Below are 288,358 nucleotides of genomic sequence, written 5' to 3' on the forward strand. Positions count from 1 at the left end.
GCTTAGAAGATGTAGTGTGAGCAAGACTGACAGTAGGCTCTTGCTTTGTGGGATGGAATTGATTCAGTGCTCTAGCTCCCCTCAGTTACTCCAAGCTGCATGTACATTCTTTTTTGCAGGGAAGAGAAGGCGGCTCTGACATTGATAAAGATTTACCTGGTTGTGCAGTAGCCGAGATTTGGGCAGATATTTATGGCAATCATAGGTCCCTTTATTCTAGGCACTGTACAGTCCAGTGCTGTTTACGTGCGAATGTTCTTTAATCTTTAGACTTATGGTGTGACCTACATATAATAGAGTAATACACCCACCCCCTTCACCCCGCCTAATCTCGGTGTAAGGACAACAGGAGGCAATCCTGGCTGACAAGGCACACGGCCAGTCAGTGCTCACTGACAGCTGCGGGCCGACTCTCAGCTGCTTGTAGCTGGTCATGTGCGTCCGACATTGCTCACAGAGGGCTACTGACTCCTGACCTCACAGACCTCTTGGGCTGCGGCGCTCCCTACTCGGCGGTGTCCCTGCTTTTAAGTCCCCGACGGAGGGCAGCCTAGCGGTGACGCGGGTTTCCCAGCCGGCGGGTTTAGGACGCAGCACCCGGAAGTGGCGGCTGGAGCGGGAGCGCTGAGTTGTCGGGCGGCGGGACAGCGGCCCGGAATAGGGGGCGGGGGCGTTGGTCATGTTTCCCTTCGGGCCCCACAGCCCGGGCGGGGACGGGGCGTCTGGAGCTGAGGAGCCGCCGCCTCTCGGAGGGCCGGCGGCAGCTTCCAGACCGCCCTCTCCAGCTCCGCGGCCGGCGCCTCCACAGCAGGGAGCTGACGCGGCCCCTCCCCCGCCGGCAGCCCGGAGCCCTCGCCTCCCGGGCGGCCCCGCACTGTCTCCGGCCGAGTGCGCCGGAGAGCTCGCGGCCCCCGGAGCTCTGGAGTTGTCCGCTGCGGCAGCGCAGACAGAGCTGTCACCGTCCTCCTCGCCGCGCAGGCGCTCGAGGCCAGACTGCAGGGCAGGCAACCGGAGCCGGCAGGGCCTCAGCGCGGGCCTCAGCGGCCCTGGCGCCAGGCTGTTCGGGTGGCTGAGAGAGCGAAGCCTCGGCCGCGGGCTGTTCGTGGACCCGGCGCGGGACAATTTCCGCACGATGACTAACCTGTATGGTTCCATCCACCCCGCTGACTCCGTGTACCTCAGCACCCGCACCCACGGAGCTGTCTTCAACCTCGAGTATTCGCCCGACGGGTAAGCGCCTGCGCCTCAGCTGGCTCCCTCGGTTCTGGTGGGCTTGCGGCCGCTGACCTTCGTGCCCCTGGTACTTTCAGAAGCACATTGTCGCCTACGAGCCCAGTGCTGGCTTCCGAGGTAGGCAGGCGCAGTGCTTCCCTTCGGGGTCCTGGAGGCTCGGTCAAAGAGAGATGCCTTAAGACATCGCTGCACGTCTGTCAGAGTCGGTCCACAAGTAGGACTTTCTGCTACACAGTAGGTGCTCAGTAAATGTCTTTTAAATAAATGCCTAGCATTTCGCTGTTTTCCTCGGTTGACCTTTCTCTGAGCTGAGCTTGTGTTTAAGTGTTCAAGGTAGGAAGCTTGCAGAATCTTGGGACCTTGTGCCAGATCCTGCCATGAGGAGACGATTGGAAACTCTAGAAAGGTACTAAGACACTGCAGCAATACGTTTCTCGGTATTTGCACCATTTGTGGGATAAACTAATTCTTGGATTAAGGAGATCCAGCTTTTTTTTTTTTTTTTTTTTTTTTTTTGACTGACATTTGTTTGCTCTTGGTTTACTTCAAGCTATAAGAAAATTTCAAAAACTAACCGGGATCTATTTAATACTTTATATCTTGTGAGTGCACAAGTTCAACGACAAGCAGAGGAAAAACACTGCTCATGATCTTACCTCAAATGACATAATTAATAGCAGTCTTATCACATCGGACCTCTGGGTTACTAGTCTTTGCTTCGTTAATGCATTCATTCATTCAATCCCTTATTAACCAGATGTTCCTGGAACACTTGATAGGTTGCAAATGCATGGATAACATTGGTTCATAAAACTAGTTAATGACATTCCTTTTACCGAGCCTGAGCTGTATTAGTTAAGTGAATGTGAGATTCCGAGTAATGCACAGTGTACACCTACAAACTGAGATAAAGGTGCAAAGCCCATTGAGCTCGGTTACTATGAAAAAGTGACACCTAGATCCAAGGTCAGAAAAAAATTGCAGGATATAAATGAATCAAACTGCTGGGTAAAGAATAGAAGTAGTTTATAAGACTATGAACTCATGCTGAAGGGCCACATTAGAATATAATGTTAGAGGAAATGAAAATAATGAAACAAAAAAAAATTCAAGGGAGAAAGACCTAGAATATGCTGAGGAAGAAGCATGGGAACACAGTTACTGAGCAAGTAAAAGCTGTTGTAGCTCATTGACTAAAATGCTTTTTCCTGCCTGGTACTAGGATCTCTAGGGTTTTTCGTTATAGTACTTGCCTGGAGTTTTGTCAGTGGGTGCATACCTGAATTGAGAAGAAAACTGATGAGAAGAAAACTTTAGTTAGCTGAAGCTTATTCATGGAAACTTCTTCCTTTATATACTATTCTTGAAGTGTTCTCCTCTCCCCCAAATACTGCCCGTGCTTCTCTTTTCTGTAGCCCAACCCCTTTTACCAAACCCTATATTTTCAGGACTTAAGAAGTAGTTGTATTACTGGGTGTGGTGGGGTACACCTGTAATCCCAGCACTCAGGAGGCAGAGGCAGGTGGATCCCTGTGAGTCTGAGGATAGCCAGGGCTACACAGAGAAATCCTGTCTTGAAATCCCCCCCCCCCAAAGTATTAGTTGTGCCTATTCTTTGGAGGTACAATTTTTTAAATAGGAAATGGTGATTCTAGAATTATGAAAAATTTAATTCAAATTGCCAGAGCTGTTAGAATGAGGGATATATTACATATAGTTCTTATTTGAATATGGACTACATTCTTCCAGGGAAATTTATTTATTTATCTGTTCATCTATCTGTCTAAATATCTATCTATCTTTCTATCCAGTCTCTCATGGTAGTACTGGTTGCCATGATACTCACTATGTAGACCAAGCAGGCCTTGAAGTCACAGAGATCCACTCCCTCTGCCTTCCAAGTGCTAGCACTAAAGGAATCACATATTCATATAGGTTTCTGTGCATTCTGTGACTTGCATGTGGAGGCACTTGTATGGAGGTCAGAAGACAACTTGTAGCAGTCATTCTTTTTCTTCCACCATGTGGGTCCAGGGATGGACCTCAGGTCCCAGCCTTGGTGGTAAGTGTTTCTACCCACACAGCTATCTCTCCAGCCCCAGAAGCATTTTTAAAAAGTAGTTATTCTGGTACTCAGCCCAGGAAGTGGTCAGCAAGTTAGAGTACTTGTTTTGCAAGCCTGGTGATCTGAGTTCTGATCCCTGGAAAGTAAAAGGAGAGAAAAAGTTGTTTTCTGTCCTGCACATGTACCTCTCTCTCTCTCTCTCTCTCTCTTTCTCTAATAACTTAACTTTAATAAGTATTATTACAATTTCAAGAAAGCAAAGAATAAATAATTCCCTTCCCTAGTAGAGGAAAAAGGTATGTAACAAGGAAGAAGATTACAAAAAGAAGGTAAGATGTGACTCAGTGGGTAAAATGCATGCTGCGCAAACATGAGAACCTAATTTTTTCAGCCCTAGCACCCATTTAGAGGCTAGATGTGGTGTCTCACATCTCTAACCCAGCACCTTGTAGAAAGAGAGAGGCTGATCCCTGAGCTCACTAGCCACCCATTGTAGGTCAAACAGTGAACTCCATGTTCAGTGAGAAACTCTGACTCAAAAAAGTAGAAAGGCTGAAGAAATGGCTCAGTAGTTAAGTGTACCTGCTGGTCTTGCAGAGGACCTGAGTCCCACCACCCACAAGGCAGCTCACAACTCTCTGTAACTCCAATTCCAGGAGATCCATCATGTACATATGTGGTACATAGTCATACATACAGGCAAAACACACACTTAGAAAGTACATCTTTAAAAATTAATAATATAGAGAGCAATAGAGGAAGACAATAGCAGCTTCTGATCTACACATATACACATGCAAGCTTATTCATGGTATGAACAGACATGAAAAAGTTAAAAAAAAAAAAAAAACCAAACCAGTTAACCATTTGGCTAGCATGTGGATTTAATCCCAGTACCCTCCCACATGATGAAGTATGAAGTATAATAGATAAAAAGCAAAAAGAATGGCTGAAAATAAATCCAAATTTATTACTAAGTGTAATAAATATAAATGTTCTAATGAAAAAGCAAAAAAAAAAAAAAAAAAAAAAAAAAAAAAAGCAAAGAACAAAACAGTTCCAACTACCAGGAGTCTGAGGGCAGGAGGGCCAGGAGGACCAATTGGGCCCATTAGTTTGAAACAGGTTTCGATAATATACCAAGACCCTATTTCAAAGGGATGGGCAAAGATTACTGGATTACAAGGGGAAATAATTAAAAAGGTATAGAAATATATATATACATATTTCTAAAACAACTGGTAGACTATATTAAAAGGAGAATAAAATAGATTTGAAGGAAAAAAATTACTAAAGTGACTGAGTTATAATGGTGAGAACTCAGCTCTATCTAGAAGCTTGAATGGGTATTTACATAAAGATTAAACAAGTACTAGATTTAAAATATAAACATCAGGCTAGGAAAATGGTTCAGAGGTTAAGAGCGCTGACTGATCTTCCAGAAGTCCTAAGATCAATTCTCAGCAACCACATAGTGGCTCACAACTATCTGTAATGAGATCTGGTACTTAATATTATATTTATTTTATGTATATGGTACTCTATCTGCATGCCAGAAGAGGACATCAGAACTCATTATAGATGGCTATGAGCCATTATGTGGTTGGTGGCAATTGAACTCAGGACCTCTAGAAGAGCTGCCAATGCTCTTAACCACTGAACCATCTCTCCCCCCAAAAAAACTTTTTTTTATATGTGTGTGAAGTATTTTGTTGTTTTAAGATAGATATTTACTATTTGGCTGAGGCTAGACATGATCTCACTATGTATTCCAGGCTGGATTTGAATTTTGGGTAATCCACCTGCTTCAACTTCCTGAGTGCTGGAATTACAAGTATGCACCACCATGCTTAGCTTCCAAAATGTATTTAAATGAAAAAAGTTATAAAAAAATGTGTATGAGAAAATTCAGGATAAAGGAGATAAAAACCAAATTATGCATTTCTTCATCAGTTTCTATAAATGTGCTGAAAGGGTGCTGGCTTATATACTACCAAGTTCATTAGATAAAATCAGACATACAACTTTCTTTTATATATAGCTTTTTAGTTTTGTCTCATCTTTCATGCAAAGCCAACTTTTCATAACTGCAAGTCCACAGACTCCAAGCACCTCGTAGCCCAGCTTGTGGAAGTCCTCAATGTGGTTGCTAAAAGTGATGATCTCCATGGGTCATAGGAAATTGAAGTCCAGCAGTAGAAAAAGAGGACCCTGTACTTCCTTCTCTCTATAGTCCAAAAAACTTGACTTCACTGAAGGTACACCACCATGGGTCTGTGAAGTCAAGGGCCGACTTCCCGATATGCGACGTGTTCCTGGAGGCCATGACTGCATGAGTTGGACATGCAGACTACCAGACATGACAGGATACAGAGAACAGAGATCTCAGCTGACAACTCTTATAAACGAAAGCTTCCCTTTTAGAGGTTTAGTCCATTATCATCATGGGAGGGAACATGGCAGCACATAGGCAAACATGGTGCTAGAGAAGGAGGTGAGACTTCTACACCTGGATTCACAGGCAGCAGGAAGAGAGAAGCACTGGCCTTGGCTTGGGCTTTTGAAACCTCAAAACTCACCCACAGTGATATACAACCTCTGACAAGGTCACACCTACTCCAACAAGGCCACACCTCCCAAGTGTGCCAATTCCCTATGAACTTAGGGGCCTGGGGAGCGGCCAGCCTTTCTTTCTTTCCTTCCTCCCTCTCTTCCTTCTTCCCTTCCTCTCTCTTTTCCTCCCTCCCTCCCTTCCTCCCTTCCTTCTTTCCTTCATTCCTATTTTGGTTTTTGGACACAGGGTTTCTCCTGGAACTCACTCTGTAGACCAGATTGGGGCCTTGAACTCACAGAGTTCCACCTGCCTTTGCCTCCCAAGTGCTAGGATTAAAGGCATGCACCACCACTGCCCATCACAGCTATTCTTAATTCAAACCACCACACTGCCCTTTTGTTAACATCTGAAAATTTCCCATTATTCAGGACTTCACTTTGCAGTTACTTCTAATTAACCATAGTATTCAAAGGACATATGCAAAATTCCACAAATAAATAATATGTTTTACATTTCATACCTTTCTTCATAGTTTGATGAAATCTGTTATCATTCTACTCTGTCCCACCTGGAACATAAGTCATCCCCTTTTACTGTATCCATACTGTGCATGACCACATTGCTAGTCACCTGGTAGCTCTCCCTTACCAAATCAATTCAGGTTCATAGTGCTTGTGTGTAACTGTTATTTTGAGTAATAAGACTTACAAAGCACAAAAATAATGGTACTGATAGTTGGAGTATGCCAGAGAGCAGCCATAGAGTTCATCCTGCAGTTGAAAAGATTGGGAGTTCCCCACTTGACAATGAAAAAAAACAAAACAACAAAAAACAAACAAGCAAAAACATGCAAGATTAAGATCAGCAGGATAATATGCTTTGTGAGCAAGCACATTTGTGTAACTTGCACCACAGTGTAGTTATAATGTTATGCTTAATTATACTTTTTAATCTTTACTAAGTCTAATTTGTAAATAAACTTTCTCTTGAGTAGGTATAGGAGGGAGATGGTATGTGCAGGATTCCTTACTATTTGGAGTTTCAGATATCTGCTTGGGATTTGAGATAATTCCCTCATGAATAGGAGGACAGTTATGATGCTCCATGGTTTATAAAATATTCATTCTCGTGTATATTTAGGTTGCTTTCAATTTCTCCTTTTTACAGTGAAGCTTACTTTTTATATATTTTTCTATATTTATTACTAATTACTTCTCTAAATTCCCAGAGAAGAATTTATCTAAATATAATAAAGTAAGTGAACCAGAGCGTATTAGAAAAGTAAACAAGAGAACTGTGTTCCTTCCTTTCAGGTCAGTGCTGACAGTTGCTTGTGAACAGACTGAAGTTCTGCTTTTTGACCCTATTTCTTCAAAGCACATAAAAACCCTTTCTGAAGCACATGAAGACTGTGTGAATAATATCAGGTGAGTGTGTTGGCAAATAATGAGCTTTCAGTGTGATTCAGAATCTGGTTTGCAATTTGTGAAAATATGTCATGTATTACCCAGTTGTAAAACTTACCTTATAATTACAAATTTTACTATTAATGATTTTTTATTGGAACTTTTCTGCAATGTATTATTTACTTCTGTGCTATTTTTTTCTTTCCTCTTTGTGTGTCAAGGTCATCATCATGAACCTTAGCCATGTACTATACTACTGCATAACTACTACTGTTAGCATCTCTCACAGTCATACCACACCCACACCCAGAGTATTGAGAGAAAAAAACACATGCAGAGAAAATATCCTTGTAACATCCTTGGATACTAACTCCTTCCTTGTTCAATGATTTGGGAAGTAAATTACGGTGAACAGTTTGGTGGATTAATATGCAGTCCTTAAAATGATGATTGTAAAGACTATATAACCCTATAGACAAGTGTTTGGAATTATGTAAGTTAAAGTCATACAAATTATACAAGTATGAAATGACATAGAAGATTAAAAGATTGTTTTTAACTTCTAGCAGTAACTTAAATTGGGTAATTTACCATTAATTTTCCATTTTCTAAACTATATGAAATGAAATTGTATTTTATTATTGTTACTGTCAATGTTATTTAAAAAACAAACATGAGAATTACTTGTAGTTTAGGTAGCATACTTGTTTGCATGTAACTCCACTGACACATACACACAGAACCAGAGAATCAGTAGTACAAAGTTGCAGTTAGGACCCAGAAATGTCAGCATCTCTGACCAGAGAGGACAGGCCTGAGGTTTGCAGAGGGCTGGAGCTACAGGATCCTGGGCTTTCACTGAAGCACTGATAGCTGGTAGTTATGATCCTGTCAGTTAAGACTAAAAGCACTAAGGAGCTTCGTGTGAAGAAGGATCCCAGAGACATAATCACCACATGAAGCCATTAGCTGAAATGTCTGTCTCAGTAATGAAAGGATGAGAAAAAGAAAAAGCAGTTTTGCTTGTGGGGCTGTAGATTTTAGCTGATAAAGATACAGCCTCATGACAGAAATCAAGTCAAGATACTTGCCAGGTTAGTGGCTGAATGTGTGAGTGAGTGTGTGTATGTGTATGTGTGTGTGTCATTTCCAATAATATCATGAAACTAGAGCCCTGAAATATTATAAAACCTGGTGATAGACTAGGGGCCCAGGTGGCCAATTAGAGGCAATTCTAAAACTCGTAAATAGGAAGGGAAAGAAAAAAGTTAACTTCTTCCACTCAAACTTATAACTAAAATTTCAACATTCATGAAGACATCTAATACTAATACAAAAATTCAAACCATCAGAACAGGGATTTCTCTGGATGAAATTAACTTTATGGAGTAAGTAGCCCAACAAAGACTTTATTTTTAAAAATAAATTTTATTTTTTTTTTTGACTAGGTAATACATGCACGTGATACAAAATTCAAAGGTACAAAAGGGTAAACAGTGAAAAGTAAGTCTATTTCCACCTCTGTCGCCTAGCCACCCAGTTTTCCTCCCCAGAGGCAACCACTATTACTAATTTGCTTTCTTTTCTGAGATATGCATGTGCAAGCATATAAATACATACATACATACACATACCCCACATATACTTTTATATAAATGGTAACATTCTACACATAGTATTACATGCCTGGCCTTTTTAACAGAACATATTTAGAGATCATTTCATATTAGTATCCATGGGATGATCTTATTCTTTTTAACAGCTGCATAGTATTCCATTGATTGGGAGGAAAATTTAAAACATTTTTTAGGATGCTTAAAGAGATAAAGAATACTCTTCATGAAAGAGAATGAAGAGTATAAAAGAGGTGAAAGAAGTGGGTTTATATAGTAAAGAACTGACTAGAACACATGGAAATAAAAAATGTTGCTATATAATTGTATTGTGAAGGGAGAAGGTATAGCTAGGGCTTCAGCTCATTGATAGGGTACTTGCTTAGCATGTGCAAGTCCTGGGTTGGATCCTGCAACATTGCTGGAAAAAACAACACAAAAAGGCTTGACACTTGAAGGGGCATAATTCCAGTTTGGGGCTGGGAATGTAGCTCAGAAGTGAAATGTGTGCTTAGTGTGTGTGAGGTAATCTCTGGCTGTATGTTGAGTTGGAGGCCAGCCTGGGCAACATGAGACCCTGTCTCAAATATAAAATAAATAATAATAATACATTTTAAAATAGATTTAAAATGCAAGTTTAATTAATCAGATGAATTTTACTCTTTTTAATTGTTGATGAATGAATTAGAAGTTAAAAAATACCAAAATATTCACCCAGTACATACAAAAAAAGGATTCAAAGGTATTAAAAGTTATGAGTATATAGGTAAAATACAGGATTAACTCAGAAACTACAATATCTGTAAAGAATTGCAAATTCTTTATGGACATGGTAGTGCACACCTATAGTCCCAGCATTTGGGATAGTATAAGATTCCAAATTTGAGATCAGCTTAGGCCTCAAGTGGAAATTTATTTCAAAATTAATTAATTAATAACTAATTAATTATAAATAATAAGTTGCAGAGATTTCTGGGAAATAAACTTGATAATTGTTCAGACTATTTGGTAATGAGGGAGAGGCAGTTTCTTTAAACTATAAAACAGGTTCAAGGTAAATCTGTATCTTGACAGGTTTGGTGAAATTCTAAATTAAATCTTAAGAAGTGGGTGGGCTGAAGAAATGGCACATATAAAATTAAATATTGAAAGTATTAAAAAGCTGTAAAGTTAGGATCCAATTACATGTGGACATACGATAAGTAAAGCGACAAAGGGTTTCTTGTCAGCTGATATGAGAAGAAAATGGAGTTTATTTGGTAAGACAAGGCCATGTACCACATTATGTCAGGTTAAATAATCCAGACTGAAGAATTTTACAAACAAAACTAAAACTAAGGCAGTAAACTAGTTGTTACAGTGGCAGTGCCTATAGTCTCTGCTGTTTATGAAGCTGAAATGGAGAGATCACTTGCAGCCCAGAGTTCTGAGCAGAAAACCTCATCTACAAACTGATAAACCATGCTAGAGATATAGCCCAGTGTCAGTGCTCACTTAGCACCTAGCATGTGGAAGGCCCTGGGTTTGATTCTCAGCATTGCATTGCATTGCATTGCATTGCATTGCATTGCATTGCATTGCATTGCATTGCATTGCAAAACAACAAAAGAACAAGACAGTTAAAACCTATAGATAAGCACTGTCCAGTAGAAATGTAATGCTAGTCACATGTGTAATTATTAGTAAGTATATTACTAAAGAAAGAAGCAATATTAATTTTAACATATTTAGCCCATTATTTCCAAAATACTATAATTTCAACATATAATCAGTACAAAATTCTTGAGATATTTTACTTCCGGTTTAAAAATTCAGTGTATATTTTATACTTAGAACATACCTCAATTCATACATACATCAAATGTTTGAAAGCCAAATGGGGCTTATAGATACTACATTTGACAATGTGGTTTTATACAGTGGCAACAATAGGGTAATGTGGGAAATTTTTGTAGTGTGGGATGGTACAATATAATAAGACCCACATCATGTTTAGGAAGAAGACAAACATTAAGCAATTACAGACATTTTTAGATTAATGCATAATTAATGTGTGCATAAAAAAACACTTTAACTAAGATCTTATAATTTATAGCTTTCAGACCTCCAGAAAGGGAAGAGACATGGCCAGTTCCATTGAAGTAGGAAAGCTTAAATTTTTTTTTTTTAAATTTAAAGCAAAGGAAGGATAAGAAATAGAAGTTCAAAATATAGATCATTCACAGAAAACATACATATGTCAGTATTAATTAAAAGACAGCCTGGAGCTGGGCCTGGTGGCACTTGGAAGGTAGAAGCAAGAGGATCTCTGTGAGGTCTAGGACAGCCTGATCTATAGGATGAGTTCCAGGACAACCAGGGCTACACAGTGAGATTGTCTCAAAAGCACAGAAAATAACAACAACAAAAATCCAAATGAACAATCTGCAATTTGAATAACAAAATGAATAATTTATACGTATGTATGTATATCCATAAGAAAATAAATGAGAAAGCTAAGATTATCAATATTGGAAAGATGAAAGATCAAAAGCATTAAGGGTAAAATGTAATAGTATTTGTAATAAAGGGAAAACTCAAGATAATCACAAACTTTTATGAACCTTAAACCCAGCCCTGATATCACAAAAGAAAATCAAAGCCCAGTCCATAGTGATGATGAAGTTTTAATAACTATGTACAAAACTAGTCAGTGTAAACCAAGCTGTTGAGGAATCAAACTGCACATTTATACACAGAGAAACCCTGTCTCAAAAAAAACAACACAAAACAAAAGACTGCACATTTAGAGTGTCCTGAATAACATTTCTAATAAAATAAGTGCTGAATGAAGTAATTAAATACATGTATGTACATTCTAATAGAGAGTTTAGGGGCTGGAGAGATGGCTCAGCAGTTAAGAGCCCTGGCTGCTCTTCCAGAGATCCTGAGTTAATTCCCAGCAACCACATGTTGGCTCACAACCATCTGTAATGAGACCTGGTGCCCTTGTCTGGCCTGCAGGGAGACATGCAGACAGAACACTGTATACATAATAAATAAATAAATAAATAAATCTTTAAAACAAATATACAGGGTTTAATGAATAGGAAAGAAAGGAACTCTTGGTCCACATAGGAAGTAGAAGCAGGAACACTGAGAAGTAAACAGGCTTCAGCTTTTACCCTGTAAGATCTGCCAAGTGCTAGTGACCCTGAGCTTTTGTTTTGATAGAAATTAATACAGAGGACAGAAAACCTGATACTAGAAGACTGTAAAATCTGGAACTCAGAAGATCTCACTTTCAGCATAAACTATTCTAAATCTAGACTAGCATCAAGGGAAGGGGTTAACTACAAGCCAGTGCTCATACAAGCTGACCCCACTGTATAACACCTCCAGCCAATGTCAGAATCAAGACTGGAAGGACTTTCCAAGATACCTGTAAAACAAAAACATGTAAGTCAGCCAGGTGTGATGGCCCATAGCTTTTAATCCCAACACTCCAGAGGCATAGTTGGGTGGACCTCAGAGTTGGAGGCCATAGCAAGTACCAAGCTGGCTGGGGCTTAAAAAACAAATACTGGTTGTGGTGGCACATGCTGGTGGGATTTGCTAAAGGAGTTGAGGCAGAAAGATCAGAAGTTTGAGGCCAGCCTAGGCCATACATCTAAAACAAAACAAAACAAAACAAAAAAATTAATGGTGGCAGTGCACACCTTTAGTCCCAGCAACTGGGATACAGAGGCAGGAGCATTTCTGAGTTCAAGGCCACCTTGGTCTATAAAGCAAGTTCCAGGACAGCCAGGGCTATACAGAGAAACACTATCTGGGAAAACAAACGACAACAACAAAAAAAACCCCTCACAAACATGTAAATCTTCCCTGAAGCAAACACAGTACCATAAAAAAGTCAACTCTCCCCAAATTTGTCTATTAGTGCAGTAAACTTTTGACTAAGATACATACTACCAGAGGTTTTCATAAAACTAAATTTAAATATTTTTGTTGAGTAGTGTGCCATGAACAGCTGAAGTTGTTTCAGAGAAGACTAAAGTATAGAAATAACAATGCTTCTGAAAGACCTTCAGAGTGTGGACCTTCACACTCCCACTCAGGAAAAGCGATACCCCAAATCACTCTCAAGAAGCGGTCTTGATGCAAAAGCATGAGGACTTTTAATTCCAAGTGCACTGGGGTCCACAGTCATACTCCACGCAGGGGTAGAGGACTGAGGACCTTGAGGGCAGAATTGAGACAGTTTTTATAGGGTTTACAACAAAGCCCACACATAGGTTGCTGGGGCGGGGATTTCACAGTCAGATAAGTGGTTAGTCAGCTCATTTTCTGTTACCTTACTAGGCCAGGATTGCGTACTCAAGGGCTTGTCTGTTGTAAGCAGCAAGGAGTGTGACCTTGCCTATTTACTGGCAGAGGACAGGGTCTGGAATTTGAGGTTTTTAGGACTTTTTAGATAGTATTTTTAAACTTCTAGCTTCCTGGGGTCATTGGAGACTTAGGCTGTATTTTCTATCCTTATACTTCCTAATATGAAGTGTAGTCTTGGAACAGAACTAGAGCAAGTGGCAGTGGAATGAAATAAATCATCTAGAAGGCAGATATATGAAATCCGAACATTTTACATAAGAGCAGAAGCACTGCAAATTGGTGGAAAAGATGACATTGATACATACATGAAAAGTAAAATAAAATCAGATCCTCACACCATGACTGAAAATAACTTCCAGTTAAAGACCTAACTGAAAGCAAAGTTTCAGGAGAAGGTAGAGAATACTTATGCCTCAGTGTGAGAAAGTATTTTTCTAATTTATTTAATTGTATTTTATGTGTATTGATATCAGGGTGTGGATCTCCCCTGGATCTGGAGTTACATTTGTGAGCTGCCATGTGGGTGCTAGGATTTGAACCTGGGTCCTCTAGAAGAGCAGCCAGTGCTCTTAACTGCTGAGCTATCTTTCAAGCCCAAGAAAGATTTTTAAAGCACTAAAAGCATGAACCATTAACTATTTATGAATTCAGCTGAGTGAAACAAACTGTCATTGTAGTTTTGTTACAGAAACCTTAATAGAGCCAGTCAGTGGTGGCACACACCTTTAATCCTAGCACTTGGGAGACAGAGGCAGGTGGATCTCTGTAAGTTCAAGGCCAGCCTGATCTACACAGGGAGTTCCAGGCCAGCCTGCAAAGCTACAGAGAAACTCTATCTTGAAAAAACCAAACACCAAAACAAACAAACAAAAGCATTCAAGAATCACAGTGAGCAATTTATTTGGAAAGGTTTTCAAGTTCATCACTTGTCAGTGAAGAAATACAAGTATTGGCAGTGATTAGACATAACCCTTAGGTATATTGGTTGTCTAAATGGGTAACACAGTTTTGAAGCAGTTCAGTAGTGCCTGGTAAAATTAGAGATCATTATACTTTTAAGAAATTAATGCACACCTAACCATGTGAGTTAGGTGCATAAAGGAGGAAAAGTTCATTATAGCATTAGAATAAAAAGAAGGTGGAAATGACTTGAATGTTAAGAGGAAAGCAGATAAAGTTTAGTGTACAATGGAATACTATACATCAGTTAAATGAACCAAAAACATCTCAGAAGTATAAGGATGAGACAGAAAAGCAAATTGTAGAGTGAGCTGTATGGTGTGATACCATTTATATAAAATTTTGAAGCTTCATAAATGTAAGCTTGATGAAGGCATGCATTTGTTCTATCTTGACACCTAGAACCATGCCTTGTGCATGGTAGGTGCTCATTAAATCTCTCCAGAATAAATTGGATATAAAAAGTATAGAAAAATAATGGATACATACACATTAATTCATGGTATTAAACATGTGCATGGGGAATGACAAATTTTTGGATAGTGGTTCCCTCTGGAGAGGGAGGGAGGGGAATGGGCTTGGGGAGGGACTCACAATGTACTTCAAATATGTTTGTATTTTCAGACAATTCTGAAAGATAATGAAATGTTAAAATTTGATAAAGCTGGGTGGTGGGTATCACAGGTGTTTGTTATATTCGTTTTAATTGTCTCTATTTCTAATATTTTACATTTGAAAATTTTTGTATCTCAAAAAGAATAGACTTGTACCAAGTTTTGCCCCTACTCAAAATGACATTTTACTAACCTGTTTGAATTCTTTATCAGTGTCAGCTCTCATGTGCTGTCGTCAGCATGCTACCGCAGCATATGTGCCTACAAATTTGCATCTAGGAAAATGGAGTTTGAAGTTTGTTTAGAAGCACAAGCAACCTAAGAGGTTAAGGATCTGAAAAGTCGCATGAACTTTTGTGCACTAGTTAATAATACTAACTTCCATTTCTTGATTATTTACTGTGTGTCAAACCAGTACATGTTTAATATGCTATATTGTTAAAGATTTTTAAAACTTTGAGTGAGTGGGGGACAACAGGTGCTTTGCTGTCAGACCTGACAACCGGAAGTTTAGTCCCTGGGACCCACATGGTAGAAGGAGAGAACAGACTCCACATGTCTCCACATGGGCACCAAAGAGTGAGTGTATGTACATGCACGCGTGCGCGTGCGCGCGCGCGCGCACACACACACACACACACACACACACACACACACACACACACACACAAATAAATAATTTTTATATTTGTTTTTTGAGGTCTTGCCATGTATAGGGCAGGCTGGTCTGGCAGGTCTTTTCTTGTGGTCCTTCTGCCTGAACTAGTTTGATATTTATCATGTCTTCATGGGAGATAGATGTCATACTTGTTTTAAGCAGTAAGGAAATCATGACTCTTATGAAGAGATTTCTCCAAGGCTTCATATACAGAGATTAGTAGAAATAGAATCATACATGGTTCCATGAGACCACCTCACTGTAATCGTCCAGGAGTATGGGCATACATACATATTCTGGTTTCATTCTTGGTTGTCATTTTGCACATTATTGGTAATGTCTTCTAGTTTATTTTTTAGTTTTGATAATTGTTAATCTTGTAAAATAACAATGATAGTTGAGAATATTTTCTGTTCATGTTTTAAGAAAGAAAAGTGTTTATGATTTAAATACATTGTATAGGCATACTTCTTATTCCTGAGAATTTTATATTTAAATGAAAGCAATCCAGATCCCTGTAATTATGAGGTTGTAAAGGAGAAAGCTCCAAGGTAAAACTATAAGAATAGTCACTGATAATGTGACAAAAAAAAAACAAAAAAACAATGCAGCACCTACTTACTAATCCACAGTCTTTGTTGGTCTTGGGCTATTTTGTATATTTCATACAACATAAGACAAATACAATATTTCCAGTTAAGGGAAAATATATTTCATGCATGTGTATTTCTACAAAACCCTGGAAATGATATTGGAGAAGAGGACAAGATACATACAAAATCATTGGCAATATTGGACCTGATAGAGAAACTATCAGAAAAAACCAAAGTGATGGAAATGATGGCACAAGAGACACCTAGGATTTCATGAACAGCTCATTGGCTCTTGAGACAGCTGATAAAATCTGAGATTTATGGAAAAAATGATCTTCATTATAGTTTAAACTCAAATATAAAGGGAGATAGAATATTCTAATTCCATTGCAGAGATTATTAAAAAAAAAAAAAAAAAAAAAAAAAGAAAGAAAGAAAAAGAAAACCCACCCAAGATTTAGAGTTTTTGAGATTTGTTTTTTTTTTTTGGTCTAATTTTATTTGAAATATTCAACAATATTTTGACTTGGACAATAAGATGTAGATCCTAAAAAATTTCATTTTCAGTTGCCTTTGCCCTTTTCCAGTGTTCCTCAAATAGAGAGCTTAGCACCTCCAGACAGAGGTCTACCCAGAGCTTTTATAGCCAACTTAGTTGTGAGGACACAGTTGAAAGGCTCTGATATAGACAGATTTCAATGATTATGCAAGAAGAGCTCCTACTTGCTAAAGAATGTAGAGTTAGAAACATCTTATAACTTTTCTTTTTCTAAGACAGCATCTCATGTAACCCTGGCTGGCCTTGAACTCACTCATAGCCACTTTTGCCACCCAAGTACATGCTGGGATTGCAAATCCAGGCAAGCACTCTACATCCCAATCCAACAGTTAATAGCTTTCTAGGCTATTCGAAATTTTAGGTGGAGAGGAATGGGACACATATACAGGGGCTTATCTAATACTTTATACTCTGTACATGCATGTATTTTGGGATAAAAATTGCCATAGATGATGTGTTCATCTACACACTATTCTTACTATTGTATGATTTATTCTCTTTACCAATATAAAAATTTGTTAGTTAATGCTTTGGGGAAGGAAATGAATAAACTAAAGTCAAAGTATTAAATTTTCATTAAGGTAAACTTAATTCAAAATTATTAGCTTTTACTCCAAGATTCTTTGTACATTTTGGAGATTAAAATATCCTTTATGCAATAGTTATGTTTTAGTTATTTTATTAAAAAATATTGAAAAGATGATTTCTTCATCTTACTTAACTTTTAAAATAAAAAGGGGGATGGAGAGATGGCTCAGCAATTAAGAGGAGTGGCTGTTCTTCTAGAGGTCCTGAGTTTAATTCCCAACAACTACATGGTGGCTCACAACCATCTGTAATGAGATCTTGGCAGGCAGGCATATGGACAGACAGAATACTACATAATAAATCTTTAAAAACATAAAAACCCAAAAGTTTGGAGACTTGATCATCAAAATGATCTTAAAATTGCTATAAAATCATCTTACTCTCTTCCTTAAAACCCTTGAAGTGAATGGAGATACATACCTTTTAATCCCATCACTTGGAAGGAAGAGGCAAGAAGAATCATGAGGATCTCTAAATTTGAGGCTAGCATGGTCTGCATAGTGAATTTCAGGTCAACCAGGACTACATAGTGAGATTTAGAGTAGGCATGGATGGAGGGAGACGGGGAGAAACACCACTGGGAATCACTGGAATAAGTAAGTTCCCCATTTGTCTCCTTGACCACATACAACAATCCTTTACGTATATGTTTCTTACCTCTGGGAGTTCCTATTCATTTTCAGTTAGTTCTCATTGTACTTTCCTAACTCATCCTTTATTTTGCTTATTCCACATAATTATTTAATGTAACTGTGTTTTTGTCTTCTGGGTAATGCACTTCTTTAATTAATTCATTTAATAAACATTTACAGGTAGAAATGGAGATGTACCTTAGTTGGCAAAGTTCTTGCTTTTCATGAACTAAGCCCTGGTTTTGATCTTTAGCACCACATAAACTGGGCATGGTGGCCCACGCCTGTATAGAGACAATCCTAAGTTCAGTGTTGTTTGAGGCCAGCCTGGCTATACAGTACCCTGTCTCTTAAGTAAATCAAATAAATAAGCATATGTGCTTGGCACTACAGCTCTAATCATGTGGTAGGTACTTTCCCCTGTCTTCAAGGAGTTTATAAAGTTTCATAAAGTTGCTCCTTACCCTACAGTGTTAAATATTACAATATAAGTTCAGAGGCCAGCCTAGTCTATAGAACAAGTTCCAGGACAGCTGGGGCTATACAGAGAAAATCCTATCTAGAAGAGTAGAGTGCTGGACTGGGAAAATAGCTCAGTGGATAAAGTACATGCATATGAATCTCAGTTCAGTTCACCAGCATCCACCAAAAAGTTGGGCTCAGTGGCACTCATGTGTGACTCCATTCTAGCAGAAGTACAAGCTTCAGCTTCAGTCAAGAGGCCCTATCTCAAAAAGTAAAGTGAAGAACAATAGAGGAGACAACCTCTGACTCTATAAGTGAACCTGCACATACATGTGCACATACAAACACCCCCCCCACACACACACACCCAAAAAATTAGAGTGATTGGGGAGCTTTAGCGTATTTGTAAACTACCCTAGACTAAATAAAGGAGGCTGCATTTAATGAAGAAAAAGGGGGCGGGGTGCTGGCTTCCTGTAGGTGGCAGCTAAATATTAAAAAGAAAACAAAATTGAGGAAGAGGAGGAAAGCCTACAATTAAAGCCATGAAGTCTACAGCATACCACCTGGAACATGCTAGGCAAGTTCACACGCAGACCTTCTGAACAGAAGCTAGGCCTGCTTAAGTACTTGGATGGGAGACAGCCTGAGAATAGGCTGTTGTCTTATAAACAAGAAAAAGACAGAGTGCCATGATAAATTGCAGTGAGGTTGTGATGTTTGTGGATATTGATGTTTATTTTATAGAATTATATATAATTTTATATTGGAAGACACTCCAAAATTCATTTGTTCTACCAGAGACTATGAAGTTATATGTAACGGTGTTTGCTAAAGGCACCACACTACTACTATTAAATTAGAAAGAAGCAAAAGTGAGTGGTCAGGTATAACTGTTTGTATGTTGTTACTAAGGATTGGAAAATGAGTAAAAAAAATTATAAAAAGTCTATATTATAGCCTAAATTCATCTTACAGTCTTGACTAATAAAATGTGGCCTTGGAGATTATTTGGGGAATGCTTTTGAATTAATAGATTTAAATGATGGCACTTTGAATTGCAAGTTTTATATGTAAATCTTTACAATCTTTTGTCTAATACAATGTCCCCTGAACAATCAAGTCCTTAAAATCTGTTTTTTATTTACTTATTTTTATTTTATTTTCATTTTTGTAGCAGGTTCTGGAGTCTTTTCCTTCCTTCCTCCCTCCTTTTTTCCCTCCCTCCCTCCCTCCCTCCTTCCTTCCCTCCCTCTTTCTTTCTTTCTTTCTTTCTTTCTTTCTTTCTTTCTTTATTTATTTATTTATTTATTTCTACAAACTGTGCTCCAGACACCTGTTCACAATTTCTAGTTTCAAATAAAATCAACAGTGACATAGGCCAGTTATAGTATGTCTCCATTAGTTAGTAGTCTGGCTGTGTGAACAAAGGCACTGTCTATTGTGTCAGAATTGCTAGGGTTCTACAAGGAGGTTGCAGACCTTTGATTCCCATTGGTAATATAGAGATTGTTTCTAAAGTCATATTTTCTTTAGTAGAGATTAAATGAACCAGTTTTTCTTTTCTGCTTTTGTAGATTTCTTGATAACCGGCTATTTGCTACCTGCTCTGATGATACTACAATAGCACTATGGGATCTGAGAAAATTGAACACCAAAGTATGCACTTTACATGGTCACACTAGCTGGGTGAAGAACATCGAATATGATACTAATACAAGACTCTTAGTAACATCAGGATTTGATGGAAATGTCATTATTTGGGACACTAACAGGTTTGTAAATAGGAGACCATGTTAGGAATGTAATACTGTAAAACTTCTTTTCTTTTTACAAGTTCAGTGTTCTGATCTAGAGCTGGGAGTGGGGTGTCAAAAAGTTAGCTTTATTGGGGGGAGAAAAACAAGGGACTGCGGACATGGCTCACTTGATTGAGCACTCACTTAGCATTCATGAAGCCTGGCATTTGCCCCTCATCACCACATAAAACCAGACATGGTGATGTAAGCATGTTATCCCAGCACTACAGATGTAGACACAGAAAGATCAGAAGTTCAAGGTCATCCTTGATTACATAGTAGCTTGGAGGATAGCCTGAGCTATATGAGATGCTTCTGGGGCAGGTATGGTGGTGCAAGCCTTTAATCCCAGCACCCAGGGAGGCAGAGGCAGGTGGATTGCTTGTGAGTTTGAGGCCAACCTGGTCTACATAGAAAGTTCCAGAACAACCAGGGCAATGTAGAACCCAGTCTAAAGGAAAAAAAAAAAAAAAAAAAAAAAGAGTAGGAAGAAACAAAAAAGCCAAACCATGGTTCCTTCTATTATTACATTTAGTCTTGTATTAAAACTGAAGATTTTGGAAATCAGGGTGAATATATAAGTGGCAGAGAGCTTTTCTAGCCTGCATGGGCCCACCACTGCAAAAAATAAAGAAGTAAATGGGGGAAATTTCTTGGGTAGGAGATCAAGGCATATAACTAATGAAGAAAACTGGTTTATAAAAATGAATTTCCTAAATATAAGGGAAAGTATTTTTATTTCCTTTGCGAAACAAAAATATTCCTCATTTTTTAGTCCTTTGATTCTGTACGTATTTATTTTGTAGTTTTTAAAATTTTATCTTCATGCATTAAAAAGCAGTTCTCATTTGGAATGACTGTGACATAGAAGCAGTGTTTAGAAACAATGCATGGGATCGTTTCGGTTGTCTGTGGTTTGAATTGTCTGTGGAAGAAAAAGGGTACCTGCTGGCACCAGCTTGGCAGGGGCCACAGCGTCTCAGTGTGCTTTGGTACACAGCACAGTTTATACAGTGCTCAGCTGTGAAGCACTGCAAGAAGGGGTTTCCTTACAGAGGGATGGTTTACAGAGTTGAAGCTTGGGTTGTTGTTAACTGAGGTATGGTGAATTGTTAATATAGTGGACATACTAGAGTCTTCAATTGTTATGTTTAAAAGGAGATATTCTTAGTAAAATAATTTCTAGTACACCCAGTGTTTGAGTGGAGAACAGAGTCATTGTTTTTCAACAAATACAAACACACCTTTTAAAATGAAAATGTAAATGTACTGTGGGAGTTAAATTTAGGAAGAAAATTCCAATAGGGATATAAGTAATAATTTCCAAATTAGAAGAGTGAAAACCTAATAAAATAGTTCAATAGAAGCATAAAAGTTGGTGGATAAAGTCGTTTCAAATGCAAGCAGGCCACAGTGATAGCACATTTCTTTGATCCCTTGGGAATTTGAGGAAGGAGGAATTGAAGGCCTGCCTGGGTTACATAGTAACACTTTTTCTTAGAAAACAAAGACAAACTGGATCTGTAATCCCAGTTACTGGGATTGTTGAGGCAAAAAAAAGCTGTAAATTCAAGACTAAACTAGACAATTTAGTTAGTCCTTGTCTCAAAATAATGTAATAAAAGGGCCAATGCTCAATGGCAGATACCTAAAGTGGCCAATTAAAACATGGTGGGATATTAAACAGTAAAGTCAAACTATGTGTTCTCTAAATGATCTACATAAAACATAACAAAACCAGAAAACAAAATAGGAACTGATCATCAGAAGAAAACAGTTGTGGCCACATTAGTAGTAGACAAAATGGTATTTAAGGCAAGGAGCATTATAACCAGTAAAAAAGTACTGTATTAAAAGGCTAGCTTTACTAGAATATAAGTGAATTCTTATATGTACATAAAAATAAAACTTACTAGAAGCAAAACGTGACAGAATTACAAGAAAAATGAGCAAGAAATCAATAGAAAAATATCAGGTCCATTTTTTTCATTTTTCTAATAGATAAAGGTAGACCTTTAAAAAGGCCAAGGATGTGGATTAGTACATAAGGCATTTGTTCTGCATGTCTGACGATGTGAGTTCCATCCCCAGAACCCACATAAGTGTGGAAGAAGAGAATGGACCTCTGACCTCTACACATATGCCATGATACACTCCCTCTCACACATACACATCATGCTTTTTAAAAAGGACTTAAAAACTGAGTAAGGCTTTAGAAAATTTAAATATTACTAAGCACCACACATACATTTTTCTTAGAATTCTGCTCCCCCAAACAGATATCCCTTCAAACAGACCTAAAGAAAAAAAAAAAAAAAAAAAAAAGAACTTTGAATTAAACTGTACAGTAGCTAGCAAAGAAATGCTGTCATACAAACCATTTTCTCTGAACTCAGTAAAAATAAAATAATGCAGTTATTAGAAGTTCCCACATTTAGCTTAGCATGCCAGTTCACACTGTAATTCCAGCAATTGAGCATTTGAGAGTTTGAGGCAGGAAGAGGATGAAATTGAGGAAGAAAGAGAGAAAAGATCCCAAATGTAGTGAAATTAGAGGACTGACAGTTGATGAATTTATTTAAAGACATCGGAGAAAAGTGGGGTAAACTCAGTAAAAGATGTATGGAAATAATACAAGTAGAAGTATAAAATCAGTATTAAAAATGAAAATACAGGGCTAGAGAGATGGCTCAGTGATTAAGAGCACTGGCTGCTCTTTTAGAGGACTCAGATTCAATTCCCAGCACCAACATGGTATTTCACAATGTCTAACTTCAGCTCAAGGGGATCTGACACTTTCACACAGACATACATGCAAGCAAAATACCAATGAATATTTTTTTTTTAAAGATAGAAGAAAACAAAAATGTAGTCAGGCACAATAGTTCACACCTTTAATCTCAGCACTTGAGAAGCAGAGGCCAATGGATCACTGTGTGTTCCAGGACAGCCAGAGCTATATAGTGAGAATCTGACTGGGGGAAAAAAAAAAAAATGGTGGGGGATACAGTAAGATTTTTTTAAAAAGTCTGTTCTCTAAAAAGCTAATCAGATTGAGGTAGGGAAAGATTCTTCAAAAGACAAAATTAAATACTAGCAATGAAAAAAGGAGATATAACCAAAATATAAATTAGATATGGTAACATACACTTGTTTTCCCAACACAGAGCCTGAGGCAGGAGGATCATAGATTCAGGGCCAGGTTGGAGTACATAATATGACCCTGTCTCAAAACAGCAATACTATGTGGCCAATGAAATGGCTCAGTAGATAAAGCCTCTTCCCACCAAACCTGACAACCTGAGTCAATTCCCCTACCCCCAGGCTTACATAGTGGAAAGAGAGAACCCACTTCTGAAAGTTGCCCTCTGTCCTCCACATGTGCCCACACATACATGCACATTAAATAATAAAATACTTTAAAGGTTAAGAATCAGCAACAACACGTTTATACCAATATACTTTAAAACTTTGATGACCTAGACATCTCTGAAGCTAAATATAATGACACATTTGTATAGTCCTAGGATTTAGAAGACTGAAGCAGGAGGATTACAGGGTACTTCAGGCCTGCCTGGGCTACATAGTGAGACCCTGTCTCAAGCAACTCAAATCAGATCAGATCAAATCAGAACAAAAACCAGCACCTTAGCAAAACTGACCAATGAGAATTTACTTCTTACCAAGTCTGATATTTAGCCAACCTTCGTTGGTTCAGCAGAAGCTGCTATTAGAAGACTGAACTTGCTGGGGCCTCAGATACTTAGCTACACTAGGTCTAGGTTTGATTCCCCAACACACACACATAGTGAACTTCTGCCCTACTAATTAATACATATTCATGCTCTAAGTGATACTCTGCACCTTCTGGTACCACTCTTTATCCCATGATCTAGTAGCTGAAGTCCCCTTTATACAGTAATATTCAAAGGCCCTGTTCCACTCTCATTTAACTACCCAGTGTTTGTTTATACAGGACTGAACACTATTTTTGCTGAGACCATTACAAAGTGACAAAAATTGGGACCTGGAGAGATGTCTCGATAGTTATATCTCTCTCTTTCTTTCTTTTTTTGTTTGTTGGTTTGTTTTTTGTTGTTATTGTTGTTTGGCATTTGTCAGTTTGTTTGTTTATTTATTGGGACAGGGTTTCTCTGTGGCTTTGAAGACTGTCCTGGAACTAGCTCTTGTAGACCAGGCTGGCCTCAAACTCACAGAGATCTGCCTGCCTATGCTTCCCAAGTGCTGGGATTAAAGGTGTGTGCCATCAACACCCAGTATCTTACTCTCTTTTGAAGGACATAGTTTGGCTTCCAGCATCTACAGTGGGCAGCTTAAGGCTTACAACTCCAGCTTCAGGGTATCCAATGCTAATCTTTTCTTACCTGCCTGGGCACCTACACTCACATAAATATACCCACACAAGACATAGTATGTAGATTCATAATTTTAAAACAAAATTTTTTTTGAGATAGAGTTTCTCTGTATTGCTTTGGAGCCTGTCCTGGAACTAGCTCTGTAGACCAGACTGGACTCCAACTCACAGAAATCCTCCTGCCTCTGCCTCCCAAGTGCTGGGATTAAAGGCGTGAGCCACCAATACCCGGCTAAAAAGAAATCATAATTAAATAATAAAAATTAAAATGTATTTACTAATAAAAAGGCAGCACAGATAATTTTATTGGTGATTTCTACCAAATATTGTTAATAACATTCTAACTAAACTGGTCAGGTTCTAGAAAAGGGATTTGTGCCTCATGTATAAAGCTATTATAGTATGATCTGGGTAGCCAAACATAGCAAAGATAATGTTAGAAGGAAAAAAGAAAATCCAGTATATAATATGAATACTGATAAAAATGTTCTAAATAGAAATTAAATTGTAGAAGATATTACTCAAAATACCAAACCAAGCTGAATTTATTCTAAAAAATGAATAGATATTTTATTAGTTTAATTATAGTAGCAGATAAATTAGATACATTTATACGATTCTTTGTTTTATAAAATTTGACATTCAGTCATAATTTAAAAACTAAAGAGTATATCACCACCAACTTAACAGAAATTGAAATAGTGGCACCCACATTTCAGCTGAAGCAGAAGGATCATGAGTTTGAGTCCTACCTATGTTACACATAGCAAGGCCTTGTCTTAAAAGCAAAAAAAAAAAAAAAAAGTTGTTAAATAAAAGATACTTAGAAACTAAAGGATTATAAGGGAGTAATGAACATCTCTTGGCAACAAATTAGACAGTTTAGGTAGGCAAATACCCAGGACACATATTACTAGAATTGACTTGACAATAAAATTTTTAAAATCTAGATATACAGACAGACCTGCAGGAGCTAAGGAAATTGAACTGAAGCTGGGTGATGGTAGTATACACCTTTAATCCTGGCACACATATTTAATCCCACACTCAGGAGGCAGAGGCAGGCAGAATCTCTATGAGTTCGAGGCCAGCCTGATCTACAGAGGTAGTTCCAGAACAGGCTCCAAAACAATACAGATAAACCCTGTCTCGAGAAACCAAAAAAAAAGGAAAGTCATTTTTAAAAAAAAATTAAATTTAGTAGCACATATAAAGGATTATGTGCTATAATCAAACAGAATTTATTCTAGGAATGCAAATTGGCTTAATATCCAAAAATCAATTAGTGTAATAATTAATGTAATACATCATATTTAATAAAGTTCAAATCCCATATAATCATCCTAGTGAAGATAGAAAAGCACTTTTTAAATAAGACTAACAACTTTTTGTGATACAATTAATTATAAAAGGAACTTCCTCAACATGAAAACACTCATGAAAAATCTGTGGCTTAAAGCCTCGAAGCCCCATAAGATTGAGAATAGAGCTAGCATCACTTTTTCCAAATTGTACTGAAGCAACAGCATAGCTGTGGAGGTGCAATCAGACAGGAAAAGTCAAACGCATCCAAACTGCAGAGAAATCAGTCAGTCTTCAGTTGCAAAGATCTGCACGCTATGTAGAAAACGTGAAAATCCCTAGCGCTAATTTCAGCAAGTCCACAAGATAAAAGATTAATACACAAAAATCAACTGTATTTTATATATGAGTAGATATACAAGATTAATTAATATACAAAACCAAATTATATTTCTGCCTATGAGCAAATATACAAGATTAGTATACAAAATCTAATAATACTTCTGTGTGTGGGCAGATACAAAAGATTAATCAATACATGAACCCAACCATATTTCTAATTATAAGTAGATACATAAGATTAATACACAAACCCACTTACATTTTTATATATGAGTAGAAAAACAATTCAAAGGCGAATAAAATAAAAAAACACATTTCCATCTCACTATGGTATCAGAAAAAAATAGGATAATTTAGGAATAAATTTAACAAAAGTATAAGATTTGGGCTGAGAGTATCTCACAACAGGAGAGCACTTGCCTATTCATGATGCCTTGGGTTTGACCCCTATCACAGTAAATAAATACCTGTGTGTGTACATGTATATGTGTGTGATGTGTATATGATTTGTGCAGTAAAAACTAAAGCATTGCTGAAATAAAAAGTGTAAATGAATGGAGAGATAATATGTTTGTATTGAAAGACTCAATATTATTAATAACAATAGCAGAAATGGCAAACTGGAACTCATTACTGAAAGCCTCATTATTAGAATTCCCATTACTGGAATTACAGTTTGCCACCTTGCTTTCTTTTTTGTTTGTTTGTTTTGATATAGGGTCTTTTCTACATAGTCCTGCCTGTCCTGGAGATCACTATAGGCTGGCCTCCGACTCAAAGATCTGCCTATGTCTGCCTTCAGAGTGCTGAGATTAAAGGTGTGTGCTACCATGTCTGGCTCAGTTTGCCAGCTTTATGAGATACTAAGTATAGTTAGCCTGTATTCCAGAAATTCTCCCTCCTAGGTGTGTCTACTCAAGAAGATGAACATATATATGTACACCCAGACTTGTACATTAATGTTTACAGTAGCTGTCTTCATAATTGCCTCCAAAAATGGAGCCAGTCAGATCTCTCTCAATGGTAAATAGATTAATACAAGGTAGTGTATCAGCCGGGCCTGGTGCTGCATGCTCTTAATCCAACACCTGGGAGGCAGTGACCAACCTGATCTACATAGTGAGTTTCTCTATAAAATCAGGAAAGAGAATATGCCCACCATTACTACTGTTATTAATTGGTGTCATGGTTAGGATGGTACAATAAAAGAAAAATCATCCTGTATGTGTATGGATTGGAAATTTAATATTCACAGATTATGTGACTTGCAGGTATTGACAAACTTTCTGTGAAAGACCAAGTAAAGAAATATTTTCGCTTTTGATAGTGTGTGGCTTCTGAGCAGCCACACGGGATCAATACATAAGTTTGTATGGCTGTGTTCATGCATACTGTATAAAAATAGCCAGTGGACCAGGTTTAGTCCATAGCCATAGCTTTCCAACCTCTTATCTATACCCAAAAAAGAAAAAAAAAAAAAATCCTAGGAAGTCTTCAGAAAAATAATCAAATTAGTAAGCATAACCAAAATTGTTAGATAGGAATTATGGGAAAGTATGGAATGTCCTAAAAAAGAAAAAAAGAACCCCCATAATAATCTAGCAGTTTCTCCACTAGGTACACACCCAGCTGCTAAAGATCTGTACTCACTCACTCATTGTACAGAATCCAGCAGATGAGTGGATTTTTAAAATGTGGTACATACACACATAATATTATTCAGCTCCTTAAAATAAGGAAATCTTTTTCAGCAACATAAATAAACCTAGTGGACACATCTTAACTGAAATAAGCCAAACATGAAATGACACATTAGAAAAGTAGTCTTGGAGAAGCAATGATTGGAATAATGATAAGTACCTAATGAGCTGAAAACTGGTGCACAGGGAAAAGGTTGGTCAGCAGATATAAAATTTCAATTAGGGACAGCAAATAGTGGCCGTTGTTAATAACAGTGTGTAATACTTGAAAATCCCTGAGAGAGGGCCTTGGTAGCCTTTAATCCCAGCACTTAAAAAGCAGAGGCAGGTATAGCTTTGTGAGTTCAAGGCCAGCCTAGTCTACATAGTGAGTTCCAGAACAACTTGGGCTATGTAGAAAGATACTCTCTCAAAACCAAAAATAAAAAAATAAAAAAGATTCTTGAAAGTATATAAAATAATACATAAATTAATTATTAGCAAAACAATGTAAACATTTCAAAACATGTTGTGGGCTGGGAATGTAGCTTAGTAGTAGAGTACAAGTTTAGTATGTGCAAGCCCCAGATTTGTTCCCTGGCACCACAAAAAAGAAAAATGATGTTGTATACTGTAAGAGCACACAATTTTCATATACAATTTTTTTATTTATTTGGTAATTTGTTTTTATTTGTGTTCATTGATGTTTTACCTGTATGTATGTCTGAAGGTGTCAGAAGCCCTGGAATTGGAGTTATAGACAAGTGTGAGCTACCATGTGGGTGCTGGGAATTGAACCCGGGTCCTCTGGAAGAGCAGTCAATGCTCTTAACTAATGAGCCATATCTCTAGCCCCTCATACAATTTTGTACACCACATTTTACTCAATTAAAAATAACTAAAGACTGGGTGGTAGTGGCACATGCCTTTAATCCCAGCCTCAGGAGGCAGAGGCAGGTAGAGCTCTTGAGTTCAAGGCCAGCCTGGTCTACAGAGCGAGTTCTGAAATAGCTAGGGATACTCAGAGAAATCCTGTATTGGAAAAAAGCAAAACAAACAAACAAAAACAACTGAAGATTACTAGGTATAAGATAATGTACAAATCATGTTCCTATTTTCTTGTGTGAATTATCCTTAAAAATAGTTTAAATTTTTTCTTTTTTGTTTTATTGTGAGACAGATCTCACTTTGTAGCCCAATTTATCCTTGAGCTTGCTGTCTTCTTGCCAGAGTTAGTATATAGGCATATATGCCTGTACTTTGGAAATGAAGTTTATATGTGTGTTTCATATATAGACTTATACGTATTCACAAATATAAATACATAAATTTTAGTTGGTTTATTTGAGTGGTATTTGTTTTTTGTTTTTGAAATAGTGTCTTACAATTCACAGTGGCCTCCAATTTATGCTGTAACTGGGCATGACCTTCAACTCCTGATCCTCCAGCCTTACCCTTCCAAAAGCTGTGATTATAAGCATGTGCCACCACATCTAGATTGTTATATATAACGTGAGATGGGGTTTCACTGAGTCACTAAGACTGGCCTGGAACTTACTATGTAGACCAAGCTAGTCTCTAACTCTAGGTCCTCTTGCCTTAACCTCCTAAGTGCTGGAATTATGTCTCCACATGAAGCTACAGTATATAATTTCACAGCAAATGGATAGCCTTTATGTTAATTGTAAGACCTACATTTAAGTCTTCATAATATATAAATAAAACCTATAGATAAGAAGACTCAAAAACTATAATAATCCTAGGAGCAGTAGAATCTCAGCAAGTTTATTTCCAGTTTGGTCTACATAAGTTCCTGGTCAGTCAAGGCTAAATAGTGAGGCCCTGACTCAACCAAAGTGGGTGGGGCTGGAGGTCAAACATAAACTTAATGATAGGAAAATAGAAGAACTTAGGCAATAGAATTTTAGAAGCTGGGAGACAGGTAGATAAATGGCAATTAATTTAGTAATGGCAGTTTCACTCAAGAAGTTCAAAACAACTAAATCCTAGGTCTGGAGAGATGACTCAGAGTTTAAGAGTACCTACTGCTCTTCCAGAGGATCTGAGTTCTGTTCCCAGCACTATGTCAGGTGGCTCACAGCTGCAGTAACTACAGCTTCAGGGGATCCAACGCAACTTTTTGGCTTCCCCAAGCACCTCCATGCATGTGATATACATACACATGCACGTGCACACGCACACACGCGCGCGGACACACACACAAATAATGTTAAAAAAGAAAACTAAATCCTAAGTTACAGAGGGAAAAGTTTAAAATTTTAGTTTACCAAGAATTCTCAGAAACCAAAGGGATTGGCAACTCTGAGTATCCTGTACCGAAAGGGGTAGCTAAAGTAGAGATTTGCATGAGAAACATTTAAGAACTTACTACTCTCCACCCCTTCTAATGGGCATCATTTTTTAAAAAATATATTTTTATGATTTATTTTTATTTTGTGTACATTGTTGTTTTGCCTATATGTATGTTTGTGTGAGAGTGTCAGATCTTAGAGTTACAGACGTTGAGCTGCCATGTGGGTGCTGGGAATTGAACCTGGTTTCTTTGAAAGAACAGTCAGTGCTCTTAACCGCCACACCATGTGGCGGTTTCTATTTCTGCAAAGAGGGCAATATAGAAAATAATGCCATATTGAAAGATGCCAGAAATAGTTGGAGGCTTCAGTGCCTTGCCAAAACCAAGGTGACTGAGTGGTAATGCACACTAAATGTTGAGCTTACTTAGACATTTTTAGTTTCTTTCAGTTGTTGCCTCCAAAGATCTAAGTACTAAGAGCTTTCTCAGAAATGGCTTCATCCTGCCCTGTACTCAGTTCCCAGTGGCTTGAATCCCTTGCTCTTAAACTATGAGCAGGCATCCAATGATAATCAGATGATTGAGGAAAACTTGTAATAAAGGAAACATAAGTACCAAGTTATTTGGAGGATAGAGAGACAACATGGGGAGAATAAAACAAAATAACTTGTTACCCATATTCTCTTCTATATAATACTTGAGTGCTTGAAGCAAAAATAAGATACAGTAGAAAGAGAAGCTTTTTAACAGACTAATACTGTTCAGCCTCTGGGTAATGAGCCACAGCTCTTCATTTAAAAATTTTCAATGTGTTTTGACAAGGAAGCTCAGTGGGTAAAGGCACCTGATACCAGGTTTTAATCCTTGGGACCCACATGGTAAAAAGAGAGAATAAATTCCTGCAGGTTGTCCTCCACAAGTGTGGTTATTACATGGTTCATGACTTTTACAATAACCAAAACAGGAAATTTAAAAAGAATGAAAATCTATCAAAGAGACTAGGTAGACAGATCTTGAAAAAGAACCAAATATAATTGAGGAAGCAAAAAAGGTTGGATTGTGTCTCATTGGTAGAGTGCATGCTTAGCCTGCTAGAGGTGCTGGGGATTTTTCCCCCACAAACAATTTAAAAGACTAAATTAGATAGTTGGGTAGATAATTAAAAAGTTACCAGGGCACAACATAAAGAAATGAAGAAATAAGAAAGATGAATGAATAGAGTCATCAAATGTGAATGATCCAAACATCTAGATCTGCAAAAGAATAGAGGAAATGCGTGAGAGGCAATATTGATAGTGACTAAAATTTTCAGAATGTTTGAATAATACAGATAATAAGATTTAGAAACTTATGAATCTCCATAAAGATAAATAAAAATCTAAAGTCTTATGTGTCAAAGAAAAATTACAGGATTCTAAAGACAAAAAGATCAACCAAAGGAAGTGGAGAAAAAATATTTTATCCTAAGTAACAGGCTGATAGCAGACTGACAAACAGCAACTGTGAAACAATTTCCTCACATTCATAGAGGAGCCATCATTATCCTTATGTTGTATACTCAGTGAAACCTTCGGTCAAAAGAATGAAAGACGTGAGAGTTTACTTCAATAAAGTTTTGCTTAAAAATTGTGAAGGTATACTCAGGAAATGATCTCAAAAAAAAAAAAAAGGGGGTCAGAGATTAAAATGGGGTGGTAAGTAAAGCAGCATAAAGTGTATGTGTGAAGTATTCATCAGTTCTCTGCTCTGCTTTAAGAGTAAAGCAATTGGTCTGCTACCAAGAGCCATTATACCTGTAGTAATACTAGGTGTCTGATTTCTTATTAGGTGCACAGAAGATGGGTGTCCACATAAGAAATTCTTTCATACACGTTTTCTCATGCGAATGAGATTAACACCAGATTGTTCCAAAATGTTGATCTCAACATCCTCTGGATATCTTTTGATTTTGCATGATCTGGACTTAACTAAGTCTTTAGAAGTAGGCAGCTATCCCATTTTGAGAGCAAGAAGAACTACTTCAAGTTCAGGTAAGATTTTCTGGTTAAAACATTTAAGAGGTTAAAGCTCTTCCTCAGGAAGCTTACTTGTAGCTTTCCAAGGACATTCAATGAACTGTGTGTACCTCTAACAACAGTAACGTGAACCTCTAGAAAGAGTCTTATCTCTAAAAGCTATTTGATTTCTACTAGTCAAAGAATTATGGCTCAGTGGATTAAGGCTCTGGCTGGTGATAATCGACTTAAACTTAATGAGAAAGTGATTTAGAAGATGCAGTTGACCAATTTTTTTAAGGTTTGAGTCACGGTTTCTCTATGTGGTCCTGGGTGTCCTGGAACTCAGTAGGTAGACCAACCAGGCTGGTCTCAAACTCAGAGATCTACCTGCCTCTGCTTCCCAAGTACTAGAACTAGAGGTGTGTGAATAACACCCCTCAAGTTGTCCATTCTTGACTGAAATACCAAAAACTTGTCCAGTTTCCTAAGGGTGGTGATTCTAGTAGCAAATGTCACAGGGAGTCACTGGGTGGTTGGTGGTGCCTGAATGCCTTTATTCCAGCACTTGGGAGGCAGAGGCATTTGGTTCTCAGTGAGTTTGAGCCCAGCCTGTTCTACAAAGCAAGTTCCAGGACAGCCAGAGCTGTTACACAGAGAAAACTTGTCTCAAAAAGTAAATAAATAAGTCAGAGAGAGTCGGGCTGTCAAGGACTCCCTGGAAGTGGCCAGAATGCAGGGTGAGGTAACGTAACATACTCAGGTAGCTGATGCTCATTGTCCCACACATTTTCATTTTTTCTTCTATTTTAGAAATGTTAGAAAAGCAAAGATGTTTGCATGCTTATTTGGCTTTTTATCTTATTTCACACAAGTCTTTACTATGAAAGGTTTTAAAGAGAATGCAGACCCAAAACAGAACCATGAGCTGTTGTCTTCATCTTAGTTATAGTCCAGTTTACATGACTTTTTGTTGGCACATTTTAGGTGTATTTTAAAAGTTCAAGTAGATAATTAAAAAATTAAAAGATACTACAGGAGCTATACTAGGTTTATTTGTTGGTTTTCTTTTCAAGATTTGACCACTTCATCAAGTTCTTCTGGTTCTAGAGTTTCTGGTTCCCCTTGTCATCACAGTGATTCTAACTCATCTGAGAAACACATGTCACGAGCTTCTCAACGAGAAGGTAAGTTAAAAGCTGGGTTTACAATCTTACAGCAATAGATTCTATCAGATAGCTTTCTTTGGTTTAGTTTTAGTCCATAAACATAAAAACTAAGAAACAGTCGTCGTTTGAGAAGGCCAACCATCTTGTGCTTTAACCTTGATGGAAGTGTTGGTTTTATTGCCCTGGCCCAACCTTGGTCTAGTTTGAAGATGAAGTAGTTGGGAACTGTATTTAAGAAATGGAGAATCTTGATACTAAATTTCTAGGCTGCTTTCTTAATGACATCTGTGAAAATGGTTCCTTACATATTCTGATGAGAGGCAGTGGCATATTAGGAACTAGGCTGAAGGAAATGATGCAGCTTATAGAGAGTCACCAGGAAGATGTCTCTCACCCTTGTTTTATATCTACTATAGTATGGGTAGAGGCTTGCAGTTATTTAACTTATAATTTTTCCAGTTTCACAGTGATATAAAGTGGCATGCATTCAACAGAAACCAAACTTCACATTTTGAATTTTGATGTTTTTCCCAGTGAGCAATATGCATAACTTTTTCTCATGGTTCTGGAAAGTAACAGGGCATCTTCCAATCAGCCACACTGTTATAAGAATAAACAGCTAATACTGTACAGCAAGCTGTCTCAGAGCTGTGGTATCTAGTGGGTTGAGTGTATTGAATGCATTACAACCAAAATATTTTCAACTTTGGATGAGTGTGTTAACCCCAGTATAAAGGAGCATCTGTACTGTCTTTAGGGGCATAAGTCCTGATCTTTTTCTAAAAGGCAGTTCTGGATTCCAAGTATTTTCTTCTTTGGTCTGTAGACCAGTAAGTGCTCTGAGTTGAGAATTGTGAGCTTAATTTTGTAGATTCTTCTTATACACATGACTTCAGTTCTTAAATAAAGAGACTTTTGAGATAAAGATCCAATGGAAAAAGACCCCACTCAGCTTTCATGCCTCAGATTACTTGTTATTCCTGCTGCAAAATTCACATAATTTGGGGTTAGGGCAGCCAATCATGTTTTATGTGTGGTATAGTGTAAAGAGCAAACCTAAGGGATGAAAGCAAGAAGGTGGTTGCCAGGAAACAGTTCTGCCTTAGTCCTAGGATAACAAAAATCCAAAATCTTTAATTTTTTTTGTATCTCAGGAGTTTCTCCACGAAATAGTCTTGAAGTCTTAACCCCTGAAGTTCCTGGTGAGCGAGACCGTGGAAACTGCATCACATCATTACAGCTGCACCCCAAAGGCTGGGCCACCCTTCTTCGGTGCTCAAGCAACACTGATGATCAGGAGGTATAGACTACAGCACTTCCCATTCAGCAGGTCATGGGACAATTTGCCCTTGCCCTATGTGCAGATCTTAGGCTGCTAACCAGGCTCAGTCCCTGCCCACAGGGCATACTACTAAAGCCTTGCTTCTCAACTCCTCTACCTCCCCTCTGTTGCTTCACCCCTTACGGTCTCTTCTTCCTCTCCTGTCTTGGTGTAGTGAGCTGAGAAGTGCTTTAAAGGCCACATCAGCTGATATTATGCCTAGCTTATTCATCCTTGCCCCCATCATGAAAAACAAACAAACAAATAAACAAAAAAAAAAAAAAACAAGGAAAACCATGTTACATGTTACACTAAGCTGTAAATGTGAGGTTTAGGCATTAGTAAGACAGTTATAGTCACTGTGTCTTTAAAATCCAGGGGAAACTGAGAAAGAAAGGGGCTAAACTGATGCCTAGAGGAAGAGTTAAAAGACCGTAGGTTCATCTTAGCACTCAGGAGGCAGAGTTGGAAGCCAGTCTGGTCTACAGAGTGAATTCCAGGAGAGCTAGGGATACATAGAGACCCTGTCTGAAAAACAAACAAAAGACTTTAGCATCTCACCACTGTGGTAGCCACAGGAGTCTACAAGGAGTTCACTGGCTCTACAGACCAAACTGAAGGAAGGCAGAAGGGTCTTTGAAGTATGCAGAGGGCAGACGTACTCTGAGCCCTGGATTGTTGCTGCCCTCAGAAAAGGAGATGTGTTACTCCCAAAGTCATAGCCAGCCTCAGGAACGAGAGGTCTTAAAGCATTATAGCACACCATAACTCTAGCTTATGAAGATAAAGAAAGTACACATTAGGTGAGAAGAGTGATACTCATCTAACTGATTTCTAGCAACACTCCTGTGGTTTTGGCTCTGTTGAGAAATGAAGAGTATCTCTGAGTACTACTTGGGGGTCTATAACCTCGGTTTTCTCCTTTCTCCTCCAGTGGACTTGTGTCTATGAATTCCAAGAAGGAGCTCCAGTGCGACCCGTGTCACCTCGCTGTTCCTTGCGGCTGACTCATTACATTGAAGAAGCCAATGTAGGCAGGGGCTACATCAAAGAACTTTGCTTCAGCCCTGATGGACGAATGATTTCTTCCCCACATGGCTATGGGATTCGCTTGTTGGGATTTGACAAACAGTGCAGTGAGCTTGTTGACTGTTTACCCAAAGAAGCCAGTCCTCTACGGGTGATTCGTTCTCTGTACTCTCATAATGATGTGGTCCTGACAACAAAGTTCTCTCCAACACATTGTCAGATTGCCTCAGGGTGCCTTAGTGGACGGGTCTCTTTGTATCAGCCAAAGTTTTAGGCACAACTTACATCAAATAAGGAACTCTTCTGGTGTTTGGCTTATGAATTACTTCAATTTAGGTGAAGTATTTTCTTTTTTAGAAGATCTTATAAGTTTGGGTCAAGATCTTGTTCTTATAGGTTGGTAAACACACATGTGACCCAAGTACTTGGCCATCTGGCATCATCTGGGCATCTCCATTTCGACCATGCAGCATCGTTCTGTCAGCATTCCTTTGCTCCTGTTGTCTGTGCCACTGAGCTTGGGTTTTCCTGGTCATTTTGCATGTGGCTCTTGTTCTCTCTCCCATCTCTGTTTCTACCACTCCTCCCTGCTTCCCCTCCTCGTTTTTGATTTTGGTATGAATTTTGTGGACATTTGACAAGAGTCGTGGTTGGGATGAGGAAAAACCCATGACACCAGTACTAAATAAAACCCAGAAACTGGATGTTGGCACACAAGTTGTTGAAAAAAGAAAAGTTCATCTTCATTTATCAGTACACTTGGCCTTTAAAGTTGCTGTCAAATATTGAGCACAGATAATGGTGTTATTCTCATAACTGAAACTCTTACAACAAAATATCTTTTTTAAATTTCCTGTTAAAATTACACAAATTAATTCATGAGAATTTTTTTTGTTGTGAAATTCTAGAAAAATACTACAACCTCTTTGTAATTTATTTTACTTGTATGAATTTAAAATCTCCAGCATGTGTCTTTGTTATTTTGTTCCTGTTCCTAGCGTTGGAAAGGAAAGGAAAAGGAATAAGGTGGGCACTTCTGTTGTCCAGAAGAGTTCTTCATTAGTTTGATGCAGTGTCTGGCCATAGAGTAAGAAGATTAACGTGGCTTAGGTTGGCTGTGATTCTTCGAATCACACACATGAGCTGTTCCTAGTAATGGGATGGAGGGAAAGCAAAGATTTTATTGTCGTTGTTCCTTCAGCCAGAGATCATAAACTCAGCTCTCACCATTAGTAAGAAGGGAGCTGTAGTTCTTTTGAAGCTGTTGTCATAAAAGTGATGGTCTGACTTATGTAGCACTGTCTTATGTTTTGTTATGGAAAGTATCAGGCAAGGTGTGAAAGCAAGGTTACTCCTGTCTTGAATAGGCAATATCCTTCCAGTCTCTGCTACATTGAGTGGCACTGTGTAGAGATACGCTAGAAGCTGAACAATTTAAGCCATGCAGTAACCTTGCTCTCTTTGGTCACATGCCCTTTAAGCCAGTGTTTCTCAAATATGAGGATGCAGTATAATCTTGAAGGATTTGTGAAAAATGCAGGAATCTGTGCCTGACCTTAGAAGACTGATTTAGGCAGGGAAAGGACAGAATTCTATTCAAACTGAACCATAATCATCTGTTATCCAGGTGGCCTCCAGATCATAGCTTGAAAACACAACCTGAAATTGCAGTAGGTATTTCTGTATCCATTTGGTGCTTAACATAATTCCCACAAGATGTTTCAACTATTTAAATAGTAATAATAATAAATCAACAATAGCAATTTTAGGGCAGCAAATAACTTGAAGTGGTATTCATTTTATTGTTGAACAAATGAAAGAAATTAAATGATTTGCCTAAGATCATACAATGGTAGTGGTAAAGTCAGGGCTTCAATTCAAGTCTCTTAATTCCTTGCTCAGAGCAGTTTCCACTGTATTATGCTGGCTGTTAAAAACATCAGCGACTATGGGGCATTTTGTCTTTAGATTATATTGTTGTGAATAAAATGATCGGTTTGAAGAAGGCAGGTATGGCAGTAGATGCTGAGAGTTTTATCCATAGGGGGGAAAAAAAGGTATTTTAATACTTACAGAAATTTTTAAATAGCCCAAATACATGAATATGTACACAGTTCTTTATAGTGTCCATTAGCCACTCTGGGACAGTCTTTAAAAATTAGATCTTCTTATAATAGATGTTGGAAAAGCTGGGAATTTTGTAGTCATTGAAAAAACAAAAAAGCACACTAAAAATCATAGGCTTGCTTCCATAGCTTTGAAAAAAATTTCCCCAAAGAGAATAGTTTAGGAGGAAAATACTACAATTAAAACCATCACAATTAAAAACTATTAAGTTTAAAGATTAAACTGACATTCAAAAGAAGATCCCATGAATATTAACCGTTTGGAAAGAGTTCTGTGTCAGATGGTATACCCTCGCGTCACCTAACTCAAGCCAGGGATTCTTGAGTCACTGTTTTTGAATACCTACTATGTGTTAAAGAATGTGTCTGCTTTGCCATGGCCCCTACAGAGACAAGGTAGGTGGAGTGAGCCTCAAATCATGTTGAAGATAGCAGTGGGTCAGAAAAGTCAAATGACTTGCTTGAAGCCACAGTGGGCAGAGGGGCAGCACTGGATGCAGACCCAGGTTTGCCTGTTCATTTTATCACTAAGTCTGTACTTACTCCTCCACCGTTTTGCCCCTTAGTTCATGAAGGATGAGTTACATTGATCTGTTCATTTATATGCTCAGTATCTTCTGCTAATTTTTATTACAAGGCTGGCCTCATTCCCTTCACAACTGCATAAAAGAACATTTCAAACACTGATGTTTCCATGAGACTAAAGATCTTAACCCCAGGCATACATGTGAAAAATAAGCAGGACAAGCACCTGTGATTTTGGAAAAAAAAAGTAGAGGATAATCAGCCTTGTGTGAAAGCAAAGCCACATAGATGAGAACTGAAAAGAACCAACAAACATAGCAGGAAACCTTTGCCCTCTCTGAAGTATAGTCAAGGGTCAAGACAAAAATCATTATTAACCAAGAACTGAAGGACCTCAGAAAACCTGTACTATTGGAAAAAGTTGCATATTAACCATCTTAAGGGCCCATTTTTAACAATCTAAAAATCTAGTATTTTTTACTGTTTTAGTAAATCATTTTTATTATAATTGGTAGAAGTATATTATAATTGTTAATGAAGTTATTATTGTTGGAAAATCTTGCTAAGTAAGTCATTCTGGCTAAACACTTCCTTCAGAACATCTATTAATCGAAATGCTATGTTGAATGACTTAGGTGCATCAAATATACAGTAGTTGCTTTTTTCAATCAGGAAATGAAGGGCTAAAATAAGAGACTTAGTTTTCAAAAATGTGTGATCATGGGGCTGGAGAAAGGGGTCAGCAGTTAAGAGCACTGGTTGCTCTGCCAGAGGCCCAGGTTCAATTCCCAGCACCCACCTTGCAGCTCACACCTGTCTGCAACTCCAGTTTCAGGGTTTGACACACAGACATACATACAGGCAAAACACCAGTGAACATAAAAATTATTTTTAAAAAAGTGTGATCACATCTGGGGGTGGTGGTACACGCCCGTAATCCCAGCACTGGGGAGGCAGAGGCAGGCAGATACTCTGAGCTTGAGGCCAGCCTGCTCTACATAGTAATATCCCAGGCTAGAGAGTGAGACCCTGTTTACTTTTAAGTGTTGTCTTTTTTTCTTAAAGCCCAAATCATATGTACATTTTGTTATTTCTCCCTGTTGTATCCCTCAGAAGAAGCCACAACACAAATTTTAAGGAAACAACGCAAGAAAAAGATAAATTTCATGTTTCCCTACTCCTGTACCTAGGACCAAATCACCTCATAGAATCTTGAAGGTTGTTGTTCTAGAAGGTGAGTACAGGGAAAACATCCCAAGAATCTCTTAGAAGACTGGTATGTCTCATGTTAGTGTATGCAGCATTATGTCTGTAAGCGTCTGTTACACTTTGCTTTTAGTTTGTTTTATTCAAGACAAGGTTTCTCTGTGTAGACCTGGCTATCCTGGAACTCACTTTGTAGACCAGGTTGGCCCCTAACTTAGAGTTCCCTTTGCCTTTGCCTCCTAAGTGCTGAGATTAAAAGCATGCACCATCATGCCAGGCTTTCATTTGGCTTTTATAAAAGCAAGAGATATGGCCTGGTAACTTCCTGTTGACAATCATCCTCATTCAGTGACCAGTGGTCCTTGGGTGCTCTATAGGTCCACTTAGTAACACCTTCTGTTGGTCATGAAGGAATCCATATATATGAATTCTGTTTGGATAACTAATGCATATCTCTTAAGTGCCAAAATTTTAAATTTGTAGTTATTTTTGATGCTAGTCTCTTAGATATGGTAGTCTACCTCCTCGCCTTTTTAAGCAGCATGCTCAATCTAATTCACTTTATCATTGTGAAATTACATTCATGATATGTTATTGTGAATACCCAATAAGCTCTGATACATGTAGAACATTTCCTAGAACACAAAGGGCTATAAGAAATGTGAGGAATATCTCTTAGTAAATGATTGCCTCAACTATGTAATTATTCTCCTCATTGTTAGCTTTTTAAAATAATGTATTGTGAAGTAATGTAGTCTGTCAACATGCCTGTTTCTAACAGGCTCCTACTTTCTTATGTGCTGTCTTCAAGTGGTGGGCTGTGACATGAGTTAACCAGTCCTGGTTGCTGCCTACTAAAATAATTGGGCAAACTCTGGGCACATAGTGAGGCAGCCCCTTTGGCTGTGTTCTACTTACCATCTGAATAATGAACCCCCAGTTAAAGGTGGGGGCTACTTTTCCATTTCAACTAGAATAAACTAGACCTGTTGCTGGATTAAAAACTACCACTGAACTGAAGCAGAGTATGGCGGCAACAACAGTTCTGCATCTGCAAGGGATCCTTACTGCTTCTAAGAACAGAAGGTGCAGAAGAGGAAGGAAGGAAAAGAAAGTTCCAGGTAGGCTAAAGACTATAGAGATGCCATTGAAACCACTGAAATGTATCCTTGATTATCACCTTAAAAGACACTGCAGAGTAAGAGCTCACTAACATCCACATCCTAGAGATAACGCCCAGTGATGTCCTAAGAATTGCTCCCATTCAAATAATAATGGAAATTATCACCAACAGGAAAATCTCCAGTTTGCCTTTATGCTACTGTCTTGAGTGGTAAATGACCTGATAGAGGTTTAATCAAAAGCCCCAAGGAGCATATCTTATGCACACATCTTCTGAATGTATGTATATATAAATCACTATAAGTCATACCCCAGGAGTGATAAAATCATGTTCAGGATTTAAATATAGTCACAGTCTTTAAGATAGGCCGAATCTGTAGCTTTCCCAAGGCTCTGGCTCATAAATGTCATGGCTTTTACACTAAACTCTGCTTGCTTGCTTGCTTGCTTGCTTGCTTGCTTGCTTGCTTGCTCTTCCTCCCTTCCTCCTCCTTCCCTCCCTCCCTCCCTCTCTCCCTCCCTTCTTCCCTTCTTTGATTGCTAATGTTAGGTTTGTATTTTTGGCAAGCTTGGAATATTCTAATTAATATGCCGTCAACCAGAACTCTTTCTCACAGGGTCTAAGGTGCTATTGGTCCTTCTGCTAGACTGTGCGCTCCTTGAGGGCAGGGCTATCTTCTTTATTCTGTATCCACGGTGCCTGGGAGAGGATCTGACAGAGTAGTTGTTCAATAAATACCTGTTGAATGAATCAAATGAACCTTCACTATGTGTGGCCTCAAGTTCTCATGAAGCCAGAATGTGATGAAAAAATTATTGAGCCCCAGATGCAGTATCAGGTGGCAGTTGTTGAGGTTTGGGAAGTCTTTGGGGGGGGTTGTTTAGGGGGTTGTTTTGTTTGTTATTAGCAGGCTATCTTCATCTGGGTATTTAATTTTGAGAACTACATTAGGGCTCTATTTTTTATTGAACATGAATTTGAACCCCAATATGCCCAGTTTAGTACTAAGTACCCCGGGAACAGAGAAAAGCTAAGGTCTTTCTGTAGAAGCATGTGGAACAGGCAGTGGATCCAGGGCCGCCATTCCAGGGCTGTGGAGTCATAAAGTCTCCGTACTTGTGTACTTGTTTTATGCCTGGTTTAAACTGGGAACAGCAGCACTATGTTTCCATGTGGCTCTTGGCTCACACATTAACAAGTTCTTACTTAGATGGCCATGGTAGGAACTGTAAATTACACATTTTCCACCTCCCTTTAAGATCGCTACAAAGTGCATGATTTCATACCTCAATTTGTAATCTATAATTAAAGCTTCTTCCAGGATTTTGGTATGTGAAATGTGCATTTCAGAATAGAGAAGCTTTCTAAGACTGTAAATGGCTTTACCTTTCCCAGTGAATTGTTTTCAACCTTCGAGTGAATAGACAGACTTACAGATGACCACCACACATACCTACAAACAATCTCCAGGTTTTACTAAACCTTTCTATGTGCACTGAATATTCTGGTACATGTCTACCTCATTATGTAATTTTAAGAAATAAATATTACTTGCAAACATTTGACACACTTTTGTTTGTGATTAACATGTTTGAAAAGTCAATGGAATATCAAATATAGTAGCTTAAAATATTTTGCTTTTACTATCTGAGTGTGCATTTTTATATCAGGATTGACCATAAGGTTGAGACAGATGCAGCAGCAGAATAATTTGCTACTGATATTAACTTTTCTGACCATGTAACCTACAGATAAAAAAATGTGAATTTATGCCAAATTTTTTGGTTTTTTTTTTCTTTTTTGTTTGTTTGAGAAAGGCTCATAATGTAGCTCTTATTGACCTGGAAATCACTATGTAGACCACACTGGCCTCAAATCTGTAGAAGCCCACATGCCTCTGCTTCCTGAATACTGAGATTAAAGGCATGTGCCATCAGCATGGGCCTGGCTCCAGATTTTGATTACTTACCAATTATGCTATTATATTAATCTATTGCTATTTAAAAACATATGCAGAACTGGGCAGTGGTGGTGCACACCTTTAACCCCAGCACTTAAGAAACAGAGGCAGGCAGATCTCCAAGTTTGAAGCTAGCTTAGTCTATAGAGCAAGTTCCAGGGCAGCAGGAATATACACAGAGACACCCTGTCTTGAAAAACAACAAAAAAATGTGTAGAAGAAAAAGTCAAAGTTTTAAGTTTCTCCCTGCACTAGAGAGGTAAGAACCGAATGATTTAGCCAGGTCAGTGACACAGTGACACAGTGACACAAGCACTATGGGAACTGAAATACAAAGATCTCTTGTGTGGGGCCAGCTTGGATGATCTATCATAACGCTATCTCAAAACTAATAAACAAGAATGAATTTCATTCAACTCATAGTTTTTCCAGAGTAGATGCACCGATTTATCAAATTGTAGCTCTGATTTTCACTGTTACTCCTTTCACTGACAAATTTGGGGTTACTTAATAACAGGAAGTTTTAGCTGGGCATGGTGGCACATGTCTGTAATCCCAGCACTTGAGTGGTTGAGGCTCTCATGAACTTAGTGGTTTAAACCAGTACAAAGATGAGTTACAGTTGTAAGTCTAAAATGGGTCCCCTTTGCAAAAGCCAAAGCACAAGTGGGCTATATTCCTTCTGGGGACTCTATTGAGAATGCCTTGTATTCTTTAGCCTACTGTCTCTCCCCTGCAAAACAATGACATAGTATGTTCTCATGGTTTCTCTGATAGTTTTTTTTTTTTAAGATTTATTTATTATGTATACAGTGTTCTGTCTGCATGTATGCCTGTATGCTAGCAGAGGGCACCAGATCTCACTGTAGATGGCTGTGAGCCACCATGTGGGAATTGAACTCAGGACCTCTGGAAGAACAGCCAGTGCTCTTAACCTCTGAACCATCTCTCCAGCCCTCTGATACAGATTTTTGATAATCATGACCAATATGTATGAGGGCTCTCTTTTTTGTTTTTTGATGTATCCAGACAGGGTTTTTCTGTGTAGCAGCCCTGGCTGTCCTGGTAATCAATTTGTAGACCAGGCTAGCCTCAAACTCACAGATCTGCCTGCCTCTGCCTCTGGGGATTAAAGGCGTTCACACCACAACCTTGGGGGATCTGAGTTTCATCTCCAGCATCCATATAAAAATTCAGGTGTGCTGTTGAGTCCCAGAGCTGGGAGACAGAGACAGACAGATCCCTGGGACTCATTAGCATCCAATCTAGTCTAAGCATGGAGTTCCCAGGTCCCAGTGAGAGATCATGTCTCAAAAAATAAGGTGGATGGTTTGAGGACAAATACCCGAGATTGACTTCTGGCTCCCACCTATGTCTCTCTCTCTCTCTCTCTCTCAAACACACACACACACACACACACACACACACACACACACACTCAATCAAGAGATTTTTAGTTTTTAAGATGATCTCCTTATGTAGACCAGGTTTGTTTCAAATTTGTAATCCTTCTGCCTCAGCCTCCTGAAAACTGGAATTACAACTGTGCACTACTCACCCATCTCCCTAGTCCCATCAGCACTTGGCCCTGTGGTAGTTTGGGTCTGCAGTGTTCCCTAACCCATGGCACATTTGGGGAGGAGGTGGTAGAACCTTTAAACAACAGAGCCTATTTGGGGAATATTCATTTGGGAGTGACTTCAAAGGGAAGTTGGGGATCAGGCCCCTTCCCCTCTTTGCTTCCTGGCTGTCACACAGTGAGCACTTGGCTATGTGACACCATAGGTATACTGCTTCACCACAGCCTAACAATGGCGTCAGCAGACCATGAACCAGAAACTCCAAAACTGAGCCCAAATAAACCTTCTCACCTTTTGAAATCTAAGTATTTTATTACATTATTATGTAGGGGTAAGGGGTGTGCTTATACGGTGGTGTAGGCATGGAGGCCCATGTTCTCTTCTGACATTTGACATTCAGCCCTGGACATTGAACCTTAGTCATCATGGTTGGCATCAAGCACCTTTACCTGCTGAAGCATCTCAATGGCACCCTTTCTGCTTGTAAAATTGATTTGTTTTGTTCAGAAATGGGAAGCTTACACAGGCCCCAAACAGATTTTCCTTGCTCTCTCTCACAATTAGAAATCTGTGCTAGATGCTACGTTGATTAGCTCTGACCTTATCTTCATCACTGCAATTCTCACTGTCTGAAGAGGCTTCATGCTGTCTCCCAACTCATACCCCACTGGGAAAATCTGACCCTTCTGAAGATTGAGGTAGACCAGCAGCTGCCTTTTCCTCCAAGACCCTCCCATAGGGGGAGGACTCTAATGTGCATTAGAATCTTCTGGAAGAGTTAGGACACACTTGTTAGCCCTCAACTTGACTGTCTATGTTGGTCTAAAACCTCTGCCCCTTGTCTACTCAGTCTTCTGCTGCTACTGCATAGAGACAAGTCAGAATGTAATTTTTTTGTGGCCAATGAATGGATTGCTGTATAAAGTCAGTCAAAGAGCAACTTTAAAGTTTATGTAAGCTTTTTATTGTATGTGTGAGAACGGTATGTGTGTGTAGAGGTTAGAGTACAACTCTCAGGGAGCTATTTCTCTCTTTACATGGTTTCTGAGGTGGTCAGGCCTGCTAAGTCATCTCACTGGCCCCAGAAAACAATACTGGGATTGACAGTATGGATGGACAACACTGTGTTCCATCAGCTCCATCATCCTCAGAGTGTTGCCAGAGTGGCACTCCTTCAGCTGGAGCTGAGATCTCCCATCTAACATCTAAATTACTAAGCAGTTACTCTGAGATCACCTTCCTAGGAACAGACTTTTCTAAATGGAGAGGAAAGCTGCTGTTAAAGCACTCTGCTAGGAGCTGTTAGTAGATGCTCCTGTTGTTGTCAGTAACAATGAAATAAAACAGCCAGGAATAAATAATTCAAAACATTCCTTTAGGGCTTAAGCAGAGCCCCAGGCTTAGCAGCCTGGAGGCAGAGTTGGATCCCTAGCCTTGAAAAATAAAATTATTGTGTGTGTGTGTGTATAGCAATTTCCTTGGAAGCCATTTATGAGTATGATATACTACTGTATTTACATTAACTAGTAAGCGCCCCTCAATAAAACAACGTTTTTGCTAGAATCCAAATGTCATTGTGAACAGAATGCTTTTCAAACATTAAATACTAGGTAACAAGGGGGGGGAATTAAATACAAAGTATCAGTTCTTTTATAAATACATTGATAACATTCATTGTAATTCATTATATTTATTCTTTTTGTTTTTGTTTTTTCAAGATGGGGTTTCTCTGTGTAACAGCCCTAGCTGTCCTGGAACTAGCTCTGTAGACCAGACTGGACTCGAACTCAGAGATCTGCCTCTTTTGCCTCCTGAGTGCTGGGATTAAAGTCATGTGCCACCACTGCCCAGTCATTGTATTTATTCTTAAGGCGTTATTACCCAAATTGTTCTTTGAGTGGGTTGTTTTTCTTTCTCGGAGACAGGACTCACTATGTAGTCCTGGCTGACCTTAAACTGGCTACCACTAGACTGTGGTCTTCAACTTGTAGTTTCCAGTCTCTGCCCCCTTAAGTGCTAGAATTTTAGCCATGAACTACTACCCCCAACCCAAAATCATTTTTGTTATATAACATTGAGGGGCTGAAGAGATAACTCAGCAGTTAAGAATGCTAGCTGCTTTCCCAGAGGACCAAAATTCAATTCCTAGCACCACATGGTTCACAACTGTCTATATGACTCTAATTACAAATGGGGGCTGACTCTCTCTTCCCAGCCTCTGCAGGCACTGCATACACACTCAGCCAAAACAGCCACACACACACAAAGTTCAAAACAAAACAAATGGATCTAGTTGAGGGAGTTTCTATCGGATCTTAAAAATTACTGTTCAACAAGAAAGCCACAGCTCTTACCCCAGTGCTTTCTGGTCAGAAGTGGGCAGACCCTCGTATTGTGACAGTTTTAAGGAACAATAAATTGGCCAGGCAGTAGTGGCAAACATCTTTAATCCCAGCACTCAGGAGGCAGAGGCAGGCAGATCTCGTGTTTGAGGCCAGCCTGGTCTACAGAGTTGCAGAACAGCCAGTACTGCTATACAAAGAAATCCTGTCTTGAAAGGAAGGGGGGGGGGGACTGAAAGAATAAATTGAAAGTACACATTGAAGAGCTGATGGCAGAGTCCCTGCCTTGCATTCCTGAGTCCTGAATTTGATCCCTAACACCAAACACAAATGAATGGTCACAATCGAAGTGAGGCACTCTGGGTCTTTACTGGAGGGTGGCTCTGGGTCAGTTTTTTTTTTTATTTTATTTTACATATCAATCCCAGTTCCCTCTCCCTCCCTCTCCCCCACCCTCCCATGCCTCCCCTTCTCTGCCATCCCCCCCCCCCCATATGTAGGATGATGCCCTCCAGGAGGGCTCATCTAAATCTGTCAAGTCATTTGGAATAGGGACTAGGCCCTCCCTCCTGCCTCTAGGTTAAGGAAGTATCCCTCCATGGGCAATGTGCCCCCAAAGTCCTTTTGTGCACCAGGAATACATTCTGGTTCCACTGTCCGTGGTCCCTTAGACTGCTCAGGCCTTCTAGCTGAGACCCGTGCTCAGGGGGGCCTGAGTCAGTCCCATGCTGAATCCCTAGCTATCAGTCTGGGGGCCCATTAGCTCCTCCTTGTTCAGGTAAGCTGTCTCTGTGTTTCTACAGCCTGGTCTTATCCTCCTTCTCTGCATCTGGATTCCAGTTCGGCTCAGTATTTAGTTGTGGGTGTTTGCTTCTGTTTCCATCAGCTACTAGATGAGGGCTCTATGAAGGTAGATAAGTTAGTCATCAATTTCATTATCAGGGAAGGGCATTTATGGAAGCCTTTCCACTGTTGCTCAAGTTGTTAGCTGGGATCAGTTAGCTGGGGTTTGTAGGTCTCTGGACATTTCTCTGGATTGTTTCTCTTCCAACCTATAATAACTCCCTCTTTTATGCTCTCTCCTCTCATCTATTCCTCCCCTGATTCAATCTTCCTAGTCCCACATGCTTTCCTCACCTCCCCTTCTCTTTCTCCTAGTTTCCTCTCCACTCATTACCCCCCACCCCCACTCCCCATGTGCTCTGGAGATCTTGTCCCTTTCCCCTTCTACAAGGGACCTTATATAAATCTCTTAGAATCCTCCTTGTATCCTAGTTTCTCTGGCAGTGTGAATTATAGGCTGGTGATCCTTTGCTCTGTGTCTAAAATCCATATATGAGCGAGTACAATACCATGTTCCTCTTTTTTGTGACTGGGTTATCTCATTCAGGATGGTTTCTTCAAGTTCCATCCATTTGCCTGCTAATTTCAAGATTCCATTTTCGGCAGAGTAGTATTCCATTGTGTAAATGTGCCACGTCTTCTTTATCCACTCTTCAGTTGAGGGGCATCTAGGTTGCTTCCAGGTTCTGACTCTGGGTCTTTACTGGAGGGTGGGGTGCGTCCTGGCTTATCATTACTGGAAAAGAAGTTTCTAAGCCAACTGCCTCTTTCCTTCTAGCATTTCCATAGCCCTAAAAGTTCATGGATGTCTTACTTATTGTCTCCATATCTACCACTGATAGTCACAACTTTGAAATAAACAGCATATTCTAACATTTTATTATTGAAATGCTCACAAAAGCAGAAAATATTCTACAGTGACCATCCATTAACCAAGATTCTCTGCCAACATTTAACTGCTTCTATCATCAATCCGTTTAATTTAGACACTTTTGAATTGCTTAATCTGTACCCATCCTTCACCCAACACAATTACAGTGCAATTGTAAAATAAAAATTACATACAAAATACAAGTATTAACTATACATCAGCTAAGTTTAGATAAATGTATGTGCCTGTGAACTCCAACACTCCAGAGGACTCCAGTCCCCTTTTCTGTCTCTGCTACCTCTCCCAGAGCAAACAGTTCCCTCCCAATATAGATTTGGGTGTGTGGGATAGATTTCTGTGTGTTTACTCTTTTCATTATTCATCGAGGCTAGACATAAAACTTTGCTTGTACTTTTGATTTATGTGACTGTGAGTTTGAGTAAATCTGCTAAATATTTAACTTAAAAACAAAAACAGGGTTTCTCTGTGTAGTCCTACTGTCTTGGAACTCACTTTGTACATCAGGCTGTCTTTAAACTCAAGAGATTCATCTACCTCTGTCTCCCAAGTGCTAGGATTAAAATGTGTGCTACCATGCCCAGCTTAAATATTTAACTTTTGAGAATAACTGATTTAAGTCTAATCTTGTATTAGTGGGGCCATACATTATGTAGCCCTGATTTTTAGAAGAAATGGCTAAGCAATAAGAGCACCTTTGAGATGAGGGACATACAATAAGGACAACATCTGGGCTGAGATTGTGCTTCTCATATGGGCTATGAACCTTAGTGGGTTAAAATACCTGTGACAGACCCTGTCCCCCAAGCTCCTGCTCAAGCACTACAAATTGAACCAAATGTGCAGCCATCACATACTGTGAGAAGCCACCACGCTCATTTCATCATAAGAGCATTGCTGACTCAGAATGAATGAAGCAGTTTACTTGACCACTTAGTCAAGTCATGTGTTGGCCTAGAAAATAGGAAAAATGGCTGGCATTTCCTTGTGGTACACAACAGTGATTTTTATGTTCCTAACTACATTTTCCTGTCCTTTGAACTCCTTATTGCCTGGGTTCTTTAGGGAGATACAATCTTTCCTGCTTGTATAGCATGGCTCCACTCCAAACACCTCATCCTCTGGAGACTAGAGAGCTCCTTTTTTTTTTTTTTTTTTTCTGACACGAGTTTAGTCCCATAGCAAGTTATAGTTGTTTAGCCCTATGGCAAAACTTTTAACCAACACCCAGGCATCCAATGGAGCAGGTGCGGCCTGTCAGCTAGGAAGACTGGCCTGGTGCCTTGTGTTCACCTGTAATTCCCTGATGAGCTCTACATACACCTACAGAGAACAGGGACATCTGTGATTGATTTCTCACAATGGCCCTGCCCAGCAGGGGAGCACACAACCTAATTCAGCCTAGGAGGCAGCACTCAGTAAGAGCTTTCCATTTTCCTCAGAATTGTTAGGCAGCCAGTGTTCTGTGGTTAAGTGAAGACTCAATACCCAGAATGCTCTGCCCTAAAAAGGGCAGTACTAATATTGTAGTACCTACAATGCTAGGTAGGTACATGGAACTTTCCTAAACAAAACCAGAAATTACAATCCTAGAATTGGGTCTCCCTCGCCTAGCCAGTCCTTATGGGACCTCAGCTTTTTCCAATCAGGGAGACACTTAAAATTGGACGTGTCATTTGCTCCCTGGTTGCTGTGACAAATCACTAACCAAATGCAACCCAAGGAAAGGTTTACTTCACCTTATAGTCCTCCAAGGAAGGAAGGCAGGGCAGGAGCTGGGAGCCAAGAACCTATTGTGAAAAACAGGAAGGGAGGCTGCCAACTGGCTTGCTTCCAAGCTCTCATTCTGTTCCCTTACACAGTCCAGGCCCACTTGGCTCTGCTCATAGTGGGCTGGGTTCTTTTTAGATCAATTAACAATCAAGAAAATATCCCAGCACTCAGAAGCAGGGCCAGGTGGATTCTGGCAAATATGGCCTACATAATCTCCAGGCTATTTGGGGCTACACAGTGAGACTCCATATCCAAAGAAGGGGGAAAAAAAAAAAAAAAAAAAAAAGAATCCTTACAGACATGCCCAGCAATGGCATGCAATTCTTCAGTAGAAACCAAAGATGTGAAAAAGCACAAATATCCAGATGATTTACCCCCAGGAAGCATAATTTAGAGGGGAGGATCTAAGCAGAAATGACTGACAAACTGAATGACAAAGTGTGCAGAGAGAAGCATTTAAGAAAGAAAATGCTCTGCAGTGAAGATGAGTCAAGCCCTCCTCCTAAACAGATGTGTGGTGCCCTAGCTGAGAGCCCCCAGGTGAATTGCTAATGTTTATCAACAGAAAGCTAGGCAGCCTACTACACCCCTAAAAAAGCACTAGTGGCAAGAGACCACCAAGCCACAAAACACAAATTGTATTCTATTTCCCAAAAGTTAACAAAAATATTTAACAGATATACTCAAACTCATAGTCACAACTCAAAATAGCAACCAAAGCTTTGTGTTAGCCACTTTTTTTTTTTAAATATAAAAAGAATGTATGTAGACCTGCCTCCATATCAATATGGCAAGCAAACAGCATAAAAAGTCAGAAATCAGCTGGGAGGAGGTGGCACTCGCCTTTAATCGCAGCACTCAGGAAACAGGCAAACTGTGAGTTTGAGGCCAGCCTGGTCTACAGAGTGAGTTCAAGGACAGTGAGGCTTACACAGAGAAACCCTGTCTTGGAAAACCAAAGCCAAAACCAACAAAAAAAAAAAAAAAAGAAAGAAAGAAAGAAAGCTTTCAATCTCAAGAGAACGTATTCAATTTTTTGATATGCATTTATTTGTACATGAGAAAAAAATACAATAAACATGAAGAAACCAAGTATAAGTGCCTTACTGCTAAGAGTCTGTGACCACACCACATACTGCACTGACCTCCTCCCAACCAGACTTCATCCGATGGCAGCCACTCAGTCAAAGCCAGCTCTCTGCACCTTATAACTTTTGTGGACTTATCTAGATTGTAACTGATCGTAGGGACTTCAGGGACCCAAAGATAATTATATATATGTACAATTCTGCTTTATTGCACAGGGTCACAATATGTAGTGAGTGATTATATAATGAACCACAAGATGGATGTTGATAGGCACAAACATCTATCTCTAGCCACAAATGAAATAAGATAACAACTTGCCACCATGCAAAGGCTGTGTTGACACTGGTGCATTCCTGAAGCTTCACAGCACTCGAGGATATTAAATGCAAAACTCAAGTGTCTGACAGCATCAGATAAGAAGCACAGGACACAAGAGTCCCAACCTCATGAACCACCTGTGCCACACATGTAACAGAAAGGCCACTTTAAAGCTTTGTAAGAGAGTTCTTTAATCAGGTTTGCCTGTAAAAAATATCACCACACTAGTTAGAATCTATTAACTACATTCTAGCATAAAAGTTCAGACAAAGTGGGTTACAAATTATGAATTTTTTTTGTCAAGCTTAAATGTATAGGAGAAAAAGCCATCTCTGTAATACACTGCAGTTTAGTCTTCAAGAGTTCGAAGAGTGACAAAATGCTTAAAAGTTAAAAATCATTAAAAAGTTTCTAATTGTTTTAAAATGCACATAATTGAGACAGCAAAAGCCAAAGCATTACCCTCATAACCCTCATGTGCTTCATAGGAGTGCTTTACAACTTAAGCCTCTACCACCTGCATGGAGTGTAAAGAAAACAAGCCTATTACTGACAGCCAGTGAAGCTCACGCCCAAGGCCAAGGTTGAAGCCCTGTAACTTAATCCCTGATTAACTAACTCACCTTCCCCACGCTGTGGGTGCTCATGCTGCCATCTTTCATTTGTGAGTTCAACCCCTTCAAATTTTAACAGAAGCCACAGTATTGCTCAGATTTATCTGGGTTAAATTCTTGACTTGAGTCCTCACACCTGCGTGTCTGCACTGCACTGCACAAAATCTTCCTTCAATGTTACTGCCATGCCAATGCTTGCTATGCTCCCAACCTTCAGAGCTTTAGAGTAGTTTAGAGGTAAACAGCTGTTTTGATTACCTGCCCCAGAAACTTCTAGCAAACTCCAGTTGAGGGTCTGACTTCAGTTTGTAAATTTGAGCACATACTTGTCTGCAGTTACCCAGAAAGATGAAAATCTCTAAGAAACCTTTAAAGACTGGAGATGCTAGGTATGGCAGCTCATGCCTTTAATTAATTCTAGCACTCAGAAGGCAACCAGGTAGACCTCTGTAAGTTCAAGACCAGCCTGGACTTCATGTTGAAATCCTGTCTCAAAAAACAAAACCGCTGGAGTGTAGCTAGTGGGTAGAACTTGCCTAGGATGTGCAAGGCCCCGGGTTCAATCCCTAGCACCATGGAAAGAAAGACAAGTTGACTCTCATGACAAATCCTGGGAAATAAGTGTAACTATCTAGCGGTTACAACTTTTTTAAAGATCCAGAAACAACTACTCCAGAATGCATTTATTTCAGTTAGATTGTGAGTCATGTTACATTTGCCCAAAATATAAGTATGTGATTCCTTGGCCCCGTGTGGGCCTGTAAAACCCTACCTGAGCTCCAGGTATCAGGAACTTTCAGTCAGACCAGACCCTCTTGTGCTGTTCTAGTGGCTCCTAGAATGTCAGAGTCCTGAAGAAGTCTCTTCCCAGAGAAATAGGAGAGTGAACACTGGAGAGAGCCGCCCTCCACTTCTCACCTCACCCTGCTGCACTGAGAAACCAAGAAACAACCTGGAATTGTATTAATAGAGTCTCCAAATAAAACTGTATGGAAGTGTTTATTTTCGTTTAAGTCTAGTACCAGAGAACAGATGACAAACATGACAGTTACTACTCACAAGGGACAGTGCCCCCACTGGCCAGCTACGCTGGCACCAGTAGCACAAAGAAGCCAAGCAAAAACAGTAGATACTGTGATGAACAGCTTAACAGGATGAAGCCCACGACAAACGTTACCTAGGTCAGCCTGTCTTTTGGCAATGAATTCAGCAGAGAAACACAAGGGCATTCTGGAAGGACTTAAAGTCACATTCAAAATTAAACAGACAATACTCAAAGTTAAACAGTGAAATGGAAGCTTAGCTGCTCAGTTCTATCAAATCTAAGTAAAAGGAGTTTGGATAATGACTATCTCAACAGCACTTAGTTTCAAAGCTAACTCCAACAATTCATCATGGAACTCTATAGCTAAGACGTTGACTTCTATCTGCTCTGCTCCGGTTCACCATACAACGCTTGGGGTTAAGGAAGGTGACCCTCCAAAGAGCAGAGAAGCAATAAATGAGGTGAGAACATGAGCCTGAGAAGCCCTGGGATAGGAACACATGCTCTGGCTGCTGATGCCATGGTCTCCATAAGAAGGCCTAGCAACCCCTTCCAGGAGGAAAAGGAATTCATCTTGACTGACAGCTGCCCTGAAAAGGTCATCAGATACATGGCTTGTTACCAAGTAACAGCCTAAAGCTCTTGAGTAATGATCAAACCAAAACCCTGACATCTGCCCATTGAAACCTTTTATTGTCAATGCTTTGTAATTTATTATGGCCTGGACTTACTGACACCAACCTGTATTTAAGCCAATTAGGAACAAAGCCAAATTGCATTCTCTTTAGGTCTAATTGGTCGAGAACAACATTTCATGTGGTGACCTCATCATACAATCTTTAACAAAAATTCATAAGTTGCATTGATTATTCCCCAGGAGATGAGAGAGCGATGGTAATTCAGATGGGCGCCTCTGAAAAGATTGATCAGTTTCCTGTCCCGTTCTAGCCAGATTGTCTTGAAGACCATGGGGAGAGACTGGAATGGCCCACCAATCTGAGACTGTATTCGGGCTTTGACAACATTAATCGGGAAGCTTAAGAACCCCAGCATGGCACCTAGCACACCTCCACAGATAAAGTCGTTGACCAAATGTGCACTATTCGTAGTGGCAGTAGGCAGATGCTCCTTAATTGGCCCTCGAAGGCCAAAAAAAAGGACATTACTGAATCCATTTCGGAAAAGGATAGGCACCAAGCCTCGGTAATACTCTGCAATTCCATGGCATCTCAGGGCCCGGAAGGCCTGGTAAGTGTTTGTGAATTTATCATGATGCTTATGGTCCTGAAGCAAAGTCTGAACCCTTTCCAATGGAGTGAGAATGGCTTCTGTTGTCCCAGCAAGCAATGCTGCCACACTTCTGGTGGCAAACTCGGGAGCAGTGCTCACATGTTTGAGGAGCAGGCATGATAGGTCTTCATACAGACCAAACATGAGTGCCAGCGTGGTTGTTTTCTGCATCAGTGGGGGCAGGATCCCACGATACAAGTTTCGAAACCCATCCCTCCTCAACTGGAGTATGGCATCCCTGGTTTTGATGCCATACAGCTGCTGCCGGAAGAGAATCTTCTGGACGGGGTATGTGATTGCCACGTTGTTGAATGCTGCGCAGCAGCCACAGAAGTAATGTTTGATCTGACCCACGTCTGCAATGTGAGAAGACAAATCCTGGTTTGAAGAGGTCAGCATTGGGGGCCTCTTGTCATGCGCTCCTGAGTCCATCATGGTGCTTATGATCTTTCTTCTCTAGGAAAAAAATTTTTAACCTATAGATAATCAATGACGAAGGTGTTACAAAGAGTAGAACACATAAACTTTGCCCCAATCCTTTCTCCAATTTCCAGACTCTGCATTTTCCCTTTAAAACTGGACTTGTAATACTGTATCTTCAAATTAAAAAATTACTTTTACTAATTGTACATATTAATGAGGTTCAGTGGATGTGTTGTTTCTACATATGCATATAGATACAGCAGATCAATAGCTTGTTTTCTGTGAGGTTCTGTTGTTGCTGCTGTTGTAGTTTTGAGACAGAGTCTTACTACACATAGCCCAGGCAAGGCTTCGCCTCACAATCTTCAGAGGCCCATTCTAGCATGCCTAGCTCAGATCTCTGATGTTTAGAGCTATTTCAGAGTGCTAGGAGTCCTGGAGTCTTCCCTTTTCAACAGCATATTTATGTAAGACTGACTTCCACCCAAACCACTCCTATAAGCAGACTGAATGAAGGAACAGACAGAAGACTGTTTATTTGTTAGCCAGACAGGAATGAAGTAAGGAAAATTATGAAACACATTTGCCTCATGGAAAAGAATAGGGCACAGAATGCAATAGTTATTTTTCATAAAAATGTGATATTAACAGGCCATATGTTTATCATTGCTTTGTTAACAGTAATTATTATTTAAAATTTATTTTAATCCTAAAACCTGAATGTCAACCCATATAAGCAAAAGCTTACTGAGGTTCACAATAATTCTTTAAGATTTTAGAAAGTCCCGAAACAAGGGATACCACTGGCCATTCTACCTAACAATACCCCTCCATCATCCTACTGGAACAGACTCACAGTTCTCCTGGGAACTACCAGGTTCATTTGTAATTCCAGTACTACAAAACAGAGGCAGGATGAACACTGAAAGTTAAAAGCTCAGTCTACAGCCAAGTTTCAGGCTAGCCAGGGCTTCAAGTGAGACCCTGTCTCAAAAAAACAAAACAAAAAACAAGACAAAGTCCTTCCAAGAGATATAGCAGCAGATCATTCCATTCACTCAACTCGTTGTACATTTATTTCGTACCTGTGAACTTTGGTCTTCTGCTAGGCATTGGATCCTCAGAGACAATAAAGCCACAGACTAGTCAGAATCTGCCAAGTAAGCAAGTCCATAACAGTACATTAATGTCTATGGTAACTAGGTATCTGTGGGCACAGGTTGCATATTTTGGGATATGAAGGGTTTATAAGAGAATGAAGTTAAGGTATGTACTATGCTCTATTTTTTTCATTTAAGTTTCCAAACTATAAAGTGACTTTTCTAGTTTTATATGTGAAAAAGAGCCCCAATGATCCTCATCATTCAAGACATAACTAGTAACGGGTAGGGCCAGAATACTTTGATGATGCCTGTTTGACACTAGTTTCTACCTTCCCACACATAGCAATGACTTTGGAAAGTTGTCACAGTGGGCCTGTCTGATAGATGGAGATCTGAAGATACATATACAGTTTTGCTCTCATTGAAAGAAAGCAAAGTCCTAGCTCTATGTCTGTTTCCACAAGATGCAATGTCTCCTCCCAGTCTGAGCCCCATGAGATGGCTCAGCAATAACAAAAGGTGCCTGCCACCAAACCTGATGGCCTGAGTTTGATCTCTGGAACCTACATGGTACAAGGAAGAGAACTGACTCCCACAAGCTGTCCTCAGACTTCATCATAACATGTGTTTCACCCCCATACAAGGCTAACAAAAATGAAATTTAAAAATATTTAAGAAGAAAACTAACAACACAAGTAGATAACTGGCTCTAGCTAAGCCTGTCGGTTTCCTGTAATCCCAGCACTCAGAAAGCTGAAGCAAGAGAACTGCAAGTTTGGGCTAGCTTGGCTATAAAGCAAGATTTCACCTCCCACCTGCATCCCAAGGACCACCCTTTTATTTGGGGATAAAACAGTAATTTGACTATATTTTACATTTTCGGTATTTTTAAATTGTCTTTTGTTGTTTTGTTTTTTCCAAGGTAAGGTTTCTCCTGTGCAGCCCTGCTGTATGTAGACCAGGCTGCCAGGCAAACCTTAAACTCAGAGTCCATCTTCCTCTGCTTCCTGAGTGCTAGCATTAAAAAGATGCTCCACCATGCCCTATTTTATTATTTACCTATGTACGTGTGTATGCACTTGCTGGCAGGTGCTTAGGAGGCTAGCAGAGTATGTTGGATCATCCCCTGGACCTGGAGTCACACAATTTAAACGCTTATCACCATTCCATTATTTGGTACTTCAAGTTTATAAGAATTCACCTGTGACATCCACTGAGGATGGCACTGATGAGGACAGCTTTCTGGTAACTTTGCCAGAATTTTCCATTGTTAGCCTTCTTTCTTCTGGAGCCAATATTGATAATTGCATTTCCCTAAAAAAAGAAAAAACTGGTTTAATTCCTAGACTTGTTTAAAGTTCTTGTTTTTAAAGGATATGTCCGTATTTGTTTCCTTTTTCTTGAGCACAGTAGCCAGTTGCTAATGTCCCTATTACCAACAAAGAACCAACTCTTCATTGACTGCCAACACTTACCCATATCCCTAGTCCCAAAACAAATATTTCACCAATATCTGAAGTAATTCCAAACTTCTATAGAGCATGAGACAATATCATCTTCCTTTCTTTTTATTATTTAAACTTATGTGTCTGTGTGGGTTCATGCATACAAGTGCAGGTATCTGGTGAGGTATCAGACCCCCCTAATAGTTAGTAATAGGGGCTGTGAGCCACCTGATGTGGATGCTAGGAGTCTAAGTCAGGTATATACTCTCAACCTCTGAGGCATCTCGCCAGAGGTTTGTAACTTAATGCAGTAAATATAAAATAATGTTCTATAGGCACTGGAAAGGTAGGTCTGCCAAATGCAGAGTCTATTAATGATTAGGTGTTTGATCTTCACCATCCATGCTTTTTACTGCTCCAGTTGATAGGCATGAAGCAAAAACTTTTGTTAGTTTGAGTCCAAGTCTTATTTTATAGCCTGGCCCAGCTTGGCCACAAACTCATAATCCTCCTGCCTCAGCCTTTAATTGCTGTAATTATAGGTATTACCAAGTCTGTCTAAGAACTAGCTTTTGTTTTGTTTTGAAACAGGGTCTCTCTATGTAGCTCTGGCTATATTGGAACTCTCTATGTAGACCAGACTGGCCTCAAACTCACAGAGATCTCCCTGCCTCAGCCTCCCAAGTGCTGAGATTAAAGATGTATGCAATCACAACCTGGCTTTTAAAAACTCTTAGTAGTATTATACTTGACAGTATAAGACTAGCAATTGTTGCCAGTCTTAGACTAAACAAGATTTTAAAACTTAATACCTGGCACAGAAATGCCTGATACTATATAATGTCTTTTTTGGGGGTTTGTTTGTTTGTTTGTTTTAGTTTCACAGTTAACATTAAAATCAACAAAATCCCTAAGTATGTGTGGTTGCCCAGATTTTTAATCTCATCATTCAGAGGCAGAGGCAGGTGATCTCAGTGAGTTTGAGGCCAGCCTGGTCTACAGGGTAAGATCCAGGACAGCTAGGACTGTTACAGAGAAAAACCCTGTCTCAAAAAATAAAAACAAACAAAAAAAAATTTTTTTGTTCATGTCTGGGGATGATTACCTACTATGTGTTTAATCCTCAACACTATAAAACAAACAAAGGCCATATTTACTCTTTGTTCTTAGAGAACTGGGTCTTTCTGTTACTTAACAAAATATTGCAGGCTGATCTCTGAGTTCAAGGCCAGTCTGGTCTACAAAGCAAGTTCTAGGACAGCCAGTGCTACACAGAGAAACCCTGTCACAGAACTTCCCCCCACAAAAAAAAAAAAAAAAAAAAAAAAAAAAAAAAAAAAAGTTGCTTCATTCAATCAGTTATGGCCATAATAATGGGCCTTGTTAGTAAGCAAACAGAAAACAGCCTAGGCAGTTATTTATGGACCTCTCTACAAACTACATAAGAAAATTTAAGAATATTGTTGAACATTTAGATTATTAAATAGTAAAAGTCCTATACAGAAAAGTATTTTTTGTTTATTTTTCGAGGCAGGATTTCTGTGTAGCCCTGGCTGGCCAGGAACTTGCTCTGTAGACAAGGCTGGCCTTGAACTCACAAAGATCCACCTGCCTCTGCCTCCCAAGTGCTGGGATTAAAGGGGAGCACCACCATGCCTGGCAAAGAGTAATGTTTTGAAAACTTCCCACTCTTAAAGCTCTTCCTGTAAACTATACTCCACCTATTAGGGTGTGACTAGTTGTTGAGCCTCTCCTTTAACAGCTGAGCCATCTCTGCAGCCCATGCCTAAGTTCTTAAAGCAGCAACAGAGGGAAAGACAGTGTACTGGTAGAAGTTTAGGATATGGGAGCAAGCAAGATGTCTCACCAGGTAAAAGAGTTTTCTGCCAAGGTGATAACCTGAGTTCAATGCTAGTAACTCACATTATGGAAGAAAGAATGATTTTTGGAAAATTGTTCTCGGACCTTCACAAGAGTGCAGTGGCACATTAAAGCCCTCTATTTAAAACATGGCATGTTTGCTGGGTGGTGGTGGCACATGCCTTTAATCCCAGCACTCTGGAGGCAGAGGCAGGTGTATCTTTGTGAGTTCAAGGCCAGCCTGGGCTAGAGTTGAGTCCCAGGATAGGCTCCAAAACTACACAGAGAAACCCTGTCTCAGAAAACAAAACAAAAAAGGCATGTTTGATTACTATACTCTGAGCATGACTAAACCCTGCTAAACTGGCTTCTACTTAAATTTGTAGTAATGATCATCCTTTGCAATTTACTATAACTGCACCAGTTTGCTTCAATTAGTACTTAACCTACCACAAGATAAGGAAGCAAAATTAACTTTCATCCAACAAGGATCAAACTTCTGTGATGTAAGAAACGGTGTAAATTCTAAATACTCAAGTATAATTTGCAGTCCACACGGATATGCAAAACCCAGATGTGACCTTAATACAAAGGTCTTTGTCCGAAAACAGGGCAAAGGGTGACTGTAATTCTCAAAGGATGTGAATTTTCACTAGTCAGCAGGTCTGAGTCAGCATTTAAAATCAAGGTTAGCTGGGGTTCAAGTACTAGTTACAGCACGATTTTGCCATAGCAAATACAAAGCAATATCTGTGACGAAAATCCACTATCTTAGCTCAGACCAGAATCAATTCTTGTCAGAAGTGTTATGTCGACCTAAGAAGTGCTAAGGGTGACTTTGGTTTGGACCCGATTCTAGGAATCCTTTCAAAGAAAAGGCACCGAAGGTCCATTTTGGCATGCCCACCACTCCAGGTACAACTCAGTATTCTGTTCAATAGGTAAAAACAAGCAAACAAAACACTAAGACCAGCTGGCCAGCCTGTAGGGGCCAAGACAAACGTTAGACTAAAAAGTGTAAACATGGCTGAGGCGCTGACACCTTCTCCCTAAACTTGATACCAACAATCCATACAGAATGAAACCACTGACGCCCGCCCAGCTCAGTTCGACTGTTTCCTGCCCGATGCAGCATGGTGCCTGAGAACCAGCATTCTCCAGGCTTCCCTTTGCGCGCTAGGGGAGGACCGGAAGGCGCTGGGCGGAATCGCCAGCGCCTCGGGGAAGCACGGGCCGCCGCGATCCCGCGGGGCGCAGACAAAGGCCGACTCTCGGGCCTGCGGCTCCCGCGCCCCCCGGCTGTGGGCGGGCGCCTCCCGGCCAAGCGCCGCAGCACGACAGGCCCCACGGCCGGACCCCGGGCGCGATGCGCGAGCAGGGCCTGGAGCTCGCCCGGCCGCCACGCCGCGGCCCTGCTTCCAGCCTCCCTTCTGTCTCGCCAGAAGCTGGGGCACACAGGCCTCCGTCCCACCCCACCCCACCCCACCCCACCCGGGACTCACCCACGGCCGCGGGCGCCCGCCCGCAGGACGGCCGGCGAGCGAGCCCGCGCCCGCGCAGGCGCAGGCCAGGCCTGACCCAGGCAGGGGTGGGGTGAAGCGGCGTCGGACCACGTGATCAGGACACCGCCTTGCTCCGCTTGTGGCGACCGCTGTGGCTACCCTGTGCCACCTTGGGCCCGGTGGCGACTGTAACACTTTTCATCAGGCTTTGGGGTGCCGCTAGCCCTTCGCTTTACGCTGAGGTCGTACGGTGGCCTCACTGTGCCACAAACAGCCAGCGCGTCCTCTAGCGAGAGTTCCTGGAGGTCCAAGGATGTTTATAGCTCGTGCGTGCGTGAAGGCTTGTACGCACCTGGTCCAGTGTTCTCAAAACTTGCTGGAGAGCTCTTTTGTCACCGCACTTCACAGGACACCTGAGTGTGCATACGGTCACACACAGCCGCTTTTTCCTTAGAAGCTCACACAGTTTCAGGGATCTTGGAAGGAGCACTATGCCACGAATTAATGGAGACCCAGGTTGGAATTATAGCCCAGACACTTGAGTGTCTTTGGGCAAGTTACTCATCTCTTCCGAGATTGTGTTCCTCGGTGTTGTGACATTCGTACAATGGTTCTGATTTGTACACGACCACAGGCGATAAATGTGAGAATTTGACCGAAGGGAAGAGGTCAGCTTGCTTGGAGGGAGGTTCCTTGGCAGACTCGTGGATGTGTGACGTGCATGCCACATAGGACTGGCGGTATCCTACCATTATGGATCATCTCTAGGTGGGTGTCCCCAGCCTGCCCAGAGTTTGTTTGCTTTTGAAAAAGTCAAAGGCCACGCCTCCCTGCGTCAGTAAACAGGCACATCAATCTTTTGGTGTTGCAAAGCATCCTTATCTTATACAGAGTTAACCTAAACAACCACTTGATGGAGTTTTTAAGGGAAAAATATTGCAAAACACTTCTTTTTTTTCAGTAGATTTACTTTAATGTTAGTGCGTGTGTATAGGTGTCCGGGATGGCCAGAATAGGGCTTCAGGCCCCTTGGTGCAGGAATTACAGCCTGCTGTGAATGGTCCAGTGTGGGTGCCACACTCAGGTACTCTGTAAGAGCAGTTTATGTTCTTAACTGCGACCTCTTAGCACCCAACCCTCAGCTCTTAAAACAAGTTTGTCATTTTGTGTTGGTCCACACTGGCAGTTTCCTCTGCCACAGTTATGAGTGCCTCAGTTGAACACACTTTTGAAGAGGTAAATACTTGCTGTGCGGCAAGTGCCTCTAAGGGAGTTAGTTCAGAGTCTGATGGAGTTACAAACAAAGCCTACAAATACTGAAGGCTTTTCCCCTGGAGAGGGAACCAGGAATGATGGATGCAGGGCAGGAAGTGTTTGAACTGGCCTCCGAGGATGAGTGGATGGAATGTGGGCCAGAAAGGGAAGTCACCACAGCAGCAGAGGAGCTAAGATTTTAAAGGTCAGATGGGGGCTTGCTCGTCCATGCAAACCTCCCCTGACAGATGCACAAGGAACAGGTTTTTTGGTCACAGAATAATGACAAGGCCACGTTATGGTTTAGAACAATCAGGCAACAAGTGGAGAAACAGCATTTACCTCAAACTTACATTTGCCTTGGCTTCTGTGAATTTCTATTCAAATGTATGATTCAAAAAGCAAAGAAAACAGGCAGGTATTCAGTGTGTTCATAAGCATAAATTATTAATTTCAGTTTGTAATGTAAAGGTTATTCTACTGTAGGGGGAAGATATAAGAAAGACTGAAATTAAACATACAGATGGGATGTAACTGATTCAAAAGAGTGAAAATCCCACATCACTAGAATGTCTGGAGTGGAACCAGCACGTTCCTGTTGTGCTACGGGCGGGCCCTAGTACAAGCCTCTAGTGTCAGGAGCCTCCAGGAACTTTGCTTACTGTTCTTGCAAACAGTTAAAGATCAAACACCCTCGGTTTTAAATTCAGAATTCATCATTAGGCTAGCTTTCCATTTGGGTCCTCATCCTTCACTCATCTATCTTTTGTTAGGATGCTCAAGCTGTCTGCATCCATCCCTGCAGCCTCCATATAAACCGTCAAACATGTAGTGTGTTCACATCATTTCTAGCTTGTCACTCCTCAGCTTAGGAGTCTTCCCGGTATATCCACACTCCTTACTTAGCACGCAGGATGGTCCACCATCTGGCTCCTCTGTCTTGCTGCTGATCCTATCCCTAGCTAACATTCAGGGATATCACCCTATGCAATCTCTCATGGTTTGCAAATCTTTGTGTTCTATAAACTTGTTTGGCCTTGTCACTATCAAAGTTTCTCCAAACATGATAGCTTGGCAAGGTCCTATTGCCTCCTCCACCTGTGGCTTTCTCTGATCATCTTAGGCCTCTTGTCTGCCTCTTCCCAAACATAGAGAGGTCATAAAAGTGTCTCTTTCCCACGGCCAAATCACAAGGACTGAGCTTTCTGATGCCAATGGCGAGACTATGTTTGACAAGATAAAATGGCAGTATAGAGCAGAGGGTTTTTGTCTTTTTGGTTTTTGTTTGTTTTGTTTTTCGAGGCAGGCTTTGGAGGCTGTCCTGGAACTAGCTCTTGTAGACCAGGCTGGTCTCAAACTCAAATAGATCCACCTGCCTCTGGCTCCCGAGTGCTGGGATTGAGTGCTGGGATTAAAGGCATGCACCACTACCGCCCAGCTAGAACAGAAGTTTTAAAAGAGCTTCTAAGGGGCTGGAGGCTAACTTGGTGGTAGCATGCTTGCCCAGCATACTTAGAATCTGGGTCTTTGGGAAAAGGTATGTCAGTGGATTTTTCTATCCCATTAGCTAGCTCCCAAACAAACAACACAGAAACATGCTAAGAAAGCTTGACTCCTAACTTAGGCTTGTTTCTAACTAGCTCTAAGAACTTACATTAACTCATTTCTATTAATTTACTTTCTGCCTCATGTCTTCATTACCGCATCTCTGTATTGCCCATCCTGCTCACTGTGTCTCCACCCTTTTTCTTCCAGGAGTTCTCTCTGCCCTGAAAATCCTGCCTAGCTATTGGCCCTTCAGCTTGTTATTAAACTAGTCAGAGTGACACATGTTCAGTGTACAACAAGATTATTCCACAACAGTACCTGGGGATGCTGCTGGGGGGGGGTTCTGTGTTTTAAGCACTCTACCTGCCCACCCTCCCTGCCCCCATGCTTTCTAGGAATCTGCCGTGTGCCTCCAGGGTCCATCAGTCCAATTTAACAACTAGCTTTACCCAAACTATCAGCAAAGTCTTAACTACTATGAGTAGCTCTGCCCAGATGGGGTCACCTCTGCTCATCCTCTAACAGGGCTCAGCGACCTTCCTTTTTGTTCTGCTGTATTTCCTAGTCTTCTACAATCATCAGGGCCTGTCTCTGCCACTCCCCCAGGCTCTGTCCCTACGCCTGACTCCCTCCCTGAATTGGGAAACATGTACATTTTGTTCCCTGTAGCTTTGTCATCCCTCAGTTCCAGCAGCCTCCCTGTCCCTGATATCCCTTACCTGATGTCACTACCACACACTGCAGAGCCCTCTGTGCTGGCAGCCCTTTCCCCAAAGCTGCATGTCCCAGCCTCTACAGTCTGGTTGTCCAGATGCCGGGTGTGTCAGCTCTGAGACTGCTCCTCATCTTGCTTCATTTTCAACTTTTTGTTTTTCCTTTGAGGAGCTGGAGATGGAGCCCAGGGCCTTGCACACGATAGGCACGTGTTCTCCCCCTCTGAGCACACCCAGGTCCATTGGCTCCTTTCCAAACCTGCTTCCACCAAGTATTTACCTGTATCTGTAAAGAGAGGTTATCTGAGGAGAGCCAGATTGTCTGTTCTGTTTATTCATTCATTTATTTCCATGTGGATAGGACCCCACCAAATTAAAGATTTTTTTTTCAAGTGTGTGCACATTAGACAGCTCTTAAAAAAAAGAAAAGAAAAAGAAAAAAGAAAGCTGGGATCCAGATGTGGGGCACACCTTAAATCCACGCACTTGAAGGTAGAGGCAGGCAGATCTCTGTGAGTTCGAGGCCAGCCTGGTCTACAGGGAGAGTTCCAGGACAGCCAGGGCTACACAGAGATACCCTGTCTTGAAAACAAAAATAAAAACAAACACAAAACAAGAGCTGGGCTGTAGCCCAGTTATAGACCATTGGCTTAGTATGTGCTTAGTGCTTAATCCTGGATACCATCCCCTGCCTGGAGACTCAAATTTAACTAGTCTGTAGCAATGTTAAGCTCAGAATCACCTGAACCTGGCAAGCACCACAGACATCAGTGGAATCTCCAAGCAATGTGGTCTTTGGAGGCAGGTCGGTATTTAACAGGCTGGGGTGACTGAGTGCACAGTACAAGCTAAAGGGATTGCCTGGGAGTCTAGGTCTGGAGGTGTGGCCAGACAATTCTACCTCAAAGGGATGGGGGAGCTGAGGCAGGTGATGAGAACTGAACCACAGATCAAATTCAAGCTTAGCTAAGCAAATAGTCACACACAAACGGAGCTTCCCCGTCCGAAGGCCAATGCATTCCCTGAACAGAATTTTCAGGGGAAAGCCGCTATTTGTTACCTGTCTCCGATTATTCTCAGGTAATTTGGGGAAAACAGTAGCTCCAAATTGACATCCTGACCTAGGATAGTGACTGGGGTCCTGAAGGAAATAGGAATGTGTATATGAATGAGCTCACAGCCCACAAGAGGAGGCATGAGGCATTCTTTGAGGTGGACGCTACCAAGTGCAGAGAGTAAAGACATCAGAAGAAGCTGTACCAGCTGCAGGCAGGGAAGGCTCCCTGGAAGAGGGAGTCACGAAGGGTGGCCTCAGGAAAAGCATGGCTTCAGAAGTGTTCGAGGAGGGAGGAGACAGCAAGCCGCTCCTCCCAGCTGACCTTGTTCCGCCCTTCAGCGCTGCTTTCCTCTCAGGCACACCTAAGAGCCATGCTTAGTCCCAGAAAGTTTGCTGACCTCTGAGCAGGACAGGAGACAACCTCATTTGGTATCTGAGTGACACATACTTGTGAAAGACGAACACGATTTTAACCTAGTAAGAAGAGGCTGGTCAGTACAACCACAGACATTTGCACAATACTTTGTGGTTTCCAAACAGTTACACAACGATTATTCCCTCGGATTGTCACACATTTTGTGTGTTCAGAGAAATCCCTTGACCTGTTTTTACCTAGCAAAGGTGACATGAGCATGCACGCACGCAAGGGGCTGTACCACCTCCACGGCATGGGGATCGGAGTCACAGAGTGCAATTTGCTAGCAGTTGCTGATGGCTCACACTTCTCTAGCAAAAAAGGCCCAGGGCAAAGACAAGCTCAGGGGCAAACTGCCCTTTACCCCAGAGAACTATCCCCAAATTCTGATGCCCCAGGGGAGCTTGTGATTCCCGAGGCCAACCTCAGATCTAAATGGAAACTGCCAAGGGCCCAGGAATTTGTAGCATTGCAAGAACAGTGAGTGCAAGTTATGACCAGGCTTGCTGGGAAGCCTGAACTAGACAAGCCTTCCTTCAGTGAGATCAGACAACTAGGACCTGAGGACCTCCTAGACGTGTGCTGCCAGGTGAAGCCCTCGCTTCAGCAGGACATGACTGCTCCTGAGGGGTCGGGGTTTTTACTAAAGATATAAAGGAGAGGGCTGGAGAGGTGGCTCAGAGTGTAACAACACTGGCTGCTCTCCCAAAGGTCCTGAGTTCAATCCCACCAACCACATGGTTGCTCACAAACCATCTGTAATGAGATCTGGTGCCCTGCAGGCAGAACATTGTATATAATGTGTGTGTGTGTGTGTATACATACATACATATAATAAAGGAGGACCAGGGACAGAGAGGTATCTGGGGGAGTGAACATGACCCATAGGCAGAATGGCTGAGGTAACATAGGGAAGAGAAGCTGGAAGCTGGGGGAGGGGCAGCAGGGTTGAGGGCACGCCAGCCTGTGTGATAGGGGTGCAGATAGGCTGACGGCCAGTGTGGGCTTCCATATGTTAATAGTTGGCATTTGTCCCCCTGAAGTGGGATATTCGCTTTGTCTCCTTCTGTGGCACTGACCACGCCCATTGGGGGTGGAGCCAGGGGTGGAAGTGACCTGGGGAACTAGGTCGGAGGAGGCATGGGAGAACTCTCTCTTGCAAGCTGCACAGGGGCAGAAGGACTTCCAGAGGCATTCTTGGAAGCAGGAACCTGCTGGTGTTCACCTGTCTATGTTGTGAGTTATTTCTCCCTGAATAAACATCTGTTCTGCCTAATTGTTTAACCAGATCCTTATTAAACAGTGATATCTGGTGCCGAAACCCAGGATCCAACCAGGGACCTTTAGACTTAGAGGAAAAGGTTCAGAATATTGAAGATGGCAATAGAGAACTGACAGGTAGAATGCAAGACATGGAACATAAAAATGACCAACTAGAAAACAGAATTTGTTCCATATTTAATGCCTCAATAACCAAAATGGAAACAATGCAATGCATTAACATTCTAGCAGAAACAGCTCATTCCTGGTTGGACAAATCTACTAACAAGGTTAAAAAACTGAAACATCAGATGGAAAGAACAGACAGAATCTGTTCCATGTCTGAGGATAATGGCAAGCTAGCAGATAGAACATTGTTTCTGGAAGGCAGTTTACATGCCATTCAGATAATATCTAAGGGTGAGAATGTTAAAAATATGAAATCATTTGTAGTTGGAGAAATTAAGGGACTGACTGATTCCATGAAGTCTCGAAGTTCGGACACTCAAAGAACAATGGTGAATAGATTTCAGGCCTTAGAAGATCTTCAGTCTGATACATCAGAAGAAAAACTACAGAGAACAGGGCATGAAAGAGACTTAAAATTTTCTACACCATTTAGGGTCGGGGGGGGGGGTTCCCTGTATCTATTAGTGAAAAACAAGCAACGAAAAAACACCCAAAGGGTGGCATTGCATATCAGTGGGAACCAATATGTATGAAAGATTTAAAAGGTATAAAGGAAGCACTCACCATATGTAAAGCAATTAATAGAGTCATGGGCAAGGAATAACAAGGTAACCCCTAAGAATTGGGATCAATTAATACCAGCTGTCCTTGAAAACTCCTCTCAATTAGAATGGAGGGCTTTATGGAGAGAGGAAGCAAAAGTTCTTGAAATACAGGGCTTAAAGAAAGGTTATAAAGCTCCCCAAGATAAAATTATTGATGAGGGTCTTTATGCTGACCCAGAAACTCAAGCTGCCTATGAATGCTTTGGACAAGGTTCATAAACTAGGGGAGAGGATAGAATCCTATACTAAGATAAGACAAGGACCAAGAGAACGCTTTAGTGTATTTCTAGAAAGGTTATCTAGGGCAATACAATTAAAGGTAGCTGACACAGATTCTAGGCAAATACTCATAGAATCATTAGCTTATGAGAATGCAAATCCACAGTGCAAACAGGTGCTTTGGCCTTTAAAAATCAAATCAGCACCCTTAGATGAATGGGTCCTATATACAGCCAACATTGAGTACAATGACAGTAACAATGAAACTTGGGTAGAGGAAGCCATATCTAAAGGTCTAAGAAGACAAGTTACCAGAGGTCTTAACTATGGTGACACTTGAAGCTTGAGTAGGAGAAGCCATATCTAAAGGTCTGAGAAGACATCAAGATAACAGAGGTCTTAACTATGGTGACATAGAAGCTTGGGTAGGAGAAGCCATCTCCAAAGGTTTGAAAAGATATCAAAATGTCAGATGTTTTAACTGTGTTAAGATAGGACATCTAAAAAGAAATTGTAGGCAAATTATTTCTAGAAATAACACTCCCAGGAATGAATCGGACAGAAGGCCTCAGCCTCCTGGGTTATGTAGGAGGTGTGGCAAAGGCTGACACTGGACCAATGAATGTAGATCGACCAGAGACAAGCAAGGAAACCCTTTACCATAGGGAAACTCCTTCTGGGGGGGGCCTCTAGAAAGCCCCCATGTCAAAGGTGGTCCAAACATTTCCAGTTACAGTGGAGGACAATCTCCCACAGGACAATTAGAAAATTCTGTGCCTATTGTAAAAACTCATACCGCTCTGGAAGATAAACTAGTGAAGGAAGTTGAATCAAACATGAAAGAAGGAAACAAAAAACATATATTTTGGCAAACCTCCATAAATAGTTATAGGCCTAGAGTGATAGTTAAAATGAATAACAGACTGTGTAAAGGAATAATGGACAGGGGGATGGATGTAACTATCATAACTAATAAATCTTGGCCTCCAAGATGGCCCCTGCAAGAGGTAAATGTTCAATTCTTAGGAATTGGAACCCTGTCTCAGGTAAAACAGAGCACAAGATGGATTGAATGTATAGGACCGGAAGGACAGAGAGGAAGGTTGAGACCATATGTGGCTCATATAGCAATAAACCTATGGGGACGTGATCAATTACAGCAATGGAATGCACAGATTAACATTCCTCCAGTATTAGATATGAACCATAAACGACCTCATGAATGTGGAAAAAATATTATGAAGTACTATACAAGACAGGCACCAAATGTCTAGGCTGTACAAACACAGAATACAAGTGCTGAACAAACAGAGGAACCAAAAGACCTACCCTTAAAATGGCTAACAGATGAACCTGTCTGGGTAGGACAATGGCCTATGACCTCTGAGAAGTTAGAGGCTTTAGAAAACCTGGTTCAGGAACAGCTAAAAACTGGATATATCAAGGAATCAACCAGCCCTTAGAATTCTCCTGTATTTGTTATCAAAAAGAAATCTGGTAAATGGAGAATGCTTACAGACCTGAGAGCCATCAATAAAGTTATCCAGCCAATGGGCTCTCTACAGCCTGGAATGCCCTTGCCTTTTTTGATACCTAAGAAATGGCCTCCTATTATAGTTATTGATTTAAAGGATTGCTTCTTCACTATACCTTTGCAAGAACAAGATAAAGAGAAATTTTCCTTCATGGTACCTAATTACAATAATTATCAACCGGTGAAGAGATATCAATGGAAGGTTTTGCCACAGGGAATGCTAAATAGCCCCACCTTGTGCCAATATTTTGTACAAAAACCGCTAGAAATAATTCGTAAACAGGTTCCACAATCCATAATCTATCATTACATGGATGATATATTGTTAGCTGATTCTAAAGAAGAAATATTAGAAAAAATGCTTGAGAAAGTAAAGGAAGTTTTACCTTGCTGCGGATTACAAATTGCACCTGAAAAAATACAAAAAGGAGAGTCTATCAACTACTTAGGATATAAAATAGGTCTACAAAAAATTAGAACACAAAAAATACAGATCAGGAGAGATCGCTACCAGACTCTTAATGATCTTCAAAAATTACTAGGAGAGATTTCTCAACTGAAAACCATTATTGGAGTAGAAGGGCATGATTTGAAAAACTTGAAAATGGCCCTAAAAGGAGACAAGGACTTGAATAGTCCACGAATACTATCAGCTGAAGCTGAAAAGGAATTAAAATGGGTAGAAAAGAGGATACTAGAAGCACATGTGGACCGTATGGATCCAAACCTAGACTGTATTCTGGTTATATTACCATCTAGAGAATATCCTTCAGAGATTTTGATGCAGAGAGAAGATATCATATTAGAATGGATATTCCTACCACATAAACAGAATAAAAAACTAAAAACATATATAGAAATGATCTCTGACTTTATTATAAAAGGTAAATTAAGACTTCGTCAGCTAACAGGAAGGGACCCAGCAAAAATTATAGTACCTTTACCTAATGAGGAAATTTCCTCCTTATGGAAAGATAATGAATATTGGCAGAGAGCATGCAGTAATTTTTTTGGGAATGATTAGCAACAATTATCCCAAAAATGAAAGAATCAAATTCATAAAGAAAACGATTTGGATCCTTCCACGCATTGTAAGAAAAACACATATTTCTGGAGTTCCTACATTCTACACTGATGCAAACAAATCAGGTAAGCCAGGATATAAATCAGGAAAAATAAGTAAAGTGGTTCAAAGCCCTTACAATTCTGTACAAAAGGCAGAATTGTATGCCATTCTCATGGTACTTATGGATTTTACAGAACCCCTCAATATAGTTACTGACTCTCAATACACAGAGAGAATCGTCTTATACATTGAGATTGCAGAATTTATTCCTGACGATACAAAATTAACTTCACTGTTTATACAGCTACAAGATACTATCAGAAAGAGGACTCATCCTATATATATAACACACATCAAATCCCATACGGGTCTGCCAGGTCCTCTAGCACAAGGCAATGATGAAATTGATCGGTTATTAATAGGAAGTGTGCTAGAAGCCTCGGAGTTTCATAAGAAACACCATGTGAGCAGCAAAGGTTTAAAAAAGGATTTTTCTATCACTTGGCAACAAACTAATGAAATAATAAGGAAATGTCCTACTTGCTCATTCTATAACCAAACTCTACCAAAAGGCAGGAACCCTAAAGGTATAAATAGAAATGAAATATGACAAATGGATGTTTCACTTTGCAGAATTTGGAAAATTAAAATATGTGCATCATACCATAGATACATTTTCAGGGTTTCAATGGGCTACTGCTCTGAGCTCTGAAAAGGCTGATTCTGTTATTACACACCTATTGGTGGTAATGGCCATTATGGGCATACCTGCACAAATAAAAACTGACAATGCTCCAGCATATGTCTCCGGCAATTTGAAACAGTTTTTTGAGTATTATAACATAAAGCACATAATGGGTATACCACACAATCCTACAGAACAAGCAGTAGTTGAGAGATGAAATCATACTTTAAAAGAAATGCTCCATAAACAGGAAGGAGGGACCAAGACACCCAAACACAGATTACATAATGCTTTATTAACATTACACTTTCTTAATGCTGATGAAAAAGGAAAAACAGCTGCAGAAAGACACTGGACAATAGAAAAAACTTCTGAACTAAATCAGCCAGTGTACTTCAAGGATGTATTGACCTCAGAATGGAAACCAGGATATGTGTTACGTTTGGGTAGGAGTTTCGCATTTGTATCTACAGGAGAAGAAAAAGTATGGATACCATCTAAGTTAATCAAGATCTGAGTTGAACAAGAGAAACATCTTAATGAAGAGAAATGACAAGTCATCCAACAAATTAGGTTCCATGAGATGTGCGGAGACCTCTCAAAGGTAGGGGAAGTGTTCTGTTCTTCAAACAGCCAAAAGACACTGAACATGTAGGAGAAGACAGCTCTCCAGAAACAATCACTTAATGAAGAGAAATCTGATTTATGGTAAAAATATTTAATTGTAGTAAACTATTTCTATACAGAAATCTATTTCTCTTTACTATCTAGTATTCCTGTAGTCCCAATTCATGTAAACCAATGCTGGCTTTGGAGTTGGATTTGGCTTTCCTTCTTTAAATTCAAGCATGTTGTTAAAATTAAATTCACAGTTTCTGCCTTAAATTAAGAAGCCAATTGGTGTAAGGCAGAAGAAAACAAAATCTGGGGACTCATTCGCTTATTCGCAATTTTCTCTCTGAAATCCTAATTTTCTCATATACATTTTAATGCTTATTGTTGCCTTTCCCTAATGCATACCTTAAAAACATAAAAATTTTACTGTAATATTGATGTTTAAGTTTTCCACAAGGAATAATAACAACTCCTAACAGCAATCTTTGAGCTCTCCAGAAAGAAGATGGGGCCCCACATTGTCATTTCCATTTGACTCAATCTGATGCATCTGGACTACAAAACTGGTGTAAGACTGTTTTCCTCGAGACAACTCATGACTAGCTAGCTGTAATGGTGCACCTTCTTATTACACCCTGGCCAGAGTTTCAAATAGAACTACAGTCAAGCATGTTCTGCCACACAGTGACTAGCTACATATGTCACAGCCAGTTCTGTTGAGAAATTTGGTTGCTAAAAATTTTCTTCCTACAGGATCCCATGGAGCAATCATCATCCCATTTCATCAGGAAGTAACCTTAAAATAACGATACCCCATTTCCCTACTCTTGGAATTTGGGGATAATATTCATCTTCTTTGTGTTGGTTTTAGTTACTTAGGGTTGGGTATGGAAGGTGATGCTTAGACTCGGGTTTATCTTTTAGACAGGAATAGGGTATGGTTGGGAAAGATATGGTTTAGATGGGATATAGGTAGATTAGCCTGTATTCTTGTGAATTATTGAGTAAGGGTGAGATAATAGTATTGTACAGCTTACATTGTTATATATTCTTATTTGTGGTAAGCTATGTAAAATTAAGTTTATATTCCTTTCCCGGAAGAATTGTATATTATATTTTGTTATATTGTGTGAAATCTTTCCACTTATGATGTTTTATGCACATTATTCTTACCATATTCTATGTATGGATACTTTTACTTATGTTCAAGACATTTCGTATATTGATACAATTTATGCGCATTTATTCTTGTCATATTCTATGTATGTATACTTTTCTTATATTCAAGAAATTTTGTATATTGATACATTTGGGGATATTTATCATGCTGCCCTTTATAGTTCTACCTCTTGTCTAGACATTTTTACTCTACCTCTATTTTAGGGATTTACATGTACATATATATGTACATAGTTATATTGTTTAGGTATTAATCCCTGCTTTACTCAAGGAAGTTTTAATCAGTTTTTTTTAGCTAAGTTCCTGAGTATTACAGATTATCTTCACCCAAGTTTCCTTTAATTATGAGATTAGTCAGACATAGGTGCTTAATCTTCAATCACTTCATAGACATACAGTACATAGCATTTAAATGTTTTAATATTAGTACTCCGTTTACATGAGACACTATTGCTCCTGACAGCACCATGGACTTTCCTGGAAATATGTTGGACACTGTTGTTGTTCCTGCTGGAGTTCATTCTCGCCTCAGCTAAAGGCCTGTTGGGCAAAGAACTGCCCCCATCTTGACCACTGATTTGGACATGCGGTCCTATGTGTTTGCAGGAGACAAATATAGAAGACTGCTGAACCTTGCCAAGTCTTGTTAAGACAACCTTTCTACCTTCCTGCTGTTGTTGTGGTCTGTCAAGTACTCTTGGCCTTAGCCAAAACTGGGTGTACCAATGTTGCTGTGAGACTTAGGGTGACTGTCCAGGTGGCTTGCTGTTTCTGTCCTTGCTGCACCTTTTGAAAGTTGTCCATCTACACTTCCTGTTTACCCTAGTATCGTTATTTTTCTTCTCAGGTCTTGATGAGGTTGCAGATTAAACTATCACAACTATTTTTCTCTCTTTCTAGTTATATATATTAGGTACTAGACTTAAGTTTTCCAGCTTAGGACAACTCTATTGTAAACTCCGTTATGCCTTCACCCTAGGACTAGATATGTAGGTCGTTTTGTTCTTGATTTTCCTTTTCTTAGCACACACTTGTTATTCACTGTTTTGTATATAGTTTTGTATCAAGCCTAAATCTTTTCTTTAGACTAAAAGGGGAATTGTAGTGGGATATTCACTTTATCTCCTTCTGTGGCACTGACCACGCCCACTGGGGGGGTGGAGCCAGGGGTTGAAGTGACCTGGGGAACTAGGTCGGAGGAGGCATGGGAGAACTCTCTCTTGCAAGCTGCACAGGGGCAAAAGGACTTCCAGAGGCATTCTTGGAAGCAGGAACCTGCTGGTGTTCACCTGTCTATGTTGTGAGTTATTTCTCCCTGAATAAACATTTGTTTGGCCTAATTGTTTATCCAGGTCCTTATTAAACCGCGATATCCCCCACTTGAGACCTAACACCTCCTGGTGCTCAGGTTTGGGGAGCCCCCAGAGGGCAGGAGCTGCCTTTGATTCTTTCCTCTTGCTCTTGGGAGTCATGAGGCCCTACAATTCCCACCAGTGACCTTCACTTGGGGGGCCTTGATATTTCCGTGGGCCTCCAGTCACAGCCACTTTGCTACTGTACTCTCTCTCCACAGCAGCCCCCTCAATGCATGGACGGTGAACTCGCCATCGCTGGGACCCTGCCCCTGATCTGTGTCACTTCTCAGTCCTTACCACCCTTTATCCTGGCCTCTGCTTGTGTGGGGCTGACATTCTAGGTATACTCTAGTAAGTAGGGGAAGACAGGCAATAAATAATGAACATGGTGCATCTTTAATAATCATAAAATAAAGATGCAGCAAGTTCATATTTATATAGTAGAGATAATAAAGTATTGAGAAGTAAATATTAACTATGGGAATTATTCAAATTGTAAACACACATGTATTTATCGCTTAGATAATAGCTATAATGTGTAAAGCTAATGTGTTTTGTTTCTGCTCCCCCATGTTTAATGTGTTTGTGTGTGTGTGTGTGTACAGGCATGTGTGTGTCATAGTGTGTGCACAGAGGTCAGAAAACAGCTTAAAGAGTTGGCTCTCTTCCACCATACATATTCTGGGGTGTCAGGCTTGATAGCAAGTGCCTTTACCCACTGAGCCATCTTGCTGGCTCCTTTTTGTTTATTTTTGAGGCAGGGCCTCATGTAGGCCAAGTTAACTTCAAATTTGCTATGTAGCTGAGGCTGGCCCTGAACACCTCTTCCTCCTACTCCACCTCTAGGGTGCTGGGATTACAAGCATGGGCTGTTATGCTCAGTTTATGTGGTGTTGGGGACAGAATTCAGGGCTTCCTGCATGCTAAGCATTCTATCAACTGAAGTTGATAGACCGCCCTCTCTTAAAGTTGAGTCTCCTGTAGCCCAGGCTGACTTCAAAACCAGTATGTAGCCAAGGATGACTTTGAACTCTTCATCCTCCTGCCTCCACCTCCCAAGTGTTGTGATTACCAAGCCATCTTGGCAGAGTGGTTTTAAACAACAAAGATGGGATGTTAGGGTGTGCTGCTCCCAGCCTGCATCACCAGGAGGACTTAAGCTGGCCTTACTTCAGCTTGTCAGTCATAATTCAGGTGGGAGCACCTTTCATTTGTAAAATGGATCCCACACTCACGTTTTTGAAACTCTATGTATTCTAGATCTAGCTGTTGAAGTTGCATGGCTGCCATGGCCTCTGCTGTCTCTTACCCTGTTCCTTTCCCCTTGCTGTTATCTGAAGGCTGCATGTGTCTTCACTCCTGATAGCCCCGTGGGAGGCTACTGTGGAGCTGCAGAGCGATGGGGGCAGAACATGAGCCAGGGGTGCTGTGCCCCTGTGATAAAGGCTCCTCTCCTGTGCCTCTGCACCCTGGGGGAACAGCTCTTAAGTATCTCTGGGTCTCCCAGGCCTGCCTCACACTGCTGCTGTGATGGAAATGAAAGGGCTCATAGAGACCCACAGAGCCGGCAGCAAAGATGACCTAGTGCCTTCCTGGATTGAGCACTGAGTCTGTATCCTACCAACCCCTCAGCTGGGGACAATTGGTGACTTCACAGCCTAAGCCCAGGCAGCCTAGCACCGGCTGGAAGTTGAGTTCTCTTTGGTGGAAGGAAACTGCGAATCGTGTTGTCTCCTGCTGCCTGAGCCTGAGCCTGAGCGATTAAGGAAAGTCTTCAGATGTAGGTTGTGTTTGGTGGCATTTCCAAACGTACAGTGTGGATGACGACAAACTGATGCCTCCCAGGGGGACAGAAACACTTGGAGGTGATCTATCCTCTGACCTCATAATGTTCTTCTATATATTTCTCTTTGAGCTAAAAAACAAAACCACAAGATAAACAAAAAAAAAAAAAAAAAAAAAAAAAAAAGCCACCCAGGATTCTGGATGGTGATTTCTGAATGAAAATATTATCCTCACAGGGCCAATTATAAAAAAAACCCTCAAATATGTTAACTAAATTGAAACAGTGTATCACAGGCCTTTGGAAAAGAAGCTCAGACCTCAGAGATTTAATAATAGAAAGGACAGGACCCGGTTAAGTGGAAAGTGAAGGGTATGAAGCCACAAGCACAGATAGGCTCAATAAGTAAAATAATTCCGGGTGCGTGTGGGAGGCTGAGGTCCTTTGAACACAAACTGAGCTGTTCAAGGTATTTTTTTTTTCTTCTTTATATTTTTATGCAATACAAATGTAGTATGGCAAGAATATTTGAATTTTCTGATCAGAAGATGGGGAACTTGGGAGAAGTGCTGCAGGAGGGTTGCTCTGAGCTGCCTCTTCCTCCCTCAGCCACGCTTTTTCAATTCAAGTGAATCTACCAAGCTTTTGTTGTCGGGCAGTGGCAGGGGTAGGGGTGGGTGGTGAGGTGGGGGGTGGGGCTGAGGTGGGAGCAACAGGCAGCCTCTCAGCTCCAACCACCACTTTCTCTAGCTGGGACGCCATCCTCCCTCACGCAGAAGCCAGCTCTCCTTCTGCTAGAAGGCCCACCATCCACCTCTCCACACTGCCTGGCACTCAGCTCTGTCCACTCCGCTGCCTCTTCCAGGGATTTTAGTCTTACCTCCATTTTGCTTTTTGCTTTGCTATTTGCCTTTTCTGAGGCTCAGCTGTAATGCAAACAAAATTCACACGGGGGCACCATAGCCATGCTAGTAACTTCCACCCAGTTACCTGTCTATGGAAATTGTCCTCCAAAGCAGGGGATGCCATGGGGGCTATGGCAGGCCTGAGGAATTCCCACTCAAGAGGGAGAGGGGGGAAAAACTGGCTCACACACTCGGGGGGGGGTGGTAGAACAGCAATGGCCAAAGGTCCCCAAGCTATTGGTTCAAGGATCCTGGAGCATCTACTTGCTTTGTGGCTTTCAGCACACCTGTCTCTCTGGTCCTCTCCTTCCCTCCATTCATTGCTCATCTCCCTCCCTAGCTGACCCTCTGGTGTGTGTCTATTTCATGCCTGGAGTTTTGTTACACACACACACACACAAAACCCAAAATCACCTTTCCTCTCCAGTCAAAAAAAAGTCAACAAGGTGAGGTGCTTTTCTTCCCGTAGGACTTCCTGGTTGCAGATCAGTGGCACTTGGGTCCTGGCTCAACACAGTAACATTTTGTCTCTAGGTCCCTGTGCCAGGGCTTGCCTTTTCCAGACCAGCATTTCCTGTGCGTGCTTGGGGACCACTACTGTGCCAAGAGAGAATAAGTCCTTGGGAAGGTTTTTTTTTTTTTTGTGGGGGGAGGCAGACCCTTGAGTAGGAAAAGCTGGTGGGTTCTTCCCCTGGGAGGTGAGGGTCTTCTGTGCTGCTCCGTGGTGGAGGGGCTGCCTTGCTTCAAAGACTCCAGGCTACAGGATAATGTCATTGTGACTATGGTGTCAGAGCAAACAATACTGAGGTGTCAGCAGCACAGCACTTGCCTAGCGTGTTGGGAGTCCTGGATTCCATCCTGGACACACACACGCACGCACGCACGCACGCACGCACGCACACACACACACACACACACACACACTCACCTCCAGTGAAGCCCTAGGAGACCCTGCTCTGACATCATGCCAGCCTGTCTGTCTCCTGATGGCCTAACACTTGATACCTGACCTGGAACAGTCACACCCCTCCAAGGCCCCTCGTGAACTCTGCTTCTTCTCCAAGGCCCACCCTGTCCCAGCTGCTGCAAGCGGATCCAGTCACCCACTAGTCCCTGCTTCCCTGCTGTGGCTTTTGCTGTCCTCCTTCACAGCCCCCACCGGAAACCTCGCCCCCGCCCCAGGCCAGGGGGGGGGGCCCATGCATCTAAATTCCCACAGGGAAGTACTGTGTCTGCTGAGCCAATTTATTTGTTTCCATTTAAGAATCTCACTACGGATAAGGCTTCCTCATCATCCTGAGATGGTAAATTCCTTCTCACCTGGAAATGCCCTTTTGAGGGATGAAGTAGCTCACCCCTGGCAGGCAGGCAGCTATCTGCCAAGATTCCATGGTGGCATCTAAGAGAAACTAAACATGGATCATGGGCACGGGGTGTTTAGAACAGGGCATTCAAAGTCAGTCAGCTGGAAGAGAGTCATCAGGGTCTCAAGGGTGCCTTTGAGATTTGAACGTACTGTCTTGAGAAGTGCACACAGCAGATGTGACAGCATTTACTGAATCACCTGGGGCCCCTTCAGGAGCATCCACAGGTCAATTCCAAAAGCCAGCCTGTCTGTCCCAGCATTTCTGATGAACTGTCCCCAAGGCCATGAGAGCACTTGTCCTTCCCAGATCCTTGGTCAAGTGACACCAAACATCTAAGTGTCTGCACATTCCAAATCTTGGTCCCCTGACCACTGCTGTAGCAAAGCCTTTGGTAGGAGTCTCTGCTTTTGACAGGAAGCCTTCCTGCTCACACCCTGGTCACCAAGGGCTGCCAGCCAGAGTTGCCCACCTGAAGACTTAAGTCTTTTGCAACTTCCCTACAAAGGGTTGTTCAGAGAGCCTCTCCAGAATGTGCTGGGGACTAGCAGGTCAGCCCTTCCAGCCATGAAAGCTTTCTTTTCTTTTTTTTCCCTGTGGATGCCATCTTGCACTGCTGAGCTGCCAAAAGGGCCCTTGCCTCCTCAGTGCTCAAGGACCAGCTGCTTAAGTGGCCAGGACATTGTGGCCAATAGCGAAGCCAGTGAAAAGAAAAACAGCCCCGTGACTCTGAGAGTGAGGCCTGATGGTGACTAGAGGTTGTGCTCTCAGACAAAAAGCTGGGAGAGATTGTATAGCAGCAGCCTTTTCTTCCTCAAAGAATACCAGCTCATCCCCCTCCCCCTATTAACTGGCAGCAGATAAAAAAAAAAAAAAAAAAAAAAAAAAAAAAAAGCCAAAACAAAAACCCCAAATCAACACCAGTACCCTGAACGTGAGGGTTTCTGAAATGGCAAAGACTTTTCAATTGTTAGATGTCCAAGAAAACATGAATACAAGCTGACAGAGGAAACAGGCCACAGTTAGAGGAAGAGGGAGGGGTCCATAAAATAGGGGAAAAATTCCTTTTAGCATCTCCCATCCTGTAGGCTGGCTCCTTTGTAATGCCTCAGTTCCTAAGGACAGTGGGAGATTGGGCCTGGGGGAAACTTCAGGAAGATGAAGGCAGCACTGGGAAGGTGGCCAGGAGTTCCTTATAGGAGAGAAGGCAGAGGATACATGACCCTTGTACTGTGTCAGGAGCAGCAACCACAAGGCACTTTGTTTGGCTGTTTTGGGACAGGCCTCCAGGGAGGGCCTGGTGGCTCAGTGCACTTCAGGAAATGCCCTAGAAGCCAGACTCCAAAGTTGCCAATGTGAAGCGACTGCTGGGACCCCAGGCCTGTCTCCCCTCAACTCCGGACCTCCAGCAGGACCCCTGGGGTGTCAGGTTCTGGCAGCAGAGTGCTCCTTTGCTCTTCAGCCTCTATGAGGGTTATAGGTCACTTCAGGCACTCTTATCACTTCCCCTGAAGGGCATTACAGGCAACACAGCAATCGTGAGGAGTTGGGCCACTGAATGACAGCGGGACTAGGAAAATGACGGGGGGGGGGGGGGAGTGGAACATGGAAGAAATGCCAAGGAAATGGCTTGACTTGGAGCTGCTGAAATCAATGGCAGCCACCCAAAGGTGGCTTTCAGTTCTGTTCTGCCCCAACCAGACAGGCAGCTTAGGCAGGTCTAGACCGGCCTCAGGCCTCTGCCTCCAAATACTGGGCCTGAATGCATCCAGGGTAGCTGTGGGCCTTGACCAGCTCTAAGTGTGTAGATTCACTGGAGATGTCCTCATTGTCACTTGCTCTTCCCATGTGCACTGGGGACAATGGCCATCGACCTTTTGGTTCATTCAGGCCAGCCAGGTGGCTAGGACATGAATTTGGGAGAGGCTCCGGAACTTCGCTGGCCAGCCAAGAGCAGCCATGCCTTTCATACCGCCCCGATGGACACAAGAGGACAGGTGTGGTGGCCCATCTTCATCAATGACTGTGAATTTACAATCAGTCAGGAGACACACCCCTGGGCATGTGTGTGAGCATGCTTCCTGGCCATGGACCTGGAGAGCGAGGTGGTGTATATGGGAGAGTCTGAAGGGAAGAAAGAAGGGAAATGATACCATTATAATCTCTCTCACACACAGAAAAGACAATAAAAACAAGACCATGGTGGCTCTGTCCCATGGGCTGAGGTCCCAGGAGAAACACGAGAGGCCAGATGAGCATGAGCATCCACACTCTGCCACCTGACTGAGGTGTCACACTCCTGCCATCTTGGACTGGGCCCTAACCTGTGACAATAAACTCTCCTCCTTTCCTTATGGCTTATGTCCATCTTGTCACAGCGAGAAAGGTCTGTATGTGTGTACTGTGGGTGCACAGAGGTTCTCTTATCCATGTGGTGACCAAGAAGGTTCCATGTCCCTTGAAATATCAGGAATTCATTCTCCCCTAGAACAAGGTGACAATGAGGCAATTCAGGGCGGATGGCAGCACTTGCTGTGGAGCCTGCTGGGAGGCTCATGAGCTGCGTGACCTTGGGAGGGTACCCCAGCCTGTCTCAGGGCAGTGTGACCGACTGATAAAGGGAAGAAAGCTCTCATGGACTCCTGGGATGAACCTGAGGGGTTAACTCAGATTTGCCATCAACTTTGAGGACTCTGTCCATGGCTAGAGACTCAATACAGAGTCTGGCTGCACATTCGCACAGGCTGAGCCATTCCTCTGGCCACACTCTTCCTCCCGCCCAGGTCCAGTTCCCATACTGGTCACTCAGGTGCCTAGAAAGTTGCCAAACCTGACTAGAGTTCTCCATTCTCTTCCACAGGGCCTGCCATACCAGCAGGCCAAGTCCAGGAAACACATCTTGCTTGGGAATTAAAACCAGTAGGCGGCATTTCTCCCTGCAGAGACACTCTGGGATGTACTTAAAAAAAAAATTAAAAAGGGCTAGTAACATATATTAAATGACTATTTTATTTACACACCCTATTCATAAATAATTGCATCCTCTTCGACTGCACAATGGTTCCTTGACATCTAACGATTACAGAGTATACATCTAAAAGTAGATGGGGGCTTACTCTGGTTTATGACATGGTCTCTAGTGTGTTTACACTCAATACGCACACTCAGAGACTCAGACATGCACCAGAGGGGTGGCTCCCAGGGCCTCCTGGGCTCCCAGCACCAATGGGAAAACCTTGCCCATACACAGGTGAGTTCATGACAGCTGGAAAACAAAGAGATGCAGGCCAGGGCTCAGCCCCGCCCACCGCTGGGCGCCACCCACCACGGGAGCAGCTCCACCTTTGTTCACCCTGGAAGGCATCTCTTTGGATTGCAAATATTTTAATTCACAGAAACTCAAGGAGGGGTGCGGCTGGGGTGGTGTGAGAGCAGGCTGTCCCTCTTCATCCAGGCCTTCTCCAACCCTGTAAGTGACAACAGCATTCTAAGACATGCAGTGGTGTGCTAGTACCATACACATGACACACACTGGACACAGATGGCAACACAGAGAGCAGGCCGGTGCCCTGCCAGCCCCTCCAAGTATCAAGCTTGGTCACAGAGCAGGGTGAGACTGGTCCGTTCACAGAGTCCGCACAGCCACGGGGTAGAGGAGGGACAAATGTTCTGCCCCTTTGATGGGTAGCTTCCTGGTGGTGTAGTAGTGGATGACTTCCGGGACACTGTCGAAAGGGGGGCTGTTCTGACCCAGAACATACTTCTCTTTGGTCTTGGCCAGTTTCATGTGCATAAAGCCCTGGTTGCTCCTGTGAATGAAACAAGGATGTCAGAGGATGTACACAGTGCCTGAGGAGTGAGGAGGCACTGTCCGGGAGACTCTTGATTCTGCTACTGCATGCTCCTGCACTCCCCAGCAGCTGTTCCTGGCACTGTCTAGAACAAGGGATCCCAGCCATACCTAGGAGCACCCTGGTTAGGATACAGGGGTAAACCACTGCTTATGTAAGGACTTTCTATCTGCAAAGTTGTGGGTATTGGGGAGGGGGGGACAGGGTAAAACCCAGCCATTCTGCAGGGACCTGTTTAAATCTTGCAAGATGTCCCAAACTGTGAGGCGGCCTTGGTCAGTATGGTATGTAGCAATGCTAGACAAACTGTCTCAGGGAAGGGGCAACTCATCCAGAACTACACTTCCCAGCTTCCCTTGGGCACAGTTAGCCACATGTCAAGCTATATAGCCAATGGACTGTGTGTGGACAGGCATGGTTTAGGAGACTGCTCTTTGCCAGCAATCTCCCAGGCATCCCAGGGCAGAGTTCCTTCCTTCACATCAATGCCCGAGGACAACGCTGGCTCTATCCGCACTTGACTTTCTAAGCTATGGTAACATGTACCCCACCCCAGCCCCATCCCAACACTCAGTTTCCCCAGGAGCCTATGGAGGAACAGGGCCAGGCCTGCGTGCCCACACTCCCTTGTTTCAGATCTGCTCAGAACATTTGAAGAAACTGAAGGAGAAGCAGTGGCAGATTCCGATTGCTGGGAGCCTGTGTGTCCTGCTCCATTACAGCCTGCCAGATGGGTATAGGTCATGGCTGCTAAAGGCCACTGTCTCAACTGTTGGAATTTTGTGTCCCAGAAGACCTCTCCCATTTGAGGACTCAGGCTCCAGTCGTACTCTGCCTCTGTGCAGGCTGCCACTTCCTGTTCAATCACCCAAGCCTGACCTATGCCTATTCCCATGTCACTAACCTCAGGGCCCACCCCTGGGGACCTAGCAGCTAGGGCCACCTAGGGAAGCCAAAAGCCCTCCATGTGCACTCTGGGGGCCGTGGTCTTCTTGAGCCTCAGTTTCCCTCCTGTTCTCTATGCTGAATGGAATGGGTCCCCCCAAACCCACCATGCTCTCCAAAAGGGAAGAAGAAATGTTTAATGAAGTGCAGGTACTGAGCAATAAATACATCTGTGCACAATAATGTGTTTAGAGACGTCACCCTGGGCTTAAAGGAAATCGTTCAGAGAGCAAGTCCATTTTGAGAGAGTAATTCTTATTAAGAACTGAAATTTAAATCAGGAGTTTTCCAGATGTGATACTCTAATTACAGAGGCTGTGTGGCAAGCTCTGCTCGGAGGCGAAGGGCACTACCCTACAATCAGCTCCATGCTAGAGGAGCACGGGCTTAGTCACCTGGAAAGGCAAGCATGTCACACAGAAAACAAAGCCCAGTGTGGCCAAGGACTCGTGCCCCAGCATGATGCAGACAGAGCCTGCAGACACCAGCCAGCTCAGAAAGGACCTAGAGCTGCAGGGATGTGACATCCAGAACACGGCCAAGAAGCCTGCTCAGCCTAGATGGTATCTACAAGCCTGGGGTGCCTACAAGTCCTCTCTCTCCTCTGGGGGTGCTGGGGAGGGGTGCTGAGTGTGGTGAAGTCTTGGAAATCAAGCAACTTAGCTCCATGACCCTTCCAGTCACATCCAAGGGAACAGAGCAGAAGACCCTTAGGGGTTGGGGGTTAACATGAGATGCCCATACTGCATCTTGTGCCATCTAGTAGGTAGCAAGGGCAGTAATGGCTCTAATAGGCACAGGTGGAAAAAGGGGAACTGCCCCTGCACTTCCTGAGCACAGAGGGCTTCAAGTCACCACAACAATTAACAAGGCCCACTTCTCTCTGGGGAGTCTCTCCCAGAATACTCTCCAGACTCTCAGTGCTCCACATAAAGCAGGCAGGGTAGCAGGAGGGCCTAAGCAGATGTCCTCTCCATGCAGAGCTTCCATGCACTTGGTGCAGACCTCACCAGGCAATGGCATGTCAGAGACCAGAGATGCAGAGTGAAGAACAGTGGGAAAGACCTGTCCTAACCTGCGAAGACCCTAGCCATGAAGACGAGATGGTGATCCTGCCCCAAGTTGTCCTTGGATCTTCAGTCACTTCAAAGATCTTGTGAGTGACACCTTGTGTGCATGCGCTCTCTCTCTCTCTCTCTCTCTCTCTCTCTCTCTCTCTCTCTCTCTCTCTGAAGTATAGGGTGGTATCACAACCTGGCTAATCTTAAGAGATTTAAAAGTGCCAATTGGGGGTGGCTTTAACCACTTGTGACACTGCATGAACAGATGGTACCAGGTGTGCTGGTTCATTTTTACTATCTTCTTGACATAACCTGGAGTCACCAGGGAAGTTTCAGCAGAATTATCTAGATTAGCTTGGCCTGTAGGCAGGTCAGGGTGTGTCTGGTTTCCTGGTTCTCTGCTCTTGACTGTGGATGTGGTATGATCAGCTGTCTCAAATCCCTGCTTGGACATCCCTCATTGATGAACTGGAACCTGGAATTTTAAGTCAAACAAGCCCTCCTTCCTGAGTTAATTTTGGTCTGGGTTTCTTCTCTTCTGCAACAGGCTCTGTGTAGTCCTGGCTGGCTTTGAGCTTGCTATGCAGATAAAGATGCCCTCGAACTGGCAGAGTTCTGTCTTTGCCTTCCTGGTGGTGAGATCAAAGGTGTATACCAACAAACCCATCCTGGGCAGGGTATTACCACAGCAACAGAAACTAAATTATAACAGAAGGAAACCATTCAAACCTCTGGGGGACCAGAGGGGTGCACCAGATCAAGGGACGCACAGGGAGGCTGTGGCTGTTCATAACGTGATGGTTTAGTGAGAAGTGGCCTATGGCCACTGCATCCTCATCCCTTTGATACCCTGGAGCAATCAGGCCAGAGAAGAGCCCAGCAAGGGGTCTTTAGATTTCACTGGGGCGCTGTGCTCTGCCCCTACCCTCCTCTTCAAGGCATGGTGTAGCAGCAAGGGTGGCATGGGGGTTCTAGGACAGCACCTTTCCCAGAGAGCTCTGACAGGCTCCTGCCAACTGTTTCTTTGTTGGCTCTGTCTCCTTTGATAGGACATCTTGTGAGAGTGAAGTCACAATTAGGGTGGGTGACCTGTCTAATGAGTCTTGTGAGCCCACAGGGGAGGGGCAGGTGGAGGGTGCAGGGGCTGTTAGGGCACTTAGATCGCTCATTACCATCACAAAAAGCACCTCCTTGTCACTGTCCCCAGGATTAGCAAGCATGCCTGCCGTGTGCTGCCTAATAACAGGCCCCACCTCGCCTAATCATGAGCTTTAATAAAACATCACTCAGCCCACAGCTGCCCGCCACTGAGCCAGGGTGCGAGGCCTCACCTCTCGCTTTTAGACCTAATTGCTTGATGCATATTTCATGAAGAATCCTGGGTAATAGTCATGTTAAATCGTTTCCTTTCATGATGAAATGACTTAAAAACACTTGCATATAATATTGATGTGGGAGGGGAGGAAATAGCCCTAGGGGACCAGCACGGCAGGACCGCTGGCAGGACCAGCAGGAACCTGGCAGAAGGGTTCTGCTCCTCCTTGACCTGAAGCTGCTTTGCTTCACATGGCTCTCCAGCTCTGGCCCATCTGTGGTTCCCAACTCAGAAGTCAGGGTACTAGCCCTTAGACCCCCCCCCCACCAGCCACACAGCTAAGCTTACACATCTAGCATCACTTGCAGATGGAGAAACTGAGGCTCAGAAAAGAAGGGACCAGGATTTGGAACTGAATCCTTCCTTTCTCTGTCTTCCTCCAAGGACACAGGCCAGGCTGGCCTCAAACTTGATCCTCCTGCCAACTCTCAAGAGCTAGCAATAGATGTCTTCAACCATGCCCGGCCTCAAACCCGTATGTCTTGGACTCAGCAGCCTGAGTGCCCTTCTCAGTTGGGCACCCAGAACCTGTGCTACTACTGTGACCACATCTTCTCTGACCAGTCAGATGGGTCCAGGTAGGGTTTTGAACTTGTCTGGAAAGGAGGGGGGGTTACAGAATCCCTGAGCTTTGTGAGGCCCACAGCTGGTGACCCTATCTGTTCACTGTAATGCTTCCCAGCTAACTGACTTCCTGCTTTGGGCTCCTAGCACCCACCTAGCCTGTGACCAAGGCACTCCAGGCAGGCCATCCTTTTTCTACTGGCTGCCTAGTTGAGGTCAGGGTCTGCAGGGAATCAAGGCCCTCTGACTCTTCCCTAGCTGTAAGCTCTGGAGGGCAGGCTGGAGAGTGAGCCCAGAAAGGGGGAGGGGATGTCACTCAGAGGAACAATCCTGTAGGTGGGTACAAAGATCCATGCCTCTCAAAGCTTTAAATTCTCTATAGTTGGTAAGACTCCTGAGCTGGCCACTGCCCTTCCCATGAGCTCACAAGCATATGCACAAACCACAAATATAAGACCAGTTTTTCCCCAAATTCTGTCTTCCTGAAAAGTGTGGCCATGCATTTTAAATGTACTCAACCACCCAGGGAGGGGGAGGGTGCACAGCCTGTCCTCCACAGCAGTGGAGGGACTAGGTTCTAGACCTGGCCTGGGAGGGTACAGGCTGTGTTCAGCATACAGGGCAACAACAAGAACAACAAAACGAAAAGACAGTGTCTTGCCTGGTGATGGCTCACACCTTTAATCCTAGCACTTGGGAGGCAGAGACAGGCAGATCTCTGTGAGTTCGAGGCCAGCCGGGTCTACAAGCAAGTTCCAGGGCAGCCAGAGCTGATACACAGAGAAGCCCTGTCTTAAGGGGGGTGGTCAGGGGGAGAAGATAAGAGTCTTGGGGCTGGAGAGATGGCTCAGCAGTTAAGAGCACTGGTTACTTTTTCAGAGGAACTAGGTTCAATTCCCAGCACCTACATGACAGCTCAAATCTGTCTGTAACTCTAGTTCCAGGAGATCTGACACCCTCACACAGGCATACATACAGGCAAAACACGAATACACATGACTAATCCCAACACTTGGGAGGCAGAAGCAGGTGGATCTCTCTGAGTTTGAGGCCAACTTGATCAACAGAGGGAGTTCCAGAGCTCCAGGACAGTCAAGGCTACACAGGGAAACCCTGTCTAGAAAAACAAACCAAAAACAAGCCCCCCACCCCATGCAGTGTCTTGCTATGAAGCCCAAGCTAACCTCAAATTTGAACCCCCGCTCCCAGTGCTGGGAGTTAGAGGTGTGGTCATCATACAGGCAGTGCTGCCCAGGGCCTGGTCACCTGAGATCTTGGTTCATGATGGAGGTTGGTAGGTGGACTGGCACTAAATGCAGATGCCCACTTGATGGGAGATGTCCTTCTGTATGCTGTGAATATATGTCTCTCTTATTGGTTGATGAATAAAACTGTTTCAGCCAATGGACAGGCAGGACTGAGCCAGGGAGGAAGTACAGGCGGTGCTACAGACTAGGAGAATGCTGGGAAGAGGAAGGCAGAGATGCCATGCCATGTAGCTGCCAAGAAAGCAAGAGGCTAGGGCACCCTGGTAAGCTAAGGCCATGTGAAGATACACAAATTAACAGAAACGAGTTAATAATTAAAAGAAAAGAGAGCTAGCCAGTAAGAAGCCTGAGCCATAGGCCAAACAGTTAATAATTAATACAAGTATCAATGTGTTTATTTGGGACTAAACTGCAGTGGGACTGGACAGGACAGGAATCTCTGCCTACACCCACTGCACAGATGGGAAAAAACAAATGCCCAAATGAAGGAGGGAGAAACAATTTTCTGGGTCACAGGGCAAGGACCCTGGAGCTCTCAAACAGTATCAGCAGAACAGGTGTCCTTGGCTATGGACTGTGCTGCCGAGTCCACAAGCTAGGGGCCCCAAGCCTCCTTCCAGGAGATGTCCTCCCAACTCAAAGAAGTGGGAGGACAGACAGGCTGACAGGACATAGGGTGAACACCTGCACCCCACCACCTCCAAAGACAAGCCAAAGACTGCCCAAATGGCGAGCAATGTCTAAATGTAATCCCTACTGAGCCAAACAGCTTGATTTATAGCCAAATAATTACACTTCCAGTAAAGGCACTGGCAGGGATCAGCCTTCCTGAGGCACCCAGCATTCCTCAAGCTCAAAGTGACAGCCCAGGGTGAAAGCCTTCTGTAAATCACGAGGCATCAATGCAGTGCCATCTTCAGGAGGACAGACAGGCAGGTGCACAGAGAGTACAGTAAAGGCTCGCTCTCACACACCTAGAGGAGGGAGGGCAAGATGAGACCATAAGGGCAATTTTACTAGGGAGAAAATCCACATGAACTGTCATTCTAGCAGCTGTTAATGACAAGACGTGGGCAGAAGGAGTGAGCATCCCATTTGCTGAGGTTCATAAATAGCACAGTAGGTTTGGTAGGTGCCTCCTCCAGGGCCAGTGTTCCCACCCACCCGTCCTCTGATCACATGCGAACACAAACCTGCAGGAGGGCTGGCAGGGGCAGCTGGCACCGGCCCAATACTGACTCAAGTCACAGATCTTGGTTCAGTCTCATAGAGCAGCCTGTGTCCCTGGGCTTCAGGAACCTTCTGCAGAAGGTGGAGATCCCTCCACTGATGTTCTCAAGCCAGCGAGACACACTGCTGCATGGGTGGCACAGGGAGGGACAGGGACACTCTATGCTTGGAGACACAGGCACACAGACAACCCAGGACAGGAGTCATGAAGCTGGGCCAGAAGGGATGAAGAGAATCTATTCAGGACAAAAGGACAGGTCTCTCCTTAGGAGACTGAGGTTCTCAATGGGGCCCATCACCACACCTGCCCCGAGTAGGGTTTTTCATTGTCTCGACAGCCCAGGGCTTAGCATCTAGCAGGGAGCCAAGGAAGATTCTAAGTGGACGGTAACACACGAAACAAAACACAACCTAGAGAGTCAGTAGTGTCAAGTGTAAAGCCACACTCCTCCTTAGTCACCAGTACTGGAATCACACCTAGATGTCCTCCCAGACACATCAGGATAAACAAATAGACCACTTGGCTACAGCAAGGCCATCTGGCTCCTTGGTAAACACTCAAGACACAACACAGGACCTGCCAAACAGCTTCCTGAGGCTTCTAAACTACTTCCAAGACCACTCCTGGCACCTGGCCACCTATTCCCATAACCAAATTTCAGAAACTGTATCCATGGGAAGGAGAACACTCCTGGTCTGAGACATAGTATACTTGAGAGACAAGGATGAATACAACCCAGGGCCCTAGACCAGCTAGCTCTGGGTCTGAGGCCCATGCTAACCCCCTGAGCCACACCCCTGAGCCACGCCCCTTTATGCTCATCCTTTCACCTGAGCAAAGCATTCTCACTAGCTGTGTAAGGGCTGTCCTGAGGTTCTGAGGTCTGAGCTGACAGATGAAGGGTAGGCAGTGTCTCTTCTGGTACAAATGCAGGGCCCAGGGCTATGCCCCTGATATGGGCCTGGCTTCCCCTGCTGGGGAGGAGCTACCACACAACCGCTGCCCATCTGGTCTGTCTGCTGGCTCCAATCTATCTGGGCCCAGGCCCAGCATGCCCCCCCCAAGCCTGTCCGGTGTGTTGTTCATGGCCAAACTGGCAACCTCAAACCCCTGATGGCCAGGCTGCCCTCTGGCTGTAGTCCCCCTAGTTGGTCGGGAGGCCTGGGTGATGGCCCCAACTTTGTCACTGAGTATCAGTGGGCAGAGCAGCTGATACCGGCAGGGTGTCTACTGATCTGAGATTCATTCCCTACATCAAGTGATATTTCATGACCTCTGAAGTACACTGTTTCCACCCAGCTGGTGGCTCAGGCCTGTAATCCCAGCTTTCTGGTAGGCCAGGGCAGGAGAACTACAAGTTCAAGGCCAGCCTGGGTTACAGAGTTGAGTTTAAGGTTACCCTGGGTAACTTTAAGAGACTGTTTGAAAATAAAAAGTAGGTAGAAGGATGTAGTTCAGTGGTAGAGCACTTGGCTAGCATGCTGAAGCCTAAGGTTCAACCCCCCCCCCAATACTGCAAAAACAAAACAAACCCACATTGTTGTGATGGGTCAACACGAGAAAACAAGAGGAAAGCAGGGTGTGGCGGAAAATCTGGAACCCCAACACTTGGGGTGCAAAGGCAGGAGGATCAGGAGTTTGGGGCCAGCCTGGGCTAGTCCATAAGCTTAAGGCCAACCCAGGTGACCTGAGATCCAAAAAGGAGAGATCTCTATATTAACAAACACAGTCTATCAATAAACATGACCTCTATTGGGTGCTGAGAGCTAATAAACACTGGTGGGAGCATTACCATATTCAGAGCTTCCCAGAAAGAAGACACCGATTCGAGGCCCAGCGGCAGGCGGAGCTGTGATCCGTCCATGCCACAGAGCCCACAAGGTAAAGCCATCTTCCTACACTGGGGTCTGGGTTAGGCCAGGCTCAATAGTCCTCTAACCTCAGGCTGGTTTTCTCCTCTCTGGAAGTTCAAAGGCACATGGTGGACTGTCAACAGCCTAGACACATGAACGCTAGTGATTCCCAATGGGAAAAATCCAAGCTGTCTTCAGGAAACCAGGCAGTAGTAGTCCCTCTGAGCTCAGGGTTGAGACTCAGGATTCTGGCCTGCTTCCTCCTCCAAGGCCTTGGTTTCTCCATCTACACAATGAAGATGGGAGCAGATTGCCATGGAGGTCCCACCCATTCATACCTAGAAGCCTGATGTCTGATTAAACTCATGCTGAGAAATGGCTATTTAGGAACAGAACAAAAGCCTTCCACTCTCACGGGTACCCAGGGCCCCATGGCTGGAGGAGCAGAGTGGGTTCTCAAAGGCTGTTCCTTAGGGTGGGACCTTGAATACACTTCCCAGGCTTGCTGCCCTGGGCCTCTTTGGGCCAAAATCTGCCTTCAGTATGTTTTCCAGGGGGATCCTGACCCCTGAAACTGGAGAAGCACCTTTCTACTTCCATCTGAGGAGAAAACGCCTTTGTGATAGCTACCCAGACACTCTGTGTGAGCATGGATGGCCTGCCCTCACTGCTCACCTGTCGCACTGGGGAGCTCAGTTTCCAGCCACATATATAAAATATAAAAGCTCCTCCCCACTGCGCTGAAATGCACTCATGGCTTGCTGGTGGTAGCTGTGGCTCTAAGCTCTGGTTCTGGCAGGCCTTCCTTGAGCAGTCTATCTGTCCTGGGAAGGCCAAAGAGGAGCACAGGAGGCAACTCCTCTCTGTGCTGTCCTTACAGGGCATAATGTCCCACTGTAGTCACTCTTGTGTTTACAACCGAATTGGCCTGCCTGGTGTTGCTGCTGGGGTTGCTTAACTAAGGCCACTGGTCCTGGCAGATGAGCATAACTCCATCACTAATGGCGGATGCCTGCTGACCTTCCCAGGGCATCATTCTCCTTCACCTCCTCACTCTTCAAAGGACAGGATTCTACTGAACCCTTACGGCCATTAGATGTAGAAAGTTCTTGCCTCTCTTCCAAAACCGAAGGACACATGTTTAAGATGGCAAACAGGCAAAAGCCACACACAGCTTAGGCCACACAGAAGATAGACAATTCCAAAAGGTCACGGTCACATCTCAGAAGTTTGGGCTTTTGGAGCGCAAAACCACTCATGTTGGATGTTCATTCTGGCAGCTTACTGATATTCTCTTTCCGTAAGGTAGAGAATTTTCTCAAAATTAAATCTCTACATCTTTGCTCCCTAATGAAATTGGTTTCTGCCTTGCTACACAACAAGGCCTCCATTTTATTATTTGGCCAGGGTTTGGCCACACTAATTATGCCCCCCCCCCAGCATGGCTGCAAGTAATTAGCTATAGTTACTCACCATCAGAACTTACTATTAAAAGTGTGATTCCCACAAAGCATCAATCCTGGATGGTGTTTTGGGTTCAGAACCATTCTGGACAGAAAGATTATTTCCACAGCCTGAACTGGAACTCAGAAGGGGTGTGCTGCTCTGCAGAGGTGGAACACATAGTCTAGGTGCCCACGTCACATGATCTAGTTGGGACATGCAGTGTCCCAAGCTTGTCATTACTGTCCCTGGCACCTCAGAGGACACCGCTCACAGCCTGCTTAAGTCAGCTCCCAACACAAGAGACCACGAGGCTTCAGGATGCAGAGCAGATGCCTCACACCTCATGGAAGGCTGTGTCTAGCACGTTGCTTGCTCTTTGGCAAGCCAAGATGTGGTAGAGAATTGTGTAACGGATGCAGGACTATGACTGCTGGTGGCTGGCATAGTTCCCTGAGCCCCTGATCTTGAGAGGCAAAGTGGGATGCTCTGGGGAGTGGCAGGACTGCCCAGTGATCTAAACTTGAAAGATGCATCCTTGATTGCCACCTCTCTAGTGCTTCCTGGTCATCTCAATGTGTGATTTAGGTGTCAGCAGCCTCAGCTACAAGAATGCAAGTTCGAAGGCAGGGTCCCGAGTTTACACAGCCCGGTTTTAAACTGGCAATGAAATCTAGGAGACACGGCTGTGGCTCCTCTCCAATCTTCAATTTAAATCATCTTTGCCATGGACTGAAACCATGAAACAAAGTAAACCATCCTCCCCTGCAGTTGTTCCTTTTAGACACTGTGGTCAGAGCAACAGGACGGCTAATACAGTTTTGTATATCCTCTAAGGCCCTGTTCAAATGTCACCACCTCCAAGAAGCCTCCTAATGCCCCATCAGAATTCTCTGCTTGTGGGGTGGGGTGTACCCCACACCCAGTCACATGTGGAAAAGGAAAACTTTCAATGGGGGTGGTAAAAAGATATTCTATTTAAAGCATTTCTAATAAGCCAGCTTTGCCAAATCCAACCATCTCTGCTACTCCTTTTGGGTGAAATAATCTTAAAAAGAATGAAACAAAGAAAAAAAAAAGCACATGCTTGATTAAGCGTGGCAAATACTCTTTTGGGGGGCAAGGACTCCTCACTGAGGGACCTACCTGGGCATAAGCAGGTTGGAGGAGAAGTGCCAGGATGTACATGCATGCCAGGGGAGTGGGAGGCTCTTCTTCACTCATACTCCCCCCCCCAACACACAAAACCAAACTGAGCTTTTATAGCTTCTGCATTTGAGCTGTGGAAGCCAAGATGAGGACTGTAAAAGGCAATGTCTGATTTTATAAATCTGCCTCAAATCCCAAGAACACCTATGAGGAAAACGGGAGAAGGAAAGACAATGCTCACAGGCTCAGGGGATCATAACCTTGCAGAGCCAGAGGTGACATGGCAATTCAGTCAGCAGCTTGTCACAGTCTTGACCCAGGTAAAGCAGCCCTTTGGCTCCAACTACCGGGTAATCTAGGGGACAGTTAAATCCTACATATGATCTGTGATTTTATGGTATGGAATGATGGCTTTGAGATCCACCAACTGCCTCTAGTTAAGGTTGATGGGGCTTGCTATGGGAGCTCTGGATTGTTTATCAAGAGAAACACAACCCTCCACCACACCCCTCTCTCTGAGGTCAGTACCAAGACTGCAGTGACCCCGCTGCCTCTCAATGTCATAGGTGAGCACAATTCCGTAAGTCTCCATGTCCGTCCGTCCTTATGCGAGGCCTCAGAGGCACAGAGGAGGGAAGCCGCTTGTGGACACCTGATCCTCTGGCTCCAAGGCACTTTCTCATGCAGGCATGCTCTGCAGCTGCCCTCATGGCCTCTCTCTCTATAGCATCCCATGGGATCTCCCCAGAGGCCCAAAGCAACCATTTCCTGGATGGCTCTGGCAAAGTTTTATTAAATACATTATATTAACAAGCTGGTGTGAGGGTGATTGGAAAGAAATGTTTTGGTTTGGAGAGATCAGCCAGCACCTCCAAAGGGAGGTGTCCAGGCCATGGAGGCTTCCTGGTGACGAATGGGCAGTTGGAAGGCCTCCCCTGGTGGCTGAGCTACACAGACAGATGGAAACAGGCTGATAGGAGATAATTAAAAACCTGCTGGAAATGTAATCGGGGTGGTTCAGACACTGGAGAGGACCTGGGAGGGGACAACCACCACCTCCTGGCACAAAGGGCGTGGACTGGGGGTGTGAGGCAGAATGGGCATAGCACATATTGCCTCCCAGGCCTGCACAACAGGAGGGAAGCAGGGAATCTGGAAGGGGCATTTCCCAGTTCTTTTCAAAGCCAGCCATCCCTGATTACCCTAGCTCCCTAGCTGCTCAGAAACCTGGACACAGTCCTCAACTAAGCCATTCCTTTCGTTCTTGCTTTGTCACCCATCCACCAACTGTCCCTGTCCCTCACTGAGGTGATGCAGCTGCCTCCCAAGAGGCCAGCTCTTCGCTCCCAACCTAGCTGGCTTCAGCCTCTGCCTGGCACTAGATAACTCAAGTTTCCATGCAGCACCTCCACATCTAGTTGGAACAAAGAACTATGGGGGGGAGGGCTCAGGAAAGAACAAGAGCCTGGGGTGTTGGCTTTGCCCCCCACTCCCACACCCCCGCCCCCAGAACGGGTTCCTAGCTTCTCTGAATGAACCCCAGTTTCCTCCTTATAAAGAGGGAACAATGAGGATGCATTTTCCCACAGTGGCTTGAAGACTGGACTCAGAGGCAGGGCTACACTTCAAGCTCTGCCCCCTTTGTGGGTGTCCCACTTCACAGTGTACTCTAGTACTGCTGCTGGAGATGCAGCGTTTGCCCTGCAGGACGCTGTGACCACAACCCAAGAGAGCGGGAGCCAGCCCCCCTTTCTTCTAAGGGGTCATGTCTGCACACTGAAGCCACACCCCAAGTCCACTGGGGAACGACTTCCTGTCTGAACCTTGGTTTCTTCTGTTCCCTAAACCCCATGACATCTTCAATGCTCCTTCCCTGGCATGCTCCCTGGGTCAGGGAAGCCAGAATGACAGTCTGGTAAGAAGAAACCTGTCATTCACAAGGTGTAAGGGTACAGTGGGAGAGCTGGAGTGGAACAGGTTGTGAGGAGCGCGAGAAAGGGAAAGCCAACCTCCTAAGACAGCCATCACCTACAGCCACCAAGGGAAACAGGTCAGAGTCACGCAATGCCTCAAGCTGGCACAGTCCAGAAGAGGGCAGCCCAAACTTGAACCTTGTCTGGGAACTTAAGTTCTCAGTCGTGGGGTTTGCTCTAGGTGTAGCCACACAAACTTTTTTTCTTTTAAAGATTCATTTATTTCTATTTTACGTGTGCAAGTGCCGGGTCTCGGTGTGCATGTGCAGTGCCCACAGAGGTCAGAAGAGGTCATTAGATCCACTGGAACTGGGCTACAGTAGACTGTAGCTGCCACATGGGTACCTGTATCAAATTGCCACCATCGTAAGAGTATGGATATGGGCAGAGTCCCCTTCCCTTACAACCTGTGGCTTTCCAAAGTTTACAAGGAAGACAGCCCAGCAGTCAACCAGGCTCCTGCTCAAGGTGTATTTGTGTGAGACACTTCTAGTCACTGTCTCTTCATTAAGTGTGCAGATGAGAGAAACTGACATTCTATAATACAGCTGCTTGGGGAGCTGGTCAAGAGCTCTGAGGCAGGTACACCCAGATAGAGCACTGGGCCTGCACAGGACCATCCCACCCCTTTCTACCCTCAACTGCTCTAACCAACCCTCTGCATTCACCAAGGACAGAGTCCCCCTCCTCCCATCACGGCTGTCTCCTGCATTACTCCTCCTCCATTTTACATTGAACTCAGCAGCTCAGGAGACCACAGACACATGGGCAAGCCTAAAGCCCTGTGGTCAGAGCTGGGCAATGTGGGGTCCCCAGACAAGTAGTAACTGTGCTCGAGCTAGACACTGCACACATAGTGCCTTCCTTGAAGGCTTGCCCTTACAGGGGTTCACCATGCTCTCAGAGCCCTGTTGCAGACCAGAGAGTGGCTGGCTGGACTCAAGTCATTCAATTGAAGAGAGTTCAGCTGTCGAGGAACCCTGGAGGGCTGGCCAAACATGTCTCCTCTTCGGAGCAGTGAAGCTTTTGGAGCCTCCCGTGATTTTTTGTTTTGTTTTAGGGCCCTGGGGACTGTACACACTATGCAGCCTCTATAATACCAGAGCCCTAGCCCTGGAACTCTGATGCTGACTCCACAGAAGGTAGAGAAATCTGTGCTCCCCATTGTTGGATGCAGGGCTCAGCGTCTCTTCACACTCTTCCCTCCTCTCCTCCCTCCCCTCCCTGCAAACATTTATTATTTCTTGCTCCTGGCTGTCAGCAGCAACAAACTAAGATTAATCACTCGCCTGCCTGGCTGGACTGTTTGAAAACTCTCTCCTTCACCATACAAACCAATGAGGGGAGAGGAGAAAGAAAACACCCCTAACTGAAATGCCTCCCCTAAGCTCTTCTAGATCCATAACACCTACCTACACTCCCCTACAAACCAGGGCAGTTTTGCTGGTTGATACTGGGCATCCAGAAGCCAATACAACCGGCCGCTCCAGGCAAATGCAAAGGGTCAGAGGTCTTTCTTCATAAAGTGCCCACCCCACCCCACTCCATGAGATGGAGGTGGGCCCTCCTCTATCCTCAGACTCAAGGGAAGTCTTCGTGGATTCACTGCAGAGCCATGCAACAGGAAGCAAGTGTTACGATCGAACCTCAGACTTCGCCTTCCTATCATCTGTTTGCAGTGTAGGGACTGAACCCAGACCCTCATGTTTTCTCCATGGTTCAGGGGGGCAGCCATTTACCCACCATCAGACGGTTGGTGAAAGATCGAGCCATAATTCTACCCAAAGTGCCTCTGACTGGGCAGCCAGGAGGATGCTCTCGTGCTACCCCCTCCAACCCCTTCACAGTAGGTCCCCCGCCAGTGCCCTGACTATGCAGACTTCAGGTCACAGAGATGTGGCATGTGGAACACAGGGAGGCCAAAGTTGTAGCCTTTCTCTATGTCAACACTCATGTCTGATGATCCTAGAACAAGGCTCAGAGAGCATCACTGTTTCCTAGGTACACCCTGCAGGGACTCCTTGATTCTCTGTGAGATAAAGCCCCATCCTTTAACCAGGCTGTCAGGCTGTGCCACTCACTCCTGGGCACACATCGGTGTGGGATTTGTTGTCCTTAGCACACTGTGCCTGCCACCTCTCTACTGCCCACCACTTAAGGCCTACTGTCCTTCAAATCTCTCTCTGGTCCCTTCCCTCATGTGCGGCCCAGGGTACTTTCTGACCTGTCAGCTCCTAACATTTTAATGCATTTCCTAGGTGCCTTCTCTTCCTTGCCAGGCTGTGAAGGCCTGCAGGGCTGGACCTCAGCAAGTAGGATCAAGCATGCAGGCTGAGGGATGCATCAAATGCTCAGGCTGGAGCAGGAGACATGATGAGGATAGGTCAATCCTTGTAAGCAGGCAATTGTCTCTGGGGACTTGAAAGCCAAAGGTGCTTTTGTGAGAGTCCTAAGGGAAGCACCTGGCCCAGTGCAGTGGGAATAGCTGGGGCTGGGTCCTTGGGGAGTTTTCACAAGTGTGATTTTGTATACCCACCCCAGGTACACAGGAATGGGCACTGAAGCAGCCCCCACACCTAGCAGGACTCACAACGTCCCTAGTCCCAACTTTGCTGCCTTTGAAGATCTGTTTCCCACATCTTGTCCAGATTCTTTTGCAAAAACTTGCAGAACTAATACTCAAAGTGCCTGAAGAATCCTATTAATGAGACTGCTCCTCATCCCCTTTCCCCAGGCCCAAGACAGCCTTTCCAGAGAAATGAGAGGCAGCAGCTTTTGATATTGTTCTCATCAATTGCTAAAGGTCTAACCCTTTGCTTGCCTGGCTGGAGAGAGCATACCCAACACATCTAGGACCAGCAGTAGGCATTAGGCTAGCTAGTACATGTTGTCACGCAGAAGGTAGCAAGAGAAACATCTGCAGCAGGAGAGACTGGAGAGTGATAAAAACCATTTGAAGGCTCTCTGAACTAGCTTCAAAGGTGGGTGTTGACCACGGTAGAGGGAGAGACAGAAACATCTGAGATGTGACGGAGGACAGGGTATAGACACTGAGCACAGGGAGCTGGGTTGGGGGGGGGGGGCAGTGTCAGATGCAGGGGTGTCAATGGTCCCCACAGAAGCAAGTCTTCATAGTCAGAATAGTCAAATATACACTCAAGGGCAGAGTTACGTCCACTGTGATTTTCCACTGGGGCTATTTTCTCACTTATATAAATTAAAGAGTCATTTTCACAACAGACACCCTAAGGCCTTCTAATAAAATATAACAGGGGTGGGGGGGAGAGGAGCATGCACACACACACAGCCATGCACCACAGCTTAAGCCTCAGCATTGCTAGAGACCTTAGCAGGCTATTCAGACCTCTGACATCAGATGAAGATCTGGGAATATGCCCTAGCCCCTGCATGAGGATAAATGTGCAGGCCATAGACATCTATCTGCTGACGACAGAACTCTGAGCAGGACCTGCTGGCCTTGTCACTGAGAATCTGGAACACTCTTCTAGGAGGCACAGAAGTCCCATGAGGCTCCTCAACACCACACACCTTTACCTTCTCTCTACTGATGCCCTTGCCTGAGGAACACTCTCATCTCTTATGGGTCATATGCAGCTTCACCTGCAGCTTCTGGCCCTTGGTGGTAGTGACCACTTCCTTCGGGTCACCTCGGAGCATCCAACTCCCTTTGTGCTATCCTGCATGCAACAAGGCAGTCAGAATGAGCAGGGTTATGAGTTTGCAGTTTGCCCAGACTATAGATCCTGGTGCCAGGTACATAGAATTCCAACAAAACTCTTCCAAGGGAAGATCAAGCAGGTAGAGGGTCCTGTTCTAGGGGAATAGGCTTCCCCAAGTATATTCTCCTTCACAGACCTTTCTCACAGAAAGACCCAAGGCCCACATGAAAATGGCCAGAGGATGAGAAGACACATAGCTGGAATTCCAATGTCAGCTTGCAACCTGTGTGTGTGTGTGTGTGTGTGTGTGTGTGTGTGTGTGTGTGTGCGCGCGCGCGCGCGCGCGCGCGAACGCTGCCATTCTCCCGGCTGCTGGCAGCAGGCCTGAGGATGTGAGAAAACCACATATTGCACACAGGCTGGCAAAGGTGGTGCTTGTCCAAAGCAGCCAGTACCCATAGCAGCAGGGCTGTTCTTCTTGTGGACAGGGGTCACAGAACACAGCTGTTCTGGGAGACACCTCTCCCCAGCTCTCCTTCCTTCAAGGATACTCTGCCTGGGTGAGCATACCCCCTGACTCTCAGGGATGGTACTCTAGAGGAACAAAACCAACTCTCCAGCTGCAGTTCCTTGTGCTAGAACAGTAGTCACTCCACAGTAGGCCTGGTGGTTAGATCAGATGGGGCAGGTCAACAAACTAGACCCCAGGCTGGTGGCCAAGTGCTGTTGTCTAGCATGCTGGATGCCACTGGCTGGGGAAACACAGTTGGTTTAGTCAGAGAATGCACACCAAGCAAAAAGTGGAGAATGAATCAAAAGACAGGGACACATGGGGGAGCCAGAGACAGTGGTGTCTACGGTGATTGTCAAAGCCCGACTTCTGCTGGTTTCATGCTGATGATGAACACAGGAAAGGGAAGGGACATGCCAAGCAGTGAGTAGCAAGACAGGACCACAAAGTGTCATGATATAATCGTAGGCGGCCTACAACCTGCCAGCTGACCAGGCTGGCCTTGAACTCACAGAGATCCACATGCCTGTGCCTCATTATGTGCTGGGATTAAAGGCAGTGTCACCAAGGCCCAACCACAGGTTTCTTAACTGGACTACAAGCAATTCTTTTAAGGCTACTGGCAGGAAGCAGGGACAGGATGGGCCTACACTAGGTCACACAGGCGATGAGGATTGGACCAGATGCTTGTGGCTTAGAACAGGTAAACATTCCAGTTCACAGGCCAGGGCAGGGAGGTTCAGAGTTGTAAAGGCCACATCCAAGGAGGGAGGCGGCCTCCCACTGGCTACCACAGTACCCAGACTACCTGAATGACAAGCCTATCACCATAAAAGCAGAACCAAGACACACCCACAACTCCCTGAGAGGGCCAATCCAAAGAATGACACACAGCAAGGATAAAAGGGCCAAGCCTTTGGCCTCTGGAACCAACATGTGCCTTGGTTTCTATGCACATTAGGTAATGAAGAGATGTTGCTCAGGGGTGGAAACATGGATGGTGATGGGCTCACTTGGGCCACTTTTTCAGCAGCTGGTTGCAGACTCCTTAAGAGACCGCAGGGTCTCAGCAAGGTGTTCTCTACAGGCAGAGCTCTGCTGAATCCACAGGGCCAGCTAGACTAGGTTCGGGGACAGGCATGTCTCCATGCACCAAATGTGAAGGCTGACACCTGCCAAGGCCCTGGACCCTGGCACACAGGGCCTCTGCTCCTCCTACTGCGCATCTAAACAGCCCCTCTACAGTGGCCAGACAATGGAGATTCTAGGAGCAATGTGATCTTCGAGGAAGAGACAGATAAAGGGGAGCGACAAGCCAGCAGCACCATTCTCTTGACAGCAGGAGACTGTCTGAACTATGGGGAGAAAGCTGGCCCTGTGACAGGGAGCCTACCCTGCCAGCATGGGTACAAGGTTTTCTGGAAGAAAGTGCCACCAAGCCCACTGTCCACCATGAGCCTCTGGCAATGACCCAGGGCAAAGGGGAGGCAAGGTAACCAGTATGTCTGGATGTAGGACCTGGTTCATACCTTAGTTGTGTTACTAATTCTGTGTCCTTGGAGAATTCCTCTTCCTATGAGCCCCAATTTTCCTATCTATAAAATGGATTCAAAATCTCCTCGAGTCCTACCTAGCAGTATCCCTGAACAATTAAACATTCACTTGGAAAAAAAAAAAAAAAAAAAAAAAAAAAGAAAACCCAACAACCTCTTTCTTATTTCTAAATCTGTTTATTTCAACAGCTCATGGGTCAGAAACACCTGGCAATCTGCAAAGTGGCCACAGGCAGTAACCCCAGGGTTTTTTTTTTTTTTTTTTTTCTGGTTCATGGCATTCCCTCTTAAACTTATGGAGCATATGAAGGACAGATATGCCCAGAAGACAACCTGGACAATAGGAAAGGGTTTCAGAGCAGCTACCCAGCACCATGAAGGGTCAGACAGATGCTCATCAGTCACCTGTTCTCCTCAAGCCTCCGTTTCCCAGGCTATAGACCGAGACAACACATTCCCCATCAAAGGACTAGGATGAAAGTGAAGACAGACAGACATGCCAAGAGCCCAGTGCAGGTCTGGGCTCACTGCACACGAGAACTCTTCTAAGCTAGTGGCTATACTTCTGAGGATAAACCTCTCCTCCCCAGGAAAGCAGCAGTGGCATCCACCACAGCTTTTCTGGGCCCCCAGGATGAAGCTAAATTAAAATCCAAGGCGTAAAATAACTAGTGCAGACAAGGTTCTTGGGGAAACTGAGTGTGCCCTTTCCTCACCAGAGGCATGCAAGTGCACTCCACCGTGTTGGGGTAGGCAGAGGGCAGGCGGTACTCACTTGAGGGAGAGGGAGTAGTCATGCTTGCTGGTCTGGCTATTCCGGACAAGGTAGCTACACTCCTTACAGAGTCGCAGCAAGTTCTCAGCGTCACTCCTGCTGATGGCTCCGTGATACCATCTGCGGAGAGGACAAGAGGGTAGTCAGAACCGGGTGGGCACAGCGCCCCCAGGGTGATCTCCAGGGAGGGCCAGCACCCTCAGAGGGCAGCTGCTGGCGCCAGCTCCCTGTGAGGAGGTTCAACAGCCGCCAGTGTCTGCCACATGTCAGATTCTGAGGGAGAAGAAGGAACAAACCCCTGGGGCCCTGCCCACAGAGGGCTCACATTCCGTGCAAGCAGTCCATCTGTGGCCATCAAGTTTGCCCCGTGGTGACAGGTGCTAAGGAGATGAAAGTGAGGCCGGGTCACATGGCTGGGGATATTTTAGGCAGGGTGACCAGGAAAGCCTGTGAAGAAGGGTCGAGCAGTACAGACCTGAGGAGGCGAGAGGAAGTCACAGAGAACATCATCAAGAAAGAGCCTGCTGTGGCAGAGTCTAGTGCGGGCACAAGGCTGGTATACAAAGGGCAATGGAAAGACCGGTAGGCTAGAGCAGCAGGAGGGGGGTAGGGATGGTGGGGACAGGAGCAGGCAGCGAGGCCCAGGACATTTCCTTCAATGAAACAGACTCCTAGAACATGCCGATAGGAAGCCTCATACGGGCAAAGTAGAGGGCAGCTCACTAATCTGAAAGAGACTGGCTGGAACCTGTTCCTGAAAATTGGTCTGGCACCAGTTGTGAAAATGAGAATCCCGGCATTGCATTTCTGGATACTACGTGAGCCAGAGAAGGAGGAAGGACATGAGGTGCAGGGGGCATATGGCCCCACCTGGCCACAGGATGAGATGAAAACCATGTTTCTATGATCAGAGAGAGACTATAGACTGCCAACCTAACCTGTCTTTCTTTCAATGGGTACACAGAGTCATAGCCACAGGCTGGAGATGTTTACGCTCTTACACAATGAGAAAATTTCCAGGAATGCCAGGGCCCAAAGCAGTCATGGAGAGAAATAGCCAAACAAAAACAAAAGTTGGCTTCACAAATAAGCGGTCACAGATCTGGTGAGACCAGGCTCAGGAGGGGTGGCCTGAGTGACAAAAGCACTTTATTAGGATCATGATTTCCAGTTGAAACCAAACAGCCCTTGGGGAGGCAGGAAAGGGCCCTAGGGAACTGCTGCCCGCTGTCTGCCCTCCCTGAGCTCAGGGGCAGGGAGAGACAGACAAGAGCCTCTCTCTGGGGGCCTCCTTAGGGGTAGTCCCTGGTGGGAAATAGGATAAGCTGCCAGGTCCCATCCTGGTTACTTTATGTTGAAAGAAAGGAGGGGCCAGGAGTAGATGGTCAAAAAGAAGGGCAAATGGCCCAGGATCAGGAGCCAGGAGCCCAGCAGGCAGCCTACAGCCAGTAGGAGGCTGTAGACCACAGGCTATCTAGGGTGGTTTGGCCTACTGTTGTTGGGCTTGAGCAAGGGACCATCCGGGAAAAGGCTGGAGCCTGTGGAGATGGCCAGCCAGGTTAGATTCCAGGGGTCAGGAAGACTCCACCACTGCCATTCATCCCATCCAATCGCAACTGGGCTCTTCCGTATTTACTCACTATACCCTTGCTCTCATGGGCCTGACAGGAGCCAGTGTGAACGACACAGATGTTTCACAGAAACACAGGAAATGTGATGGGGCGGTAACTGCTGTGGTGGAAGGTGCCTTCTTTGGCATGAATGGTCAGGGAAGCCCTGGAGAAGGGCATGTGGCCTGAAAACCCGTATCACTCAGGTCAAGACTGGTAGCAACTCGGTAGACAGAAGCAATGTTGCTGGTAACCATCAGCTATCTCTCACCTTATTTATGTATTCATTTATTTTTGTTTTTAATTTATTTTGGTTTTTCAAGACAGGATTTTCTCTGTGTAGCCTTGGCTGTCCTAGAAATCACTCCGTAGACCAGACTGGCCTTGAACTCACAGAGATCCGCCTACCTCGGCCTCATGAGTGTTGGGGTTAAAGATGTGTGCCAACACCACCCAGCATAATCTCGCACTTTATAGAGTCCCACTCTGCACTGGGCACATGCTTGGGCTGGAGATAAGAGGAGTCCATGAGGAGGGAGGTGAAGGCAAAGGGAGAGTGGAGTCTAGGTTAGGAGGTCGGCTGGGCCTCAGTTTCCCTTACTGTACTTTACTTGCTATGCCTGGAGAAACTCACTGTAGCCCAAGTACTGATGTGGTAAGAAACCAAGGAAGCAGGGACATCATCCCAGAGTAAGGGAGTCACAGGGATAGGGACCTGGCAGAGCAGGGAGGTATCATCACGGTCAAGAGGAAGGGCAGTGAAAGGACCACTCTTGACACAGTGCTGGGAGGAGGGGCAGGGCAGCATGGGTGGACCTCAAACTGTGACAAGAAGAGAGAATCTGTCTCTGGAGAAAGGGACTGGGGAAACCAAATCAAGAGTGCAAAGGCCTGAGCTGATGAATAGTATGCGGATACAGCAGAAAAGCTACATCACAGCTACAGAAGACATCTAATTCACACTGAGGGGAAGGTTTAGTTTAGACTTGGCAACTAGGATGAAAACTGGGGGGGAGGGGGGGGAGTAACAGCTGAAGATTTTGAAATCCTTCCTGCCAGGCACTGAGGGTCAGGGTGGCAACATGGTGTGACGAGGCAAGGACTGGCCAGGGGTCAGGAGCTTTGACCTCCCAAGACTCTCACAAGGGGCCAGTGATCAAGTGTGTTCTTACAAGAAAGACGCGGATGGAGGAGGGCACAGCATCTAGGGGAGCAGGGGTGGCCCCCGGCATTGCATCATTCAACTTACATTTGTTTCTCCAGTGGGATGGTGGGATCCACTCTCTCTCCCAGGATCCCACAGAACTCAGGGCTCCCGTGTTTGATGGGCTTGAAGCCTCCTCCAGGAGCACGGAGCTGGCGCCGTCGGTCCCGAGAAGGTGATGGAGAAGACTGCCGCTTCTCGTTGCCATTGAACTGGGCTGTGAGAACGGAGGAAGAGACGGATGCGCCATCACTTGGGGCACAGGCAGCACACAGTGGGGCAACATTCTGCTTGGCACATGACACTTTCAGAGCAAGAGAGGCTCTGAAAATGCTGGGTTTTGTATGGCTTAAGTGTGTCCCCCAAAGTTCCTATGCTGATGAGTCAATGTTGAACAGCAGGACCTTAGGGGAAGTATTTGAACTGTGGGTACTTCAGGAATGAATGCTGAGTTCTTAACTAGACCAGCTAACATGAGCAAGAGTAATGCCCCAGAATTCTTCCACGGCTGCCAGATCACCCTTCCTCTCTCTGCATCAGGTTGTGGAGTTGCAGCACCCAGAACCATAATCTCAAATAGCCCACTATTCTCTATAAATTACGTGGGCTCAAGCATTCTGTTATATAAAATGGGGCAAGACAGCTTCCCAAGACAGGACTTATCATCAGGCTGCACATCTGAGGGACTGGCTGTAACTGGTTATTGAACCCAGTCCTGCCCCAGGAGAATCTCCCTGAGTTTTTTTTAGCAAGGCTCATAGCACTTCTACAGGCCCTCTGTACTCTTAATAAATGGCTGGAGCAGGGTGGGGAGAGCTCCTCATAGGGTACAAACTCTGCCTTTAGGTGACTCCTCCCCTTCTACCCAGGGCCACATTGCTTCCCGAGTCTGTTCCTCTTCATTTAGATACTGTGCATGGACAGACACAGAGGAACTGACAGCCAGCTGCATGGTAGGACAGGTCCTCCTATGTAGACCACATACCACCGCTACAGAGGAAAAAGATGTGTGGCATGCACGTGTTTGTGTGCTTGTGCAAGCAGAAGTGGGTACTGGATCCCCCAAAGCTGGAGTTGTAAGCAAGTGTGAGCTCCTAATATGGAGGCTAGAACTCAAGTCCAGTCCTCTAGGAGAGCAGCCAAGTGTTCTTAACCATGGAGCCCTGGAACTCAGGCTCTTGGGTACAGGTGAGGAGGCCTTCAGACATCTTGCTGTCTCCATCACCCTTCAGAAGCTACTTCTCTCAGGAAACTTCAGAACTCCCTCAGCCATGGCATCTACATCACCAGTCTCCTTGCCTGGCTCCCAAGAGCCACTATGAATAGGAGGTAGCATAGGTAGGTACCACTTGTGTCCCACCTCATATAGTACCTGCAAGGTAACAGGTGCTCCACGCATGACTAAATGAAAAAACTTAACCAGCTTTTTAAACCAGATAAATAGGATAAAACCTAAGAATGTTCTAGTCGACACTGTAATTCTTCAATGAATTAATTTATACATCCCGTGGCATGATTAATACCTCAGCCATGTATTTAAGTAAGAATAGGTGGTGATGAATGACAAGCTTAATTAGGCAAATCACTTCACCTAAAACACAAATATACAAACTCCAAGTGCAGTGATTCGACAACCAAAGGGGGGAGGAGACGAGAACAAAAGCTCCAAATACAACTGCTTCCATCCCTTCTAATTAAGTTTCTCTTTAATCTGCAATTTTAAATGGCAATTCTTTTAATTTAGTGATTTTTCTGTGAGAGATAAAGACAATTCCTCAAAAGAATATCTGCATTTAGAGGAAAATATGCTGCCCCTGTGAGTTGTTCAAAAGGCAGAATTTAATGAGTCCCACCGATAGACAATTAAAGAGCAGGTTGGAGTCCTGCAGGAGGGGGGGCCACTCGGGGTTGTGGAGAATGAGGCACTGAGCATTTGATTTCAGTTCCCCGATGGAGACTTGCCCTGGTAGTAGGAGAAAGGTGATCCAGTCAGTGTGTCTCCAGGGATAGCAAGTCAGCACCTCAGCTTGGCTCCAAATGTCTACCCAACAGTTGTGGCCAGGGGACAGGGCTCATTGCTCAAGTGCCCCCACTTGTTTTACTAGGCTTTCTGGATTGTCTCCAAGATGGTGGTCCCTTCTCTCTGTATTAGAAGCCTGATACACACACACTGACGTCTGGTCCCTTCTAGCCACAGAAAATGTGTGTATATGTGTGTGTATGTTCCCTCCATAATGCTCCCACCGTGGAAGTGTGAGAAGTACAGCAGCAGGGCAAGGTTGAGCCCAGGACTCTGCATCTACAGGGCCAGCCTTCTTTACAAGAGCAGCCAAGGTCTGGTGAGCAGAAGCTGTGCCCCACCTCTCTTGGCCAGCTGTTCCATCTGAGTGGCATATACAGGCCCCCAGGACTGGCAGGAATGCTACCCACAACTCCCTAGAGGAGCTGGCCTCTCCCCATGGTTGTAGACTTTGGTAGGGTGTGTGCTGCTCCAGAGACATCTAGCACAGGCTGGCTGGTTCCATGGGTCTTTGCTTTGTCTGTCTAGCCTTTGGAATGTCTTTCTTCATTACACTGCAAAAATCCTAGCTATTCCACAAAGTGCAGCCTGAAGGTTTTACCTCCTGGAGTAGCATTGTCCCAGGTAGAATTCCTTTAGCCTCCTTTAGTCCTGAAGTGCTTTGTCTACACAGCCATCCCAGCATCTGTCTATTACAGGAAATAATGTAGCCATTTCCACAGAACTGGATGGATTCACCCAGTACATTTCTGCCACGCAGTTAGCTCCAGGGAATGGTCCACAGACTCCAGCAAGGAGAGGAAGGACCTGTAGCAGCTCTGTATCCCAACTTAAGTCAGAGATGCCTGGCTTTCATTCTCCGGTGCCATCGTGATGCTGGGAGTATTTTTTAAACTTCTCTAACCAGGGCTGCTAACAACCTAGGTAGGGAAGGGCTGTGGAAATAGTCCGGGCAGGTGGCAGACCCCTTTCCATGGTCACACTCAGAGGGAGGTGTGTGTGTGTGTGTGTGTGTGTGTGTGTGTGTGTGTGTGTGTGTGTGTTTTATATATTCACAAATATAAAGAAACCTGTATTGGAACGGACTTCTCCATAAATCTCAAGAAGTTCCAAGAGAGCAGCCACCTTACTTTGTACTGCTTATTGCTAATTCTCTAGGGCCCAGAATAGGACCTGGTGTATAGGTGATGATCAATACCCGTTGAATGAGTCTCTGCCTAGCTCTGCAGGGCTGCCAAACCTCCATTCATCCTTTGAAGAAAGGCACTCAGGTTGGACCTTCTCTGCTAGCTCTGTGCAGTGGGTTCTGCAGACCTGAGGGCAGGCAAATCTCCAGCTTTGGAGGCAGTGCCCTTAACCACCAAACCACCTCACCAGTCTCAACCAAATTACTTTAGAACCATCTTGGAAATGGCTTCATTCTTATATTTAGTACTTCTACATTTTCCTCTCATCCTCATAATCTGTGAGTTTGCGCTACTGTGCCATGTTTTTACAAACAAGGTCTGTGTGGCCATAGAACTTGGCCCAACTACCAAGGTAGGCTGCCATGCCAGGCTAGTGGCTGGGCCTCCTCCAACCTAGTGTTACCCAGTGGGGTTGGCACTGCCCTGCTGGCCAGCCTGTAGCCTGGACAGTGAGGCTGAAGAAGGAGACCATGTGAGGGGAGGGACTCCCAGCTGCCACGGCCCCTTAGCAGATAAGCCAGAACTGAGAAGCAGCCCTCTTTGTAACCTTGTGGGGGACAACAGCGGCTGGCTGTGGCTGTTCTGGGCCTGCACTGGTTCCTGATGTCCCACTACCCTACAAGAGGTGGGTGAGTCAAGATGCCCAGGCACCTCTTTCATGGACTGCCCTGAATACAATCCTGAGTGCCACTAAAACTTTGCTTCCTCCATGACAGGCCTCTGCAGCTGCAGTGTTCCAAACCTGCACACAGCATTGTCACTGACTCCTACCAACGCACAGCCAGACACCCGAGAATTCCCATTTCACAGACAATGAGACAGAGATCCACAGCCTGGTCACCTCTCAGCCCTCCCTCTAGGACAGCTCTAGGGAAGGAGCCTCAACTTGAAGACACACATACAGGCTGTGGGGCACTACTGCCACCCTCACAGGTAGTGTGAAGAAAGGTGGAAGAGTCAGGGCTGGTGACTGAAAGGCTTAGAAGTTCCAGAACACCACTCACAAAGCTGTGGCTTGCCTGGGGAGGTAGACTCAGGATGGCAGAGGGGACTCACCTCTGTCCTCTACATGGACACCAGAGCTGAGTACTGGCTGCAGAAGACCTATGGACAGGATTAAGGAAACACCGAGGCCTCCTCAGCTGCCAGCGGTTGCCTTTTCCACACAATTCATTCCAACGAGAAACATAGAGCTAGAAATGGACCGGCTCCTCCAGTTAACTAGCCCTGAATGTGGACTTGAAACAAGCTCAGCACATTCTCCTTATGGTACAACAGGTCTCAAGAGTTCACAGCAGTTAACAGGGATAACATGCAACAGCCCAACCTTAGTGCCTACTGTCACCTCATCCTACAGACGAGGAAACAGACAAATTGTCACTGGCAGCAAATGGCAGCTTTAAATGCAGACCATGGCCCTAGCCCCAGATTCCTTCACCTGCTACCTGTTACTAGGAATCGCTCAAGGCTAAGGGCCTGTGTGATCGGTAACCTCTGCATCGGCAGACACCCATAAGTCTCCCAGAGCCTGGGCAAATGATTATTCCTCCATCTGCAAGCCCATGGAGCTGCCTGGCAAAGGCTGGGTACCTGGGGAAGGCACTCCACATGGCCAATCTTCAGTCTCACTGAGTAAGTTTGTGCCGCTGCCCACTTGCAGACAATGAGGAGCGAGAGTGAGGAAAGATAAGCCAGTTCTCAAGAGGCACTGGCAGTGGCTTCCTCCTCAAACAGAAGGACACACATTCAGTTTCTCACAGGGAATTCAGTCTCAGGCAGGAAAGGAAGTCAGGTTGGCAGGCATAGGTGTCCAGCACGCAAGAGATATGAGAACATCAAGTAGCCACAGGCACACACACACAGCCACTATCAGGGCCTGGCCTGACTCAGCAACATCACGCGCATCCCAGCACGCAGTGGACACCAGGCAGGGAGCTGGGTGGGGACCCAGCAGTGCCCAGGGCAGGCAAGGCTCTGAACTCACACAGCTTGCCATCTCTGCCCTGCCAAGCAGAAGGGCAAGGCTACTCACTGAATCCCACACAGGAAAAGAAGGCATCTATAGGAACACTTCCATCAGCACGATTAATAGAGGATCCAAAGCTACGACATGCTGATGCTTTTGTTTTCATTTTCTTTTAAGGATTACTAATGAACTCATTAATGTGTCAGATAGAAAAAAACATCCAGAGAAGCCTGTCCCTCAGTAACATTTAGCCAACAAAGTGAGTGATCCCATAGCTCTCACTGAACGCCCCTCTCCCCCTTCCTCGGAAGACCTGCTGTTCACGCGCATGTTAAACATTAATTTCGGCTGTTACTCATTACACACAAAGAGCTCCCCATACAAACTCAATTGTTAATTTCCTCACAGGCCCAAGGCATTCTGGGAGGCAGCAGAAGAGACTGGAGGCTTTCTGGGACTGCGGATGCCTGTTGTGTGGCAGCCTGTGACCAGGTCTGAGAATCCCTGTGGGACCCTCTGAAGACTTTGGGCCTGTTTACTCTGAGCCCCCGAGGAGGCACACGGAGCTGTAAGTGTGAGCTATACTCACACAGTGCCAGAGCACTAAGGCTGAAGAGCAAGTGAAGCAACAGCTTCCACCCCAGGAGGCTCCAGAGCGACCACCCGGTGCCAGGTTCAAATACACCTTTTCCAGATGGCGCCAATGTGACAGTGGTAAGAACAAGCACTTTTCATTCAGATGGACCCAAGCTCACTGCTATGTGACTGTAGCTGAGCCACTCACTCTCTGGTTTTCAGTGCTGTCATTTATGTTGTCCCAGTGAAACGGCCCTTTTCATGGCTACTTTAACCCATGTTTGTAAGTGTTGCTCAGTAAAAATTAGTTTCCTGTCCATTCCCCCTCCTCCTCCATTTACCATAACCCAGTCCCTTCAAATTAGCCAATTGAGCTGGTTCAGAGAATTGGCAACTGTTTAGCAATCAGTCACTTTCCCTTTCAGATGCCTTTTGTAATTAATGGTGAGATATTGTCAAAGCTTCAGAGGGGCGACCTATGGGGTGCTGGGACCTGAGGTGACAGTGACACATGTGATTCTGGCTGTTCCAGAACAGACTACCCATGGAATGTGACAGGTCCTCATCCAGGAGGGTGAGGAGGGACTGCCATGTTAGGAGAGGCTTCCTGGAAGGGCTACCACTGGTGTCATCTGAAAAGAGCTGAGCCACCCCACCCTGGCTCCCTCGGCCCACACCTAAGGACAGGATATAATCAGTAAACTGTAGGTTCTCCACATGGGGTCCACCTGAGAGCTTGTGAGCTCTCACATCTCGCCACGCCACATTTAGTCAGGACTCAGGTACTATAACACTTTCTGCAATGGCTCACCTGCAACTCAAGTTCAAAACTCCTATTATAAGAAAACCAAGCACATTGCTTCTATAACAGGGAAGGGGGCAGAGGACCCTCTCACGCTCACCTGAACTGCTGGCCTGAGCTTCAGGGGGGATGAACAAGGAGTGAGGGCTGGGTAGTGGCAGCTGACACTGGAATGGAGGGTCAGGGTTAGGGCCCCCACTGCAGACCTAACTGCTTCCCAGGTTTCCTGCCCCTGCTTCCCTGCTGCATAACTAGGAACGAGGCTGTAAATGAGGCCTCCATGGCTGCTGAGAGCCTCTTCATGCAGCGCTGTCTTGATATTAAGCTTTATTTAATTTAGCAAGCCCTTCTGAACTCCAGTAATAAACCTCACAGGCACAACCCTCTAGGGCTCACAATGTTTTTCTTTTTAAAGACTATTTATTCATAATGTATACAGTGTACTTTCAGCATGTTTGCCTGCACGCCAGAAGAGGGCATCAGATTTTATTATATACAGATGATTTTGAGTTGTCATGCAGTTGCTGGGAATTGAACTCAGGAACTCTGGAAGAACAGTCAACACTCTTAACTTCTAAAGCAATCTCTCTGCCATCCCCATCTCTTCAACCCACCCAACAGGGTTTCTCTGTCCTGGAACTCACTCTGTAGACCAGGTTGTCCTCAAATCCAGATACCCACCTGCCTCTGCTTCCCCAGTTCTGGGATTAAACATCCAGCTGACACGATGTCTTTTCATCCAGAGATTTTCTTGGATCATTAGAAGCTCATGTTTCAAGACTTGTGACCATCACTTCTCTTTAGATGGGAAAACTAAGGATCGGAGAGATGAGCATCCTGCCTGAAGCCTAAGCTGATGAATGGCTGAGCTGGCAAGCAAACATAGGACTGTCTGACTCCTGCCCATTGGTCTTAATGGATAAGACACACTGTCCTAAACTCTCAAAGGCAAATCAACATGCCAAGGAGCTGGTATGGGGCACAGACAAGGGACCCTAGTAACTGCTGAGTGTGATTTGCCTGTCTGAGTCATGTGTCTCTCTTTCCATCTCTGCCTTTGGTGGGGCCCAGGACAATGTCTGCAAAGTACCTTGAAGGGAGACAATCTTGAGGTGGTTGAGTCACAAATGAAGTAACTGTCTCTCAAAAGGCCCAGTGGACACCCTTCTCAGGCTTGGCCACCACCCGGCTCCTGCTGCCAGACTCCACACCATCAAGCACTTATTATTTCTCAGACCCAACTGCAGACGTTCCACATCCAAAGATGGCCTGACTGGCTCTGCCACAGGATCCTTTGTGGTTCTCTTCCCCTCTGCCTCAGTTTCTCCATGACAGGGAGTAAGACTGTATAGCACCCAGGCCCTCCTGGTGTTAGAAGGTAGAATCCTAGCCTGGAGCTGCAGCAGGTGCAGGTCCCGAAACACAATTTATGTGACACTGTGGAGGCTCTGGTACTTGGCTTTGCAGCTGCGGCAGGGCCCCCCTCTACCTCCATCCCTAAAAGAAGGAAACTAGCCATGCAGAGGCTGCTCTCAAGGACACAGTAGCTCAATGCATGCAGAAGGTGCATAGTTGGTAATGGCATTGAGCCCACACTTTCCAGATGGGAGGTTTAGTTCACTAAGGCTTCAGCAGGGCGGTTGGGATCCTTTGCCAGTGAGGCAGTCAAGATTCCCAGAACAGGTACAATCTCTTCAGAGGTCTGACAGCAGCAGCTGTCTGCTACCCAACCCGAGGCTTTCTCATCCCTAATTCTTGGTCCTGTCACAGGCCAAGTTCTGTGCAGAACCTGTTCATCTTGCAAGCTGCCACACCAACCTTCACCACTTCAAAACACTCGATAGAAAGGAGCACCAAGGGCTTCATAAAGAACTGGGAGATTTCTCATCTCCCAAGTTCTTATCCTTAATGAAATGTGCACTGTAGAATCCTGATGAAGGGAAGACAATCATTCCAGGGATCTAGGGCTACCTCATCCTCTCACAATATCCTCTTCCCACATGTAGAATTACCATGGAATCTTCCTGTGGCTTAAGTTCCCAGTGCAAAAGGGACAAGTCTCTCTCTCACACACACAGCATGCTGGGTCTTGGCTGAAAAGGACCTCTTGTCACCAGCTCAGAGCAGGGCAGCATCCTGCAGGCTATAAAGTACCTCTGCTCTACAGATGGAGACTTGCAGTCTCCCTGCCTACCCTCATTGGCATGCTTGGGTTCCAGGGGAATGGACATATGCCCGGAACTGCCTACAGTCCACACTCCTGCTGCAGAGTGAGCCCTGCCACCCACCTTCCTCACTGCAGCTGCTACAGCAGCCTCCAAGGCTGGAAGGTACATCTACATAATCCAGTTCCTCCAAAATGCTTACCACTCTCTGGGTCCTAGTCTGGGTTTCCCACTTCAAGGACTCAGTTCTATGCCTTTCGGGAATTGGAAAGCATGGAAAGGGTCCCCACTCAGATTTCTCCAACCAGGCTGAACACACAGAGTTACAAAAATAGAGCAGTGAAGAGAGGAAAGGGCAGTTGTGCTCAGCAACCTTCATCTCACACAGCTGTTCCCTGGCAAGCTCAAGAACAGAGAAAAACTGGGGTTGTTTTTAGAAGACACCACAGCAAGGACAGGCCCTAGGAGCACTGTCAGCCCCTGAACACTCCAGGAACTCAATGAAGCATGAGTGCACACACCTGCACGTGCATACCTGTACACGCACACCCCATGTGCATGCACACTCAGCATGTAATGGGCACTCAGTAGGAAACTGGCCTTCATTCCAAGCAGCTACACTTCAGGGCTGGTGAATGGGACAGTGAGGACACTCAGCAATCCAGTCAAGCTGGTGTAAAGCACCGTCATTACCTGAGAAGTGGCTGCTAGCCTCTACCCACTGCTGCCTAAACAGAGGAAAAAGACTGGAGGCTGGTGCTCACTAGTGATGGATCCACAGCCTCCTTCACTGCAGGAGTGAGAAGGGAGCCCAGAGCAGTCTGGGACAAGCACAGCCAGCTGCTCTGGGGCAGGCCATGTAAAGCCAAGACATTTGATGAGAGAAGACAGGGTAAGAATTCGAGTGACTGTGACACCAGAGATAATAAAATCAGTGACACAAACCAAAACCAGAATGGATACTTGTGGGTCCTGAAACTTACTGCCAGCTAGCTCTGTCTGAAGCCTTTTCTGATCAACTACAGGTACAGAAGTTCTAAAACTTTCTCTAGACATGAGTTGGCAAGTTCCAGACCGACAGCCTTCTGAGAGATGATGTTCTCAGGGTTAAGTGCATCTCATTCGAACTTCAACACTGGTTACCTAGGATCTGGCAGAACATACTCCAACTCTGTGTGTGTGTGTGTGTGTGTGATTGGGGGGGGGAGTACAAGGCCCAAGACAACGATGCCTGCCTGTATGCTGTGTGTGTGTGTGTGTTCATACATGTACAACATGCGCCTAGACAGAGCAGAGGATAACTTGCAAGAATTCTTGTTTTCCTAGATACTGAAATGTGGTTAGCAGGCTTATTGGCAAGCACCTTACTTGCTGAGCCATCTTACTGGCCCAAGATGCTAGATTTCTGAGCATATCATAGGCAATGCCAACACTGTTGGTCAGACACCATGCGGAAGAGTGAGGTGTCAGACTAGACAAGAGCATCACAATCAACAAAGGCCCTAAGGCCTCTATGAGGATCCAGTTTAAAACGGGGGAAACCCTAACACCTGGCTGTGGTGTTGACTCACGCTTGGGCCTATGGCGTCTGGGAGAGAGAGCTGCCTCTTGCTCTCTTTCATATCTTCAATCAAATCAGTGTTTGCAAAGAGCTATAAATGGCACAAACTCTCCCCACTCTTGTTGGATCCTGCCCCTTTGGGTTCCCTTGGGTCTACAGAAGCAGAAGCCTAGAGAGTAGGCAAGGACGTCTGTAGTAAGCATAGCTGGGAACCAGAGTGGTGCTTACACAGACAAAGCTATTTGAGCAGTGTGGAAGTTCAGATCTTTCCAGAAGATGTGATGGGCACTTGAGGAGTATAGAGGTGTGTACAGGGCACATCATGTGTCCTGGGAACAATATAGGGCATGTTGTAAAATGTCTAGAACATCAATTGAAGGGCCTAGGAAGGGAAACAGAGTCCAGCTGTGTGTAAGGAAAAACACCAAACAAAAATCCCTTCCATGACTTCACTGTGTTGGGACTGAATCAGTCTCCCCATGCTCCCCTTTCCGGACTGTCTAGATTCTCATACGCAGCCATTGGTTTGACATCCGGTTTACACTTCCTAACATTACACAAAAGCATTGCCCTTGGTTGTTATAAACTCACTCTAAACCTCACTTACTCTTGACTATACAATATTCCACCAGATGGAGGCACAAAATTCCTCTAAACAACATCTGTGCCAGACATCCCAGTGGCCCCCATTTTTCAAGAGTACAAACTATCTTTCTCAATTTTAGACTACCGGCATTAGCACACAGTCTTGGGCGTGGGTCTGAAATCAAAGGATGTGAGCATGGGTTTCTGACTTGTGACACATGCCACCCCACTTAGTAGAAGGGCTATAGTGGTGCCACTTTTATTCTGGGAAACCAGAGAGTAGCCTGAGCAGGCTCACACCACAGCTACAGATGGGAAATACAGTAGCCCCAGAGGCTCTGTAGACTCAAATGAGACCCAAGGCACCAGCTCTGCAGGAAGCCCGCAATGCCAGCCTGGAGTTTCTCTTTGGCCTGCCCTCTTTTCCCTCAGGAACTTGTACCATCTTTGCAGAGCCACTGGGTACTAGGGAAAAGAAGAGCCCAACTCAACTGGTGTTTGCCTGGCCAGGCTGGACCCACATTTACTTTGTTTACTTGTGCTGAGTGCTCTTCAGCAACAGCGCCTCCCAAGCAGGGACACTGCCCCTACCTGCCAGGGCGGGGATGGTGACCCGGTTCCATTCCCAAGGCTGGTCGTACTCATCAGCAGGCCTGTCATCGTCCTGTGGTAGCTTGCTCTCCCGCAGCCGAAGGCTCACAGTGCTCTCGGAATCTGAGTCCACATTCTGGCCTTCGGGCTCATAAGGGGTGTCATATAACTGGATGCCTTTGTGTTGGGACCGGACACTCTCCTGCCTCTGGAATTCTGTAGACAAAAAAGGGAAAGATGCAGAGATATCATGGATGTGCGGTCTGTAATCAGGGAACAGGTGTAATGTCAGAGCTGCCAGCCAGGGAGGTGGTGGCAGCAACAGCCGCTTTCTATTCCTGACTACCCTGCACTGAGAAAGTGTCTCCTCAACTCTCTGGGTGAGGGCCTGCTCTCCAAGAACGTAACTGATGACCTAACAACAGCGCTCTCTACTGTCTTGTTGGGCCAGTTGTGAGCAGGAAATGGCAGTGTGTTCTGGCTCTGTCAGTCTCACCACTGGAGCCTTCCAATCCCATTTCCACAGAGTCACATTGCACCAAATGACCCTCCTCATAGAGTAGACCCAGCTCAGAGAGTAAAGTCAACAGGCAAAGATTCTCCTGGAGGGGACCTGACCAGGCCACTCTTCAACTCTGTGAAGCTGAGTGACACCTCCCTGCACTTCTATCCCCAAAGCCCATGCATCTAGCCCAACTGAACATGGGGTGGGAACATGGACGACCTGACTAGTCATCCCTGACTGCAGACAGACATTTAGTTGTCTATCTAGAAAACAGAACACAGCTACCATGATATTGTTGGCATTCTGATCTGAAATCAGGCCTTCCTGGCCAAGCAAGAAAACTTGATTGACTTCTAGATAATGAACACCTGCTATTCATGTAGGATCTTAGCTGTCTAGGCTTTCTCAGGGAGGAGCCAACACATTACACCATCATGACACTGCATTGATGGTAAGGGATGCTGGGCATGAGGCCTGGATGGGACAGGGCAGGAGAAAAGAGCCTGCATTTGAACTGATAGCTTTGATAAGTAGAAGCAGAAAGCTTCTCCTGGGGTAGGGCCAGGGTGAGCCAAGGCCCGCCCCATCATGTAAAGAACAAGCTCACACTTTGTTTGCTTCTTTTTGAAGGTCTCACAATGTAGCCCATGGAACTTCCATGTGGTCCAAACTAGCCTTGAATTCATGATCCCCCTGCCTCAACCTCCCCAGTGACTGGAATATAGGCAAGGGCCATCACACTTGGCTCCAACTTTTGTTACTGTATATACCTTATGCAGGTATCACCACCACCCATCCCTAAAACTTCCTTATCTTCTCACACTAAGACTTTACCATCAAATAGGGCTCCTCATTTTCCCCTCTCCCCAGCCCTTAGCAAAATCTATCCCACCTCTCTCTGACCACTCTAATCACCTACTTCCTAAGAGAATTGGCATCTGTCCTTCTGTGGCTGGCTTACTGCACAAGGCACTGTATTCCAAGGCAGGGCCATCTGACAGAACTTCACTTGTCTTCAAGGCTAAGTAATGTCTTATGTGGTCCCAGAACCAATAAGGGAATAGCAGTACAGCCAACTACAAAGGATGAGTGGATGCATAAAGACACAGCAGAAGCCACAGGCCTGGCAGGGCAGCTGCTGGAAGACATGTGAATGTCAGGTGCCTTCCCAAGCAAGAGCAATTCTGATCTCTGCTCTACAAGCCGAGGTCACCTCCCCAAGAGAATGAAACACCCTGCTTCCTATGCCCTGGTGAACAGGCCAATGACTGCCCTTCAGAACTGCACGCATTAACTCTTATGTCAGTATTTACTAAACTCTACCAAGTGCCACACCAACTTTATGACTCTGGCTTCTGGAACCATCACTGTATTTGTTGTGAGAGGCTGGTGGGGATGCACAAACTACTAAAAATAAGAACTTTCATTCTCTAGAAAGGGAGAGGATGAACAGGGACTGTGACTGTGATTTGTATGCTATGTAAAGTTATCACCTAATAGGTGTCCCCATTCTTTGGTAAAATGTGGCTTTATTGGGTTCCATGGGACCTGGTAAGTTTTGAGCACCATGCTGCCCTCAGACACAGAGGGGAAGAAAGAATGAGAAGGGAAGGGCACCACATACAACTTTGTAAATCACTTCATGAACCCAGCCACCCTGGGCCATGCACTGCTTTGTGGGGTCCCTGGCACCTCCCTATTGGTTCTGAGGAGGACACATCCTGGGACACAGGGATGCAGCTAATAAAAATGACCTGGAAAAACCACCCTCTTCATCACTCACTCGCATGGCCCGTGTGAACTGCAGTGCTTCTCAGCCCTCCTAACACTGTGACCCTTCAATACAGTCATGTTGTGGTGACCCCAACCATAAAATTGTCTTCATTGCTACTTCATAACTGCAATTTTGCTTCTGTTATGAATTGTAATATGAATACCTGTGCTTTCCTAAGGTCTTGGGCGACCCCTGAGAAAGGGTTGTTCAAACCCCATCCACCAGGGGTCACGACCCACAGGTTGAGAACTGCAGCTCCAAGGGCATAAAGCAGCTCACAGATGCACTTTCTCCAACATCCAGAAACTGCTCAGGCATTCAGCTGATGAACAAGTACCGACAGCCAGACACCTTCTGTACCCCAAATTCCTGCTAATTTGTTAAAATTCCAGATCCCGATGATGAAGTGGCTGGAAATGCCACCTGCATGCAGCTTAGTGTCAAGCAACACTGAGAAGAAACAGGCACACTACATAAACACCAGCCTAAAAGGAAAATGTGCTGAGAACAGATTAGCTATTCAGTCAGGGGGACTTGCACGACACCTCTCATGAAGGACTGATTGTTCCAGAGGCATCGACTCCTTGCAAAAGCTGGGTCTGTAATGGCAGCTAAGGCTGTCAGGATGCCATTGTGGTCATTAAAACCAGCTTCCTTCTGTATTACAGGATGGCTTTAAATTTTCATTAGGGCTCAACAATAGGGAACAGTTAACTAAATTATGGCATGTTAACTGGATGGAATATTAAGCAGCCATTAAAATGATAAATAGGAAGATAATGTAAGCTACATGGGAACATGCCCATGAAATGTTGAGCTAAAAAGTAAAATGCAGAAATGTTTGTGTGCTGAGAGCCAAAGAGTGTAACTGAACTTCCTAAACAATTCCTGGCAAGGTGAACACCAACGAAGGGAATTCTGCTCCCTGCTTAGGAACTGCTCAAAACGAACAAGGCACATTTTACCCATAACATCTAAACTGAGATGACAGCAATGTCCCAAGTACAGACGCACAAGAATAAAAGAGCTCAAAGTCCTGCAAAGGAAGGTAAATAGCTGCTGCAGAGAGAGAAGAGACTACTGCTTAATTAGTTTTCAAAGTTGTTGTGAATAATGAATAAAGATGCTAGGAAAGGAAAAAAATGTAATTAAGATAGGAATAGGTAAAGGCAAACACTGATGCATTAAGCAGACAGGCTCTCCTGGGCTGGGCTGTCAGTCTCAGAAGCAGCCACCAGTCCCTGGGAATGGGAACAGAGCACGGCAGTTGCTCTCCTGAGAGACTGCCAATAATGCCAGCAAGTCAAGGGCCACCAGGCCAGGCCACCTGGCAGGACATTGTGTTTTCTGCCTAATGACCACGGCACATCCCTTTTATTAGCCGAGCCCATTGATGACAGTCCCCAGAGGATCTAATAGGGGAGCTGGTGCCCATATGTCCTAAGCCACAAGTTATCTAGACGTCAGCATACACTTCTTAAAGGAAAATGACCTTCAATACTGGGTGACAGGGTGTGATTTCATGCCCTGTAGGCAGCAGGCAGAAACATTAAATTGACAGTGTGGGAATTCTCTTGATCTCTGGAATAGAAAGATTTTCAAGTAGAATGAGGAAAAAAACAAACAAACAAACAAAAACAAAATCGAAAGTGCACAATCCTACATTTCATAGAATGTTAGATCTGGAAGGGACCCTAAGAATCACCTGGCCATTTACCAGAAAGGTTGGAAAAGCCAGGGTCCTAACTGATCATCAAGGAAGGGAGAGAGGCAACCAGTACAGGCTGAGCCTGCTGCAAACAGAACCCTAGAGAGGATGTGATAAGGGGGTTAGATCTGGGGCCCTGTACTTGACAATTCTGTTCTCCACCTTTAAAAATAGATCTGTTTTAAAGCAGTTCTATGAGCTGGGCAGTGGCGGAGCTCACCTTTAATCCCAGCACTTGGGAGACAGAGGCAGAGGGAGGTGTGTGTCAATCAGCACTTCAGCATGTGCAGCATTTCCATAGACACTCAGTTTTCTGCGTGGCCTGGGTGTAGGACAGGTGTGCCAGCTGGGGAAAAGATGTCGTGAGCATAATGAAGCTACACACATCAAATGATGTCTGGTGCAAAGAAAGCACCCAAAGAGTGTCACTGTTTCAATGACATGTGGCTTCCTTGGAATCCAAGATCTCTTCTCTGAGACTGCCCTTTGCCGCCTCCAGCCTTGTCGATCTGCTCGATGCAACTGGACAGGTGAGTCCTCCTACAGAAACGTTAAGGGTTTCCCACAAACCTGTGACTCTACTTCCATTTCTGGCTTCACTATGGCGCCCTGACACCCCCATGTGGGAGCCAAGCTCCGAGTTACTGGCATGAGCGATGTGAAGCACACACAGGGAGGTCTCAGTATGTCCAACCATCATGCACACATGGGGAATGTGAGACCTAGAAAAGCAGGAAGAGGCCTGAAGACCTGAACTCCTGGACCAAGGTTCTTCCCACCTCTCCCAGATGGTTTCTGACATCTCTTTCATCAACTTGTCTTGTTCTAATCTCTGGGAAGCAGAGCAGGCCTTTGAGGTGTTAAAAGCACATCCAGCACCTCAACCAAGTGAGGAGCTCCACGTGACAGGCAGCTGTTCCTAATTAGACACACAGCTGAAACCCAGCCTGGTGCCAGGGTACCACATCAAAGGGGTAGAGGCGTCCTCCTCATCTGAACTGTGTAACACCTGCCACAAACAGGCCCTCCCCTGCTAACTGGGGTACTTGTCCAGGCATTCAGAGGTCAGGTGTTCCTTGGAAGATGCACACAAGTAGCCTGTGTTTTGGGGTGAGTCAGATAGGGCAAGCCAGCCCAGAGACAGGACCTGGAGACAATCTGACCCCATATACAGGTCCCATGTCATCCTCCTCTATCTAGCTCCATGTTTTCCAAAGTTGCATAGAGCCAGGAGAATGAAAATAGATCAAGACTTTTTTGGGCATCTTTCACAGGTGTGCAAAGAAATACCCAACCAGCAGAGGCTGGGCTTTGCAGAGCAGGGCTGAGGACCCAGAACTATGGTCTCCATGTAGTCCACAAGCCTACACTTGTTCTTTTGTGCTCATCCCTGGGAAGACAGGAGGAGGTCCAGTTTGCTCCCATTCCTTGGTTATCTGTCCAGTAACAGGACCTTCTCTTGAGCCCCTCTGGCCTGTGTACCAACATGTTTCCTCTGATTTACAAGCCCACATGAGCCTCACCACAGAGCTCACAGGTGTTCTGTGTCATTTCTGCTGTGTCCTTGAGCCCAGGCCATCAATCTGCATCATCTAATGACTGCCTTGGGGGGAGAGGTGCTCTGGTGACCTCCCCTGTAGAGACTCACTGGGGTGAAGGGAAATGAAAGGGTCGGTTTCCTTTAAAGGAGCCACTGTTTTAGGAGATAACGCTTTTATTCTTTTTTCAAAAGATTTGTGTGTGTGTGTGTGTGTGTGTTTGCGAATGTGTACGCATGTCTGCCTACCTCCATGTATGAGTGTATGTGCACATGATGTGTTTGTAGGTAAATACATAGCAGAGGGTGTTGGATGCCTCTGAGTTACGAGTTACAGGTGTTTGTGGAATGCCAGAGGTGTTGCATGGGTACTGGGATCCAAACTCTAGTTCTCATGATTGTGCATCAAAAATTCAACTGGTGAGCCATCGGCCCAGCCAACAACACACCATTTCAAAGTCTATTGCGAACTTACAGGCAAGTGATGAGCCTGCCTGTTTTTCTTCTCCAAGCATTTGCTGACCCTCATTTTACACACTGGCCTCTACATTGGAAAGGTGCTAAGACATAACTCTTGGTGAACTCATGGTTCAACAGGACAATCAAGGCACCACCATCTATCATAGATTTAATAATGGTTATTTGCCTCTAAGCACCTGCTATTATGCCCGATACTATCCTGGGAGTTGGGAACAAAGTGTTCCTCATCCCAAGACACAGTGAAGATTAACACATGTCCTAACTCAAAACCCCAAACCTTTTGAGTGCTGACATGACATGACCTTACAAGTAGGAAACTCCACCCTGGGTCTCCTGTTATATATAGGTACAGTCAAAATGCTGAAATATCATATACAACTGTGTTTAGGATACTGCCAGTAGGTATGTATAACATATATAACTTGCATGTTTACACTTGGGTCCCAATACATGGAAAGATCCCCAAGTCCAGAACACATCCCAAATGTCAAAACTTTCTAGTCGCAAATATTTTCAATACTTAACCTGTACTGCACTGTATAATGCAGAAATGAAGGCTCAGACAGATACAGATAAAAGATACAAGGTACAGAGTCAGGTTGGTGGGTTGCCAGCATCCTCAGGCTCCTCATGTTGCAGAAAGAGGCCAGGGCCCAGCAGGGACTCATCAGTCCCTGCAACCAAAGCCAGATACAAGTCCATCAGCACTGTCCTGGTGCCCCTCTGGGCAATCTTTAGTCTGCTGAGCACAATGAAGCCTGGCTTCCAGACCCAGGCCACTCTCTGATAAGATAAAGCCATGGGAGACAGGCTTTAATGCCAGGCCAGGCAGAGCTACAGCCCTCACCCTTACTGAGCAGGTCCTCACATGTCCTCAAGGAAGCTCAGTTCCACCTTTGGAGGAGCCATAGGACCCTCCTGAACTGACGAGTCTACAGCTTAAACTGTGGAGCAGGAGGCAGAGTGTAGAAGACAACATGCAATTATATAGTAACACCCCTCTGAGTACTGGGTGACGGATCTGTTGAGCACAGTACATCCAGTTTCTCTTTTAATTCTGACAACAAAGTAGTAACTCACAGAATTGATCACTGTCATGGTCATGAAGTGAGAGGTAGGCAGAGGCAGTCTGGGGAGCTCATATTCAACACTTGGTCATCTGTACCATCCTTCCCGCCAGAGTCAGTGTTAGCCCTATTCCACTAGGCACAAAAAGAACATGAACTGAGATCAGCAAGGGTCACAAGCCCTGGAAGGGCCAGGTCCACCAAGCTGAGTGACCAGGGAAGATACTTTCTTGTCCCTGGCTGACAATCAATAGATCAGTCAGGGTGACTGGGGCTATCTCAATGGGTCCTGCCCAGCCCTGAGGACTACCTGGCAAAGCCATATGCAGGTGCTTACAGGCATCCTTTGAGGATAGCAAGGACAGTGTCTTAGGCAGACAGTCCATTCAGCATGTTCTGGATGCTACCTAGGCAGCCAACCCATGTGTCAGTCTCCAGGCCTGCAGCCCTGAGGTAGAAACCACAAACTGGCAGGAGGCACAGAGGCAACCTTCCCAGGGCTGCCAGAATCCTCTTCTGGCTGGTGATGCCCATCACCTACCTGAGGTGCCCTGTTAGGCTTCCCAGGCACACCGGTCAAACCACAACAGTCCACAGGCTCTGAATCAGTCACTGCCTCATGCTGAGGGGACATTGCTGGCCTCAAGCTCCATGCCCAGTGCAGCTGTCCAGGAGAAGCAACCTGGTGAGCCCTGGCAAAAACTCTGCCTAGACTTCATCAGCAGAGAGGAATTAGTCCCTCAAAGGACCAACAGACAACCCACCCTTCTGGACAGAGGCAGTGAGGCTGCGGGCCCAGGACCAGCTTGGCCCTCTGTTCACTGGCTGTGTGACCATGTACCCAGTCCTTTGGAGCTGAAGTTCTTCTCAGCAAAGACAAGAAGGTTGAGCAGATGATCTTAGGGCCTCCTCACTTTGGAGTCCCTCAGCCTGTGTCTCAGGGTACCCTGGAGGCTCATATAGATAGCAGTTTCTATTCTAAAACTGTGGTTTCAGCCCAGGAGACCACCTGCCCATCCAGGAAGGGTCCTCCCCCAGCTCAAGAATGATGGCCAGCCATGTTCCAACCCAAACCTAGCAAAAAGGCCAGGCTGCAGGGAGTTCCCTATTCTACACAACACTCCACTGTCAGAGCGCCCTCTGTACTGCTGGGCTCTTACAGCCACCAACTAAGAAGGGTCCTGGCACACAGAGTTGCCATGCACACTTAATAGGGAAATGGGAAAATCAGAATAAAAAGGACTTGCCAAAGTCACAGGTGAGGTCAGCTCTTAAGTAAGGGTTTATTATTCTTTCCCTTAGCTCCTCCAGCTCTGCTGTCACCTCTTGTCACAACACAACAGACCCAGTAAGGACACGGGGAGCAGGAAGGTCCCCAGGTTCGTTTCCAGTGGTTCTTCCACCAACAGCTCTTACAGCCCACTCCATGCACATAGTCATCCTAAGAACCATGTGCCACGGGGTCCTGAAATAGTATCCTGCAGAGACTCAACACTGAAAAGTATCACCCCTTTTGGAACCAGAGAGCACTTCTCTCCACTTTGAATTAGCTGCCTTCAGTGAACCAGCCTGAATGACCTGACCCCCTGGGGTCAAATGCAAGTTGCTGTCTTTAGTTTTGGACACAAAGAACTGAACCCCCATGTGAGGAATTCAAAGATAAATTCAACAGAGTCAGTGGGATCTTTTCTCCAGGGGGGGGGGGGGAGGGCTGAAACTATTGCCTCCACCACCTTAGAGTTCCTCTTCTGTTTGAGGGCTGGGTTCAGGTCTAACCCATCTCTCTCTCTCCTTCTCTCTCCCTTTCTCTCTCTCTGTGTGTGTGGCGTGCACGTACGCCAGATACCTAACAGACTCTTGCTCTTGCTCCAAAATTACTTGCTGAAGGAACAACATAAACAAACAAGTCTGCTGCAAATTCAGAATTTAGCACAGAAAAAAAAATATTTTTAAATTACTTGTCTACTATAGAAAAGAAACAGTACTAACAGATTGCTAGAGGGAATATGAACTGAGAATGGCCTTTCCAGAGGTAAACTTGGGAGATGTAACAAGAATTCAACACCACATGGCCAGGAGTTTATTTCTAAAAATATCTAGAGCCACAGGCAGAAATAAATGGGCTTGGATGTTCATTGTAACAGAATGACAGAAAGCCTGCGCTCCAATCACCTGATAAGAGTCATCTACAGGAACTAACAACCCCAGACAAGCTCTGTGACCAGCTAGCATTTATGTAGAAAGAATATGTTTACACATATGAATATGTACATGTGCCTATTGTAAGCAAGTAAGGAAAGGGCCAAGAGAAGTCATGAACTGGGCTGGTGAGATGGCTCAGCAGGTAGAGTTTTATCTCCAAGCCTGACAACTGGAGTTGGAATCCCAGGACCCAGGAGGTAGGGGAAAATCTCCTGCAAGTTGTCCTCTGACCTATATATGTGTGTATGCACACATAAAAAATAAACAGTAATTTTTTAAAGTAAAAAGAACAGATTTTTAAAACATTTAAAATTGTTTATTTATTCTTATTTTATGTGCATTTGTGTTATTTCTTGCATGTATGTCTGTAGGAAGGTGTCATATCACCTGGAACAGGATTTAGAGACAGTTGTGAACTGCCATGTGGGTGTTGGGCATTGAACCCAGGACCTCTGGAAGAGCAGCCAGTGTGCTGAGCCATCCTGACCGCCCCCTAGATTTTAAAGAAGACACAGATTACTGGACTGGGGAAATGGCTAAGAGCATTTGCTGTGCAAGCATGAGAAACTGAATTAGAACCCTCAGCACCCCTGTGAAAACTGCTTGTAACCCTAGCAGTAGAGAGCAGAGACAGACGGGCCCCAGCGCTTGCCCAGGCTTCAGCTTCAGGGACAAATGCTGTGTCAAAGGAGTAAGGTGGAGGCACCTGGTGTCCTCCTCTGCCCTTTGTCTGTTGCACAGGCAAGTACACTCTACACACACACACAAAGAACACACAAATTACTGGTCATCCTTGTCCCAGGAGACAGTTTTTCCTTTCTTCCCTTTATGTTTGAACACTGAAATTTTTGTACTAGGCACACTCAATTCTTTGGACCACCTTCCTCGAGGACTGGGTCTCACTATGAAGCCTAACTGGCTTAGAATGTGCAAGCCTCCTGCCTCAGCTTCTTGATGCAGTAGTCTTCCTTACTGGTCCTGCCAACACCTGCTCCTGGCTATACTGAGACAGGCATCAGTAAGTAGTTTTACCTTAGCCCTGGAGCAGATGGAGACACTGAGGTCAAGATAGGAAATGATGCCTGGGACTGTATGATCTGCTTCCATCAGAGAACTGTACTGTGGGATCCCTCACTGTCTACCATGTTCTGCTGGGGTAGGCTTTGAATCAACGTCTTCTGTCCTAGTGATTATTTCTATACAGTTTCTCATTCATGTGTTTACATGTCCAAAGCCTGAGGTACAAAGCTTGAACTGAACTGCTTTGCCTTCTATTTCAGTCATTAAGATCTGTGTATCATGTGAGTCTGTGATGCCTGCAGAGTCCATCAAACAGCATCAGACCTCCGGAGCTGAAGTCACGGGCAGCTGTGAATCACCAAGTGGGTGCTGGGATTCAAACCTAGGACCTCCGAAGAATAGCCCAGAGTCATTGTCACAGCCCCTCTTTTGTGTTTTTGGAGACAGGGTCTCTCCCTGAACCCAGAGCTCACTGATTTGGCCTGGCCAATGTACTCCAGGCACCCACCTTCCCCACTTCAGCAATGAAGTTACAAACACATCACCATATCCGGTTACAACATGAGTGCAGGGGAGTCTAACTCAGTTCTTGTGATTGAGTCTAAGCATTTTAATGACATCCTTACTGGCCCCTGGCCCCCAATCTGTCCAGCCATCCGTCCTCCCTCCCTCCTTTTGAGAGAGTCTTATTACATAGTCCTGGATAGCCTGTGTGACGTTAGCTTTAACTGTCACCTTGACATAACCTAGAAATACCCAGAAGACAGTTTCAATGAGGGATTAGCTATACTAGGTTTGTAGACAGGGGCTGTTTGCATTAAGTTAATTGGTGTGGGAAGACCCAGCCCACTGTTGGTGGCACCATCTCCTAAGCAGTGTGTCCTGTGCTGTAAGAGTGAAGAAATTATTGAGCAAAAGCAAGAGAGCAAGAAAACAGGCATGCATGTTTTTGCCACTACACTCAGCCCCACAACACAGATAAGCTAAATGACACAACATGATTAATTCACCAACTGTGGTCTGATGGCATGTGTCATCTGTGGAGTGCCTCTGGCCAGAATCAAAAGTCATGAACACTACAGACAGAATTTAGGGCCTGGGAGCATAGACTATGCACACAAGCACACACAGGCTCACACTCCCTAGGTTCTCTGGGAACCACCATCTGCATTTCTAATCAGGTATGTACATGTGTCTCAGACCAGAACTAGAGACAGAATAAGTGATTGACAGATGAAGACACTTTAATAAAAAGACAAGCTGTATGTGCTACAAGCAGATCCTCAAGATTTGCAGAAGCCACTGCCTCTTCCTTTCTTCTGGAGTTAGATGAAGCTTAGCACTTGCCTCATGGATTGAGTCCCGTGACCTAGTGAATAATAAGAACTAAGGGCGGGGTGGGGAAGAAAACATATTTAAGTGAAAGTGTGTGTGTGTGTGTGTGTGTGTGTGTGTGTGTGTGTGTGCGCGCACACACACACACACACACACACACACGCACGCACGCACACACAAAGGTTAAAATAGAAGAAAAGGAAAGCCAGGCAGAAAAACAAGCTATGCTAAAAATAAGGCAGCCCTAGCACCAGTGCCAGACGGAAATCACACGCTCAGCTTGGGCAGGGGGCAGAGTGGGATGGAGCACAGACTAGGAAGTTCCCACCTAAAAATAACTGGGTGGCTGAATGTGGACTCAACATTGAGAAACATGGCCTTTCAGCTGTGAGCCTGGGGCATCAGTCATGCTAGCAAAAGGTGCTCTTGAACTCTGCAACCTCTGCTTCTCTTCTAGCTTCCTGGTGATTGGGAACTGGGGTCAACTCTCAGAGCATCCTCACAACATGAAGGCCTGTCTAAGGCTGAGAACTAGTGGGTGGAGGATGGGCTGCAGGATGACCCGTGAATGCAGGCTGGAGGTCAGAATCTGGCCCAACTCCACCTGCAGCCTCTGGATAGCACCTTTCCCTCTGGCAGCTTCCTTATATTCAAAGTGACCAACTAGTAGTGGCCTGCTCACTCATTTACTGAATGACATTCTCAGACACTGTTCTCTCTGTGTCTACCATTATATGTGACTGCAGTAATGCTACATACAACACAAGCAAGGAGAAGGCACCCTGGACATGTGAGTTGACTTCCTGGCCAGCTACCTTCTGGCTGGTGACCCTGGCAAGCCCTCCAACTCTTCTGAGCTTCCAGTAGCTCCACATGGCACCAGCAGGCCTCAGTGAGCAAGAATAAGGCACAAGAGACTTGTGGGCATTAATCTCTTCTGCTCCCTGCATCCTCAGCGGGTATGCACCGTGCTGTGCTGTGCTGGGGATCTAACTGATGAAGGCCTGTGCATGCTAGGCAAGCACTCTACTCCATCCCACCTTATTCAACCTTCATCCCCGGTCATATCAGAATAGATGCAAATACAACTCAAACAATTAAGTACATGCTTTGGTTTCAGTCATGGAATATGGAGACAAGTCTATAGATCTGAGGGCATACTCAGAGCTGGGTTCAACCCCTGGCTCTACAATACACTAGCTCATGACTCGAGGGGCCTGGCCCAGCAGAGCCCTGTAGGCTCAGTGGTGGAGTGGAGAGAAAATTAATATCGACTTCACGGGGCTGTTATAAACTAAAACCAGACAAAGGATATAAAAGAGGCTTGTAAACCATAAAACCCTGTGCAGATGTTACACATTAGGGAGGGATAGACACACTCGGGCAGAGTCCCACAACCTCGTTCCTAACTGACATCCTGTCCATATGACTCACAGCCAGTCGGGTTGGTTCAAGTCCACAGGAGAAGGCATACCATTTTAAATTGGACAGCTTTTTCAATAAAGTCAACTTCAACCCCACGATTCAGTGTCTCCCATATCTGCCTCCCCCCAAAATGCAACTCTGCTTGACCCTAACAAGGTTCTGAGGGGGGCAAAAGCCTGGCATTTCTGCACATGAGTAGCCACCAAGCCCATAGGAAGGTGCATTGTGGCTCTGTATCTCAAATCCGCTGTCTGGAGCCAAGCCTCTCTCCCAAGTGCTCCGTTAAGTACATCATCTGCTGGCGTTTGGCATGTTTCCCTGAGCTGGGAACTACAACCACTGATGTGCTATGACAGCTGAGTGTTGCTGCCAGACAAGCTTCCTCACTCGGCACTGGGGAGGCAAGGGCTGGCCAGAGCCCGAGGGGAGGGCGGCAGCTGTCATGGTACAGCTGCCACTTCACAGACACTCACAGACTCACACTTCAGATTTCACTCACGTCCTCCTGACAAGGAGGCACCGGCCACAGGTCACATGACCAGAGGCTCTGGCTCCTCTTCCTCCTGCTGCAGAGACAAAGAGGTGAGACACCCCACACCTCTGTCACCAGGAATCTTAATTGCCTGGTTGCAGAGTGCCTTTTATGGTAGATATCTACTGTCACCAGCCCCAACAGCTCAACCATCTGGCCCCTGCCCCTGACTAAATCTTCCAAATCTTCCCTCTGTCAGAGAGCAGGCTGGGCACTGGCCAGGCTGCAAAAGGGCCGTGGTCATAGCATATGCCAAGTCTGAGGGGTGACAGAGCCGAAGAGAGCTTGCTGGGCAGTCCCCACCATCCCTCCTCCACTGGAAGAGGCTCCTGTCCAGTTTGCTTTTATCACTGACAATGTCAAGTACAATAAAAGAAGGCAGCACGTGAAGAGACAGCCAGGGAACAAAAGAGAGGGACAGGTATCTAGAAACCCCACAAACCCCTGCAAGAGGCCATCAGAGGGTGACTGAACTGCCCAGTGCTCCACCACCCCTACCCACTCCACACAGGAGGGCTCTGCCATTAAGGTTCTTGAGTGTAGTCCACTCTACCTTCCAGAGGGAACAGCTTAGGACCAATTACTCCAAGACCCAAATCATCTCATGTAGATGTCTCTCCACATCCAGTTGGGTCCCATCCAGCAGTTCCATACAATAGGTCAAATCATTCTGTTTCCTGGGCTTTTTCAATTTCCAACTAATTCCTCTTACAGGCTCAGTATGAAGCTCCTGCTGCTAAGACCTGCCCCATGCTGCTTGGGGGCTAGCTACACTGGAAAAGTATCCATACTGCCCTGTTGTATGTCCAATGCTAGCTAGGGGCCGCAGATGGAACAGGCAGGGCAGCCACCTGATGAAACTGTGGGCCACCTGTTCACAGGGCTTGACTGATCATTTGAAGTTCCAGAGGATTGAGCCTCCCTGGATACCTAGGGTGAAGCTTTCTGAGTTTTACAGGCTCAGCTGGGCTCATGTGGAGGTCTGCTCATGAGGGAGGATCCATTCCTATGGATAGTGGTCTTGAAGTCTGCCTAGTTTACACTTATCTAATCACCAGGTCCCAAGCCAAAATGCATGCAGAATCCATTACAGGACTGCACAGGCCTGAGTAACTTCATAAAGTGGTAGCTGGCCATAAGGAAACATCAAGTCAGTGAACATTTGCATATGAATCTATAGGCCCTATCTCCAGGACACTGGAGAATCACAGTGACAACCTCAAGGCATCACTGATGGGCCTGCATCACCTGCTCCATCCACAAACAATGACCTCTTTCAGCTCCTGTTTTCCAAGGTCAGCTCAGGCTTTACCTTCCGTAAGTGCCAACACTGACCCTCCCAACTACCCCTCTGGTTCCAGGATGAACACTGAGCACCACTCTTCTCTTCAAATATCTATTAGTCACCCAAGGTTCCAAGGCTTTAAAAACTGCTATATGAGCCAGGTGGTATTGACACACCTTTAATCCAGCACTTGGGAGGCAGAGACAGGTGGATCTCTGGGTTCGAGGCCAGCCTGACCTGCAGGACAGCTAGGGGTTACAGAGAAATCATGTCTTGAAAAACAACAAAACCAACCAAACACAGAAACTGCCATGTGACTGTGTATGGAGCTTCTGGCCCTGGACTAGTCTCCACCTAGCCTCAGTTTTTGGGAGTGGAGGCTCTATGTGATGACTGTGTCATGTGGCCCAGTGCCCACCTGCTATCAGCAGGATTCCAATGAGCTTAATAATGCAATCCAGGGCAAAGATTATTGAATGCTGGAGGGGGAGGGGCAGAAAGGGTGAAAGTTCAGCAATTCCAGACTACCTTAGGGTAAAGCTCAAACTCCCTTAAATGGGATTGGAAAGTCACTGGGCTCACTGACAGACACATGTCCCACAAACCTGTGCCGCTATGGCCAAGCTGGCTCCTCGGGTGGCTCACCCACCTCTAGCTATGGCTAGACTGTTGCCATTCCTACAAATCTATTGTTTGTTTGCTTGCTTCCTTCTTCCTAACACACTCCCATAGTTGCATGACCCTCAGGGCCCAGCTCTGGTATCAGTTCAGTTTCTCTGAAGGCACTGGTAAATCCTGAGGGCCATCATGCTGGTCCTCTCTTCTATTACCCAGAAGATTCCTTCCCTTTCTCCTGCTCACCTTTTGGGGTTTAACTCAAGTTCAGACCATTCAAAAGCTCTTCATATTCTTTTCTGGAATTCTGATGACCACACAGTATCCTCACAGGGCTCCATGTCCAGGAAACCAAACCTAAGACCACGCTTGCCCCCCACAGTGGCCTGTGTCCCATTATAGCAGCCCCTGGTTGACCATGTGCGATGTTCCCGCTGAATGAACAGCACCCACTGTTAAGAGCTGCTACCTCAACCCAGATCCTCTTCTGGCTTTCAACCTGAGCAGCCCAGCTTCACCCTCCTCAGGGCCCTACAATCCACCCCTCCACTCTAGGCCAGGCAGCTAGGCTATCAAATAGCAAGTGTCCAAGTAGATAGTAGCATTCAACAGCTAGACAAAAGCAACTGGGGGGTGACAATATACCTTGGGGTCTGAGTTCCCCACAGGAATCCTTGCTAGGGGAAAGGCTTTGGAAAAGGACGGAGACAGAGAGGAGCCAGGCTCACAGCACTACTGGGGACAATGAAGTAGGCAGTGAGTGACTTTTCAATTGTGGGGAAGCTGTTTGGACTATGAAGCAGTTGCCTGACTCATCTGCCCTCATAAAGGGGACGCAGTACAGATTAGAACATTCCTGTTGATCTGAGCTTTTACTACTACAATTCCAAAGCAACAGGAGCAACAATGACCAGCAGCAGGGCAGCTCTGTGGCAGAGATGGTAAGAACCAGGGACCCCACTAGTCAGACCACGATCCTACTGGCCCGGGGATTCCTCACCACAACTGGCTCCATTGCTGTAAACTCCCATGAACCACAGACGCCCCAGAGACTCAGGACATCCCTCAGAGCCAGACAAATGGTCTCAGCATGGCCTGGTTTCAAACCCAGAGAGCACAAGCTTGGATAGTCTCCAAACAGTTTAGGGATGCTCATTTTTCAGGACAGGAAAAGAGATCACCCAGTTCAACTAGTTATCCATTTTGTAGCGATGCAAGACTTCAAAGCAAGGCGTAGACAGCTGAGAGAAAAGGCCCATATTCAGCATGCCTCAGTAAGTCCTAGGCCCTGTGCTGTGCCGCTCGAGGAGCTCTGAGCCAGGCAGAACAGAACCTGGGCAGCAAAGTGTGGCAGAGGATGGGAGGGCATGGCTGGAGGAAGACCTGGAAGTCTGTGGATCCATGAGATAAAGCAAAAGCTTCTGGAAAGTGAGTAATACGATCCGTGAGATCAGACCTGGGAAACTCATCAGAGGATACCGAGAAGAAAAGTCTGGAAGCCCAAGTTAGCAATCTGAGTCAGTCTACTCAGCCCTCACTCCCTTCTTCCCAAGATCTCTCCAGGACAGGGGTGGAAGACAGTGCAGGGCAGCCTAACTCCAATGGCTTTACCTCTCTGATGCTGTGCATGTGTGTGCAATTAAGTACAATTAAGAAATATTTTTAAGCCAGGCGTTGGTGGCACACACCTTTGATCCCAGCACTTGGAAGGTAGAGGCAGGTGGATCTGTGAGTTCAAGGCCAGCCTGATCTACAGAGCTAGTTCCAGGATAGGCTCCAAAGCAATACAGAGAAACCCTGTCTCAAACAACAAAAAAAAAAAAAAAAAAAAAAAAAAAGAGGAGAAAAAAAATATTTTTAAAGAAGCTGGGCATGGTATATGTCTTTAATTTCAACCCTGGGGAGGCAGGTGAGCCAGGGCTAAGTAATGAACTCAAGCTCAAAATGGGGAAAACATTTTTTTTTTTTTTTTTTTAAAAAAAAAAAAAGCAGGCATGGTTAAACTAGGCTCCATTTGGAAGCAGGCCTCCATAGACAAACATCCCCCAGGAAAGCCAATGTTGTCTTCTGTTCACAAAGTGGTTTCTGAGGTGCTGAATAGAAGCTGCTGACACCAAGATCACATGTTACATGGGGTCTGCATGCGTCTATCACGGTGTCTAGCATGTCCCACTGCTACTACCACCTGCCTGAGTCTTCTCACAGTGGGCTCCCCTCAGATCAGGTCAGAGTTCAGACTGAAGAGACTGGGAAAACACAGCAGACCAGGAGAAGGGGTAGGAATGATACTCCTGTCCTTTGCAGCCCTGCTCTCTTCCCAGACTGCAAGGATCCCCCTGTCAGAACCACAACCCTAAGAGGCCCACACATACGTGGCATCCATTTTTCTCGCAGTCCAACTAGGTCCTTGGGACTTGAATGAGGATGGCAAGGAGACACCAAAATAGACACCCCCCCACACACACATACAACAGACAGAAAAAACAGAAAGGAGAAGGGGAAGTCAGAGAGAAGAAATCAAGTTTCTGGCAGACCAGAGCAGAACCTGAAGTGTTACAGGAGGGCCTCTAAACATAGAATCCTAGTCTCAGAACCAGGGCCATGCAGTACACAATGCATGGGCTCCAATGGGTCTGTGAGGGACAGAGCCTTAGAATATGCATTCTCAATACGTCCCCTGACCACCTTGCTGTCACAGAACTTCAAGCAAACAGACATAGAAAAGACCTGTGTGTGTTGTATGACTTCAAGGTGGTTTGCTCTTCAATATGACCTTGAGTGATGGGCAGGGAACCTTCCACAGAGTGCCTCTCTGCAGCGTGCACGAGTCCTCAGCCTACAACTCTATAAGCAGTAGGTGGTACCAGCCCTCAGCGGCTTGGGGCCCAGGGGTTTTAATATGCCACAAGAAGGCCTGAATTCAGAAAACCACTCATCCAACCCAGCCTGTTTTGGGCTCCAATCTCATTTTCCTGTGTGACTTCCAGAAAGTTCTTCAGCTTCTCTGAGCCTTCAAGCCCTCACTCAGATAGAGGAGACAGTGTCCTTGCAGTGGCAATAAAGACTAGGAGCAGGGGTGTACAGCATGGAAAGCCTGAGGGGCTTTCTGCCTACCTCCCATTTCTTTGCTTGGCTTTCTTCCTTTTCAGGAACAGGATAAAGCCTATTCTTTGCTCTCAGCTTCTTAGACTGTCTAGTCCACTCAGAGGTGCCCCGGCATTCCGCAGCAGCAGCAGCAGCAGCGTCAAGAATACACTTGCTTGGCTTCTGGGGCTCACCCTTTTCTCCTAGCAAGGAAGGCAGGAGCCCTTGGGAGGGCAACTCTGAATGGCCCTTTCTATAACAGCGAAACCTCAAGTGAGCATGTGTTCGTGTCAGTGCACACACACACACCGGGAGCGGGAGCCACCCTGTCAGGAGAGGTGATTGCCAAGCTTGTCTCCCTGGCACAGCAACACTGGGTAATTAAAGACGGTAATTACAGCCCTGTATCTAGTGTCAAAGCCAGGGCTCCTTCCAGACAGGGCTATGACTCTCCTCTCCCTGAGTGCACAAGCATGTAGGTTCTGGAGGTTGGGGAGCCTGGCAGCTCTGTGCTATGGCTTCTGTTCTGTGAATGCTTACTTACTAACTCACCCATGTGGGCTGGGCTGCATGCTCCTGAGCTGGGTCCTCTGCAGCCCTGATAGTGGCAAGGTGCCCGATGGCTCTGGGGGTTCCAGTTAACTCCAGTGGAAGCTACATATTCAGGCCTGCACACTGGGCCCGGCTTGCTGATTCCAGTGCTTTGCCTGCCCATACTCACTTCTGTGGCCCTGAAGACAAGAGGTGGGAGGAGACAATGAACAGAAAAACCATCTGTCTCCCCCACAGCCTCAAGTTCTGGAGGACAGGAGAATATAGGCTCTTCTCAATGGTCCAAGGGGAAGCCTCGGGGACTGACAAGACACAGCACCTAGAGACCCTCCTTCAGATTCCCACTGTCATGTGGACACATTGGCTTTCAATTCCTTCCTCAGAAAGAATAGGAAAGGCTGTCATCGGGGTTGTTTTAAGGACAAAATGAGATGATGTCTTAAAAGTGTTTTGTAGTCAGTAAAAGAAAATGATTACCCCATCCCCCCAAGTCCTGGGTGCTTCCTCCTGGAGGAAATTAGAGAAAGGACAATTGAGGGGTTTCCCCAAATCCAGACTTCCTGAAACAAGCAGTTCCCCCTCAGACTCTTAACCTATGAGAGGGGGATGTAGAACTAGGGGTTGGGTGGGGTTCTGGCGGACCCACAAGGATCAAGGAGGCCTTGTTCCAAGACCCAGCACACTGGGCAGAGGTGACAACCCCAAGGGTAACTATCAATCAAAAACTGGGGCATACACCATAGAGAACTAACCTGTCATTCACAGGTGACAAGTTCCCAGATACCAGGAGACCTCAGCTGCGGGAGGGAAGCCTTGGGTCACAATTATCAAAACGACAGGGAACCTAGCCTGGGACTACACCTCCACAAGTGGGGTGCAGTGGGACATTCCTGCCTTCTGTCTTCACCCTGAAAGCATGGAGTCAGCCAACAAGCGCCCCGACTAGTCAGCTCTGACACGCCCACTGTGAAGGAAGATCTCCAGAGGAGAAAGAAGGTACAGTTGCAGCAACATCAGACAGCTCAGGTCCAAGTCAGCTAAACCAGACTGCAGCTCCAGTGCCAGGGTCCCCATGACTCCAAGGCACTCTCCCAAGTCTCCCACAGCAGAAATTACAAGGGCTGCAGACTTTAAAGGTGAGGTTCTGCCCTGAGATATCATATTCTTCTTCCTCCAAGGTCCTAAAATTGAGCCCAGAACAAGGGGCAGGGGCCTAAGACAACCAAGAGCTTCCCACAGCACTGGAGATTCAGAAATAGTCTTAGTCTAGATGAAAGGGGGTCACAAGTTTAGGGAAAAAAAAAAGGCTGAATATATTAATAACAAATAAACCTCCTTTCTTAACATCTGGGCATACATTATGAGAATAAAAAACACCACAGAATTTACACTGGTGTGGCAGCTGGAGATGTGCTGGGGATGAGGGAGAGGCCTAAGAAACCACACAACACTGAAGTATTTCTTGCAGTAAAACATGAAGGTTTCTGAGGTTGTTTTGCCGGACAGACCCTCTAGCAACCCTTCCAACTCTAGCCAGCATGTCACTTTCCTCTGAGTCTAACATCTTTCCCACCTGTCATCGGAGGAAAAACTCTATTGTGGACAACCAGCATCTATCAATACATAGAGTGGACCACATCCAGCCCTGCAGGCCCCATTTAAACAAGGTAGAAGTCTATGTGCAGACTAGATCCAACTCCAGGTCACTCACCCACTAACGACGGGTTCCCTTCCGGCAGGGCCCAGGAAGGCTCCATCTAGCAGCCCCATGCTTGCTGCATTTCTGAGATCAGGGAATGCCCTCCTGTGATGGGCAGGCCAGGAGCTGCAAACAGGTACCCTTCCTCTATCTTACTCTGGCACCTTGCCACTCGTTCTGTTTCCAGACAACACAGCAAGACGTTCAGCAGACTCCTGGGAGAAGCACCTCTAAGCAGGGAATGGGAAACAGCACAAAAACAGAAGGCAGCAGGCCTGGTGGCAGAAGTCTAGGAGCCAGATGCTTTGAGGCTCAGGAAGGGGACCCCAAGTTCAAGGCCAACCAGGATAATGTAGCGAGACGAGATGCTGTCCCAAAATTAAAAACTGGGTGAGATGCAGCTCAGTGGTAGAGGGCTCTGTGTTCAACCCCAGCACCATATACAAGCCAGCCAGCCAGGCAGACAGGCACGTGTGTGTGATGTGGGGGGCAAAGGTAACAAAGGCACTCTGGTGCATAACAGTACTGCTGGATGCTAAAGCTGGCACTAAGTAGTTCCCTCGGCTCCTGCAGTCAGTTTTGGGTTTTTTGTTTGTTTGCTTCCCCCCCCCCCAAGGAAGGGATTGACCCCAAGGGTCCACTCAGGCTGACCTCAAAGAATCCCAGCCCATCACCAATGCCCCCCCCCCACTCCCCGGCCATGTGCTTCCCTCTGCTCACTGCAGCATGGCCAACATTCTTCTCTGCACAATCCCTGAACAAACTCCCTGAAGACCCTCTGGCCTCCAGCAGCCACTGCAACCTCTACTTAGGGAGGCAGAGCAGGGAAGATGTGGGTTAACTCCATGAGCACACAGAGCAGGACCTAGAACAGAAGCTGTCATCAGACCGTGGGAGTCTAGTGAAAGCAGCCACTGGCAGGTAGAGGGTTTCAAGGAACAGTAAGCCTAAGCGAGAGGAGCCAGGAATGCCAATCCCAACTCATGTCCAGAGTGAAGGGCCAAGACAGTATCTAGCTATCTGCTGAGGCAGCAGATTCTCCCCCAGACCCATGTGCTGGATGTCTCATATGGAAGGTGCCTGGGACACTAGATAGGGTGGCTTCATGGAGGGGATGCATGACTGGGAAACTGGGAAAACAAGGGCATACGTGGCAGTCCCCATACATATACTTAATGCCTGGTAGAATGGAGGAGGGCTCTCCAGAGCCACAAGCCAGCACCAGGGAAGTCCAAGTAGACTGGCAGAGGTGAGGTGGCTGGGAGACCATGTGGCCTCCTTCCAGCACAGTCTAGTTTCTCATCATTCCCATGACACCCATTCTATCCAAACGAGCAGGTTTTCACCAGGAATCATTTGTCACAAGAAAGCCTAGCCAGTATCTCAAACCTTAATGTTCCCATCAGAGGGATAGTGCTCTCAGCCTACCTCTAGTTCTTACCCCTCCCCCCCCAGTGTGGCAAAGAAATGGGATCTGGGGTTGGGGAAATGGTTAGGGGTTAAGTGCTTGCTGTGTCAAGTGTGATGGCTGAAGTTTAGATCCCTAGAATGTAAAACATTAGCAATGCAACCTGGGTATGGGAGACTCCTCCTCAGCTGTCTGGGAGGTCAAAGAGAAAAAGCAGCAGCATTTTATGTGTTCATATTCAGGATGCTTGCTTCAGAAAGGACCAGAGGCAGTGTGCCACAGTGAGACACAGTGGAAGGGGAGGCCAAAACCTGAGGTCCCTGCAATGCCAGTGTACAAACAGCCAAAACTGCTGCCCTTGGTATCCATCCTCCATATGCATGACCAGACAAGACAAGACAACCCTCCTTGAGAGGCCTGGAAGGGGGCAGAGTTCCTGTGACCAAGGTTCTCATCCGAAGATGGAAATGATCCTGCCAGCTTCCTCCCAGAGCCCTAGGGAGGCTCCTGAGTAAACCTGTAAAGGGCAGCCTTTAAATACAGACCTGTCACCTCTAAGTTTCTAGAAAGGCCACTTCAGAAGGGAACAATAATTAATTAGTCAAATGATAGGGTTCAGAGCAGTCATCAAACCCTACTTCAGGCTTCAGAGGGACAGAAGCACAGTGGTGTCCTTGGTGAGCCCTGAAGACCACCTTTTCTCCTCAAACCAGGAACACAATCCTCTCTCTTGGCCTAGGCTTCTGGAGTACTTCTGGGACCTGTCCTGAACTGACCCCAGATCCTGCTCCAAGGCACCAACATAACCTGGTCTCTCTAGCCCCAAGGGCATCCACATCTAAATTCAATGACTCCTGCCAGGAGCCCCCCTCCCTCCTTGTAGCCAGGATATCTCTAACAGGTAACTGGCACTCCCACCCTCCCACTCACTGAGGACCTCACCGAAGTCAACTGGCTTCTCCTGTCCCTTCCTCATGTACTGCACTGGCTGGCAAGGTTCCTAAGCCACCTGCACAGCTATTGCCAGGCTCCTGTCTCCAACTCTCTGACCTAGATAAACCGACTGCCTTGGCCACAGAGCCACAGAACCAGTCTGCCAGCCACTGCTCCTTGCTGCTCTAACCCACCCCATCCATACCCAGCAGACACATCATCCTAAACAACTTCCTATGTCTTGCCCCTGTAGGGTGTGCCCAGGATGGCAGGAACTGGGCTGCAATGGACTTGAGTTCCTGAGTCTATGTGAGAATAGGAGAAGTCTCCATTCTGTTCTTAATCAAGACAGACAGACCCTGAGTTCCAGGCCTCAGGAACCATGGCCAGGTGACAGTGCCCCCATTGGTCCTGAACTGACTCCAAGCTCCATGAGAACAGTAGCTCTGCTCACAGATAAGCCTTGGCACTCAGAACCGTGCTAGCACATGGCAGTACTTGAAACCCCTATCCACTAACTGACTGATGTACTTACTATGTATGAGCAGTATTAGAAACCCCTAACCAGGACATTGATGTACTGTACCTTCACTGATGCCCTGTGGTTAAGGACAAGCAAGTCTTTACCAAATGAGAAAAGTTGTTCACAGGGAGTTTGTTTCTGGGTCTTTCAATGATTCTCCATACAGACTTGCATTCCAATATTCAATCCTCCCCCCCCCCCCCTGTTTCTCTGTGTAGTCATGACCTCTGTAGTCCACAGAAAGATAGGGTCTTTCTATAACCAAGGCTAGGCTCACACTTGTGATTCTTCTGTCTTGACCTCCAGATGCTAGGGTTACAAATGTATACATCTGGCTCTGTTCTGGTCTTGCTGCAACTTTCCTAAAAACCTGGATGTACTCAGACTCGGCCTCAGCCTCAGGAGAGGCTGGTGTGGGAGAGAGCAGAGGAAACAACCATGGGGGGCATCACCATGGAAACCCAGCTTCCCACCTCTCCACCTATCCCGTAGCTGGGCAGGTGAGTAGTACTGGGCTGGGTGTGTGAGCTCCACTCTTTCTCAAGAACAGGGAAGTCATCGCTGACTAATCCAGAATCTATTTACACTTGATTATCTCCTTCCTGTCCAGTAGGTAAGCTATTCCAGTAAATGACAGACCAACCAGGGAACTGCACCATCCCCAATGGAACCCTCTTGCCTGCCAGATGGGAGGAGGCCAGGCCAGGCTTCAAAACAAGACCCAGGAGTCCTGCCATGCAAGTCAGGAGACCAGATCAGCTCTGTTCTGATGCTTGCTGTGGTGTAACCTTGGCCAATAGATGCCTGTCTGGGACTCAGGCAGAAAGAATGCTAGGCCAAATGACTGCTCTTCATCTTGTCTCTCTATCCAGGGAGCACTCTGACCAGTGGGACAGGTTAAAGCATGAACCCACCTGGAGACTGCTGGGGAAAGAGGGATACAAACAGGTACAGGGACATTTGGGGAAGGAGAGTTGTATGGGGGCAGAGTAGACGAGGATGATGTTGGGAACAGCATGCACAGCACTGTGTAGCTTGGGGAAGGGGTTGGCCTGTCCTTTACAAGGAAGATACCGAGCACTCTAGAAACAGACCAGTTATCCAAAACAGCAGAGAGGACAGCAAACACAGAGATGATAATCTCAGGCAAGGCCCAGGGCCCTTCTCTGAGAAGTATCTGCTGGACCAGGAGCAGAGAACAGAATAGCAGGGCCAGAGGGTGCTCTTCCTGTCTGGGAGCAAAGGGCAACATTCACCACCTGCCAGAGTCTTGGGGATACTACATAGGCAAAGTCAGGAGATTCAGAACTCTCAGGGGTCTCTAGAAATGACTCCAGAAGCAGTAGCCTAAAGATTTACAATCAAAGCAGACCTGCTACCTTATCTGTATCCTTTTGACACCTGGTGATAAAAGGCAGAATCTAGATGAGGGAAGCAACCTGTCCAGGGCCACGTGGCAAACCAAGGAGAGGGCCAAGACTAGAGGCCCCATTGTTTCCTCTTCCCGCAAAGAATACAGTCTCCAATACAACATCTGCTACATTTCTGGAAAGCACACTGCCACCAGAGGAGGCTATATAAGAGGAGGACGAAGGACATCCCTTCTGGCCTTTTGACAGCTACCACATACAGAGTTTGAAAGTATGACCAAGGAAGTCATGCATGACAGTGGCACTGTGTGGAAGGCCCTCTCTTGGTCTTTCTACTATGCCAATTTAGTAATAACAACAGCTAAGAAGTTTCAATATGCAATTACATATTTAAAGTGAAAATGCTTTCAATGAATACCCAAGTGACTCATCTTAGGAGCAGACTGAGTGCTTCTGTAAAGAACGCTGAAGGCAAAGCATACCAAGGGCCACAGTGATCTCCCCTTACTTCCACAGATGCTCTGGGAAGAGCTACGAGCAGCATTCTGAGTTACGTGCTGTTAACAAACATTCAAAGATTCTGGGGCTAGATCCTGGTGCTGCTGCTTCCTGCACTGGCCCAAGCCTCAATGTGCTCTGCAAACAGGCAGGAGAGTGCTTGTACCTCACAGGCTCTACACAGGCTAAATGAGAGGTCTTGGAATGCACAGGGAAGTAAGTCCTCTGCAAAGCTAAAGACCAACTGTCACTCACATCTTATCCAAAGCCCCCTCTCCAGCCAAAAGGCCCCCTTTCAGGGCTTTGCTCAAGAAGTGCTCCATACCTGATCTACACTGAGCTGTAGTCACAATCCTTTTTGCATTCTTTCGTTTTTTTTTGTTGTTGTTGTTTTTGTTTTTTTGTTTTTGTTTTTGTTTTTTTGTTTTTTTTTTTTGATTACGTGTGCATGGGGGGGGGGGAGATAATGCATGTGAACACATGTGTCCATAGAGACCAGAACTGGAGTTACAGAACAGAGAGCTGGGAACCTGGGGCTCGCAGCCTATAACAGAAACTTGAGAAAAGAGAAAGACTGGGCTGTAGCTGGGCCTGGTGGCACAAGCCTATAATGCTAGCTACCTAGGAAGCCGAACCTTATGTGAGCTGCAGGGTGAGTTCAAAGCCAGCCTGGCAATTCACCAAGACCACCACAGAATAAAATGTAAGAAGAGAGCTTGGGATACAGTTGCTCAGTGTTGGGAGTATTCCTCTAGACTGGTATGAGGTCCCAGGTTCAACCCCAGCCCTGTAGTAATAAACATAGTAACAAAATACTTGGGCTCTGAAGCAGTGTAACCACTGGTCCAATAGGAGATCTAGTCTGAGGACATCAAATGTGTGTGGACAGGAAGGAAGCCTATGAATATTTTCATCTTTCTTTCTGATTTACACATGAAGTAACTAAGGACCACACAGGTAGCAGGGCAGAGAAGGAGCAAAAGAAGACCTGTCCTTACCTATTCCCTTCATGGGGCCAGTCCTGAAACATAGGACAATCCCTGTGTTTGAAAAACAGTCACAATGAATCAATCGTGGCACCCCACGGCTTCAGGGTTAACATGGACCTCGGGGCACTGGGAGCCAATCACCCATCTGAAATGTAACCCATCATACCATCTCCCAGTGTTCTCTGCTTAAGACACCACTGAGGATGCGTGATTTACTGACTCCTAAAGAGTTGAATCACTGGGTTCAAAATTAATCTCCAAATAATTAACATGTTTCTGTTTTTCTAGCCTCGATTTCCCAATTCATCAAAAGGAATGGTTGGAGGTCTCTGGGGAGTGAACCAAGCTACACTCAGGCAAGGCAAATCAAATGCTCCCCCACCCACAGAGCTGCACCCTGACTAGTGCTTTAGGTTTTGTCAGGCAGTTCTGGGAGCTACTTGGGTAGGGTGGTAATCAAGACCCAGAGGCCACAGAGCTGAGCACCTATCTTGGTGTAGACCCTGTTTCTTGCAGGTGACACAGGAGAACCTGTGGAGACAGTAAGCTGAGGCAGTCAGAGGAAGCCACAAGTGCTCACTTCTCCACAGGGCTGGAACCAGCTGCCTGTTCACAAAAGTGCTCATCATCAACCATCCGGAGCTAGGGCTGCAGAGGGACAACCGCCATCAGTGAAGCCTGGCCTGAGAGGCAATGCTTCCTAGAAACTGAAAGTCACAGCATCCAGCACCACAGAGAAGGTACTAGATGGTATGGACACAGGAAGTCGCCCCACAACCAAGCAGCTAGGGTGCCAGGGGCTTCAGTTCTCCACTGGTAAAAACAGGTCTTCCACTTGGACCCCACGTCAACCACTGCAAATGAGGACTAGAAGATTTGGCAACTACTGTCATTGTTACTGTCACTGACCCAGGGAAAACCAGAGGCATACAATATGCTGCCTCAGTTACTACTACTACTACTACTACTGAGCAGCTGAAAGCAGCCTTGCACACTGCAAACACCCAATTTAAGGTTCATGCTACACAGGACAAACTGAATCCCAGAGGTTGTTTAGATGGCAAGTATTCATTCCGGATGTGCTTGCCTCCAGCCTGGGGTCATTCCAGGCATGGGACACTGCCCTGGTACTAGGTCCTGTATACACAGCACAGAAATTGTAATAGTACCCCTAATAGCTTGCTCTCAGAGGTTAAAGCGATAGACTGCAATGTGGCTATGTTGGTAGAGAGCTCCCCTAACCTGAGATCTGATTCCCAGCACCATATAACTGAACATGGTGGTTCATCCTTGTAACTCTAACACCTAGAAGAGGAGGATTAGAAGTTCAAGGTCATGCCTCTCCCTGATTCTCCCTTATGCAAGTTTGGAGTCTGTTCATCTATCTGCAAACCTTCTTGGAGCACTGATATACTGACAGCTCACCCTGGGCTATGCCCACAGTATCAATCACCGTATACATAAAGACTCCAGAGACACAAGAGGCCTTGGCAAGATTCTCACAACCAGAAATTGCCCCTTATAACTGTCTGTATTCTATAAATGAATGAATGAAAATAGATGTGGGTAAATGAGTCATGGTCTCCCAGTGAGGATGAGAACAGGGCAGCAAGTATTAGGTGGTTTGCACAGCGGCCAGTCATTCTGGCCGCCACAAAATCACTTTCCATGGTTACAAGGTACCCTCCTCTTGTCCTAGTTAACCAGGGACACAACTGGCCTGCTTCCGCTTTTGCCCTGGCTGTTAGTTAGCTCCAAGTAAAGTTTTTACGCCCACCCCTCTGATTCAGGAGTTTCTGAGCAAACTCTCCTATACCTCTTGGCATCTCTGGTTAACTGTAACTGTGTTCCAGGGGAAGGGGTGAGTGGAACGAGTGACTCAGAAGGTAAAGGCGCAAAGGTGCCTGCCGCCAACCCTAACAACCCGAGTTCGAGCCTCAGGACTCACAGAAAGACTATCAATCCCTGTCAATCTGTCCTCTATCCTCCATAGGTGCATGTGGCATATGTTTTGCACATCCTCACAGTGTTTTTTGTTGTTGTTGTTTTGTTTTGTTTTTTAGTATGGGATAAAATGCTGCACTGCCCCTCAGCTACCACTGAGAACAAGCACTCTTCCACAGTGAAGGTGGCCAGATGTGCAGCACACCCTGCTCTTTTCTTCTTGTTGAGCTTAAGCCCTGTGTGCTCTGACCCCCGGACGTGGTGACGTATTCACTAGCCACTCCACACAGCAGTGAGGGAGGTGGGATTTACTGGAAGATGTTTGAGTATTGGGGATGGAGTCTTCATATATAGACTAATGCCCTCTTGTGAAGGGGGTGGGCCCTTACTCTGGGTTAGTCACCGTGAGAGCTGGCAAGGTCTTCTTCCCTCTTGTCTCTTCTGCAGTCTGCTTGTTCTGCTTTCTGCTATCTCAGATGTAGCGTGAAGCCCTGGACCCTGTGTCCACCTGATCTTAAACGTACCTACCTCTCTAATCAGGGAAGCACACCTGTTTACATTGCACACTCTGTGAGTTTCTCAGTCTCGGTGTTCTGTTACAGCGACAGAAACAAGAAACTGTCCTCACCTGTCATGATCCTTTGGGCTTCATAGGGCTCCATGTAGCCAGCACTTTCCCCCTTCCCTGTTTTGTTCTTGAGGTCATTCTTGGCATCAAAGGGATCTGAGTAGTCATCTGCTATGGTCACCTGCAGGGAAGAAGAGAGTGTCAGGCCATCCTTGGCTTTGTTTTGCTACTGTTCACAACCAGGCATTGCTCCAGCCAACAGAAACTGCTCCTGGGATAGCTTAGCATGGAGGGGAAGGGGAGCCAGAAACGTGAGCCCATGCTGGGGGAACTAGAAGGGCAGCTGGGTAGAGGCCAGGTGTGCACACAGACCTGCAGTCTTGGGGTGTGCATCACTAGGTTTAGCAGAACAGCGATGGAGAGAGAGGAATCTGGGAGAGCACAGAGAGCTGGAAATGCTGGCAGGCCCTTGGTGCCGGCTGAGGCACAAGACCTCAGCCAAGGATAGCAGCACTTAGCATTCCATTTTCCTCCAAATCTGGAGCACAACCATGCTGTGGGTCATCACACAACAATTTGGTGAGATCAACACACTATAAAAGATGTGTGGCCCTAGACAGGCCAAATGAAAACACTAAACTCAGCGATGCACAGATATCAGAGTTTAAAAAAAAACAAGTGGTTTAAGAGCCCAAAGACCAGAAGGCCCTTCTTTAACCGATGGGCCATTAAGCTCCAGAGTGGGTAGCAATGTCCCCAGAACTTCACTTGCGAGGCCAATGAGTCCCTCTCCTGGCAGTAGGCCAGAGCCCTGCCAGCCCTTTGACTAACAATAGAGGAAGAATGAGTCACTGGGCAGGTCTCAGGCTGGGCGAGGACTCTGAAAAATTCGAGTATCTAGAGGGGAAGTTCCACATCTCCCCGAGAAGGGTGACAATTGACAATGTCCCGCTGACGGCTTCAGAGCACAATACCTCTTCATTCATTTCTGACTCTAGTCCTCACCGGAAAAGACGAAAGCGAGCAAGAGCCCAGTCGTGAGACCCACACTTTGCTACAGATCAGCCTCACCCCAAACTCTGAGAGCCCTTCCCCCTCACCCTTGGGGTCAGGTGTCTAGCTGTGGGCAAATAAGTCCTCAATGTCCCAGCTGCTGCCCCAGGGAGAAAGGAGGTTACTATCCCCCTTGATGAATTGTTATTTAAATTGTGGGCTTAATTAGAAACCACAGGAGCCTCTCTTTTCTCTGGGCTCCAGGAATTTGAGGCATTTACAAAGGCCTGAATGGCCAGGAAAGGGAGAGACCCATGTCGGCCTGGTGAAAGTCAGCCTGTGGCAGCCCTGGCGGGAGGCACAACTGACCACCAGCTGCCTGGAATGTGATGCCCGCAGAGGGGCAGCAGGCAATTGTCCCCGGCCACTAAACTGGACTGAACCCATCAGAGAAGACCCAGGCCAACAGCACCCAGCACCTGAGCAGATAAACCAGGTCAAACTCTAGGTCTCAGGGGCTCCTCCAGATGATGTGGTAATCACTGCCTTTCAGGAGACTCAAATGACATGAGCCCAGGAAAAACAAGGGGGTTGGGGAAACCTAGGCTTGCCTTTGTTCACTTAATAGTTGCACTCCACCATTTGCAGAATACATTAAGAGTCATTCATGTACCACCAGCCAGAATAGTTCTGATGTGGGTCTTGTGGGCAAAGCCTTGAGCTCAAAGAACCAGACACCCAACACCCAAAGGACAATGTTTTGTATGTAGCTGCCACAAGTGACACCGAACTCTGCTGCTCAGGCCCACATTCCTTCACTGTTATCACAATTTAAAAATTCTCTTCTGGTGTGCAGTGAGGAGGGGAGGAAGTGTTTCCCCCAAGGGGGTAAAAGTTATTTGTTTTGCTGGGGACTATGAGTGGTAAGGTGGTGCCTAGCCTGGATGTAGTCTTCAAGTAATTCAGCAATCACATTCTAGCCCCTTTCGGAAGTGCTCTGTAATTTGCAAACAGGGAGCCTTGCAGGACTTAAAACCAAATCTTTGTTCACCTTGGGATGGGAGGCCTGGGAGGCCTGTGAGGCCTGTGATAAAACAGGCACTATCTATATTTTCTGATTAAAATGAGACCCAAGTTTAGCCTGCCATAGGCCCCCTCAGCTGTTACCTTGCTTACTTCCTTTTCAATAAGAATTTACAAATCCTAAAACCCCCTGGTCTCTGATGACATGTGGTTTCAGTTATACCTGCTGATGGCTGGAAATCCTTCCGTTTAAAAAAGAAAAAAAAAAAAAAGTTTAGAATTGTTAGTTTAAGAAGCAAATCGGAAAGTTCCCAAAATGTATATTTAATCAATTTGCTTTTGAACTTCAAAGTAAGGCTGGTGGAGGGGAGGGAATGGAGGTTTGAGCAACCTGAAACTTGGCAAACACTACACTGACCAGTCCAACACAAATCACGTCCTAGTTAGAAGTAAAAATTTAACCAGGTGTTAGGATGTGAAGCAAAGAGGTGTCAGAGCCCCTTGTGTGAACATAGTCTCTGGCCACAGAGTCTGGGTGGTATGACAACTTAGCAGAATTGTCCTGGTCACCTGGGGCTCACAGGCATTCACATGAAATGAGTGGTTTTCCACAGATGCAGGCCTGCTGCTTTAAAATGCCCCATTTAGCAGACACTCCTGTAAATCTAAATGAATAGTTCAACTGTGGGGACCAGCCATGACTTCTCTGAAGGCCACCAGACTGCACAAGCATTTTCCTTTGGGAAGCAAGGTCCTTAAGGCATTAAGGTGCTCCAATTTAGCAACGGGACAGGAATCCAGGCTGTCTCTTCTTTGGCTCTCTCTTCCCTAGGAGGAGAGCTTTCAAACAACACAGCTCAGCCTATAGACTCTAAAGGATTTTCACAGGCTCACATCCCCAGAGCAGCCCAGAGGCAGGGCCAGGCCAAGTCATCAAGCAGTCTAGCAGAAGGCCCTCTGGGCCAGCCCACAAAGCCTCACTCCCTAGCTGGGACTGAGATTCCACTATACCCCAGAACTCATCATCATCTTGGCTTTCTAAGCTGCCTACAGCTTGAGAGCTGGTGCTACAGGTTACTCTGTAGTTCACATGCTGTGGGTAGGGCTCAGTCCCTTCAAGCCAGCAAGGCTTTCGGTATTTACTGTGGGGATTAGCTGTGTGACAGGAAGCATTCTTCCTGCTCATCCCCAAGGGAAGTGCTAGAGGAAGGTGGGTGTTGCCACTTGGCTACCCTTCCATATGCCCCAGTGTTTACACTGCTCTTATAAGACAGCAGCCCTTGTGTGAGTAACTGGGACCTCTCCTGGGAAGTAGTTAGGGGCACTCTGTGAGGTAACTTTTAGCAGAATGAATGGAAATAACCAAATGCACACAGTCTGACTGGGAAATTTCACACCTCAGTATTTTCTCCTAAATGTACACAAGGGAACATGGACTCATCAACAGGGGAACTGCTAAGCATGCCATTTCATCCCACACTGGAGTATTATCCAGCCAGTTAATATCCATGGTGCTAACAGCAGTCTCCATGAGTTGCTTGCTCTGAAAGGAATGGGTCGTAATGGGATGCTAAATGAAACATACCTATTTGTAAAAAAACAAAAGAGGAACCTGAACTGATCAGCTGGAGAAAAAGTCAGCACAGAGCTAGTGCATACACTGTCGTGTGTGGTTAGGGTCAGAGCTGCAAACAAGGAGGGCCTATTTACTATTGACCGTGTGATATGCAAACTCTTCTACCACAGGCTATTTTTGGAACAGCAGACAGACTGCTTCCCAAACCTGTCTGAAGACAGAAATGGCCTGGAATGACTGTTAAGACAACAGGCTTCTGGCCTCCGTTGTCCCTGTGTTTAACAAGCATCCCAGGTGACTCTTATCAGGGATAAGCAAGAGCCAGCCAGTCTCCCTCCACCCCCACCCCCTTTGGCCACTAGTCTGAGAGCAAACCTCCAGTCACTGATCTGGAATTTCACTTTCCCCAGCTTCTTCTCGGCCCTGCTCATGGAGCTAAGCAACTGTGGCTCTCCTGCTTACTGAAGGTCAGTAGGAGTAAGAGCTAACCTAACATACCTTGGTTCATCGTCAGAGAACCTACCTCAGATGTAGAGGGCAGGGCAATCCTGAGAGCTGGTTCTGAGTATCGTGGCCTGTGCAGGAGGGTTCCCCAAGGAAAGCTCCCTGCCCTGCTCCTGCCCACCCACCCAGAGAAAGAGGGGTCGAGGAGGTTCACAGTCCAGGAGACCACAGGGCTCCACTCAGGTGCTTTCAGGCCCCGTCTACCAGGCTCTCGGAGCACACAGACACCCCCAACTCCTGGAAGAACTTTCTGCGCTGCCAAGAAGAGCCACTGTAGAAATGCACAAGAGTCCTAGATCCAATCTGCTAACAAAGAAAAAGAGAAGGAGAGGGCAACTGCCATCTTCTAGGGCAGGGACACAAGCACCATCCCATGCCCACTGCCCCCACAGGCACCTCCTGACTGCAGACACTCTGGGTACCTGCTGCTTCCGGGAACTGGTAGAGCGGTTCCAGTTGAGCCGTGGGATTGTAAGATGGGGGGGGGGCGTTCCACGAGGGACCAGACTCTTGCCAGGCCATGACATTTTTCTGTTTACTTCAGGGGAAGACACCTGAGTAAGCCTTGAGTCTGCTGACAAAGTCCAGTAAGACCATTTTTCACTAACTCACCACTAACACTGACCTTAGCTTCATTAACAATTTGAGGCTATGGATCTCTAGGTAACTGAGGAAACTGCCCCCCCACTCCATGTTATACACCCACAGAGTATACTGCAGGTACATGGTGAACCCCAGATTCACTACACACCAAGACCTCTCCCATTAGAAACAACCACTTCAACCAATAGTGAAAATAAACACGCTGTTTGCTGTGTCGAGGTGGCAGGTGGAGGGCCATCATGAGCTGGCTCCATGGTAATTCACCTAGCTAAAAATACATAGTATAGACAGCCAGGTGTGGTGGCACACACCTTTAGTCCCAACACTCACTCGGGAGGCAGAGGCAGGCAAATCTCTGTGCTTGAAGTCAGCTGGGTCTACAAAGCTAGTTCCAGGACAGTCAGGATTGTTACATAGTGAAACCTGGTCTCAAAAAAATGGAAAAAAAAATAAAGCGCACTACATAGACAGGGCCTGTCAATCACTGGAGTAGTGGGGGTGGGGCACCACACATATTATGGCCCTGGACTCTTCATCTTGCTTGCCTGCTAGTTTGAAGTTCAAGGGGCTGTGACTTGGGGCTCAGGGGGGGCTCCCTGAAGGTTAGCATCAAGCATGTGGGAACATCCTCACTGCATCAAGGCAGTTTCTGTGACTGTCCCCTTATGAGGACAGGTCTTGGGACCCACAGTGACGCAGGATCAGCAAGCCTAGCATGCACTGGAGGGGGCTCTGTTGCTATACCAACAGAAATGATGTTAAAGAAACTGCTGTGGGACTGTAGGGAGGCTGTGGGAGACGAAGCAGTGGACAGACGTTTTGGGTACACCAAGAACACAAGGTGCACAGCAATGAAGGGCAAGCACACTGTCTGGGGAAGGAAGCTCCGGCTACTGGTGCTGTCAAGTTGGAGGCTCTGGTGCTTCTGTTCCTGGTGTAAGGTCAGCTAACTGCATGCTGCAGGCCACTGCTCTTGGTGTCTCTAGACTTGGACATACAGCTCTGGGCAGCCCCAGACACAAGCAGCCCAGATTTAAGGGCTAATCAAATGAGTGGCTGTCCTTGGAGCCCCCCCCCCATTAAAGCAAGGCACCTGCTTGGGGCCACCCAGATAGATGCAGAGAGAGGGACGGCACTGTACAAAGGTCATGGCTGAGCAGCAACCGTGCAGACAGGCAGCACTCTGGAACAGGCTCTGCTAACCAGCTCTGGGTAGCTCCAGACAACCTGCTTTATTTTTCTGCACTCTGGAGATCCCCTGGGAGCTGAAGCAGAATGGTTTTTGGTGTCTCAGCTTCAGAGATGCTGTAAGGAGCAAGTAAGATGATTTTAGGATGTGTCAGTGCTTATGAAGAACAGGCTGAGCGCCTGTTCCAAAGCAGGACGTGCCTCCTATGTGCCAAGGACCCATAAACACCATGTGGTACAAGGTGTCAAGACAGGACCTCTGCCCAAGAGAAGCCAAAACCTAAAAGTGAAAACAAAAAAACCTGGGCATCCCTCCACCCCCCCTCCCTTAAAGCCCCAGTAATTACAGAGGAAATGACTGCAATTAAACATGACAGCACTGTCATAGTTCTTAGTCCCCCAAAGAGCCTCTAGAGACATCCCTTTCTTCCCTCCTGCACCTACAGCAGGACGGACCTGCCTACAACCACAGCAAACCCCAGAGGTTCAAGGCCAACCGTGTCTATACCATCCACGCCTCAGAAGTGTCCACAGATCCAGTTGTCATACCCTACGTAGACACATATACAAGCAAGAGCCCTTACTTGCCTCTCCCTGTCCTCTTGGGTTCTGACCAGTGTAGATCCACTCAGTACAGGCATGCCAATAAATCATTTCTAACACAGTAAAGAAATTAATGTGGGAAAGATTAATTAGCTACATTCATGCAATCAGCCGAGGCTTCTGCAGACGAGGGTGGGAGGGCACTCTTTATCTTGAACTTGAAATGAGCTCCCTTTCTTCTTGTCAGAGCCCCCTTCTGCTCAGCCCCAAAACCCCAGCAGAAAGGAGCTCGGGACTCAGTGATTCTGTCATATGGGATGCCATTACTGTTTGTTTGTTTGTTTGTTTTAAGTCAGGGTTTCTCTGGCTGACCTGAAACTTGCTCTGCAGACCAGGCTGGCCTCAAACTCATAGAGATCCACCTGTCTCTGCCTCCTGGGTGCTGGGATTAAAGCTGTGCACCACCACTGCCCTGTACGGATGGACTAAAGTGATCTACCATTTATACTGAGCTGAGCTGAGCTCTGCCTCCCCCACGGGCCATGTGACCTTTTAAGTTGGCATTCTACCACAATGCCCCTTTACTTACTATCTATACCTGTCCCACATCAGGAGGTCAGAGGGACAGATGTAGGCCCCCAGCCCCGCTTTCTAGTTCTGCCTCTCACACAGCCACAGCTGCCTGCCTAAATACCTGCAGGTTCCAGCTTGTCACAAAAAAGACATTCCAAACCAGCCTCTGCTGGCTCCTGTCAGGCCACATTCACAACTCAATTCTCTCCGGCACACTTCTCCACCCTTTAGCCCCCTCTACCCACCCAGGCTACCCACTTACCTACCAATCTAGTAGGAGGCTGGAGCACAGCTTGGCCCAACCCTACTCACCCATAAACTTACTGTGAAATGTTAGGGACAGGCCCGTCAGCATTTCTCTAGCACTGAGAACTTCTACTTTGAACTCAGAAATAACTCAGTCCCAGAACTTCCCACCTGCTGTCTACCAAAGTCTCTGGATAGAGCAATCAGGGCATATCTCACCAGACAGACTCAGTGAGCACCAGCAGGCCTTCCTTCTATGGGGAGGACCTTACCAGGCCGTCCAGTCAGTCTACTGGGTCTCAACTCTTGCAAGATATGCACAAAGACAACCTTACAGGGCTTGTGTATGCCAGAAACCAAAGAATGGAGGCCACTGTCCAGTCTGGAAACCAGGAATCCACTGAAGATGAGAGGTCCAGAGAAGAGATGAACTAAAAGCTCAATGCCAGAAACAGGTAACCAAACCTATTTCCTAACTTTCAGGTCCATACCATTTCTGCAATCCCCAGTTTAATTTTTTTTTTTTAAACAATCAATAAAAATTTCAAAGAAATCTCACTACAACCAGTTTGCAGGAAGAGCTCCCGCCCTGATCCCCCACCCAGCATCTCTGGCAAGGAGCACCACCCATAGCCAGGGCTCCCTCTCTGTGGGCCACTTGTGCACACAGGCTGAGCTGGCTCCCCAGCAGCCTCCATCTTGCTGGACCAGCAGTCTACCAGACAACCCCTACCAGGCTTCTGACTGGGGATTGGGGGCTGTTGAATGGGGAAGCAAACATGGGTCATGCTCTGGCCCACAAATTCAAAGCAGGGTTGTCACTTTCAGCCCCTAAGAGCTAAGGTCCGGAAGGGAGCTATGTGGGCACTGAATGGGTCCCCTCTGCTTTTGCCTCCTTCCATAAAAGGACAATGGGCAGAACAAAAAGCTTTACCAAGGTCACCCGAATACCACAATGACCAGGAGCAGTGAGAGGCATCTAAGCAGCCAGAGGGAGACAAAACTCTCATGAGGTGACAAGATTCCCCGAACCTGAAGCACCAGGGCATAAAGTCATCTCTTAGTCTGGGTATTTATAAACTGTGTACTCCCAAAAATTTTCAGGGTATTTTTCTGTTCCTGATAGGCATGGCCAATCTACCACACCCACCTCACAAGGAAAGATCAGGCATGTCAGTGACGCTTTCTTATGGTGAGAGCAGCCCCCTCCTGGTGTGCTCACAGGGAAAGCGTGCACAGCCAAACAGCAGTATCTGGGAGCCAAAGGATCATCCCTAGCAAGGTAGGGCCTTCAGAGACCAGGCATCCATGTCCTTTATCCCTCCAGCGGCCTTCTTTGTGCTGAGCTACGAGGAAGGGGTAGCTGCTGGCCAGTGTGCAGCCCCTGGGCACCCAGCGCATTTCAATAGGCAGCAGCACACTGACTAAGTGAAGGGTCATTTCTCTCCGAATGGGGCCCATTAGGATGATTCATGCACAGCTCCTCCCCGCGCCCAGAGGCAGACCAGGACATCGTTAGACACAAGCAGCAATAAAGAGCTGCCCTCCCCCAACAGATACTTTCTTTTTATTGAGGACACACAGCATCAGCCACAACTACCACCACCATTTGAGGTTCCTAATTATGTTCAGCTTAATAGTGAATGCCCAATAAATGTTGATTTACTTTTAAAAGTAATGCTGTCTTCCTGTCATGCCAATCCTGAACAAACTTTTTCACATACAGTTAGTTACAGGTTAACAAACTGTCTTTATAACCAGAATGCTATGTCTTACATGCCCTTGCTACCTGGCAGCAGAATTCAGTCACATAGGCCTTGGGCTGTTTGCTGTTCAATCCAACTCACTATATACTAACCACATAACCAGCTCTGTGCTGGGAATACTGAAGAAAGTCTGCTCTAGGGAAGCTTGCAAGGCCCTAGGAAGGATAGCATCAATCAGTTTGCTCAACCCAGGAGAACTCACACTGCTAAGGCAGGAGCAAGGCCAGGGACAGAGTCCACACACAGAAAGGCTGCCCACAGGCCCTGTCCACCACCTTTAATAAGCTTGTTTTAGCCTGCTTCACCTGGGTGGGGTGGGAGTGGAGGTGGCAGGGGGGGTGGGGGAGGTCCTAGAGAATGTCCCTTACTTCACCACAGCAGTCCCTGGTTCCAGCAAGGTATCCTGGGCTTGCAAGTGGTGCTGGACTGGGCAAGTGGTGTTTGCAGGTTTCTGCCAGCTGTGGGCTCTGGACGTGTCTTATACCTTCTCTCAACCTGAGTGCTAATGCCCTTAGGAGCACACCTACCTTCCTCCTGTTTATAGAGGAGACCGGGGCAATGAGGAGACCACAGCACAACACAATGCCCAGCACATTGTACTGGCATGGCAAGGGCACTGGAGAATACATAAGGATGCCACCGTCTTCACTTATAGCCCACAGGCCAGTCCTCTCTGTGAACTTCCCCAAACAGCAGATCTTTCATCAGGGGCTGCCATACAAGTGGCTTATTTGGGAGGGGACACTTGTGACAGGATAGGGAAATAAGCCTGAGGAGAGAGAACAGCTAGGAAAACTGGGCTGCCAGGCCATCTATCAAAAGTAGGCATGGCCTACCCTTTGGAACCAGAGGCTCGCCGTGGGGTCAATGGTTCAGGCCACGTAGTTGGCATTGCTCTAAGAAAGCAACAACAACCCTGGTGGTGGTGGTGCACATGTTTAATCCCCTCATTTGGGAGGCAGGGGCAGGTGGCTCTCTGGGAGTTTGAGGCCAGCCTGATCTACAGAGTGAGTTTCAGGATAGCCAGTGCTATACAAAGAAACCTGTCTTGTGGGTGAGGGAGAGCACAACAATAAAAACCCTCGAGTAGAGATGGAAAGCACCAGAAGGGAAGCAGAACAGGTCTCTTGGAGAGACTGCAGGCACCAAGAAGGTCTTTCTGGTCAGTTTATCCCAACTGAGCCATCAGAGCACCAGGGTTACCTCCCTGAGCTCTCATTTACTTGTCCCCTGCTCAGGTCACATCCTTGACCTAGCCATTTCTATTTCTTCACTGTGAAAAGGGGAGACCGATATGCACGATCAACCTCCTAGGATTCTGAGCAAATTCTAGACCGCCAAGAAACAGGAGTCAGGTCTCCCCAGAAGCCACCTTCCCTAGAGCAGGGAGCTTCTCCTAGAAACATCTCAAGTGTCACTTCGCCCTTCAAATAAGCACCAGAATTAAAATCACTCAGGATCTGGTGGGTCTCTTCCGTCCCAGCAGAGGCCTGCACAGCCTGAACAATGCGTGGCAGTCATCCCCAGAGACTAGACAGTAGGACAGACACTGCAGGCCCCTGAACATGGAGAGAGAGCCCTGCCTCCTTTCTCCAGGGCTACCAGGCCTCACCCTGACAGCTTCCCCCTTTGGGTTCTTTCTAATCTCAAGCTGCACAAAGAGCTCTACAGAGAGCAGAGAAGATGCTCTCTGGGGGACCATGGGTGTCTAAAAAGCCTGGCTCAATGCACTCCATTTCTTGGGTTAAGTACTATAGGATTTTATTTATCAGGGACTTTGACATTTATGGTCCCCAGGGCCAGCTTCATGACATGTGTGGCCTGTGCTGTTACAGAGGCCCTGCACTTGGTTTAATGTCTCACTGTCACCAATTTGAAAATTCTTTCTTCTAGTGTGAGGGATTGAAACCAGGGGCTCCAAAGTGTTAAGCACATGCTGTATTTCTCAGTTATATTTGCAGCCTTCAATAATTTTTGAATAATGGGATTTCCATTATGGGATTTCTTTTTCAGGGGGCTGGCCCTGCAAAGGACACTGCTGATTCTAATTGGCTTCCATACCCAAGGGGAGCACTTGAGTTTCATGGAGCACTCAAGGCTCAAATTCTTTTTGTTTTCAAGGCAGGGTTTCACTGTGTAGCCTTGGCTGGCCTAGAACTCCATCTGTAGACCAGGCTGGTTTCAAACTCACAGAGATCCACCAGCCACTGCCTCCTGAGTGCTGGGATTAAAGGCCTGCGCCACCACCACCTAGCCCAAGCTCAAATTCTTAATGCCTTCTTCTCCCCAGCTAGGCAGCATTTGTTAAACTGCATTCTCAGTGCCTCAGTTTCCCCATCTGTGGGACAGATGTCATAAAAAAAACACAAATAAGTAAAAATAAAACAAACACAAACAAATAAAAACTAAACAGAAACAAAACACAAAATAAATCTTCCCAACGTTTCATTTCCCTGGCTCCACGACAGCACAAAGCCTTGGGAAGCATCACAACAATGATGGTGTAAGCTCGCCCACCTCATGTCCTGGCCTGTGCCAATCCTCTCCCCACCCGCCCCGCCACCCAGGGCTTCTCCTAGACTAGCTCTCAACTATCTCTAGGAAACACCACAGTGCTCACTGCTCACACAGGAGCCCCACAGGTCAGGCCTAGAACACTCCTGTTTATTAATGCACATGGTATCTTCCTCCAAACAGGTCTTAAGTCACCAGCCACAGGAGATATCTCAACCTCAAAGGGGACAAAGCCATCCTGAGCTGAATACCAGACTTATCAATTAAAAAGAAAAAACAAAAACAAAAACAAAACAAAACAAACAAACAAAAACCCCTGAAAACCACTGCTGCTAGGTGAACTGAGAGCTGGGGAAGCGATGGCCCCTTGTAGATAAGGTTGATAAGATATCCCTGATCCACCACCCACTTCCTTGCTGCTGAGACCAGGTATGACTAACAGGATTCAAGTCCTGGAAACTCTAAACACTAGACCTTGAAGGAGGCTGCACATTCTAGGGGGTGAGAGCTGGCTCGGGCTGAAGGGACTGCTGACACAGCCAGGCTCTTTGCTCTGGACTTTCAGGTAACCCAAAGCGTCACCGGCAGTGCTGGCTGTCCCATGCCACCCACTTCTTCCCAGCAATAGGAAATCTGCAAAGCAGGGTTTGACAGGAAGAGGAGGCGGCCTTGCCAATTTGGCTCAGGTGTGGCAACCCTGGGCAAGGGCCACCTGACACTCCCAGTCAGTCAGTACTGGAAGTCTCTCTTCCTCAGACAGACACCCTAGTGACTGACTCCACACACCTGCCACCTGCCAGGGCCACACCTGGGGAAGCAGGGCTTCCTTCCTCTCAGGCGGCCTGTGCTAACAGGCTGGCCTCCAGCTCTCACCTCCCTTCCTCCCTCCACCAGGCTCATCCTGTCCAGGAACCCCACAGCTCCACCCAAAGTAGTACACTGTGTCACAGTCCTCATCCTTAGAGGCAGTGACCACCAGCAGTGTTCTGAAGCCACTCACTGCACCCCAGGAAAGAGGCCCTGGTAACCCCCCAATCCCCAAACCTCTGCACATAAAAACGTCCTCTGAACAGAGGGGGGAATAAAAGCCAGAAGGAAACTGAGAACTTGCTTCCCTCCCTTTGAGGGGAGCCCAGGAAGCCCCTGGTGAATGTGCACAGAGGATCAAGCCCTGGCTGGATATGTATTGTTTGACACAGGCACAGCCACATAAGACCCCAATGCCTCAGACTCATGGGGATGGCAAAGTCTTCCATGTAGAGTCAGGTGAAGAGGCACAGCAAAGCCCTCCTTGTTGGCAGTGTGTACAAAACTAGTATATACTCAAGCTTCCTCCTTCAGGGTGACTGCAGCCTGAGTTGACTCCCCTATGAGGACCTCATATGGAGAGGTCCCTCCCCACAGTGCTGCAGGAAACAGAAGCACTCAGGTCCCTGGTTATTGTGGAGCTGGTGCTAATCCAGAGCCAGAATAGGCCCCCTGATGCCAGTTTTTCTACAAAAGTGTCCATTCCTCTGTTCCCTGGCTGCCTCAGGCAGGTCAAGTCTCAGGCACAAGAGACATGGCGAGTTGCCCTGCAACAAATGTCGTTCCCTCCTGACAAATATACTCAGAGGGCATTGTTGGCTCTCCAACCTGCCGGAAAGGTATTCTTATGTTGTGCCAGGTACCCAGCAAACACTCTAGCTTTTGCTAGAAAAAAGGAAGATAGAAATGTTTTCTTGTTAGGGCTACCAAGCAAAGGGAACAATATAAGGTAGTGTCAGCTTACTTTTCTTGGATCGAAGAGTTGAACCCAGCTGGATTAAAAGGGCTAAGCAGCCATATTCACAGTGGGGACTGTTAGACAGGAGAGGTGACAGCCCAATGGGAAATGAGAAGAGGTAGAAGTGGGCCTGAGAGCCAAGCAAAACTCAATGCAGCACCCTCCTAAGAGACAAATGATCCCCAACACCCTGATGGATAGATAGCCTTCTTGCCCATTTACTGGGGAGAGCACAGGTGACCTAGAATACCCATAGGTCTTCTTGTAGACACTCAGCCATTTGAGGGGCTCAGACAACTCAGTGACTTAGTGACAAATCTCTGCAACATTTCTGTCAGCCATCCACCAACCAGTGAACAATGAGATCAACAGACAGCTCAAAACGCCTAATCACAGCCTGAGCCTAGGACTGGCTAGGGTGGGCTTGCTTGATGAGTGAAACACAAGTGACATTTTCCCTTGAAATCACCATGGAGTCCTGACATCCCCTCCTGTACCACCTCCAGCACTTAAAAAGGGAGTGGTGGTTAAGGCTTTAAAGAGAGACCTGCATTCCCATTCACAAACTCCCAACACCAACCAAGGCACTAACAGGCAAAACAAGTTCTGCTGCTGCTGAATGAGCTCAGGTAATAATAGGGCTCACCCTTCGCCATTAAATATTAACCTTGTTCCCAATGATGTCATAAAACCAAGGCCCAGGAAGCTCTCTCATGGCCACACTCCCCATCTGCCATGGGAGGGAGTCAAGTACTTACTTCTTCCCTGGTAGCAAGCCAGGAGGACCTAGAGCCCTTTGGTGGACAGGTGCCACCACCTGAGTGCCATACCCAGGGCCTTGGATACCTGAGACCCCTATTGACAGGACACTGCACACGTGTGCTCTGACAGATGCTCCCCAAGACTGCCCTGATCTCAGGCTGTGTTCACTTGGAGACTTCAACCCCAAGTCTCTGCACAGAATAGGAATTTCTCCTGAAGAATCACTTTCCACTCTGGACTCTGCTCTTTCATTAGGAGCCATCATGTTAATATGGCACCTGGATTGTCTCACGGGCACCAGTGGAGGAAGGACCAAGGAATGTGTTCTGAAGAGGACTGGGTGTGTATGGGTTGCCCTGAATAGCTAATCCTCACAACAGGACGGACGGGGACACACACACACACACACACGTTCTGTGGGGACAGAAAGGATAGAATGGTCACCAATGGGAAATATTTTGACTTAATTTCAGGATGACCAGACAGCTGTTACACACAGAACAGGATGTTTTGGGAAACAGTGAACTCCAATCAGAAGTGGCTAGGATTGGCACACAGAAACACCTCAAGAGCTATCTTCTCATACTGAAAGCTCTATGATCCACCTCAGAGCTCTACAGTACGGCAAAGCATGGTACTGGGGACAGGTTCACTGCTCCAGGTTAAGAAAAGACCAAGACACATTTGGTGTCTCTGGGGGTAGTTTCAGGGAGCCTCCCAGCAGCTCATTTCTGAGTGAGTTGGGTGCAATGGGAGAGGCACAGACATTCTCAAACCTCCAGTGTCCTGGAATTTTGCTATATGCAGGGTACAGAAGGCAGACAGCTCAGTGCTGCCCCCACCCCACCCCAGGAGGGATGGACATAAGCAAACCTCTTTGAAGGACTGAGCAGTAAAATGTGAGGTTCTGCTAAACTACTCAATTTACCAGTCATATGGAAGGAACTATACACAACAGGACACACAAAATGTGGACAAAAGCAGCCCCAGATCTGACTACTGCTGGTCTAGCACATCACTGTCCCCTGAAGTTTTCTACCAATCACTGTGACTTAAGTGCTACCAGCTGGGACCTGGGATCCACTTTTTTGTTTTTGTTTTGTTTTACGAGACAGGAGGCAGAGTTTCTCTGTGTGGCTTTGGAGCCTGTCCTGGCACTCCCTCTGTAGACCAGGCTGATCTCAAACTCAGAGATCCACCTGCCCCTGCCTCCAAAATGCTAGGGATCCACATTTTCTAAAAGCAATATCCAAGACTGAGACTCCCAGTAGTAACAGATGTATTCGATGTATGCAAACACCTTACTATTAATCCCACAATTTCACAAACCCAGGGGGAAGTGATCAAGAGGCAGGGAACCCAGACCTGCAGGAATGGCCGTTGGGACCTTCATCTTGCACAGGACAGATGCAGATAAGTAGAGTTTGGAACACAAAAGTCTTCCTGGTCATGTTCCTCTCTACCTCAGGAAGCTGGGGACCCCAGAGAAACGCTGTCCACATTTGTCCCACCCCACCCCAATACAGGAGACACTCCCTGTCCCAGACTAAACCTCAATGACCTAAAACTACCATGGGAAGAGAATTCTCCCAAACATCCCTCTTTCTTTCCAGAAGCAGCATTTAACCAAAGTTTGTAACTGTTTATTAGCATCTGGGAGGAACAAAAGGAGGCTGTAAAAACTGGGTCTCTTCAGTCCTAATGAGCACACAGCCATAGGAAGCTTCTCTCCAATGACACCACCAGAGGCCTGCCAAAACGTGCTGCCTGCCCAGAGCTCTGCCCACGCAGGACTCAGCACAAGAAACCCCCAGGGCCTTGGAGATGTTGCAAGAGCTCAGCCCAGGCTGGGCGGTCTCTAGAAGGATGACCTCAATGTCTGTAGAGCAAGGAGTTCCAGCAGACAGGAAAATCATGGTGTCCTACTCCTGAGAGGACTCTGTCGTGGCCAAAAATCCTGATTCCACTGAGCCACCAGGATGGCAAGAGACCCAGAGAGGGCAAAGAGAAGTGTGGGCCATACAGCTTGGGGACAGGGAAACCAGAACTGCACACTGTCCCAGTCAGGGCAAACTATCCTGCAAACAAATCCTGATACCTCATGACACCTGCCAAAGGGCTCAAACAAGAGGCCTAAGATCCTGTGGAACAGCCGGCTCCTAGTTAGGTTGTATGCTGTACTAACTGCTAAGGAACCAGTGCCACTTGGAAACATCCTCTGCCTGGCGCCCTGGAACTGTATCCCCCTCTTGCTGCCCCATCCAATTCACACCCAGCCCAGAGCTTCTTCCAGAGACTTTCTGTCCACATTGTACTCTCCTGGGATGATAACTACTCACATCATTACATGTTCAACACCTACCTGGTCCCCAACAGCAGAGTACCAAGGACAGGATCTCTGAATTAATCCTAGCCCCACCACCTTGAGAAGATTCCTCTCAGGGTCTCAGTTTCTTCACCCACCAAGCCAGTATAAGAAGAATGCCCACCTTCAGTGCTGGCCAGCAGCAAAGGCCTGACTGGTGTGGCCATCATTCCAGACTCAATGCCCCAAATGTTTTCTGAGGCACCCCTCCAGCACATATACAAGTGAGCCCACCATGCCATCTGCTGCTCTGTGCTGGTTCAAGCTGGGTGGGTGGCTCTAGACACAAAAGTAGAATGAGACATGGCTGTGGGCCTGCAGGAGTTCAAACCAGTCAGGGGACAAACATGGGTTCATAAACCACATTGACACAAGGTGCCTCAAACAGAGGGGTTAAGAAGTTGATTGTTTTTCAGCTGGGCTTGGTAGTGCACACCTTTAATCCCAGCCCTAGAGAGGCAGAGACAGGCAGATCTCTGTGAGTTCAAGGCCAGCCTGGTCTACAGAGTGAGTTATAGGACAGCTAAGGCTACACAGAGAAACCCTGTCTCACCCTACCTCATCCCACACCCCTCCCCAAAAAAAGACAAAGAAAAAAAAAAGTGATTTTTTTCACATTCTGTCACATGCTAACAGGATTTTTTTATTTAAAAGCCTGGTTCTTTCCCCACTAACTAAAGCACTGTCACAAACTCCAACAAGCTGTATGAGTTTTAAAAAACAAAAAACAAAAAACCAAACTACATCGGAAAACTTCTGTCTGTCTGCTCTTGCAGCCTGGGCCGGGCTTGTGTTCTGTGACTCCAGCATCTCAGACATGCAGACCTTGCTCTAGGTGTTCTACTAGCCAGAGGCTGGTGGCCATAGGACAGGGTGTACACCCGGGCACCATACTTGTTGGCAAACAACAAACCTTGTTATACCACAAAAACAATGGCCCACCAAGGCCCATGAACAAACACTTTTCAGGTGCACAGCACCTGAACCTGAAAAGTTCTTGAGTCATTTCTATGTCCAAAGTGCTCTTTCCTAAACCCCCACGAGTCACCTCACCATGCTCATTAAGACTCCTTGAGTTGTATATTCCAGGCCAGACTCCATTCATCTTTATGATCTCTGCATCTAATGCAGGGTCTGGCAAACAGAACATGAAAAACTCAATCCTGTTGAGAGGAAATGGGCTCAGAGAGGCACACCCAGGGTCACAAAGAAAAGCAGGTGGTCTCCTGATCCTAGACTCTTTGCTCCGTCTACTGCCTGTCCTTCAACACAGGGGGCACTGTCCCCACTGCTGCCCCACTGGGTATTAATTTATTAGCTAGCCCCAGTCAGCCTGCGACCTTCTGGGCATGGAGGTCCAGAGACCATGGCCACCCATCAAGGAGTTGGCTGGAAAGTGAGTGACAAGGAGGGGTGGGAAAGGACAGATATGACTTGGAGGGAGGATGCCTGCTAAAGATAGAACAAACGCAGGGCTGGGTGGGCAGGATGGGAGGCTGAGGAAGTGAGGGGATGGAAGTTTCTGAGCTGGAAGTAAAGAAGACAGCACTTATCAGGCAGGGCTAGCAGGACAGCACAGTGCAGGAAAGGGTCCATCCCTAACTGCTTTGTTTTCTTGAAAATGTGGGATGACGGAAAGCATTCATAGGTCCTCTGTTAAATGCTGCTGTCTGGCCTTCAAGCCTCCAACACTGTCCCTGTGACAGACTGAAATCTTTAACAGTCCCAGCCCTTTCCTGATTTACCACTGCAGCTCCATCAGAGAAAATAGATAAAATGGGCTTTTATTAAACAGTGCTTTGGGGAACGCTGAGGCCCAAGAACACGTCACTGTAAAACTTTATGTAGGGCAGGCATTGCCATCCTTTACTGGTTTGTGCTGCCTTAGATCTCAAGGAACGAGAAACAGAAAGAAAGGGAATGGATCCCATGATTCCTGGGTGTTACTATCCTCTGACCAATAGAGGTCACAAAGCCACCGCAAGCTTCCCCAGAAATCTTGTTCCCTGATGATGCCAGAGTAGCATTCTGAAGAACCCTTTTAACCACACAACCAGTTAAAGACGGAACAACTGGGTCGCCATGATACAGCTAAGACTTCTGGGAGGGCAGCTCCCTCCCAAGTCCACCATGTGTTTGTCATTCCTGGACCTGCTGTTCTTGACTTCTCAGGGGAGAGGCCACATACAACCCCAGGACAATAAGACCTCCGCAGGGACACTGGGCACTAGCGTGTGAGGGGAAGATTCCTCTGGGCAGTTCCTGATGTGAGCCTGGCTCCCCAAGTCCCTCAGCCACAGCTTTACTTGAGTAGGATCACTGCTTCAAACCAGGTCACATTTCAGGGCTGGAGTCTTCACAGCAGCTTCATTCTCAGTGCAGCTCTAGGCAAAGGACAAGCCTTGTTATACTTCTCAGAAATGCACAAGCCATGCCCACAGGCCTGAGGGGTGGCCAGACCTGGGCTGCAGGGGAAAAGGCCTCCTCAGAAGCTCGGGACTAGCTCTAGGGGAACGGGCAATCAGGCTGAGAGAGGCACAAAGGACACACACTAGATGAAGTTAGGCCACTTATGGTCCTGCCTGAGCCACCAGCTGGAATGTATCTAATCTAGACAAGTCTCAGCTGCCTTATGATAAAAGAGGGGACGGTCCACTGAGAGGAAACCAGACCACGTGTACAAAGTACAAAGTGAGGTCATCAAAGATCAACCGTAACCACTAAAGCCAGGCTCCTCACCTGTGCCGAGAGGAGCCTGGACCTCTCCAGGAGACTTGGACCAATGCACAGGCTGTGCCATGCTAATGCGGGTCAAGAGCCACTATTGGACCTGATGCTGAATGCCAATGGTTGACTCTGCTAGAATGGTCCAAGGCCTTCCTGGAAGGAAGGGTAAGGGTGTGTGTGTGTGTGTGTGTGTGTGTGTGTGTGTGTAGGCCAGAGGTCAACCTCGGGTGCTTGGGTGCTTAACACTCTCTCTTTGGCCTGGAGCTCACTGATTAAGATAGGCAGTGAGCTCTAAGGATCCTCTGGTCTCCAATTACCCAGCACTAAGGTCACAAGTGCATGCCACCATGTCTGGCTTTTCTTTTCAGGGTTTTAGACAGATATAGTGGCAAAGAGCTAAAGAGAAGGTAGGTCAGGCCCACAATTAACCAATGGAGAGGAAACAGGCAGGTAGAAGACATTCTGAAGTTCTTAGGAGGGAAGTCACTCCAGGGGCCTGGTACCTGGAGGGGTGGGGGTGGGATTTGTTTTTGCCTTAGCTCACTTTTCTATAGGTGAAAAAGTAAGCCTCCACCAGGCCTTTGTTCTCTGCAGAAACTGAAACAAGTCTTCTGGCCTGAGGCCCACACAAACCTCTTTCCTAGCAGAGAACCTTTGACTTCTTGCCAGTTGGTTCACTCTAAATGCTATGCCCAGAACCATCCTACATGGTGAGTCCAACAGCCAGGAAACAGCTGGACAGGCATTGTAAAAATTTTTAAGGAATAGCATAGGTCTGGAGCCACAATTTAGGCCTACAGGAGAGGTGGGCGGAGTCAATGTTACTAAGGGGCATGATGTGAGGAACAGGATCCACTAGGCTGCTGGGGGGGGGGGGGAGAGGCAGCGGGGAGGACAGGCCTGCCTCCTTCAGGAATGGGCACAGAAGCAGAGGCCAAAATTCATTAAGTTCAGGAGGGCTGTTCTTTGGTGAAACAGCAAAGAGAAACAAACCACTGTGTTAGGAGGCATTGAAAGCCAGATTAAAAAGCAACTCTGTTAGGCTAAGGCAAGGGAAGCTCCTGGAAAGCTAAATGTCTGGTGCTGTGTTGTGTTTTATGGGAGGGATGTGACATGTGCTGTCCTCAATAAAGACTCATGGCTTGGGCAGGACTAAGCTCACAAAGCACAAACAGAAGCAGAGGTAGCTACAGTGCAAGCCTTTAAATGACAGAAACACAAAGTCTGCTTTCATGAATTCTTTTAAGTAGGCCTTATGCTCTGGTACAAACCACCTTAATCTCTGCCTATTTCTTTTCTTCTTCAGTCTCCTCCCGAGTTTCTGAATATTAATCCCATAGTGACATCATCAGCTAGAACTGCAGACTGTTCTAATTATAGAGCATCTAGGAGCAGCAGAGTTGACAAGGAGCTGTGCACACACCTGGCTCTCCAAAGACACTGGAGCATCAGGGCAAAGAGCTCAGGCCCCAGGTAAGAATCAGACACTGGGTCTGACCCTGAGCATGGTTTCTGAGTGAGTTCCTTAAACCCTCCACTAGGAAAACAAGAATGAAGGAACATTCTTAATGCCAAGAATGTTCTAATACACAGCTTAGTATGTATTAGAAAACCCGGCCATGGGGCCAGGGATGTGGCTCAGTGGTAGTGTATGCCTAGCATGTAGAAGCCCTAAGTTCAATTTTTAGCACTGCATAAAGCAGTCCTGGAGATGGGGAACTGTAATCAAGGGGGAAGACCAGGTGTTCAAGATCATTCTTAGCTACATATCAAGTTCCAAGCAGGCTGTGCTACATGAGACCTTGTATTAAAAGGGGAGGAGGGTAGAATCCAGATATTACCCATTTTCGGTTGTCATTTAATTACAAACCTTACCTCCAAAGTGTGCACACGCCCTTTAATTACTGAGGGGCAGCGCTGTGTGAATAACATACTGGGCTGGCAGTCACAGCCTTGCTTGGAGTTTCCCTGACTTTGGGGTGACATGAGCCAATTCACTTCTCCACCCATAAAATAAAATGGGAAGGGGAGGGAGGAAGTCCTCTCTGCCTTCTGAGGCAGCTGGGACAATGGGAAGCTGATGGCCCTGCACAGGGGCCAGTGCATTCTGTCTGCACAGGACAGTCAGCTTCAACCTGCCCATCTGTCAGCATCCCTCAGAGCCCACTTGTAAGGGCTCCAGGAAGGTCAAGACAAGGAAACAGCAGGGTAGCAGCAGGAGCAGGGGCCCAATTCCAGCTCCAGCCAAGCCCTGGCTCTGCTGGACCCAGCCTAGTAGTTGAATTCCTGTTAGCTCTTGCCAAATGCTCACCCCTGAGTTTTTTTTCTTGAATCCCTGCAGGGACAGAGGCCTAAGAAGAAGACACTCACACCCATTATTACCACATGGCTGACCAGCTCTAGAAGCTGTTCATATGCTCCCCTCAGGCAGGTTCCAAATTCAACCATCTTTGCTAACATCCATGACTGTGGCAAGCTGCGCCCTGTGCCTAGCATGCTTTCATTCTTCCTCCAGTCACTTCCCTGGATCAAACTGAAACCTAGGCTCCACTTCTTACAAGGAGTGCCCACCCACTCCAATTCCCTACCTGGACTTCCCTCCCAGAATCCGATGTCCATCTAACACTTCATTTCCCTTGCCACCACCCTACCACCGTCATCTCTCTGCCTGGCCCACACAGCCTGGTCCTGTTCTCTACATCAGCACCAAAGCAGATGAGCTGGCAACTTACTCGGCCAGTGACTTCCTCTCATACTCGAATTCTGAGAACTGAAAACAGAAAATCAGTATCTTTACGTGGGAAAAGTCTGAGGTTTCTGAGCCTGGGCCCAAGCTGGGGCATGGGGTTCTGGAGGAAAAGAAATCAAGGGTCAGTGGTACCAGCCCTCCACCTGCCACAGGAACTACCAACTGTGTCATTCGGTCCTAGATGAGCCAGCACTACCTTCAACCCTCCAGAGTTCGTGGACAGCAAGGAAAACTCAGAAGCATGGGCCTCGAGTCAGGGCCACATCCCTGGGGTTGGAGCCAGCAAGCAGAGTGGTAATCAGGGAAGGCGGGCAAGTCCTGGCTCTGCCTGGAGGCCTACTCCAACCTGCCACTATACATAAATTACAGGGAGGAGGCTGGTGGCCAACTGGCTTCAAGACTGGCCCTGCCTCTCTCCAGCACAAGGAAGCACTTTATGTAGTCCAACGTCTCATTATCTGACATCTCTGTCACACCGGAAAGAGCAAATAATGGGCTAAGAGTGACACACGTTGCACTAAGAAATCCCTCCCTACACAAACCTGTCCTTGAGTCCCCACTTCCTATGTGACAAAGGCTCCATTAATTCCTTACTGCAATATTTGCAGCCCTTCAATCTGACCACAACATAGCTAGCACCTCCTGCCCCCCATCTATATTTAGCCTAATTCATTCATAAAATGTTTGCTGAGTACCTCTGACGTGCTGGGTACTATGCTAAAATAAACAACTGAAGGGCCCCTACATCCCACCCAACTGGAACTCTGAGCAGGTCATGGCCAAGTCCCTAGTTTAACATGTGTCCATCCGTTCCCCCCTCCAAATTCAGGGCTACTCAATGGTTGGCAGCTGTTACCTTCTCTCCCACATGGTACTGAAGAAGAAAGCTGCTCTCCCCAGATGCCTACCTGCCACACTCACCCAAGTCTCTGAGCCATACCAGAAAAGCAGGCAGCCCAAGCCGGCTGGCTACTCAGCCTGTTGAGCCACAGATGCCAACAATGGGGCGTGTCTTGGCTCCTCCACAGAACCCTGGGTTTTTAGGTGTTTTCCTGTGTTGGAGTTACAGGAAGTCTGGGGACTGGCAGAATCACAGAGCACACTGGGTCTGAGGGCACTTGCTGACAAGCCCTAGGTCTACTCTGCTGTCAACTTGTATGAGGTGTGGAACTCTCATTGCCTATTTCCAGAAACTGTGCAGACAAGAGACACAGGAGCAGTGACATGGTGTGACTGTGCACACAGAGAAAGGAAAGGAAATGGAGAATTGCCTGAGTGGCATGTCAGCTGAGTGGCATGTCAGGCTAGGGGTAGAGGCATGCAGGTAAGCACTATAACTCTAGGCAAGACAAGAGGTTTCCAGATGTCCAGTCCAGAAGCAATGAGGCAACAGAAAGCCTTTCTAAGAGGCAAAGGGCAGCTAGATGTCATACTAGGAGGCTGGACTTAAACAGAAGTCATGGAGAACATTAAGCAATGACATTACCTACAGTCACTTTCAGAAGACAGAAGGTCTAACCAGAAAAATCAATGACAGGTCAACAAGATGGCTCAACAGGTAAGGTGCTTGCTTGCTGGGCAAGTCTGATGGCCTGCCTTCAATTCCTGGATGCCATAATGGAAGGAGAGAACCAAGTCCTGAAAACTGTTTTTCTGACTCCCACACGTGTGCCACGGCATACACCAATCTGCATGCATGAGCACACACGTGCACACTTCTGCGTACCAATAGTGAAATTTTTTTTACAAAACCAACAAGGGCTATCAGGTTTTTCTGCTAACACCATTAACAAAGCCATAACAATAAGCTTTACTATATCTGTTTCTTACTCCTTTACAAAGAATCAAGACTATATAACGAGAGATCTTCCCCACGACAACAGCACTGATAGAAGACCAAAACATGGTAGTTTAAAAACAAAAACAAAAAATGTATTTTTGACATGAGAATGTAGGTAACTTAGGTGCAACTCAGAGGAGATCAAAGACCTTCTGCGTGTCTGGACCAGAGGTGGCTTGCAAGGAACTAAGGGGGTGGAGTGGGTGGGGTTCTCCATGCTCTCAGAAGGTCAAATGGGTTTGGATAAAACCTAGCAAGAACAAGTCAATATGGGCTGCGATTACAAAGAGGTAACTAATACTGCAACCTGGGATGAGCAACACTTTGTGTCAGCAGTGTTATTGAAGCCCAGCCACACCCCTTCATTTACATACCGCCTATGCCCCTTTTGCTTGGCTGCGGCAGATCTGAGTAGCTATAACAGAAACCCGATTGCCAAAAAGCCTAAAATTCTTCATCTTTCACTTTGTACGGAAAAGTTTGCTGACTGACCCCACCATGTTGTTATCCTTAGGGCAACAGACTCGTGCTAAAGACCTGTTGGTCCCTCTTATCTGAGCAGGTTCCCCAGAAGCAGCTCCACATTTCTTTGAAGCTCTTGGCCTGGTAAAATTTTTATCCTCTGCAGTTTCAGAGGTTAAGTGCCTAAGGCTTTTCCAAATCCATGCAGTTGAAAAGATGGGTGATAGGCTAAAGAACAAATACACAGGCCTTCCAGGAGCAGGATGTGTGCCTTCCGCATGGGACTGGAAATCACAGTGAGAAACCTGGTTTCCCTATCAAGTTGTGCAACTTTCCTTCTGTGTCTCGTTAACCCAGGACAACAGGCACCTGAGGTTTGGGCCTTGGCCTGATAGTAAAAACCCTCACTCACTCGTAGTCTTCCACTCTCTTACAAAACCAACCACATTCCACAAGAACCTATGGTCTGGAGATGGCTGAAGCCTTTGGGAAAGGAGCTGTGAACAAGCCTAACACCTGTCCATTTCACAAATGCAGGCACAGTGGCCCTAACAGGATGGGAACTGCTCCAAGTCACCTGGCTCTGGAAAGTTCAAAGTTCATCTCGCACAAAGTGGCTATCGTGTTCAAGGTTCTTTGCCAGCTGTAAGGGGTTAACCAAAAGTAAGTATGTGTTCTCAAGGAGCCCAAGCCAGATGTTCAGATAACTCAGCCTGTCAATAAACAAGAGACTCCTGGCAGGCCTCAACCTTGGCCCTTGACCGTCCAAATACTTCCTGTAGAAGAAAAATGGAGAGCAATGCAGGGAACTCTCGCAGCAGAGTACATCATGCCCTGGGAAGCAACTAAAAACCTGGGGCACAAGCTGAAATGTCTTCTGGCCCTGAGACTGGCGGTTCCTCATCTACCAGTGTACACACACCTGTAGCACAGGAAGATGTGGAGGCTCTGAAACATCATTAGGCACCTGTCATGCGCTTCTGCCTGCCTCCTGCTGAGAAGAGAGGAAAACTGTGTACCCTACGTCTCTGGTGCAGCAACATTCCACAGCATCACCATAGATGTCCTGGCAGGACAGACAGACAGGACTTGAGAAACAGAAGAGATCAAAAAGCAGGCTCTTGCTTTGGCAGGTAGCCAAGACAATCTTCACCCCTTCCTGGGTCAGAATAAAGCCAGTCAACCCCTGCACTGTGGCTTCCCTCCTCTCGTGGCCCACTGTGCCTGAGGGAGTTAGTTAAGCAAGAGGGTGTGAACTTCACCTTCCAGGGCCCTGACAGTGCAGTTCCCATACAGTGCTGAGCACAGGCTGAGGCCACAGATAGAGACAGATGTCATTCCGCATCCAGCACCAAGGGCTAGCACCAGCACGGATGAGCAAGCCTGGTGAGCTTATATAACAAAGGGCTTGTCACCACTTCCTGTGATCACCAGCATTCCAACACAGTGAGACACTCTCAGCCCTGGCTTTGAAGTTCAGCTACTCATTCAAATGGCCCCAGCACAAACTTCAGCTGCAAGCGGCCTACACTTCCTCACCTTCTCATTCCCTCCACAGGGCGCTTGGGACAGGACTGGGTTTTGTTAGTCTGTTGATGATCTAGTTTAAGTTGGTTTTTAAATTTGCTTTTGTGATTAAATAATCCACATTTGTTTTTGAGGATGCAAAATAATCCAACTTTCCTGTGACAGCCACTGTGGACATTTTGGTTGATTTGCTTCCAGTCCTTTCTTCTACAACTGTGTATGGGAATGGGGGAGGAAGGGAAATACAAACACATGGTATTGTGTGTGTGTGTGTGTGTGTGTGCGCGCGCGGGGGGGGGGGGTGTTCAAGACAGGATTTCTCTGTGTAACAGCCCTGGCTGTCCTAGAACTCAGACGAGGGCTGGCCTCCAACTCACAGAGATGTACCTGTCTCTGCCTCCCGCATGCTGGCTTGCATCACCACACCTAACAATAATTGGACTTTTTTGTACCTTGCTTAAGCATTCCATCTTGAGGTCTGGCTGTTGGCTGCTCCTTTTTCACCACAGGCAGGCATGTGCCTCACACTGGCCAACTCCTGGGATGGGGAGCTTGGGGAATTCCCAATGTTTTACTTTTTTCCAAAATGCTCTAAGTGACCTGTAACTAAACCATTATAACTTTCTTCATCCTATTCTTAAACAAATTTTTCAGACTCTGACAGTGCCTCTCAACTGAGCTACCATGTTCCCTCCTTGTTTCTAGCCATTCTTTCTGACCTAAAATCAAGCCAACAACTTTTTTATTTGTTTGTTTGTGACAAGGTCTTGTGTATCCCAGAGTGACCTAAAATTCAACACATTTGTACACCATCACACTTATTTTATGCCCTGGTAAAGAATGAACCCATGGCTCTATCACACACACACACACACACACACACACACACACTACATATATATAGTATATGTGTAAATGCTGTTCATCTGTATGCAGGCACACGGGGGAGGGGGGTGAATTCTTGGTATCGCTCCTCAGTGGCTGTCCACCTTGTTTTTTGAGACAAGATCTCACATTGATAGGAACTTGTCAAGTAAGCTAGGCTGGCTGGCCAGTGAGCCCCAGGGATCTGCCTACCTCTGCCTCCCTAGTGCTGGGATAACAAGCACATACCATTAAAGCACAAAGGTTCTGGGGATCAAACTCTCTATAGTCCTACAGAGGTGTTTTAAAATCAAATGCACAACACATGACAATCTGCAACACACACACAGCCTTCTACAATATTATCCCTAAGTCAAACTCATGATTTTGAGTCCGCCCACAAATGTCAGTCAATGTTTGGACATCTCCAGACAAAGGTTGGTAAATGCCAGAAGTCCTTAAAAAAGGGTGGTCTTTCACACAGAAGCTCGGAGGTGAACTAAGGGTGACAATCTTACTCAACTGGTCTCGACTTGACTTCTAGCCTAAATGTAAGGTTACTTCCATGTCCTATTCGCAGGAGTCTTTCAAATTCAAATACATAGATCTTCAGAGGAAGGCAGCTCTCAACCAGCGATTCTGATTCCTGCTTGCTTCAATTTCTTAAAGGTATAGGGAGCACACAAGAATGAATGAACCTGGAATCCTGTTTCAGTATACTTCTACCACACAAGTGTAAATAACCCTAAAAAGGACAGACCACATACCACCGAAATTTACTTTCATGGTACAAAAGGCTGGAGTACGGATGGAACCACAAGCTGCTAACCTTTAGGGAATCTGAGGCTCCAAAGTACTCGCTACCCACTGTACCTGCAGGCAAAGCCAGAACCATCAAAGAAGAAGTGCTATCAGAAAGAAAGGAGTTCAGGTATCTGAGAGAGGGTCCAGGATGTGCCAAAACACAAAACACCAACCGTACTAAGGAGATGGGGGAGGAGATGCAAAGAATGGTACTAAAAAAACGAAGACTACATCTATGGACTACAAACTGACTACCAAACTACTTCATCAGCAGCCACTGTGAGCTGTCACTATCAGCAGTTTCTGCTGCTACCAGAGGCATCACTGCTAAAACCTTTGGAGATGCCTCCAAACAAAAGGCCTGCCTGGATAGTTTCCTGTTTCAGAATCAGGCCCACAGCCACCTTATCCCAGAGGGACAGAGTTAAGCCTGGCAAGGGCAAATAGGCAAACCCAGCCACACACCCGAGCTCAGCGTTTTCACTTGGACACCTTCAGCCCAAGTTCTGGCAATGTAGTCCAGGCTGTCACAGCATTCTCAGCTGTCCTGCAGGTGACTGGCAAGTGATGACACTGACTCCCACCATCCAGTCACTTCACAATCACACCACAGATGGGTTTCAGATGGATCTAGGCCCTGCTAGATCCTGCTAGCAGGAAGACGCCTGCTAAGAAGCAGTGTAATTCCTCGATCTTTGAAGTCTTCCTTCTGGCCCCCTTGCTGGACTGAGTGGTCAGCGATAGAACTGCAAAGGGACAGAGAACTAGCGGGGGACTCTCAGGGTCCTGAGAGCAGCAAGCACCTCTAGAGGCTGCTGCTTTCCTCTGGTGACCTGAGGGGCTCTGAGCACCTGCTCCTCAAAGACTGTGTCCCCTGGGAAGACAGTATCCACAGGTCACAGGTCAGCATGAGCTTAGAATCCCATGCTCCCTGTTCCCTTTGCATTCTCTTCAGAGGCCATCAAGGAGCACAGTGGCTTCACTATGGCTCCTTTCCAGCAGTCACCATTGGTCCTGACAGGAGAATGCTTCCAATTCCATGTGATTGATGTCAGATGGGACAGGAGAGCCTCCAAACAGAGCCTCAATGGCCGCTCCATCCACACTGAAACACACATGGTTATTTGCACCAGCTCCTGAGCCCCATGGAGATGAACCAGTCAGCTGTTCTGCCCTTTCTTGTTTTATGTCCCAGCAGTATCAAGCTGGGATATATCTCTACCCCCACCTAGACTTGGGGACCTTGACACAATGTGGACAGCTGTTTTGGAAGATGAAGTAACTTAACAGATTTCCACAAAGGGCATCTGGGCTATTGACAACAGTGATCCAGAAAAACCTACACCTTGACAAGTGCTTAATCAGTTTCCCTCCATTGACCAGTGTTTTCTAAGATCTGCCTGAAAGAGCCAGGCACATGTTTCATGGCTTAAGGAGCAAACTTGGGTCAGACCCTTGCTGACAGATCTGATGTTTGCTTAACTGAGGTCCCCACCGCAGGGCTCTACTGAGCCTCCCTCTCTAGTCCATCTCCTTGGGCTGCAGATACACAAGTTTTCCTAGAGCACAGATCTGACCAGGTTGCTTCCTCACTCCAGAGTCTTACATCACCCACCATGGAAAGACTGGCAGGCTCTGGGTGGCCTCACAGTACTGACATGATCTGTCCCCTGAGCAGCACAGAGGTTAGGGGTAGACACAGCCTCAGCTCCAGCTCTGCCCATCGCTACCTGCATCACCTACCTGTGTGCCTCAGTTTCCTTCAAAAAAAAAAAAAAAAAAAATGAGGCTCTTAAGATGTGCCTTAAGAAGGAAGTGTTTCCTTCTGTTCTCCATTTTCAGGGAAGGAAGAGGACAGGGTCCTTTCTTAGAACAACCAGAGACCTAAAAGCAAAGCCCTGCTTGGCTTTACTGTGGTTTTAAGAAGACCGAAGTCTAAATAAGCTGGGCTAAGGACCAGAACAAGCGCTGTAATACAGAAGTCATAAGGCTCTTCCCACAGGCCAGACCCTGTGCTCTGCCACAGAAAGCAATGGCTTTATTTAACCCTACAGTGACAGCACACTTCTCCTAAACATCATCCCATTTTGCCACCTCTAAAGTGGGGATCCTCATGGTATCCCCCCCCCACACACACACACAACAACCAACCACAAGCTCAAATGTGACAAGACTAACATTCAGTGAGTGGTCAGGAAACACCACTCTCATTAACCCCATGGAACACATGAGACATTCCAGGCCTGGAAAAGCTAATTACAGATTCCAAGTTACATAGCTTCCAAGCCCAGGCATAGCATGAGAGATCAGGCCTTCTGTTCCCAAAGCCAATGCTGGTTTTATGTCACAATCAATGAACCACCATCAGGGCTGTGCAGTGTTTGGGTCAACAGTTTTGAGTTCTGGTGTTATGGCCTTGCTGGCTAGCCAGGAGGGCAAGGACAGAGAATGTCTAGCCCCTAACAACCAAGTCACTCAGCCAGACGATCTCTTCCTCACGTGCTGCCTGCTAAGTGCTCAAGTCTCTTGTCTGCTCCTCTGGAACCCGTCCTGTTGTTCCCCTCTATGGCCGAGTCCTCCCCACTTCACCCATGACTAAGACCCTGCTCCTCATCCAATCACAGCTTTTTCAGAGAATGTCTTGGTACTTGTCTTGGCCCGCCTACTCAGAACTTGCTTTGACCAATCGCTTCTATTTATAGCAAGCTCCTAAGTTTGGGCTTCCTCAAAGCCTTCCACTGTAATACTAAAGGATCCCTTTGTCCTTAGCACTTGGTGCCCTGGCTGGGAACCTGGCCCTGTAGGACAGTGTTATAGCTTGCTCTGAGGCAACACCACCACACATCCACAGGTTGTCATGGCTTTGCTTGACCCTCACAAGAGTTTTATCAAGCTGTACTATGTGCCATGGAGGAAAAGGAATTCAGCCAGCAGAGACAATCATACACCAGGGAAAACTCTCAAGAGTGGGGAAAGAGAGGATAGCTCAGTGTTAAGTACACTCACTGTTCTTGCACAGGACTGAGGTCAGTTCTCAGCACACGCCATGAATCTGTAACTCCAATTCCAGGAGATCCCACACCCTCTTCTGGCCTCCAAAGGTACCAGGCATGCACATGCTACACATACATTCATGCAGGCAAAACACCAGTGAGCATAAAACAAAAATAAATTACAGAAAAAAAAAAAAAAACATTCGCTCTAAGCTGAGCAGAAGGCTGGTCTGGGTGGTAAGGGACAAATGCATTCACTTCCCAATCAAGTTTTCAGGCATGGATGGGGTCATGGTCAGACTAAGAGACCTCCAAGCACTCCCAGGGCCCCCGTAGTCTAGGAGAGCAGGTCATACAATCAACCACTATGGGATAATTAAAAACTACTAACATCCAGGCTTAGAAACCAGGCATGTTACACACCTATAATCCTAGCTCTTGGAAAGCAGAAGCAGGAAGCTTCTTGTAAGTTGAAAGCCAACCCAATCTACACAGTATATTCCAGGCTGACTATGGCATCATAGCAAGACCTATTTTAAAAGGAGGGAAAGAAGGAAGAAAAGGAACAACAAAACACAACCTACAACATATATGCGTGCACACGTGCATAATACTCACACGTAAACAAATATGGGCACATGCTCATACCCATGTGTGCATACCCACAAACACACGTTCACACATGTGAACATACATATACACACAAAATTAAGAGGAATCATGGCTTACTTAGTCTTCTAAGGTGTGAGCTAAGCAAATCAAACTTTAAAAATCTGTGTTTCTGCTGGTCCTAACAGCTACCAGGCTGGCCTGATGTCGAATGGCACAAGGTTACACATAGTGAGTGCACATAGCTAGACAGGTATTTTGTGGCCTCTTCAAACTACAGAAACTGTCAAGCGTTCAAATATCTGTCCTTTCCTGGGTTTATCCACCCACCTCCAAACACATCTGGTCTTAATCTGGCACTCCAGTATGAATTCATTAATGTCACAGTCCCCATAGCAGACAAGGCAGGATGTACTAGGACCTAGCTGAATTCAGGAGTAAGGCAGGCCTCTGAGTGAGGATGCAAACACCCAGGCTGAAGGGGACAGAAAAAAATGAAGGAAACAGAAGGAATTTATGAATACTATCTGTGTTTGATTTTGTTAAAGTGTTAAAAGGTATAAATGACCTGTAGCTCCTACACCTTCTAAGGTCTCACCCATCCTTCATGTCCAAATGACCCTACCCAGAACTACTTTACAACTGCGGGAACCCGTCTTGTACGCAAATGCCTCTTTGCAGCTCTGAAAGTCATCTGACTGCATCACTACACTGCATCAAACTGTCTTGCCTTTCTGGCATCCCCTCCCAGGCTCTGACAACACTCGGATGTCATCAGTGTGACTACCCTACAAGTCTCAGCCCACGCTGGAACAACCACTGGCATCTAAAAAAGGAGCTATGCAGAAATGAATGCAAAGCCACTGTCCAAAAGTGAAGCAGATTTTCTCAGGTAAGGTCACAGAGGCAGAGCGAACCACTGTGGGTGACAGCAGCTTACTCTTGTAGTTCGAGAAGGGAGGCCAGCAGAGCCAGAGGTTACACACACTCAGCTGCCAGGTCTGACATAAATAAAGAACTAATACATAGTTACTTCCCTTGGTGTCAAGAGCCAAAACTGTAGTAAGGGCAAGGGTATCTGCAGATAAGAGATATTTTATATAAAAGGACTTACCACCATTGTAATCACCTGTGAACTAAATACTGTTGGGACAAGAAAGGCCAAGACACCTTAGTTTTAAAAGGCCCCTGAAGGAAAAGAGGCAGATTTGGAGCGAGCAAGAGAGGGTGCCCAGAATCACACTACCTAGTCAATGAAGAAGAAGAAGAAAGAAAGATAACAGCAAACCACGGGATCAGTACAGGTTAGTGAGTACTGGAGTAAGTAAGGGACCAGACATCATGGGGGGCACTGATTTGACCACAGAAAATAGTGTAAGCAAGCACAACTGTCAGACATGAAATCTAAATTGTAACATTCAGCAAACATTTTACAATTCCAACAGCAAGCTGCCATCCTTATTTCAGAGTTCTTACAAACCAATAGAAAGATCAATCTGGAGTGGAAGTGAACGGGCAGAAGACAGAAATAAAATAAACAATTTTAGAAAGGAAACAGCTAATTCGCATATGTACCAGTAATGCAAGAAACCAAAAACTAAACCACACTGCATCCAAGTCCCAGTATCTAAAAGAGTAAACAGGCCTAGAAGTGAAAATGCCTCCAAGAACACTCTGAAAGCAAGAATCAAACATGTTATTATCACTGTACCCAACAACTCTCCTATTGACCCAGGGAAATCATCACAGACTTCTGATAAATTAATGAAAACTAGTAAGCAAGAGAGACAAACAACACAAACACTGTATCACTGCTGTTGCAGGTTTGAGACAAGGTAGACAACATTCCATGAAACAGACAAGGCAGAAAGAAGTAACTGTTATAGAAGGAAAAATAGACTGATAGATATACTGAAGATGGTGAAACATAAGAACACTAACAGGTTAATAATAGTGGTTCTCTCTGAATTGTACAGTTAAGAGTTGGCTTCTGTGTTGTTTTTCTGTATGTTTCTGTTTCAAATTTTAATCTTGTTATAAAAAGTAAAGTTACCAGCAACACTTAATACACAATATACTTACCAATTCCTGCCTCTTTCAGAGAACTGGCTCTGGGCACAGCTAGCTCTCAACAGCCCATAGAGAAGGGCAGATAGGGACTGTACCATTCCCAGAATACCATGCGCTCCCCAAATCACATGCCAAGGCTCAGAATACACCAGAGATCTGGATTGTGGGGCTGCTTTGGCTTTCTGAGAACGCATGGCCACTGAGATGGTGACGTCCCACCACTGGGAACTTGCTGGCCATTTTTATGTTTAGAATTGTGTTATAAGCTGAGTAGTCCTACTCCACACCTCACTGTTTGCCTCCCTCCTGCACCATGAGCCCCATAGAAGAAAGAACATCCTCAGCTATCAGAAGGGTCAGAAGTGTGTGTGGGGTGGCAGGAGGCACAACAGGAGCAGCCCCAGCCCTGCTGGAGCCTTAACCACACCCTCCCTGGGAGAGAGGCAGACAGCCTCCCAGAGCTCCTCCTCCCATAGAAGCACTGGATCTAGTCCCCTTTCTTGGTACCCTGCAGGGCCTCTCAAGCTCTGACCACAGGCTCCCTCTGTCTGGGTGCCCATCTTAACCCTGTCCCTGTAACCATCCTTCATGTGGTCTCTTTTTCTTCCTGCATCCCCACTTTCTTTTGCGGTCACAAACAGAGGCCATCCCAGTCTCCTGTGTCCTCAGGAACCCCTAACAAAGCAAGTGACCACTCATCTTCCCAGCCAGTCAGCCAAACCGCAACAGACACACTGACTTTTCTCTTGCCATTTGTCTGTCAGGAACCACGGGTCTGAACTCTTCTCGTCACCTGCTGATGGGCACCCAAGTTCCAAAGGCCTGTCTGTTCCCTCCACTCTGCTCTGGGGCAGTCAGAGCAAATCTTGTTAAAGTACTGAAGATGAAGCCCAAGGGCTCTCACTCAGCAGGCCAAGTGCTCTACCACTGAGCTACATGCCAGCCTGGAAGCAATCTTCTTTAAAACCTGCAAGACATCATACAAGGCATCATGCAACAATGCTGCTCAAAACCTTCTGCTGGCTTCCTATCAAACTTGAGTTCAAGTTCTTTGTACAAGAGGCTCAAGATCTCTGCCTGTTCCACACCCCACAGTCTCGACCTGCCCTGCCCAAGGATGCTGACCTCTGCACTGCCCCTTGAGCAACCCTGTCAGCTCCCGCCTCCCCCTCTTGCCTTCTCTTGTGTGCAATTCTTTTGGAGAGCTACCGTTCACACCATTTGGCCCTTCTAAGCTCTACCCTACATACCCCAGGGAGTGAGGTATTCATGTTTGGCGCACAGTTCTATTCCTACACAGAACAGAGCCCAACAAGTAGCACTTGCAAGCAAGAAATAATGAAGAAATAAAAGAATAAATAAATGAGGTCATTCTCATTCCAACTAAAGACTTTGGGTTCAGCCAGCAAATCCTACTCAGAGAATCATCACTCTCCAATACATACATACATACATACATACATACATACACACACACACACACACACCTACCTGTCAAGCTACTTCTTCCTTCTGGGCCTAGGAAAGCCACTTTCTGACCATTAGTTACTTTACTGTAAGTGCCTCACTAGCAGGGGCTGAGTCACTCCCCAGGGTCCTGACTAACCCTTTCTACCCCCCAACCACCCCCACCCCCCCACACACACACAATCTCCTTCCCTTCCAGCATGATGGGAAATCCAGAGCTCCCCTTGGAGAAACAGAAAGGAACTGAATGACCAAGAGGAAAAGTCAGTCCTTCCTGGCTTGGCATTGAGAAAGTTCACACTTCTCAGGAAGTCAGCGCCTCTGAAAGTGAAACATTAATAGAAATATTACTGGAAAATACCAAACAGGAAGCAAAGGAAAATTCCATTGTGGAAGCGAGGCCCTCAGTCCATGTGCCTCAATGGTTGCAGCAAAGGGTTTTGGAATCAAAACATAGGAAGAAACGGAACTCAATCAGGCTGTCACCCTTCCTGTCAACTCAAGCTCTGGCCAAGCTGCCTCCCCACCCTGCCTAGGAGGGCACTGGCCTCAGAAGACAAGGCTGCTGGTCCAGCTGGAACCTGCAGAGAGGCAGGGCAGGTTCTGCTCCAATTCTCCATCTGAAAATGGAGAATGCAGCATCCTCCCCCAAGCAGGTCTGAGAAGCCAATGAGTTACAGGCATAAAAGTGACCATTAGGCTGTGGAATAATTACAAGATCACAGTACCAGTCATTCTTACAGAGTACGGGGAAATTACAGAGTAAAGCAAACCACAAACAAAGCAGGGAAACTCAAGTGTGAGATTATATAATTTGAGGTGATACAGCACAGTGGTTAGAAACAGCCTCTGAACTCAGCTTCAAATCTCATCTCTGCCTTGTATTAACAAATAAATAAAATAAGAGGGAAATGACAGTAGCATGTACATCAAAGGAGGGCAGTGAGAGGAGGGATGCATACAAACACAACAAGAGCAGCTGGCCCCAAACACATGCAACACAACCAGCTGGCGGGGCCGCACCGACTCCCACGCCACACTAAGGACTCTTCCTCTACCCATACACCCCCTCCTCAGAGGAGCCTCCCTGGATTCCCTCTTTTTCTCCACCCCCCCCCCACTTCAGTTCTATGGTGCTGCCCAGCCAGCCTGTCTGCAGGACCACGCTCAGTTCACCCAGAAACTGTTTACCTATCACTTACGTCCTGCAGACAGATCTGTGCTCCAACCTTTGCTTCCCGTGTCCCCAATCTTTTAAAAGTTCCTTATGTGCAAGCACTGGTCAGTTCATGTACCATCCTCATATCCCCTAGCTCTAGACACTGACCTGCATAGAGCAATTCCTCAGACAATACAGGCCCAACAGAACTTAAGAAATCAGACCACTGCATCCTGTTTCTATCGATGCACCCCTAACCAATGGGGTGCCATCAACCAGCCAGCAGCCCCAGCTTTCAGCTGTAAGTCCATTTCAGGTTCATTTGGGAGGGGGGTGTTTGTCTGTGTGTATATGTGCATGTGTGTGTGAGTGTTATGTGTACGTGTGTCTATGTACATGTTTATGTACTCATATGTTTGTGTGAATATGTGTATATGTGTGTGTATTGTGCATGTGTGTCTGTGTGTATATGTACGTGTGTATTATGTATGTATATATCCATGTGGAGGTCACAGAAAAACCTCAAACGGTTGGTCCTCTCCTTTCACCATGTGGGTTCCAGGGATCAAATTTAGGTTGCTGAGCCATCTCTTGGGCCAGAAGTCCAGGGGTCTTTTTTTGTTTTTTGTATGACCAAAGCTGACCTCTGCTTCTACAATACAAGTTAAACTCACCAGAGGAGGGCTTGGCTGCAAGACCAGAGGAAACCACACCTGCTTCATATTTGCCTTCTAAAGCCAAGGTTATAGAACAGCAATGCTTTGGGATCAGGGAAAGGATGGGATCAAGCCTTGAGGTTAAGTCCTAATCAGTCTTGTTCCCCAGAGTGTCTAATTAGAGAAGACGGTCACCTGACCTCCTTTTAGGAAACTTGAGTTTTTTTCTTGATATGGGTAGCTTTCATCTTAAAACAGACACACACAGCTTAGCCAATCCTTTGGGGGAGGGAGGTCTGGTGTTAGAATGAGAAGACATGACAGTTACAAGACACACATTTTGTGCAGCTGTCCTCTGGGATGCGCCTACTCTGTGTGCAGAATCTCTCTATAAAATAACTTAAGTGCAGCATTAACATCTCCTTTATGGAATTCGGCAGTGGAGAGATAGGGGAGAGAGAATCCAGCTGTGGGTAAAAGTAAGGAAAGGAGGTAAGGAGGGGTCGGTCACTCAGTGGAAGGGGGGAGAAACACAACCATCACTGAACAGCAGGCCTTTCCCATGACCATTTACACTGGGAAAGAGGGCCAAATTAGTGGACAGCGCGCAGGCAGTGGACTCAGAATGCACAGGTGTGCACCTTGCCCTCATACTTGGGAGCTGTGACACCAGGTTCATCACTAACTTCTCTATACCTCATCGTCAGTATCAGTAAGATGAGCCAACAGCACCTACAGCAGATGAACGGCTTGCCTACATCCCTGCCCCTTGCCACAAGACACTTGTGCCTCTTTCTAAATCACGGCCCTTACATCATGACTTGCTTTGGTCAACTACATTCAGCAGAAGGGACACTGTTCCAGATTCCAACCTCAAGAAACCCCATTGGCTTCTGCTCTTTCTTGGAACCCTACCTTGTCATATGAGCAAATGCTGAAGGAGGATCGGTGAGCCCCATTAAGACCAGGAATGGCACTCAGTGTGTGATGCCGAAGTAGAAAACTATAATGGGCCAGCTGCCTGGCTTTGAAAATAAAGTCTCATCAGAACACTACCAATATATCCTCTAAGACTGCCAACCAGATGCAATGGAGACCACCTAGCTCTCAAACCTGAAAGCATTTACTACCTGGCTCTGGCCCTTAAAAAGGGTGTGTGTATGTGTGGCGGAGGCTGAATGACCTGTGATGAAACAGTGGCTATTATAGTACTTGTACCCAGCATCTAGAATGACTGAGGACTTTGTGACCACGGAAGGGGTTAGAGTGAACCCTTCTGGGGGATTAACACTGAAAACAGCGTTGATGGCCATTATTTTTCCCAGTCTACTTTCAAGGGTTGGGACATGAAGGGGGAACTTGTCCTCAGCCAAATGACAGCAATGGTCCTAATGTTTTCCAAAAAGGACTTCTCAAGGACTAGAGAAGATATATGGCTGTCAATCAAATAGGAAGGGCTGACATTGACCCTGGCTTCCATTGAACCTGACTAGTAATTTTATGTGAAAAGATCAAATGACAGGTCAACTGCCCTGCAGCCAGGCCCACAAGACCAGTTCTGCCAACTGTGGGGCCCCCTGCACCTGCATATCAGTCCACCACCCTCTGCATGGTCGACTTCCCTGCTCAGGAATTCCCATTCATTCCTCAAGAGTCAGATTAGCTAACAACTTCTGGCTCAGCTGGCCCTCCTTCACCTGCCAGCATTCAGGCTTGTCCAGCCCTTTGTACACACTTCAGCCTTTCCTTAGCTTCTGATACTGTCTTGGGCTTGAGAACTTAGTGTGCTTGTTCGTTTTTTGATATCCAGGGGACCTTGTCTCCAGAACTTTGCTTGAATATCACTAATCAAGGATGCTTATGTCAATTTGGGGTCTGAGGGATTTCAAGGCACTATGGGTTGAATCCGGTGCCTGATGGTTGTGAAAAACCTTCCTCTCGAGGTTGAAACATTCCATCCTTCAGGAAGTTCCTTGAGCAGGAAGGTAAACAATTCTAAATAGCTTCCTGAAGTCCCTGAAACTGACCAGATTCACTAGTCCCCTCCCTGACAGAGTAACAAGAAAAGCTGAGAGGCAAAGACTCAGAAGAGAAAAGCTGCAAAGACTTGTGTTGTGCCACACATACACACAACACCTCAGCCTTCTCTTAGCTGTACTTTTTTTTTTTCACTTTGTATATTCTATGTTTTGCCTGCATGCTATCTGTGCATCATGTATGTGCCTGGTGCCCACTGGGACCAAGAGAGGGCACTGGAACCCCTCAAACTGGAGTTACAGATGGTTGTGAGACTGAATCCAAGTCCTCTGGAGAGCAAGCAGCAAGTAGCTAAGCCACTGGGCCATCTCTCCACACCCAGTCTTTTTACTTTGAGACAAAATCTAAGTTGCCCAGGCTGGCCTTTAACACACTCTGTAGCCACCCAGACAGATTTTGAATTTATAATCCTTCCAGAGTAGCTGGGAATGCAGACCTGGCCTTCCCTCTCCCCATTTGAGTGCCAGGTAGTTATGACTAAGGCCACAGGCAGCTGCAGAGCCCAGGACACACAGCCTGCTGTACCCTGATGTACCAACTTAGCTACACTTGCTTCCCTCTGAATTCCCCCTGCCTAGCAAAGAGCTCAGAAACTGCTAGGTGCTTTACTTTTTTTTTTTTTTTTTTTTTAGTTAAAAAGTATTATTATTTATTCTGTAACTATGGAAAATGTGTATACTCAACTCTGTGGATGTTGACAATATACCAAGTGTTGGTACACATTAGCATGTATTTAAAATCTGGCAAAACTTGTGTCATGATACATCCTGACTTTTCCAGGTGTACTGGAAACACCATTTAATTATAACAAAAGAAACAACACCAGCAGAAAACGTAACTAGATGAGATCAGTTTGGCTGTACCCAAGGATACCCACAAAGTAACTGTCCCCGTGCACCCACAACAGGGTTTCTCTGAGGCCCTGGCTATCCTTGGACTTGCTCTGTAGACTGACCTTGAACTCACAGAGATGCTCCTGCCTATGCCTGGAATCAAAGATGTGCACCACTACCAACCGGCTTTTTTTTTCCCTCTAGCAGCGTAACTAAAGGAATATTAGCTCTATCTACTTCCACCTACTATACTTTTCCTTTCTCTCCCAGGAGCTCAGACTCATGCCACCTCTCACCTGAAATATATTACAACTACCCCCTAATTCTGGGTCATCTCCTTCAGAAGTGTCAGAAGTGCCCAAGGCTCTAAGCCATGTGGGTCGGGACCCCATGGGGTCACATATCAGATATTTACATTAAGATCAGTAGTACAATTATAGCTAAGAAGCTGCAACAGAATAATTTTATGGTTGGGGGTCACCACAATATGAAGACCTGTACTAAAGCAGCATTAGGAAGGTTCCCAACACTGCTAAGCATATATCCCCCCCCCTTGACCCAGACTGAGGCACCCACCCCACCCTCGTCTATTGTTACCTCTTGTTTCCCAAGAAGACACAATGCATATAGGCTCTGGCTTCCAAGGACACATCCTACGTGATGTCTTTCTTACGGCTGTGAGCATGTATGGACACTCAGTCTGACATACAAGGCCCCTACAGCCTGCACTCACCTCATCCTGCACCAATCCTACGGCTGCCTCTACGTTCACCTTAAATGCCTACTTCCCAGATAGAGACCTCCCCAAGTTCTCAAGGCAAAAGCACAGTGGGGGTAAATGAAGAAAATTCACATTCACTTCCTCCAGAAGCTCAGACCAAAGACTAATGGTATCCTTAACCTCTGCCTTCTTCCCCACTCAACTCACACACCCTATCTCCAGCGCAAGATGTTGGTTAACTGTCATGTTAGGGGAGAATCCGGATGAGTCTACAAGGAAAATAGATATGGTGGTGGAGGGCTGGGAATGTGGACTCACTCACCTGGAGAACAGGGGGACGATGCAGGGTACAAAGGAGGAAGGGACAAATGTTGACGAGCAGAAATGGGACCCCAAAGCTGAACCACGGTGTGAGCAGCACCGTGAGATGGCTGGCTCCACTGCATGACTCAGGTCTGGGATTAAAACTGGGTACTGGCACAGGCCAGTTCTCTAAGGACTACAGTAGGAGGCAAGGCTTTCCCAGGCTAAGTACTGGTGGCGACTAAAGACAGGTTCAGGAACATTCAGGGCTGGATCCCAGTTAAGTCTGGCTTTCCCAGTGCTGTGTGCTAGAAATACTGTGACTGCCAGATGGAGGCAAGTACTGGCCACACACTGAGCTGGAGGTGTGCACCTGCAGCCTATATCCAAAGTGGTCCTGGGCTGAGAGTTAGGTGGAGGAGAGCTTCTCAAAGTGAAACCCAGGCCCAGTACAAGCACTCACTCAGACACTTGTCAAAATTCACTCTCAAGGCTCCCCCCAGAACTGTTGAGTCACAAGTTTCAGGGGACAGTAAGAGACAGGATGGGGAGGAGTGCTGTTTAAAATGCTGTCTTCTAGCCATGCCATGGCCACTGTACTCATGATCTCACAGCCTCGATGGTTACCCACACAAGATCAAGCCTGTCAATAATCCTAGCGCGGGTGGGAGAGGGGTTACCAGCAACTGGTAGCTGTTGAGGGTGAGGGTGCTCCCTGATAGTTTGTCCAGGCCCATGCAGGCAGCACTAACTGGACTGATTTTTTTTTTTTTTAAATAGGAGATTTAAAAATGGGCAGCAATTGTTGGGGAGGGGGAATAGAGGACGAGTAGAAAGTTAGGAGTGGATGTGATCAAGATACAATTACATACACATATGGAATTGTCAAAGAATCAATGAAACAAATGTATGGAGGTTTTTGTTTTTCAAAGAAACTGCAGGGGAGAGGCTGAGGATGGATATAGCTCCCTGGGCAGAACTGCTTGTCTAGCCTGTACCAAGTACTGGGTTCAATATCCAGTACTGTATAAAACTAGATGGTCCATACCTGTAGTTCCCACACTTGGGAGGTAGGAGTAGGAGGGCCAGAAACTCAAGCTTGGGCAGCAGTGTATGCACCTTTAATCCCAGCACTCAGGAGGCAGAGGGAGGAGGACCTCTTGAGTTCAAGGCCAGCCTGGTCTACAGAGTGAGGTCCAGGACAGCCAAGACTACACAGAAAAACCCTGTCTCAAAAATCCCCCCCAAAAAAGGAAAAAAGAAAATCAAGTCCATCCTTGGCTGTCTATTTAGTTTTAGGTCGCATTCTTTAAGCCTTGTCTCAGAAAATAAGTAAAATTGCAGGACTAGGTTCCAGTAGTGTTTTAGCCTACCTTCCAGGGACACTCAGTATCGCTGTGCTAGCTAGTCTGCTGTCTCGAAACAGTCCCTTGCTGCCCCCTTTCCTCCTAATAGAAGGAACATCTGGTAACTTCCTCCCTTGTCTCCCAAGAGAGACAACTCTTAAAGATCAAAGCTTCAGAGTAAGAAAGGAAAACCAGCCCAGAGAGTTTCTTAAAAACTGTATCCCCTACCACCAACAACTCAGTTTACAAGTCCTGAGCAGGCAGGCCCAGCAGGCCCTCTATGGTCATGTCCAACTCTAACCTCTCTGTCCTGGCCACAAGACTTTACCTGCAGTTCTGTAAAGCATAAGGCACTTCACCAGCCACACACAATCACTCCTGGCCCCACTCAACAATGGTCTTTCCTCAGAGGTGCCATCCATCCTGGGAGCCCCCGTTTAACACCAGCCCCCCCCCATCCCAGGATGGCCTCTGTCACAGCACTCAATACACACATGCACAGCACAGGGGTCCCCTTCCAGCACCTGGTAGGGGAGAGCTAAGACCCTTGGGAAATGCCTGGTGACAATGAAGCCAAGTCTTAGACACAACAGACATTACAGCTACAAACTATGATTACTAAGCATTTCAAAGTGTTAACTCTAATGGGGGGGTGTTTACTTGAAAGCCACAAAAAAGTAAAATAAAAAGAATAAATAAAAGATTTCAGTGAGCAGGAGGAACCACTAGCGGTAGGACAAAGAAAGCCTGCCCCCTGGGGGGTGGTCTTGGGCAACAATGGTGACAGGGGAGTTCAGTGCAGTGCCCTGCAAATCTCTCCGGAAAGCTTTCTGCTAACTTCCAAATGCAAAAGCTCCAGGTCCTCCCAGCGGGCACACCAAACTAAGCTTGACCACAGACCAAGCTGCAGGAAGGAGCCTCTTGTCTTTTCTAAAACATCAACAAGCCTCATCAGCATGCAGTTCTCATCAAGGACATCTCTCTTGCTCACTTGGTGGGTGTGCAGTCATAAGGCCTTCCAGCTCACTGTCATTTGAGTGTGGCATATTGGGTGCCTGGGGAGCCCAGAACCTTCCAAGGGGTGCCCATACCGTTCCAGCGAGCACTAGGCTCCTTCAGACTGCACGCACCATCATCCATCCTGGACAGACAAAGCAGAAGAGTGGATGACCCCAGGGAGAAAACCAGGCTGGAAAATTAAAGATCATCCCCTTACTCATCTCACCCTTAAAATAAAAAGTAGCCTTGCCAAGCACCAGCTGACAGGTAGAAAATGTCTCCAAACAGAGATCCAGGCTCTATCAGTCTGGGCAAAAGTTTGAGCTTGCAAGAATGTGGGGGAGAACCCAGAGCAGGGGCCTGACAGCCAGGCAACCGTGCCCTAAGCATCGAGATCTCTCACTGGGCCTCAGATTTAATCAAAACACTGCCTCCACTAGAAGCAGACAGAACAAGTATTTTATGGTGGAAGGGAGGGCAACTCCGGAGTGTTAAGAGAGAGAGTAGAGGGGGCCTGGCTGCAATTAACTCTCTTGCTACAAAGCAGGGGACGACTAGATGGCCTGATTGGCAGGGGGTTGCCACAAAGGCCTCTCATCCCCCTAGGGATGGATTCAGGAAAGAGGATGGGGTGGGCAGAGATGGGTCTCCTTTTAGCAAACCGCCTCTGGAGCTTGGGAAAGGAGGTAGGAAGTGCCAGATTGGTGAGTTCTCGCTGGGGGACGGACATTTAGACCGGAAAGGCCTGCGTGGGGGTTCCCAATACCGCTCCAGTACAACAGGCCCCTTGGATTCGGAAACTGGCACGCAGAGTGAGAGGTTTAGAGGCATTTATAATATATACACATTCAGAGACAAGCTAGTTAAGTAAAACTATGACCCGGAAAGTCCATTCCCCGCTCTGGACCTCAGTTGCCATTTACATCTGGGAGGGGGACCACCACACAACCCAGGGGTAAACAAGAGCAAATACTCTTTCAGGCTAGCCCAAGTTGACTTTACTGAGGGAGCCGGAAGGGCTGGCTGACTCTGTCTTCTGGGTAAAGTTAGGCAGGGTGCTCTCGCTCAGGCTGTGGGCTCGGTAAGGAGACGTTTGGGAAGCAGATGCCAAAGAGTCGTACCAGAATGCGCACCGCAGCCGAGACTCCAGAGTGCCAGAGCAAAGTTGACTGGTAGGGATGGTTAACGTGCCTCGGTTTCCCAAGCGCACCAGTAGCTTTGGATCTTACCTTGTCTTTCTGGCCGGCTCCGGTCTCCTCGGCGGCGCACTTGTTGAGCAGCTTTTTGCCCCCGCAGGTCGTAGGGCTCCAGGTGCGGCCGCCCGAGCACACGCCTCCCGGGGGATCCCCCGCAGCACCCGCACTCTCCACTTTGATGAGCCGGTGCTTAGGGGAGATGTAGCGCACCTCGGCTGGCGTGGCGGGCCTCCGCTCGCTGCTGCTGCGGTAGAGGTGCGGGGAGCCGGAGGATGAGGACGAGGACGCGGCGGCCCCGGGCCCCGCCGCCGCGCAGCAGCAACCCGCAGCACCCGCCGCCGCCGAGAAGGCGCGCTGGCTCCCGCCGGGCTCCCCGCCGCCGCCGCCGCAGTAGTCCAGGCGGCACATGGCGCGCAGTTTGCGCAGCGACGAGCCCGGCCCGTTGTACGGGTCCTCGAAGTCGCGCTCCTTCTGCGCGCGGTAGGCGCGGATGAGGTCACTGGTGCTGCCACTGTCGTCGGGCAGCGAGCCCGACGAGGCCGAGAAGCAGGCGGCGGCCGACCCACAGGACGCCGAGGAAGCCGAGCAGGCCTGCGGCACGGCCTGCGGGGGCTGCTCGCGCCGCTCGCCCCGGCGCCGCTGCTCGCGGTAGTCGGGCCTCGGCGGCTGTGGCGGACTCTTGGTCTTGCTGTTGCCCAAGCTGAAGTACTTGTTCAGCCACTTGGCCATGGCGAGAGGCCGCCTAGGGCCGCGGCGCGCGAGCCCCGTCCGCCGCCGAGGCCATTCGGGGGGCAGCGCTGCCGCCCGGTCCCGCAACGCCCCGGCCCCGGTGGGGGGCGTGCGGGGTACCGGTCGCCAAGTTCAAGTTCTCGCAGCCGCCGCCTCCTGCTGGCCGCCACCAGGCTCCGGCTGCTGCCGCACAGCCCTCCGCCCGCGCTGCGCGCCGCCCGAGCTTCGGATCTCGCGCCCGTTACGGGCGCGTCTCATAGGGGCCCCGGCCTCAAAGAGCGGAAGGCCGGGCGCCCCCCGCCGCTCACACCCGCACCGAGCGCGCCCCTCTGCGAAGCGCGCCCCTGCCCCGTGCGAGCCGCGGTCGGCTGCGGGCTTCTCCAGTACGCTGGGGCAAGCCCGGCCCCGCCGCGGGTCGGAGAGTAAGCGAGCGACGGAGGGAGGCGGCCCGCGCCCGGCGGAGCCCGCGCGCCCCTGCCCGTCCCGGCGGCGCCTGCCGCTACCGCTGCCTCTGCCTCTGCCGCCGCCTCCCGAGCCGCCGCGTGTGTGACACTCGGCCGCCAGAGCCCGCCCTGCGCCGCGGCCCTGCCCTGCAGGCCCCGCCCCTTCCACCAAGTCCCCGCCTCCCGCGTGCGGCCGGGAACCTCCCCCCTGCAACACAAGCCACCTCCCGCGGCTGCCTGGGCGCCGACCCCCGGGTGGTGCCGGAGGGCTCTCTCGTCCAGCCGCTGGGCCAGCTCTGCCTCCCTCCCACTGACACTGCGGCGCTCGGAGGCCAAAGCTGGGTGCACAGTTCCCGGGAGCCTGTGCACGCCTGGGATAGATGACCACCGTCGGGGTAGTTGGATGGGTAGACTAAAAAATCACGACCTCTCTAGTTAACCAAGAGAACTGTGAGAAGGAGATGCCCTCAATGAGAGAGTGTGGGTCCCTTTTCTCTTTAAAAGGACAGAGACTCCGGTTCAGATTTTCCGGTGCCAGGTCTTCGAAGGACTCTTTATGCTAATGAATGTATTAGCAATCCAGATGACGGATGCACACGCGATAGGCGGCTGGGACCCGGCGGGGCACCAATCCGGGAGCAAGGCTAAGGGGAGGTCGAAATGTTTACTTACCTTTTCACCTTGCAGGAAGTGGGGCTTTAACCCTGTTCTCTGCCAACCTAGTGGAACCAGCTATGTAAACATTTAACGCTTAAGGTTGTAGGAACTGGCGAGACTCTATTTAATCCAGAGACGATTTTACAGATGGTAAAACTGAGGCCCGATGTATACCACACGGGTGGACTTGAGTACCAGTCCTAGGATCTGGTGACTTAAAACATTGTGGTTATTACCCAAATGTGAGGAACCGAAACCATAGCTATTTTTTTAGAGTCTACTCTCAGACAGGGTAAGCATGATCCTTGTCAAGACCAAGAATCTTGCCTAAAAATAAAGCACCTGCTTTCTAGACCTTAATTCTATTTGGAATATGGCTAGGGACACCGCACTCCCCCCCCCCCCCAGCCCCATATAAGCTTAAGGATAAGATGTAAGTACCTGGGGAGCTGAGATATTCCTTAAGAATGCTGATTTGCCAAAGTAGCAAGTTTATCCATTCTCCATCTGTCATCTGTATATTATGAGTTTGGCACACTGTTTGGCCTGTGTCCTATAGGTGTAGTAACCTATTAAAGCAGGCAACAGGTCCAGCAATGTGCTGGAGCTAGAAATCAGGCTCCCATCCTGAGACTTTGGAACCTGATGGACCACAGTATCATCTCTTCCAAGCTCTCCCTGTGACCTATACAAACTCAGGCCTGACCCCACAGTGGAGAATAGGCAGGTCCAGGACTCTGAAAGCTATGTTCTATCTACACACACACACACACACACACACACACACACACACACACACACAATTTGCCTCTCTCATTCCACTTGAATTTTCCAAACCCCACTATTACCCATTTCCCAACAACCTCAGATAACATGATCACTTACTTCTTACCTGAGACCTATCCATTTAGCATCCCTAGGAAATAGTCCTAAAGTGTGCACACACAGCAAGGTTGCATGTGTGGTATCTGGAGCATAGGGAGAGAGGCCCCAGAAGTTGATACTAAGATGTTTATTTTGGGTATCCCTAGACTTGAATGTCTCAAATTACCCTTTAAATCCTTGCTCTGCTGCATAAGCACTTAATCATCCTGCATGGAGAGAGGCCCCAATTAAGGGGGGAAAAAAACCTGAACTGCCAGGACATCCTCAGTTTTAAGCCCCGCCTCCATTCAGCTCACTCCCTTCAGCTTCTAGGCTCAGAAAGGAAAGAAAGGAGACCAGATCCTGGCAGTAGGCCAGGCCACCTGGGCCAAGAAAGTCCTCCCCAGGATCTGGACGCCTGTTCCTTGCTCCCAGTTCCCTGCATGCTGTGGGCTGCACGTGGAAACATTATCTTTGTTTTTCTGAAGATTTAGGAAGAGAAGTTGTATTTCACAACTTACTTTTTACATTCTGCTTTCAGCTAGCCATGGAGTCAGAGATGCTTTCCCCTGTAATGCTTCTTATGAGCTATAATTTGCAAGCCAGAATTATTGTAATGCTATAGTATTATGCCAAGATCTTCCAGAATCCCTGTGTTACTGCCCAGCCCCTAAACACTGTATATAATTAACCCCAGTCACTACCCCTGCAATCTGATGTTATTCCTGGTTTACAGATGGGGTAGCTGGCCTAAAGTGGTATTTACATGATACAAGCAAAAAGTCTATGAGTGTTTTCCTTGGGAATGTATAGAAACACACCTTCAAAGACAAATTCAGAAACAATAATTCTCAAAAGAAAAAAAATATTAAAAAAGATAGTGGTCAGTGTTTCTGGGAGCTAGATGCTTGTAGGAAGATCATCAGAGCACCAAGGAAATGAACACTCTCTCTTTTCAGTTACAGCTACATGGTTTACAGAAGAGAAAGTGGGGACCAATGACAGAGAGAAACTGAGTCAAGAGACACAGCTACAATTGATGACCATTCTCTTGACACCACAAATCCAACCCTATGTAATGTTATTTAAAAAAAAAAAAAGTATGTGCATTTCTTTTGGCTCTTTTATCTATTTATTTTTCTAGTGCCAGAGACCCGACATAAGACTTTACACTTACTACGTGAGGGATCTACTACCAAGCTATACACCTAACCCTTGGTTTGGCATTTGTGCTGTTTATGTCCCTCCTCCCTATTCTGCCTCAGTTTTCTCATGGCGGGGGTTATGTTTAGATAGCTATGTTTCTGTTTCTTGTAGGCAGAAGTTTCTGTCCCTCAAGCCCCTCCCAAGTAACCACACAGAGGCTTAATAGTAATTATAAATGCTCAGCCAATAGCTCAGGCTTGTTACTAGCTAACTCTTACACTTAAATCAGCCCCCATTTCTTGTCTATGCTCTGCCATTTGACTTGGTACTTTTTCTCAGTACAGCGTGCCCATTTTGCTTCTCTCTGTGTCTGCTCACTACTCCTCCAACTCTGTTCTTCTTCTTCCCAGCATTCTCAGTTTGGCTCTCCCACCTAATGCTACCCTGTTCATCTATTGGCCAGTCAGTTTCTTTATTAAACCCACCATATATTCACGCAGTGTAAAGGAATATTCCACATCATTTCCCCTTTTTTGTCTAAATGAAAAGGGAAGGTTTTAACGCTAACATAATAAAATTATATTCGAAAAAACAGTTCAAGTAAGAATTACGGCAACAGCCGGGCAGTGGTAGTTCATACCTTTAATCCCAGCACTCAGGAGGCAGAGGCAGGAGGATCTCTGTAAGTGTGAGGCCAGCCTGGTCTACAAAGCGAGTGCCAGGATAGGTTCCAAAGCTATAGAGAAACCCTGTCTCAAAAAACAAACAAACAAAAAGGAATTACAGTTACAATATCCAGTCCATTTGTATTTGGAAAAATCAGAGAAATACTCTATTATTAATCTAATCTTTGTGAGTCGGAAGTTTTATACCTAATTTATCTTTTATCGTAACTAAGAAAAACTTGAAGTCTTATTATTTAGTCTTTCACTCCTCAAAGACCTCAGAAGGGTGTAATATTACCTAACAACAGGGACATCTGGCTTCCTGGACAGTCACCCAAAGTTCTCATGCATTTATTTATTTATTTTTCGAGACAGGGTCTCTTTGTGTAGCTTTGTAGACCAGGCTGGCCTTGAAATCGCAGAAATCAGCCTCCCAAGTGCTGGGATTAAAGGTATGTACCACCTCTGCCCAACTTCAAAATTCTTTTGTAACATTGGGGCATCCCACTTTGGCCTATAGGCCTAGTATGTCTGACAGACTTTTCTAAGAAACAGGGAATTTTGAAAGTTTGGCAGTTGCTTTTTTTGTGTGTCCTGTTGGTCCAGTTCAGACATACTGTCAGCCATTGAGGCAAGGGCAGTTTCTTTGCCCACATGGCTAGCTTTTGGATAATATTACACATATTAAATGCCATATTCTGTAGGCTTTTGAACTGTTTGAAAAACATCTCTCTATCTAAATATATCTTGAAAATATACCTAACATAACTATAAGTTTGGCTATTATAGATCACTATTAATATGTATTTCTTAACTATGCATTACACATTTAACTTATGCATTACACAATACTCCAAACCAGAATAGAAACATACATTGAGTATAGTAAAAATAATTTAAATTTGTATCAGTAAACATAATCCATACTAATATAAACTATTTTAAGATTAATAGTTGTTTTTTGGATTAAAGTGGATTCAGTAATCTGCCTCTTAATCTCATCATTTCTTTATCATATCCCCCTCTTTTTCCTTTAGAAAGATATCTTTGAATTTAACTCCTTTGTTCAGCTTCTTTTTTCCTGACCATTACCAATAACAACTAGTAACCAACCCTCCTGTATAATGGCAAACATCCATAACCCACCTTTTGAGAATGTTTTCTCTAGACTGTTTCCTGTTGTCTGGGGGGGAGGGGTGCTGGCATCTTTGGGGAAACCTTGAGAAGATCAGGATAATTGTTAAGTCTTGACTGGCGAATTCTGTGAGGCTGAATCATCTCAGCCAGCAGACTTGAAGCTGTTCTGGATGCCGAACTCTGAGGAGACTATAACAAAGGCATTTTGAGAAGCTGAATCACCTGGGCCATCTGTTTTCATTGATGTCTCATCTTCTTGTTCTGAAAATACATAAACTTTTCAAGGTAACATACATACCCATATTAATACAAGTATAGACTGCCACACAAGTCAGCCAAAGATGATTTTTTTTTTTTTTTTTTTTTTTTTTTTTTTTTGCTTTATGTTTGAGAAGACAAAAATACACATTATGTGTTTTGTAGTTTTTCTAGGTTCATTTCTTTATGTCTGTAGCCAGGATTTCAGGGGTTCTTCCTTGATCAAACCTGATCATCTTTAACCTTGAACAAATCCAGAGCATCTCATTTCCTGTGGAAATAAAAGCATAACCTCGTCCCCAAAAGTAACATCTTTTGACTTTCATTTTGAAGTCAAGACATTTTAAAAATATAGAGGTTGGTTTAATCCATCAGTTTTCATAATCCAGTGTATCTTAGGAGCTGTCATTCCTTCATTAGCAATCATAAAATATTAAGATAACACAATAGCATACAGCATCCAGACTCTCTGTATTTACTCTCTTTTTAAGGACTTTATTATTTTAAAACTATGTATTTTTTTTTCTTTGTTTGGTTTGGTTTGGTTTGGGTTCCCAAGACAAAGTTTCTCTATATAACAGTCCTGGCTATCATGTAACTTATTCCATAGACCAAGCTGGCCTCAGACTTACAGAGATCTGTCTTCCTCTGCCTCCCAAATTCTGGGATTAAAGGAATTTTTTTAATCTGTAGCTGTATATATGCTTTCTTTTCTCTCTCCCAAGTTTATGTATATTTTTTAACACAATATGACTCATTTAATTTTTTTTTCTGTCTGAATCTGTTTTTACTGTGTATTTATAATCTTTTTCTGACCGTGTGAGCCTTTAAACTGCTAAGTGTCATGGTCAGGACCTCCACCTCTATTTTTGTGGCAGCCCCCTCCTGCAGGCAGCTGCCAGAAGATGCATCTCAGCATCATGCCTGGCATGAGTGACATGAGACTGGGAAGCTGTATATGACTCCATTTTTGTGTGCTTAGAATCTTTTTTTTTTTTTCTAACTTTGTTAGGTTTTATGTGGGAATTCTACATTGGAACACCATTTGTAGGCCCATTTTTTTTTTTTTCCATCTGCCAATTCCCAAATAATGCCGTGGAGTATTACTTTATACTGTGTGAATATATGTGGCTGGGATTGGTTTAATAAAGAAACTGACTGGCCAATACCTGAATGGGATAAGGTTAGGCAGGAGAGCCAAACTGAGAATTCTGGGGGGAAGAAGGATGGAGCTGAGGAGTTGCCAACAGATGCAGAGAGAAGCAAGATGGGCTTGGCAAACTGAGAAAAGGTCCGTCACATGGCAAAGCATAGATAAGAAATGTGGGTTAATTTAAATGTAAGAGTTAGCTAATGACAAGCCTGAGCATTTATAATTGCTATTAAGCCTCTGTGAGGTTATTTGGGAGCCACTGCTGGGACAAAGAGAAACTCCACCTATACTTTCTGTCTGCTCTGTCTTTTTTTTATTTTTTTTTTAATAGACCAAGGACGAAAGGACAAGAACATGGCAGCCGCTTTTTCTGTACAGAACAAAGAAAATGCCATTTGTAAAGGGCCCCAAATGATGTCACCAATTCAAGCAACTCATCTGCTTTTTTGTAAAACACCATTCAATCCATTGAATGTGGACCCTCTAATCTTTATTAGTTTGTGGCATGGTCTTGTATATCCCAGGTTGACCTCATACTCAAAAACTCATTATGTAGCTGAGGCTAACCTCAAATTCCTGATCCTCCTGCCTCCATCTCCCAAGAGCTAGGATTACATTTGTGTAATATCATACATTTTCTTCCTTTTAAAGAGGCAGGTCTTGCTATGTAGCCCTGGCTAACCTGGAAGTACCTGTGTGGCTCACTCTGGCTTTGAACTTGAAGCAATCCCCCTGCTTTAGCCTCCTAAGTACTGGGATTGCAGGTGTGCACCACCATGCTCAGATAGTTTATCAAATATTTCCATCTATTTCCTGTCTGTGGGCCTTAGAGCACAGTCATGTCTCTTCACAATAATTGATACAAGGCAAGGAAGGACAGGAGAATGGTCGGAGAAAGAGCTATGACTCTGTGGGGAAGACTATGGTAGAGAGACAGTTCTCTGAGAAGATATCTGGGGTTACCTTTGAAGAATGAGTGGTATTTTAATTTATTAATTGTATTTTTGTTTTGAGGTAGTTCAGTCTCGCCTCAAACTCCCTATCTTCAGGATGACTCTGAACAGTTCTTCCTGCCTCCACTCCTCAAGTACTGGTGTTTCAAGGCGGTCACTATAGACTTTGCAGCTTTACCTTTGCTAAAATGAGGAAATTGCTTGATTTTTTTTTGCCTGCATTTTACAAAGATCATTTGGGGAGCAGCAAGCAGGAGGCACTTCTTGGGTGAGCAGCACAGCAGGCAGAGCAGTCTCTTGTCTGCTTTTTTTAATCTGTTACTGCATCTGCCTGTGCATTCCTTTAAATATTAAAAGGAAAAGGGTGCCAGGAAATGTCTAGCACACAGAAAGTACTCTATCCCTTTTGTTGAATGAGTGAGTGACACTGCAGTGGAAGAATGTTAAGTAATGGACTCTGAATGGCTCCCAGATTGCTGGCTTGGGCCACTCCTTAAACAGCAAGCAGCCCTTGCCCTGTGACAGGTAATACTGGGGGAAAGGGAGGCTAAGTTGTCCTTAGCCACTCCTGTATTAGTTACTTTTCTGTTGTGCTAAACCACCACCATCAAGGCAACTTACAGAAGGAATGGTTTGTTTTGGCTTATGATTCCAGGGGAGTAGGAGTCCCTGAGGAGGTGAGGAGGCATGACAGCAAGCCCCAGGCATGACAGAAGGGATGGGAAGCTGAGAGCTCAGCTCTTGAACCAAGCTCGAAGCAGAGGGCAGACCAAAAGTAAGCAAGACTTTTTACTCTCAAGTCTGCTGCCATAGCATACTTCCTCCCGCAAGGCCTCGTCACCGCAGTCTCCCCCAACAAGCACTACCAACTGGCGACTGTGGAAGGACATAGTCACTACCTCACAATAAACATGTGAGCTTAGTGTAACGAGTCTTTCTCCGTCCCGCCAGCCAGCTCCTAAATAATGACACCTATGATTATGAGAGCTCAGCCTATAGCTTAGACCCATAGTTTTATTAATCTACATCCTACCACGTGGCTTTTACCTGTGTCCCATTCTGTGTGTCTGACCACAACTCTGATTGAGCCCCCCTTGTGCCTACATTCTTCTTCCAAGTCTCTCTCTGCCCAGAAGTCCCACCTTATACACCCTGTCTAGCTATTGGCTGTTCAGCTCTTATACCAATCACAGCGTACAAATATCCCACAACAGTTTAGGGCCTGAGTCTGAGCTAAATGCATAGATCACAGACAACTGTCCAGCTTCCTACTTATGTAGCTCACTGGAGGTGGTGATGGTGGTAGTGGTGGCCCATACCATTAATCCCAGCACTTGAAGGCAGAGACAGGTAAATAGATCTCTGAGTTGGAGGCCAGTCTGGAATTCAGTGGAAGTGAAACCTTGTCTCAAAAAATCAAAAATCAAACAAAAAACCCAACTTATGCAGCCCATCCACAGGGATTGTTGCGCAAGTTTTCCTACTTTCATCTCAACACAGCAGCCACCATCCTATAACATTAACCAAAGTTTGCCGGTGTCCCTTATCTGCTCACATCCCCCCCTCCACTGAATTCCATTCTTCAGGTAGTAAATGCCAAAATCTTCACAGTGGCTCACAAACTCTCACATGACTGAGTTCCTGCTTTCATTATGTGTTCTCCTTTCTGCCACAGCCAGGGTGCTTTTCTGTTGCCTGGACCCTTCCTGTGCTTAGACTGTTTTCCAGACAGACAGACAGACAGACAGACAGACAGACACACAGACACACACACACACACACACACACACACACACACACACACACATTCACCCCTGATGCTCTTTTGGTCTTTAAATGTCTGTCACATGCTTAGCTGTCCCCTGACAGCATTATCCACAAGTACAGTCCCAACACTTGATGTCCTGTGTCCTTGTTTTATTTGTCTGAGTGAAGCTCACCCTATTTCACCCACTGTGTATTTACTTATTTCTCTTGTTTACTTTTTATCTTGCCCCACTATGGTTAGAGGATCTTTGCCCTTCCGTTCATTGCCATTTCCAGAATAGTGCCTGACATGTGGCAGGCAAGCAAACATTTCCTGTTTGTTTGATGAGTGAGTGTATGTGTGCAGTAGAGATCACAGAAGGCAGAAACACTATAGTTTGGTTCTTTCTTCTAGTGACCGTTCTTGGCCTGAAAGTGGAAACATGTCAAATTTGATGCATTGGGGGGATAAGGAAGATATATTTAAGATACATGACATGATGTCTTTATTTTCCCATCACCACTAAGCTATATGACTAGCCCTATTTTTACTTTCTATTTTAAGACAAAGTTTTACTAAGTTGTCAAGACAGGCCTTGGACTCCTAATCCTGCTTTTTATGTAGCAGTTTCCTCTGAGATTGAAACATTCTATCCTTCAAGGAAGCTCCTTAAGTAGCAAAGTAAATGCTCAAAATAGCTTAAGGAAGTCCCTGAAATTGACTAGATTCACTAGGTCCCTCCCTGTCAGAATAAGCAATAAAAGTGAGTTCCCCCCAAATGGAAGGAAGTTGAGCTGCAAAGAAGACTCTGAAACAAGACCCTAAGATCAAACTCAGAAACCAGCTGAGTGCCTGGAAGAGGTTGAGAACAACTGGAAAGGATACTCTCCAACCTGTTGAGCGGCCTGCAGGCTACATGCTCAGTGTGCTCCAGATTCCCAGCTTTTGTGAGCTGTCACCCATGCTTAGGTGGGCCTTGGTGATGCATCTGTCTCTGAGTCATTTCTGCTCCAGTAATTAACCCTCAATCATGTGCCTGTAAGTAACCCCAATAAAACTCATTGGTTCAACAGGTTGTGTTTTGGTGGTATCTATTATTTGGTCTGTCATGAGTTCCCTATCTGGGGTGAATAGACATGTGTGTTGCATTTTCCTGGGGAAAGTTTTATAACACAGCAGCCTCCCAAGTACAAGGATTATGGACCTGAACAATACAGCATCTACACCCTAGTCTTACTAGCAACCTTCCAATATTAGCTATGGTGCTTATACTGTATGTTAGAGCTCCTGGACTTACTCATAATATGCAATTACAGATACCCTCTGACCTCATTTTACCACCTTTGTTGCCATCTCGTTTGTTGTTTTCATGTATTTTACTTGAAATGTTTCTTCACATAAATGTGTGAGCATGTGATATTTGTATTTCTATAGAGTTCTCCAGATTCATCTGTATTGTAACAGCTGGCAAGATCTCTGTGTATTTCTCTCTCTGCATGTTCCTGTGTGTGTATATGCGTGTGTGTGCTGTACCTATGCTTGTGTGTGTGTGGTGCATGTGGAGGCAGGAGGTCCACATGAGATGTCTTTCCAATCACTCTCCAGTTTATTTTTTGAAACAGGGTGTCTCACTGAGCCTGAAGCCAATTCAACTGAACAGTCTGGCCAGCAAGTCCCAGGGATCATCCTGTCTCTGCCTCCTCAACACTGAGGCTTTAGGGGTGTACTGTCATACCTAGCTTTTTATTGTGGGAATCCACAACTCAACTCCCCAGTGTTTCCATAGAAAGCCCCATACTGACTGAGCTCCTGGCTCCCACCTCTCTGAGACATGATTAGCATATGTACCCCTAGCTGGTCTAGAACTTACTATGTAGACCAGGCTGATCTTAAACTCCTAGACAATCCTCCTGCCTCTGCCTCCTGGGTGCTCAGATTATAGGAGCATATTATCATGCCTAACTTTTATTTTATTTTGTTTTTTTGAAGACAGGATCTCATGTAACCCAGCTCAGCCTCAACCTTTGTTTAAGTAGCTGAGGTTGGACTTGAACTCCTGATACATCCCGAAGGAGACTATCTCATCCTGTGTCACATGCTCACTATTATACACTCAGGTTGTTTCCATACCATGGAAATTATTGTAAACAATGTTGCAATGAGCACTGGAGTGTAGATGTCTCCAGCAGAGGAACTGTGTGACCATATGATAGTCCTACTTTTATTTATTTGTTTGTTTGTTTGTTTGTTTGTTTGTTTAATAATGTCTATGGGTTTGCATGCAGTGCCTACAGAGTCCAGAAGAAGTCATCCGATCCCCTAGAACTGGAGTTACAGACAGTTGTGAGCTGCCGTGTGGGTGCTGGGAATCAAACCATGGTCTCTGGAAGAGCAGTCAGTGCTCTTAACCACTGACTTATCTCTCCAGCCCCAATAGTCCTTTTCAAAATAGATTTGGAAGAACCGCCATGTGTTTTTCCATGATGGCTGCACCGACTTCATTCCTATCAGCAGTTCAGAGCCCCTTTCCCTCACACCCCCCTCACTTATGATTTCTCATCTTTCTGACCATAGCCATCCAAACTGGTATGAAGTGACATCTTACTTTGGTTTTAATCTGCATTTCCTCGTTGATAGTGACTTAAGCACCTTTTTCTACTCACATTGCTCATTGTGTGTGTGTGTGTGTGTATGTGCATGCGCGAACGTGCACGCATGCTCCCACGTGTGCATTATGTATGTAGGTGCATGTATGCGTGTGCACGTGGAAGCCAGAGGTTGGTAATGGGTCTTCCTCAATGGGTCTCTACCTTATTTGTTTATATGTTTATTTACTGATTAAATGATTTACTTATTTTTATTGATGTGTATGAGTGTTGCCCTGCATGTGAGCTGTGCACATGTGCATGCCTAATACACTTAGAAACCAGAAGAGGGCGTCAGATCCTCTGAAACTGGAATTGAAATTGTTAATGAGCTGCCATGTAGGTGTTGGGAACCAAACCCAGGCTCCCTACAAGGACAACAGGGCTCTTAACAGCTGCATTTCCTCTGGTCCCTATCTTTTTTTTGGTTTGTTTCTTTCTTTTGACAAAGTCTCACTATGTAGACTCAGAGATCTTCTAGGTGAAGGGCCTCTACCACCATGCCCAACCTTCCCTCTTGTTTTCTGAAACAAGGTTTCTCATCGAATCTGAAACTCACTTGTTGGTTAAGTGGCTGACCAGTGAGCTACTGAGACCCACCTGCTCTTCTCTCCCCCACCTCTCTCGCACTGGAGTTACCGATGCAACCTAAAAAGGTTCCTGGCTCTTACTTGGGTCCTGGGGATCTGAAAGCGGGTTCTCCTGCTTGCACCGTGGGCACTGTCTTTTCATGTTGTTTCCTTCACTGTGTAGCAGCTGAATTTTCAGTCTGATGTCATTTCTTTGGTTTAGTTTTTGCTTTTATGGTCTGAGTTATTAGAGCAGTGGTTCTTAAGCTTCCTAATGCTGTGACCCTTTAATACAGTGCCTCATGTTGTGGTGAACCCCAACCATTGAATTATTTCAGTTGCTACTTCATAACTGTAATTTTGCTTTGGATTGTCATGCAAGTAGTTTTGGAGATGGAGGTTTGCTGAAGGGGTCTTGACCACAGGTTGAGAACCACTATTTTGAAGTGATATCCAAAGACTTCATTACTAAGGTCAGTGTTGACCTTTTCTCTTAAGCTTTTATAGTTTCTGGTCTTACATTTAGGTCTTTAATCAATTTTGAGTTGGTGTGTGTGTGTGTGTGTGTGTGTGTGTGGTATAAGACAGAAGTCTAATTTCATTCTTTAGCACATAGATATCTAGTTTTCCTAACACCATTTATAGGCGCTGACCCCCTTCTCACTCTGTATCCCTAATGCCCTTGTTAAAAGTTACTGTTGACCCTTGGGTGTATTTCTGTGCTCTCCATTCTGTTCCCTGGTTGATGTGTCTGCCCTTATGTCAGTATCATACTGTTTTCTCTTGCTGTGCTTTTGAAACAGATCTATCTGTTCCCAGGTCCTGTTCCTGGACGCTGTCTCTTCAGTGGGGAAAGCAGATTGTGACTCATCCCTATCCTCCCGGCATCCAGAGGGGGCTCTAGGGAGGTTGTGGCTTCCAAGTAGCCCCTTCCACAGGAATCCAAGTCCTGCAATTTGCAAGCCTGTCCCTGGTGGTGTCACTGAGCCAGCCACTTCTTCCACATCAGGTATGGCTAATCTTAGGAATCTCATTATGAATCCAAAGATAATCCTCTATGTCTAGATTAAAGGCTGTGTTTTGACCATTACTGTGCATTGAGCACTGAGCCGACGGCTTAATTGAGCTGTTTATGCCGCTGCCTTGATCTCTTCCCAGAGAATTTACAGCTAATTCCAAGTGTCTCTGCGAATTAAGTGGGCCTCTCCCAACATGCTTTGCCCGGTGTTTGCCTGTGCCAAATACCACTTGTCCTTGTGTTCCCTAATTATGTGCCCTTGCTCACAGCTGTCTCTGGCCAGTGCCACTTCCAGCTTCCTCCCTCCCTGAGATGACCATTAATGATATAGCCCTGAGAAAGGCTATGCCTCAAGACAGCATAAAAGGGGTAGCGGAAGTGAAGACTGGGTATAGCAGAAAGAACATAGATCACATTGACTCTTTTGAAGTCACCTCCAAGCAACTAAATGGCAGCAACTTCCTCCTGAAGAAGACTATGCAGCCTAACACTAGTGTAATGGAAGGAAAGCATTCCAGTCTGGGCTCAACACTCCTGAGCAATGGGACTACTGGACCTTAGTTTTTGTACCTGTAAAATGGAAGCTGGATGGCCATTGTCTGTCTTTCTTTAGATATATTTTTATTGTTTTTAATTATGTATATGCATGTGTTTTTGTACAGGTGTTCACAGCCCAAAAGAGCATTGGAGTTATGGGCAGTTGTGAGCTACCCAGTATGTACCCTTAATGGCTGAGCCATCTCTGCAGTCCAGGTTTTTCATTCAGTGTTTCAGTGATGTCCCAGGGTAAGGAGGAGGGAATTTGGAAAAACAAACAACAAAGGGCTGCCATGGACAGGTGGGGCATGCTTAGGGTCACCAAGCATTTGCTGTTTGTCTGAAATTCAGGTTTTACTGGGTGTTTTTATTTTTTTCTTCTGACCCAACTACAGGTGGCTTTAAGGGATAGAGAAGACCCTGTCCCCCTTGCCAGTCTCTACTGAGTATACAAACAAAAGCAGAGATTTTCAGTGCTGGCTGGCTTAGAGTCATCTAAGGCACCCAGAATGTAAGGTAAGGCACCCAGAACCAGTTTTTTGTTTTTATTGTTTTCTAGAGTCAGGGCTTCTCTATGTAGCTCTGGCTGTCCTTAAACTAGTACTGTAGACCAGGTTGGTCTTGAACTCAGAGATCTACCTGCCTTGCCTCCCAAATGTTGGGATTAAAGGCATGTGATATACTACCACCAGAACCAGTTTTAATCCAGACCATTGGATCAGAATTTATACAGGTTATTTCAGGTGTGGATTGTTTGTTTTGGCTCAGATAGGGTCTCATGTAGCCCAGGCAAGGTTACTATGTAGCCAAGGATGACCTTAAACTCTTTATCTTTTTTCATCATCATCTCCTGAGGGTTGAGTTTGCAAACCCCTGCCACCATGCCTGGCTTCGAGGTGTGTGTGGCGGATGGTGCTCTTCTTCTTTATTCTCTTCTTGTCTCAGGTTCAGGACACATCTGAAAACCAATTGCTTCCCCCCCTCTCTCTCTCTCCCCAGTTCTTTCTACTGATTGTCTACAGATCTCCTTTCCCCACCCTCTCTCTGTCTCTCTCTGTATCTCTTTCTCTCTCTGTGTCTTTAATTTTATACTTCCTAAGCAAGTACAGTGCACAATCAAGCTTGAAAGCAAGTGTATCAGACCGCATGATACTTCCAAACTGAAGACCTTGGATTAGCGCACATTCCTCAACCTAGACAGATCAGAAAAGCATGTTTCTGAAGAGGTAGAACCCTTCAGACCCTTAGAAGTAGAACCTGGAGTCTAATGGTTCTGTAGGTCATTCTGATGTATGCTGAAGCCTGAGAGTAAGTGGACTAAATTATCTTGAAGGTTCCTGGTTCACAAATGGGGTTCTTTACTTAGGGCCAAACCCCAGAAGACTTGGAGAAGCAAATGACAGGCAGGGACTGGCATCTTTTTGAGCAAACTGCCTGCTATCAACTGCAGCAGAAACAACGAGATTGTCAATTGGCAGGGCATAATACACGCCTCTAATCCCAGCACTTGGAAGGCAAAGGCAAACAGATCTCGGTGAGTTCAAAGCCAACCTGGTCTGTAGTGCATTCCAGACCAGTCAGGGTTGGAGTGAGATCCTATCTCAAAGAAAAGGGAGAAGGTATGTCTCTGAGATTGTAAATCCATTGAGAGCAAGTGGCTTTTTCAATCCCAAACATTAGTCTGGCGCAGATCTTGAAGGCTACTTCAAGGTATCCAAGGCTTATTGAGCATAAGGAATAAGTTAAGTTGGGCCAAGGGTAGGCCAGAATGGGTGGGTTCATGGGTCTGGGTCAGGCAGTCTGGAAGTCTGGCACAGGGGCTCTGGAAGCCCATGGTCCAAGAAGTGAAAAATGTCTGGAAAGGAAAGAGGCTGATGAGGCAGAAGCAGACAATGCTTCTGTCCTGTTTCAGGGTAAGCCCAGTGGAGGCAGGAAGCAGGAGGCTGTCAGAGCAGGGAATGAAGGGCTAAATTTGTTCTAAGCAGTAAGTGGCAATTGGAACAGAACAGCTTTGTTCTGCAGCCGGGACAGACACCCACAACTATAGAAAACAGTACTATCCGGTTCTTATATGAGGTCTCAACCACAGATGGATTAGTTGGGGGTACCAGGTGCCCAGACTATGAGCCTCTTGTCCTCCAGAGCTGTCTGGAGGGTAAGCAGTGGGGGCTTCTCATGATTCATTTGTATCCACCTCAGGGATCCTCTCAGTGCCTGCCAAATGCTAGGCCCTGAGTGATGGTGTGTGGGATTGAATCCCACGGAGAGCCATCAAACCTTGGTCTCTAACCATGAGCTCTCACCTCGGCCTCAATAAACCACACTACAAAAAACCAGATGTTCTGTGTGTAGAAGAGAACTTTTATCCTCGTAGAACCCTTCAGATTTTCTCTCCTCCCTCCCTCCCATGTCTTCCCCTGCTGAGCATCAGAGTAGTCTCAATATTAGACCCTCACCACTTCCCACTTAAGTTTCCTCACGCATGTTGTCAGAAACAACTCAAAAAGGTCTCCAGGCACAATACCACACACCTATAGTCTGTCTCAGCACTTGAGAGACAAGAGTCAGGAGGATCCAAGAGTTCAAAGCTAGTCTGAGCTACACAGCAAATTGGGGAAAGTCTGGGCAACATGAGCTCCTGTCTGAAAGAAAGAAAGGGGAGGGGTCCCAACCAAAAACAGATAAACAAACAAAAAGACATAAAAATTTTTACACATGGAAAACCTGCATTTACCTGTGAATGGCATCATGTACAAGAAAGGCATCCTAAACGGAATAATTTAATCTGTTTCTTCTCATTTCTAAACTAAACTAAGCACATGAGTTTCTGGGAAAGGCAAAATATTACTTCAAGACCTGCCTGGGGGGTGGGAACTGGAGAGTTAACTGTCAGTTAAGAGCACTTGTTGCTCTTACAGAGGACCCAGGTTTGATTCCCAGAATCCATTTGGTGGCTCACAACTGTCTGTAACTTTAGTCCCAGGGGATCCAAAACCCTGTTCTGACCTCCACAGGCACCAGGCATGCACACAGAACATACACATGCATGCAGACAAATGCTTGTGCATGTAAAATAATAAAATAAATAAATCTAAAAACATTTTACACACAAAAAAGGCTTGCCTTTGGGACCAGAAAGGTGACTCAGCTGGGGAAAAAATGCCTATAAAAACCTGAGGAGAGGTTGATGTGCTCCTGTAACCCTGTGCTGGAGGAGAGACAGATCCCTGGAGGTCATTGACTGTGCCTCAAAAAATAATCAGGAAGGGGCTGGAGAGATGGCATTCAGGTTAGCGTTTGTCAACATGACACAAACTAGAGTCACTTGGGAAGAGAGATCCTAAATTTATAACAATGTTTCCACCACATTGGCATTAGCCGAGTCTGGGAGTATTTTCATGATTAACCTTGATGTGCCCTGGGCAGCTAGTCCTGGGGTCTATAAGAAAGCAGGCTGAGGAGCAAGCCAGCAAGCAGCTCTCCTCTTCAGCCTTTGCTTCAGCTCCTGCCTCCCTGTTTCTGCCTTGAGTTCCTGTCCTGACTTCTCTCAGCGATGGACAGTGATCCGAGACCCTTCCTCTCCAAGTTGTTTTTGGTTAGTGTTTTCTATCACCATGACAGAACTAACTATAACAGATGACTCAGAAAGTGAAGGTGTTAGCCACCAAGTCTGCTGATCTGTGTTTGATCCCTGGCATCCACATGATGGAAGGACCAAACTAACTTCCTCAAACTGTCCTCTCGATCCCCATACTCATACTCTGGCATGCACATGCCCACACATATACAATCACTTGTACAAAATGAAAATATAATATTTAAAATTAAAAATGGGGAGCTGTCAAGATACCGACATAGCAAGACTCCAGAATCCAACTTCCACAGACATGTGTGCATACCTGCACATATATGTGTACAGACACACACACCCCTTCGGGAAAGTGATTTCTTCAGCTTTTAACTATGTCTAGCAAGTTGTTGTTGTTTTCAAGACAGATTTTCTCTGTGTAACCTTGGCTGTCTAGGAACTTACTCTGTAGACCAGGCTGGCCTCGAACTCACAGAGATCGAGTGTCTCAGGCCCCCCAAGTGCTGGGATTAAAGCAAGTTCTTCTGATGAAATCTCCAAATTCTTTCTTTGACACAATTATTTAAAGAAAATATTTAAAAGTCACTTTTCATGATTTTATTCCATTCCTCTTTGCTGTTAATTTGTTAAATTATTTTTTTAAGCCATGTTGCCATCCAAGGTTTTGTCACATGGAATAGGAGGTAAAGGCTCAGAGCAAGTGAAAATTTCACAGGCTGTCTGCTGGTCTTCTCATTTGGAGGTGGGGTGGGTGGGTGGAAACAGCCCAATTTACCCTCCCTTCTTCTGTCTGGGGCTTAGCACTGGATGTTGAACCAGCCAAAATAACTCAGACCCTGGGGAGGATTCCTGCCATGAGTGAGAAGCTGGTCTGAAACCCACTTTTTAGAATTCAGAGGTCTGGAAGATAGTGGAGCCCAGGCATCCCCTAAACCATGTGTGCCCTAAGAAGCTGAGTGACCTCCCTCTCTCCACAACCCTCATCAAAGGCATGTACCAGAGTATATATCCCAAGAGTCCTCTGAGGCTGCTGGACATAGTTTGGAGAGGCAGGGTGTGGACCAGGAGCTGGGGAGAATCTTGGGTGATCAGAATTTCTGGCACTGGGAATTGACAAGATGCTTAGAGTGCTTGTTGCTGCCCAGAGAAGGCAGCTGCTGTGTGTTTGGATTTGGCTTTCCAGTCATGGTGAGCGGAAGAGCTCCTTAAGCTCAGACTTAAATTTTTAAAACTTTTATTATTGTATATGGGGGAGGGGGAGAAAAGAGGGGAGAGGGAGGGGAAGGAGGGAGGGAAAGAATGCAGGTGTGTTACATTCTGCCATGGTTCATAGGTAGAGGTCAAAGTTCAGCTTTGTGAAGTCAGTCCTGCCCTTTGACCTTTACATAAACTCCAGGAATCACACTGAGCTCATCAGCCTTTCAGGCTTTATTGTTTTTATTTATTTATTGTGTTTTTTAAAGGTTTGTTTTTATTTTATGTATTCTGTCTGCACATGTATCTGAGTACCATGTGTGTGCAGTGCCTGAGGAGCCAGAAGGAGTCAGATAACAGGTAGTTGTGAGCTGCCGTTCAGGTGCTGAGAATTGAACTGGGGTCCTCTGCAAGAACAGCCAGTGCTCTTAACCTCTGAGCCATCTCTCCAGCCCCAGTGCTTAGGTTTTATATCCTCTTTGATTCTCTAGTGTCCTAAGGTACAGACAGTAATCTGTCTGAGGTCTCTAGATGCTGTGTAACAAAATTTTTCCTAGGAACACATTACACATTGACTCCAGGCAGGAGCCATGACAGACCAAATTATGAATACTATCAAAGTCCAGCATGGTGAACCAAAGTTTTATTGAGGTTGTTTCCAGGAATATGGCTGACTTGCACGAGCAGAAATGACTCAAAGACAGCTGAATCACTAAGGCTCATCTCAGCATGAATGGCATCTCACAGTTCTGGCATCTTGGAGCACTTTGCACAGCCTGCAGGCAGCTCAACAGGTTAGAGTGTCCTTTTCAGATGCCTCTGTTAGTCCAGTGCTCTTTCTCCTATGATGGTCTGCATTGCATCTCAGCTTAATTTTCCTGGAGGGGGAGACTCAGATTATATTGTTTACTCTGTCAAGGAGGGACTTAGTGAATCCAATCAGTTTCAGGGACTTCCTAAAGCTGTTTGAGTTGTTTACCTTCCTGCTAGCTGAAGGGAATGTTTGAATCTCGAGGGAATCTCTAGGAAACTGTTAGACAACACTGGACTGTGCCTTCTTTGGAGGTCTGGACGGAAAGTCTCTGATTAGCTTTGAGTCTGAGACTCCAAAGCCCAACTTGAAGCATTGCTTTCTTCCCAAGTCCCAGACTTTTCTTATCATGTGAACTTCTTGGCTACTTCCACTTGCTCCTGTTTGCACTCATTTTTGTGGTGGGTATTTTCTTTTTATGTTGTTATTAGGCACCGATCTTAGGAATTTGCTTTCCCAACAGCCCAGTTTTCCTGTTATATAAAGTAGCATATCTACCTCAACCACAGTGTAGGTCAGAGGTCCTAAAACCACTCCAAGAGATAAAGACCTACAGTTTCACAGGAACAGTGGCAGATCTTGCCCTGAGTACCCTATAAATGGGAGCGTGCTTCCCTCAGGCACTAAAGACAGACCCATGATAGGTCATTTGAAGCCAGGCACATAGCACTTGGGGCCCCTCCTGGAAATAGACAAGTAATTCTCTGGTTGGACCAAGAGATCATGTATAAGACGTGTGGTGTCCTTAGTGAATCATGAAAGGTGTGCTGAAAATGACCAATCCCAGCACAGATTGCCTCAGCCTTCATCCAGTTCCCACTGTACGATCCATAAAACCCATTGGGCAGGGCTCCAAAGTTATTCCTCCCTTTGCAGCCATTCTCACCCTCTAGGGAGCTCAATCTCACTGTTTTGTTTTGTTTTTCGAGACAGGGTTTCTCTGTGTAGCTTTGGAACCTGCCCTGGAACTCACTCTGTAAACCAAGATGGCCTTGAACTCACAGAGACCCTCCTGCCTCTGCCTCCTGAGAGCTGGGATTAAAGGTGTGCACCACCACTGCCCAGATTCCTTTTCACTTTTTAACAAATCTGTGCTCACTCCTTCTCCATGTTAAATTTTCTCACTCTTGGAAGTAATACAACAAAGTGACTTGGGATGGTATCTTAGTCGCTGTTTTGTTGCTGTGAAGAGACACTATGGCCAAGGCAATTCTTATAAATCTTATTTTAAAAAAGTATTTAACTGGGGGCTTTAAAATTTCAGTCCATTATGATCATGATGAGGAATGTGATGGCAGGTAGTCAGGCAAGGTGCTGGACAAGTAGCTAAGAGCTCAAATCTTATAAGTTGTAGGCAGAGAGAGAGAGAGAGAGAGAGAGAGAGAGAGAGAGAGAGAGAGAGAGAGAGAGACTGGACCTGGCTTAGGCTTTTGAAACCTCCAAACTCACTTCAAGTGACATACCTCCTCCAACAAGGCCATACTACCTAGTCCTTCCCAACAAATTCGAGGATGAGCCTTTTGGGGAGGCTATTCTTATTCAAATCACCATTGGTGGCTTTGGTAGTCTTCGATTATGGATCTTCAGGGCTTTAGCACCCTGAGGCGAGCTCATGAAGAGCCAGGAAAAGCTTCCTCACACTCTAAGAACCCACATCAAGAGAGCATGGGGTGTTGGTTCCCGCCTTCTACCTTCTTGTTTGAGGCAGGGTCTCTCGTTGGGCATGGAACGACGACAGGCTAGGTAGCTGGTGAGCTTCTGGTTGTACTCCTGTCTCCACCTCCCAATTTCCCACAGGAGTTCTGGGACTACAGATGCCAGTGCCAACCCCACCCTCCCACCCCACCCATTTTTCATGGGTTCTGGCTTTATGGAAGAGGGATAATAGCTTTGCTTCTCTGATGACCCAACACTGACTGTCAGGTTTGGATTGAGTCGGGTGCTTCATGCTGGCCCTTCGTGTTATTAAAGAGACCTGTTGTAGAAGGAGGAGCATTGGGCTGGGATACATGTAAGCTGTGAAGCAACATTGTAAGTTCAAGCCCTGGCTGCTGTCTCAGTTTTGAGTTTATCAAATACTGCTCCTAGGGCCTGGTTTTCTCTTTGGTTAATGTCGGTGCCATCAGCCTTGTATGGCCATGAGTAATGCAAGCCAAGAGCATCCCACATCACCTGATGAATAACCAACATAGTTTGGCAGCAGTTATTGAGTCAAGGGCAATGTACCAAAATGTCTTGTTCTTCCTGCTGCTCTCAGATTAACTTTTTTTTTCCTGTCCTTAATGTATGGCCCCTGTTATTTTCCCTGGCACTTGTGGCCCTCACCCTCTCTGCTCATACCCCGCACTACTCACAAGTGTGGTTGCTAGTGGCTTTTCTTCCCTTTGTCCACTTATATGGGCACACACTTTATGCTCCACCACAAGAAAGTAAGCATATATCAGTTAGGGCATACATACAAATAGAAACCATGCTTGGTATGTCAGATGGGAAGGGATTTAATAAAGGCAATTGAGTGCTTGCAATATTTGGTAAGAGGTCTAAGACCAACCAAACAACAAGAAGAACGGTAGCTTTTTTGGTTTATTGGCTTGGTTTTTGTTGTTGTTTTCTTTTTCTTTTCTTCTGGTTTTTTTGTTTTGTTTTGTTTTTTGAGACAGGGCTTTCTGTGTAGCTTTGGAGCCTGCCCCTACCTCCTGAGTGCTAGGATTAAAGGCATGCACCACCACTGCCCAGCAGAAAGATAGGCTTTCTCACATTTGTCTCATGTAGCCCAGGCTGGCTTCTAATTCCTGATCTTCCTGCCTTTACCTTGCAAATGATAGGATATAGGCGTGTGGCTCCACCTCTAACTACTGACTTTTATAGACAGGAATGTGAAGAAATTCAGGAAATCACAGGGAAAGACAGGATTTTCAGGAAAGCACCTAAAGGCAGCTGCAAAATGTCACAGTCGCCCAAGCCCCAAAGCTCCACATTGACAAAGAAGCAGAAAATCTGTCCCTCACCTTTGTCTGCAAAACTCAGCAAGTGCCTTCTCCTATAGGTGTTCTAAGCTTGGCTTCTTGTATTCTCAGTCCTCAGACCCCTAACCCCTGTGCTCTAGGGGCAGAAGAGCTGGTGCTGAGTGGGGCTTCCTTTGGGACTCTTCTGAGGGAACCGGTGAGGAGACCTTCCCTTGTTTCTGCACTTGCAGCTCCTTGAACTGTTGCCGTGGACTCATCTTGCCTGATGCTTTAGAGGGAACACAGCTGTGTAAGAGAGGGTGGGCCTCAGGGTCTGAGTGTGAAACAACCGGGGATGGAGAGAAGAAGGGAAGGAGGGAGGGAGGAGGAGGGAGAGGCAGAGACCGAGAGAGATTGATCATGCCGGTGCTAGGTTTTTCAGAACCTTTGCCAGCGTTATTCATGTCTTTTGCTGTTATTTTAATTTATTTTGCACCTAATTTATTTTGCACCTAAGCTAACTGAAGTCAGTTTTCTGTCACATGCAACAGAAAGGGCCTAATGAATGGCAGGAGGAGGAGCACATTATAGTCAAACTGCAGTGCAGAGCTTTGCAAAGGGAACTGACAGAAGGGTTCAAACCGGCAGAGGGAAGAACAACAAGGAAGCCATCTCAGCTTTATCCAATTATCCATAATTGGTCTGGTGAACAAACTCAGGGCCCTACCTGCTACGCAAGTGCTCTCCCACTGTGTGCATACCTTCTGTTATATTCAGGCATCTGTACTGGCCTGTCCTTGGGGTTCTGACAGGATACACCCTCAGCTGCAGCCAATGAGAGCACCATCTGTCCAACTGTACACATTCCCTTTTAAAAGGGCCCTGCACATCTCTCTCCCTCCCTCCCTCTCCCTCTCCCTCCCTTCTTCCCTTTCTCTTCCTCTCTCTCTCCCTCTCTCTCCCTCCCTCTTCCTCTCTTTCCCTTCTCCCCTCTTCTCTCTCCCCCCTCTCTCTTCTTCTCTTCCTGTCTTACTCTCTCCTCTTCCCCTCTCTTTCTCTCTGCCTCTCTCATCTCTTCTGTTGCTCTTATCCCGAGGCCATCTCCTTTCTCTCCTCCCCTCTTCTCCCATTCAATAATCCCCAATTTAAAACAAAACAAAACAAAAACAAAAAAAGCCTCCACCCAGGCTCTGTCCAATGGCATCTTTCTCTCCTGTGCTACTTTTTAAAATCACAACACCTTAAATTGTCCTTGTAATATTAGTTTCTAGCTTCCTGTGGACTTTGTTTCCTTCTAGAATAATCTTTTTTTTTTTTTTTTTTTTTTTGCCATTTGTTTTCACAATACTTCTGCCTTCTAAAGATTGAGTCAAATATGTTTTCTCTGGGGGCCTCCCAAACTTCACCTTTGTTTCTAAATTCTTGAAGTTCTTGGTACAGAACAGTCAAAACTTAACTGTACTAATTAATTTACCAACATATTTATTTTTGAGACAAGGTTTTGTATAGCCCAGCCTAGTTTCAGATTCACTGTGTAGCTGAGGATGGCCTTGACCTTCTGACCTTTCAACCTCTACCTCCCCAGTGCAGGAATCACAGGCAAGGGGCTTTGTGGGTATGCAGTGCTGGGGATCCAACTCAGGAATTTATACCTATGGAAGTGTTTTGGTTCCTTATTATGAACTACAATGTATATCAACTCCTTGTCCTCAACCCCAGATTTGTCACTCTTGACTGGTGCCCAACTGCTTAGGATTGGCTGCTCAATGGGGAGGCTGAAGTTGCCAGGGGCAACTAGTTGGAGGAGTAGGAGTGAAGAGAGAGTTGCCAGCCATGTACCATAGGCAGAAATAAGGAGGCCTTTCCAGCAAAAAATAGTCAAGATAACTCAAAAAGTGTTGGGCTCATGGGGGCCCACCCAAACCCCAGGCCATGCTGCTCTCTTTGTAAACACAAGGGGGCGGCAGAGGGCATGCCCCAGTGCCAAGCCTCATGTGGCAGCTGTTGGCTGGGGTCATCCAGTTGGCTAGCCTTGTCTTGGCAAGCTCAGACCTTGGTTTGGGTGTTTTACACAGGAAATAGGTGGTCCTCAAGTCAGAAGGCTTTGGAACAGGTGCCTGGACCAAGGACACATGAAAATCAGTAGGCATTTAAGAATATGGGCTAGACTTCGCTAATAACAAAGCAGTATAGGGCTGGGGAGACAGCTCAGTGGGCAAGAGTGTCTCCCATGGAAGAAAGAAGACATGAGTTCAATCACCAGCACCCATGTAAAATACAGGGCATGGCCACATTTGCCTGTAATCCTAGTACTATAGCATGGAGGCAGGAGGGTCCCAGGAGCTAGCCAGCTAGCTTTGTAAAAACAGTGAGCATCTTTCAGAATCAGTGAGAGAACCCCCGCCCTCTGAGAAACAAATGAGATGAGAATAATAGAGGCAGATGCGCAATGTCATCTTCTGCATTAGAGACACCTGGGCATGCATGTAAGCAACACATGTGAATACATCACAGCCAACAACACATGTGTGGATACATTACACACCTCAAACTGGCTTTAAGAAGTGGTAAGGGACCTTCAGTTCATCCTTAAAGACAACCGATACCTCCATGGCTTAGCAGAGGAAGCAAGAAGGACAAAGACTGGGGTATAGGAATCTTGGAGTCTCATACCTAAGCTTATAGGTTCTGTAGCCTGTGTCTGTGCCCCTCTGGTCTATGCTTTGCAATGTGACCTAAGCAATGACCTCATCTTCTCTGAGCCTCAGGTGTCTCATTCTATTTATACAAAAGGGATTGGTGTCTGGAGACCCAGAGGCCAGCCCTACCTTTGCGTGGGACTCATTGATAATCAGGGTCCTCCCAGCTTAAATGGTCTCTGGGGCAGCATGAATAAATCAGTTCAGTTGGTCACAAAAGCATTTCTTCATTACCCCTTTCTGTGTGCACCTGCTCTCCGTAAAACTTCTGATGGTCCCTGTATAGGAACCAAGCAATCCAACTTTCTTAGACATACTATAACACAGCACAGCCTACTTGAAAATGCAATTAATTTTTCTCTTGCATACATTTGAAGACATTTTTGTAGTTCATTTTCAAGATGATTTTGCTAATTCAATCTCTACTAGTTATGATTTCTTACAAGTATTTGTGCATGGTTAGGAATTTCTTGAGATGGAGGAGTCCACTAATTGTTTTCAAATAATAGCAACTACAAAAGATAATAATACTTGCTAAATTGAACAGTTTCCAGAGCTGAAATGCAGTGGGATTTCCTGGACATTTAGTTACATTTCTTTTGGGAACTTTTGTTCTGTTTTAGAGTGAATGAGGATGGCTTCTGGTTTGAAGGAGCTTTTTTGAGGGTCTTGTGTTAGCCTTAGCCCTTAAAGGCAGCTGAAACGGATTTTGGTGTGTGGGATATCATTTCCTTCGGCTATTTTGTCTGGTGTTTTCTGGCCTGAGCCTGGAAGCTTTGAATACATCAACAAGGAAAGAATCCCCCTCCCACTTTCCTTTAATCTCAGAAACTCCATTTTAGGAGCAGTCATACACGCAGGCATTGAGGTGACAGAATCTCTCTGTCTCTGGGCTTTTTTTCCCAAAGCCACCTTTCCCTAGTGCTTTGAGGCACTCCACACTCAAGTCGGACACAAGTCCCATTGTCAAGGTTTCCACAGATATAGATACCCCACAAAGGACAACATCTCACCCAAAAGTTTGTTTTTTTTTCCTAGTGATAATTCCTCTCCATAAACATTTTTGAGAGAAATGAATAGATGAACCTTTCTGGAACAGTGCACAGACACTGGGGCATGAAATGACTTTGCATGACATGTTTTATGGATGAAGGGAGGGTCTTGAATACTGCCTTCTATTTCCTCAGCTTCTAACTTGCTTGTAGGTTGCCAGGTCCTGCCATAGGTGAGGCTTAAGCAATGTTGCTCCCTGAGGCTATCCTGAAGCTTGGACTGTCCAGTCCAGCCTGGGAGGAAGTTAGATTCAAAGAGTTGGCCAGTGTGGGGCAGGGTTGGGATGGGGGTGGATATTGGGTGTGTAGCTCAATGGTAGAGCACTTGCCTAGCAGGTGTGAGGCCCTGACTTTGAACCTCAGCACCTGGGAAACCCACAACAACCAAAAATAAACACAACACCTCCAGCCTGCAGCACCTTTGGGTCCCTGAAGGACCAGGTCCCCCCAGGGCAGGCCACCACCAGCATTCTAGTTTTCAGATGCTTGATTAAGCTAGTATCCCCCTGCCCATCTCTACTGAAGCCACAAAGAGAATGGATTCCTCCTAATCAACTCCAGGGTTTGTGTGTATGGGGAGATTTGACCTCAAAAAGAGAAAGAAGCCAATATAAAAATGGAAGACGCTATCACCTTCCACAAAAAAAGGAACAAAGGTGGAGTTTTCCCTTTCATCTCTGTCTGGGGGGAGGTGAGAACGACTGTTCACAGCTCAGTGGCACTTGACAACCTGCTGACTCTTCAAGGTCCCTCTAAATCCAAAGTCAAGAATACCAAATGACTCTTGAAGGTGACAACCCCAGAAACTAGGTCAGAGGGGGGACCCAGAGCTCAGGCTGGGAACAGTTTCCCCTCACCTCAGAGGAGGGTGGCTAGATCCAGCAAGTGAAAATGCAGGAGCCCGGTTAGGCTTGAGTTTCTTGCAAGCAGCTGCTGTTTAGTGCATCTGGGAAATAATGATGCTAAAAATGCACTTGCTGTTTATTTGAAATTCAAAAGGCACTGTCGTCGTCATGTATTTTCTCTAACCTAGGTGCCTGCTGCCTCCCAGGTCCCAGGGCTCCACTGACTTCAGCACCACCTGGAGAAGGTGGGTCCTGGCTCAGATTCTAGGATCTTACATCCTGAGAGCTGGTGTCAGACTACATTTCTGTGATGATGGGTTCCCCACAAACCACTTCTTGCCTCACTGTATTTCATTTTCCTATTTGGTTTATGTTTAGTTGCTCTTAAATTTGTTTCCCCTCAACTCATTCCTTCCCTCCCTCTGTACACACACACACACACACACACACACACACACACACACACAATTCTTGAGACAGGGCCATTAGTCCAGGCTGGCCTTGAACTTGATTTGTTTCAAGAATGACCTTGAAGTTCTGATCCTTCTAATTTTACTGCCCAAGTGAAGGGATTACGAGCCTGTGTAGCAAGCACATGCAGCCTTCTGTCCTCTTGGTCTTCCTTTCCCCAGCACAGACAAATTCCATCTTCCTCTTAGACCTGCAAAGCTCAGAGGCTACATTGTCTTCTGGGGATCCCAGGAGTTAGAGTCCCCACAGCAGGTCACTTTGACCCTGGGGCCTCCTTGTCCAATGGACTGCTTCTGGTCTTGCCATGGTTGTGACAGGAAGTAACTAATGTGATCCATGGAGGCAGGAGCGCATGCTATTAAGCTAGTATAGAACTGTAGTTTAAATCCATGGGAAAAGACTGGTCATTCATTCAACCTTAGCTTTTGTGGGTGTGGCTAGAGAGGTCAAAGCCAAAGCCGGTGCAGCATGCATGCTAGGCAAATGCTGTATCACTGAGCTACAACCCTAGCCTTCCTCTTTTAAAAATGTGATAGAAACTGCACAACACAAATTTAAAGCATCCTTGTTTTGTTTTTTGGAGACAGGGTCTCACTATGTAGCCTTAGTTGGTGGGGAACTCTCTTTGTACACCAGACTGGCCTGAAACTCACAGAGATTTACCTGCCTTTGTCTCTCCAGAGTGCTGAAATTAAGAGTGTGCCCTGCCATATACCCCACCATTCCAACCGTTCTTAAATGTATAGTGCACTGTTACTAAGTGTCCTTACTGCAGCCTTTCAAGTATTTCTTCTTGCTAATCTGCAACATTGTATCCATTAAAGACAGCTCCTCCTTCCTTCCGCTAGGCCTCCAGTCCCTCCTAACTGCTCTAACTCTGCTTCTGTGGATTCGCTTATGCAAGTGGAATCATGCAGGACTTAATTATTTTCTCAGCATAATGTGCTCAAGATTCATCCATGTTATAGATCACAAAGTGAATCAGAACCTCATTCTTCCTCCTCCCTCCCCCCCTTTTTTTTTAAGAAAGGGTTCACACTAATAGCTCAGGCTGGCCTGGAACTCACTATATAGTACAGGCTGGCCTTGATCTGGAGGCAGTCCTCCAACCTTGGTCTTGCTAGTTCTGAGGTTACAGGTGTGACCACCATGTCTGTGATATTGGAATGGGAGCATACCATAGTGTGTTTCCCTTTCATCTCTTGATGATTGTGAAGAATGCTTCTGTGAACATAGGTATGAGGGACTCTGTCCTTGGTTTTTTAGGATTATATGATATTTATAGGGTTTTTGTTGTTGTTGTTTGGTTTTTAAGACAGGTTTCTCTGTAGCTTTGTAGACCAGGCTGGCCTGGATCTCACAGAGATACCACCAGCTTCTTCTGCCTTCCAAGTGCTGGGATTAAAGGCATGTGCCACCACTGTCAATATTTCCAGCTTTTAATTTTGGAGGAATCATGGAACTGTTATTCAAAGAGCTGAAACACCTGACATTCTCTCCAAAGAAGCACAAGTTTTTCACTTGGAATGTGAGCTAGCTGCCTTATTGCCATGAACCGATTTTTAAATTAGGAGGCAGTGTTTCTAGAAGGGCTTAGAGCAGTCTCTAATTATTTGTCATAATTGAGCAATGGGAAAGCAGAGCACATTCTAAGGGTAGACAACCAGGTGCCCATGAGCTGCATTTGTGATCTGGGCATGACTGTGACCACGGGCAAGTGGAGCAATTTCTGAACTCCCATTTGCTGATGGGGACAAGAGCTGGATATCAGCCTCCTCCCTCAGCTCTGATGTGTGTTCCTGAAGGAGGTGTGTGTGTGTGTGTGTGTGTGTGTGTGTGTGTGTGTGTGATGGTGGTGGTGGTAGTGGGGGTAATGTTCTGGGGGTAGTAGCTTGCTAGACATGGGTCTTAACCTCATTATCCACCATCCTATGTTCTTTTCCCCCTTTCCTTATACAAATAACAAATAAAAGTTTAAAAGCAGCCAGGCATTGGTGGCACACACCTTTAGTCCCAGCACTCTGGAGGCAGAGGCAGGCAGATCTATCTCTGTGAGTTTGAGGCCAACCTGGTCTACAGAGCTCGTTCCAGGACAGGCTCCAAAGCAACACAGAGAACCCTGTCTTGAAAAACAAAACAAACAAACAAAAGTTTAAAAGCAGAAGGTTTCCCAGGGGTAGTGGCACACCTCTTTAATCTCGGCATTCACGAGGCAGAGATGGGAGGATCTCTGTGAGTTCAAGGCTAGCTTGTCTACAGAGTTAGTTTCAAGACAACCAGGGCTACATAGTGAGACCCTATCTTTAAAAAAGAAAAGAAAGTTCACAAGAATATTGTGCTGAAGAAAATATTTGCCCATAATTCCATCATCTAGAGGCAAGCCCTGAGGACTGTGTCTCCCTTTTCTTGTATGGTTTTCTTTTTTCAGTGAAGCAAACTTCTTTCATTGCAGAGACCTGTTTTCCTTCAGATGAACCACTCACTCCATAGAAATTTCAAGCAAAATTAACTGACCTTGTAGCTTTCATTGTATGAGTTCATGTCTTCACCAGGTCACTTTGATGGAAACGCAATTAATTACAATGGAAACACTGCTTGGTAATGCTGTATAAATTATGTTACTATTCGAAGAGAGGGAGAAAGGAAGGGGAATGTCCTGCTGGGTAAGACAACTGAAATCTGTCCAGATGGCTAGTTCCCTGTCAAGTTTCTGAATGTGTGGATCCATATATTGAGGAGGTGACTGCAAACTATGATTCTGATTCCCATTTGTCCAAATCAATAAAATGCAACTGGAAAAGCAGAGAAAACAGAAGTATGGAACAAAATAACTACTTTGGTAAAATGTCACTTCAGTCTTATTTACCTATTTATTTAGACTTGGCCTCATGTAGCCCAGGCTGGCCTCGAGATTGCTATGTAGTCCAGAATGACCTTGATCTCCTGATCCTGCTGCTTCTCCTCCTAAATTCTGAGTTTACAGGTGTGCACCACCATGCCTCAGGGCAAGCAAGCTACTGAATGAGCTACAACCGCAGCTCTTGTTTTTTTTTTTTTTTTTTTTTTTTTTTTTTTTTTAATAACACTGCTATGTCATTGGGTGGAATTAAAATAATCATCTGGGGATTTGAAAAGATACTTGTGGAGGAGTACTAGGCATGAAGGTGTGCTTAGAGGAAACAATTTTTGAGGTTCTTTGGGACTGGGGTTCCCTAAGGCGGTGCCTCTGAGGCACAGAAGTCCCAGAAAGCTCCCTCTTCTTGGCTGGGGCTGGCTGGGACCCTGACTATGGCCAGACTTGGCTTCTAGGCTGGGGGCTGGTCTGTGAGAGGCACTTAGCATAACACTCTTGGCTCCAAGGAAGCGCTTGACGGTTGTTTGATGTAGTTGCTATGTTCTGCTGTGAGGGAGAGAAGGGCATCTGGGTTCCTCTGGAAGGGTGATGAGAATAAGGAAGAATCACATGTAGAAAAGAGAGGTTCAGGGAAGGGGATTTGTCTCTGAATCTGCTCTATTAATTCCTGTTTGGTCTAACCTTCCTGGGCCCCTAGGAAAGTGTGTGTGTGTGTGTGTGTGTGTGTGTGTGTGTGTGTCTGTCTGTCTGTCTGTCTGTCTGTGAGTTGTGGAGGAGGGTGTATATGTGTGTGAGATGTGTGGGTGTGAGTGTGTGTATTGTGTGTGGGTATATGTGGTGTGCGTGGCATATATGGTGTATGTGTGGGGTGTATGAATATATGTGGTGTGTGTGTATATGTATGGTGTTCATAGAATGTAGGAAGGCAACATCACGAATAGGAGCCAACAGATATTTATTAAGCACTTACTGTATATCAGACACCGTGTTAAACATTTAAGAAAAAAACCTGAAAGAGAAGGTAGGTACTCTCACTAAGTGTGTGGACCAGGCTGCCTGCCTGGGCTCAGGCCTGTGTGTGGTACCTGTCCATCTCAGCAGCCCTGTAGAAAGATTTTCCCCATCACCATCGTCAGAGCCCTAGGTCCAGCCTTGCCTTAGGATAGAGGTTTACCAATCCATAAAACTCAGAAATCCCCTCTTGGGATGCTGAGGGGCTTCCTGCAACCCTCCCATACCTGCTACCCATGCTCCACTCCAGGCTTGAGAAGGACATCCTGCAGGTGCTCAGCTGAGCACCCCAGGCACTTTCCAGGCCACCTGGAAATCCAGGAGACCCCACAATTCCTGCCTCGGCTGACTTAAGCATGAGTAGAAGGGAAATAAGCTCCAACCTACAGGTCGACCTTGGCACACAGTGGGGCTGAGGGCAGACTGCCAGCCATCCTTGGCACCAACAGGATTAAATTTGCCAAATGAGCTTGAGTTTGAGTATGTTGGCCTGATCTACAGAGTGAGTTCCAGGACAACCAGGGCTACACAGAGAAAAACCCTGTCTCAAAAAAAAAAAAACAACAACAACAACAACAAAAAAAAAAAAAAAAAAAAAAAAACCAAACCAAATCTGAGCCAAATTGTCTCCGAAGCATTTATTGTTGTAGTACTAGGGTAGGGCAGCATTCAAAGAGCACTTGTGTGGAGGACCAAGGTATATCGATGTTGCACCAAGCAACAAGGATAAGTCTTGCCATAGACATCTTAAATTTATTGAAGTGACTTTTAATTAAGTTTTGGTTGCTACAAGCCCAGGAACATTATATTGTTGCCACACTTTTCACATAGTCTAAGAAACTGATACCTGGCATCAATTCCTTTGTATTGTTGTTGTTGTTGCCTGCATTTGATAGGCCCTCCAAAACAGTATCGGCAATGTAGTAAAAAGAGTCTTTATCCTCTCTGTTCCACTTTGTAAATCCTTTTACCTGGAACTGGAGTCACAGTTGTGAGCTGCCGTGTGGGTGCTGGGAATTGAACTCAGGTCCTCTGAAAGAGCAGCCAGTGCTGAGCCATCTCTCCAGCCCCCATTTTGTAAGTCTTAACTCAGACTTTTACCGCTGAGAGGGAGTGGTAGAAATGGCCTACCCCTTAACTTCTTAGCATTCCTCTAACATCTGCAAAGCTACTGTCTGAGGGGATAGAGGAGCCTCGCGACCACTCTACATTGAGAGAGGCAGCCATGCTTTGCCCATCACCCAGCATCATGCTGGGTTTGGCTGGGTCAGTTCTTGGAATCTTTGCCAGCTGAACCTATCCATGGTGTAGAGGCTTCTATGGTGGAAGTGATTACCTGACTCCGGATGAGTCTCCCACATGTTCCCAATTGTTCAAGGAAGTATGAGAAATAGGTTGATGACCTTAAAAAAAAAAAAAAAAAAAAACTTAAGTTGAGGAATTTTTCTCAGATCGAAGCTCTAGCTAAACCCAAAACTATTTGAAGATGGCATTTGCTTGTGAATAGCAACATGGTTGGATGTAGACGTTTTTCCTTTCAAAGTTATTGAATTTTGCCGCTGCTGCTTCCCCTCCTCTTCCTCCTTCTTCTCCTCTTCCAGTCTTTAAGGAGAGTCCAGGCTGACCTTGAATTTACAATCCTCCTGCCTTAACCTTCACAGTGCTGGGACTGCAGAAATGCACCCCACCCCCACACTCGGCTCATCTTTTTTTTTTCCCTTGACTATATTGTTTTGTACAATGAAGTAAATTGAAGGTTCCCCCCCCCCTTTTAAATCTAATGCTTTTATTCTGATCACATTCACTTATAGGAATTCCCCCTCCACCCCCCACCCCGTTTTTCTTTTTCATTTTAAGCACATGCCTGGGGCTTAATACAGCTGTGTCAACTAACTAGCTGAAGAACTTCACTGGATTATATCAAAGCGAGTATCTCATTTATTTAATGTTGCCTGGTATCCCGTAAGCCTGTTTGATCTGAAAACTACACTGTTTGTTGGGGTCGGGACATTTTACTCTACTCTTTCTTTGATTATTGCTTCTCCACCTGCCACTTTCCCTCTTTGATACTAGTATCTGGCTCATCATGCCCGCCACTTTCATTTTCTCAGTTCTTTTCCTGTGAGTTTTGAGGAAAGCCTTCCATTTGTCTCCAATTCGTTGAGATACAGACTCTCTGGAGATGTCAAACCCCCCACAGCCTTCGCTGAGTGGCTCCCCTGCTCGGGGATGCAGCCACTTCTCTGTTCTTTGTGAAGACTGTGGCCACAGGCTTCCTGACATTAATTATTCTCTGGATGCTCTGACATCATGCCCTCCTCGCTGGCCTCCCACCTAATGGCCTGTCCTTCTCAGCCCGGGACAAAAGTATTCCAGGGGTCCAAAGCTGAGCAGAGAAGAGCTGGGAAGGAGGCTGAGAAGGTAAAGGGCTCAAAATAATGAAAACAATCTTAAAGAGAAGTAAAAAGATGGAGAAATAACATTTCCTAGTTCTAAAACTTACCAGGAAACTGCAGCCCTCAAGACCAATGGAATAGAACATATTGGCACTTGCCTGTAATCCTAGCTTTCCAGATACAGAGAGAGAATTGGGAAGTTTCAGGTCATTCTTACTAACTTAATGTGTTAGAGGCCAGACTGAGTCACGTAAGGCTAGTAAGACAACAAAACGTAATGAAGGACTGTAATGACACTGAAATAATTCTCAACAGTCATATTGATTGATTCTTTAATTACATTTTAAAAACATTTATTGTGTGTGTGTGCATGCGTGCGTGCGTGTGTGTGTGTGTGTGTGTGTGTGTGTGTGTGTGTGCGCGCGCGTGTGCGCGCGTGTGTGTGCATAACCATAACATGCTTGTGAAGGTCAGAAGACAACTTGTAGACTTTATTTCCCTCCTTCCATCATGTGGGTCCAGGACTTGAACTCGGGTCTTCTGCCTGGGTGCCAAACACCTTTACCTGCTGAGCCATCTCCTTGGCTCAAGTTAATTAATTTTAATCAACATACTAAAAGTAGGTATACTTATATTATACCTCATTCCACTTTGAGGTTGATGTAACTGTGAGAAAGCTAACAGATAATTAATACATCTTAATACATCTGCTGCACCAGAAGCATTTCTGTGTGACAACACTTTCAAATGATCAGTTGTGAGTAGATGATGTACCAGTGAACAGTGGTCACCGTGTTGGAAGAGATGAATAAGGAGGATCTGAGCTTCTTTTCCTTTTCTAACCAAAGTTTTGTGTCCTTTGACTTTGAGCCGTTTCTTCCTGAGCTCCTCCCTGCTCCTCGATCTCTGGCTGCTGACACTTGTTCTATCCTCTGATACCCTGAGGTTAGCCTTTCAGTGGCTGTGCTAAATGAGACCATGTGATACCTGACTTTCAGTGGCTTTCTTATTTAGCACAATACCCTCCAAGATCACACATGTTGTCACAAGTGACAGGATTTGTTTCTCTCTGAAGGCTTAATAGAATGGTGTCCCATATATATAACTTTGTTATTACCCATTTTATCTACTGATTGGCATTAAGACTGATTCTATGTCTTCATTGAGTATTGTGGGTAATGCTGTAGTGACTGTAGGAGTGGGAATGTCAGCAGGACATACTGATTTAATGTAGATAAATCTTAGAGGATTCTTGGATCATTAGGTGTGGTAGTTTGAATGTAATTGGCCCCCATAATCTCATAGGGAGTGGCACTATTAGGAGATGTGGCTTTGTTGGAGTGGGTATGACTTTGCTGGAGAAAGTGTGTCACTGTGGGGGTGGGCTTTGAGGTTTCCTATGCTCAGGATACCACCCAGTGACTTAGTTGACTTCCTGTTGCCTGTAAGATGTAGGACTTTTAGCTACCTCTCCAGCACCATGTCTGCCTGCACACCACCATGCTCCCGACCATGATGACAATGGACTGAACCTCTGAAACTGTAAGTGAGCCATCCCAATTAAATGTTTTCTTTGTAAGAGTTGCCTTGGTCATGGTGCCTCTTCACAGCAGTAAAAACCCTAATTAATTCTAATTTAAAAATCCTGTGGCAGGATGGTTCATCTCTGTTCACATTGCTACAGCAGCCAGTTCCAAGGTCTCCAAGGGATCTGCTCTCATCAGGTCCAGGGGTTCAAATGCAAGTCTCATGGGGAGAGTGGCATCTGGAGAGTAAGGATGGAGAAGAGAAACTCTGAAATTCCCGCACTCCTTGGGTTCATTCATGATGGGGCAAAGGCTCAGCTTCCCTTTCTGACCTTGAGAGCATTCCACTGCACAGCCTCCCCTGGGACTTTGGCACTTCCTGGGTGCTGGCTTTATGCCAGGCTCTTTGCTGCTCACTGGGAAGTAGCACTGAGTCAGAGGATCTGCCCTCATGGGACCCCAAGCTCACCAGAAGCTCACAAGCCAAGAAAGGCCATCTGTAATTAATAGGTGCCACTTAACAGTGTCCTAGAAAGACGTATACTCAAAATGATTATAGTTCTTAATTTATTACAAAATAATTATAGTTTTAAACATTTTGGCTAAGGGAGAGCTTTGGTGGCCTTTCCATTTCATTTTGTGTGGAATAAAGTGTCAGTTTCTGCAAGTTGACGAGGAGGCATCAACTGACATCTGTACCAGCAGGCCCCTGGAACACGGCGGGGTTAGTGCCTTGTCTGAGGTCACTCGGTCAAGAGTGGGAGGGCAGCTTCCAGGGCCTCGTAGAGTCTGGGCCAACGCACTATGTGCAGGATTCTGTGTTCTAGCTGCCCTGGCTGTAATACTTGCTTTCTTTGATATGCCCCTCTCTCCCTCCATTTTCTCTTCCGACTCTTTTTCTTTTTCCTTCCCCCTCTCTTTATCTCCACTATTCTTTCTGACAACATCTCATATAGTCAAGAACGGCTCCAATTTGATATGTAACTGAAGATAACCTTGAACTTCTGATCTCCTTGAGTGCACAACTGTATTGTTGGGATGGCAATGATGTGCCGTGGTTTATAGGGTGCTGGCTATCAAATCCAGAGCTTTGTGTATGTTAGGCAAGCACTCTATCGACTGAACAAAATCCCTAACCATCTTCTTTCATTTCCTATATCAAGGATCCTTTCTCTACATCATTAAGTATTTTCGTCTTGTTTTGTTTTAAGACAGCTGTCCTGGAATTCTCTTTGTAGACCAGGCTGGCCTTGAACTCACAGAGATCTGCCTGCCTCTATCTCCCAAGTGCTGGGATTAAAAGTGTGTGCCACCATACCCCACTATCATTAAGTATTTTAAAAAAATATGTATCTAATGCTGGCTCGATTTATTCTACTTCCTGAATATTTGTAACTACTCTTACAAGATGCTCTGCCTCTGTCTAAATGCATTGCTTCTATGAGTAAAGCTAAAATAAGCATCTTGCACTAAAAACTGCGAGCACATCTGCCTGTTCTGTTGGGGGAGGGTTCTGAATTGCTGCTCAGTGGGTGTGGTTCTCCGTATGTTTTGGCTGGCTGTTGTCATTCCCATTCCCACCAGCAACAGGAGATTTTTTTTTTTTTTTTTTTTTTAATGGTGGTTCTGGGGATGGAATGCAGGTGCTGGTGATACTAGGCAAACCTACTGAAGAGCCACACCCCCAGCATGGGAGCTCTTTAGTCTCGCTGTACTCTTGCCAGCATTATTTTCTCTTCTCAGAACCTTGCCACTTAATGGAGGAGAAGAATGCTCTCTCATGCTTAACTGTGCCATTTTCATTTTATTAAGGATGAGTCTAAATTTAATTAGCAGATGGGGTGGGGGCAGTTGGGGAGTGGCACAGAGACATGAGTTTCGGGACAGGTGATGTGGCTTTTCCCAGGACCGGCACAGCCTCCTGAGGCTGCTCTGTGGAAGTGCCTGGATTGTTTAAAGGGACCGAAAAATGGGCTGCTCTGTGCCTCAGGAAACGTGCTCCGGGCAGCTCGGGCAGCTCGGGACACCGCCACCTGGAGGAGCTGGCTGGCCACTGAGAGACACTGGCTCCTTTTGCCCCAGGTCCAGGGGAGGACTCTTTCAGCTGTCATTCATCCTGTTCTCCTGAAGGGTGAGCCCCCATCATGCCAAAGTTCCCCTAAGAGAGGAGTCTTCTTTCATCATTGTGAAAAGTGGGCTATCCTGACGTGGGATTTTTTTTTTTTTTTTTTTTTTTTTTTTTTTTTGCGGGGGTGCGGGGTTCGAGACAGGGTTTCTCTGTGACTGTCCTGAACCAGTCCTGGAACTCACTCTGTAGACCAGGCTGCCCTCGAACTCACAGACATCCACCTGCCTCTGTCTCCCAAGTGCTGGGATTAAAGGCCTAAATCACCACAACCCAGTTTATGCCCAGTGTGGGGATGCAAACGCACTGTAATCCCAGTACCCGGGAGGCTGAGGCAAGAAGACCAGGTTCATGAGTTTGAACCTGGTATGGAATATAGTGAGCACCAGGCCAGCCAGGGTCACATAGCAAAACCTTATGCAAAAACCAAAACCCAAACAAAACAAAGCAAAGAAGCAATAAATAAATAAGTAAATAAATAAATAAACACTAATAAGGCAGCAAGTGAAACAAACAAATCAAAACAAAATACCACTACAAAGTTCAGAACTTTATATGTTACTTTGGGCATAAAATTGGTTCAACATTTTTGGAGGGCAATTTGGCAGCATGTCTCAAGTTATAAAGTATGACTCCTCCTTATGTTTATGGACTGGGCATAGTGGCATACTCCTTTAATCCTAGCACTTGGGAGCCAGAGGCAGATGGATCTCTGAATTTGAGGCCAGTCTGGTCTACAGAGCAAGTTCCAGGCCAGCCAGGGACACAGAAAATAGGTAGTGTCTCAGAAAATAAAAACGCTTATGAGCTGGCAAGGTGGCTCAGCAAGTAACAGTGCTGGCCTTCAAGCTTGACAGCCTGAGTTTAATGACCAGATCCCTGGTGATGGAAGGAGAGAACAAACTCTGCCAGTTGTCCTTTGACTAACATACAAGCATGGTGTGGCATGAGTGTGCCTGAACACATACACACACACACACACACACACACACACACACACACACACGGACAAATAAAATGTACAGCCATCATGAAGAAACAGTTAAGAATGAAAAATGTGTATATGAGGATGTTTGTACAACATATTTTAAATGTTAGTGTAAAAAACAACATAATGACTATTATCTATATCCCTGAGAAATACAGACATTTGTCTGAGAAAGTGTATGGAGTCTGGGTTGAGAATATCAATATTAGCCAAGATAAAAACTGGAAAATAGCCAGTCAGTAGTGGTGCATGCCTTTAATCCCAGCACTCAGGAGGCAGAGGCAGGTGGATCTCTGAGTTTGAGGCCAGCTTGGTCTACAGAGCTAGTTCCAGGATACCTAGGACTACACAGAGAAAGCCTGTCTCGAAAACCAGAACCAAACAACTGGAAAATATCCAGAAAGGTCCTCTTGCCAACTGAAGATCATCCTTTTCCCACTTAAGTTCCACGCATAGAGAGCAAAACATGACGGCCGCCAGCTGGGGCCGCACACAGTCTGATAGGCACAGGGTCTCTTCATTTGAGTTCTGAGTAAGATAGGGGTGGTGTCCTCATGGGGAGGCTGTTGGAATGGGAGATGACTGAGATATTGGGTGTCCTCTGATGGTGAGAGAAGGCTGCTGTGCCGTCTTAGATGGAAGTGGCACTTTTTCCAGGCCTTGATCCTCCCCCCATCATTTAAAAAAATATTTATTTATTTTTATTATTTTATATGTGGGGGTGTTTTGCCTACATGTATGTCTGTGTACCATATACTTGCATATACTGGGACTGGAGTTACAGATGGTTGTGAACTATTGCGTAGGTTCCGAGGATTGAACTTAGGTCTTTTACAAGAGCGGCAAATGTTCTGAACCATTTTGCTTTGAGCCATCGCTCTAGCCCCTCCCCCTTTAAGATATCTGCTCAGTTTATGTGTGTGTAGCCTGCATATATGAATCATGTGTGTTCTTGGTGCCAACAAAAGTCAGAAGAGGGCATTGGATTTCCTGTAATTGAAGATATAGATGTGGTCGCTGGGAATCGAACTTTCATTCTCTGCAAGGGAAGCCAGTGTTCTTAACTGCTGAGCTATCTCTCCTGTCCTTCCCTTCATCTTTATAATGCATCAAGGTCTTCAGAAGTCATGAATATCCAGTGGGAGCAGCTACAGGGGCATGACCCTCATCTTAGCACTGAAATGACCCCGTGCTAGATGGAGCATGCATGCTTGGGTTCAAGTCTGTAGGTGGTGACCAATGTCTCTCCCACCAGTCCTAAAAGGTCAGGTCAGAAAGACTCCAGAATGCTTTTCACAGAACACATGCTATGATGTTCTCTCAAAAGCGTGTTGCAGCCGGCCAGGTCATTGTGTCTTCAGATCTGGTCCTCCTTCATTCCATGTCTCTGAAAGAATGGATCTGCCACCCACAGAGCTGGGAAACAGAAACCTCAGCCTTCCCCAGACTCCTCTCCCTCTGCTCCCCTCATCAATCAATCAATCAGTCACTCACTCACCACCAGGGCATGTCCAGCATAGCAGGACCACATCAGCATCTGGCTCATTTCCCCAGCCTGCTTCTAATTGCTAATGCTAATTCACATATTCAGTCCTTGCTCTGGTTCCTGTTGCTGCTTTGGGTCTGACTGGTGGCAGTCCAGCTGCAGATTGCTGCTGCTGGTGGCAGCTGTTGAAATATTTGCCATCTTCCCTGGCTTCTGGGTAAATCAAAGATACCCCCTGGGTTCACTGTTCTCCCCGAACTGGATTCCAGCATCATGACTCTGTTGCTTTGTGAGTTTGGGGCCAGCTTGCTCTACTTACAGAGTTCAAATATCCTTTCCACCATTCTGCTCTGTTTTGACGTGGCTTTATTCCTGAAATTTTGTTTTAGAGCAGCTTTAACTTTGTCAGAAAATTTAATGGAGGCCTGAGGCTGTAGCAGTTAGAATACTTGGCTAGCGTGCACAGGCCCTGGGTTCAGTTCATATCTCTCACAAGCAAGCAAGTAAGCCAGCAAACAAACAAAGCAAAACCAACCACCCTATTAAACAGACAACACAGAGGGAAGACTGCAAAGTAGAGAGAACTGCTATGCATATCCCTAAGGTAGTTCCTAAAACCACCACTCCCCTCGTGGGTTATGTCTGTGACAGCTGAAGGGCCAATATTGGTACATGGTTACTAAGTCCATAGTTACAACAGAATGCTGTGTTTTCTATGACCTATATCCGTTGTTACTGTATCATACAGAATAGTTTCACTGTCTTAAAAATACCCCTGGCTCTCCCTATTTTCCCTCCCATATCCTAGCCTGTGGCAGTGACTATTCCTGGCTTTTCATGTGTCAAAATGTACTCCTTTAGGATAGATTTATATCAATCATATATGTAGATGCTACCAGCTTCTAATAAGCCACCTCCCAATATCTTCATATAATCTCTGTGCTGAACATAATCCCTCCCTCCCTCTCTTCCTCCCTGCCTCCCAGCCTCCCTCCCTTCCTCCCAGCCTCCCTCCCTTCCTCCCTGCCTCCTTCCTTTCCTCCCTACCTGCCTCCCTTCCTCTCTTCCTCCCTGCCTTCCTGCCTCCCTGCCTCCCTCCTTCCTTCCCTCCCTCCACTAACCTTACTGATTTAGAGAAAAAGGAGTGGCAGCTTACTTATTCCAGTGACTTCCCTAAAACCACACAGCTAGCAAGCACAGGGACTGAGATTAGAATTTGGCCTGTCTGAAATTTGCCCAGAGCCCTACAGTCATTGGTCCTGTTCTCTGTCTTCTGTCCTGTCTGGTGTCAGGGACTGAAATAAAAGTCTGTTTCCAATTCATAGCTGAGTCTTTCAGAACCAGGAGCTGAACTAGCAGAGCCCTGGTATAAGTGTAGATGGATGGAAAAACACTGTGCTTTTTGGAACACTAATGAACTGCTTGCTGGAAGGATCAAAGTGGGGAAATATGAGGAGCCTCAGGGCTGTCTGCAGGAAGAGATGCCCAACATACATGTGCCCCAGACTCTCCAGGCCCAGGCTCTTAGTGGACTTGTAAATTCTCACTACGTGACCTGAGGTGCGGTGTCTGCTCCAGCCCCGCTGCAGCCAGGACCCTATTAATGGAAGAAGCCAGCTCCTTTTATACTAGTCTGAAGAGACTTGGAGAGGTCTGCAAAGGCCCACCCCTCTGCTGGACTCCCCTGGAGTGAGGCCAGGTCTGAGAGTTATCACGTATGCACACTTGATGGAAGTGCCTAGTCTCTGAGCACACCATGGTTCTCCTCTCTGCTAATTCAATTTATATGTCTGAGCATGAACAAAGGATTTGTGAGCCTTCAAGGTGGTGGCTTTGGAAATTACGGTGGCAGGCTGGGGCTGCCCCACAGAGACCTGAGGTTTTAGAGGACTTCGGAGGAATGGTTTTTTTTTGTTTTTTTTTTAAATCCTGCTGAGCCTCTTCCTAGAATGGAGGCAGAGTCTCTATTGCCCAACCCCCACGATGCTTCTCTCCCAGGCCCTTAGGTCCACTTACTTATTCATGCATCTGATTTCTCTTTTGGAGACTCAGTCTTGCTATGTATCCTAGGCTGGCCTCCTACTCACTATCCTCCTGACTTGTGAGTGTTGTAATTACCAGCACAGTGTCATATCTGGCTCTTGGGGTCCCTTTAAAATGTAGCTAGTCAGCTGGGCAAGATGGTGCACTGGGGAGGTTGAGGCAGAAGGATCATGTGTTCTAGGCCAGCCTGGGCTATTTATATATACATTAAAACTATGTTAAGCAAGCAAGCAAGGGAACACCCCCTTTTCTCTAGCCATACTAAAAGGCCATTAGCTGAATAGATTTCATGTCCTTGAATCATCCAGGGCTGGAGATGTAGCTCAGTGGCAGAGCACTTGCCTATCATATGCAAAACCCTGAATTCGTTCCCCAGCATCACAACTAAACTGTAGTTTAGCCAACCTGGGCTACACAGGGAGATCCAGTCTCAAAAATGAACCAACCAAATAAACAAATAGCCACTGAGGCTGAGGATGAAGCTTAATGGTAGCGCGTTTGCCTAGCACGTATGAACCCCAATCTCCCAAACAAATATCTGAAGTCAACTTGGGGCTTTGACAATGAACACCAGGGGCCTCCTACAGAAGGTTCTTTTTCCAGGATCTGCTGACCTGGGAGGTTAAGGAGGGAGTGAGAGCCTTTTTCAGACTCAGACTTGGGCTGTCACCAGCTGGTGAGCCTCACTTTTTCTTCAGGACATTGTGAGGAATAAAAATGTACGCCATGAGATGGTATCTCACACTGAAAAAAGACACACAGAAGAGAAGACGCGCGTGGCCTCAGTGAGTGAGCTGCTTTACCTCTCTGCTGGCTCTTAGACATTATAGTGAATGTTCTTAGTTACCCGTGAGACTGTTCCTAGTCACTGAATTATACAAATCATATGCCATACCCTGATGGAAAAAGAAAATGCTGTAAGTAGTCATTTAAGGGCTCAGCAGTCACCAGTGCCTTTCTGACTGTGGTCCATGCCTGCCTAGAAAGGCATTTTGTTGTTGTTGTTGAGACATTGTCTCAGGTAGTCTATAATGGCCTTGAACTCCTGACCCTCTTGCCTCCCTGTCCTGAGTGCTAGAATAGCCATCATGTACTACACCATGGCAGGCTTAGGAGGTGCTGGGGATCAAACCCGGGGCCTCATGCATGCCAGGCAAGCAAGCACCCTGCCAGCTAAGCTACATCCCCAGCTCTAAAGACACTCTTTTTGAAAGCCATTCTGACCATGTCATTTCCTGCTTAATAACCTGTATAGCATCCCTTTGGCTGTGAGAGGATGCCTATTTCTTGAGTGACACCTACCTTCTCAGCCTTGCTGCCTCTTACCCGAGAGAGACCCTACTCTGCAGGATCACAGCCCATGGCAGCAGCTTCCAGGCAGTGCCTCTTGTTCATAATCTTGTGTCTCATAACCGAGGGTTTTTTTTTTTTCTCCCCTTCAAAGATGAGGATGGCTTTCAAAATTAATTTTGAAAAGGGTGGCTTCCTGATCTTGTTTAACAAATAATTCTAAGAAAAAGACAATATTGCAAATTGGCCCCTTCACGACTTAGAACGTAGCAGGAATTCATTCACTGTTTCCCCATGAGCCACTGCTGTAGAATGATCAGAACATTCTATTTCTTTGCAATTTCCCTATATTGGGTTGCAAGCCTGGAAAATGATAGATGGCTGAAATTGATCAGGGTGATCGATGCTTTGTGAATTATTTACACACGATGGATATATCACCTGCCAGATGTGAGCTCTGGCAAGGGCCTGCTTGTTTATAAAGCCCGCAAGATGGCATTTGTATCAACCACTAATGCTTGGGTACTCCACCGCTCACAGTGCTTCAGAGACGCCTGCTTATTTGACAGGACCACCTCTCTCCTTTACTTCTTCATCCATCACAGGTCTGGGTACTCTTTCCTACCTAACAAAATCAGTGTTTTATTCAATCTTCTTTCTCCGTGACCTCCATGATATATGGGGAGTGGTTTTATTTTGCATTTTCAACTGGCCTGTCGTCTCACCTCCCCCTCTAATTCAGCTTATGTGATGCTGGTGCTCAGCTCTGAGGATCTGACTTTTCATTACCAAACCTGTAACATAAGCCCTAAGCCCCTGTCCAGCATTAGCTGGTCCTTTCAGCCCTGGGTCTAAGGAAGATGCCGGGCACCACACAGGGATATTCTTGCTACAAGAAAGAAATCCAAACGTCTGTTGCTTTATACTCACAAAGGTTTTCCTGAAAGATCCTACATAGAACAGAGCTGAAGCAGCTCTGGGAACCTCTGAGATTGGAACAAGGGTGCTCAGCACCACTGGCAAATGCTTTCCCCATGTGGTGGTTTAAATGTGAGACGTGCCCTCCCCCATGTTCATGAACTAGAACATTCAGTCGATGGTGCTGTTCTGGAAAGTTGTGGAGTCTATGCAAGGGGGAGTCACTGAAGGAAGTGGACCACTGGGTAGGTCTTAAAGTTTCATAGCTCATTCTCATTTTTTCCCTTTTACCTTTGTGTGTGTGTGTGTGTGTGTGTGTGTGTGTGTGTGTGTGTGTGTGTGTTCCCCCCACCCCAAGTAACAGCACTGGATGTCCAGGAACTCACTTTGTAGACCAGGCTGGCCTCCAACCACCTGTCTCTGCCTCCAAGTGCTAGGATTTAAGATGTGAGCCACCATGCCTAGCTTGGTCTTTCTTCCTTTCTTTCTTTTTTGAGAGAGGGTTTCTCTGTGTAGGCCTGGATCTCCCGGAACTCACTCTGTCTGTAGATCAGACTAACCTCGAACTCAGAGCTCTGCCTGCCCCTGCCTCTGAGGGATTAAGGGTATGTGCCACCAGGCCACCAGGCTTGCTCCTTCCCATTTTTGATCCACTCTCTGCTTCTGAGTAGCCACCTCATGTTCCCACCATTAGGCCTTCCAAGCCACAATAGGCTGCATTCCGTCTTATTAAGCCTTGAGTGCAACCAATCTTTTCTTCAATAACTGGTTTTCTCAAGGATTTTATCACAGCAGTGTGAGAATTAATGAAAGTGTCACTTTTCTGCTTATGCTGTGTGATGGCTTCATCCTCTTCTGTAGATACTTCTCTCTTGTTGGTGGGAAATACACTGCGGTCAGTGGGACAGACAATGATCAGTGTCACTTGTCACCAAAGAAAGTGTGCTTTTTCTGGGTGAACTGGCCACAGCTGGGGGATAAGGAGCTCTGACAGACTCAGCAACACAGCCCAGCTCTGTGGTCAGAGTCCTCAACCGGCAGCATCTATGCTCTGGGCCAGCTCCAACCTCTCTTCAACTGCTTCACAAACCAGTGAAGGAAACAGACGCTGCTGGCAGCTGCAACAATAGGTTACAGTGTAACATTGGAGACAGGCAGATTGCTGCCCAAGTCCCGGCATGACCTTTAACTGCCTGTTCTGACAAGGCTTCCAGAACCCAAAGTCTGGTCTCAAGAGAGCAGGAGCAAGCTAGGGGATGGAGAGGGGAGAGGCTGTGCAGGTGACCCTGGGGGAAGGTGTGGAGCTGTGGGGCTGTGCCAGTTTCAGCAGCCCAGGAAGGCCAGGCCTGAATGTAAAATGAGGAAGACTGGAAAGATGAGCTAGGGCTAGAACAGTTTCATTCACAGCCTTGGCTCTTGTCTCTCCCTGCTTAGCCTTCCGCAGAAGGAAACCTGGAACTCAGTCTCAAGGCCAAGTTCTGAAGTGCCTGAGTCTGAATCCCTCAGTGGCATATCAGAGCTGCCCGAGGGATCCCACAGTGTCTTGCTGCACCTCTGTCCTGGCTTTTCATGTTCCTCCTTGCTCTTGGTTATTTATTTACACATCTTAGATTCTTTACTGCATCAAAAGTCCTGGAATGTAGGACTCAGGGCCTAAACGTCCTTCGAGCTCACACAGCTCTGCTCACACAGGCTCTCGGTTAGTGATCAGAAAGTAATTGAATGGTGATCGCTCAGCTAATTGGACAGTTTTTCCCTCCTGGGAACAGCCGGTGGGAGATGACATTGGTTTCATGTAGAAAGAAATTTGAAAATCACCTAACATTTTCTCGACATATCCAATTATTTTCTTTTTGCCAAAACAAAAAGAGGTTTATAGATATTACCGATTATAAAGTTGATAGTTATGCATGTAGAAAATTCAAGTGATACATAAAAGCATAAAGAATAAATTTAAAACCACACAAGCCACTTTCTCCCAGAGGCAGCCTGTTAATATTGCAGCTAACAACCTTCCAGACATTTCTCTATAAATCTAGCTGTTATTAATATGTAACTTAATAAGAAGGTAGTAAAAATGCAACATAAGGTAGCCCTCAGAGAAATGCATTCTAAAGAATTAACTGTTAAGTAAGATGTTGTTTTCCTTTTAGATGATCTAAGTGGGTCCTCTGATGTTCCCAGAAGGATTTAAAACAACTATTTTCAATATTTGCATAAGAAGATTCTACCTGCTCTCTTTCTCTCTCTCTCTGTTTTATTAAGATGTACTTGACATTCTATAAAATTCACCTGCTAAAAGTGTATATATAGTACAGTGATTTTTAGTGTACCCAGAAGGCCATGCAGCTATTACAACTACCAGATTCCAGAACACCGCAATAGGAAACCTGATACCCTTTAAGAAATCACTCTTAATTCTTCTCTTAACCACTCCCTGACAACCATTAATTTATTTTCAGTCTCCATGGACTTGTCTACTTTGGACCCTTCATATAAACAGGGTCACACAGGAGCACTTAAGAGCTCATGTTGCTCTTGCAGAAGACTGAGTTCAGTTCCCAGCACCCGTGTCAAGTAGCTCACAATTGCCTGTAACTCTAGCCTCAGGGTTCTTATGCCCTCTTATGGCCTCTGAGGGTACCTGTATTCACATACATACTCTCCCCCAGCACAGGCGCGCACACGCACACACACACACACACACACACACACACGCTAAAAAATAGATCTTTTGCCTGGCAGTGGTGGCACACACCTTTAATCCTCGCAATTGGGAGGCAGAGTCAGGAGGATCTCTGTGAGTTGGATGCCAGCCTGTTCTATAGAGCTAGTTCCAGGACAGGCTCCAAAGCTACAGAGACGCCCTGTAGCTTTGGAGCTTTAAATAGTGAAACCAACCTGCTTGAGCATACTAGATAGTACAATATTAAAATAAAATAAACAGGGTCATACAAGCAGATGGCTTTTGTGACTGCCTTTAAATTATCATGGCATTTGCAAGTTTCCATGTCAGCATGTGCCAGTGTCAACTTTCTTTTATGAATGAATAATACTGTGTTGTCTGGAATAACACTTTTTGCTTATTCCTTTATTGGTTGGTCGATGTTTGGGCTGTCATATTTGTTGACTCTAATGAATGGTGCTGCTATAAACACTAGTGTAAAAGTTTTATTTGAGTAAATGCATTTTTTTTTATCCCTCTTGGGTATATGTCTATGAGTGAAATATTTGGATTATATGATAATTCTATATTTAACTTTTTGCAAAGCTGTCAACCTGTTTTCCAAAGTGTGGGCACCATTTTACATTCTCCCTAGCAGTGCAGATGGCTTCTGCTGGCCCCACTCAACTTCATTTATTGTTGTTGTTTTCTTGTTATAGCCTCCTAGAGGGAGGTGATATGTCGTTGTGAGTTTAGTTTGCATTTTCCCAGTGACTAATAGCATGAGGTAATTTCTCATATGCTGGCTGGTCATTTACATATCTCCTTTTGACAAATGTTGTTCTCTTCAAATTTCTTACCTGCTTTGTAATTAGGTTGCTTATTTTTGTTTGTTTGTTTTTTGTTTTTTGGTTTTTTTTTTTTAGATCCAGTTGTACTTAGTTTAATCCCCAAGGCATACAGCACACCTGGGGTCCCGTGCAATGGCACTCTTGGGAAGGTTGCTGTGGTGTTTGGTATGGACCTTGCCAGTTTCCATGGGCCCAGGTAACCTTTCCCCAGATGTTTTAGTTTTGTTCCATTTGCCACCAGGAGTCACTGTATGGTTCTTGTGTGTGGACATGAGCCCATCTTATGCCCAAGCTGAATCTGGTTTCATCTCAGGCATGAACAGCTGCCCTCCTTCATTCTGGAGACTTGCTTATAGCCAGCAAGATAGCTTTGCCTGATGCCTTCCAGACATGTTTCTCTTTAGAAGTCCTAGTCCCTCTGGCCTCCACAGGCCATCTCTAAGATGGTGAAAGGAGAGTTTTCAAAAGTCATTGATTTAAAAAATTCCTTAAATACGATGAGTTTAGACCCTTAAGATTTAAAGTCATTTCCTTATCTAAGGTCTCACTTTCTCTTTCCTTTCCTTTCTTTTCTTTTCTTTCCTTCCTTTCTTTCCTTCGTTCTTTCTTTCTTTCTTTTTTTTTCTTTTCTTTTTTTCCTTTATAGACCAGGCTGACCTGGAACTCACGGAGAATCGTGTGGACCATCACCGCGGCCGCCTGGCACATCTCACTTTCTTAATGGAGCTCTTTGCTGCATAAGCTGTTTTTTACAAATGACCAAGTTCACTTACCCATTCTTCTTCTGTATCAGGGCAAGTGTCTTGATTTGCCCTGTGATGATTAATCTTGATCATCAACTTGATTAGATTAAGATGCTCCACCAACATTAATAAAAGAGGAGGTGTTTCTGTAGAGAGCTAGCTAAGAAGGAAGGCTCACAGAATGAGTGCTGTACTATCCCCTAGGTTGGGGCCTCAGATGGAATGAAAGTGGGAAAGGAGAGGTCTTCCCAGGTCTTCTCTCTCTGCTCTCTAGATTTGGACTGTGCCTTCCCTGCCAGGATGACATCGGTGGCTGTCTCCTGGATGCCTTCCCTGCCAGGATGGGCTGAAACCTTGGACACTGTGAGCCACATGAATCTTGTTTTTTAAAATATGTATGTATATGTGTGCGTATTTATTATTTTTTCTTATTTTACATATCGATTCCAGTTCCTCTCCCCCCCCTCTCATGCCCCTGACCCTCCCATGAATCCTTCTTTTAGGTGTTTTTTCTCAGATTATTTTTACCACAGCAACAGTATGTCTATCCATGCTCTCATAGGTTTGAATGTTCTCCGCCCCCCCCCCCCCCCCCCCCCCGCAATGGGAACCTGACCTGCTTTCTGACTGTGTGTTCTGGTAGCCTAAGTCCTCACAAACTCAAGGATTTCTTGTTACTCAAGATTCCTGTATATTGTGACCAGCACATCTTTACCACACAAGCCACTTTGGACTGACTTCCAGACTTGCTTTGATGTTGACTTGAGACTTTGGCCAACTTTGTGATAAAGGTTTTATCCTACAGCTTCCCTCTGTGTTTGCCATCTTGCTGGGTATCCCATCTTCTCTCTCTCTCACCTCTCAACCTATATGTTTATTCTGTGATTTCCCAACTCTCCTGTCCTTACCTCCTTAGTGATGGAGTGCTGTAATAACAAGACTGGGAGAGCTGAGTTGTAATCTAGATAGGACTTTTACAAGCTGGGGAGCCTTGGGCAAGTTTCCTGTCAGCTCTGCTTGTCAGCTGACTCATCTATCCAGTAAGGAGCATGATGTGGATCTTCTCAGGGAGCATCTGTAGTTCCAGTGAAGAACTCAGTGCCAGTGATGGGAACAAGGGGACATTCAAAAGTGTGCTAGCCATCACTTCCAACTCAAGCTCAGCTCTTCATTCCAGGCCACACCTTCCTGTCTTCTGCCAGCTCTAGCTCTCCAGTCTCCTCCCTTTGGGGCCTTCTCCCATCAGACCTGTCAACTAATAATAACAGTTCCCTGTGGGTCCAACACCAACATAGCCCCTGTCCCTCTGCCCCTCCCCCATCGCTACTTCTTTTGAGACAGGGTCTCATTCAAACCTGGTCTGACCTTGAACTTTGATCCTCCTACCACTTCCCATATTCTTAGGTTATAGACATGTGCTTCTGAATCCACGGCCTCATACATGCTAGGAAGGCATTCTACCAACTAAGCCACACTCCAGCCCTGCCACAGAACCTTCCATGCCCTTATTCCTTCCTTTCATCTGGGGCATTATTCACTTGGTCTTGCCAATTCTTCTTTTTCTTTTTCTTTTCTTTTCTTTTTTTTTTTTTTTAAAGTTTTTTATTTGTTTTATGTGCTTTGTTTGTATGTATGTGTAGGGATGCCAGATCCCCTGGAACTAGAGTTAGACATTTGTGAGCTGCCATGTGGGTGCTGGGGATTGAACCCGGGTCCTCTGGAAGAGCAGCTGGTGCTCTTAACTGCTGAGTCATCTCTCCAGCCCTTGGCAACTTTTCTTTTGAACTCTTTCTCCCTTTACTTTCCTTTCTGCCATCTCTGTGCCAGTCTTAGCTTCACCCTGCTGGACTCCGTAGACAGCAAGTCTGGTGCTGCCTATGTTTGCTCCCTGCTGTCTGCGTTTGACCCTCATAGAAGCTGCAGTTCTGGGCATCCCCCTGTGGTCCCTGGGGCTGTCTCTTTACTGGTAAGATGGAGCTATTCACAATCACAGGATAGTGTACAGTAGCATATTGAGGTCAGAGATCTGGACTCTTTTCTGGGCTGTTGGGGACCCAGGAAAGCTCTTGTCCTTTGGGCCTCCATTTTCCCACTGAGGTTGTGTGGAGGAGGAAACGAACAGTCCCTGCCAGCTCTGCTGTGTGGTGACCTGCCTGTCGTGTGATGTGTCCAGCACAGGCTCATTCACAGGATTTCTGAGACGTTGGTCTCTCTCCTCCCCCTCCTACTTGACAGTCTTGTTTTCTAAGGCGAGCATCTCCTTGGCCAAGTACCTCTCAGACCTCACTTCCTGCCCCTGACTCACCAAGCCTGGCTGTTGCCCTCACCTTACAGCCTAGAGAGTGTGTTGTTATTGTACAAATGAATTCAGCTGTTGGCCCAGCATCTAACTGTGCTGTCTCCGAGAGTTTCTACTTTAGTCTCTCCTATTCCATTCCAAGCTCCTACACTGATGACCTGTGAGATTGTTTTCTCAAAAGACAAAACATGAACCTGAATCTTGCTATTTATTCCAGATAAGCCTTGAATTTGAATTTCTTCTGCCTCAACCTCTCAAGTGCTGGAGTTACTGGTATGCATCACCACACACAGCCCTCCTGTGAGATCTTCCTAGAGCCTGTATCTGAGTAGACCATATTGCACCTGGGAAGCCCAGGGAGCTTTCCAGAGCCGGAAACCTGGTCCCTGCACCTCCTTTTGGAGCTCCCCTACCCTCAGCAGCTAATGCAGGAAGCTCCCTGATTCTCTTGCCCCCTTCTGCCCCCATCCCCGAAATTCTCCTCACTCACGGGGCTTCAGATCCACTGTGACTTCCTCAGAAGCCTTCCTTGATCTTCCCATTCAAAGAAAAGCTTTGTCATTTCTGCACTGCCAGGGAATCACTTGTGTTCCCCTGGGGAGGCTCGTTCACTTTCCCTCCCTTACTGTGGAAAAGGCAGACAGTGTGTGACTGAGTTGGGTGCTGCACATGGCATCATTCCGCAAACATTTGTTGTCTAAGGCATAATTTAGCACTGGGCTTTTGGCTTTTGTCTCCCTCCCTAGTGGTGATACAAGAAAGGTCCCATTCCACCTAGCACCACAGTTTCCCCAAGGGCTCTGGCTCACGAGCTGGCAAGCCCAGCACACACTCAGAGTTTACACAAAGGAGAAGCAGGAAGCGAGGATTAGAGCAAGATCTTAATCAGCAAGCCCCGAGACACCTGCTGGCACCATAGTGTTGGGGAAGTCCCAGCTGGTGCCCACAAAAGGCAAAAGTGGTGGATGGCACCTACAGACAGGGTTCCCCCATTGGCTGGGTAGTCTGAGCATCCGGGTCCTTCCTGTCCTGAAGAGCTAGAGATGGTTAGTCCTGAGAGCAATGGGTCCCAACACCCTCTGGTATTGATGCTGCGGCCAGCACTTGAGGAAGCTGCCAAGATCACCTGGCAAGTCAGGGCAAGGCTGAGGAAGAAACCAGGATGCTCCCTCCCAGGCCTGTGCACAAGCTCTGCACTAGGCTAGGGGGCTTTGCGGGTGTGGCTGTACTGAGCATGAACAAGGACTTTCCTAGAGCACCAGTGAGACCTTGAAGTAGGCACCTGCCCTTGCAAGAACACTAACAGAGGGATGATGATGGTAGAAGAGGAGGAAGAGACAGCAAAAAAGTAAGATAGATAGGGATCGAGGCAGAGGCACATTCACAGAAAGACATGAAAAATGACTTAAAACAACCACAAAGACCAAAGCTGAATCAGAATGAGGCACAGGTGTGTGAGAGAGGAAGTAGAAGAGGAGGCAGCATTGATAAGGGAACCGGTGCTCTGCCCCCCCCTCCCCCCCCGCTGCCTCTGGGACTCTCCTTTGGGAGTCTGAGGCCCACAGGTCCTCCTCCCTGTGTGTGTGTCTCTGTATGAGCACATGCCACAGAGTGTGGGAGCCCAAGGAGACCAGAAGAGGATGTTGCATTCTCCTTGTGCTGGAGTTATGGATGGTTGTGAATCCAGCATGGGTTCTGGGAACTGAACTCAGGTCCTCTGGATGGGCATCCGGTGCTCTTGACCAGTCGTCTCTCCAGTCCCTGTCCTGAGACTTCTTTATTGGGTGTGGGGGCCTCAGCTTTCTGGAGTGTGCATGGGCTTCAGCAGCCGTGGACATATGAGGAAAGAGTTGAGGTCCCTCACATTTGCTTGGGCAGGTCAAGGGACATCGGAAATTCTGGCCCAGGCTTTCGTTTGGCTCTGCTCAACTCAGAGTCTGGAAAGGGCTTCCCTCCAGAACTTAAACCAGAGGATTCCCAAGAAATTTCTACATTCAGATTCCCGACTACCTGAGCCTATAGGACCTGAAGGTGAAGAGTTCTGACACACTGACATACAGCCTTGGATTCCTGACTACCTGAGACTACAGGTCAAAGGAATCATTCAAGGAGACTAACTCCACCTGTTAGCTCCTCCAGCAAAGAACTCTCCTTGGTGTTCTGCCCATTAGACCTGGAACGGGGCAGTCACTTCTTGTCTAATTTCTGTATTGCCCAGAAGGGGAGACAAACATGGATCACTATCAGGACAGTGATTGAATGGGAACTTGGGCCTTTCTGCATGCTCAGGGCAGGATGGAAGTTGGGAACACTAGATTGAGGTTTCCAAAGATCTGTTTCTTTTTATTTTGTACGTATGAGTGAGTGTTTGCCTGCGGCTATGTATGCATACCACATGCATGCAGTACCTGTGGAGGCCAGAAGAGGGAGGCAGATCCTTGGTTACCAGCTGCCTGGCTTGGGTGCTGGGAACTGATAACCTGCCTGCCTAACCCGTGGGCTTCTAGTCTCTGGAAGCACAGCTGTCACAGCTCCTCCACCCCTGCTCCACCTTATGGAAACTTCAAGTCTCTGTTTCACCCTTTTCATTCAGTCTCCCAATCCCCTCTTCACTTTCTCAGCCACAATCTATACATTCAAACTAGTGACCCCCACCCACATTGGTAAGCGAATGCAGCCTTTGAGGGCTTAGCAGGACTCACACCAAGGATGCTTCCTAAATTTCCCCTGGAGTGTGCGAGGACGGTTATAGCAGGTCTTAGCATCTTCATGCCCCTGCAAAATGCAACCCAGAGTCCTTACTCTGGACTACAGGGGGGCTCCAGGCAATCTGTTCCTTGCTGCTTCCATAATTTATTAGCCAGCAGGAGCTCAGTATGCTGTCCACACCAGCAAACAGCAAGCACATCCAGCCTCCACACCTGCCTTTGCACCTGCTCTGTTCCCTGCAGGACGCCCCCACCCCACCCAGACATCCCAGTGGCTGACTCCTTTTATCCTTCATCTTCAGCTCAAAGGTCACCTCTGCAGAAAAGCCTTCCCAGACTGCCTCAATAAAATTCTATCCCCTCACTCTGTTTGTTCAGTACTTAAATTCTCTTCATAGGCTCGGTCATTACCCGATGTCAAAGGTTAATTTCCAAAGAGTCAGAAACATGACTCTCACCCAGCATCTCTCAGGATGTCAGTGATGTATTCCATCCATTAGTGAAGGGCTCAGTCAGTCCAGAGCACTGGCTCTGAGGGGTAAGAGGTGCCCATATGTGTAATCAATGAGAAAGGAGATTTGGGTGGGGTTGTTAAGCCATCCACTAAATTGGTGGATGTCCTACAGGACATTCAAACTGTAGCCTTCAGGTTATCTTTTCATCCAGACAGAAATTGTTTGCATCTCTGCTGGACAAAATCACTGGAAGCTTGTCAGTCTGTTTTAGGTTGGCCACTCACTTCTTACAAGTGGAGTCCCAATCAATAGCAAATGTAAGTTAACAAAGTTACCCTCCTGGAACACAGGTGTTCAAAGGACCTCTCTACTGAAAGGAGCATTCTGTGACAGCCACCCCACCAGACAGACCTCCAAGGGGCCATTCAGTTCTTGTTGTGTGGCTCGCGTTTATATGTTAATATATAACCTAAATTATGATGGCTGACATTATGTCTTAAGTTGAAATTGCTGAGGTTGGGAGATCTATGAAACAAAAATGGCTCTAACATATAAACCCCACTTGCCTAAGGAGAGGTAACTTCCTGGAATGATGGGGGCTGTTGTTCATGTAAGGTAACAAGCCATGTGTTTTTGCTTCCGTAAACAAGGTTGGTTGCCCCAACTGCACAAGATGAGTGGGATTGCATGTAAAAGGGAGGTACATAGTCAGGAAGCATGTCAGGATGTATGCGTGACCCTAACGGGATAGAGGTAGGAACTACATAGCCCTGTGGGTTTTGTCTTTATAAGCTTCAGACTAATGTAATTTACAGGCATTCTCTGGAATCCTGGGTATGGACCTGGCCAGAGTCCATCATCCTGGCCAGAATTTAACAAAGCTTGCTTCAAATTTGGCTCAAAATTGAGGTAGTGGTGTTACTCTCACCTGGTGGGAATAACAAAATACATTAAGGTCTGATGTCAGTAATTTAATATTATGTTTGTATAAATTATAGCATATAAAATACATGGTATTATATTCTAATATAACGTTAATAAATTAAATTTAAATGGCCAGCTGCGGCTAGTGGGCTCCATATTTGGTAGCCCCATCCTAGAATGTTGCATGACAATTAGGCCACGGTAGTCACTTTCCATTGCTATGACCAATTTAAAGGGTTGTTTCGGCTCATGATTTTAGAGGGTTCAGTCCATGACTGCTTAGCTTCAAGTGTTTGTGCGGACATCATAGTGGCAGATGCAAGTCTTCACTTCGTGCTGGCTCCGAAGGCGAAGTTGCAAAAGGAAGGGACCATGGCTGACACCCCAGGGACTCCTAATCCCTCCAGCTAGGCCTTATGCTCTGAAATAGAACCACAATCTGGGGAGGAAGTGTTCCAAACACTTCCTGTTCAGATCATACGAGGCAGCTTGCTAGATGGTGCCGTCGGGCACAGGGCCTTATTTCTGTGCTTCAGAGAGATCTTCTTTCACTCTGACATCATATTTGTGAATGCATGGAAGAGGGCAGTTCTGTTGTCTTTCTTCCTTACAGGAAGGCGAGCCTTGTGCTAGCAGGAACGTATCTTTGTGTTCTCCCAGCACTCAGGACGGGTGTACACAGCAGGTACACAATCGATAATTGTTGAATGAATAAATAAACACAAAGCGACCAGGGTCTTGCCAGAAACCAAAGGCTAAGAGACTCCCCGTGGTAAGTTTGGCTGACAAGTAGCAGCAGGAGTGGCGCCCGATTCCTTGCTTCAAATGGCTTTCTTATTCTGCAAAGTGCTCCCCTGCTGCTGGCCCCAGCCCTACCCCCAAGTACCTGACTGGTCGATGTTCACAGGAGAAAGAATGTGTCAGCGCTGAGTGAGGAACTCTGGGAAGGGCTGAGACCTGGGGGCAGTGACAAGCCCTGGGGACCTGGAGGACTGAGATGGCCGCAGACCGACAGGCCCAGGGTAGGTACAGGACTCTCAGGAGAAGAGAAGGGACTGCTCAGGGACACCGAATGAGCAGTGGCAGGGTTGAGCCCTGAAACAGAGTCTTCTGTCACCCATGGATTCCTCTCTCCCCCATCCTAGTTCCAAGGCTCCTTCAAAGACACTGTATCCTTTAGGCTTGTCCCTTGGGGCTTCACTCTCTACCATCCAGTGAAAATGAAGTGTGAGGAGAGATGCTTTTTTGGGCTTCAAGAACTTCCACTCAGGGATTACAGAAAGGGACCATGTCAACGAGGTCCTTGTTACTGGGGGTGACCCTGTATCACCTGATAGGGTGACCAGGGCCAGTTGGTATGGTTGTGCCTAGTTCTGGAGTGAACTGTAATTCCCTGGGGTGTGTGTCACACGCCCCCTCCCGTCCCTAGGCCATTCTTTCTTTCTACCAAGGGAAGTACTCCAACCTGTGAGCCAGAAGGGCCTTAGAAACAGTCTAGCCCCTTCATGCTCTAGCGGGGGAGACCCAGTCAGGTCTAAGTTGGGCAGGAGTCCAGGGCTTCCTCTCAGCTGGGGAGGACTCCTGTGCTTCAGCATCTTGTCTCAGCTAGTGAGGAATGAAGGGCTGGAGAGACAACACCCAGATCCCAGGCAAGATCTTGGAGCTCTGGGTGGGCCCTTCTTGGTCTCCACCCTCTCTCTCAAGACCTTCAGATACACCACTGGTCAGGCTGTCTGGGTTAGGGTGGAGGGGAGGTAGTATGACTTTGAAGGGAGAGACTCCGTTGGGCCTGCATCCCTGGAACCGGGCAGACAAGATGGATTGGTCTTTAAGGGAGTCATGGAATTCTCTGGAATGGAGGCTGGAGTCCCCTCACTGGAAGCTGTGGAAGACAGAGTGGGGCCACCAGCCGGGGCTTTGGTGGCCCAGGTGTGTTTATTGTGTACCCCTCTTAGATGTAGTCTGCCCTAGCTAATCTTCACCTGCCATCTTGACTGGATTTTAAACTGTTTAGGAGACACGCCTAGGGGTATGTCGTCAAGATTTAGAAGAGGTGGGAGGGCCCACCCTGACCATGGGTGACACCATCCCTGAGCTGGAGGCCGGACTGAGTAAAGAGGAGGAAGAGAGTGGATACACACGTTCATCTCTCTCTGTCACAGCCCAAAATGTCCTCCTCCCTCAACTCCATGTTTGTCAGGTGTTGGGGTACCACACTGAGAAAAAGCGGCAATTTGGAGCTTTTCTAAGCTTTGGTGCAGGACTCCTTACAGCAGAAAAAAAAAACATGGGGTGTACTTGGCTCATATGGTCACTCATGGTTACCATGGAAACCCAAGGCAGAGAAACCCAGAAGATCTGGGAAGACAGTGGGGTTTCCCGAGTCCCTCAAGCAAGGAAATGCCTTGCTCAACCAGCCAGCCATGCTGCTGTTGAGGAAGTAGCTGGGACCCTCTTCCCTTCTTCCTTTCCTTCTGGTGTGTGCATCAACTGTCTTCTCTACCGGCTTCTCCACCCAGCACTGACAGAGTGCTGGGCACAGCTGTGCCCATTGCTCAGAGCTTTGCCCTAGTAAAGGATGGCTCTACTCTCTCCAGGTCTGGTTGGGAAGATTCCTGGACAGACTCAAACTGGTCTGGCTTAGGTCAGGTGCGTCCTCTTGGCCTGTACTTTGGGGTCAGGAACTGTTTCCTGACAGGAATTCGGGCAGCCCAGATGCCTCCTCTAGGAAGCTCCTGTATCTGCTCCACGGAACAGTTTGTTAGTGTTTCTTCCATTGGAGTTGAGTTGTCGGCAGTCTCCAATTTAAAGAGTTAACAGAGGGTGGAGGCGAGGGGTAACCACAGGTCGGGAGAGCCACACCAGATTTGTCTGGCTCTGTCCTACAGTGCTCAGAACTGTGTCTGGTGTGGAGCCCTGTACCGGGTGAGCATAAACTCTCCACTCCTCTCTGTTCCCAGCCCTGGTTCTACTTCCTGTCTCTGTGAATTTGAATATAAAAGTAATCCTTCCTGTGGTAACTTGAATGTAATTGGCCACCATAAACTCATAGGGAGTGGCACTATTGGGAGGTGTGATGTTGTTGGAGTGGGTGTGGCCTTGTTGGAGGAAGTGTGTCACTGTAGGGGTGGGCTTTGAGGACTCATACATGCTTAAGTCATGCCTAGTGTCTCAGACCACTTCCTGTTGCCTCCTGAGTGCTGGGACTGAAGGCGTGTGCCATCATTGACCGGCCTTTTCTCAGCTTTTAAAGAGAAATTCTTTCATTTTACATGCATTTTGTTTTATTATATGTGTTTTCCCTGCACGCTTGGACTGGTGCCCAAGCGAGTCAAAAAAGGTGTCAGACTCCTGGGAGCTGAAGTTGTGATGCCATCATTGTGGGTGCCTGGATCCAAACTCAGACCCTCTGCAAGAATTTCGCATGTTCTTAACCACTGAGCCATCTCCAGCCCTGCTTCTAGCTCTTGGCCTTCTGTAGGAGGTAGCCCTGTACAAACGCATTACAGGGAATTGCTGGCAGCTCAGAGGTTGGAGGGGCAACTAGCCCTGCCATGCTTGGGCTGCTGGTGGCCCCGGGAGAGAGCCACTCTGTTCTTTCATCTTGCCCGCACTGTGTCTGGCAGCAACTGGCCTGAGTGGCTGAGCTGATTGATCCAAACTCTCAGAGGGATATGCATATCATGGGACAGTGCCAATGAAGTGTGAAACAAAGACATCAGGATTCTTGAGATAGAGCCAAAATGGCCCACCTGGCCTCGGTACACGAGGAGAAGAGGAGGACACTGTCACCAGGCCACTATGAAAGGCAGTTAGGCGAGTTTAAAGGACGGAGACAATCCAGCCTCAAGGCCCGGCCACCTTCAACCCTAACCCCTCAGGGAGATGAGCCGTGTGATTCCTACGTGGAAATAAACCAAACACAGTGTGTTCTCAGAGACCCTTGAAGTACAGACAGGTATCCTCCTACCAGAACACAGTATTCACACTGTGGCAGCCAAGATGACACGCAAGAGGACTGGGGAAGAGAAGCCGTGACGCCCCCAGGGCAGGAACATGTGCTGCCTGTCCAGGAAATCCCAGAGACTCGGGGCCCTCTCGGGGCTCTTGGTGATAGGGAGCCACAGAAGGTTCTTGGGGACTGAAGCGCTGGGTTGGTGATATGTGGTAGGTGACTAGCGGAGTCTTAAGGATCACATTGAGACGGCCATTGAGAATGTGTTCAATAAGGAAGAAGTGAGAGCCAATCTGCATGCACAGGTGAGCGATGGTTTCCTGAGGTGATGCAGGAGGAAATCTGAGTCCTTAGACAACAGTGGCTTCAGGCACCACTGCATAGGCATAGCTCCTGTTAGCAGGTTCTCAGTCATTCCAGAGATGACGCTGTAACGAGTTTCTCAGGGCTTGTACAACTGAACATCTGATGTTTTAAACATGGAGCCGGAAAGGCACAAACCAGGGGGAAAAGCTATTATTTCAAACTTCCTGCTGCCTCACCATTAGCTTGTATGTCTGGTGAATGGGTGGAGAGATAGGCCAGCTAGGGGAGAGGAAGATGGGGGCTTTCATTCTGGATGGTCTAGGCTTAGGATCATAGTGGTTCACTGTTGTGTTTAGGGACTTGCAGCAGTGGGAGTTGTGGCTCAGTTGGTAGAGATTTAGCTAGCATGTCCAAGGCCCTGGCTTCAATTCCAAACGCCACATAAGCCAGACAGGGTGGCATTTGCTTCTAAGTCTATCCCTTGGGAGGTAAAGGCAGGAGGATTAGAAATTCAAGGTAAAACTGGGCTGTGGTGCGGCACACTTTTAGTCCCAGCACTCGGGAGGCAGAGGCAGGCAGATACCTGTGAGTTTGAGGCCAGCCAGGTCTACAGAGATAGTTCTAGGATAGCCAGGGCTACACAGAGAAACCCTATTTCCAAAAACCAAACCAAATCAAAACAAAACAAAATTCAATGCCTCCTTAGTGCATAGGGAGGTCAACCTGGGTTAGAGATTGTGTCTCAATCAATCAACCTATCTATCTACCAATAGCAATTAAAATATACACAGTCTCAGGCATAGGCTTGGTAGACTATCAGTGTCTTTCTGGTTTTACGAGCTGTCATTCTAGCCAGGCAGTGTTGGCACACGCCTTTAATTGCAGCACTTGAAAGGCAGAGGCAGTCAGAGTTTGAGACCAGTTTAATCTACATATTTAGTTCTAGGACAGCCAGGACTATTCAGAGAAACCCTGTCTCAAAAAACAGAGAGGGGGGAGGGAGGGAGGGACATAAAGAGGCTAGAGTGAACGAGAAGGCAGTTTATGCCACGTAAATGGGAAGTTTGGGAACCATTAGGCTTGGCGTTAGGAATGGCTCTATTGAGAGGTTTAGTGATGTTCAATGATGTCAGATAACATCTGCCTACTTGCTACCTATCAGTTCTTCTGATCTTTGGCCTTCTTTACTCTGCTCACTGACTCTCCAGGAGGCATGCTCACTTCATCCAATGGGATGCTGTTCTGACAGCATTACAGTCCCAGGAGAACCCCAGTTGCCTGGCATGGGTGTAGAAACATCCCAGCCCTGAGTGCAGGGAAGGGCGGCTACCATGACTGGTCATGCCACTGTGGGAATGGGGAAAGAACATTTGCTCAAGGAAGAAGTGTGGATTGTGCTGGGTCAAGAGAGAGTCAAACACCCATGGCAAGGTGTCTTCTCTACACAAGTGGTGATTCTGCAGATGAGGTCAGCTAGAAAGAAGATCTGCCTGTCCAAGTTTAGGCCAAATGAACAAGCAGAGACTAGCCAGCTTGTTCCAGGAGCTGGAGAGTCAGGTGGGGTAGGGGTGGAGGCAAGCCAAGTCCCAGGAGGAGACATCAAAGAAATGAGGGTAGCTGTGAGCTACAGAGAGCTCCAAGGACAGGGTAGTGGGAAGAGTCTGTAGTTTATCAACACCAACACTGGAGAGTTTTACAGAAGCTGCCATAAGTAGGATGGGACTCCCATTTCCAGTGTCTGTACCAGGAAGGAGAGAGCTAGGGTGCTGGGCAGGTTCTCCAGGATCTTGTCTTAGTGGGGGAGGGGATACACTTGTGTTGATGAAGGGAAAGACTAACGTCTGGACAGAAGTGTGGGGTTATGACCCTGTCCTATACACAGCCCGCAGAGCATAGAGCCCATCTTGTTTTATTGTTTAACCACGAATATTGATCCGCAATGTATAATACGTAAATATCTTTTAAAATTAGCATTTGGACCACACAAGTAACTCATGGCAACAAAACAGAATACAAGCAACTCAAAAGCAACGAATATAAGATGTAAACAGAAGGTTCTCTCCATCTTCCTCCAATGTGCCCTCCCCAGGTAACAGCTTTTTAGCATTTTCTTGGGAATTCTTCCAAAGATTTTTGAGTGCACGGACAGGTGCTTATATGCATGGATTTAAAATAAACCAGTAGGATCTCACCTACTGCTATCCTGCTCCTTTCTTGCGCTCACTGCAGCTCTTGGAGCTAGCTCCTCATCAGCGTAGGTGGAGTCCATTTCCTTTCAAGAACAAGATGACTTCTGTTGCGGGGATTCGGCAGGCTCTGCTATGAGGACATCCTGTCATTTCTCATCTTTAATTGGAGATGTAGTTCAGTTGGTAGAGTGCTTGCCTGGCATGCACCTAGTCCTCAGTATGGCAAAAAACTCTGTGATGGCACACACACCTGCAATCCCAGCACTTGGGAGCTAGAGGCAGGAAGATTAGAAGTTAAGGGTCATTTTGAGCTATATGGAGTTTGAGACTAGCCTAGGTTACATGAGACCCCGTCTCCAAACAAACAAACCAACAGTTGGTGTGCTGGGAAGGTAGCACAGCTGTAGAGGGCTTACCCAGAGCTCACAAGGCCCTGGGTTTGATTCCCAATGCTGCCTCAGATAAAACAACTCCCCAAACATACAAAAAGTAAATGCAAATAGCTTTTACTTTTAACTTTCTTTTCACATCATGTATCTTGGTTCCACTCATTTCCCTGTCCCTTTGAATCTGGCCTCTGCCCCTGAACAGCCCCCCCCCAATAAAACAAAATTTAATAGAAAGAAAAAAGGAAAAAAACAAAAATCTTATCATGGAAGCTGCAATGTGACACAGTGAGCCATGCAGCAAAACCCTTTGTCCATATATATTTGCTTGCAAGTGTGCATTGCAAGGAGTCATTGGCAAGGTTTCTGTTACACCATCACTGCTGGATCCTTACTGGGACTCTTCTTGGATATCCTGCTGATGCCCTGAGTTGTGGAGATCCTGAAAAAACTAAATACAAACAATTTTAACAATTTCATTTTTTAAATGAAAATTTGCACTTATTTATTTTTTGTATTTATGTGTGAATGGAAGTCAGAGGACAACTTATTAATGTACCTTTCGACACAATTCACCTGTGTTCACAGAAGGAATTACTTTTGTACCCTTAATTGCAAGGAATAGAATTATTAGAGTTTGCATACACAGGTTGGCCCTGAACCTATGATAATTTCACTTAATGGTTTCTCCTTTACCGTGATGCAAACATGAAATGCATTCAAAGGAAACTGTACTTTCAATTTTGAATCTTGACCTTTTCCTGGATTAGTGGTGTGTGGTGTTGTGTTCTTCGGGTGCTGGGAAGCAGTGGCAAGCTGATGTCAGCCACAGGACCAGGATGCAAACCAATCTGTACACCCAGTGTGCTGCGTGGCTACTCTGTGGTGGTAGGTAGGCATTTGTCTTAGGGTAGTTTCAATTTATGAGGGGCTTCCAGAGACAAAACTCCCATTGTAAATTGAGAAGCATCTGTTGTAGAATATTAGTTTAGGATATGTTACATTATGTGTTACATTATATATTTATGTTGTGGAACATTTGCTTAATGATACAAAGATGTGTTACATTATTTTATGTTGCATTTGTTTAACTCTGTAAAGCTGTATTACTGTGCTTGCCTAAAACATCTGATTGGTTTAATAAAGAGCTGAACGGCCAATAGCAAGGCAGGAGAGAGAAACAGGCAAGGCTTATGGGCAGAGAGAATAAATAGGAGGAGAAATCTAGGGAAGAGAGGGAGAGAAGGAGGAGAGGAGGACACCAGGGCCTAGCTACCCAGCTGCCCAACCACCCAGCCACACAGCCACAAAGCCACCCAACCACCCAACCACACAGACACCCAGCCACCCAACCACACAGTCGCTCAGCCACTCAGCCACACAGCCACTCAGCCACACAGCCACTCAGCCACACAGCCACACAGCCAACCACAGAGTAAGAAGGAAAGGGAGACATAGATATAAAGAGGTAAAAATCCCAGAGGCTATAGTTAAAGAGAAACGGGATAACTTAAGTTAGAAAAACTGGCTAGAAACAAGCCAGGCTAAGGCCAGGCATTCATAAGTAAGAATGAGTCTCTGTGTATTTATTTGGGAACTGGGTGGCAGCCCCCAAAGGTTAAAAAAAAAAAAAAATGCAACTACAAGAATCTGTGTCTTTAAAAGTGTGATTATCAATGGCTAAACTGCCATTCAAAGAAGTCACATGAATGTTACAATTGCCGAGGCAGATCCAGAAGCACACAGCTGTTATTTGCCCCTTTGTTTGGTATATGAGTGTGTGCATGCGTGAGTGCATTCATGAATGAGAGAGAGAGACAGAGGTGGAGGTCAGAGGAGTTGGTTTTCTCCTTCCATCAAGTGGGTCCCAGAGACAGAGTTCAGGTTGTCAGGCTGGGTGGTACCTTTATCTGCCGAGCCACCTTGTTGGCCTGTCTTTTAAAATGATGTTGGACAGCTGCATAGTGCTCAGAAAGGTCACAAAATTTACATCCCCACAATAGTAAACAAGAATGCCATGGTGACATGGATAAAAGCAGTAGTCTTTGAGGATGACATGGAATAACTTTACTGTTCTAATTAACTTAATCACGACTGTGGCTTTTCCCAGGGGAACTGGGTCTCTCCAGGCAAACTCTTTTTTGCGAAGACAGGACCTCGGTATGTAGCCCTGGCTGGCCCTGGAACCTACTGTATAGACCAGGCTGGGCCAGAACTCACAGATATCCTTCTGTTTGTGCTTCCCATGCATTGGGACTATGTTGTGTGCCATCTTATGCTCATCAAGGCGTGAAGAGGCCTACAGAATATTTAGTTTTGCTTGTGTGTTTTAATGTAGTTATGGGTTACTCATGTGACTTTCTTTCTTCCTTTTTTTTTTTTTTTTTTTTTTTTTTTTGTTTTTTTGGTTTTTTTTGTTTGTTTGTTTTCAAGACAGGGTTTCTCCGTGGCTTTGGAGGATGTCCTGGAACTAGCTCTTGTAGACCAGGCTGGCCTTGAACTCACAGAGATCCCCTGCCTCTGCCTCCCGAGTGCTGGAACTAAAGGCATGTGCCACCAACCACCAACACCTAGTTTTCATATGTTACTTTCTAACAACTGTGAATGTCTTTCTTTCCCTCAGATAGCCTTCTCTAATGTCTCATTCCAGAAGAGGGATGCCTGGGTCAATGATGTGAACATTTTATGACTGATGGCCTTTTCAAGGGACAAAGTAATGTGTAGTATTTGGTATTGTTAGTAAGACTCTTTTGTTAATTTTATAGTTAAGAACAGAGCCTTAGTTTCCTTTCTATTTTCATTGCCAGCAAGGTAGAATGTCCTCGTATACTTGTTTATTAACAGCATGTTGCTTCTCCGATCTGCCTATTCCCTCTTCTGTCTTCACTTGATTGATAGTACATCCCTTTACAAAGAAAAGAAGATACTGTCTTATCTGGGAAACGTCTATCTCCACAGGCCCTGTGACCTGAGATACTATTGACTGCCATTAGATTATATAAGCCAACCTTGCATGTGAGACTGTAGGGGAGGAAGCAGTGGGGGAGACTTACATGGTGTGGTGCAGAGATGTAGGAAAACAGAATGAAGGGCTAATAGACAACAGTGGGTGTAGAGATGGAGCTGTGGGAAGCCGTGGGCCAGGGTAAACACCCCAGGCAGCGCAGACAGTGAGGATGCTCCAAGTGCCTCATCTTTGAGCTGCTGTTTGGAACCCCGGGGTCCTAGTTAATTAACTCCTCTTGATGAGCCACTCTGACCAAAAGCAACTTAGGGAAGAAAGGGCTCACTGTAGCTTACAATCCCAGGTTATAGTTATCATTTTGGGGAAGTCAAGGCAAGACTTGAAAGAGCTAGACAGCCACAGCCTCGAGTGGAGAATGAATGCACGCATGCCTGATACCCAGCCTGCTCCCTTCCTCTTACACAATCCAGGGCCCCAACTCTGGGAGTGGTCCTGTTCACTTTTAGCCTACTTCTTTCCAAATCAATTAACACAACTGAGGTAGTTTCTCACTGAGATTCTCTTCTCACATGATTCTAGATTGTTTCAGGCGGACAGAGGTGACCAGTATAGTCCTGGTGGTGCTTTGAGGGGTGTGTGTGTGTGTGTGTGTGTGTGTGTGTGTGTGTGTGTGTGTGTGTGTGACTTTCACCAAGGGAGTTCTGCATGTAGATAGAAGCTGGGGATGAGGGAGGTTTACATCTAGGAGTCACCAAGGCCCACCATCTTCTTTGACTAGACAGTGATCAAATTTCATCACCATTTAACAGTTAACTAGGTCTACTTAACAATGTGTTTTTGCCTTTTTAAAAAAAGATTTATTTTAAATTGTGTGTGTGGAGGTGAGATTTATGCACATGTGTAGGTGCCTGCAGAGTGTTGGCTCCTCTGGACCTAGAGTTGTAGATAGTTGTGAGCCACCCAGCATGGCTGCTGGGATCTGAACTCTGCTTTCAGCAAGAGAAGTATGCACTTTTAACCACTGAGCCCACCCTCCAGCCTCTAATTTGTATTTCATTTATTGTTAATTTTCACATATAAAGGATTTTATTTATGACTTCCATATAAGCAGATGTGTATAGACATATATATATATGATTATATGGTGTTGATCCAGAATATGTGTTTATTCTGGGATAGGGCCTCCTTGTGCAGCTCAGAATGCTTCATATACAGCAGACACACACACACACACACATACACACACACTCGAGCATGCCTCTACCTCCAAGTGCTGGGATTACATATCCAATTTATTGCTGCTTTCTATACTGGTGGTGTGTGCCCAAGTATCTATATATTCAACTTCTTGCAGAGAAAATTCACATTTACCTTTTCTTTTCTAAATATTAATTTGTAAATTGATCTTTGATAATCCTTACATATATTCAAGGTACCGGACTTTTTCACATTCCCCACAAATCTTATATCTAATTTACCTTTACATTTATTAATTTTATTTTAGTATTTTACTGTTGCTAAAATCCATAGAGCTGAAGTCTATGATGAGGTCTGACCAGTGTACATTCCAGAGTAACCCACGTGTCTATCAGGACATGTAATGGTTCTGTTCCCCTGGCTGTTTTCCCTGTGCCCCTCCCACCCAGTCGCGGTCGGCCCTTCTGTGCCAGAGGCGGATTCCTATCACCATAGATCAGCCTTGCTGCTCCAGCATCTCACATAAAATCAACTGTGAAGCCGGACTCCTCTGTGTCTGGCTTCTTTTACTTGACATAAAGTGTTTGAACTTACCCATGTCGTTCCTGCTGAGGCACCGTTCCTTTTTATTGCTTAGTGACATTCTGTTGTGTGAGCGCGGCCAGTGTGTGCATTCTTTCTCCTGTCAATTGACACTGGGGATATTTCTAAAAATTTTTTGCTGCTGTGAATAATACTCAGGTGGATTTTTTTTTTTTTTTGTGCCAACCTTTTTGAGAACGTTTGTTCTTATTTACCTTGAGTAAATGCCAAAGCACGGAGAGGCTAGATTCCATCGGAAACGCACATTTAACTGTTTTCCAGAGAGATGGCAATATGTCATTCTGCCATCAGTAACATGTGCACTTTCAGTTTCTCATAGCTTTGCCAACATACGTGTTAAAAAGCGTTTTAAGTTTTAATTACTCTGTGGGTTATAGCAGTATCTCATTGTAATTGTAATTTCCTTTTTTTTTTTTTTTTTTGATGATTTTGTTGTTGAATACTTCTTGTTTTTATTGTCTGTTCATATTTTATTACACTCAATATAGAGACAAAAGCCTTTTATGTACTCCAGTTTAGGGAATTTTCAAATACAAATTTTATTGCACATATGTATTATGCATTTATGTGTGTCTGTATGTAATTAGGTTGTTTTGAGGAAGTTTCATACTCTGTATCCCAGGCTATCCTTCAGACTGACTATATAGCCCAAGCTGACCCCAAACTCGAAGCAGTTCTCCAGCCCCTGTCCCCTGGGATCACAGGCATGAACTATCACGACTGACAATTTTATTGCTTCTAAGCTAAGAAATCTTCCTTTACACCAAAAGCCAGTAAATGTTTGTAGTTACTTTTTTTCTAGTATTTTATTGGCTGGAATCTTAAACACGGCAAATCTAAGTTTCATTTTAAATCGTGAAGACTCTACAGTGACCTTTGTGCTGCTGTGACCCAAATACTGGACAGAAACAATTCATGGAAGAGTTATCTTGACTCGTGGTTTCAAAGGGTCTCAGTCTGTCACAGTGGGGAAGGCATGCTGGTGGCCAGAGTGGTGATGGCAGCTGTTTCCCTTGTGATGGACCTAGAACAGGCAAGAGTGTACCCTCCAGGGGCCCTCCCCCAGGGACTACTTCCAACAGACAGGTCCTACCTCCTAAACTTTCACAGCCTCCTCAAAGATCACACCAGCTGGATAACAAGCATCTAAAATATGAGCCTGGCCGTCTACTTCAATCTCAACCACAGCTGGAGTGACTTGTCCTTGAGTAGTGAGCTGTAGTGGACTGAGTGAGACACAGGGTAAATAAAAATAATTCATTCCTTTCCCTGCTTGTTTGATGTACTGCATTTACTTTAAAATGGTTTTTACATATATCCCCTGCTACTCTTCATCTGTTTTCCCAAATAGTATGTGTTTTCAGTTATCAGGGTTATGAAGTGTATACGATGGCAAAGCCACGTTTATTATTTCTTATTTTTCAAATTCTTTTTGGCTGATGGTTGCGTGGTGAATAATGGTCTCTCTTTCTCACTCTCTTTCTCTCCAAAGACATCCACATCCTCATACCTGGAGCATATGAATACACTGGCTTGCATGGGTGGAGGGGTGTGGGGGGTGGGTGGGGTGGTGGTGGTGGTGCTTTCAGATGTGGCTAACAGAAGGACCTTGGGAAATGAAGCTCATTCTGGGTTATATGGATGTGCCCCTGTGTGACCACAAGGATCCTTCGAAGAGACAGGAAGACAGGATTAGGAGAGCCACCACTGGGAATGGGAGGAGAAATTGGAGTCAGGTAGCTACATACCAAGGGATGCCGGTGGCCTCCCAAAGCTGGAGGAGGCAGAAGCAGCTGCTGTGCTACATCCAGCCCCCTCCTCACCACACCCCCACCCCCTGCCTGCAGACACCTTGGTTTCAACTTCCCTAACATCCATCTCACACTGCTGGCTCTCCAGACTGGTAGAAGAATGACAGGTTGTAATAGCACCGGGAAACAATATGCTAACTAAAAGATTGTTTTTAAGCCAGGCATGATGGTTCTTGCCAGCAATCCCAGCACTTTCAAGCTAAGGCAGGAGGATTGCCATGAGTTCAGGCCAGTGGGGGCTGCAGAAGGACATTTTGCTTCTAAAAACTAAAAAGAAGGAGAAAGCGGAGGTGGGCCAGGGTGTTGAGGAATGGGGGAGAGGTGCAGTCCTTTAATCACGGCACTTGGGAGGCAGAGGCAGATGGGTCTCAGTGAGTTGGAAGCCACAAGGTTACACAGTGAAACCCTGTCTAAAAAATAAATACAAGTAAGGAGTGGGGGAAAGACAGGGAGGAGGGGGGAAGAGACAGAGACAGGAAGGAGGGGGAAGAGATGTGGAGGGGAAGCTGTAGTAGCAGCATTTACTTGTAATCTCAGCAGCCTGGAGGGCCAAGGTGGGAGCATTGCTTGGATCCAGGAATTTGGGACTAGCTTGGGCATTGTCTTAGTTAGGGTTTCTATTGCTGGGAAGAGACACCATGGCCACGGCAACTCTTATAAAGGGAAACATTTAGCTGAGGTGGTGGCTTACAGTTTCAGAGGTTCCGTCCGTTGTCATCATGGCGGGAAACATGCCAGCATGCAGACAGACATGGTGCTGGAGAAGCCGCTGAGAGTTCTACATCTCTGCAGGCAACAGGAAGTAGACTCAGACACTGGGTGGTATCTTGAGCACATTATGGGACCTCAAAGCCCATCTTCACAGTGACACACTTCCTCTAGTAAGACCACACTTACTTCAATAAGGCCACACCTTCTAATAGCGCCACTCCCTATGAGATTATGGGGGCCAACTGCAATCAAACCACCACAGGCACCGTAGTGAGACTCTGCCTCATAAAAAAGTAGCACGGTGTTCTGCTGCGATTTTGGTTAGGACTGTGTTAAACAGTGTGTGATTTGTAAAGAGTGGCCATCTTTGCATCCTTCTGCCTTGCGTGTGACTTCTCCAGAAGTATTCTAGTGTCACTGTGCAAGGTTGCCTGCTGCTGAAGGCAGGCTCCTTAGAGGAAGGACAAGCAGTTTATCTGAAAGGCAATCCCAGGACACGCAAAAAGAGTAAGAAAGAAGGGCACGGACCAGAGAGTTGCTAGTGAGGAGATGCGATCCTACAAGTGACCACTGCGGGTGGCCTCTTGTTGCCTCTCACTGGGAACTCTGGGAAGCGACATAGCACATGTGCTTCAGGCTCATCAAGGGCTTCTCTAGGGAGTGCTTGCCTTACCTGAGTACTGCCAATGAAGGGCAGAGAATAGAAAACACCATCAAATTCTGTGGGATCCCTGGGTGAGGCTTGGCTGCAAACATTCTGTGTGGGAACTGGCTTCCCTGGCGGGGGTCCCAGTGCCCCCAATCCTGCCTCCTGGCTGGGAGGAGCGGCACTAACTGCACAGAGTCTGGCAGGCAGAACAGCCACCTACATAGATGTGGCAGGTAACCTATCCCTGACCATTGTGACCAATACCTGATTTCCAAAAAGCTCTTGAACTGAGGATTTGTCTTGCCTGCCAGGCAGGCCACAGCACTGGAGATTAAAAGTACCCTCCCGGCAGTTCCAATGTCAAGCAGACTGTTGTGCAGTCCCAGCTCCTTGTTCCTGGAAAGTGTAGGGTGAAACCACCGGAGGTGTGTATTTGACACTACTTCCCAGAGTTCCCTAGGGCATGCAAACTTGACACCACACCCTTTATTGTCTGTTTTCCTATACTAGTCACCTTTCTGCTACTATAATAAATACCTGTATTTATTCACTTTGTCTCCTTCTGTGGCACTGACCACGCCCATTGGGGGGTGGAGCCATGGGCGGAAGTGACCTGTGGAAGGAGGTCAGAGGGGGCCAGGAAAGGCTCTCTCTTTCTGGCGTGACTCGGACAGGAGAGGATCGGGTTGAATTTCCTGGTGTTCATCTGTCTAGGTTGTAAGTTATTTCTCCCTGAATAAACATCTATTCGGCCTATTTGTTTATCCTGATCCTTATTTACAGCAATAAATACCCAAGACAATCAACTTATAAAGGAAGAACGGTGTTTTGCATACAGTGTTGGAGTTCCAGCCCATGATTGGTTGGCTTTCCTACTTTTGGGATCTGGGGCATGGAGACACATTGCTCTGAAGACTGAACCTGTAAACAAACATGCAGACATCATGGCAGGAATGTGTGGCAAAAGTGCTCCCCATGGCCAGGATGCAGAAGAGTAGAGGAAGGCAGTGCAGTTCCATGATCCCCTATGAAGATGGGCCTCAGTGTCCTCAAACCCACCTACTAGGCTGCTGTCTCCTAGAAAACCAAGTCTTGGGGAACACTGGAGATCCAAACTCGACCATGTCTGTCTCTACACCCTATTTCCCAACAGGATTTTTGTCTGGGGTCACCTACTGAGTAGATTCTTATCTTTATGTTCACTATGTGGACGAGCCCAAGCCATCAAGATGTCAAGTACTGGACGGAAGTGACCAGAGACAGGTGATGGAGGTACTCTGAGCACAGAAGTCACAGGCAGAACTGCTGAGCCAGGAAATGGGGATGTTTGCACCCCGTGTAAGCTGAGAGGAGCCTCGTTCATGTCTACCTCCTGTTCTCATGGTTCCCTAAGTGTGCCACCTCCCCATCTCCCGCTACTTCTCTGGGTCTGACTTTGAGACAAGGCTCCTATTTGTAGCTCTGACTTCCTAGGAGGAGCAGGGACATCTGAAAGGAGTTGGCTCAGCAGGATCTGAGGCCAGCTGGGCTTCCGCTGGGAGAGGGGCTGAAAACCAATGAGAGCTGAGCGCATTCCCATGCCAGACAAACATCAGTACAGACTGAGGCATGGCCCCAGGGAAGCTGTTCTGCTGGGCCCTCTCTAGAAACCATGGAGATGGAGAGAGAGGAGCTGCTCAGGATCCATAACCCACAAAAATATGGCTACCACGACACAAGACGAAGGTGCCTTCAGATACCTCTGACACTGTCATTTACAGTACAATCAGAGCTCCTCCGAAGGGCTGGCTGCTCAGGAAGAAAAACTGGTTCAGAAGTGGGAGGGGGCTTGGACATTTAATGAGGCACCAAGAGCCCATAAAGATTTGCCCATTTAGGATGCCTGGTCTGTTTCACTACCTCCTTGAAAAGATGCTGCCACTCTTTGAACGATTCTGAGATGTTGCAGGATCCCATGGGTGCAGAGTCCCCAGACTGTCCAGTTAGAAAGTATCAGTCCATTTGTCTGTCTGAAACTCCACTTGCAATTTAGTTTGCATGAGATCCTGGGAAGTCAGGGTTCCCCATTCGTGTGATTAACGGATTTAACAGGCTCTTCACCTCCGAAGCAGTTCTTCAGTACACATCTGTTGGCCTGGCTCTCTCAAGTGCATCCTTCCTCTTGCCATGTGGTGCCCTGGGCCACCTTGGAACTCTGTCAGCAAGAAGGCCTTTGGCAGATGCATCCTCTCAACCCTGAACCCAAGCCATGAACTAAAATACAATCAACTTCTTTTCTTTAGAACGCACCCAGTCTGCAGCATTGTATGACTGGTAGCAGAGAACAGATTCAGGCACTAGATGCCATGAAGGAACTGAGATGCTAAGAGTTACACATTGGACATGTCTTTACAGAACGGAAACTGGAACTGAGAGAAATCAAGTTCAAAGTCAGCCTTTGGGGTTGAAGACATTGCTTAGTGGTTAAGAGCACTGTCTGTTCTTCCAGAGGACCCAGGTTTGACTCCCAGCACCCCTTTGGCAGCTCATAATTGTTTATAACTTCAGTGTCAGGGGATCTGATGCCCTCTTCTGGCTTCTGTTGGGACCATGAATGCATGTGGTACACATACATACATACAGGCAACACACACACACACACACACACACACACACACACACACACACACACACACTGCCTGAGATTATTAATACTAGAGATAAGCCCAGGGGCAAGGGGAAGAGGCAGTTAGGTCTCGGTAGGAGGAAGGAAGAGCTGGCACATTGCTTCCTGGAATATGAAGGATGATCTAGAGAGCATGAAAACACAAATAGTATCTTCTGGGGGCTTTGAACTCTGAGCATTTGAACTGCATTTTCCTAAATGCAAATATGTATTAGGATACCTTCAGAATTTTTAATGGTTGGCTCAGCAATTAAGAGTCTATTAATATGTGGTGGCTGAGTTGTGAGATGGATTAAAAAAGCTTTATCAGTGTTAAGCTAAGACATTCCCAGGATCTGGAAACACAAGGGTGAGAAAAGACATTGTAAGGACCCTTCGGCCCCAGCAGAGCATCTTACATTCTGTTTATACTCATAGGTTTATGTTTATTGTGAAAAACAAAAACAGGGGAGGAGGAAGACCCTTATGTAGAACAACAATGACCGCCCGTTAACCACTGCCCAAAGCCTCTCCAGAATAATTCTTTTAAAAATTGGGGTCAGCTTTCCCCAGAGTGTCTGTGTTTAGCAGTCTCCAGAGAGATGAACTTGGGTGGCTGCTTTACAGTCCCCTGAAAGGCTGTGGCATAATTTATGAGCCTGTTTCTGGGTCACTTCCAACTTTTCAATATTACAAATAGCATGATGATGAATGCCTTCGTGTGTAAATCTTAGGCCCCACCTCTGACAGGCTGTACTCCGTTCCCAGTAGTGGGAGAGCCCAGTAGGGCCTAGCTGTCTTCCTACCCTCTGTCACAGGCCCCAGCCCCTGCCCTAGCCCCAAACCCAGCACCACCCCAGCTCTTGGCCCAGCCTCAGCATCCTGGAGGATGACCTAACAGGGTAGGGGAGAAGGCCTGGATCTGGGAAGGCTGCCTAACTCTGGGCCTTGACCAAGTGCCTCTGCCTTTATTGACCTCAGTTTTCCCAGCTGTAAAAGGTTATTAGATTTTGATTTTAGTTAAAAAGTTTGTGATTAAAAAGAATCAATACAGAAACTTGTTATGTGTAGCAACGGCTCGGTGGTGGAGTGCTAGCCTCAGACATGTGAGACCCTAAAGTTAATCCTTGACACCACCAAAAAAGAAAGTAGACAGACCAAACACTTGAGGTTAGCTTGGGCTACATGGCAAGATCCTGTCTCAGAACAAACAGATGAGGACGATAACAAAAATCTAGCAGCAATAAGCAAAACCAAGTGAGTGACCTCTGCCTGGTGGCTTTACAGGTTGTACTAGGTGCGGAGGGAGGGGGAGGCTGAGCAGCCTGTTTAGATGCTTGGGGGAGAGTGCTCCAGGGCAGTGCTGACTTTCCTCACTAAAACCTACACCATCCACCTCCAGCTCTGTTTTGATGACATCCATCATTTATATCCTTCATTGTCTGATCCCCCAGCTGGTTGAGTTGCCCCAGGCTCTGTTTGTTCTAACTTACAGTCCTGTCTGATTCAACCTTGACTAGTGGCCCCCCCCAACCCCAGCCCTTGTGGCCTTCTGGGCCCTGCACATCCTGTCTGGGACCTGTCTACTCTAGAAAGTCCTTGGCTATAGTCACTGTTTGCATGCAGCCAGCAGCCGACACTAGCTAGCTCTTAGGACGTGGAGCAGCATGCTCAGAGCTTGCCTGCATCAGTCGGCTCTGCTCTTACAACCCAAACTGCCATTTACAGAGGAGAAAACTGGAGTCAGGGTGCTAGGCACTTCCCAGGCTGTGGTCCATACGCATCCCCTGTACTCACCCTTAAACCTCCTACCTGGTACAAATACAGGACTCTTCCAGTCTTGGCGTGTGCCCTCCGGTGTGCCCAGTCATCTGGAACCCATCAGGGTAGCCATCAGCTCCAGGAAAGAGGCCCCACTATAGAGGGGCAAGCCATGATTCTGGCCCCCTGCCATGTGCCTGCCTCTCTGGACAGCAGGTCCTAGACTGAGCTGACTGTGACAGAATTGGGGCCACCTCATGAATGAGACCATCAAATCCTTTTGTCTGTTGTTATTCAAATCTTAGTATCATGGAGAGTAGGTACTTATGAAGCTGCCAAGATTTCTACCTTTCAAACTGGGAAAGGGTGGTCCCGGTTCCCAGTCCCAGCTTGGCTACTCGCCAATGGGTGATAGACACGACTCCTTGCTGTGGAATATTCCTTTACACTGTGTGAATGTATGTTGCTATGATTGGTTTTAAAAAAGAACCTGACTGGCTAATAGCTGAACAGAATAAGGTTAGGCAGGAGAGCCAGACTAGGAGAATGCTGGGAGGAAGAAGGGCAGAGTCTGGACTTGACTGCGAAGGTACCACCATGTAGCAGAGCATAGATAAGGAATATGGGTTAACTTAAAATGTAAGAGCCAGTTAGCAATAAGCCCGAGCTATTGGCTGAACATTTGTAAGTAATATTAATCCTCTGAGTGATTATTTGAGAGCCGTTCTGGGGCAAAAAAACAAAAACCCTCTGTCTACAACCCTTTCACCTTAGCCATTGGATTTCGAACCTGCAAAGTCAAGGTTTGGTCCCACATGTGCTTGGAAGCTGTCATCTGGCAGCCTGTATCCCTTCTCCTACAGGTTCAGAGTGGGCAGTGATGGCATCCGAGATTCACCTTGCCTACCAGCTAGTGAAATCCTGTGTTCAGGGACCATGTCTGAATCACCTGCCTCTTCTAGGGCCTAACCACACAACTCAGCTGGCTTCTGATTGAATGGGGAGGGGAAGAGCCTGTGGGCAGGGGCTGGCTGGCCACTGTCGCCGCCTGCCCTGCTGGTGTGGTCAACTTTGAGTCTCAAAGATGGGCTGTCAGGTATATTGTCTGTTGTGTGTGACCTCACTAAGATTTCCCTGTGTGAGTCAGGGTTTGTCTGGGCCATGGCAGACAGTGGCACCCCAGGCTTTTGTAATCAGCTTCAAGATCTGTCTGCTCAGACATCTTGGGCTTCTGGGGCTCAGGGAATCGTTTAAGTTCCTTTCTGTGTCCACAGAGTCCCATGTAAGACAAGAGTCAGGGCTCAGTGCGTGGGCCTTTGCTGCCCACCTTCCCCCTATCCCTATTTAAATCTTCGTCTAGTCATTCCCTTACTAGTGGTTACTACAGGTGCTCTTAATGTGTGGCTGAGGGCAGTCTGAACTGTCAGCCTGGATTTATATTAGAGCAAGTATACTATTAGGGCCATTGTAACAACACCCACAACAATGGCTAGCTGATAAATAGCAAAAAAGTTTTTTTTTGGCTGGGGAGAGGAGGAGAGGGAGTCTCTCCTATGTACTTCTGGCTGTCCTGGAATTTACTACGTAGACTAGTTTGTCTTCAAAATCACAGTAATCTTCCTGCTTCTGCCTCTTGGGTAGTGGATTAAGGTGTGTGCTACCATGCCAGGCTCAGCAGAAATTTTTCTCACAGGCCATGAAGTCCAAGGTGATCAAGATGTCAGCAGATACTGTCTGGTGAGGGCTCTCCTTCTGGTCCACAGACCACACATTCTTGCTATGTCCTCACTTGATGGGAAGGACAAATGAGCTCTCCGAGGTCTCTTTGGTAAGGACATTAAGGCCACTTCAATCCCAAGAACCCATTCACTCTCTAGGCCCATGTCCTGATAATGTTCCTGTGCCCATGGGCTGGGGAGCTTGGCTTTGGGGGAGGGGATGCAGGCATTCCCAGCAGTGTGCTATGAGTGTGATGAAGGATAGCTGGGAGGCTGTGCTCTGAGGAGGGAGAGAATAATGCAGCATGGCACAGCCTGTGAGTCCCAGGCCCTGGAGACAGTCTGCTCAAATATCAACTCTGCCACTTGTTAGCCATGCAGCTTCAAGCACCCGTGTTCAATCTCAGCTCCTTATTCTTCTCATTTGTAAATAAGTGGCAAAGACAGACAAGGGTGTCTGAGCAACACGTGAATGAATACTCAATCGACCAGGACAACAAGAAGAAAGGTGGCTTCCACATTTGAACAGGCCTCAGGGAAGAGGAGAGGGGACCTCTGTGGGCTGGGGGCAGGTGTGTCCCTGGACATCTCTTCAGCATTCAAGATTCCTCTCACACTTTGGGCATTGCTGACATAGGGACAGATAGAGGCCGAGAGGGGTGAGCACTTGTCTCAGGACAGCATTGCAGGTTGGTCCAGATGGGACTCCCTGCTGCCTGCTTGTCATTTAAAGCCTGTATAATCGGGCCTCAGTTTACCTCCTCGTTCACTTGTCTCTTCTTGGACACAGACTATCTACAACCTACAAAGAGCAGGAAGAACCTGCTGTGGTTGGGTTTCCTTCAGTTGCTCTAACAATCCCCAAAAGGATGAGGTTGATGCCCTTGTAGTTTTGGAAGTCTGGAATCTAAGCTGGGTCTTATTGGGTTGAATTCTATTCCCCAGGATGCCCGAGCAGGGAAACAACTTCCTGCCTCTCCCTTTCTGGTAGCTGCATATCTCTTGGCTTGTGTCTGTACTCTCCCATCTACACTGGTGGTCACATGGCCTCCTCCTCTGCTGACAAGTCTTCCTCTGCTTTCTTTGATCACAGGCCCATTCAGGTAACCTTGGGTCATCTCCCGATCTCAGGAGTCTTGACTTCATCCCACCCTCAAAGTCCCTTTTCCATCTAATGTAACATCCCCAGGGGCCAGGGTGAAGCTCAGGGATAGAGGCAGATAGATAGAGCACACTGCCTAGGGTGCTCAAGGGCCTGGGTTAAACCCTCAACACCACTAAAACTAAAGTAACATCTTAGGCTCCACGAATTAGGACCTGGATATATTTAGTGGCTCACAGAGTCAACAGCAGAGACTGAAACCAACTGGTGTGGGGGCAGCTTCTTGCCGGATCAGTGCCAGACACAAGTATTAATCTCTTGCAGGAGCTCAGTGAGGCAGTTACCAGTTCTAGTCCATCTATCTGTCACAGAAACTGAGCGCTGAGAAGTACCAGCTACTTCTGTGTTGTGTGACCAAACTACATGATGGAAACAACCTGCAGGAGGTATTGTTTTGGCTCACCATTTCAGAGGGTTCAGTCCCTCACAGAGGGGAAAGTAGGACAGGCAGCCAGCAGGAGTACACCATGGCGGCAGGAGAATGTTGGGCTGAGTGTTCCCATGGTAGAGCAGGGACCAGACATAACCTTCCCCTAGTGACCTGCCTCTGCCAGTTAAACTCTACCTCCTCAAGATTTCACAGCCCTTTTAAACAGTGCAACTCCACCCAGGAACAGGCACCAGAAACACAAGTCTGTGGGGGGAAATTTCAGATTCAAATCACAGCATTGGGCCTGGGTGTACTGGCTGGTGAGGGCAGGACTGCAACTCTAGCAGGCCTTGTCTGTCCAGGCACCCAGCACACACACTCAGCAAGAACGAGGGTCTTGGCGATCACCTACCCTGACTCCAAGATCCCCACTCTTTCACTGTGCAAGTGGGGAAGTCAAGGCTGGGAAACTTGAGTAGAGATACTCAGTAAGTTAGAGGCGGGACTGGAAACTGGTCTAAGCTAGTTATGCCCTCCCAGCTCTTCTGAGGAATGGCCACACGTGGGGATACAGCGCACAGTGGGGCCAGGGTACTTGTTCACTTGTTAATTTTCTGTTGTCACTTGTCATCACACACTACCCAGGCAGATGAGTTATAAAGAAAAGAGGTTTATTTTGGCCCATGGTTTTACAGTTCCAGTTGTATCTAGCGATGCCCTTCTTGCTGGGGGAATCCTGAGGTGGTACAAGGTTTCACAGCAAGAAACAGAGAGTATGTGTAGGTATTTCCTGGTCCCTCTTTCTTTTAGGAAGCACTGGGACCCACGCTAATGACCCCACCAAATACTTGCTACCTTCAGGTGTCCTACCTCTGTGTATACAATAGTTGAATTAAATTTCTACTTTAATACTTCACAGTGGGGATAAGACTTCACTACCTGAAATGAGGTTGGGAACATCTGAACCAGAGTGCCTAGGCTGGTGGGAGCCCAGCCCAGAGCTTTCTGTCCTATCCCAGTCCTCAGCCCCTGACATGTCTGTAGGAGAACCCACAGAAACCTCCTGAGAATGTTATTTGCTGTCACAAACCATTTATGTTCCACTTAAAAGAGGGCTGGAGAGATGGCTTAGAGGTTAAGAGCACTGATTGCTCTTCTAGAGGTTCTGAGTTCAATTCCCAGCAACCACATGGCAGCTCACAACTATCTCTAGTGGGATCTGATGCCTTCTCTGTCATGCAGGCATACATGCAGATAGAGCTATCATATACATAAATAAATACCTCTTAAAAAAATAAAAGAGTTCTTGTGTTACTTCATGCATACAGAAAACTATTTGTAATATGTATCCATTAATGTGGTATTAAAATCAACCTTCATGGGCCCACCACCTATCTTGGAACCAGAGTTTTCCTGCTAATCTTGCCCATATCTGAGTAATTCTTTCTTATTTCACCTTCTTGCCTCTCTTGGAGGTGAGCACAAGTTAGTTTCTGGCATTTTCATTTTCTTACCATTTTGTAATAATTTAAACCTACATGTACATATTGCATAGCTACATATTATCTGATCTTCATAAAAATATTATCAAGCTGTACAATATTGCCTTCTGTGAATTGCTTTTTAGTGTTATCACTAGAATTTATCCCTGTTGACACCTGTAGCTTATTTCATTCATTTTCCATGCTATATAATATTTTGTTGCAAGCAATATTATATATCATTTATTCTTTTGATGATGGGCATTTAGTTTGATTCTGATACTCTGCTATCACAGATAAATGCTCCTAGGAATATTTTTGGTAATGTTTCCCAGTGCACAGACAGGATGCAAGTGGAATTGACTGATGGAATATTGTGTGAATGTGGAATGTGGTCTGAGTTGTAGCCTTTCCCTTTTAATCCAAGGGAACCTCTATCGCCCCCTACTGGCGGAGTCGAGAGCGCCCCAGTCTCTGGAACTTAAAAAGAGGAGGTCTTGGTGGGGACGAGGCTGGATGAGTACGACTAATGAGAAATATGTGATTCTTTTGTCAACCTAACAGACAGCAGAGAAAGTCTGAAGGCAGCTAGCGGGACGTCTGTGCTTCAAGGTTGGTTCCCGAGGAACTCCATTGTGGCCTCTCATCTTTCTGCCACAGAAGCCCATCTGCGTGTAGAGCCTTCTGTTAGGCTCTTCTGCCTGTACAAACCCCTGCTGTGGCCTAAGTCTCATTTCAAACACTTCCTAGGTCTAATGCTCTGATCTCTCCAGCTGAAGGGATTCAAATCTGCTTCCGAGGTTGGCGAGCTTGCTCACATGGCAGCACAGACCTTGCTCAGAATCCTGAATTGACAGGAACTAAGTCTCAACCAATGCTCAACCATCTCAGGGTGGGACTGAGATGACCATGCCCCAGCTGCATGCTTGCACGGGCTTAAGGTTTTCATGCATCCCTTCATAAGTTTTCTCTGGTGCACTTTGATCTATGGAGCTCGTGTCAATATTGTTGTTTTTGAGGCAAGATCTCATGTGTCATCCGCTCAGGCTGACATGGAACTCATATAACTCAGGTTGAACCTAAAACTTCATTTAAAAATGGTTTTTCGAGAAGACAGAGTTTCTCTGTGTACTCCTGGCTGTCCTGGAACTCGCTCTGTAGACCAGGCTGGCCTCAAACTCTCAGAGATCTGCTGTCTCTGCCTTTCAAATGCTGAATCAAAAGCACATGCAAAACCTTTTACAATAGTAACAAGAGAGGTGGGGGTGGGAATCACAGGACAATTCTCAGGAGTCTGTTCTCCCCGTCTACCTACGGGCATTGTGACTATCTCAGTCTTTCTGGCTTGGAGGCAAGTGCTGCTTACCCTTAGCTATTTCACTTGCCTGACAGCTAGTTCTTGAACTCACAAACATCCATGTGCCTCAGTCTCCCAAATGCTGTATCTGATTTTTTAAAAAGACCTTTTCCCCTCAAATTGCTTCATATCACCATCTGTTGGTTTGTTTTGAGAATAGGCTCCTTTAGCCAAAGGTGGGCCTCAAAATTACTTAGTGGTGAAGGTTGACCTTGAACCCCTGATCCTCTTGTTTCCACCTCCAAGTGCCGAGAGGGTCATCATCTGTAATAATGGTTACACAGGGTTCCTCACACATCTTAAGGAATTAGTGTGTGCAGATGATCCTTGGCTGATGATGGGATGTTGTCTGGAAAAAGTTTGAGGATGCATTCTGCTCATCCCATCCACTGGGCGCAGTGCACTGTGAGTAAGGGCCTTGCTGGTTCCACAACAGCTGTACAGCTCTGTGCAGGGGTTTTCTGGTCCCTCCTTGATCACATGACTGACCAAAGAGTCCTAGTCCAGAGAAAGACCAGGCTTTTTATTTTAACCACCAACCAGCTCCCAAATGAAGATGCAGAGACTTCTTGTTAGTTATAAACGTTCAGCCTAACTGAGCTAGGCTTCTTTCTGGCCAGATCTTTTAACTTAACCTGTTCCTCTTTTGCCCCAGGGACTATTGCCTTTCTTGCATCTGTGTGTCTTACTTTCACTGCTTCTCTAGGTCTGACTGGCTGGAGTTTGCTTGGCTTCTCGCCCCAGCTGTCTCTCTAGTTCTGTCTCTCACTCCTCCTCATTCTTTCATGAGCCCAGATTTCTCCTATGTATTCTCTCTGCCTGCCAGCCCTGCCTGTCCTTTCTCCTCCCTTGCTATTGGCATCCAGATCTTTATTAGTCCAATCAGGTGCCTTAGGCAGGCAAGATGAAACAGATGTACCATAGACATTCTGATATCATTAAACAAATGCAGCATAAACAAAAGTAGCACACCTTTACACAGTTAAAGTAGTATTCCGCAACATAAACAAATGGAACACATCTTTGTCCAGTTAAGATAATATTCTACAACAAAAGATGTGTTTCTGCTGAGCACCAAATCCTGGGGACAGCTCACAGGAGCCAAGGGTAGACATGCCACCGGGGAACAAAAGTGCTGGTACCATACAATATCTGCTGTGTTCTTTGTCTGCTTTATCCTTCCTCTGTCCGTGGGGCAGAAAACACCTGAGGACCACACCCAAGCTTTGCAAGGGAAAGCCATACAGACTGAGATAGGATTCCTGCGATGTGAAGGAGAGTTGGGGGTGATCCTGAAACAGCTGGGCATCCATGGGACAGGACCATGGAAAGATCATTCTGTGCTGAGGTTTTGTATTTCTTCTCATTGCATTTTATCAGCATCGTCCAGTGCAGAAACCCTTCTCCTTATTTCGAGTTATTTTCTTTGGACCAGTTCTTAGGAGTGGAATGAGTGGGTCAGAAGTCTGTGCATTTTCATGATGTTTGATACAACTGCCAAACTGACTTTCAATAGTCTGTTCAGCTTTGCAATCACACTGCACAGGGCAGGAGGAGAGGCCATTTCATGGTCACAGTGAACATAGGCATTAGGGTTTGGAATAGACTTTTTACTATTTTAATAACTGTAAAAAGATATCTCATACTTTTTATTAGCACTTTTGTCTGGCTACTGCTATGGCTGTAGACTTTCTTATATATTTGGTTTATTAGAGCTGAGTCCCCCTTGTGACTCGGTTCTGCCCATTTATCTAGGACGCTCACCACATTTGGATTTAATTCCCTGGAACTAGGTTTACCACCAGATTTAAAAACATAAAAAACAATTCATAACTTCTGGGGCCCATGAAGTCACCCGAGATCCTGATGCAGTGTTAAAGTTAATCTTGATTGTCAACTCCATGACATTTAGAACCACCATGGAAACAAACCTGTGGCACATCTGTGAGGAAGTTTTTAAATTAGGTTACCTGAGGTGAGAAAATCCACCCTAAATGTGTGCAGTCCCATGGCAAAGACTGAGCTCTGGACTGATAAATAGAGAACCAGAGCTGAGCAGCTGCACCCATGCCTCTCTGCTTCCTGACAGCCACGCAACATGCCCGTTGCTGTTTTCCTGGCACCTTGCCACCCCCACTAAGATGGACAGTACCCTCTCAGACTTTGAGCTCAATAAACCAGGATGGTCTGTATCCTGTCAGACTGTGAGCCCAAATAAACCCTTCTTCCTCCCTCTTGGTTTCAGCGGTGAGGAAAAATAACCAATAAATCTGGTCTGCAGGCTCTAGTTTGCCAACCCTTGCCTAGACCTCGGAGTCACAGAATTTTGTAGTGGTCAGAAGGATACCTTTGGTCCCCCTGCTGAATCAGGATGTTGTCTGGCCTGGGAACAATCACTTTTGTTGGTCCTCTGGGGTGACCTGTCCCTAATAGGTTTGGGCTTTGGCTCATGTGACCACAGGAGAACAAGGTGACCTATTCCTAGAGAAAGAATCCCTTTTCCCCAGTGGCTGGTTCCTGCATCAGACAGAATTCTTTGTCCAGTGGCCTCCTATTGAGTTTGGGGTGACAGCAGAGATGGTGCAATTATGGTCTCAGCTCAGGTGCACATCCCAGCTGAGAATTTTCTTGCATGTAGAAGCTTTATCCTTGTTACAATTGATTTTTTTTCAACAAAAATGACATTATTTTTCAGCTGAATCTTGTATAGGGCAGTAAATACCAAATATAATTGCTTCCTCTCTCCCAAGACACCTCTGACTGAATCCATACTCGGCAGCAGACAAGAAACAAAGCGGCTATTGTCTCCAGAGCCTTCTGCCCACTCAGAGTTCAGTGACTAGAGCGGCCTTGTCGTCTCCCTGGCCTCCCCTTGCTCTATGAAGAGAGGCAGGCTAGGGTGAGGTGGGGAGAAGGGGCCGGTGTCCTGGGACTCCTGCTGTCTGCAGGTTGTTTTCTACAAAGAACACCTGTGTCCTTAACTTGTTTCTCTTCAGGTGACAGTTTAGGCACCCAGGAGGGATGAGAACTCTTACTGCGGAGAGGTGTTATTTTACCTGATCTGCACTGGGGGGTTTGAGACACTGATATCCGTGTTGCTTGTGCCAACAGTGTGGCATGATGATGATAAAATACCTAAGGGTGGGGAAGGGTTTATTTGGTCTCATGTTCTGAGGGTTACAGTGTTTGAGGGTACAGTCTGGATTCTTTTCATTGCCAGAACCTTGGTGAGCCTATGCCTATGTTGACCCAAGGATAAGGTGGCCCTCTCTATTGCCCAAGGTTTTATCTGGGCTCCACAGCAACAGGTAATCTTTCTTTCTTCTGCTATAATGATGTCATGTTCCAGGACTTTCAAAACCTCAACACGTACAGTGTATTCAGCCTGGCGTGGATTAGAATGCAGGCTCTGATTCGGTGGCCTGGGAGGCAGGACTGGAGAGTCTGGGCATCTGACTAGCTTGCAGGTGATGTCGCAGCTCTAAGTGCTGAGGCGCTCGCAGGCACAGCTGGGAGCTTCTTACAGACTCGGACCTTGTGGAAATCTCATTACCACCATGCTTGGCACACAATAGATGCTGAGTATATTTGGAATGATTGAGTGAACAATAGGCAATTAGCATTCAAGACGCTAAGGAGTCCTGTAGGAAGGAAACCTGCTACTGTGAATATCTCAAATTTATTTTAACTGGAATCCAGTTTTTGGAACTACTTATTAACATTTTATGGAAATAGTGCTTTGAGACAATGACTATGGGAGGCCGGGGCATATTGTGGAGTCTTAGCTCTGTAATGGGGAAACTCAAGCCTCGGTTTATATTGGTGTGTCTGGTTCAGCAATTAGGTGAAATTGTTTCCCCCCGCAGACCTTCCTGTAGCCCCAAGGGCCTGCAGATTCCTTCAGGGGATGTATCTGAATACATTACAGTACAGAGTAGAGCCAGTGCTACTGCTTGCTAAGGTGTTTGCTTTGTCCTCTTCCCCTGGCTGTGCAGGACAGGCCTCAGAACCCCTCTGGGCTCCGGAGCCTGAGGAATCTGCCAATTAGTATTGTGCTATGGACTTGTTCAAACATCTTTGTTCTGGGCTGGGGCGGGGTGGGGGGTGGGGGGGTCTGGGGAAGAACCTAAGGGAAGGCTCTGGGTGGGGGTTTGAAGCTTGTGAAAGGGTTGAGTATCCTGAGGGGACAATGGTGACTGGGTTCAGCCAAACAGCCCTTGCTCCTGGAGGGGAAAGCTGACTTGAAGGATCTGCCTTTGTCAGTTTCAAGGGAAGGGGGGCAGTTAGGGTGGGTGCTTTGCCCCTCTCCCTGGGAGCAGCCCCGCAGTTGCAATTCCCTGGGAGAACCCCGTGCTAGTGACTTTTCTTGCTTCCATGACCAAATGCCAGGCCAGAACAACTGAGGAAGGATGGAAGGACTTAGTTGAACTCACAGTTTGAGGACTCAGCCCATTATGTCTGTGGGGGCAAGGTGGCACCTGTAGGAAGCAGAGTTGGGTCTTCCCATCAACGCTGAGTCTCTTTGGAGGACCCCACAGGACCTTGTCCTTAGGTCAGAAGTCCCTTGGGGACTTGGGCAGACAGTCTTGAGGACAAGAGGACAGATACTTTTTATATAGCCACTGAATGAGATTTCCAAAAGCTTAAATGAGGAGAGAATTGACGAGAAAAGGGAACAGTAAGAGAGCCTGGAAGTGTAATCACAGAATTAAGACCCGCCGTTAATCCCTTAGAAAGATTAAGGAACCGAATCAGTGTGTAAAATATTCAATCAGTGTAGGAGCCTTCAAGGTTGAGGAAGCTCATCAAAAATGCAGAGGAAAAGATAAAGAAATTAAAAAGGCAAGAGGGGAGTTTATAGATGCGGAGAGCAGGGATGCGTGGTGTGGACACACACTGCTGTAGAGGGAAACAGTCATTCTACTCTGCTGAGAGATTACAGACCCAGGGAGGAGTGGGCGGAGTTCAGCCCACACACTGGCAGCGGGTGGACAGATGCCAGGCACCTCACAGAAATGTCTTGAGAGTCTGAATTTTGCTGTGGTCCAAAAGTGTTCTCACCCCAAACCATGGCCCACACAATCTGCCATGTTGGGAGATGGGACCTTTGAGAGATCCTTAGGCCATACACACAGACACACCCACACATACGCATATATGAGTTTACACACACATCTGTGACATACACACAGAGAGGAGAAAAAAGACAACCCAGGAAGCACTGATAACCCTATGTCATGTAGAAGGTGTAGCTGAGGAATACACTACAAAAATTAAAGCTAGCATGTAAATGTGCCTCATGCAAAATGCATTAGAATGTATAGTATTGTATGTGACATGTATGTAACAAGTACACACACACACACACATACACCATTCCGGAGAGGCTAACATTGAAAAACACAGCAAACACTGGAATTGATATGAAAACACTTAAATAAAGCACCTGGGATTAATTCCATAATCTTGGCACTTAGGAGACAGGCAGATGGAATCATGAGTTTGGGGTTAGCCTGGGCTACGTAGAGAGAGAGACCCTGTCTCAAAGCCACAAATTTTTAAAAAGTGTTTGGGCTTTAGAGATAGTACTAAGTAAATATTAAAATGATGAGTATAAATTGGCCATGCTTCTTTATTTTATGACAAATTCTTAGCTTGCATACTTCCATCAGTGAAACTCAATAGACAGAAACTAAAATGTAAACAAAACAAAAGCAAAATAAAAAATCAAAACAATAAAATGGGATCTGGCATTTCCACTCTTGGGGATAGGCCTAAACACATGGAAAGCAGGGACTTAATCAGATATTTGTAGGTCAGTATTCATTGCTGTGCCATTCACAAGAGCCAAAAGGCAGAAACAGTCCCAGCAGTGGTCAAGAGATGAGTGAGTAACAGACAGGATGAGGAACCATATACAGCAAGTATTGTACAACTGTTCAAGGGAACCGGACACATGTTACTGACATGGACGAAACCTGAAGATACTACACTAAGTGGAATAAGCCAAACCCAATAGGACTAATGCTGTGGCCTCCTTTACATGAAGCACCTAGAGCAGACAAATTCATAGAGACAGAAAATGGATCAGAGGTTACAGAGCTGGGTGTTGGGGAATGAGGAGGTGTTGGTTAACGGCTAGAGGTTTGGGATAATGAAAAGATTTACAAATAGACAGATGTTCAGTACTAAGGTCACCGAATTAGAGCATGCTGGAGAGAAATGACTCAGCTGTTCAGAGCCCTGGCTGCTCTTCCAGAGGACCCTGGTTTGTTTTCTAGTACCCACATGGTGGCCAGCAAGTAACTGTTACTTCATTTCTAGGGGATCTAATGCCCTCTTCTGGATTCCTCAGGTATGCTTGTGATGCATATACAAAACATCCATAAACATAAACAAATAAATCTTTAAATAAATAGAGAGGGTCCGAGGAAGAGGTCGACTTCCTGGCCTACACACACACACACACACACACACACACACGCACACACACACACACACACTTGTATATACCCACACACACATATGCACAGGCACACAGGAGTACGTACACACACAAATGATAAAAATGGAATTTTTTGTTTTTTGAGACACGGTTTCTCTGTGTAGCCCTGGCTGTCCTGGGACTCACTCTGAAGGCCAGGCTGGTCTCAAATTCCTAAAGATTTTCCTGCCTCTGCCTCCTGAGTGCTGGGATTCAGGGCATGTGCCACCACTGCCCAGCTGGCATATTTTATTACAATTACTATTACACAAGAGATGGTGCTCAACAGAAGTGGAACCTAAGTTCCATTCCCAGCACCCAAATGGTGGCTCACAGTCATACCCCCAGTTCCAGGATCCAACAGCATGCACATATGCAGGCAAACAATTCATGCACATAGAAATAAAATAAATAAATTTAGAACATTTCTAGATTGCTAGGCTAGGCAGTGGTGGCACACGCCTCTAATCCCAGCACTTGGGAGGCAGAGAAAGGAAGATCTCTGTGAGTTAGAGGCCAGCCTGGTCTACAGAGAGAGTTCTAGGACAGCCAGGGCTACACAGTGAGACCCTGTCTTTAAAAAAAAAGAAGGAAAGAAACAATATACAATATACAAAAGAATCAAGTGACTGGCAAGGTTAAATCCAGCACATACAAACACAAAGAGAGCAGAGGCCTAATATCAATTGTGGGCTAAGCAAGATTCAAGAGCAGACAGGTTAGATGCAGCAAAGAGGTTTTATTTTTATTAATCATAGTTATCTCAAATAAATAGTGATAGGAAATCTATATGCAATATAACATAGCGTCAAAATATATAAAGCAAAGACACACAACTAGGGGGAAAAAATTCACCCAATGAAGATGGCTCCATCTTTGTTCATTTCCTTGTCTTCTCCCACCTGGAAGCAGGGTAGAGAAAAGGAGTGTGTGAGGGACCCACCCACCACCTACCAGCCTCCTATGCTCACCAAGCCTGGATAGTCTCCTCAACGGTCCTTAACGTCTCACCAAAGGACTCCATGATGTCCTCCTCTGGGGGCTCTGCCTCAGGCTCCCTTTGACTCACATTCTTAGAAATTACTGGTTAGTTGTTTTGTAGATTTAAGCTTTCATTGGGGGGGGGGACTGAAGTTTTCACATGACCCTTAAAGCTATCCAAGAGGTGTGTCCGTCACCTCATACTCTTGCAGGTGATTGATCTGCCCCTTGTTTTGCATCATGTTCTGTTCTCCCTGCCCCCCCCTTGTAATTAACAAGGATTTTGCAGGGTGATGTTTGGAGAGCAATTGAATATTCCATTCCTCATTTTTCCCTCCAGACAGACTCACAGTTTCCCATTTTATTTGATGAGATACAGTTTGTTGCTGTCACTGTTTACATTGTTGAGGACATTGTCTTAGTCTAGTGTTTGACATCCTCTACATTGGTTCTTTTCAACATGTTCTGTCGTTCTTTGAGTGTACCCCGATCTCTAGAAGGACAGTAGATCTCAGAATCGTTTAGATCCTGGAGTCAGGCTGCTTCCAAGGATGGTTTTTCCCCATTTCTTCCAGTGAGAATGTTATTTAGAAGGCAAGATCTAGGTTTGAGGTGATCTTGCTGTTGTTGGGTTGTCAGGGTTCCCAGGGCCTCTCTCTGTCTCCCTCCCTCCCTCCCTTTCTTTCTTTTCTTTTTGTTTTTGGATTTCTTTTGAGACAGGGTTTCTCTGTATTGCTTTGGCACCTGTCCTGGAACTAGCTCTGTAGACCAGACTGGTATCGAACTCACAGAGATCCACTTGCTTCTGCCTCATGTGTGCTGGGATTAAAAGCATGTGCCATCAACACCTGGCTTTTCATTTTAACTTTCTTTTTAAAAATTGCTGTTTATTTTAATGTTTTATGTGTATGAGTATTTTGCCTGCACATCGAGTGTGCCTGTGCCCCTGGAGGCCAGAAGAGGGCATGGGATACCCTGAGACTTGAGTTACACATGACTGTGGGTTCTGGGCATCAAATCCAGATCCTCTGCAAGAGCAGCCAGTGCTCTTAACCAAGGAGCCATCTCTCCAACCCTCAAGATACTTTATTTCCTATTTTTGAAACTCTTTTCCCCAAAAGTGAAAAATAAGATTCCTATTAACCTTTCTGTACAGACTTATCTAATTAGCACACATAGTAGCCTTTATAACAATCTTCAGCTGTACCTGCTTCTGTACAGTGACACGGCACTACACCTGACCCTCTGCCCTGCAATCTGTCTGCTTTGGCCTGATGGATGCCTTCCTCAGCCTTCTATTTCTGTCTCCTCCTTTTGTATCCCATCCTCTGATTCTGAGACAGTCTGGCAGTCCTGCCTCAGCTTCCCAAGTATTGGGGTTACAGGTGTAAGACTCCTGCCAAGCCCCCATCCCCAAAATCTCCCTTCTGATGCCTGCACCCTTTCAAGGACACTCACATCACATGGGCTCTGCATTCCATTCCTGAAATCAGCCTGCGTTGTGTCCTTGATTCTCCATGAAGAGTCCCCCAGCTCTGCAGACATTGACCTTGTGTGGCCATAGCCAGTAGTTTTGGAGGAATAGAAAGGAAGGGGATAAGGGGAATTTTAAGTTGATTTTTAAAAGAAGCCAGGCATGGTGGTGTGCACTCAGGAGGCAGAGGCAGGTGGAGCTCTGTGAGTTCTAGGACAGCCTGATCTACATAGTGAATTTCAGGACAGCCAGGGCTGCATAGAAAGCCCTGTCTCAACAATGAAAATTAAATTAAAGAAAGAGAAAAAAAGAAAGAAAAACAAGGAAAAAGTAATTGGAATGTGTACCTGTTGCCTAGTGTGTATTATTCTAGAGTTAATATTAATAAGCCCTCCCTGTCAGAAATCACTTAGAGATCTTCAAAGGAAAAACTATTTAATAATAACTTGTGACCAACTTTGGCTATTGCTAAAAGAGGAAGCTGCCACGAACGTATGTACATCACAGCCATCCTTAAGTCTCATCCATGTCATACTTTAACAATTTAAGCAGAGACAGGGGACTGCAAGTCTGGCCACTTGGAGAGATGGGAGATTTACACTGTGAAGGTATTGTCAGAAATATTTCTTAAATATACCAGTGCTGTTCTTCTTGAGTAGCTGTTACCTGGGTTCATCTTGCCCACCTGACAGAATCATGCTGTTCCTGATAAGCACAGGGCACTTAAAGGTGGCTGTGACCTTGTGCTGACCCCTTGAGCTGCCCCTTAGACCAGTGATTCTCAACCTGTGGGTTTTGACCCTTCTTGGGGGTTGCATATCAGATATTTACGTTACGAGGCATAAGAATAGCAAAATTACAGTTTTGAAGTAGCAGTGAAATAATTTTATGGCTGGGAGTCACCACAATATGAGGAACTGTATTAAAGGGTCACAGCATTAGGACGGTTGGGACCCATTGCCTGTGGAGCTCTGCTCTTTGATATGGTGATGGGCCTAATGGCTGCTAAGTCAGGGTTGTCTCCTTTGTTTATGGGGATGGAGCCTCCAGGGACGTCAGTCCTGATGAACAAACATCAGCCTCCTGGCATCCTAAATTCCTGCCATCACTAACAGGCCTGGGTAGCACACTGCTTATCTTTGGCATCTTATGGAGGCAATGTTCCCTCGGCTAAGTTCTGCTTTGTGAGGCTCAGTGACTCCCAGTCAATCTGTTAGTAAGTTCTGTACATCATCAATTCTAGTACTTCATATTTCTTCAATATCAGCATCCCGGGTTTGCCCGGGGGTGGGGTTGGGGGGGTGTCCCTGAATATTCAATTCCAGAGAATAACAAAGGAGAAACAAACACAAAGACACATACATTTGAAAACACTTTTAAAACTTAAATTAAAAGCAATCTTATTTTACATACCAATCCCAGTTCCCTTTCCCTCCTGTCCTCCCACATCCCCCAACACATACATTTTTTTTTTTTATAAAACATGAGGAAAAAACAACCACTGACAGAAAAATAATTACAATGTATAAGAAAAGAATAACTCAGCAGATATACTGGAAGCATGCTAAATCTAAAGAAACAGCACCAGAAAACTGGATTTGGAAAGGGGTTCACTGTGCAGGTGGATTATTTTCAATCTCTAGGAAATAGAAAACTTTCCAGGGGAACCATGACATGCTTCCAAGTGTTTGCTTGTGTGTAAGTAGCATAATTTATTCCAAACTCTGAAAATGAAATCTCAAGAAACTATAGTTCAGCTTTACCTGTCATAACCAGAACTGCATGAGACTCTTCCCAATGCCTCAGAGCGAATATCAGGACTCTCAGTGTCAGCACTGTATAAAGCCCCCGGTAGATTAGCTTCCCCCAGAGAATCAGAACAAACAAGCTATGCACATTCAGAGAGACACATTGTAGGTGATTTATTCATGGCATTGGGAAGGCTTGGTGCACCCCAAATCTGCTATATAGGCCAGGCTGAGACCTAGGACACAATGGCAGTTCAGGCGCAAAGGCTTTTGCTGGTAGGATTCCCTCTCACTCAGGACAGGTCAGTCTGTGATTGGTGAGGATTTCAACTGTTTGGTTAGGGACCACTCACATTATATGGGCAAAACAGCTTTATTCTAGAACCACAGCTTTAAACACTAATCTCAAAGCAAGCAAACAAACAAAAACCACCACCATCATCACAACAACAACAAAAGCAAGACAAAATTTGATACCGGGGATATGGCTTGAGGTTGGGTGGTGTGATGGGAGATGTCATTCTGTAAATATGTTTCTCTTATTGGTTAATGAACAAAGCCATGTTGACCAATAGGAAAGCAAGATAGGCAGGACTAGGAGACAAGGAGGATTCTAGGAGATGTAGTGGAGGAGACTAAAGATGTAGAGATGAGAGAGAAGAGGTCCGGACCCTCTTTCTGGTAAGATAAGACCATGTGGAAATACTTAGATTAATAGAAATGGGTTAATATTTAAGACAGAGCTAGCCAATAAGAAACGCTAATAACAGGCCAACAGCTTTATATCAAATACAGTGTCTCAGTGTGTTATTTTGGGACCAGGCTGGTGGGAAAACTGATCTTAAAGGTGTGTGTGTGTGTGTGTGTGTGTGTGTGTGTGTGTGTGTGTGTGATCAAATACTTGTTATGCAAGCCTGAGGACTAGATTTGATCCTATGGCAGAAGTCAGATTCAGATGCAGTGGGGTTTATCTGTCATCCCTGGAGCTTTCCAGCCAGTCAGCCTGGAATATGAAGTAAAGTGGCAGAAACTAGAAAGACCATGCCTCAAAACAAGGTGGAAGGGGAGAACCAAGTCTTGAAAGTTGTTTTCTGACCCCCCCAAAGCATGCCAAGATAGATGTACACGCAGATATGCATACCACACACTAAAAATAAACAAATACCAAATAAACAAAACCCAACAATTCAAAAACAGACAAAACCTCCAGAAACAACCACAATAGGTTGTGGGTGATGGTTCACTTATTACCCAGTCTGTCTTCTTGCAGTATACTCAGTACACTGTTGTTCCTTTGAAAAGAAAGAATAGGGGCTGAAGGGATGGCTCAGTAGTAGAAGCGTGACCGCTCTTCTAGAGGACCAGGTGGCTCACAACTGCCTGTAAGTACAGGTCCAAGAGGATTCTCTGGCCTCCTCAGGCACCTGCACTCATACATACACACACACACACACACACACACACACACACACACACACACACACACACACACACACACGGGGATGGGGGGAGTGGGGGAAGGAGACATCCAGAATAATGTTTGTTCAAGTATGTGGTCACCATGGTTTAGCTAGTTCATACACATACAAGAAATGGTCAAAAACAGCCATCCTGGGAAGGAAGTCAAGAAGAAAAGGACTAGGAGGGAGGCTCCAGAGAATTCCCAGTCCTGGCCTGAGGAGAGAATTCTTTCCTGCCAAGCCCAATGAGATGCCTCACAATCCTTGCTAGGATGTGGGGGCCAACAAGCTAGGGGAACTAGATCTTTATATTAGTTGTTCTGTGAAATGTGGAGCCTGGTAAGAAGAGGAACCCAGAGAACATGGCAGTTTCATAACAAGAGTCCTTGGACTGCCTGGCAAATGTCCCCTAGAGACTGGTTTTTGTGTGAATGTCTGAGGCCACCATAGCATAGGACTGCAGGGGAGAAATGGGTTTGCTCATAGTTCCAGAGGCTGGAAGTCCAAGGCTGAGGACCTTGGCCCCTCTCTGTGTTTTCCATAATTGTCTCCTTACTGTTTTCATTGCAGCTGCAAGATGCCTGACAAAAAGCAACTTGAGGGGTGGATGGTGTATTTTGGCTAGTGATCTATGATGTTGGAAAGTCATGGTGTCCAGGGTCACTCAAATCATCCAGCCAGGAATCAGGTATTCCCAATGATAATTCTCCTCTTTATTTGGTTAGAATGAGGGCCTAACTGAATGGATAGTGCCAACCATATTCAGTGAGGCTCCTCCTTACTCAGTAAGCCTCTCTAGAAATACGATTTCAGACATGTGCCGAGATGTGTCTGCTAGGTGATCCTACATTCGATCAAGTTGACAGTCAAGATTAACCATTGCAATGTCTCCAACTCAGTGGATACAGCCTTTGGTTGTGCCATGGAGGAAGGACAGAAGACTGGGAATACCCAGGTGGCCATTACAGGCAGGTGGGTTCCCACAGAACTTAGGGGCACAAGGAGGCTGCTGGACATGGCTGAGTAGAGGAGGATGGGACACTGGAAGTAGAAGCTGAACACCAAGCGAAGTAAACCCCTGTTTCATCCTAGCCAGGGAGACTGGCCTGTGGGAGTGTGCGCCAAAATGAGACATAGGGGGCCCAGTTGTGCGAAATATGTCCCTGTTGCTAGAGTAGAGGCTGGAGTCTTGAAAAGGGGCAAGGAGGGGAATTTTTTCAGGTGCAGACAAATTTCCCTAACTCCACTTCACATTTCCTAGGACCAAGGAGGGGCTTCCAACTGGGTGGTGTGACAGGTGTTTTGTTAAATAAAACCAGTTCCTATTTATTATCACTTGCTTTTCTTAGATTCTCTTATAACTTCCCTACAAAGAGATGGGGAGGCTTGGGCTCAGCTTGTTGAAAAACAGACCAAAGTCTCTAAGCCTGGAAGACCAGATTCTGAAGTCAGCCCTGTTCAGTGATGAAGCCACATATGGACAGAGTGCAGGCTCTTCAGCCACTGGCCCACAAGCGTGTGAAGTCCTTAACTTCTAGACAAAGTTGGTCCTGACCAAACTTACAAGCTCCCTCAGTCTCTGCAATATGTGCGTCGTGCATGTGCATGTGCGTGCGTGCGTGCGTGCGTGCGTGCGTGCGTGCGTGCGTGCGTGCGTGCGTGCGTGTGTGTGTGTGTGTGTGTGTGTGTGTGTTCTGGTCCTAGTGTAACTGGGCTTTCCAGGTAGTGAAATCTGGCATCTCTCTTTCCGGGGTATCTGAGGGGGATGGGATCGTCCTGGATATACCAGTCACAGAGCCACGAAACAGAAGTCTCCCTTTCTGAGTCAGGACAATGATGCCTGTAATGGGGTCCTTGATGTAATGTGTTTCCCCATGTGCTTTAATGGCTCAAGACTCCTTCTCACATCCTGGCTAGTTTACTGCCTGATCATCACAGAGGACAGTCCTGGATGGAAGAGGTCATTCCTGCAGCCATGGCTTTTGAGGAAAAAAAAAAAAAAAAAGATGGCAAACCATCTACTTTCTCTGCCATTTCCTGTGTGAGAAAGGCAGGCTCCTGAGCTTGGAGAAACCCAGGGCTCTATTGTTGCTCTCTGGGGATGTGGTAAGAAGCAGAAGGGGCTGATGGGATGTTTCACAAGCACTGTGCCTTCCCAGGGGACCCCCTTTTTTGAATTGTAGCTGCTATATTCTGTTACTAGCTCATCTCAGAGGGTTTAATTCTTCCCTTCCTTTGGTGGCTGATGGGTCAGAGCCCAAATCCTCCCTTTGCATCTTGCCATCCTGCTGTCTGTGAGCCACCCACAGCCTTCTGTCCCAGGCTAATACCATCAGAGTTATTCTTTCTAGAAGACGATTCTGTGTCCAGATGCTCTGATCTCCTCATCTGGACAGGGTACAAAGACAGGTACTATCTGCACATTGCTGAATCTCTTTGTGGCAGTCTGGGAAAGGAAATGCTCTTGACACTTATGAGTCTGGTCTCGATTCTGTTGATGCAGTTTCTGAAGTTTTGCACCAGTAATGGCTTGTCTTGAACTTCAGAGTAATTGAAAGTAACCAGCAAGTCAAGTGGTCTGTTTAGATGTCATTAAGGGGCAGGAAGGAGACTTTTTGGCAGAATTCTCTTGAAGGTAAATGATTGGACCAAAAACTTATATTAAGATTGTGTTAATTCAAGCTGTTCAATAAACTGCCCATATATTTAAAAACAGAGAGACAGAAACCACAAATAAAACACTATTCAGTCCTGCAGCATGCTTTGGACATGGTTGTTTAATTTCAGAGAAGTAAAGGTGACATGGTATTAATATGTATTCCGATATAATTTATCACAGTAATTGGGAATATTTTGCTTTCTTAGTGTAGGTGCCACACAGAAACCCATAAGACATTAAGACCGAGTGTCTTTGGGACTCTTTCATGAGGGGCCTGCGGCTTTTTTATTTTGTTTTGGCAGAGTATTCCTAAGGAAGCAATCTGTTAAAATGTGTCTCAAGAAAACCAGGCTGTGTCACTCTGTGGAAGCAGAGGAAGTTCCCTTGTCAGTGATGTGAGTGTGAGAGTCCACAGTCAGGGGCCATAAAGGCCTGTGTTTGAGAAGCTGTCAAGCCTGACCTGTGCCTTGAAGACCAAGAAATAGAAATGCTAAGTAAGAAAGCTGCAAGGAAGTGGAACCCAGGGGGTGAACATGAACTGTCTAAGGACTGAGTGATTTTGCTGTTGGATTGCTAAAGGAGAGCGTTGATCATAGTGAAAATAATTAGTTCTATTAAGGTACGTGTGACATACAATAAGCAATGCTAGTTTTAAACTACAGTACAGCGGGATTAAAAAATATGTCCAGTTCTGTACTTGCTACCACGATGGTGATGCAAAACGTTCCCATCAGCTCAACTCCCTTCCAACAGCCTCCTCCCTGGACAGGCTTTGGACACATTCAGACTGCTCTCTGCTTTCTGCTTTCTCAAGACCCACACAGACCCAGCTAACAGAAAGCCCATGTGTGTCCAGCTTGCAAACCATGGTTTCTTCAAAGCTCGATGAAATGTACAGGTAGCTCTTGTTAATCATCCAGTTTGAAACAGTTTCAAAGCAAGGGGAAGGTTTTAGGACCACCATGCTGCTGTGCCAGCAAAGTTGGCTTCCTCTCTGGTCAGGGATATACCTAAGAGGAACCCTCCAGTTACTTCTAGCAAGCCTATCTTTTCCTCGTCTTCAGTCTGGACTGAATTACCTGTTGGCTCATGTGCTACACAGTTTTAAAGAGACAGGCCTTTCATTCTGGGTCAGGTTCCTTAACTGAGTCCTTGCAACATCTCTTCATGTCCAGATGCAGGCCCCACTCCCTTGGCAGGGATTATACAGAGTGCTACTGGACACTTTCCAGGGCACCAAGTTAGGGAGTACACTGCTGTTGGTGTGGCTTTAATCACTGAGAGAAGTTGTGTGTCAATTTTCTTCACACTTCTCCTCTGTGATCTCCACATAATTTGTGGGGACAGACCCGGAGACTATGTCACAGTTTTGGAGAGAGAGGGGCATTTCTGATTTACCCTAAAGAATGACAACATAATAACAAATCTCATTTAACAGGAGCTTGGGGCACCTAAGGAAGCCCTTATGTGTCTTAGCTGGATCCTCAATCCATGAGAATTGGGTACCCATGACATCCTTTTCCAGATAGTGGAATAAAGCCGTCTGTGATGATAGATTTTGAGCAGGAAACCTCAGGTGTCACCTAGTTAGACACTAATTTTTCTTCTACTTCACATAAATACAAACACACAAATAAAAATCTTGCAACTAATGTGAATGACATTAGCCAAGAAAGAGTTAAAAGCACCAAACAGAAGCCTGAATTTTCCTTGTGCTGCTTAAATAATTCTGTTTGTGACAACTAATGACCCGGAGGTTCCATTTATGTGTCGGTAGATAATGTACCTTAAAATCTGCAGCTGTTTTAAAATTGGGTCAAAGAAATTTATTTAAAGCCACCGAGTTGTCAAAAATAAACCCCACCAAATCTCATTATTTCTACCCACATTAGGTCAGCAAGTGCAAAGAAAATGAAGGATAATGACTAAAAATGTCAATCCAGTCAAAGCCATTTGGAAACTAAGCCAGGGCAGAGACCAACCCCCAGGAATCTGAACCTGGTCTCTGTATACATAGAAGAGAGCCATCACAGGCATGGTTAAACTATGAAGATGGGTGGGGGACAATTTTGATGCTGGTCAAATATTATGAGAGTAAAATAATTTCAGATGCTCTAGAGAAAGAGACCATCATTTTCTCATGTATTAATTATGAATTAGACACTGTCTATCAATCTTTGTTTCAATTCTTAATGAGTGTTTTTATCTGAGTTCTTTTTTATTAAATCTCCCTTGGGAGGAGGATGGTGGATTTATAGAGATTTTACTGGACCCCATTTATTATGGGCAATTTGCTGTGGCCATAAATTTTGCGGTTGAATGGCAATAATGAGTAGTGGGCAGAGCAAGTGGTGGATTGAGGCTGAGAAACTGGGTGAGACTGAAAAGTCAGGTGTATAAAAATGGTTTGTACATTCTGATACAGCTCAAGAGGATGCTGGTAAAAATGATCACACCAGCGCATGTCCTTTAAATGGAAACAGCCCCCTCAAAAGGGACCATTCCTCTCCATGATCTACCACCGTGCTCAAAGCAACTGTGGCATCCATGAAGTAACCCCCAGTCTCAGCTCCTCCTGAGGCCTCCGAAGGCTGTGGGTTGGGATCTTGAATTGGACACTGTGAGGTCACCAAGAAGGAAACACAGACAGGGAACAAGTGACTTAAAATGTCAGGCTTTTAGTGTGTGTGTGTGTGTGTGTGTGTGTGTGTAAACCGTCTATAAGAATTGAATCCCACCAACCAAAGATGAGTCAGTTCTGTTATGGGGCAAAAAGGGAGAGGGAGGGGAAGGAGGTTGAAAAGCTAATAGATTTGGCTCACAGTTGGCCATTGCTAGTGGTAACCATTGAGTACTAAGTCAGAGCATTTGGGATCCATAAGCATCTCTCCTGGCTGGCCAGGACTGGAGTCCAAGGGGCAGGACAGTTGAGACTGTAGAGAAACACATTCATTTACCGCTAGAAACCACATTACTATAGTGGCTGGAACTGTCATAGTTCAATCAAAGTTGAACTTTTACAAAATGGCGTGGCCTTGGTTAACACTGTGTGCCTGAGCAGGGTGCCGAGCTAATGAATGAACTACTCGGGTTGCCGAGCCCAAAGGAAAGACTGCACTTCCCATACATCCCTGGAGCTACTGATTTTAAACAAGCACATATCAACTTCTTTTTTATTCAAGCCACTGTTGTTACGGATTTCTGATGCGGTGACAGGGCCTGCGTCTCAACTAATACCATAGGCAAGGCAAGGATCTACTGTCATTGTTTTGGGGTGGCTAGACTTTGCACCCTGTGACAAAATATATGACAGCTGGGGCGGGATTTACTTGGGTCCCTGGTTTTTGGCTATGTTGATTTGGGGCCCATCATGAAGCAGAAGGTCATGGCAGTGGGAGCATGAGGCAGAGGCTACTCACATTAAGGTCCATAGGAGGGGGTCAGGGCAAGATAAGCCTTTCAAAAGCATACTCCCTCTCAGTGCCTCATTTCTTCCATCCAGCCCCCCTAGCCCCAATTCTTGCCACCTCCCTATAGTCTACCCAAAGTTTGAATTCGCCACAGGGAGAAACTGTGGATTAGATCAAAGAACTCATTATCTGATGGGTGCTGGAAATGCTCATGCTTTACTTGCCTCAACCCAATCAAGGTAATGAGGACTAACTCTCTAGGGATGTCAATATGGCTCAGCAAGTAAAGATGCTTGCTACCAAGCCTGAGTTCCTGAGTTTGATTCCCAGAAGGAGAGAGCAGACTCCTGCAAGTTGAACTCATACCTCTGCATGCTTGTCATATGTACACACACATGATGCACGCGCACACACATACATGTGCACATCACATGAAATGTAAAAACTTAATATAAAACAGATGAACTCAGTTATTCTGTGACTATGAGCTCTTCTGATTACCATGACTCATATTCCTCTCGTTACTTGAAGATCATGGATCTTGGCACAAAGCAGGTTTTTGTAAATATCTATTAGATGACTAGCTGACTGAATGAATGAATGAAGGAAGGAAGGAAGTAGACGTGTGAATGGGGTAGGAACCGCAATAGAGACACCAGAAAAGCATGGAGTAAGAGCCATCCCCCAGCCTCCACTGGA

At 45.8% G+C, this 288,358-nt stretch overlaps 3 protein-coding genes across 7 annotated transcripts; 1 reads left to right on the plus strand and 2 right to left on the minus strand.

Moving 5' to 3' along the window:
• Positions 1 to 455: 455 nt before the first annotated feature.
• Positions 456 to 36,596, plus strand: Dcaf10 (DDB1 and CUL4 associated factor 10). Of its 2 annotated transcripts, XM_051187718.1 has the most exons (7): positions 458 to 1,230; positions 7,166 to 7,279; positions 19,886 to 20,083; positions 31,947 to 32,149; positions 33,190 to 33,300; positions 34,437 to 34,582; positions 35,538 to 36,596. In XM_051187718.1, exons 1-7 carry the CDS (start codon positions 680 to 682, stop codon positions 35,904 to 35,906), a joined length of 1,692 nt encoding a protein of 563 aa, XP_051043675.1. In that variant the 5' UTR covers positions 458 to 679; the 3' UTR covers positions 35,907 to 36,596. The 2 variants fall into 2 exon arrangements, with proteins under 2 accessions (XP_051043677.1, XP_051043675.1); XM_051187720.1 differs by lacking the exon at positions 19,886 to 20,083 and having other exon boundaries at positions 456 to 1,230.
• Positions 36,597 to 53,000: 16,404 nt separating this feature from the next.
• Positions 53,001 to 60,855, minus strand: Slc25a51 (solute carrier family 25 member 51). Of its 4 annotated transcripts, none has more exons than XM_051187724.1 (4): positions 60,689 to 60,855; positions 57,083 to 57,195; positions 55,864 to 55,931; positions 53,001 to 54,711 (listed from the first exon to the last, which is right to left on the minus strand). In XM_051187724.1, the coding sequence occupies exons 3-4, from the start codon at positions 55,889 to 55,891 to the stop codon at positions 53,894 to 53,896; spliced, it is 846 nt and encodes a 281-aa protein (XP_051043681.1). In that variant the 5' UTR covers positions 55,892 to 55,931; positions 57,083 to 57,195; positions 60,689 to 60,855; the 3' UTR covers positions 53,001 to 53,893. The 4 variants fall into 4 exon arrangements, with proteins under 4 accessions (XP_051043681.1, XP_051043679.1, XP_051043680.1 ...); XM_051187722.1 differs by having other exon boundaries at positions 53,001 to 54,831; XM_051187723.1 differs by having other exon boundaries at positions 56,941 to 57,195.
• Positions 60,856 to 81,425: 20,570 nt separating this feature from the next.
• Positions 81,426 to 190,000, minus strand: Shb (SH2 domain containing adaptor protein B). Its single transcript, XM_051187725.1, has 6 exons — positions 188,803 to 190,000; positions 145,047 to 145,167; positions 115,934 to 116,149; positions 104,526 to 104,697; positions 101,667 to 101,786; positions 81,426 to 82,243 (listed from the first exon to the last, which is right to left on the minus strand). Exons 1-6 carry the CDS (start codon positions 189,496 to 189,498, stop codon positions 82,060 to 82,062), a joined length of 1,509 nt encoding a protein of 502 aa, XP_051043682.1. The 5' UTR covers positions 189,499 to 190,000; the 3' UTR covers positions 81,426 to 82,059.
• Between the last annotated feature and the right edge of the window lie 98,358 nt (positions 190,001 to 288,358).

The sequence above is a fragment of the Phodopus roborovskii genome, unplaced genomic scaffold (assembly GCF_943737965.1).
Source record: "Phodopus roborovskii unplaced genomic scaffold, PHOROB, whole genome shotgun sequence".
Classification (NCBI taxonomy): Eukaryota; Metazoa; Chordata; class Mammalia; order Rodentia; family Cricetidae; genus Phodopus; species Phodopus roborovskii.

Excerpts from the sequence above, each read along its gene's own strand:
- Shb (XM_051187725.1), bottom strand. The coding sequence starts at position 189,498 with ATGGCCAAGTGGCTGAACAAGTACTTCAGCTTGGGCAACAGCAAGACC. Across the intron at positions 104,698-115,933 it reads CACCATCCCCGCCCTGGCAG|CCCAGTTCAATGGCAACGAG; the intron begins GTAGGGGCAGTG and ends CCGTTCTCACAG. Across the intron at positions 82,244-101,666 it reads GACTACTCCCTCTCCCTCAA|GAGCAACCAGGGCTTTATGC; the intron begins GTGAGTACCGCC and ends TTTCATTCACAG.
- Dcaf10 (XM_051187718.1), top strand. The coding sequence starts at position 680 with ATGTTTCCCTTCGGGCCCCACAGCCCGGGCGGGGACGGGGCGTCTGGA. Across the intron at positions 1,231-7,165 it reads CTCGAGTATTCGCCCGACGG|GTCAGTGCTGACAGTTGCTT; the intron begins GTAAGCGCCTGC and ends CCTTCCTTTCAG. Across the intron at positions 7,280-19,885 it reads GACTGTGTGAATAATATCAG|ATTTCTTGATAACCGGCTAT; the intron begins GTGAGTGTGTTG and ends CTGCTTTTGTAG.
- Slc25a51 (XM_051187722.1), bottom strand. The coding sequence starts at position 54,790 with ATGATGGACTCAGGAGCGCATGACAAGAGGCCCCCAATGCTGACCTCT.